The sequence below is a fragment of the Globicephala melas genome, chromosome X (genome assembly GCF_963455315.2).
Source record: "Globicephala melas chromosome X, mGloMel1.2, whole genome shotgun sequence".
Classification (NCBI taxonomy): Eukaryota; Metazoa; Chordata; class Mammalia; order Artiodactyla; family Delphinidae; genus Globicephala; species Globicephala melas.
This window is the reverse complement of record NC_083335.1, coordinates 110,534,882-110,769,222: the sequence shown is the minus strand read 5'-3', so window position 1 is coordinate 110,769,222 and position 234,341 is coordinate 110,534,882. Positions and strand designations below refer to the sequence as shown.

General features: G+C 44.0%; 2 protein-coding genes across 12 annotated transcripts; both read right to left on the bottom strand.

Annotated features, from left to right (window-relative positions):
- Positions 1-16,410: 16,410 nt before the first annotated feature.
- PHKA2 (phosphorylase kinase regulatory subunit alpha 2) lies at positions 16,411-103,392 on the bottom strand. 6 transcript variants are annotated; one of them, XM_030843783.2, is made up of 33 exons: positions 102,583-103,390; positions 73,774-73,932; positions 70,426-70,473; positions 69,326-69,494; positions 66,821-66,903; positions 64,452-64,532; positions 63,234-63,332; positions 61,301-61,447; positions 59,761-59,814; positions 59,035-59,157; positions 55,083-55,178; positions 51,282-51,389; positions 49,157-49,235; positions 46,112-46,246; positions 45,324-45,433; positions 44,023-44,167; positions 43,692-43,770; positions 40,522-40,691; positions 39,579-39,752; positions 35,607-35,695; positions 34,471-34,604; positions 33,906-34,062; positions 32,666-32,745; positions 32,394-32,472; positions 32,164-32,293; positions 31,477-31,578; positions 28,819-28,937; positions 28,037-28,066; positions 26,773-26,826; positions 24,821-24,991; positions 23,245-23,298; positions 22,377-22,577; positions 16,411-21,921 (listed from the first exon to the last, which is right to left on the bottom strand). In XM_030843783.2, exons 1-33 carry the CDS (start codon positions 102,658-102,660, stop codon positions 21,751-21,753), a joined length of 3,708 nt encoding a protein of 1,235 aa, XP_030699643.1. In that variant the 5' UTR covers positions 102,661-103,390; the 3' UTR covers positions 16,411-21,750. The 6 variants fall into 6 exon arrangements, with proteins under 6 accessions (XP_030699643.1, XP_060148622.1, XP_060148624.1 ...); XM_060292639.1 differs by having other exon boundaries at positions 39,594-39,752; XM_060292641.1 differs by lacking the exon at positions 23,245-23,298 and having other exon boundaries at positions 102,583-103,391.
- A 4,417-nt stretch (positions 103,393-107,809) lies between these two features.
- Positions 107,810-215,157, bottom strand: ADGRG2 (adhesion G protein-coupled receptor G2). 6 transcript variants are annotated; one of them, XM_060291918.1, is made up of 28 exons: positions 215,063-215,157; positions 179,468-179,586; positions 155,289-155,324; positions 152,001-152,039; positions 151,870-151,893; positions 150,166-150,204; positions 148,023-148,064; positions 145,712-145,765; positions 142,240-142,295; positions 141,355-141,413; positions 138,606-138,645; positions 138,095-138,132; positions 136,406-136,500; positions 135,784-135,850; positions 131,511-131,902; positions 127,814-127,985; positions 127,460-127,616; positions 125,827-125,970; positions 124,839-124,961; positions 124,146-124,191; positions 123,920-124,023; positions 123,008-123,129; positions 121,393-121,661; positions 118,125-118,224; positions 117,273-117,556; positions 113,974-114,075; positions 112,825-112,977; positions 107,810-109,533 (listed from the first exon to the last, which is right to left on the bottom strand). In XM_060291918.1, exons 2-28 carry the CDS (start codon positions 179,583-179,585, stop codon positions 109,349-109,351), a joined length of 3,060 nt encoding a protein of 1,019 aa, XP_060147901.1. In that variant the 5' UTR covers position 179,586; positions 215,063-215,157; the 3' UTR covers positions 107,810-109,348. The 6 variants fall into 6 exon arrangements, with proteins under 6 accessions (XP_060147901.1, XP_060147903.1, XP_060147902.1 ...); XM_060291920.1 differs by having other exon boundaries at positions 141,355-141,410; XM_060291919.1 differs by lacking the exon at positions 215,063-215,157 and adding an exon at positions 214,421-214,540.
- Positions 215,158-234,341: the final 19,184 nt, after the last annotated feature.

The following is a 234,341-nucleotide window of genomic DNA, read 5'->3' as shown; positions in this document are numbered from 1 at the left end:
TGTTTTTGTAGGTCCGTTTCTTCTCTTGTGTTTCCCACTTAGTGAAGTTCCTTTAGCATTTGTTGTAGAGCTGGTTTGGTGGTGCTGAATTCTCCTTGCTTTTGCTTGTCTGTAAAGCTTTTGATTTCTCCATCAAATCTGAATGAGATCCTTGCTGGGTAGAGTAATCTTGGTTGTAGGTTCTTCCCTTTCATCACTTTATGTATATCATGCCACTCCCTTCTGGCTTGTAGAGCTTCTGCTGAGAAATCAGCTGTTAACCTTATGGGAGTTCCCTTGTATGTTATTTGTTGTTTTTCCCTTGCTGCTTTCAGTCATTTTTCTTTGTCTTTAATTTTTGCCAGTTTGATTACTATGTGTCTCGGCGTGTTTCTCCTTGGGTTTATCCTGTATGGGACTCTCTGCGCTTCCTGGACTTGGGTGGCTATTTCCTTTCCCATGTTAGGGAAGTTTTTGACTATAATCTCTTCAAATATTTTTTCTGGTCCTTTCTCTCTCTCTCTTCGCCTTCTGGGACCCCTATAATGCAAATGTTGTTGCATTTAATGTTGTCCCAGTTGTCTCTTAGGCTGTCCTCATTTCTTTTCATTCTGTTTTCTTTATTCTGTTCCTCAGCAGTGAATTCCACCATTCTGTCTTCCAAGTCACTTATCCGTTCTTCTGCCTCAGTTATTCTGCTATTGATTCCTTCTAGTGTAGTTTTCATTTCAGTTATTGTATTGTTCATCTCTGTTTGTTTGTTCTGTAATACTTCTAGGTCTTTGTTAAACATTTCTTGCATCTTCTCACTCTTTGCCTCCATTTTTTTCCCGAGGTCCTGGATCATCTTCACTATCATTATTCTGAATTCTTTTTCTGGAAGGTTGCCTATCTCCACTTCATTTAGTTGTTTTTCTGGGGTTTTGTCTTGTTCCTTCATGTGGTACATAGCCCTCTGCCTTTTCATCTTGTCTATCTTTCTGTGAACATGGTTTTTGTTCCACAGGCTGCAGGATTGTAGTTCTCCTTGCTTCTGCTGTCTGCCCTCTGGTGGGTGAGGCTATCTAAGAGGCTTGTGCAGGTTTCCTGGTGGGAGGGACTGGTGATGGGTAGAGCTGGCTGTTGCTTTGGTGGGCAGAGCTCAGTAAAACTTTAATCCGCCTGTCTGCTGATGAATGGTGCTGGTTTCCCTCCCTGTTGGTTGTTTGGCCTGAGGCGACCCAACACTGGAGCCTACCCCGGCTCTTTGGTGGGGCTAAGGGCGGACTCTTGGAGAGCTCACTCCAAGGAGTACTTCCCAGGACTTCTGCTGCCAGTGTCCTTGTTCTCAGGGTGAGACACAGCCACCCCACACCTCTGCAGGAGACCCTCCAACACTAGCAGGTAGGTCTGGTTCAGTCTCCTATGGGATCACTGCTCCTTCCCCTGGGTCCTGATGCACACACTACTTTGTGTGTGCCTTCCAAGAATGGGGTCTCTGTTTCCCCCAGTCCTGTCGAAGTCCTGCAATCAAATCCCGCTAGCCTTCCAAGTCTGATTCTCTAGGAATTCCTCCTCCCATTGCCAGAGCTGCTGATTGTGAAGTCTGACGTGGGGCTCAGAACCTTCACTCCAGTGGGTGGACTTCTGTGGTATAAATGTTCTCCAGTTTGTGAGTCACCCACCCAGCAGTTATGGGATTTGATCTTATTGTGATAGCACCCCTCATACTGTCTCATTGTGGCTTCTCCTTTGTCTTTGGATGTGGAGTATCTTTTTCAGTGAGTTCCAGTGTCTTCCTGTCGATGATTGTTCAGCAGTTAGTTGTGATTCTGGTGTTCTCTCAAGAGGGAGTGAGAGCATGTCCGTCTACTCTGCCATCTTGAACCAATCTCGTGATTTATTACTCTCTTACTCATGGAAATTGTTACTAAAATTTAAGAGCTTTCAAGACAAGAAATTAAGTGGGAGTTCCCTGGTGGCCTAGTGGTTAGGATTCCGGGCTTTCAGTCCTGTGACCCAGATTGAGTCCTTGGTTGGGGAACTGAGATCCCTCAAGTGCACGGCGCAGCCTTGGGTCCTTGGGTTGTAGATAGGCACTTTTCCACTGTGTGCTCCAATGACCTTCTTTTTAAGTGCATGGGGCTGGCGAGCAGGGAGGTAAAAGGACGGTGGAAAGCCTGCTTTCTTCTTGTTGGCATTTTTTCTGATATCTTTTTGGCATCTTATTTTCGGTCTTTGTCAGTTTGTTTTTCCTCTAAGCAGCATACACCTGGATTTTTTTTTAATTTTTATTATTATTATTATTTTTTGCGGTACGTGGGCCTCTCACTCTTGTGGCCTCTCCCGTTGCGGAGCACAGGCTCTGGACGCGCAGGCTCAGTGGCCATGGCTCACGGGCCCAGCCGCTCCACGGCATGTGGGATCCTCCCGGACCGGGGCACGAACCCGTGTCCCCTGCATCGGCAGGCGGACCCCCAACCACTGTGCCACCAGGGAAGCCCCTGGATTTTTATTTTTAACTTTGACAGTCTTTGTATTTTATTGGGTGAATTCAGTTTAATCAACTTTGCTGAATTGACCGATAGACTCAATTTAACTTTACTCATCTTGCTCTGTGTTTATTTATTAAATTGTTGTTTTATTCATTTTTTCTAGTTTAAGTTGCCATTCATTACATTTTCCCCCTTATTGGGCTTCCCTGGTGGCGCAGTGGTTGAGAGTCTGCCTGCCGGTGCAGGGGACACGGGTTCGTGCCCCGGTGCGGGAGGATTCCACGTGCCGCGGAGCGGCTGGGCCTGTGAGCCATGGCCGCTGAGCCTGCGCGTCCGGAGCCTGTGCTCCACAACGGGAGAGGCCACAACAGTGAGAGGCCCGTGTACCGCAAAAACAAGCAAACAAACAAACATTTTCCTTCTTATTGATACCTACTATGAGTAAATCGACTTCTAATGGAACCTAAAGTTGTATAGGTTTTGTTTTATTTTTAAGCCTTTCACAGAGTTTGAAGTGACAAAGGAGCAGAGATAAATTCATGGAATTGAAAATCAAAATGATGTCCCTTTGACTCTAGTCCAAGTGGTCTTTCCACAATACCAGAGATTTAGAGCAAAGCCAAGAATTTGTAAGTAAATAAACATGGCTCATGCTCAAGTCAGCTGAGGGTCAGGGTCTGTCCCTCTCTCTTGGGGTACATCTGTGAGGTATGTTCATGTCTAATGAGCGAGAACTGAGCATCTCAGGTGGGAAGCGTGGCTCCACAGGCTTGGTATGGCTAGAACTGCAGGCCTGTTGGCTGTGTACTCCAGGAGGACCCTTAGGAAGGCCCTGGATTTCCTGCCCTTCTAGAATGAGTCTTTACCACTAGAGAGGCACTCCCTTAGACTCTGAGCATCTTAGGACAGGGGCAGAGCTTTGGGCTCTGTGTCTAGAGGTCTAGAAAGGTGCCATTCTGGGGGCCCCTATGGCTTTTGGGGCTGTCACCAAGGGAAGAGGGCCCCAAGTTATCAGAGTGGGTAGTCTCTGCCTTGGGCATAGGCTCGAGGCCCTGTTCCCAGCATCAGCAATTAGGTCCCTTCCTCTTCCACACTGCTGCCTCCTTGGGTCCTTACCCAGCCATTATCCTGGGTGGCTTAGACTGCCATGGGATCAGAGCACACGGCTCTCCTCCTGGGGTCTCTGGACCTCTTGGGAGGGCAGTCATCTTAACAGGAGTCCATGAGATGTTGTCATTTTATAAAGCCTTCCAGAGACTGTTCATGGAGCTCTGATAAGTCATCTTGGGCCAATAAAAATGTCACGTTTCTTTGCTTTTGGCAGGAATCCCAGCTCCTCATCTTGGGCACAGCATTTATCCCCTGCACAGAAACTTCATTTGGCCATTATGTTGGTCTCCAATTAATAAATTACAGAAGAAAAAATTAACTTATTACTTGCAGCATGGTAGATAAAATCTTTCAAAGCAGAGGGAACATGGGGTGATAGTAAAAAGACCCCCATTGGAAAAAGTTGGGGATCCCTGAGGCCACTTACATGTTGGGTCTGAGTAGATGAAATAGCTCTTCATTCAAAAGCTCCCAGGGAATCCACAGTCAGAGCGGGGCCCCTGCTCCCCCTGCCACTAGCCCCCTGCGTTTGGTGTGAGGGTCCAAATGAGGTGACAGTGTTGGAACTTGCTGTAGCCTGAACGTGTGCTGAGTGATGAGGGTGGTTGCCTCGTGGTTGTGGGGACTCTGCCTACACAGCCTGGTGTGGCTCAAAGTGGCAGGTGGTCCCTCTTCACCTGCCTGCACTGCAAGTCTCCCAAGGTGTGAAACCTGCTTCCCTCTCCAGTTGTGTCAGTGCAGCAGGGCCCCTCAGGGAACACATGGAAGAGCACTGGATGGGGAGTCAGAAGATGACTGCCGCACTGGGTTGCTAACGTGCGTGACATGCATTTCCCCACCTGCAACCAACTTGACCGGACAGGTTGCAGGGGAAGGCCCTGTGGCTCCCACAGCCTGTGAATCCTACCTCTGCCAGGTCTCTGGCCTGTGGCTGTCTGTAAAGCACGTGTGGCCCTGCTCCCCCAGTGCCCGGCAGTGCCACCGAGGGTCCGCTGCTGGGGGGCGTGGTGGCGGTGATGGTGATGAAAGCTCACACGTTAGCATTTCCTCTGAGCCAAGTGCTAAGTACTTCACGCATATTAACTCAGTAATCGTCGCAGCCACCCTAGAGGTAAATATTATTATCATCACTCCTATTTCATGGACACAGAGGGATGAAGCCAGTTGCCCCGGGTCATGCAGCTGGTAAGTGGTCTGTGGAGACGGCTGTGAGGCAGTGAGCGTGTGTGTGCTCACTGGGCCGCGCTGTCTGGAGGCTGAGTTAACCAAAAACTGCACAAGAACCTGGCAAGTTCATTTTAACCTGGAGTTTCAACCTCTTGCCTCTCACGGAATTTCACTTAAAAAAAAAAAAAATTGAGATGCTAGCATTCGTCGAAATGGCCAGATTTCCCCACCTTTTCTTTCCTGGTGGCCCCGGGGCATCCACCTCTGGCGCTGGTGAGCTGATTCCCTTGGTACCCGCCAGGCGCCCACCCTGCTCTGCTTCCTGGCTGCCCAGCTGGACCCTTAGCCACCATAGGCTTGAGGCTTTCCCCCAAAGAGGGAGAATCAGTGCGGGGCGGGGGAGGGGAGAGGAGCAAGGGATCCTGAGCCAAAGCATAAAGACCCCAAATAAACCTAATATAAATGGGAATTCTGAGGCTGTGTGATGCACTTCACCACCATGACTCATGCTCTGCTAAGGTTTCCGCGAACAATATGTTCAGTCTGATTTAATTTTAGCCTTGCTTCGCGGCTGCCTCGGTGAGCCTCCGGAGCACACCCCATCCCTCCCTACCGTGGTGCTCCACAAGCTGAAATGCCTCTGGGGGGGAGTGGCAGAGGGCACTGGAAATGGTTTGCCGCGGGTGCCATTGGTTACATCAGGCGCGGCGGGCGGCTCTCTAGGGGACGTGGGCAAGGAGGGCGCCTCCTCCACCAAGCCCGCAAAGCTTTGTGCGGTGTCTGCGTCTCGGGCTTCCCCTTTGTGCAGAGGCTGGAGTTGAGATGCACGAGCATCGGAGCGGGAGTGTCTGGAGTGATGGATGGAGGGGGAGAAACAGCATTTAGTCAGGGCTCCCTCGCGCCGAGGTGGAGGGAAACCGAGGCTGCCTCCCGGCTGGCTCGTGCGGGCGCCGGAGCTTCTGCGTTGGAAGGGGATCGCTTCACACATGTGGGGATGAGCCCACAGTTACATCCTTGATCGCAGACAAAACCAGTAGCTCCCCTCCCCTGCAAAGCGGGAAAGCATTAGTGTGCATTTCAGCTGCACATGGTGCATTTGCCTCCACTGCCTGGCATTCTGCGTAATTCACACCACCTGGCCTCTGTTTCTTGAGTCACCAATGGTGGCAGAGGGCGGCCTGATACCGCGGGCTTCAGGGTTGCCAGACAAAATACAGGGCACCCAGTTAAATTTGAATTCCAGATGACAAACAGTTTTTTAGTATAAGCATGTCCCAGATATTAGCCGGGACATGCGTGAACTAAAAATTGACTCTGTTTACATGGAGTTCAAATTTAACTGGCCATTCTGTGCTTTTATTTGCTGACTTTAGCAACCCTACCTGGCCTTTGAAGTCACACAACTTCTGCCCGTCTGTCCTTCTGCCAGGAGCAGAAGGGGCTCTGAAACGCTGGGGGAAAAAATGACTTGAGTATTTGGAGCTTCTGTTTCTCCTGCAGAATGAGAGTAAGTGCGGCCACGATGGCACAGGTGAAAGAGAATGCAGCCGAGCGCCTGGCACACGAGGCAGAGGCAAGCTGCAGTGGCCGCCCACATCCCGCTCAGCGGTGCAGCCCTCCCCCTCTCCATCACTAAGTACTCACAGCTACACTACTTTCCCCTGAATTGCCCTAGGTTGATGGAGACCCTCTCTAGGAGGTCATAACCCGCCACCCTCAGGCACCTGCAGCAGCCAGTGGCCCTTGAGTTTGAGAGACACCTGAATGATGTTTCCAAGGTCTCTGTGGCCTGTCACCTGGTCCTTTTGCCTTCAGGCTAACCGTGCCATCTCAGCAGTCCTCTCCTCTTTGGTTAGTTTTGTATCAGGGAGGGTCAAGACATAATCCTCAACGTTTGCTGGTTCCTGTCAGAATGAAGAGCTGACCTCAGCTGTTCTAAGTTCCACCCTACAGCGGCTCACTTTCCCTGGCTCCCTGTCTCCTCCACATGGCACGAGAGGTGTCAGCTGCCGGGGCTGAGCTGGGGGAAGCTAAGAAGCAGACCCACAGCAGTGGCCCAGGCGAAGACCCCCGCTCAGCTGTGTTAGCTCTGTCTGTCCCCTAGATTGTGGGGAAGAATAATGATGACGATTGCCAACTGAATAGCTTTTCTGCCTCTTTCTCTTCTCCACTCAACCTACTCTTCATCACTGGTCCAGCATGGCCTGCTCCTATTTATTTAGTTATTTAGCTCGCTATTTTAATTTTTTTAATTTTTTAAATAAATTTATTTATTTTTGGCTGCCTTGGGTCTTCGTTGCTGTGCACAGGCTTTCTCTAGTTGCGGCGAGCGGGGGCTACTCTTTGTTGCGGTGTGCGGGCCTCTCATTGTGGTGGCTTCTCTTGTTGTGGAGCACGGGCTCTAGGCACGCAGGATTCAGTAGTTATGGCACGCAGGCTCAGTAGTTCTGGCGCACGGGCTTAGTGCTCCACGGCGTGTGGGATCTTCCCGGACGAGGGCTCGAACCCGTGTCCCCTGCATTGGCAGGCGCATTCTTAACCACTGCGCCACCAGGGAAATCCTTAGCTTGCTACTTTTAACAATAAGCACATGCAAACCCACTACCCCAAACAAAAGTCAGAACCCTGACACTAACTTCAGCCTGGTCACATGGTCCTTACCCCATCTCATGCCTGTCTCACCAGCCAACAGAATCTTGTTAAAGAAGGCTGTGTGCCTTGTTCTTCTCTCCCTTGCTTTTCTGTGGTTTCATATGCATCTGTATATGTTCCTAAAATGTGTGTGTGTGTTTAATTTTATAAGAAGGGTGTCATGCTGTTTGTAATCTTTTTGATCATCCTGCTGTATTGCTAAGATTCATCCATGTTGTTGCATCTCACAGTGCTCCATTCTTTCTGAATCCCTCAGAAAATCTGGCCAGGTGAAGATATTCCCGCCCGCAGACAGGTGACGCCCTTGCAGGCATTTGCTGTCGTGAATAGTGTGCCACAAGCATCACCGACACTTCTTGTCTCACTTTGAAAATTGCTGCCATATTGTTGAATTTGCTAGTATTCTTTTATTATCTTTTTATTAACATCTAGTTCTTCTGTAGTCATGTCCCCCTTTTCATTCATAATACTTTTTGTTTCTTCTGTTTTCTTGAGCAAACTTGATGAAGGTTTACCTATTTTGTTACTTTTCCTAAAAAGGTCACCTTAGGCTTTGTTGATCTCTTTTGTATCTTTGTTTTCTATTTCAATGATCTGTGCTTATTTTATTATCTTTGTTGTTCCTTCTCTAATTTCTTAAAGTGGAAACCTAGCTCATCAATCTTGAGGTTGTCAACTTTTCTAATACAAGTATTTAAGGTTATAAATTTCGCTCAAAGCGTCGTTTTTTCTGTATGTCACAAGATTTGATATGCACCAGTTTCATTTTCATTCACCTCTGGAGATTTTAAAAAGTTTCATGTGAATTCCTCTTTAGCCTGTGAGTTACTTAGCAATTTTTAAAACATTTGTAAATGTCTCGGGGTTATTTACATTTTTGAAGGTCAAGGATTGTGGTCTGCGTATTTCTTTCTTTATTGAAGTATACTTGATTTACAATATTATATTAGTTTCAGGTGTGCAACATAGTGATTCAATACTTTTATAGAATATAGTCCATTTATAGTTATTATAAAATATTGGCTATATTTCCTGTGCTGTACAATATATCCCTGTAGCTTATTTATTTTTATATGTAGTAGTTGGTGCCTCTTAATTCCTTACCCCATCTGTCCTTCCCCCTTCCCTCTCCCCACTAGTAACCACTAATTTCTTCTCTATAGTTGTGAGTCTGTTTGGTTTTTTTTAATATACATTTTATTTTTTAGATTCCATATATAAGTGATAACAGAGTATTTGTCTCTGACTTATTTCACTGAGCATAATGCTCTCTATGTCCATCCATGTTGTTGCAAACAGCAGAATTTCATTCTTTTTGTGGCTGAGAAGTATTCCATTGTGTATACATATACCACACCTTCTTATCCATTCATCTTTTGATGGACAGGTTGCTTCCGTATCTTGGCAATTGTAAATAATGCTTCTGTGAACGTTGGGGTACATGTATCTTTTTGAATTAATTTTTCATTTTCTTTGGATATATACCCAGGAGTGGGATGGGGCATGGGATGGGGTGGGGACCACATGACCAGGATCGTAGGGTGGTTCTATTTTTAGTTATTTTGAGGAACATCCATACTGTTTTCCACAGTGGCTGCACCAACTTAACCTGCCCATCAACAGTGTACCAGGGGTCCCTTTTCTCCATATCCTCACCAACATTTGTTATTTGTGTGCTTTTTTTAAATTTTTAATTTTATATTGGAGTATAGTTGATTTACGATGTTGTGTTAGTTTCAGGTATATGGCAAAGTGATTCAGTTATACATATACATATATCTATTCTTTTTCAGATTCTTTTCCCATATAGGTTATTACAGAGTATTGAGTAGAGTTCCCTGTATTTGTGTTCTTTTTGATGATAGCCATTCTCACAGGTGTGAAGTGATATCTCATTGTGGTTTTGATTTCTATTTCTCTGATGATTAGGGATGCTGAGCATCTTTTCATGTGCCTTTTGGCCATCTGTGTGTCTTCCTTGGAAAAATGTCTATTCAGACCTTCTGCCCATTTTTTGATTGGGTTGTTTTTCTGATATTCAGTTGTATGAGCTGTTTATATATTTTGGATATTAACCTCTTACTGGTCATATCATTTGCAAATGTTTTCTCTCATTCAGTAGGTTGTCTTATTTTGTTGATGGTTTCACTTGCTGTGCAAAAGCTTTTAAGTTTAATTAGGTCCCATTTATTTGTTTTTGCTTTTGTTTCTTTTGCCTTAGGAGACAGATCCAAAAAGATACTGAAACAATTTATGTCAGAGTGTTCTCTGTTTTCTTCTAGGAGTTTTATGGTTTCTGGTCTTACATTTAGGTCTTTAATACACTTTGAGTGCATTTTTGTACATGGTGTGAGAAAATGTTCGAATTTCTTTCTTTTACATGATGCTGTCCGGTTTTCCCAACACCACTTTTTGAAGAGACTGTCTTTTCTGCACTGTATATTCTTGCCTCCTTTGTCCTAGATTAATCGACTATAGGTGTGTAGGTTTATTTCTGGGCTTTCTATTCTGTTCCATTGACCTATGTGTCCGTTTTTGTGCCAGTATCATACTGTTTTGATGACTGTAGTTTTGAGTATAGTCTTAAGTCAGGGAGTGTGATTCCTCCAGCTTTGCTCTTTGTAAAAAAATTTTTTTCTTTATGGCTTAGTATATAATCAAAATTTTACTGTTACACGTGTGCATGGAGAACCCAGAGTGTATTCTCAAAATGTTGCGTTGACTTGTCTATCTGTCCATTCGATCAAGGTTAATTGTGTCATTCAGGTCTTCTACGTCCTTGATGATATTTTGTTCTGCCTAACTTGTTAGTAGTCAAGATATATGTTGAAATCTCTCACTAGGAAGATGGATTCATTGGTTTCTTCTTGTAGTTCTATCAATGGTTCCTTCATATATTTTGGAGTTATTTTGTTGGGTACATATATGTTTAAAATGGAAATCTCTTCTTGGTGAATTTGCTTTTTTATCATCACATAGTCACCTTTTTCATCCTTAATACTGCTTTCTGTCCTGAAGTCTATTTTACCTGACATGAACACAGTGATACCAGCTCTCTTTTGGTTAACATTTGCCTGACATGTCCTCTTTCATCCTTTTCCTTTCAACCTTTCATGTCTGTATGCTTATAAGCAGTACATATCTCTCCATATCAACCTAATTTGCTGACATTTGTCTTTTAACTGGTGAGTCTGGAACATTTAATCATGATTCTCTTGTAGCTTTTTTCTAACACCTTCACCTACATTGTGGCTTGTCTCATCTTGTCTATGTTTCTCTGCTTTAATCCACCATGTAGGAAGGTCGGAAGGCAGGGGGAGGTGGTTACAGTTATGGCAACAAGTAGAAGCGCCTGAAGTATTTAGTGAGCAACACCTTTCCTACAGCTGCAAAGGGCCCTGGACAAGGCACAGGAAATTTCAAGAAACATGAAAGAGGCCAAGACAATGACCCAGGGGGTTAAGTGTTCAGGATAAGCTCCAGGTTGCCCGTCCAGCAGCCATCCCTCCCCTTCCTTGTTAATAGGACCCCAACTTTGTGTCAGGTATTTGACAGGTGATGTCTCAGAAGGTGGCTCCTTCCCCCAGGGCCACAAATAGTTGTATATTCAAAACAATGGTAGCTCTAAAGCTCTCCTGTTAATCCTTATTGTCTTTGCCAATGATTAGTCTAAAACAGGCATGTGACTCAGTTCTGGCCAATCAGAATTATGGGAAAATCTATTAGAGTGTTTCTGGGGAAGATTTCCCTGCCTGGAATGGGTTGAGGGAGAAAGAGGGAGAGAGAGAGACTCAAGAAGAAAGCCCTGCCCCTCCCTTTCTGGTTGTCTTTTTTTTTTTTTTTTTAATTATTTTTTATTTTATTTTATTTTATTTTTGGCTGTGTTGGGTCTTCGTTTCTGTGCGAGGGCTTTCTCTAGTTGTGGCGAGCGGGGGCCACTCTTCATCGCGGTGCGCGGGCCTCTCACTATTGCGGGCTCTCTTGTCGGAGCACAGGCTCCAGACACGCAGGCTCAGTAGTTGTGGCTCACGGGCTTAGTTGCTCCGCGGCATGTGGGATCTTCCCATACCAGGGCTCGAACCCATGTCCCCTGCATTGGCAGGCAGATTCTCAACCACTGCGCCACCAGGGAAGCCCTCTGGTTGTCTTTTAAGTGTGTGATGCTTGGTGCTGTGGCAGCTGTCTTGCAACCATGAGAGCAGGAAACAACACATTCTGAGGATGATAGAGAAGGAAGATGGGAAGTGTATGGATCATTCATGACATTACTGAGCCACTGAACCAACCCTGCAACCTCCTGGCTCCAGACTCCTTGTTAAATGAGATGATGATTATCTTTATTGTTTAAGCCACTGATAGCTGGGTAGCCTATGATGTACAGCTGAAAGTATCCTGAGAGATTACTGAAGAATCTATCCACTAGTATCATCCTGCCTTTTAGAGTTCTGGCAAGAGACAGGTCTTCAGAGCACGTGTGCCCCCCCCGCCCCCACCCCCGCCATGGCCTCGGGCAGTGCCATCCCATACTTAAGCAAAAAACATGACGGGAGGGGGTTGAGGGCCTTTTACTGTCCCATCTCCTTTCCCCTTTAGCTCCCCATCATACTCTCTAGCTCAGAGGCTGAGATTCCACAAGTTATTGCTTTCACTGAGGCTAAAACATGACTTATGAAAGGCAAACACCTCTGAAAAGGCTGGGAATGGCCAATGACCATCAAGGTTTCTTTCCTCTAATACTTCAGCAACATGAGTCTCTCAGAGGAAACAGAAGACTGGCTAGAGTGAGGACAGTCGGGGAGAGAAGGCATTTGGGGGCTGTTTTTAAACAGGAATTCATTGAATGTTTGCTAGGTTTCAGGAGTTTTATTCTATCTAATTTTTTCAAAAAAATTCAAACAAACATTTACTTAGCACTTACTGTGGTACCAAGTGATATCCAGGCACCTTAAGAATGAATACATTTAATCCTTGTAACAATCATATGAGATGGAGGTGCTATCACAGGCCCCACTTCACAGCGGGGTTGGACCCCAGGCAGGCAGGCACCAGCTCAGGGGCGGTGCTCTGAACCATTCCCAAGCAAGGCAGCTCTTGTGGTCTCAGCAAAGCAACGCCATGTCCTGCTGGCTCCCTGGCTCTGCCCCTCAGCTGCTGCCTGGCCTGCGCCCATCCCAGATGCTCTCTTCTCCGAGAGCAGCAATACTTCTCCCAAGGAAGGGAGGAGGCTCCAGCCCTCTCTTGTCACGCCAGGCCCTTGGTGACAAGTTCCAAGAGGAAGAAGGAATTCAGAGGTTGAAGATGAAGATAGGGCTTTGAAACTCTTTGCTCCTTCTCCCCAAAGTGCCATCCCCTGCCTCTGTCTGCCCTGCTTTGTCCTTGGTCCACAGCAGAGAGCCCTGCTCAGGGCGGAGAAGAGGGCAGTGACCTTGGCCTCTCTAGAGTGTAACTAGCACCTGAATTGGGCTTAACCCAAGCTTTGCCAGGTTGCAGTACTGATGGACCTTCTTTTAAACAATTTTTTACTCCCATTATCTAATTTTTAATCGTCCTCCAAATCCTTAAATGGAGAGTTCTGATTATCCCCTCTTGACAAACGAGGAAACGCGGCTCAGAGGAAGGACTTGCTGTCCACGGGTATTCAGCTAAAAAGCAGCCTGTCTGGATCCACAGCCCACATTCAAAAGCACCTGGGCTGCCTCCCATGGGGATTGGAGTCTACAGACCTAGGTGGGCGGCGCCGTGGGGGAAGGTGACTACAGCCGCTGTCTACTTAGCCTTTGCCGCGTGCCAGTGGCTTACACGCGTTATCGTGACATTAGTATATATACATTATTATGATTATTATTACACACAGTATCCTGTTAATCTCTGGAACCTCCAGTGAGGACGGTTTATATAATCCCCATCCCATCTCACAGAGGAGAAAACTGAGGCACCTAGAGACTATGTACAATCCAAGGGTGCCCAGCTCCCAGCAGCAATGTGGGGATCTGACTGCTTGCCCGGCTGACCCCAGAGTGCCTGGGGGAGAAAGGGCTGGGGGCCCCGGAAGCGGTCAAAGCCAGGTTCGATGCCTTAAGGCAGCCGCTGCCTCTGCCTCGCTTCCAATTTGTCAGAGGCTCACCATCTGGTCAAGGTCTCTAGGGTGGCAGGGCCCACATTAAAACAGACACTCTGGTTAAGAGCTTTGCAGTTTCCAAAGCACTAACCACATTTCTTCTAAATTGAAATGGACCCTTAGAGCAAGTGGAGCAGGACATGGCCTCCCGGCTTTAGCTGGGGAGCTAAGGGCCACCTAGGGGCCGGCTGAGGGCCACGCTCGGAGCACTGTTAGTCTAGCCCCGAGCTCTGTGCCCACCCGAGGCCTGGCGCCTGCCTGTACGGCGCGTCTGGTTCTTAAGTAGGCTGGAATGCATCCCCTGCAATAGCTGTCTCCGTATCTGCCGTCCAAGTCTTGTGTAATCCAAGAAAATGAGAGGCTGTCTTCTGAGGTAAATTTGTAAATGAAATGCAATATTCTTTGCCCAGATCTAGGTAAACATGGAGACTTGAAACACAGGCTTTAGTCCTGATCTAACGCAGGAGAATTTATGAAATTCACAAGCCTTTTGAGCCTCCGTTTCCCCATCTGTAAAATCCTGGTGCTAAGAATGGTCATCTAACTAAGCAAATGTACGGGGGTGAAAGTGTGTTCTTTTCCAATGTCTGAGGGATGTGCTACTCGACCAGATGTTCAGTTTAAATGTCTGCCGCCTTCCTCTATCTTTCCAACATACCTGGGGCTTACCAGCTGTTAAGACCCGCCAGAGTCTTGCCTATTCCCGAGAGGACTCAGAGCCAATCCTGTTGGCCTCACCTATTCCCACCACCATTCCCCTGACCACGGCCTCCAAGCGGGAGCAGCTCTCTTCCTCCCGATGACTCACTACATTTCTTGCTTGCTTGCTTTCTCCATTGTGCCTTTTTTAGCTTCAGAAAAAGAAATGTGTCAAATTTAAAACTCAGCACAGCGCAGCTATTTAAAGTGCAGAGGAAGCAGCCTTTGAATGGCTTGCAGAATGTGAAGCCTTTAGAGCCTAGAAGGCCTCAGCCACCCCATTCTTCCTCGTGCTTTCTGAGGCCCGACTTGAAAGGCAGCTGGGCTCTTGTGGATGGCAGAGAAGAGGTCTGATGTCCCCTGGGTTGGGGACGGGGAGAAACTTCTTCAGGGGTGGGGACAGCAGGAGACTGCAAGCCTGGGCGGAGCCCTGGGGACCAAGTGCAGCCACTGTTCCCTTTGCGGCCCCTTGCTCTGCACAGGACTTGCAGCCCCGGCACAGGAAGTGTGGCAGGCGGTGGCCGGCCGATGGCTGGGCGCACGCGTGTGTATGTTTGCTTGAAAATGATCTAAGGACGACACGGGGTTTTAGGCCTGAGAGGGAGAGGAGGGTTGAGGGAGGGAACAGGAATAGTTTTCCTCTGTCATTCAGTCATTCGATCACCTCCATTTTCCAGCTCCAGGAGGAGCTTGTCTGCTTCTCAAGTGGGGTGGAAGGAAGTTAAATCACCTTGGGCACTTGCCCCTTTCGTCTCACCCTCCCAGAGACACAGTCTCTCCAAACCTGCTGCAAAATGAACCCTTCTCTCCTCTGCCCCTGCGTCCCTGTGGAGCCGATCTCTGGAAGGGTTGGCATTCCTCTGTCCCAAACCCCCCAGTGATTTGGGACAAAAGCCAAGGTCTACACTCCTCCCCTTGATGGTAGCAGTCTGCACCCTCTGGCCTCCTTCCTGTTCCAAAGACATGTTAGGTGCATTCCTGCCTCGGGGCCTTTGCACTGGTTGTTCCCTCGATCTGGCGCATTTTCCCCTAGTTTCCCCTAAGTTCAGGCCCTCACTTCCTCCAGGTCTCTGATCAAATCCTGCCTTATCAGGGGTCTTGTCTACTCATCCCATATGACAGTCCCCGCTGCCCCCAGGCCTCCCTGCCCTCTTTGTCTGCTTTAATCTTGTCCAGCCTCTTGTCATCCCAACACATTATGTATCTAATTGCTCATTCGTTTACGATCTGGGCCAGGAGAGGAAGGAGGACTTGGGGGTTGGCTTCTCAGCCCTCTTGGCCGAGTTACATGGAGACAGGGAGATGGGCTTGGCCCCGTGCCCTCCCCTGCACCCCACCCCCCACCCCCTCCCCCGCGCTGGGTTCGGACAGCTATAGGCCGAGGTCCAGTACATTCTTGAGAAGCTCCTGCCCCGTCACCCAGAACGTTTTGCAGGTGGGTATCTTACTCATCCGTGACCTGCTCGGGGAGGGAGGCCCATCGCACCCAGGGGAGGGTTTGGGGCTGCCCTTTCTTCTTCCTGTGTCGTCATTGTCGAGAAAACAGAGTGGTCCTGGTGGAGGGCTGGTGAGTTTACTCTGCAGATTCCCCACTGGCCCCGTGCTCAGAGTGGACGCTTTGCTCTGGGCTCTTGATTTGACCCCCCTCCCACGGCTGACCTGCTTATTTTGTCTCTTGCCTTTAGCAGGCGCGCGCTGCTGTGTCCCAGCCTGCTGAGCACAGCGCCAGCCGCAGAAATGTGCTGGCGGCACAAAAGCCGTCTCTGGTCTCAGGGGACCTGGGGACAGAAGCGTGTGTGTGTGTGATCACCGTAGCACATGCCAGCTCGCTGCTTTAGGGGATGAAAAGCCCAGAGACCTTTCTGGAGACTCGGGCTGCAAGGTCAACTCAGGCTCCAGTGCTCTGCACCGCCGGGGCCGCCAAGCCTGGCTTCATCTCCGGCACAGAGACCGCCTCGGCGCCTGCTGGGCCGTTTTTCACTCCAGATGGAGCTCTGTGGTTAATGAGGGGGAGAGCACTTCGGGGGAGCTGCCACGGAGGGAGGGAGGGAGGGAGGGAGGGGAGCGCCAGAGGCTGACTCGCCTCCGCGGCTGGGCTCTCTGGAGCTCAGGAGACAGTGGCTCGGACGCTTGTGAGAATTCAGGGATGGAACCTCGGTGACAGCTGGGGGAATTTATTCACACTGTCAGGACACAGGCTTACACTTCAAATCAGTTCCAACTCTTTATTTTTAAATCCCCCAGCTGGCTAAAGACTTAGAAGGAAAGATGAGACAATCATTTGCGTCTTGTCCCAGATGGGCTGTCACTCAGAGGGTCCAGGAAAAGGCTACCAGGGCTGGGCTGGTATGCCGGTAGCTTTGCAACAGCTCCTTGGAAGCTGAGTGGCAGGAGGTGGTCTGCTGTGCAGTCCGGGTAGCAGCAGCGACCCAGCCCCTATGACTTAGAAACATTTCTACAGGCAGAGAGAAGCTGTGATTGGTCCAGCTTGAGCCCAGAGGGGGCACTGGCCGCCTGCTGTGCACACCCTCTTCACTCCCACTGACCAAGCCTCGCCAAAGGGCAGACCCCAGGAGAGCACATGTCCTGCGTCTCTGGACAGAGGAATACAAGCCAAGGGTCCTGGCTGTGGTGGACGCTTAGTTTTAGATGCTCAGCATCGGAACACCCTTCCTGGGTCTGGGGGGGTGGTCCCCCATGTTATGAAGCCGGCCCCGCTGCCACTCGAGGAGGAGGAAGTCTCAGATGCTGGCTTTTCCAACTTCCCTCTCAGCTGACAGCCCCGCCCCAGCTGATGGAACACACCTGCCGGAGTCTGACTTGACGGCTAGTGACTGTATGAAACCTACTCTGTTGACAGGTGGCAGCCTCTACATTTAAAATAGTTTCTGAAAGAGAGGAGGCGGTGGTCCTCGTGACATTGGTCAGCGTTGGGGGCATCTGTGGTGTAAGCTCCAGGGCGTGAGCCCGGTGACCTGGGGCCTTGTTCTTGGCTGGGGAGTCGCCAAGTCTAGTGATCATGTGACTTATCCAATATCCTTTAAGAAACGTGTTTCCTACCCAGCTAGAGTTGCTGTCTGTAATTTGCAACTAACACAGCGGTGAAAGGTGACACAGAGGCCGTGAGAGAATAGAGCCAGTGACTATGAATTCTCCTTGGCAAGTCTATCCTGGGCTTGTATCTGGAAAGGTCTTTCAAAAAGGAAAACTGGAAGGCGTAACCATTGCCCCGTGCCCATTTCAGAAGTAGCTCGGGGCCACACCCTTAGCCCACCAGCTGGAGGCATCTGGCGGCCACCCCGCTGAGACATGTCAGAAACACTCAGGATTGAGGGCCGACGCATGGCTGTCCTGGTGGAGCGGTGCTAGGAATGCTTCCATGGGACGCTGGACAACGTGCCTCCTTAGAGGTGTTCTCAAACGACAGGCGTTTCTTCATCCCGCCACGCTGGTCCGTATTCTGTGGGCAGAGTGACGCCTGGGTAATACTGTAATAGGCCCCCAGTAAGTGCCTTCTTGAGCAATTCATTTTTCAGAATAGCTGACATACTGCAACAAGACAGAGGGAGGAATCACGTGACTTCAGAGTTCAATGGTTACGATGATGCCAGTCCTTCTAAGAAGGCATTTTTGCCAAAATTGCACATATGTTCCTTAAAAACATACACAGTTGTTTTCTGATGGAATTTTTCCCTCTCCCAAACTATCAAACACTGTGTGCATTGGGTTTGAGAATTAGTCTCTCTTGCGGTTTCAGGGGTCTTGTTCCTCAGAGAGTTCTCTTGGTAACTTAAGGATACGGCTTCTCCTAAATGGCTTTGAGGGAACAAGGGCACACTGGGCTCTAAGAAGGTGGCAGTGTGTCTTTACCTTCCCCTCACAAGCAGAGTTATCAGTGGCCAAGTCCGGGAGAACAGAAGGCATTCTGGGAACATGCGAAGTGCAGAGCTGTACAGAACAGATGGCAGGGACTTCAAAAGCATAAGAGTCACCTTGAAAGATGATGGCGCCAAGGGAGGGGGTGGGAGGCTTTTGTACCTTTTGACAAGGAAGCAGGGAAGACAAAAGCGATTTGCCAGACTCCAGCGCAAGTCAACAGAACTGAGAGATGCTCTGCTGTAATTTACATCAAGGGAGGCCGAGCCACCTGTCTTCTTGTCCAGAAATAAATGGCATCCATCAACTGACGAACTTGTTTCTCTTGCCTCCTGATCTTCTGGTCTTTTTTCTTTCTTTTTTTACATAAGGAGCATTTATATCCTCTCTATCCAGGCAGCTATTGCGTAACGATCTCTCCTTTTATTCGCCGCACCTCAGGGGAGTTGCAGAGGCTCTGACCTCCGGACTGATGTCCACTGGGGAGATGCTGGCTTGACCGGACAGCCTCCTGGCTCCCCCAGCCCAGCCTGGGTTGCTACTGGGCATATCTGGCTTCCTGTGACTGGAATTCAAGTTGATTAGTTTTGTTACTCCTTAGCTGCAGAAAAGGGTTTACCAAGAAATGAAATGAAAATGCTCTGTGGCCCGGCACCCTCTTAAACAGAGCTCTCTTATTTCTGCACATCTGCCATACAATCATCATCAGTATTTTAACCCCAAGGCCCTGCAAAATCCAGAACTGCTTTCTATAACATTCAGGTTCTTCTTTTTTCCTATAAAATGTATGCATGTATTTATTTATTATTTTTGGCTCTGTGGGGTCTTCGTTGCTGCCCAGCCCCAAGGTGCCAGGGGCTCCTGGTATGGAAACCTGGGCCCATCCGCAGAGGCCAGGATGGTGGCAGGACACGCCTCTCCCATCCCCCTCGAACATCTGTTCCTCTTCTTGGTGGTGTGGGCCTCAGCTGCTCGTGAAAGGGATCAAGCCTCAGAAGCCTGTTCTTCTTTGAAGCTGACAGCTTGGTGCCTGTGGAAATGTGGTACTATTTCAGGATTTCATTTCAAAGAGGTTTCAAAAGAGTGAATCGAAGGCTCAGTTGAATTGCTTATTATGGCTCTTCTCCTGGCCACCCGCGTCTCGGTTGGTGAGCCCAAACACAGCATCTGCGACTTTGCGCGTCATCCACAGGCAGGTGATCGTTCTAAATTAGCACCTGGCTCATTCTGGAGGGCTGTAACTCTTCTCGAGCCTTTGCCCAAGAAGCAACCGGGCCTTTAGCGGCTTGTACCTTTCTTACATTATCTGTGTTTGAAATGATCCACCAGGGAGTCTATCTGGTGAATGACATGAGTCTTGTTTACGTCAAGCATGTCTTAAAGACACCAGAAATAAAGGCCATGAAAACGCGACTATGAAACGTGGGTGGCTGTGACCCCCCTGGACCCGCCGAGGCAAATGAGAGCAAACTGGCTTCCAAGGGAAGACGGGGCACAAACAGGAAGGCTCCGGGCACTGCGGGGGGCTCGGGGCACGGCGCCAGGCCACCCACACTGTCTCCGGGATCTGCCATGCTGATGGCAGGGCTCTGGGCCGTCCCTACCTTCCCAGCCCAGCCCTCGTCCAGCTCCCTCACACCCCCCCCCCCACCACGCTAAAGCCTGGTCATCTGTTCACACTGGCTTTCCTGCGCAGGCTGAGGGCCTTGAGCACCGAGTCACAGACAGAGCATCTCACACGTGCCGATGAATGACAGAAGGAACCATCTAGTAATCTGAGGAGAAAGGTTTGACATACCGACAGTAATAGGAAGGGGAGGGGATGTGGGAGTCCACTGGAGCAGAAATTGAGAGAGATTTTGGGCACTGTTCTTTTTTTTTTCTTTAGCGGTACACAGGCCTCTCACTGCTGTGGCCTCTCCCGTTGCGGAGCACCGGCTCCGGACCCGCAGGCTCAGCGGCCATGGCTCACGGGCCCAGCCGCTCCGCGGCACGTGGGATCTTCCCGGACCGGGGCACAAACCCGTGTCCCCTGCATCGGCAGGCGGACTCTCAACCACTGCGCCACCAGGGAAGCCCCTGGGCACTTTTCTTTATGTAACTACTCTGTACCTCAGCAAGGAAAATATTATGGTTTCAAACAAATATGAAGCCAAGGCACTGATGTCCCGTGTAGACAGCGCCTGTGCACCACCGAGCGGGTAAGTGAGCCAAGACTCGTGTTCCAGACTCTCTCCCCCAGGGGCAACTACAAAGTGTTTGGCTTGGACTGAAGTGAGGCTCTTTAGCAGGAACCCTCCCTGCCTTTCCTCTGCTTCAAGAATGCTGGTCAGTGCCGCATCCTGACTCTGGGGGGCACTGGGCACCTTGCTGTCCTCTCAAAGCAGCCTGAGCATCGGCTTTCTCCACCTTCACGCAAACTTCCACGCAAAGATCCAATGGCCAAGTTTCCATTTCAGAGGCAGAGTCATCACCAATCTAAGCCGTCACCCTCAACCAGCCAGAGCGCACCACGAGGCCACCAGGTGACTGTCCTTCAGAGTCCATTATCCACAGAAACGGTTTTCCCTGTTGTGTGTCATGCCCACCCCCCATCCCCGTAAGACACCTGGAGAGAAACTCCATCCCTCAGGACCTTGGCAAGGAAAGACTGGCGAGGCCCTGCCCCATCAGGATTTGTCCTCACGCCTCTGCAAGCAAGGCCTCCAGCTACACCCCACCTGAGAGCCTTAAGGCAAAAGTGCTGCTGTGAGAAGGGCTTGAGGCCCCAGCCTGGCCCTGCCGCAGAGGGAAGCATTGAAGAGGGAGCACGGCACGCACTTCTGTGGCGTCTGGTGCTGCAGACTCAGCACGTGGCTCCCCCAGAACACGGTGGGGGTGCCGCTCCCTGCCGGCCGCCACCCCACGACGGGGGCGGGGGCACAGGCCTTCCAGAGGGACTCCCTGCCCATGCCAGCCCCAAAACAACAGTTGGCCCAGCTAGAAGAAGGGTTGGCTTCTCCTCTGCCTTGCTTCTTTTTGGTAAGATTCTGGAAGATGATGTGGGATATTTTCATAAGGCAGGAGAAATCCCTAACTCACGGGTGGCCAAGATAAAATCCTTGAAGACCATGAGCCAAAGTCAAGTGGGAGCAATTTTCTAAATGTTGGTGAAGGAGAACCGTCACGCAAAGGTAGCTGCCAGTAAGACAGCAACAAGCCGAGGAGGAAAGCAAGGCACGAGACAGCCACACCTCTGCACGATGAGTTGTTCTATTTGCTACACATTTTGACCCACAGACAGACTGTACCGTTAAGATGTGCCCCTGGCCAAGGTCCGCAGCTGCTGGAAGGATCTTTTCATCTGGAAGATGTATCACCAGCTCATTGAGCCTGTTCGGCAACTCTGCGAAAGCCAGTTTAAGCTGCCTTCTCACTTCACTCTGCACTCACAAGAGGAGACCAACTTCCGATACCTCCTCAGACTCCAGGAGACCAGATGCTATGACAAACTTCCCAGCAAAATGAATGTAAGAAGATGATCCCAGGGCGCTCCTCGGGGGCGGGCACAGGATTCTGCGGCTTGGACGTATACTGCTTTCAGGTGTGTTACTGCCACCTCCTCCCTGCCAGGGCTGCTGATGGGAAATGCTTTTGTGACAGCACAGGGGATCTTGGGCTCAGAGCGCCGAGGCCCTACTGCATGTGGCAGCCTGAATTGGGCAGCAATTCCTGCAGGTGAGAAGCCACCGCCTTCGTTAGGTAGGTCATTGTCCCGTAAGCCCCGCTGGGAGCACTGTCGTAAAAGAAGTGGCAAATGCCCGTGGCTTGGTCCTTCTCCAGCGTGTCCGTGGCACCGATCGACATCTGCAGCAGGAAAGGGCAGAGGCAACACGTGAGCAGAGCTGGCGCTACCGGCCTAACGGGGGGACAGATGGCCTCTGCTCTGGGCACCGTGTCCCCACCCGCCCGAGCTGGCAGCACATCACTGATTCTAGGATGGGAGGACGGCTTCTTCTAGCTCGACTTTGGTGCAGGCTAAGTGGCTGGTTTACTTGGGGCCAGACATGTCGCGAGGCTGGTGCTGGCACTAGAACCTATGCTGAAATGGGCCTGTCCATCTCCAAAGGTCTTTAGATCTCCCAGTGGCCACTGTGCCATTTTCAAACCAAATGGTTGACATTTTCCCACCATCTGTGATGACATTATCTTTGTTCAAGAATATTTCCTGTTGGTCACAGGATCTCCAGCCTCGACAGAGATAAATGCCAGCCAAGCCGGCTGCACTGCCGCGTCCCCACCTTGGCTCTGGGCACACCCACCTGGTCCTGCAGGAACAGCTGGTTGGCCGTGTGCACGATCTGGTCCACATGGATGATGCCCCCAATGCTGTTCATCTCCGTGTCCGAGAGCAGCGTCAGCACCATGATGGCCTCCACCAGCAGCTGCCGGTACTCAGGCTGCGGCACTCGGTTCAGCACCGACTCAACGTGGACAGCAAACTTGATCTCCTGTGGGGTCATCTGCCAAAGGGACCAGCAGGGGGTCACGAGTGAAGCGAGCACAGACACAGTCCTGTCACCCACGCTGCCCACAGCACCCAGTGGCTCAGCGTAAACGCTGCCTCCTCTCCGGCCACTTTGCTAATTCTGCCCACAGGAATCCTCTGGGGCAGGAAGCTGAGAGCTCTGCCCTGGGCATCAGTCAGCCTGGTCCTAGCATTAGTCACCTATCCCGCTGGACTGCGACTTCCAGGGGCAGGGCCGTTTCTTATTTCTCGTTCTTCATTATTCCTTGTGGTGCACAGCATGGTGCCTTGGGTGGTGTAAAAACTAAAAGATCAATTTTTTAAAAGAATGAACGGGGGAAAGAAACCAGGGAAGATGACTGTTCTCTGCCGTGGGTCCCATAAGCATGGCGAGCAACTTTGCTCTTCTCTTAAGAGAGTTTTCAGAAACAAATCTAAAGATGTCGACAGTCCAGACATACTCTTTCTGAGGGGAAAGAGAAAAGATGATGCAACAAATGTGGGAAAAAAAAACTTTGCAAAACTTGAGGGTTAAGTGTCTAGAAAGATCGGATCTACAAATGCCCTGTATGTAACAAGCTTGAAAGAAGGGCGAGTGGTCAGAGTCCAAGAAATAAAGCACTTAGTGAAAACTCACGGCGTTTGGGTTTTTCCCATCCTACCTCTCGCGTCGTCGAGGATGGGAGCACATAACCGTCGATGGACAGACCGTGACACTGGAGGCAGAACACGCATTTCACATTTCAGTCAGATTCCAGAACGTGATTAAAAACGGCGCGCACACGCTCAAGTCGCTCTGCCCTGGAAGCCAGCACGAGGACTGGCACACGCCAGACTGTCGGAGTTATTTTTAGAGGGCTTGTTCTCACTGCCCACAGGCTGTGTTTTTCGATGGAACCAGCAGGCATCGTTCAGATCTCACCCGAACAACGCCCCAGGGAGCTGCCGGGTCCTCCTCTGTGGGAGCTCCGAGTTTCACTTGGCAACCCGGCCCTGGCGGCTGAGAGGCCCCCTTTGGTGCCAGATAAAGGGAGATGTGCATGTTTCCTGCTGGCGAAGTGATACTTCTATGCCTTTGCAGGCATCTATTTTTGAGATTTCTATAATAAGCACCAATCACAAAAGACTAGAGCACATGCACGCACACGCACACCCGTGTATATAAATAACCAGCGCTGGCTCAATACAAAATGCTGCTTTTTCATAATAAAAGCATCTTGGTATGAAGCCGGTGGAAGCCCGGCCCCAGGAACAGTTCTGGGCTCACAGGCTGCCTCCTGACTCCCTGTGCCCTGGGGACAGCAGCTGCACCGCCTCCGTCCCAGGTGGGCTGAGGATGCAGCGGCAGCAAACGCTCCTTCCTCCTGACAAGAGGCCTCTTCGGGCCCTGCCCCCACGTGGGGACCGGAGTTCAGCTGTGAGGACAAGGACCCCTCTGACCTCTCCATGCCCAGCTCCACGAGGAGGACCTCACAGGGGACATAACGCAGCCGAAAGGGGCTGCAGTACGGGGTCTTAGGGATGCCTCTTCTCTCCTCGCCTCTTCTACTGTGAAATGAGCTAACAAAAATAGTTTAGGGAAAAACTCGGTCCTGCCTGTGGTTCTTGGTTTGCACAGAAGCTTCTAATGGAGGCAGACAGTCCCTCTGGTGGGGCCCAGGGAGACACCGGGACGCTCTGAGGCTGATGAGGGAGCGAGACAGGAGGCGGGGGCAGGGACCAAGGGGCGTGGCTCCTGCGGCTGTTCTGGGTCAGCCGGGTTACGGCGTTTCATCCAGAGCTCTCCCTGCCTTCTCTGGTTCTTGCCTACCTTCCGACTTCTCTGCGTTCCTAAATTACGTCAAAGGTGGCCCCCCACAACCTGGGCTGCCACCTTATCTATCTTGTTGGGTTTCCAGCCAGTGTTTCTCAACCAGTGGCAATTTGCCTCCCGGAGGACACTCGGCAATGTCTGGGGACATTTTGGTTGTCACACCGGGGGGGGGGGGTGCTACCAGCATCTAGCGGGTAGAGACCAGGGATGTCGCTTAACATCCCACAATGCACAGGGCAGCCCCGGAAGTGAGAATTACCCAGCCCCAAATGTCAATGGTGCCGAGGGGGGAGAAACCCTGCTCTAGGCCGTGAGCTACCTAAGGTTGGGGCTTATGTGCCTGTTCTGCAGCCGCCTGCTACCTGTAGGTGCCAGCACGCCTCAGCACCAGTGCCTATGGAATGCAGCACAGTGGCCAAGCTCACCTTCTGAAGGATCTGCCACACCTTCTGGTAAAATCCCACGGGGACTCTGTTGATGGCCCCGTCCAGCCTTCTCCTGCGCAGCCACTGGCCCTGCTGCTCCCCCCAGCCGATGTGATGCCCACCTGAGTCTGACGATGACGTGCCCGTGGGTGAGGATGGGGTGCTGGACCTCTGCAAGACAGAAAAGGTGCGGCCTTCAGAAGCCTCACAGCCGGCACCCCCTGGCAGTGCTGGTCACCGAGAGGGCGGCTCCGTAAACCAGTCAACACCACCAGCTGGATTCACTCCTTCCTGCCCCGGTTCGTTTACTAAGCTCCTTCCGTGCACTCTTCCCAGCCCCCAAGAGGAAGTACAGCATAAGAAGCCCCTGACCCAACGGAGAGGCCGAGCAGGTCAGGGGGTGGGCTCTGGGGGGGCTGCAAATCCCGACTCCACATCGGCTGCTCCAGTCTCTAACTTGCCGCGAGCACGCTCAGCCTCATCTGAGCAGTGGGGCACAGGTGCGCACCCCGAGTGCAGATGCGGGAAACCCTGGGAGCACGCCCGGCCGTGGGGTCGGCAGGCACTGCTGCTGGAGGGCTTGGGGAGGTCTCGGACCTGGAGGAGGTGACTCCTCGGGTGCCGCAGCCCACGGAGACCAACGCCACAGTGACCACTTTCCTCCTGTGGCGCCGCGGAGAGTGGTGGTCACTCCCCTGCAGTGCAGCTGCCACGAGAACACAACACAGCGCAGGGCAAGGCTCTGGAGCCCTGGAAGGAGGGAAGGCTGGAACCCACGTTTGTGGCGGGGCCTCAGGGGCTATGGTATTTCCACCTTCCTTTTCAATCGCTTTCTACTTTGCCTGTTCTCAGCACGGCACTTTATCCTAATTTGGGGCGATGACCACCTCCGAGCCAGGAGCCTTTGCTGAGGCAGGAGGGGTATCACCTCCTTCCCACCTCCTCCCCGAGGCTGGATTTATTCCGGCCTCCACGAGGGAAGCGCTGGGGCAGGGCCAGCAGTTTTGCTTCTGCCTCGGGAGCCACAGGCCCGCCCACGACTGCGGAGGCAGCTCTGAGAGGCTCCCAGTGGGGCCTGAGACCAGGCCTGAAAGCGGTTCCCTCAGCGGTGGCCTCCCTGCGGCAAAGCTCACACCTGCTTTCTTCCCGTGGATGGATTCTCACCCCTTGGCCTCTGGGTCGGGGAAGGGATAACCTTCATCCTTACACATTATCTCTGTTCTGGACTACCTGGCACTTTCGTTTCTCAGTGTGCAACGTCAAATTTAAAGGTTTAAAATGCAATCCCAATGTCAAGCAGGCCAGCAGGGCAGGAGTCTTCTTGGAGCGCACTGAGACTTCATCGGATGTTATTTTGAAAAGGCTGTTAGGCTGGGTTATTCCATTGGGCTCATTACTGCCATTTAAATACGGCAACAATTAGATACAAATAAAAGTAATTACAGCCACGCTCATCAATGACTCAGCTGGTTTTCTGCCTCTAGTTTCGCAAGGAGGATTCAGACTCGCCTCTGCAATGAGAACACTTCCTAGCCTTCCATCTCAGCTGCGGCCTCAAGCCAAGCGGGGGGGGGGGCATTCTGCGTACAAAGTGCCAATCAGCACGTGCTGGCAGTGGTTCACTCCCGTGACTCAACGGAAAGGCACATAACCACTGCCTCGAAAGTTCCAGAAGCTCCTGGGAATTGGTGAGAAAAGTGCTCCTCAGTCATACCCCACCGAGGAGCATAAGCAGAGAGCTCAAGATGGAAAAACAGAGCTCAGTTCCACAGGTTCTCGGCTTTCTTTCTAGCCTCTACTCATAATCATAGTCAAGTGGAAACACTTAAACCTGTTCACATCTTCGGAAGTGAGGGAGGTGGCGGGAGCACGAGAAGGGCAACGAGAGGATTCAGACACCATAAACGAGAATGAGGTGGCGAAGGGGACAATGGCTGGGAGACACTGTTTACCACAGACTTGGAGGAGTGTGCGCTGCCGGATGGGGCCTGGCTCACAGAAAAGAGCTACAAAACAAAGAGAGTCCACTCAGTCATGTGCAATGACACCAAAGGATGCACGCAGAGAGAAGGAACATAGAACAGCCTCAGAAACAGCCAAGGAAGGAAGAGGCAGAGGATGCGGGTGGCCACAAGTTCTCACTCACCCCCCCAGGCAGATGGCCTGCAGAGCAGCGGGCAGAGCTCTGGGCTCGCGCAATAGAGGTCCCGGGAAATGCTTTCTCTGAGTGTGGAGTGTTCCCATATCTAGTCAGATGTGGAGGGTGCCTCATCAAGTTAGCACACGACTTATTTTCCAAACTCCCAGCCATGAAATGCTAATCTTTTATGTTAATTTTGGAAAGAGGATAATATACTTCTTTGATATAAGTGGCCAAATACAAAACTTGTACTGGCTAACTGAATCTAAACCCATCAAAGAAAAAAGGTGATCATTTTGTCCCCGTAATATGTAAGGACGGCACTAAATGGAGACGGAAGGAACCACCCATATTCAGCCACAGTCAGCGGCCATCGGGATGTAGGTAACAAGAGGGACAGTGCCACCTAGTGGTGGGCAAAGGAAGATGTTTGGAAAATCTGTTCCTTACTTGGAAAGAGCATAAATTCGAATGAGACAGCATGGACGTTTTTCCCTGGGACAACACAGAGAATCCGCGTGTCAGTATGTGACTCCTCTGAGCTCTCTCACAGAGACATTAAATCATTAGGAAAGGGGCTCTGATCTTCTGGATGGAGGAGGCGAAGGAAGTATGTCACAAGGGTGACATAAAAGAACAGTATCCTTACATTTTCTTTTCCTTCCAGGGTTAAATTCCCCCAGGCAATCTAGGGACAGGAAGTAGCAGTATTCTTTCTACTGCTATAATCAATGACCACAATCTATTTGTCCCTATTTCTTCCCTTTTTTTGAACAGAAACTCCTGCCGAGGCAGAACCCGGGACCATCCCTTTCACATAGCCTCCTGTAAAATCCAAGTTTGATACATGGATTTGTTTAAAGGCGCAGGGCTCTCCTGCTTTCAAGTCCAGTGCTCTGCCTGTCCCCAGGGCTGCCTCCCACAGCCTGCAGAGTCCCCTCCACCCAAGCATGTTGGACGGGCAGAACCGTTCTCCACCCACTCAGACTCTCTGTACTCACAGCCTTGCTTTCCCCATTCAAGCCAGAAAGAACATGAAGCACAGTAAAGGAGGAAACAAGACAAAGATGTTTCACCTGTTCATCAGCACTAAATCGCCTAGTCATCTGAAAGTAAAAATACATCAGAAGATAAACAAAAACCAGTTTCAAATCAAGGATGCCTTACTACTTCTATCACCCTCTAGATTGTCCAAGGAAGTGTTGCTCCAGCTGCAGGGTGTGACCCTCAGTGCCTCACAGACTCAATCTACTGAGTCATCATTTGAAATGGAGAAGAAAATCCGAGTGTGTCTCTCACTGCAGGTCACAGTCAGAAGGAAAGAAACTATTTCCTACTGTAGATCACTGTCAAGTCCTACCACAGTAACCGGCACATTAGGACTGAAAGGCTGTTGACTTGCAGTCCTGTGGGATCAGTTGAGAAGGAACTTACTGTGAATTAAATAAAGGTGAGCACAAAAGAGACACCTATGGATGGTGGAAAATAAAGGTGTCTCTGTTTCACCTGAAGGACACATTTGATGGAGAGATGATTCAGTTACCTTTTGCGCGACTCTACTTTTTAAATGGCTGTGATCCATTTGAATGACTAGTTCTCGGGCAACAGGCAAACACGGGGAAGGGTATTTTCCAGAATGCTCGCATAACACCTTAACGTTAAGGATGAGCATGTGGTGGGTGCACGTGAGTGGCTCTGGGATGTCTGGGCACAGGGTGTGTTCAGATTCCAGGACAGAAGGGATGGCACGTCCTTTACAAAGCAGGCTGTACCCTGCATGCCTTGGGTTTCTATCACTTTCTGACTTGAGCCCAGATAGGAAAACCACTTCTTTCCTGGCGCCGAGAGCTCTTCTTACCTGTTTCATCTCACTCCTCAGCCTGTTGATGCCACTCCTCTCGGTTTTGGTGACTCCAGTATGTCCCACCTCATGGATGGAGATGGCAGGGCTGGATGTGGAGGAATGGATAGGCCGCACTGGAGAGGAAACACACACATCGTTCTTAGAAACGATATTTTGTCCACCCTGAGAGGAATGCATGCATGTGCTTATTTTTTTAATTAATTATTTTATTTTATTTATTTTGTTTTTGGCTGCGTTGGGTCTTTGTTGTTGCGCGTGGGCTTTTCTCTGGTTGTGGTGAGCGGGGGCTACTCTACTCTTCGTTGCGGTGCACAGGCTTCTCATTGCAGTGGCTTCTCTTGTTGCAGAGCACGGGCTCTAGGCGCGCAGCCTTCAGAAGCTGTGGCTCACGGGGTCTAGAGCGCAGGCTCAGTAGTTGTGGCGCACGGGCTTAGTTGCTGCGCGGCATGTGGGATCTTCCCGGGCCAGGGCTCGAACCCGTGTCCCCTGCATTGGCAGGTGGATTCTTAACCACTGCGCCACCAGGGAAGCCCGCATGTGCTTATTTTTATCCGCGTCTCTCTCTCCCACTCGACCATGCACTCCATTAGAGGTGGCCGTGTCTGCCCTGGCCAGCGCTCTGTTTCCAGCACCTGGGGCAGCGCCTGCTACACAGCACAGGCTCAATATGTGTTTGAGTGGATGAGTGACAGAGTGAACATCACTTAAGCAGCATGCAGAAAACACTGAGTGGCCAGGAAACCCTTCAATGATTTGGATATGTCTTTTAAAATAATTTTTTACTTCTCCAAATGCACCCCCTTCCTTGCAGAAAACTGAGACCACCTAATTAAGGTCCAGCCTTGGGGCCGGAGAGGGAAGTCCTGGGAGAACAAGCCGACCAAAGGCTGGAGGTGGCGAAGACACACAGAAGGGGCAGGGAGGATCCGTCACCTGGCTCCACTCTGCTGCCCGCCCTGCCCCCACTAACCGGTTCTCCACGGTGTGCTCACAACGATCATTCTTAAAGGCACGTGTGACCATGTCACTGTCCACCTCGAATCCTTCTTCAGGTTAAAGCCTCACAGGGGCACACAAAGCCCTACCGACTTGAGCCCACCCGCCGCTCTTAGCTGTCCCCTCCAGGCCAGCCACTCAGCACTGGGCATTGCACAGGCGGCTCCCTCCTGGCCTGCCTGCTCCCCTCTGCCAGGTGCGTCCTCTCCTTCTGAAGGCCCGACTCTAAGGTCATTTCCTCGGGCAGCATCCTCTGCGTGCCCTGCCTTCCCACCCACCCCACCCCCGAAGCCATGGGAGTAGGGCACTGCCCAGAGGAGTAGAGACAAATAAGGAGCCAAAGGACAGCACAGAGGGAGGACCCACAAAGGAGACACGACGATTAGCCAGAGAGGGAGGAGGGACACTGGGAGAGTGGAAAACGGAACCCAAAGGGGTCTGGGAAGCTACAGTGGGGCCTGTATAGAGTGGGCATTAGCTGAAAATACTCATCTCCGACATCTCAGGATGTAATAAAAATTCTAAGACTATTTGAGTTTCCTGATTTATAAAAATTGAACAATTACAAAGGACAATTAACAAATGATGCTGTACGCAAAAAGACAGGACCTCTTCTGGCCTTGCTTGCAATTAGACATATTTATGGTTTCAAGTGACATTACTCTGTTTAATAACAATTTTTAGTAATTATCTGTGTCAAACCACATATATTATTTTGATGAGCAGAACACATTAAATATTAATCTTACATATTTACATTTCAAGGACTGTGCATTTGAAAGAACTGAAAATTACTTTTGGAAAAGGATCTTGACCATTCCTCAGGAAAGGAGAAAACCCACCAAAACACACCTGATCGCACGATGCCGGTTTGGTTGCCTGCTGGTGCCCACTCGAAAGAAAAGATCCGAAGTACCCAATGTCCTTATTAAATAAAAAGAATGACAGCCCACACTGCATTTCTTTGGCTTGATGAAACAAATTCACCAATGTGTCTGCAAATCATTTCACCTTATTATGAGGAGGGTAAATGATAATTGCTTCAATTATAATTAGGGAGCATTTGAGAACAGAATTCCACCAGGACTTGGGCGATTATATTTCCTAGCACTGCAAACAGGGTTCCGGTACAGATAAAAAGTGAGAGAGAGCAAGAAGGGGACGAGGCAAACTCACTCAGCAAGAAGGTGCTGTGAGGCTGCAGAGGGCTTTTATCTGGGCCCATGAAGGGTGATGGGGGTCTAACTGAAAACCAACCCACACTAAAGGTGGGGCCCTCAGGTGCTGGGAAAAGACAGCCCTTGCATGCTGACACCTTGGTCACCTCACCTGCTCCTAACCCCTGTGCACAAGTGACAGTGCCTGGACCAACTGCAGAAGGAGGGAGGCCGCAGGCCAGGGTGTGCACCACGCCCACATGGGACCGCAGCTCTCCCAGCCAGCCGACGAGGGGTCACAAAGCCCTACAAGTCACAACCTTAAACCTAGAACTCTGTCCATCTCAGTGAAGTAGGAACCTGCTACCCAAACATTATGTCCCGAATCGCGATTACTGGTGTTGATCTGTATAGAAATGAAGCAGTTCCAGGCCACGCTGGACACGTCAGTCCAGCCCTCTCTGACCCCCTCCCCTCAGTAAGATGGGCATTTACTTACCGCTTCTTTCAACACCAAACTCCTTTCCACTTAAAATATGGTGTAGGAGATTTTTCATATCGAAAGGGCTGAGGTTCATCAAACTTTCAGAAGCTTCTTCTCCTAAAAACAAACATCGTGTAAGTGTCCCGACACAGGCCTGGTGGCAGTGGAAGGTAGAGTGGCGTGGGCGTGGGGTGGTGGTGGAGACAAAGGGTACTGTGGGAGGTCTCCCTGCTCAGGATCACCTCTCTACTGCTTCAGGACTGAAAGGTACCGATCCTTGGTGATTCTAAATGCTGCTATTTAAGTTGTATATTTTCTTAACTCAGACGCATAATTTTTCTCACTGTAATAACCCCCAATGTTGGAATGCCCCTTGCAGTTGATTTACATATTTAAATTGGTAGGATTTCTCCCAGCAGAGGTTTTATGAAATGGGGGGTGACATCTCACCACAAGGAGAAACAGTGAGGAACTCAGATGTCAGGAGCAGAGCAGAAGATTCTAGTACCTCATTTTCCCTAACCTATGAAATTCAACACCCTGTGCTGGTTGGTTTGGCGGAAGTTACATCTAAACGAGAGAATCTGGTGAAGCCGTGAGCCCACCCAAAGGCTCAGAAGCCCTGGTTCCAGAATACTTGAGCAGGGCTCCCCAGGGGCGGGTGGGTGCAGGAGCTGTGGGAGCCGCGCGTGAGAATCGCACCTGAACAGTTCAGGCTCCGCGCCAGCTCCGTGGCCATCACCTGAATGATGAGTCCAATCCGGAGTCTGAGCATCTCCACGAAGAGGCTGGGCTGTGCCCTGACATACATCGCCAGGTAAACCACAATCTCCTGACACAGACAGACGTGGAGACAGGGCTTCAGAGACTGGCTGGTGGCGGAGAAGCCCCTGCTGCCCCGAGACAGCCCTGCCCCTCCGTGGCCAGCTGACCTGTGTGAGCACGGCGATGCTGATGTCCTGCCCGCTGGCTTCGTAGATGAGTTCTGTGAGCTCCTCGGGGGGAAGAGGCCTAGGAAGGAGCGTCAGGACACAAACACCACGAAAGATGCCTCCTAGTCCTCTATGGAATATCCTCCTTTTCCTGCTGGAAGTGCTCGAGTGACAGTGTCTATAAAAAGCCTCTCTTCCTGAATGGTGGACAGCACTGATGTTTTCCCCCCAGGTACCGCCCCCAAACCTGAGGCCCCAGGTTGAAACCTTACGCGGAGATGGTCTTCTCCCGGGGTTCTGGCGGCAGGCCCACCGTGAGCTGCTTCTGGTGCGACAGCAGGTCCGTGCAGGCCTGCACGTTTAGGAAAAGGGGGAGGGGGAGGGAGATTAGCAAAGCCGGTGGGGAAGGACCACTGCCAATAAGATCATAAATTTACCTTTACAAACTTCATGACCCATGCTGCTATTTATTTGAAAATTCATACACAGACCCCAGACTGAGCAACCCAGCCAGAGTTGGGTCCCCGTGATCTTTGTCCCCAAAATGTGGTCCCAGGCCTGGCTCTGCAGGGCCTATTAGTGGGTATTTTATGCTCACCCCCTGTAGCAAACACACTGGATTCCCTGATATTCCATAAGGAGGATGAGTTGCTATGAGTCCTAAAATACTGATGTTAAGAGTTAATGACCATATTATAGTCCTAAGTTGCCAGTTTCCCCATTATTCACATATAATAAATACCATCACCTTACTAAAACAGTGAACTTGGGGACTTCCCTAGTGGCACAGTGGTTAAGAATCCGCCTGCCAATGCAGGGGACACGGGTTCGAGCCCTGGGCCGGGAAGATCCCACATGCCACGGAGCAACTAAGCCCATGCGCCACAACTACTGAGCCTGCGCTCTAGAGCTCGTGAGCCACACCTACTGAGCCCACGCGCCATAACTACTGAAGCCTGCGTGCCTAGAGCCCATGCTCTGCAACAAGAGAAGCCACCGCAATGAGAAGCCCGCGCACCACAATGAAGAGTAGCCCCCGCTCGCCGCAACTGGAGAGAGCCCATGTGCAGCAATGAAGACCCAATGCAGCCATAAAATAAATAAATGAATGAATGAATGGGGAAAAAAAAGAACCTGAATGTCATAGAAAGCAATTCTGGATTTTGCAGGGCCTTGGGGTTAAAATACTGATGATGATTGTATGGCAGATGTGCAGAAATAAGAGAGCTCTGTTTAAGAGGGTGCCGGGCCACAGAGCATTTTCATTTCATTTCTTGGTAAACCCTTTTCTGCAGCTAAGGAGTAACAAAACTAATCAACTTGAATTTCATTTCCTCTGCCTGTCTTCCAAGAACAGTGGGAGGTCAGGACAGAAGGCCCAGCTCCGTCTGTATATTAAACAACGTGTTTCCTTTACAAATGAAGGTGCTTGCCTCCAGCTTTCCTAATAGGAAGACGGCACCGGGCTAGAGAAGACAAACAGACACCCTTCACGTGCATGGTGGTTCTGACCTCAGCCAGGACTTCCACTTTCTTCTTGAGTAGGCCAGAGATGTAGCGGATCAGACCCCACTCCTGGTTCAAGCCGGCTTTTCCATAGAGCTCACTGAGGAGGTTGTGAACAGTGACCCCGTGCTGTCCAGAGAGATTTGTGTCCCAGCTGGGACCCCTGTCAAGACATGGAAAACCCCAGAAGTATGGCCCAGAACGTTTCAAGGCCAGATTCTCTTACAATAGAGCTCACTTGGCAGGGAGGGGAATGAATCACCACGCATTCTGCCAAGTGCCTGGGGGCTTCCCAGTGCCTTTGAGTCTCACCGAGAGGGCTGCGTCGTCTTCTGTCTATTTGAAACAGAAGCCTAACATCAGGAAATGATGAGGTCCTGGCCTCACCCAGCCTTCTCATCTTGGCAGGGCAACACTAGTAGGTAGAGAAGGGGATGGGAGTCTGTTCACGGTGAGTCTGGGTAGCTTGGGTGACTATGACCATGATGTGGCTTGTTGGAAGGCCAAGAAGCCTAGGACAAAGAGCAAGGAGAAGAGAGAAAGCTCAACCTAGTGAAGACCACCCACTTACTTTATTACATACAGAATGTACAGAATGTCCGCTTGGTCCTGTAGGTTCGAACAGTCTTTCAGCTGCTCAGCCAGCTTCTCACAGTCTATGTTGCCGTGGTCATCTCTGGGAAACTGGAAGTCATCTTCGGGGGCCTGTCCATACAAAAGCCAGAAAGCAGGGGAGGGGGGCTGAGCATGCCAACTTCCAGAAGACCAGGAAGTGACACACCAACCCGGTCTTGGAACTCTGCTGCTGTGCTATGCTACAGGTTTTCATTGTATCTTTTGGGGCTTTTTGTTTATATTCCTGATCGGTGAATCATTGTGTTAGTGGATGTTTGCAGGAGACTGAACTGAACAGGTTAAAATATGTGTAAATTTTATTTATGTAAAGGTCAAAAACAGGCAAAACCAACCCCTGGTGTTAGAATTCATGCTAGCAGTTACCTTTCGAGTGGAGGGGGAGGAAGCGACCGGGAGGGACACAAAGGGCGCTTGTTACGCACACGGGTCTGTTGGCTCAGTGATAATTCATTGAGCTCTATACTTATATTTTATATACTTTTCTCTATATATGTTAAACTTCAATAAAATGTTTTTTGAAGGCAAAACACACATAAAAAATATGTGAGTTTTAAACAACCTAAAATTGTGGTTAGGTTAAAATAGTCTCCAACAGACGCTGAATCTTTCTGATAAAATCAAAGGGAACTTTGGATAAAATAACAAATTATGGGAACTAGTGGGGAACACCCTGGGATTTTATTCTCCAGAGGAATCTTTTTCTGGTTTTGTGCCCTGCTCCACAAGTAGCCCGGCTTTGGCTGGCTGGCACAGCTAGGACGGGGCTGGTAGCGAGCTAGCTCATTTCCTCTAATGTGACACAGATTCTGATGAGTAGGCAGAATGTCAGTAGCCATCTCCTACACGCAAAATATAAAGGTTTGCATCAAATTCAGTGTGCATACCGACACAAACCAGAAGCCAGACAACTAAGTGAGTGGGTGCACATCAAAACCCAGAACTTCTAATCCTGAAAGTTCTGGATACCAAGAAATGTGCTCTTTTGAGTTCAACCATTTAAAAGAGTTCTTGGGGCTACACCAGCACCAAAGAACATCACACTTTTTGAAAAAGTGATTCTAAATACTTTACCTTTTTTAGGAGTGGCTGAGGACAATCAACAAGATTCAGCGATTTACGGTGGGCACTTAGGACTTTAGTTGGCAAAGCCATGGGAACAACTAGAAAACAAACGAATAAAGAGAAAGCTCTTCGGAGCAGGAGGAAGGATAAAATACTTCTTTTAAGAGGTACGGTGGCTACTCCCTATTCAGTACAAACCAAGTAAGAAATGATTACTTACTTAGTTTCACTGATTTCAAAAAGAATTTTTCATGTGGCCACATCATGTGCTAACTCTGGAAATAAGAAATGAGCAGGACACACACAGATCTTGCTTTAAGGAGCTGAATTCCACTTTTCTCTCTTAGAATTCAGGGAAAACTACATAGCATCTAGGACTGGAAGGAGACTTAGAAATGATTGAGTCCAGCTTCTTTTTCTTTCAGATGTGGAAACTGAGAACCAGAGAGGGTTTGTCCAAGGTTTGTCCAATGACCTTGTCATTTGCCCAAGGTCACTGGCCTTCTCATAATCGAGGTGTACCAGCTTCCTGTCCACTGTGTGTTTCACTTTGCCACTGCTGGGTGTTAGCGCTTCTGTTTTTTTAACCACCTAATTAATTAATTAATTTTGGGGGCTGCGCTGTGCAGCTTGCAGGATCTTATTAGTTCCCTGACCAGGGACTGAACCTGGGCCCCAGCAGTGAAAGCACTGAGTCCTAACCACTGGACCATCAGGGAATTCCCCTTTTAACCACCTTTAGATGTTATCAGTATTTATTCATTAAGCCATCTCTGTCTGCCAGGGTATGTCATATCACCTTGGGAAAATAGGAAGCTTTCCAGGTAAAGATGAGGTATATTTAAAAGGCATTTATAGGGCTTCCCTGGTGGCACAGTGGTTAAGAATCCACCTGCCAATGCAGGGGACATGGGTTCAAGCCCTGGTCCGGGAAGATCCCACATGCCGCGGAGCAGCTAAGCCCGTGCGCCACAACTACTGAGCCTGCGCTCTACGGCCCACGAGCCACAACTACTGAGCCTGCGTGCTGCAACTACTGAAGCCCACGTGCCTAGAGCCCATGCTCTGCAACAAGAGAAGCCACCACAATGAGAAGCCCACGCACCGCAATGAAGAGTAGCCCCTGCTTGCCGCAACTAGAGAAAGCACGTACACAGCAACAAAGACCCAACACAGCCAAAAATTAAAAATAAATAAATTTTAAAATAAATAAATAGAAGGCATTTATAGACCTTCAGGTAACACTAGTGGATTAAACATAAGTTTTAGTTTCTCTTAAACCCCCACTAACACTACAAAAAATAATAATTTTTAAAAAGGCAAATCCTAAAGAATAGGGAAGCAGGAGAGAAGACAATAGTAACATTTTGGAAGTGGGAAAGCTGAAGGATGAAAACATTTAGTGGACACAAGGCAACCAAACCCAAGACTGCAGTGGGGAAAAGCAAGAACCAGTCAGATTTCTAACAGAGAATCCTCAGAAGTCTAAGGAGCTTGCTGCTCCATGGACCTCTAGAACTTGGGGGTCCAGAGAGGGTAACCATAAGAAGGAAGATGGAGAAGAAGGTGTGTGAGAGGCAGTGAGCTCCCTAGATGCCTTGTGCAACTCCACACAGCTTGGCAACTGCCTTGCTCACCCTGATAGAAGGCTAGAAGGTCTCTCTGAAGAGGGTAAAAAAGGGGTGGTATGTGTGTCTCTGGAGGGGATGCTGACCCACATGTCTGAAGGTGTGGGTACATTCCTTGGGGGAATAAATGACTGTATAGCTCGAGGCAATCAGACCCTTACAGGTTAGAAAGGAGATTGCAAAGGAGATCGCAGAACATCTCTGGGAAATCTGCCCTGCCTTCACCCATAAACCCAACAGGCCCCATTTACAGGTACAGGCTTGGAGATTCTTATATGCATGAGCAGTTAACCAAGGAACACCCAGCACTGGAGGAAAGACTCTACTCTGGAAGATAGAAACCAATACAAACAGGAACAATTGACTTGGGGGAAATGGAAACCATTTAGGGAGAAGAAAATGTAAAAACAAAAACAAAAAGCCCTGCCATTAATTCTTAGAGTAATAAGAATTATATTGCATTCATGAAACAAGAACAGATACAATTCAGAGAACAAAGATTTAAAACATGACAGCAAAAGTGGAAAAACTCAACTGAGCAGGTGGAACAAAAAGTTGAAGCAATTGCCCTCAGACCAGATCAAAAGACAGAGAAATGGAACACAGGAGAGAAACGATAAAGACTTCTTCAGGAGGTCAACATTGGAATCATCAAGTACCAGAAAGAGAGGACAGAGAAAATGTAGGGAAGGAAATGAGTCAAGGAATTTTTCAGAAAAACTTTACAGGACTAAAAAACATAAATTTCAAGATAGAGAAGGCCCACTGAGTAGCCAACACAGTGGATGAAAATACACCCAGAACAAAGCACATCATTGAAATTTCAGAACCTGAGAGAAAATCCTACAAACTTGGAAAGAGAATAACAGTTTATATTTCAAGGATCAAAAATCAGAATGGGGCTTCCCTGGTGGCACAGTGGTTGAGAGTCCGCCTGCCGATGCAGGGGACACGGGTTCGTGCCCCGGTCCGGGAAGATCCCACATGCCGCGGAGCGGCTGGGCCCGTGAGCCATGGCCGCTGAGCCTGCGCGTCCGGAGCCTGTGCTCCGCAACGGGAGAGGCCACAACAGTGAGAGGCCCGTGTACCGCAAAAAAAAAAAAAAAAAAAAGAAATCAGGATGGGTTCCGATTTCTCAGAAGCAACACTGATAGCTAGAAGACAATGAAGAGATGCTTTCAAAATTCTTAAGGAAAATTTATTTTCAATCTAGAATGCTATACCCAGCCTAACTCTCAAATGGAGAATTTGTAGATATTTTCAGACTTGAAAGGTCTCAACAATTTTACCCACCATGAACTGTTTCCTAGGAAACTACTGGATGTCCTCCACCAAAATAAGATAGTAAGCTAAGAAAGAGGAAAAGTTGAGATACAGAAAACAGGAGAGCTAACAAAGGAGACAAGGAAGTCTCCCAGATGATGATGAAGGAACATCCCAGGATAAGATCTACATCCCGGACGTGGAGGGTGGCCAGGCCAAAAGGGGCAGTGAACTCCAGAAACAAGCAAGTTAAGGGCTGTCATTACTGTGCCCTCTTCCATTGCACCATTTCTTAAAACCTACTGAAACTGTTCTAGAATGTATTCCACCAAAGGAATAAATTGAGAAAGGGGAACATGCCAGAATCAAGAAACAGGGAACCCAACTGCAGAGACAAGCAAAGGAGATTCCAAGGATTATCGTAAAGAAAAGACCCAGGATGCCAGGTATGCAAGAGGCTTAGAGTGCAATCAGCCAGATGGGAGGAAACTTTCGGACTCTAAGAAAAGCAGTGGAACCGTGAGATTCATACATGATTCACCTTGTGGAAATTTGTATTGCGAGGCCATTGGAAGGTGTAGAAAGGAAGCGAAGCAAACTAAAAGATAGGGCAACTGTTAACTTTAGAGAAAACGAAGAGGAAAAATGATAATGTAGTATATTATTATACTGAGTTGGGAATAATATTTGCATACATACAATGACAGAAATAGTGAATACTGATTTAACTAAACCTTAATACAACTGCATGGATAGGTTAGGGGAAGTGAAGCAGAGGAGTGGTGATTTAACACAGCTGAATTCCTCACCTGCACAAGAAAAAGTCAACAGATACTGAATAAAATCGATGCATCAAAGACAGCACTACAGACACATTATTTAGAAATATGTAAATACCAGGAGAAACAACTAAGAGTTGAAAGTGGTTGCCTCTAAGTAGAAGGACTGGGGGCAGTGAGGAGGGGAGAGGTGAGGCAGGAAACAGCTGCATTTTGTTGTCGTTTAGGATTCTTTGACTTTTACATTATGCTCATGCATTACTTTGATAAAAGAAGTTATTTTAACAGGCAGAAAAGAGTTAATAATGTACATGGAATTTCCAAACCCTTTGCTTTTGCCATCACGGAAAGTATATCCTGAGTGGAGTAGATGGCACTGAAAACATGGCTGTCCTCTGTCTTCTTACAAAGAGGTGGCAGATAGCACTTCGAGGATGTGCTTTGCAGGAGGTGGTTGATATACTGGTCAAGTTCATCCTGGCTTTCTATAATTACACAGGTAAGAAAAAGAGCCAGTGAAAACAAGCTGCAGAAATAACCTAAATGCATAATAGTGATTACGTGTAGCATGAAGTGCTGAGTAGATTTAGTGAAAGACAACATTTTGATATAGATATTTGACCTCCACTCTACCCCTGGAAAGTAAAGAGATTTACATAGATAATGCATGTATTCATAAAGTTATTGTTTGGAAAAACTTCATCCTAGAAAAAGAAAATACAGGTCCAAATAGTGTTTACATCACATCATCCCAAGATGAGCTGAATATGTAGACAATGAGAGGGCCAGCAGCCAACATCTGATCTTTTGGTTTTAATTTGTCATGAGTGAGCTAAGCATTATGGAATCCCCAGCCGCAATCCCAAGTACTATCTAAAAGTGAAAAACAGGTCACTCCAACCCAAAACCTTCCTCAGTTTGAGAAATGTTATACACAAAGGACTTCATCACTTATATCCAGTCAAACCAAGATCATTCTACCATTTCTTTGAAAATTCAAGCAGTGTGTTTCTTTCTTTATATTTCGTGAAAAGTCCACATTCCTGAAACTCTTTGTCCCTCTAGGTTTAAAAAAGCCCCACTTTCACAGTTTAGGTTTATTAAAGTGGCATTTTAATACGTGAAAGTTTCCAAAGACTCTTTTGTCATGTTAATTACAAATCATTTTCTGTGCTTGAGTTTTAGGGCAATTTTATCACAATGCCAAGGTTTAAATAAATTCAGGGACACCTGCAAAGGCATTCCAAGCCGTACCTTGATTATAGTTGTCTTCGAAATATCCTCCCAAATCTGAATCACTATCAGGACTGAAGCTCCCTTCACTGGTATCGTCAAACAACTTCTCATCACAGTCTGGATCCAGGAAGGTCAGATACGTGTAGAAAGAGGTGGTGAGAAATTCCGAAAGGCTCCCTAATTTTACTCTGCCAAGGAAACACTATGTTAGAGATATAGGTGGATGTGGACAAACTTCCACTATGAATCATCGAGACACTTTTCAATAACCAGGTGGCACTTCTGCCAGAATCAGTAAGCACGTCACTCTGCAGACTGCCCCATACAAGCAGTCAGCCAAGAAATGAAAATGAAAATTCAATAGCAAGTATGAAGTAGAAGCACACAGCATATTGAAAGCCAAAATGCATCATGCTGATTTCCTATCCCCAAACCCAACACAAATAGAAATCTATTTTATTGAACCAACCAAAGTTTTACAAAACATATTGAGCGAACCACTTTTAAACAGAACCAACCCTCGGGTATTTTTCGCCCTAAAACAACTGGACCAGGACAAAACCACAAGCAACGATTCTTTGGGTGCCCTCGTGCTACCTTTTATGAGTCCCTATCACTCAGCCACACAAGGCCCGGGGGAGGGTGAGGGGAAATGTTGGGAGAGGCACGTCTCAGAGCCAAAGTTCTCTCTAGAAAGAATGTGATGGCCGGGCCATCCCCGGATAGAGACAGTGGCCCAGAGGGGCCCTATTATCAGGCTGGGAAAAGTTCCACCGAAAACTGGGAGCGGGGTTTGGCAGTATGGGATTCTGCTACAAAGGCAGCAGCCTCCGAGTTCTTGCTCCCTGAACCTGATTCACCCCCAGGTTCGGGGGGCAAGTGGGATGTCCACTGTACAGAAAGAAAGCGGGCACTATGTGCTTCTTAAAGTGTTAGATCTGGAGGCAGAAAAGTGTAGGATGCCTCAGAGCTACCAGCATCAGATTATGACGTGTTTAAATGGCTTAGTTTGAGGAGAGTAAACAGAAGCACGCAGCTCAGATGAACTCACAGGTGCCTGAGCTTCCGCGGGCAAGTACACTGTCAAGAGACATTGCCTGAGGGAGAGAAAAGCCTTCCCTTAAATCAAGTAAAACTTTCCCCCTAGAGCCCTGGGGTCAGTTCTAAGGATTGTTTTGCCCTGCGGTTGGAAACAGTAGGAGATGAGGTGGAGCCAGGGACCAGTTCCTCTCTGATGAAGTTGAAAGGAATCAGGTCAAAGGCGGAAAGGCTAAACCCTCTGATGGCAAGCGACCCCAGGTGGGTGCAGAGGGTGGAGTCTGGCATGTAGAGCGAGTTCAGTTTTTTAAATACCCTCAGACCTAAAAAAGAGACAAAATGACATTCAGCGTTAATTATGAAGAACTAAGTAGGAAGGGCAGCTGATGGAGCCTAGGCATTCCTGTTTCTTTCCATGGTTCTCTGGATTGTTTGCCATACTCTGTAACCAGGAGGCCCTCCTGATTCCTGTAAGCCCTCATCCAGCTCAGGATGGTGGTTACAGCCCCGTTTCTGGATTCACACAGAGCTTCTGCACCTACTCATCTTGTGCCCCTGGCTCTCTGAGCCTACAGATCCTTGCCCATAGAATAGGAATACAGCCTGCACGACAAAGTGAAGACAACATGAGACAACAGGTGCAAAGCCACAAAGAACACACTGCAAGTGCTCAACTAACTGCACACGGTATCCTTTTGACAATGATTAGATTTCAGTTAAAGAATTCATTTTGGAAAACAGTTAATTATGGGCGTATAGTATTGTCTCTCGGTTATGACGCCATATGCCAGGTGGTAACTTATCCAAGCTGGATATGAAATGTACGAAAGCAGATGCCAACTGCAGTTATGGCGCCAGCCCTGGGAGCTAGATAGCAGAATGCTGGGGATGGCCTCGCTGACACTCATGAGAGAGGCCAGGAGAAGCTTGGAGCGAGGGCCACTTCGAGTCTACAGCAAAACCCGCAGCGAGCTTGGTGAGCAGAGGTGCCAAACCCAGTGCTTAGAAATCCAGTGACTCAACCCTGAGGACATCAGCCTAAGTGAAATAAGCCAGTCACACAAAAAAACAAATACTGGATAAGTCCACTGAGACGAGACACCTGGAGACAGAAAGCAGACTGTAGTTGCCAGGGGCAGGGGTGGGGGGAGTTTCAGTTTTACAAGATGAAAAGAGTTCTAGAGATTGGTTGCAAACTACGTGAATATACTTAACGCAACCGAACTGTACACTTGAAAATGGTTAAGATGGCAATTTTTATGTGTATTTTATAATTTAAAAAAATTACTGTGGCAGCAGGGTCCCTGGTGTGGGAGGATGTGACAAGAAGGGCTGACTTCAACTCCCAAACACTTTTAGCAACTGGCACTCCATCAGGACCCAAACGGCAGCCTCCCCAAGCTCGGCAAAGGCCACACATTACTCGGACCAGCTGCGTGGTGAGGTTATCCTGGGGCCCTTCTGGCATATTCCAGGAGATTCACAGAGATCAGGGCATAGATGCTACTGAGAAATCTTCTGCCTTGTGACAGTCATGGGGTACAAAAAAAAAAGGGGTTTCCATGGGAGGTGAGCCCCCTATCCCTCAAGGTGCTTCACTGTAATAGCTGGGAGCACCGGTTGGACTGTGGGCCTGCAAATCGGAATGGGCGTCGTTCCACGGAGGATGAGGGGACAGTGGTCTAGGGAGGCCCATTCAGGTGCTCTGCTCTGAGGGCCACGAAGGAATTTGTAAAGTTCTGTGAATTATTCTTACGGCGTTAGCACACTCAAGTCAATTCCAGGAGTGATTTGATTATTGAGCACCGGTCAGATCCTAGGCCCTGGGTGTTTTCTAGCCTTTGAGTAGAAACAGACACAGCATCCCATACATGCATTCCGAGAGTGCCACTTCGGAGAGACTTGATATGTTCATCTCTCTATGCCCCAGGCCTCCTGGCGTCCATAAAAGCTTCACAAACACCCACGAACTGATGCTTAGAGATGATTCCAGTTTCACATGGGTGACTGGATTAGATGTTTTAACTCCCTTTTTACTCTAAAGCTCCACGCTTCTATGTTCGGCAAGATACGAAAAATGGGAGAAGGGCAGCAAAAGACTTTAAGAAAGGTCAACGCTACTTTTGCTTTTTAAAAAAATCACAAATTACCTAGCTCCTCCAAAATATCCATCCTCTAGTTTTCGAATTGTAGAAAGAACAGCAGAATGAATATCTGAGCCATCGTTTGCTTAAAAAAAAAAAAAGATCAATTAGTTTACTTAATCTGGGAATACTTTGTTTCGTTATGCACTGAAACGTTTTCATCAACAAAATCTAATTAAAATATGTATGGTGCAGAAGATTCCCGACCTAAGAAATCTAACTGCTAAGAACCCCCTTCAGTACTTAGCTCTGTCCATGGGACGCATTTTAAACATTTTGAAAAGGGTCCAAACCACCAGTGGGACATGAGTCAAGCAGATCAAGTTCATGGAGTTACTGAGCATGGTATGGGTGATGGGGAAGGTGAGCGTGGGTCTGCCCGTCATCCGCCAGCAGGTGCACAGGTAGGCTAGCTCGATCCTCAGCATCTCCACAATCATCTCATTGTCCAGGGCCAGGTAGAAGTGATGCTGGTCAGTGAACTGCAAGTCAGAAGAGGCCAGGTTCAAGGCTGTCCTTCATCTCCCTCGACATAACCCCAGCTGTCATTCACGGCAGCACTAATCCTTGCATTTTGTTTCCAGAGAAGAGGCTCAACCCTGGCTGTAATCCGCCCCCATAATGGGGCTCTCCTCGCGATCAGACAAATCGATCTGTCGCCTGCCCAGGAGCCAGAGCTACGTTAGTGCTAGCGCAGAAGGGAAACTTGCACAACGAGATCTATTTACAGCTCCTTGGATGGGGATTTAAGGACCTGCCCCAATACCGCTGTCCCTGAAAGTAAAGCAATAACTCCTTAATTCCTACACTGTCCAGGGCTGCTGGGCTCGGTGATGTTTCCCTAGTGGGGCCACTGAGAGCAGGTGAGACGTGGAGACTGTGTTTACCTGATTCATGGCCTGGTTAATGTGAACTAAAGGCACTGTTGCCTGATGTTGATGAAAATCACTGTCGTCCTGGCCTCTGGACCAGTGCACGCTCAGTTCTGGTCTAAAATTTGTTACGAAGGGAAATAACTCACAAGATTTAAGCAAGCAGCACAGGCTGGGTGAAAAAGAGCAACTTGAGGCTACTGACCCATGACCCTACAGTCCAACTACGTCCCCAGACAGCTGGGCGGCTATGCCCCATGTTGACAAAGTGATCCCTCAGTTGGCCTTTCTAGCTGCCCAAATGGATGAAAAACGCTTCGTTTGCATTCCACAGGACTAGTTTCCTTTGGAAACAAAAACTCTGAAGAAAGGTTCCATAATCTGTATATTCAGGATCCTGTCAAGGGGGTTGGGACCTAAGAAATCAGACTTCCCATGTGGGATTCTGCTGACAGAGGACCTGCTAACAGCCCAAGCAAGGGTTAAGGACTATTGCAATTAGGGCACAAGGGCTGCGAGTCAAGTGGCATGTCACTAGCGAATTTGTAAAGTGGTATGAATTTCATACTGGAAGTGAGGGCACGCTCAATTCGATTCAAGCCGCATTTATTGAGCACCTACCACGAGTAAAGAACTGTATTAGGTACTGGGCGTCATCTTATGTCTCTGTTTGAATACATGCACGCACATTCAAAGCACCTCCCCAGACAGAAAAGACAGCTTAATAAACATGCTTGTTGGCTTGTTACTGGCCTGCTCTTCTCACCTGGGGTGTGAAAGTAAAGATTTGGTTCCTAATCACATATAGTTTAGATGTTCCAAGGACTCCGATGTGCCGATATGGTCGCCCACTCAATTTCATATTCTTATTCCGTCCTATTTAGAAAATAAAAGAGCAATTCGAGCTAGAGCAAATACAGTGACATCTAATCCAAGTGATTCTGGCTAAGACTGGGCTTATTTATATGTTAAACAACTCACTTTGAGGTTTGGTTTTTCTAATACTGTTATCCTTCTTTGGGACAAGGATGAATTAAAAACAAATCCCACCCCCTTCTTTTCATGCATATAGAAGAACAGCACCCGGTGCCACATCTATATGGAATAAAATTATTAAAAGGACTTTATTAATGTTCACTTTTTATTTATTTAGTATTGAACCATGATCCTAAACAAAGTCAGATTTTAGAAAAAGTAAAGAGAACCCATCTCCCATTTTAATGGGTAAATGGGCATTTTCTTAGACCACAGATAAAATTTAGAAACATCACCAAGACACAAATGACTGTTCCAATTGTGAAATTTCAAAGGTGGCTCCTTCTTTTACAACAGAGCTGATGAATCACACTGCTACGTGTGGTGACATCTCCTGAACAGGCATGAGAGGAATGTGCTTGGTGGCCGTTCCTCTTCACGTGGAAGCTGTCAAACCACCTACTTTAGTGCTTTGCCCAATTCCTTTGAATTTACACATATCACAGTCTCCCCCAGACCCCAAACCTAGAACCGAGATGCCCCCTCGCCAAAAATGCCCCGCTATTTCCCCAAACCTACCAAGCTTGGCATATATGTGACTAAGAATCCGGCCTGGCTGGACTCGGATTGGATGAATGTCGGCAATACTCTGCAAGCTCACCCCATGTTTCCTCAGCAACTCCTTAATGTGCTTGTTTTCTGCCAGAACAGTCACTGTGAACAAGAACATAGCACCTGCATGAGACGGCGGCCCTCGTCCCCTCACACGGATGTGTGCTGCTGTCTCCTCTCCTCTCTGGCCTGTGACAGCATGCTCTCCACGTGCTGGGTGCTTTTGAAAGGGAGAGCGCTTGTCCTGTCGCTCTTCCTGGTTCGCTCTGGCCTTGCCTCCCCTCAACACCCACAGTGCATATTTATCGAGTGCCCTCAATGTGCAAGACAGTCTGGGACTTCTAGAAGTGGTCTTCAACAGGTCCCAAGCTGAATTACCCATCTCAAATGACGTCTTGCTTCCCTGTGGGTCTGCATTTATTCGAAACCTGTCTTGTGTTCTTTTCACATGGGGTCAGGAGTGGAAACAGCTTTGCAAAGGGGATACCAGAAGAAGTCCGTGCCTCTGCTCTCAAAGACAGAAGAGCAATATAGTGGTGTGTGCAGCAGGGGATGCTCTGACCAAGCGGGAGGGAGGAGGAGATTTTATGCTCTGGAGAGAAGGAAAAGTGGGCCTACCAGTGGGCTGGTGGTAGTGGGGCAGCCTGGCCCACTGGGAAACACAGCACAGGGCCCCCCGCTAGTAGGGAAGAGCCACCCCAGAGCTGGGCCACGCACCCAGTGGGCCGGCCTGAGCCCCATCTCCAGTGAATGAGGCTGGGCATCTGGCTCTCTAGCAGGCAAGGCTCTGGGATGCCTGGGATGTGGGGGCCGGAGGTGGGCTCAGACCCCCCCATACCTGCTGTACCAGTACTGCTGGCTTTTAAGAGAAGGGACAGGGCTTCCCTGGTGGCGCAGTGGTTGAGAGTCTGCCTGCCAATGCAGGGGACGCGGGTTCGTGCCCCGGTCCGGGAAGATCCCACATGCCGCGGAGCGGCTGGGCCCGTGAGCCATGGCCGCTGAGCCTGCGTGTCCGGAGTCTGTGCTCCGCAACGGGAGAAGCCACAACAGTGAGAGGCCCGCGTACCGCAAAAAAAAAAAAAAAAAAAGAGAAGGGACAGTGCTTTGGCAAAAGGAAGGAGTCCTGGGGAGGGAACTGGAGAAAGGGAGTTCTGGCCACAGAGAGAGCGGCTGGTGCTGTGTCCACCTGCAGCTGAGCCTGCCAGGAGCTGCAGGGGCTCGGGGCGGTGCTCAGGCCAGAGGAAAGACTCGGTTACTGTTAAGGTAGCTCCCTGAGCCCAACCACTGTACCCTCAGGCTGGTGGCAGCTGAACGTATGATACATATAAATGCCACTGAGACCTGAATGTCACCTCCTTATATTTACATAGCACATGATGCTGTTTCAAAGTATTTTAATATTCATGATCTCATCTGAGCTTCACAGCAAGGCCCTGAGGGGAAGCCTTGCTGCTCGACTGGCCAGCTGTAGCTGAGCAGGGACTGGAAGCTAACCCCCCAGGCCCCAGCATGGGAACATCAGCCATGCAGGACTGGGCGAGCAGCTTCCCTTAACACCTGTCTCCTTGGAAGATTACAACACCGTGCAGAGATCTCCACGTATCAGAGCCACAAGGCGGTCACTCTGTAGAAGTGACTCTTTCAGACGAGTGGCTTGACCAAGACCTGTGAGCCTGGTGATCTGAGAGAGATGCACGCAGAGAAGTTTCTGAAACTGCACTTCTCCTTCCTCCAGACCACAGCCTCTGATATTTTCTACTCTGTTTTCTTCTATTGCATTTAAAAAAAAAAAAAAAAAGTGGTGCTCAGGATCCATCGATGCACCCCAGCCCGCAACTGGAAGAGCGGCCTTGTGGACTTAAGGGGTCACTTAGCAGCATGTGCTCTGGTGACGGGCAGAGACTGTGGGGTCAGGCTGGATCACGCCACCTGGAGGTCAGAGCTGGGTTTGCACCTCCAGCTGTCAGCCGTGGGTCCCTGAGTAAGTTAACCCCTTAGCCTCATGTGTAAGAGGGGGATGATAATCATGATCGTCACACTTTCTACCTGATCGGAATGTTGTGATGGTTGGGTGCGTCTCTCGGTGGGCCTGGGGCACAGTATCGACTGGGTGATGACCTGCACGACCTCTGCTGTATCACGGACAGGCATAGCCAAATGCATCCGTGGCCACAGAGAGGGTTGCCCTTCATTTGCTCAATAATTGTTTTTAATGTATTGAATGCATGTGTATCAATCAACATAGAAGCTACAAAAATGATAAGGCCCTTGTCCTTAAGAAATGTACAGTGTCCTCTAGAGGACACAAGGCGTAGTCACGACACGCTATGATACTTAGCTGGTATATAAGTCACTCTATGAGGTTTGTGAGCTCCTGGGGAGTCCTTCCTAGGAGGGGAAGTAGGGAGAGGAATCAGCCAGCAGGGAGCATTCTAGGCCTGGCCCTGCACTGAGGGCTTTCCCTGTGGATCTCAATTCCTCTCAAGACCACCCTGTGAGAGAGCACCGGTCAGGAGAGCCCGAGGCACACAGAGGTGAAGTCACATGGCTAGTCAGAGCCAGTGCCGCAGCAGTAGCCCAGGCTGGCCTTGCACTTCTGCGGAAGAGTTGCCGGCTGGAGAGGAGGGGAGATGGGTGGAGGGAGGTGAAAACATGGGCCTGCAGCTCTGGAAAGAAGTCAGACCTCCAAGGGAGGAACGCGTGAACCCTCATTTGGGTTTTGAGTTTTCAACAAGGTCACGTTCTACTTTTTAAAGAAGAGCAGTTATGAAAAATGATGCTCAATGAATCACTTGTGCCCCGGTTGCAATCAAGGTTTAGATTCAAGAAACAACTGCTTTGTAGAAAGTAACTGTGATTGGAAGCAGCTGAGTTACAGAACACATTTCACAGAACTAATACATGCTAAAATATATACACATGCAGATTTTTAAAAATTACATAGAACACTTCGCTTTAAAAATAACATTGGTTTTACAAAGTTAAATATGAATAGTAAACATGCTCACAAACCTTGTACTACGACATCAGGTTTGACGGAAGTGGAAAATCTTCTATTTAAGGGATCAATTTCACCAGTGGCAAGGAATCCCTAGGAAAAGAGGAGCATTAACACTATGAAATACTGATTAACTGAAATTTCACCTTAAACCTAAGTTTGAAAATAAAATATTTGGGGGCTCAAAATCTTCAGTGTTTTATTCCTATATCATTTTTCAAGGCAAATGCTTATTTTCTCTGAACTACAGTATACCATTTAGATGGCACTGATCAATGTATTGCGTTTTTGGCACCCAGCTCTCCAGGGCTAGTCAGAGACGCCAAACTTGTGTGAGTGAAAAGAACGAGGGTAACTCATGCTTCCTGAGCCCTTACCCCGCGCCAGGTACCGTGCTGAGCCCTGTACATGCACTGTCACACAGGCCTCCTAACAGGGAGGCACTACCATTCGCACATCTTACAGGTGGGGAAACCGAGGCAATGTCCTTAGGGTAAGGACTTGGCCCAGAGTTGACTGTCCTGAAACACAAAACTCCCCTGCCTGCTGGCAGAGTGCTTTTTGAATGTGGATCTCCTCATATTTTCTATAAATGATGGGAACCTTAAGAGAAGGGATCAAGGTGTTCTGGGAGTTCTGAGGAGAAGTTGGACCTAATGCTGGGCCTAGATGAGGGCCTTTACATTGGGAGGAGGAAACAAAAGCAAGTTTGTTTCCCATGTCACTGATACAGAAATCAGAGCTGCACCATATTGCAGAGATGATAAAGCCCAAACTCTTTACTTTAAAGATGAGGAAACGTGAAAAAAAAACCCTATATTTAAATAAAGCTGTACAACATTAAAAAAAAATAATAATAAAGATAAGGAAACCGAGGCCCAGGGAGATTAAGAGACCTGCCCGAGGTTAAAGAGCTAGTCAGAGGCAGGGCTGGCTTTCCAAAGGAGATATATGTGCTTCCCTACTCATAAAGACAAAAGTATAAGACACAGTCTCCACCCGCAAGAACATGTCCATGAAACTGCGGAGATGATCATATCCATGAAGCAACTGCTCCATCTCAGCACCTAAGGGCCACTTGCACTGTGATAGCTTCACCTGGGTCTTCCTTTCACCCACCAGGAACTCCAGTGACATCCAACCCATTGCTCCCCTGGCTCCCCCGCCCCCCACCGCCCCCACCCCTCCCCAGGGGTCCAAAGCACTCAGCTGGGCAGGATCCTCCCAGGAAAGATGAGCCATCCGATAAAAATCACTCACACTTAGGACTGGGGAGGGGGATTCATTTTTAGCTGGCACAAAAGCATTTGTATTTTAAAAACTTAAACCTGGAGGCAAGAAAATGCTTAACAAGGAGGAATGAGTCAGAGGCAGCAGACCTTCTGTGTGGCGGTGCTACTGGCTGAGGGAGCGGCCGACACAAAATCCACTACAGAAGAACCAGCCCGCTGCCCCTTCCTGGAGAGAGCACTGGAGCGTCAGAGTCCTCCTGCTTCCTGCACCTAAGACCGTGTGGAGTAGTCCCCCAAACCCTGCATCTTTCATACATGTGCTGATCCTGGCTGAGAAGTTTCCGGCCCTCCTACCGACCATCAACTCAACCAGGTTCTAGCCACAGACCAGGAATGCTGGTGGGAAGGGGCGCTGGGGGAGGGACAGAGAGTGCTTGGCTTGCAGCTAAGCCCAAAACGGTTTATTATAAATACGGACACAAGCCTAGGTCTCAAGCCTCAGAGTCAACCCCAACCAGTTGACCTGAAAGCCATGAAGATGCCAAAGACGGGTGACTTCCCTGGCGGTCCAGTGGTTGGGACTTCACCTTCCAGTGCAGGGGGTGTGGGTTCCATCCCTGGTCGGGGAGCTAAGATCCCACATGCCTCGCGGCCAAAAAACCAAAACATAAAAACAAAAAACAAAAAAACAGAAGCAATATTGTAACAAATTCAATAAAGACTTTAAAAATGGTCCACGTTAAAAAAAAATCTTAAAAAAAAAATTAAAAAAGAATGTAATCTTAAAAAAAAAAAGATGCCAAAGATATTCATAGCCACATGGAGCAGAGAGCCCCTGTGTTCTTCCAGGGTCCCCTGAACTTCCAATCAGATGGTTTCCAGTCTGTGAAGCCCCCAAGTCCCTTACCTCTGCCAACAGGGAGCTGAGGATGTACAAGGACTGACCCCACAGATGGGGCAGCTTCCCCAGAGGAACTCTGTCCACCGTGTGAGGATTCTTATACTCTTCATCTACCTGGCAGAGAGGAAAACCCGAAGTCAGAATGTCAGAGGAGAAAATGGCCAACGTCACTACATGGGGAGCGCACGGAGGATTTACAAAATGCCACTCATTTGATCCTCCAAACCAATTCTATGCGAGAGCTGGGATAAGGAGGCCATGGAGGCTGAGGCCCTTGCGCGGGGGGCCACGTGGCTAAAAGCAGCAGAGGTGGAACTCAAACCCAGGCCTGGTTCCAGCCAGTGCTCTTCCCGCAAGCACACTGATGGCAAAAGGCTGAGAGACAGGCACTGGAAACTGGGCCTGCTGTCTTTGAGCACAGCTCTGGGCAACAAGAAATGTCACAGCTCATACTTATATTTGGTTGCATTATGGGTACAATGATCTAAAACATCAGCCAACAGCCATGGCAGTGTAGTTCTGGATGCTGAGTCAGGTTTCTATCTTGCTCTCCTCAGGGGTTCATAAACTCAGTGTGCAGATGCAAGAAAATTACCAGAAGGTGGCGCTATTTATTGAGGAAAAACAACTGTATTATTAGATCACTAATTTTCCATCAGGGACTCAAAAAGCTGAATCCATTGGGGGCTTTTGACTCATCAAAATAAGCTACAGTTCTCTTTCTGATGGACAGTGCTGGCTACGTGTTGTAAAAGGCTGCAATTTTCTGTTGTAAACTCCATGCTGACCTTTGGGTTTTGGGTCATTACAACGTTCGTTGGTTGGGGGAATGTTAGTGACCACTTTCTTCTCCAGAAAACATAAGCCAATTGAAGGAAATAGGAAACACATCTTTCTCCAAAGGGGAAAATCACATCATGAGACGAGCCATTCTCTGCTTGTGAATTAATCAGTGATGTTGTTAATACATGCAATAAATTTAAAAAATTTTTCTGTAGTAAACTGAGAAAAACTTAAGCTCATAAACGGAACTGAATTAAATGTTACCAGTAATCAAATAATCAAATAGGATAATACGTGGAGGGAGATTCTCCAAAACATCATTGTGGTTATATTTGGGAAGTAAGATTCGGGAGAAATATTTTCTTTCTATAGAATCTTGTATGTTTTGCAGTATGCAGAATTACTTTTACAGTCAGATTGTACATTAAAACTTTTTGAAATGTAAGTACTGTTAAGAAAGATTACATAGATCTGGAATGGGAAATAGTCGATGCAAAGAACAGAAGGTAGACAAGATATCTGGGTCAAAAGACAGCTTGGCTCTGCCCTCCTCCCACCCATTGCTGGCTCCTGCCTCCCCGTGGAGGTATGTGTCTCCCCCTCTCCACCTCAGTCCTTCCAATCTGCTTGCAGGTCCTCCAATGCACCAAGCCTTTGCCGCCGGCGGTCCTCTGTCTGCCCTCCATCCCATGGATTCGCTCCTCCGACCCCCCTAGCCTGCAAGTTCGCAGAGGCAGAGCCAGCGTCATGACCCCTCTGTACCCCAGTACCTAGCCTGCTGCCCAGCCCGGAGCAGCTGCTCCAAGCAAGTCTGCTGGGTACGCTTGCGTTAGTCTCGAGCTGTCCAATGGAGGCCCCGTGGGTGGTGGCGCCCTGCAAAAGCCTGTCCACCTGAGGAAGTGAGTGACGCTGAAAGTCAGGCTGGATGGCGCCTTGGCCCAGAGCTGTGGCCACTCCAAGGGTGAGGCTCTTTTTCTAATTTGCACAAAGGTGCCATATGGGTCGGGGCAGCCCTGTCTGTGGTGGTCTCTGCATGTTACTAAGATGTGACGGGTGAACCTTCCCAGCTGTCATCCAGAACCGGCACAGATACAAACTGTGCTCAAAATAAAAGAATGTTCAAAATCGGTGCCTAGCTGATGTGTAAACACACTAGATAAAGGAGGATACTGAAATGACAAGTACAAGCCCAAAGGTCAGTGTAGAGATCAGAAGAGAAAAGTTGCAGAGTAACCCTTTACAACACGTAGCCAGAACTGTTCACCAGGAAGAAAAGGAGAGCTTATAACACCTAGCAGTTACTACAGTCAGGAAATATGCCTTTTAGTAGAACATGGATAGATGGTTATTCTCTATCATAAAATAGGCAAAATACCCCTGAAGCTATTTATTTTCCCTTGCTGTGCTTTCAGGTTCCAAATTACGGCCCATTACCAACTTTGTTTTGTCAAGTGCCTCAATACTGGAAAAGGGGCAACCTGAACACGCAGTTGCTAGGAAGTAAGTACCCAGCCCCCACTGTCAGCCCCCCCCCCCACCACCACCACATACACATCACACATAGTAAAATGAATACGTTTGCAGGAAACCTAGGTTTCTAACAGTTAGAAAGAAAACAGCCCCTGCAGGCTCCATGGCCTGATCTCTACAGTGAGGGACTGTCCATCCCCTGGAAATGCACCACCCATTAGGAGGCAGCGTGGGGTTGTGAGGAGGCCCTGAACCTGGGGTCTGGTTCCAGGCAGAGCCCAGTGCTGTCTGAGCTCTGCCTCTCTGAACTGAGGCAGATAATTTCAAAGGCCTTTGCCAGTCCCCTGACCATGTGCTCGTGGGCCTGATTCAACCACAAACTCGTAGACCCAAGCTGCTGTGTGACAGCAGGGTTACGCTCTAGTGCAGGCCCTGTCAACCGGGGGAAGGACACTGCTCTCTGAAATCTCTTCCTCCCCAAAGTGCAATAATGAAGCTTTGAAGCAACAGGAACATTCAAAAGAGAAATAGCCTTGAATCGAGAATTCTTTTCTGCTAAACATGAGATATGTATGGGGAAATCTTCCCATTAAGATATATAGGTCCATCATGACCCAAGCTAGGAAAGTGGATAGAAAAAACAATCTTTGGGCATCTTCTTGGAACTGGCCAGTTTCCCTCTTCATGATATAGAATGGTTTCTAAGTGATTACTCAAGCTCTAGCTCAGGAACTGCTTGACTCAAAGGAAGAGATTCTCAGCTACCCTACACAGGCACACCTTGGGTCCAGACCACTGCAATAAAATGAATATAAAGGGAGTCACGCAAATTTTTTGGTTTCCCATTGCATATAAAAGTTATGTTCACACTATACTGTAATCTACTAAGTGTGAAATAGCATTTTGTCTAAAAGAACTGTATGTATCTTAATTTAAACATATTTTGTTGCTAAAAAATACTAACCATCATCTGAACCTTCATCAAGTTCAGCAGTAGTAACATTAAAGATTACTGATCACACGTCAGCATAACAAATATAGTAATAATGAAAAAGTCTGAAACGTTGTAAGAATTACCAAAACGTGACAGAGACACGAAGTGAGCAAATGCTATTGGAAGAACTCAATTAAAGGTTGCCACAAACTTCAATTTGTTTAAAAAAAAAACGCAGTTATCTGCGAAGTTGCAGTAAAGCGAGGTATGCCTATACACCTCTCCCCCTCTCCCAGGGAGATTCTGTCTGGTTTCTTCTTCCGTGGAAATATGTGAGAACATGGTGCCTAATAGTGTTTTGTGCTTTTTAGGGCCTGTGTGGCCTTGGGCTCGGAGAAGGACAAGTATCCTCTGAAGGTCCTCAACTAACGCCTCCCTTGGGCACCAGCCAGGTCAAGCATGGCTCCAAAGCCGTAACTCCTGTGATAAACAGGAACACTACTGAAGGCTTTAGAAACCACTTCTCCTGGAGAAAAAGTGTTAGGTCTGAAGGGGGAATGAAAAATACCCAAATGCCAAGCACCATCTCACTTTGTATTAGATAAGCAGCACCTGCTTACCTTGTTAGGCGGCACGGCGTAGAGTTCAGGCATCAGGTGGATCCCGTTCTTGCCTCTGATTAATATTCCCTCCAGGGCCTCTCGGTATTCTTGGACCTGGAAAATAGCCCCATCCCCCACGGTAGGAAACAGCAGTGCAACACAGAAAAACAGCTCTCTTGGCAACAAACAGATCAGAAGTAGGACACAAGGCTAAGAAATGCACAAATACCTTCAGCTCAAGGACTGCAGGAGGAACCTGGACTCTTGCTGACAGCAAATGTTAGGAGGAACTAAATGCGACTAGCCTTTTATGTGTTGTCTTTAATTCGTGATTTAAATACTTCACTCTTAACTTCTCACATATTTAAACTTTGTCTCACCAGCTAGACTATAAGCTTTATGGAGTGGAGGCCAGATCTTAAGCAGTGCATTCATTTCCACCTGTTGGTAGTTTTCCACTGAAGAAGCCCTCCGTTCAAACATTTATTGCTCACGAAATATTTGCTGAACGAATAAGATGTGAAGAAAAGGAAGTGTAGGTACTATGATCCATGTATCCCAATTTTTAGGATGTGCTACTCAGTAAAAGCTGTTGATGTAAACATTTCTATTAAATTAAAAAGGCACCAATAAAACCCTACACATGAAAAGGGAAATAGAGAGAAAAAAACCCTTAACAGCCACCCAGCTATTTGACACATTTCATCTTTGGAGAGCCCAGTCAAATGCCTTCCAGATCTCATTTTCTCTTCGTTTGAAATTTATGGACAGCAAAGCACGACAGGGTGCATCACTTTAAAATGTGACTGGGCAGCAACTGGAAGAGACAGCACAGGGGGCTAAGAGAAGTAAATTCTGTGAGACCTACAAAATAAGGTACTAAACAGGCTTTTCTGTCTCCTTAGCTTTTTTGTTGTTGTTGTTGTTTATGATAATTTTCAAGCTTGTTCATAATTGAAATTCCAACTCAATCTTTTTGAGATCTTTCAGTCTTGGGATAAAAAGACAGAAAACGTTAAGAACCGAGATAATCACTGAAGCATAAGAGTGAGAATCAACAAAGAGGGAACATTAATATTTGAAATTTACTGCCGCTTCTGAAACACCTCTGCATTCCTCAATAGAAGCAGCTTTCAAAAACTAAAACGAATCTTAGATTGCATATCCTACCCCAGAACATGAGATCTGAACAGATTAAAAAAACAGCACTGTTTGAGTTTGTCAGCCCCGTAAACTTCATGAGGACAGGTCTGTTCTGCTCACCAAAGTATGCATGGCAGCAAATGCTAAAGAAATCTGTCTGAACAAATGAATGCTGCATTAACAAATATTCACTGAGTACTTACTAGGTACTAGGCGTGGGGCATACACCAGTGAACTGGAGAGAGACCACCTCTACCAGGGTCCTTTGACAACTAAGTGGGAAATACTGTTACAGGTGCCAAGCTGTTATAAGAACCGTGGGGCATATAAAAGGGGCACCTGACCCAGCTTTTAGGCTTTCTGAAAGAAGAGACACTTAAAACGAATCACGTGAAGGAGGGAGGGGAAGTTGGGGGTTGAAAGGGCATTTGAGAGAAGGGGAGAGACAGCATGGCCTGCTCAAAGGACTGAAAAAGTTTCCATGTGCTTGGATTACAGAACTCAAGAAAGGAAATAAGTAACAAGAAATTGGGGGTACACTGGTGAAAACGAGGGCCCGATCTTATGGGATCCTACAAAACGTGTGAAGAGCTTGTACCTCATCCCAAAAGCAGTCAGGAAGCCATTCAAAGCTTCTAAGCAAAGCAGTAGCATAGTCTCTTTCTTAATAAGATCACTGGCAATGGTGTGGAGAAACAGCAGGAAGCGAGGCTGGGAGACCAGTTAGGAGGCTGACACCTTAATTAAGACATTAGCTAAGAGTACCCTTAAGGATGGCAAAAGCACTGCTGGTCTGAAAAGAACAGCAGCAACAACAAAACCTGTGTGTGGAAGACTGTTTGGTGGGCCCCGACGACCCCCGCCTCCTAGTCCTCCAGCCTTTATGGAGGGCCCTCCCCTTGAATGACTTACGATAAAAGGCCCTCAGATGTAACATATTGGGTTAGGCTAATCAACAGAGAATTTCCTGTCACCTGTTTTATCCTAAGTCGAAATTTGGTCCTCTCCTTGTGTCCTCAGATTAAAAAAAAAAAAATGACCCTGGCATCTACCCTTGTCAAGGTTCTACATGGCCAGGATATTATAGAAACCATACTTACTTTTCCCAGCCTGTGTCCCTTCCATATTTAATATCTAATTGTTTCAGCCAAACTGATAATGATCAAGACACTCCAATATGGAAAAAGGTAAGACACTTTATCCCTGCCTTATCCTATATAAAATCCCTAAAAATAAGAGCCTAAGTTTTAATAATGTGTGGCATTCTATGTGCCCCCTCAGGCTACATCTCTGTCTATGGTTTACCCATCTTGGGCCTATGGATGCCTTGACAGCTGGCACATAGGTGGTATTTGTTTATTGGGATCAAAATGTTAACTTGAAACTGGGAACAAGTGAATATTTTCAAATGAGGGCTAAACAGTTTCATTTCACAAGCCCTAGGTGGGTCTATGCCCCTTATCGGCAGGAAGTATCCAGAGTGGTAATCTCTCTTCTTCCCTTAAGATGGAGGAATGATCAAAAGATGGGGGGGCTTCCCTGGTGGCGCAGTGGTTGAGAGTCAGCCTGCCGATGCAGGGGACGCGGGTTCGTGCCCCGGTCCGGAAAGATCCCACACGCCGCGGAGCGGCTGGGCCCGTGAGCCACGGCCGCTGAGCTTGCGCGTCCGGAGCCTGTGCTCCGCAACGGGAGAGGCCACGACAGTGAAAGGCCCGCGTACCGCAAAAAAAAAAAAAAAAAAAAAAAAGATAGGGGGGACTGAAACCAAGCGTAATCATTAGTCAAATCCATTTTACCTGTAACCTGCCTTCACTAATCAAAGTCCTTTTAAGACTTGCAAGTCCTCCAAGCAGCACTTTGTCTGAATAATAAGATGTTTGCCCGAGTTGTTGTCTAGGAACTTGGAGTCAGCTGTGTCTGGTTCCAACTGAGCTGGTTAAGACTGGTTAGGACCACTGACCCTCCAATTGGGCATGCCCAAGTGTCCGCTGACCTTTCGGCATCAGAGGGCTGAAAACTCCACCCTCAGAGCATGCTAAGCACCTCCATTTTGGAACATGCAGAACCCTGTAGCCTAGTTACACTTGGGCAGAATGACAATTACTGCACCTTTTCCCAATCACCTTTCCCCAGCCTCAGACCGCCCTGCTGCTTTATTCTTTATCCCATAAATACACCGAGCCCCTTGCCTTCGCTCAGGTAGACCTGAGACTTTCTCCTTGCATGGCTGCCTTGCGAATAAACCCTCTGTTTGCTGCAAACCTCGGCATCTCAGCGTTTTGGCTTGCTTGCTGCTCTCTGGCAAAACAAACCTGCTTTGGCAACAACAGCCCTTAAACAACAGAATGCAACAGATGTGACACTTTGCCAGTTCCAGGCCTAAACCTTAAGAAAGCTTGGCGGCTTCTGCTTTCGCATTCTGGGAGAAGATGACCACCATGTAAAAAGCTTAACTGTCCAGAGACTGCAATACTGTAAGAAGCTCAAGCTAGCTACGTGGAGAACCAAGGTCTGGGCCAACAAGCTGCCAACCATGTGAGGGAGGCCATCTCGGATGTAGATCCTCCAGCCCCACTGACCCATCCCAGGTGACACTAGGTGAAGCAGAGAAAACCTGTCCCTGCTGAGCCTTGCCCAAATTGCAGAATAATAAGCAAACAAAATAGCTGTTGTTTTAATTCACTAAGTTTTAGGAAAGTTTGTTAAGCAGTGACAGATAACTGACACAGTGCCCTGAATTCCTGCCTAACCCTATGTTCTAATAATAATCAGCACACCAGTGGAATGAAAATGCTGATTACCAACACAACACCCAGCATTTTCTCACCTGAACAGCATCACCGTTGAAGACCCCATCTATTATGAAATAAGTCCAGAACACAGGCCATTCACATTCAATGTTTTCAAAGAGCTTGAGTTCAGCAGGGTCATAATGCAATCGGTTTGGGTCCTGGAACCAAACAGGTAAACCCTCTAAAAGGTAATGTCAGATTACATACATAATACCATTGTACCTCAATGGGTGTCCCCTGCTTTCTGATTCAATGCAGCTTTGAGGCTGGCATAATTAGGATTCTGCTATAATGGGGAGATGCTATTTTTGGCAGTTTTCCATGGTAACATTTCAGAAAAGTAAATCAAATGTACACAACACTCCTGGGTAGTTTATTATTTAAAGCTTACTATATCTCTATAACAAATAAATAGCAATTTGCCTCTCACAGTGCCGGGCAGACTATCTGTTTTATTGATATCATTATATCAGTCACTATGGCAAAGGAACCCAAGGAGGCCACAGGTAGCCTTTTAAAAACACGTGTGAGCCACAGAACTGTTTGTCCTTGTCTAAAACCTGGTTTTAAACCACCAGCTTGCTGTCCTCCAGATGATCTTACTATTCTATTGCCTCACTCCAGCTTGCTGACTCCAAAATTAAGACTTGCTTCCAATATTCCAACATGTAAGTTTTATAATCAACAGAGGGAGAACACCACAGTGGCAACTTAGATATGAAGCAGTTAAGGAATCAGAAGAAACAATCTTTAAATACAACCTCTCTTGGGGTTTTATAACCATCTCGAAGGAAGCGACAGCATCCATAACGCCCCTAAGAAGATAAAGAAAAAAGATGCATTTGATGAAACAATTTCTTTGCCTCTTTGATTCAAGTCAGCCCTTCACCCCCTTTCCCATGAATCTTTTAGTAACAAAATGGGTACCAAATGCTCTTTGCTATCAGTACAAAAACTTATTTTTAAGTAATAAGCAAAGTAAATTCAGGTTTGATCAGTGCTTGGAAGGGAATGCCAAAACCTTCCATTAGAGTGGCAGTCAGGGCTGAGAGATTAATTACCGATAGTTCACTGAATGACCATCCTTTCATTCTGATTTGCTGTATCGTGCGAAGATGCAAAGGGGCCCTTACTGCTTGGAGAAGCCACCAAGGCAGATACGTGGATTGACTGGACTGCTTCTACTGGAAAGACTGGAAAGCCACAGGACATTCCAGACTCCTCGCAGTTAGGCTCCGGATGCAAAGAAGCCTGCACCTGGCAAGAAGTAGGTGAGGGAGGTGGCAGGGCTCCCTGTGGCTTAGGGCCATCGCTGCTGGTTTTCCTGCTGCAGGCTCCAGTGTTCCTCTCCAGCTTCTTGGGGGTCAGGAAAGAAGGACAGTGGCAGTGCTCTCTGAATCTGCCTCCCTAATCCCTGGATCACAGTTTTGGGTGTCCACTGCCCAATTTCTTAAGTAAGTGGCACTGCTCTAGCACTGGCCATGGAGGCAGGCACGCTCCTAGTGGCCAGCCCTGTAGTGTTTGGGGCATCCTGGGAGGCTCGGTCTTGAACTGCTCCCCTTGAAACGCTTCATTCCCTACATTAATTCCCTGCCTACTTCCACAAATTAAAGAGGTTCTGTTTTCTCCACTGGCCCCTAACTGAGACAGTGCCTTCTTTGGGGGATATGGTTGGAGACCCTTTACCCCTTTGTTTCCAAAGGCTAAAAGCATTTTTCACCGAATCTAAGTAGGATCATCAAATGCAGATTTCAGTTTAGGAAACTTACATTCTTCAATCATTTTACTGGTAACTTCAGTTGGCTGGAGTACTGCGTAACCTTCTCAGTTTGGTGTCAAGTGTCATAGTTGCTGCATTTCACCCTGGAGCGGGGATTTTTTTTAACCTCAATTTAACTTTGGGATCTCCAAGTCCCCAGAAATTGTGTGTAAAGTTTCAGGATATTGGGACATGTACATTTTTTTCTGGCGGGGACTTTACCTTTCAAGAGATTCTTAAAAGAGTCTGTCTGGGATCTCTAAAGGGTTAAGAAGCTCTGCCTTAGAAGTACGGGAGTGATACGAATTGGGGTTTAAAGGTGCCAGCTTGAATTGAAGCTCTGCTACTTAGAAAGAGAACCAAGGCACTGATCACTCCAAGACTTATCCAGACTCAGCTTTGGAAACCTCAATCATGAGTCGACTTAGATACTGAGCAACTGATCTCATGGAGAACCGAGGCCTGGGTGAGCTGCTCCACGTCACTGTCTGAAAGGGGCACTTAACACAGGGCAGAAGGGCACCAGTGTGACCAATGCTTACCTGGAGCTTGGAAATAATTTCATTTTTGGTCACATTCACAAGGTTCACATCTTCCACTGCAAAGGCCGGGAAAGAAATAATGGAAAGAAGTCCAGCATCAATCTCTTTAGATGTCGATGCTCTTGGCAGCATGGAGAACAGAATAGACTGAACGAAAAACAAACAGGTGGCTTTAACCTCGGAAGCACTAATAGTTACATACAGTATCTAGAAACGACGACTTTACCCCAAGGGAACATTTGAATGAGTTTGCCAATTTTGAGCAGAGCTTTTTCCTACCAACATGGCCCCTGCTGGGCGACCTCGCCTACCCAGCCAGTGCTTCCTGCTCCTTGCAGGAGAAAAGGGGTCTGGGGAGAGCAGTAGTACGCCTGGAGCCTATGCTGAGAACTGTTTGTCCCCCTTCCTTTCGTGCCTTCTGTTGACTTCGCTGGGCCTTTAGGACATGCAGGGAAGGGACTAAGGACTACCTTGTCAGTAGGCTAGCGTGTCCTGGCTGTGAAGATAAGAGACAGAGAAGAACACACATATGGGACCAGGCCAAAGAAATGTCTGGCTTCTGTGGAATGTGACCAGTTGGACTGGGTGACCCAGGAACTACTTAAAGGAGTCAAATTCAAAAGACCACATGAACAGGCAAAATGGTTTAGTCAAAACAGAATTCGTTTAGTCCTAGAAAGAATGGGTTACTTAGTGGCACTATAATATGGCCTCAATTATAAGGTGGTTGGATTAGGTACTGTAAACTAAAGGAAGGTGAAATTATAAAGAAAATTTGGGAAGGGAAGAGAGCTAACACTGAGATCTAACATGTATAGACATGGGACTAGACCCCTGCAAACATAAGCTTATTAAATCTTCTATATGAAGGAATTCGAGAACTATGTCCAATTCACACGTGAGGACTCTGAGACACAGAGACTCATGCCTAAATGCATGCAGCCAGTCTGCGACAGAGCTAGGATTCTAACCCAGGTCCAGCTGGCTACAGAGCTCATGCAATCTCTACTAGGGACTACACATCTATTAAGATGCATACCAGCTTGACTTTATTAAACCACACCCAAAGAAATAGCAGACTCCCCATTAAGGACTATATAATGGAGGGAAATGGAAAGAGCTAGAAGGAGTTAAATATGGGGGGGAGCCCTTCAGCTTCAGAACAAAGCTTCATTTTCTATAGCCAAATGACCCCCAAGCCCAGTTCTTTAACTAGTCACTCTCCCTCGGCTCTCTGCCTGAAACACACACTCCCACCGGAAGCGCTCTGCTTACAGGTTTTTATATATCTCACTCCCACAGCCCTAGCACAGTACCTGGCATGCGGTAAGCCCTCACTAAATAAGAGTTTGCTGATGTGTCAGCAACTGGTGACCTACTGTCTGCTAAATGGAGTCCCCTAATCTGCATCAAATCACACCTTTCTCTGACGGGTATTTCAGGGAGATTTTACTAATTTGCCATTTCTCCCATATCATCTCTCCTCCACCATCCATTCTGCCCATTCCCACTCCCTCCCCAAGTGAACTCCTGCCTGCTAGTCATCCAATTTGGGGACCTCATGAAATAAACCTGAGAGAAAACCACCTACATGCTCAAAAAACATAAAACCGATTTTGCCTCCAACAAAACAAGGCTGCCTTGATTATTGACTCCATATACAACATCATCACTGTGTCTTATGTTTGCACAGTACTTTCTGGTTTACAAAGTACTCTGACAAACTAAGTTGATTTACTCTGATCCTTGTGACCACCTTGTGCAGCAGGAGGAGAAGGTCCCAGTATGCCCATTTTATGGATGAGGGAACTGAAACTCAAAGAAGCCAAGTCCCATCAAGCTAGGAAGGTGAGGATCTGAACTGGAGCCCAAGTCTTCCACTTCATGAGTCTCCTTCCCTACTCTCTGGAACGTGAGAGCCTTGAGCCATTACCTGGCAGTGTTCGACCTCATCGGGCAGAACGTGGATCACGGACTTGCGACCTCCATGGGCTCCAAAAAGGTCCAGTTCGTCAATTGCCTCTAGGGCTGCCTACAAGCACAGGTATGAATTACTTTTTCTTGCTAGTACACATACACTCCCACATCTGGCACCCCTTTTTCATTAAGCAATCTAGCATATATGTTTTCCCAAACGTGGTAAAACAAATCTTTAAAATCCACTAAAGTGTCTTATACTCGTGTTCTATCCTTATTTTCAGTGGATAAGAGCTTTCCTGTGTTTTGCTGCTCACTGCAGGAACAAGAAAGAGAAAACAGAAAACCATTTCCCAAAATGAAATTACTATTCTACCCAATAATGAAACATTAACAACACAGCTTTGTGTGTGTAAGGGGTGGAGGGCTAAATTCATGGGCGGCTTTTCTTTCACCTATTTTAGCGGTTGACTTCTAACATTAGCATATTTGGCACTCAAAAATATTAACTTTTTTTAGTATTAAGTATGTTTTCTGTCAGTTGACCTTAACAGAGCAAATTTATTGTTGCTTTAAGAATTCTAGTTCTGGAGTCTTTATTCTGTCTAAAATTATGCTTCAGTCTTGAGGAAGAGGGGAGGGAGGAGGCGTGCTAAATGTCTAGGGCAAGACATGTCAACTGGTGGCCAGCGGGCTGAATTTGCCCTACAGGCATGTTTTGTTTGGCCTGAGGAAGTTTTTTAAATGATTTTGAATTAGAATACCTACAGAGAAAGTTTGCAGCGTCCTCAGTACCCCCTGATATTTTTCTATCTGGCCGGCTTCACTTGTTTATATTACTCGCCTGACCTGACCCTGTAGACTTTTAAACTTGTGAGCCCTGTCCTACAAAGTGGTCATATTCTTCAGCCCCTTTATGACCCAGAAAAGAAGACTGGACATCACACATCCAGCTTCTTCGACAACAGCAAGAGCTTAGATGTGTGGGTGATAACAATGGATAGTAAGGAGGGAATGCACTTATTTTCAGGTACACGCAGATTTCGGTGTAAGAAACCTACATTTTTTTACCTATAATTTCAGTTGGCTGGGGTACATGTGCCACTTGAATTCCATACTTGCTGACTTTTGAAAAATATGCTTATCAGATCAAATCCAAACCCCTAACGATGAGAACCAAACCAAAGCAGTTACAGACGCACAGAAGGAAGAACAAACAGGACGAGACTGTCACCTTGGCCATTCCTACAGAGCTTGCATTCAGTTCTGGAATGCCCTGATTGGTCTTATCTCCACGTTCCCACATTCCATAATCCTGCGGGAGAAAAAGGGAAAAAGAGGTATATGAAAAGTGCTATGGAAAAATGATTCGTTCACGTCACTGCAGGCATGAAGAAACATGAATACCTCTTCTCGAAGGCTACTAAATTCATGGCTTTACATATTCGAGCTGTGTTCTTTCTCGATTTCAGTTCATTTGACCTCTGGGTAGACTTTTGGAAGTAAATACTCAAGTGGAACAAAAATGCATACAAAGACACTCTCAATTTTCTTATTTCTAAAGTTAGTAATTTGTAAGAAACTCTTGATTTGTAGAGACCAGAACATTTTATCTTAAAATAAAAGGCTGCCCTTTACTTATCTAATACGTTTGAACTTGTATTAAATTGTAAGATGGAATAAAGAAACTTTAACAAATGGGTTATAACTAGGTGAAGCCAACCAAACCACTTAAAATAATTTAATACCTGCTTTTAACATTACCTCTTGGGAAAAAAATGCTCAGCAACTAACAGAAGCCAAAGTCAAAACTGAGGCTCAGAATACTGGACTTTCCTGGTATTTTGAAACAAATTAATAGGAACTGGCTTAGAACAGCCCGTCCACATAGAGGACTTGATACATGCATACCTAACTTTTATAGTTGATATTTTCACTGAAGAAACCCAAGCACTGGATACCGTTTTGAAATAATGCTATATGCACTACTGAAAGGCTGCAACCCAAGAAGAACAGGACCAATGCCAAAATTCTGGCATTTATTATTACAGAGAAAGATGAACATTTTCAAAATGAGAAATTTTAGACTTAGACACACGAGAGTGACTTCAGACTCTTCCCTGCCAAGCAGGCCTTGTTGCTGAGCCCCAGGACCCCTTCCCTTCAGGACTCCTCACAGCTGGGCCTTTCCGCTCCAACCCGTCCTCACTCCAACCTTGGAGCCAAGGGACTGACTCATCCTTCAAAACTGCTTTGATCAGCTCACTCTCCAGCAGAAGAGTCTAAAATGACGACCTGTTTATTCCCTAGTGGATCACGTTCAAATCTCTCTCTCTGCATGGCCATACCTCTATTATCCAGCCCCACCTCCTGCACGTCCACAAGCTGACTTTACTTTCTACTATTCTTAAGTACTCAGCTTTCACCCTAAGAATACTCCTTCACTCTGCACCCCTTTCCCCAAGCTGTTCCCATGCTCACAGCCTGTTCCTGCCTGTTATTGTTCCTGCTACTCCCACACCCTTTTCCCTCCCTTCTGCCAATCCAAACCCTACTCATCCACCAAGGTCCAGCTAAAGTCCCGCCCTTGCCACAAAGACTTCCCAAGTTTCTTTAGACCAGGGTTTGTCAACCTCAGCACCACTGACATTTGGAACTTGATCATTCTCTGCCGTGTGGAGCTGTCCTGTGCACTTAGTATGTTCAGCAGAATCGCTGGCCTCTACCCACTGGATGTCAGTAGCACTCTCCCCAGAGTGACAGCCAAAAACGTCTCCAGACATTGCCAAATGTCCCCTGGGAGGGGAAGACTGCCCGTGGTTGAGAATCGCCACTTTAGACCTGGGGTCAGCAAACTACGGCCCTTGGACCAAAACAGTTTGCCACCTGTTTTTTGTAAATAAAGTCTATTTGGGACACAGCCACGTTCATGAGTTCACGAGTTGCCTATGGCTGCTTTTGTGGTACAATGGCAGAGTTGAGTAGCAGCAACAGAGACTGCAGAGCTGAAAAAATTTACTCTCTGGCCCTTTACAGAAAAAGTTTGCTGATCCTTGCTTTAATGGCTTTTTAGAAAAAAAACAAACTCTACCCTTTCCTTACTGCTCTTATGCTCAGCTTTGCAGTTTAGCTGTTCTCTACAAGTGTCAGGCTCCACTCTCTGTAGCAGACAAAAGCCTGGAGGAACTGAGTTTCTACATATTTACACCCGCACACACCTGGCCCAGGGCACACATCTGGCTCCAGCCTCCTACCTGTGGGCTGCCTGGGGTGATCCCCGCGGCACCGCAGCTCCTGCGGTGTTGCCCTTCATCCTGATTCAGGCTGGCCTGTGGACGTGCCACAGGACATTTTAGAGTCTTATTTAAAATAAGCGTGATGGATTCAAAGAGAGCATATGGCACATTCCAAAAACAGAAGCTCCCCAACTGAGCTCCTGGACAGAAACGTGCACTTTGTGTGCAGAGGTGACGTAATCTTATAGCTCTAATCTTGCTAACTTCTGGTCAGCCCCAAACAGCCTGGCCCTCAAAGAGCTGTATGATTTTTATTATTTTTGACACTGGGACACCTGAAAAAAAAAACACTGGGTTTGACACTTACAGCGACTTTATATGCAGCTTCTATATAAAAAACAAGATTCTGTATGAAGGCCACCTCGTCAAGAGTGAAAATAATACGTAAGCCTAGTAAAGAAAAACAAACAATGGAGTTAACGGAATTACGTTGTGAAGAGAGAGCTGCCAATTACAAATTACAAATATTACACTAGGAAATAAATCCTTTTACCCTCATTTTCATTTTTCTTACTAGGGCATCAAAAATTAAGTATGAAGTAAAATGTAACAGTTAATGTCTAATCTCGGAAGGAAGGAAGGAAGGATGGGGGGAGGGAAGGGAGGAAGGAAAGAATGGCTCCACTTTTGTGTGTGTGCCTAGGAGTAGAAAGGATCGAAAGAGAAGATGTGGGGCTTTCGGGTATGTGTTGCATTTGTGCAGAGAAGATTCCACAAAGCAAGCATTTTAGCCCAGAGCAACCACTGTCTTATCTTTGAGTGAGCCAAAGGGCGGGTACTTTTCCCCAATGGCAGATGGGGAAAGTGGAGCCCTCAACTACAGGAGATGGCTTTTCACCTCATGGATCTGCCCAGGCGGCTACATCAACGTGTTAAAGCAGGCGGTGACCAGGAGAGCTGGTTTTTTGCTTGGGTCTTTGAATGTATAACTGGTTATGACAAATACATGTTTTATTTTTTTTTGGTTCTCCTGTTGGATTTTTTAAATTTTTATTTTATATTGGAGTATAGTTGATTAACAATGTTGTGTTAGTTTCAGGTATACAGCAAAGTGATTCAGTTATACATATACACCTATCTATTCTTTTTCAAATTCTTTTCCCATTTAGGTTATTACAGAATACTGAGCAGAGTTCCAACATGTATTTTTATTTTTTTAAATTAATTAATTCATTTATTTATGGCTGAGCTGGATCTTTGTTGCTGCATGTGGGCTTTCTCTAGTTGCAGTGAGCGGGGGCTACCCTTTGTTGCGATGCACGGGCTTCTCGTTGCGGTGGCTTCTCTTGCTGCGGAGCATGGGCTCTAGGTACATGGGCTCAGCTGCTGTGGCTCGCAGGCCCTAGAGAGCAGGCTCAGTAGTTGTGGCGCACGGGCTTAGTTGCTCTGCGGCATGTGGGATCTTCCCGGACCAGGGCTCGAACCCGTGTCCCCTGCATCAGCAGGCGGATCCTTAACCACTGCGCCACCAGGGAAGCCCCCAACATGTATTTTTAAAGTATGAATTCTTGAAGCTGGTATGGGTATGGTAAGATATGCACCCTTAACATCACTGGGGGAAGTTTAACTAGTAAACTGCTCTGAAAACAATTTAGCAATAAGTATGAGTAGCCTTTGAATGATATCTAACTAAGGGAAGGAAGCAAATAGAGATGGGGGTCAAAGTTGGTACTGCAACATAGTTATAATAGCAAAAAAAAAAAGAATAAAGGAATAGTCAAACTAATTATGGAATATCCACTGATAAAGTCATTAAAATTATGTTTATAAACAGCTTATAATATCAAGGGGCAAATGGTTAAGTTATAATGCTATGTAATAAAAAGACTATATTTATGCATATAGTATGACCTTAAATATATTTTTAAAATGCATAGGAAAAAAAACTTGGAGGAGACACATTCGAATGAAAGTTGGCAGTGAGATTTTTTTTCTATGTATTTCATTATATTTTCCAAAATATCTACAGTGAGCTCACGTTAACTTTCATAACCAGAACATATTTTTTAAAGTGCCTGGTTTATTCACGAAGCCATAACAGTATTATTTACTGACTTCTCCTATTTTTAGAGTTTCACATTTGCAGCCTGAAATAAATGGGAAGCCTCTAACTCAGGAGCGTGAATTTAGGGGACTGGAGATAAGAACTCTGAGACACAGCAGCTAAGTGACCTAACTTGAGGCTATTTGGTGCACAGAGCGGGGCAGCAGCTTGGAGCTCGGGAGGCCTGGTGTCCAGGCCTCCATGAAAGCCAACAGCTTGGGCTTCAACGAGAACGATGCTCACCACCCAGGAGTTTTTGGCCCACTCACAGCATGGGTGCTATGGACTGAAAGACAACTCTGGGCAAACTGCTGACTTCTAGAAATTATTTTGTTTGTTTATAATTTGGATAAACGAGGGTGTGTCTAAAGAGGGTGACAGGGTAGTGAGAGGAAGAGCTGAAGGGCCTGCTACTCCGGGAGAAGAAAACTCTAAAATGGAGCATGACACCGTCTGCAGATATTTGAACTGCTGAACGTAGATCTGATCTAGGTTGGTCCAATAATTAGGCGACAGAGACAGCAAGGAAGCTTTGGGATCAACCAGTGAGATGCTGACAGAGCTGGTGCAACAGCCCTCGTTCTGCAAGGGTTCAGGAGGCTGACTGTCAACAGAGCCACAGAGTAGCGCACATAATGCAACGCAAAAAGAAGCATGTTTTTTCTTTACAGAAATAGCTTATTTTGAATACTGATCAATGCCTGCCCCTCCCCGCCCCCTTCTGGATGGTCACTCCCAGTACAATGAGGTCAATCAGCCCTGGCTCACCGGAGGCAGTCATCTGGGCCAGAAACAGGAGAAAGAGGGAGGTGGCATCCACCTGGAGGTGGCCCCACTGGTCGTCGCCCACGACGGTGCTGCAGGTGGCGGTGTCGTACTTGGCATGCAGGCTGTCCTTGGTACTCTGAGTGTGCTTGAACCTCTCCACTTTATTCACCTGAGAAAGCAAGTCGGCTGCTCGCAGCTAAGGGGTTCATGGCTGGCAAAGGTCAATCTCTTGGATCTAGACCTTTTATCTGTTACCTCTGGGAGCCAGTGGGATGGAAGGCAGGGGATGGATGTTCACTAGTGAGCACCACACAGAGAGGCTGTGCGGGGGACTCTTCCTGCCCATCACCAGAAATGTCTGAGCCCAGCGCCATTTTAACAAGTTCTGCAGGGCTGAGGGGTCAAGCCGCAGGGTTTCCTTGTCTGATATCTCCAGCATGAGCTGTGACACACAGTAGGAACTCAATGAGAGGGAGGGAGGAGGGGAGGGAGAGGAACCTCCTCTTCCTCTTTAAATTTCCAATCTTGTTTCCTTATGTTGAAAGGGAAAGAGCAATGTCGTCTTTGAAGACTAATGAGGCACGTGCCGATTAAGGGTCGGGACTGTATCATATTTATCTTGGGATCTGTGTAGATCCTAGTATGATGTTCTGTATACAGTACATGCTCAACAAATTGTTTTATTTACCCCTCACTGAAAATATCAATAATATCAATGTCAAGTTTTAAAAACTCAAGCATTTCAACTCAAAAGAAACCCTTTTATAAACTCAACAGAATAAACAACAGTACATGGCTTTCTAGGAGTGGCTTTTAAAAACAACGTTTTCTTCCCTGTTAAAAAAAAAAAAGGGCACATTCTCCTTTTACACAAGTTAACTCTTGAAAAGAGATTCTGAGAAAGTATTCTTTGACTCTGGTTCTATAGCATAATAAAATTATTGAAGATAATTTTAAAAGGAGAACGTAAGCAAAATATTTTCAATTTCTCTTCATCTTGAGAAGAAAAGTTCAGAACACTTTAAGAGTGTTAGTTGTCACCATGAATATGAAGTGCCCACTCAGATGACCCAAAAATACATCTGTCGTTTTCCACTTACCTGTCTCATCATGCACTGGAGAAGACCCCGCATCAGTTTCACCACGTTCTACGGACATAAAATGGAATCAGTAATAAGGCCAGCTTCCCTGCTCCATGAAAACAACCTCCTGACCACATGGCTGGTAAGCCAGTGCTGCCTGGAGCCTTCCCCGAGAAGGCATATACACGCATTCTGATTGTTTGGGTTATTTCTATCCACTGCATCACAAAGAAATTCTTGACAAAGTGACTTATCTCAGATAAAGGAGCTGGACCAGATGGTACCTCCTGGCACTGAAATCCAGTGACTCCTGCTTTTAGCAAGACAATTTTTATAAGCCTAGTACCCTGGAGCTTTATATCACAATTCTTAGTAATTTATTTTTGTTATACTAAGGATGAATTAAGTCCACCACCATGCCTGCCCCAAAATAATGATGCTTTGCCAAAATAGCCATTTGTGACACCATTACTGGACCACTGAGTAAAGTTCTTACAAAATGCAAGTAGCCACGAACGTTTCTTAATAATATGTATTATTATTATAAATAATATCAATATCACTATGATAATCAGACGTTCTGTCCTGGTATTGTACAAAACACTTTACCTGGATTCCCACTAATTCTTGCAACACCCTTATGAGGTGGGTGTTATTATTTCCCCACTTTATAGATGAGGAACCTGAGGCTGATGAAGCAACATTGCTCAAGTCTTTCCGCTGGCAGGATGGGGAGCAAGGACAGGGCCCAGGTCCTCTGACTCCAGAGTTTGAGCTCCTAGTCAATACATTGTGTTGCCTCCCACTTGCTCCACAATTCAGGCCCACTGAAAGACTGGTCTTAATATGTCCTATTAAAAACTCTATATAACTACTTCACAAGTGGCTGGAGAATGGGATATTTTTAGGTCAAAGTAGCCTGGCTGAAAGAAGTTCCCACCCAGGGCCTTCAGCGTCTCCTCTCTTACAGAATGCACATGGTTTGCAGGGGAAGGCATAGTGAAGGGCCACGAAAGTTAATTGCCAAAGTCTGAAATGGATCACCCTTCAGATTCTTCCATCTCTAAAATCCTAGGAGTCTAGAGTATAATCTCACTTTATGTCATAAACTCTTTTGATGCAGAAAATATTACCTCATAATTAAAAGATATAATTAACAGTTATAATTAACATTTCCTATGGTGTGCAGCGTAAACATTTGCCAATCGACTTCCCCTCAAATAAAGAAAAGTTATTTTCCATTGTGAAGAAGCACAGTGGTTCCCAACTGGTGGTGACATTACCATCCCTGGGGATGGGGGAGCATCTGGAAATGTGGGGTGGAGGCATTTTTATTGTCACCATGATGGGGGTGGGAGCTACAGCCATTTAGTGAGTAAGGACTAAGGACACTATATGTCCTGCAACTCATGGGACAGTCTCACACAATAACAACTGTACTGCCTAAGCCCCAAATGCAATAGTGTCCCTGTTGAGGATCATTGGAAGATCCTGTGTTATTTTCCATAATCAAGGGAGATGTCTTCTTTAGTTATTAACCACACTCAACAAATCAAACAATGTGGCCTATTTGTGCCTCTCTATTGTCAGTCACAGATAGGCAAATCTAGTCTACTCTAACCCAGATCAGAAATTGCTTAGAGGAGAGGTAGTGTGTGTGTGTGTGTGTGTGTGTGTGTGTGTGTGTGTGTGTGTGTGTGTGTGTGTGTGTGTGTGTGTGTGTGTGTGTGTGTGTGTGTGTGTGTGTGTGTGTGTGTGTGTGTGTGTGTGTGTGTGTGTATGCGCACGCATGCATGTGAGTGTGAATAGACAGGCATGGGTTTACTTGGATTTTGTGTCAGAGGAGGATAGGAAGTTTGGAGGACATGAATGTCAAATTATTACACTGTTAAATGAATGATTCACTTATGTAATAGCCAAGTTCTTAGAGGAGCATTCAGTGCTTGCTGTATGCATTTTCTTTTTTAAAATTAATTAATTAATAAATTAATTATTTTATTTGTTGGCTGCATTGGGTCTTCGTTGCTGTGTGTGGGCTTTCTCTAGTTGTGGCAAGCGGGGGCTACTCATTGTCGTGATGTGCAGGCTTCTCAATGCAGTGGCTTCTCTTGTTGCGGAGCACAGGCTCTAGGCACGTGGGCTGCAGTAGTTGTGGCACGCAGGCTCAGTAGTTGTGGCTCACGGGCCCTAGCGCACAGGCTCAGTAGTTGTGGCACACGGGCTTAGTTGCTCTGCGGCATGTGGGTTCTTCCCAGACTAGGGCTCAAATCCGTGTCCCCTGCATTGGCAGGAGGATTCCTAACCACTGCGCCACCAGGGAAGTCCCTATGTGCATTTTCAATACTACCCATTCTTGCCTTACCTCCAAGACTGGGTGATTTCATTACCTCATACTCAGCATGCCTAGTCAAATCCAGACTGTCCTTTCCTTGCTCACACAGACAGGCTTCCTCTCTTAGCTTCCCTACTGCTGTCAAGGCTGCCGCCACTCATGCCCACTTTGGTTGCTATAAACAATCACCAATTGGGCCGTAAGAACTCTCCCTGGACCTGACAATCCACTGGCTGTGCCAGCCAATGAGAAATGATGAATCAAAGAGAAATCCCAAACGCTCTCATGCCAAGAGATCTATACTTCTATACATCAATGCTCCTTACTTCAATGCTATTACTCAAAACACTCTGAAAATACTTCCTGTGCTCAGGGGCAGATTATTTTCTTACATACTTAGTGATGGGCAAGTCTTCGCTTTGGTGGGTATGCTGGTTTCTAATTTTGGAAAACAATAAAAGGTCCTCATTGTGCTGTATGGTAACACAGGCACAAAAATTGGACACCACCAATGTGGTTCAAAATTAAAGGGTGACTATAAATTAAAAAGACTGCTTTAGAATGACTCAAACTGAAAGGCATTTTTAAAGGAAATTCCAAACATGTTTTAAGCAGTGGCAATAATGTTTGGATAAATATCCTTTCAACATGATTACTCCAAAGAGTATACACTTTGGAATGTGTAGTTCTGGTGTGCTGACTCTTTAAAAACTATCATATTAGTTTACAATGACATCTTGTATATAAGTATGTATAAAATTGACAGAGCACGTGTGAGAGAAATGTAGCTAGTTAGAAATTTGGATGTCTATTCAGTGCGATTTTTTGTTGTTTTTTTATGGAGGGAAAAATCTCAAAAGGAGAGACACATGAGAGGCTGAGACCACCAAAGTGCCTCCCCAAAATATACTATAGCAGAAATGGAGGAGAAGCCTGTACCAGACTGTTTTGCACACACAGCTACCTCCTTGTAGGCTTTTCAGTTCAAGGAAAAGGTGCTGAGCGGCCAAGCCACGGCTGCCAGTCAGCCTTACCTGCTCCAACTCGTAGGCCTTGGCTTTGTCCTCATCGCGGTCAGCATTCTTGCGGTAGGCCATGCCCAGGCCCCACACAGCCAGGATGCTGTAGATGTTATCCCGCACCCAGGCGTCCTTCTGCTCGTGACTGGCTGACAGCAGCCCCGTGACGGGATTCTATCAGAGAAGACAAAACGATTCAGCACGGCCTTTCACCTAGCTCCTGGGCAATGAACGCTCACCCTAATCGGGGCACGAGGGCCGGGATGAGAAGTGAAGAGACCCTGCCACCAACAGTGTGATCTTGGGTGAGAAATGACATCACTTTTTCTAGGCTTTGGTTTTCTCATCTGTATAATGAGGATATTAGACTAAAAAAATCTCTGAGGGATCTTCTAACTTGTGAGTACTTGTTCTTTGGCTTTCAGACCAGACCATACTGTTGTAAGTAACGAACAGAAGAAACAGCAAACAGAAAAAGCCTTCAAGGCTTTTACAAATGTGCATTACACAATTAGATCTTCCTCTCCCTTTGTGTTTCCACACCATTTAGTAAAGCACTGAACATGGGAGCAAGAGGCCCCACTCTACCACTCTAGCTCTGTGTGACCGGGGAAGCCACCTACCTTAAAAAGGAGGTGCCGAGCAAGGGGCCATCAGGGGCTTCCCTGGTGGCACAGTGGTTGGGAATCCGCCTGCCAGTGCAGGGGGCATGGGTTCGATCCCTGGTCCGGGAGGATCCCACGTGCTGCGGAGCAACTAAGCCCGTGCGCCACAAATACTGAGCATGCGCTCTAGAGCCCGCGAGCCACAACTACTGAGGCTGTGCGCCTAGAGCCCGTGCTCCACAACAAGAGAAGCCACCGCAATGAGAAGCCTGCACACCGCAACGAAGAGTAGCCCCCGCTCGCCGCAACTAGAGAAAAGCCCAAGCAAAGCAACAAAGACCCAACGCAGCCAAAAATTAATTAATTAATTAATTATTTTTAAAAGGGGGTGGCCATCAGGGTTCCTATGTAGCTATGGTATCACCAGTATTTAAAAGGGCAGCTGAGTCACTAAAAAGCCAGACCTTCACAAAAAGTGTACACAAATGTTCATCACAGCATTATTCATAGTAGCCCAAAAGAGGAAACAACCCAAGTGTCCATCAACTGATAAATGGATAAACAAAATGTGATCCATACGAACAATGAAATATTATTCAGCAATAAAAAGGAATGAAGTACTAATACATGCTACAGCATGGATGAACCTTGAAAACATTACACTAAGAAGTCAGTCACAAAAGTCTACATACTGTATGATTCCAATTGTACAGAATGTCCAGAATAGGAAATCTATAGAGATAGAAAGTAGATTAGTAGTTGTCTAGGGCTGTGGGTAGGAGTGGGATGGGAGGAAATGGGGAGTGAGTGAGTGAGTGAGTGAGTGAGTGACTGCTAACAGGTTTTTTCCTTTCTGGGGGTGATGAAAACGTTCTAAACTTGACTGTGGTTATGATGTACAACTCTGTGAATATGCTAAAACCCATTAAATTGTACATGCTAGATGAATTGTATGGTGAGTAAATTATATCTCAATAAAGCTATTACTTTTTTAAGAATCTAGTCTTAATAAACTCTGTGCCTAGAAATAAAATGGATAAGATAGGAAAAGAGTCACATAAAGATAAAGCCTCTGTTGACTTTCCTGAAATTATGCAAAGAAATATGTATCTAATAAAATACATCATAGCAATCAGAACCCTGCCAGCTTAAATTATTATTCAAAAGGGTACCAAATTATTTACAAGAGGGCTCATTAAAAAACGCTGCTGGGTACTTTCAAAGTGATACTGCCAAGGTTACTGGGTAAAAAAAATATTGGCATAGTTTCAGATGATCCCACCTAAGGAATTAAATATTTGACTTCCTCTTTAATCTATGCCCTCTTCAAAAACATCTAAAACGCAACTGATGGGCCTTCAGGGGCAGCAGCATTCAGTGTATTGACACTGTTCTACAGCCAACAACTACAGATCAATGATATTAAAGTCAACCAGAAGTGAAGTCTAGGAATGGCTGAGGGACGGTATGAGTCATTCCAATAGTGGACTATTGGAGTTCTTTTTTAAAAAATCACTATGCACCAACAAGGTATAGCATAAGCATCTTTATCTGTTCTGGGTCCTGTTGGATAAACTCAGGGCAGGAAACCATCAGGAGGTGCACAGAAAGAACTCAGCCCCTTCCTGGCGTACCCATCAACCGTGAGTCCACTGAGACAAACAGCCTTCCAATGACACAGCAGTGACTGCTTACACAGCGCCAAGTGTGGTTTGGATTATGAAATGTCACTGTTAACTGAAAGTCACCTCTTTGGTTCTTTAGTTTGGGTTTAACTATAAGTGGATTAGTTCATCCCCACCCAGAGCTAAACTGTCTCAGCCTCATTCCACTACAGAGAAGCAGTCTGGGTGTTTCAGGGGATTCCCATATTCAAAACTGCATACACAAGCCATGTTAAATTAGAGTGCTGCTGCACTCAGCAAAAGGAATACCTACTATTATGAACTGAAAGCCTGTGTCTCCCCAAAATTCATACGTTGAAATCTAATTCCCAATGTGACAGTATTTGAAAGTGGGGCCTTTGGGAGATAATCAGGTCATGTGGGCAGAGCTCTCATGAAGGGGATTAGCGCCCTTATAGGAAGAGGAGGGGGCAGCTACGAGGAGAGCTACAAAGAGTCAACGGTAGTGTCCCAATGCAGTATTAGAGGAGGTAGCACAGACCTGCACTGGGACTCAGCACTCCTGCTGTAGGGAAACTGACAATGACATCCTTAAACTGTAGAAGAAGAGGTCCAAAACAGATGAGCCTAACATAAACCGTGCTTCATCAAGGGCAAGGGGCCAACAGCTGGGCAGTTTCTCTTTTAAATCCAGTCATTTGTCGGCCCCTCTCCAACATTTGTTCATTTCTAATTTAGGGGAAGTGCCTTTCCTGGCTCCTGTTTATGGGAAAAAAGGGTAGGACCCTAAGGCTTAGAATGGACTGGGCCCAGGGCTTGGCCCCTATACTGTCATAACAACACTAAAATCTTGGTGGCTTATATTTCTCGCCCATGTCTTGTGTCCATCCCTTTTCAGCTGTGGTTCTGCTCTGTGTTACCTTCCATCTAGGAACCAGGCTACTGGGACAGCCTTATGCCCACAACACTGCCCATCTCATGGCAGAGGAGAAGACAGACAGTGAACGATGAGCTGCCTCTTACAGCTGCTGGTTAGAACTGACACATATCACTTCCTCTCACGTCTCATTGTTGAAAGCAAGTCACATGGCCATTCCTAAGTTCCACAGGGTAAGGATGTGGAAGCCTCTCCCAGGAGTGAGAAGCAAATAACTGTGAACAACCATTATGTGAATAAATATTATCACTATTACTTTTTAGGTATGAAAATTATATTTATTTAAACCAAGGAAAGAAATCACAAGTTATGAATATTAAAAGCTGACCAACATCACAAAATCTGTACCTGCCTTAGACACTTCAGTAATACTTTTTATTTTTGAATTGCTGAATTTTATTTTATTTACTTTTTTATACAGTTTATTTTATACATATTAGTGTATCCGTGTCAATGCCAATCTCCCAATTCATCCCACCACCACCACCACCCCTGCCATTTTCCCCCCTTGGTGTCCATACATTTTTTCTCTACATCTGTGTCTCTATTTCTGCCCTGCAAACGGGTTCATCTGTACCATTTTTCTAGGTTCCACATATATGCGTTAATATACAATATTTGTTTTTCTCTTTCTGACTTACTTCACTCTGTATGCCAGTCTCTAGATCCATCCATTTCTCTACAAATGACCTAATTTCATTCCATTTTATGGCTGAGTAATATTCCATTGTATATATGTACTTTTTTAAACATCTTTATTGGAGTATAATTGCTTTACAATGGTGTGTTAGTTTCTGCTGTATAACAAAATGAATCAGCTACACATATACATACATCCCCATATCTCCTCCCCTTTGCGTCTCCCTCCCTCCGACCTTCCCTATCCCACCCCTCTAGGTGGTCACCAAGCACCGAGCTGATCTCCCTGTGCTATGCAGCTGCTTCCCACTAGCTATCTATTCTACATTTGGTAGTGTATATATGTCCATGCCACTCTCTCACTTCATCCCAGCTTACCCTTCCCCCTCCCCGTGTCCTCAAGTCCGTTTGCTACGTCTGCATCTTTATTCTTGTCCTGCCCCTAGGTTCTTCATAACCATTTTTTTGATTTCATATATATGTGATAGCATACGGTATTTGTTTTTCTTTCTGACTGACTTCACTCTGTATGACAGACTCTAGGTCCATCCACCTCACTACAAATAACTCAATTTTGTTTCTTTTTATGGCTGAGTAATATTCCACTGTACATATGTGCCACATCTTCTTTACCCATTCACCTGTACATGGACACTTAGGTTGCTTCCATGACCTGGCTACTGTAAACAGTGCTGCAACGAACAGTGCGGTGCATGTATCTTTTTGAATTATGGTTTTCTCTGGGTACATGCCCAGTAGTGGGACTGTTGGATCATATGGTAATTCTATTTTTAGTTCTTTAAGGAACCTCCATACTGTTCTCCAGAGTGGCTGTATCAATTTACATTCCCACCAACAGTGCAAGAGGGTTCCCTTTCTCCACACCCTCTCCAGCATTTGTCGTTTGTAGATTTTCTGATGATGGCCATTCTGACTGGTGTGAGGTGATACCTCATTGTAGTTTTGATTGGCATTTCTCTAATAATTAGTGATGTTGAGCAGCTTTTCACGTGCTTCTTGGCCATCTGTATGTCTTCTTTGGAGAAATGTCTATTTAGGCCTTCTGCCCATTTCTTGATTGGGTTGTTTGTTTTTTTAATATTGAGCTGCATGAGCTGTTTATATATTTTGGAGATTAATCCTTTGTCTGTTGACTTGTTTGCAAATATTTTCTCCCATTCTGAGGGTTGTCTTTTTGTCTTGTTTGTAGGTTTCTTTTCAAAAGCTTTTAAGTTTCATTAGGTCCCATTTGTTAATTTTTGTTTTTATTTCCATTACTCTAGGAGGTGGATCAAAAAAGATCTTGCTATGATTTATGTCACAGAGTGTTCTTACTATGTTTTCAACTAAGACTTTTAAAGTGTCTGGTCTTACATTTAGGTCTCTAATCTACTTTGAGTCTATTTTTTGTGTATGGTGTTAGAGAGTGTTCTAATTTCATTCTTTTACATGTAGCTGTCCAGTTTTCCCAGCACCACTTGTTGAAGAGACAGTCTTTTCTCCATTGTGTATCCTTGCCTCCTTTGTCATAGATTAGTTGACCATAGGTGCGTGGGTTTACCTCTGGGCTTTCTATCCTGTTGTATTGATCTATATTTCTGTTTTTGTGCCAGTCCCATCCTGTCTTGATTACTGTAGCTTTGTAGTACAGTGTGAAGTCGTGGAGTCTGATTCCTCCAGCTCCGTTTTTTTCCCTCAAGACTGCTTTGGCTATTTAGGATCTTTTGTGTCTCCATACAAATTTTAAAACTTTTTTGTTCTAGTTCTGTAAAAAATGCCACTGGTAACTTGATAGGGATTGCATTGAATCTGTAGATTGCTTTGGATAGTATAGTCATTTTCACAATATTGATTCTTCCAATCCGAGAACATGGTATAGTTCTCCATCTGTTTGTGTCATCTTTGATTTCTTTCATCAGTGTCTTACAATTTTCTGTGTACAGGTCTTTTACCTCCTTAAGTAGGTGTATTCCTAGGTATTTTATTCTTTTTGTTGCAATGGTGAATGGGACTGTTTCCTTAATTTCTCTTTCTGATCTTTCGTTGTTAGTGTATAGGAATGCAAGAGATTTCTGTGCATTAACTTTGTATCCTGCAGGGCTTCCCTGGTGGCGCAGTGGTTAAGAATCCGCCTGCCAATGCAGGGGACACAGATTCGAACCCTGGTCTGGTAAGATCCCACATGCCACGGAGCAGCTAAGCCCGTGCACTACAACTACTGAGCCTGTGCTCTAGAGCCCACAAGCCACAACTACTGAAGCCCGCGTGCCTAGAGCCCATGCTCCACAACAAGAGAAGCCACCACAATGAGAAGCCCACACACCGCAATGAAGAGTAGCCCCCTCTTGCCACAGCTAGAGAAAGCCCACGTGCAGCAATGAAGACCCAATGCGGCCAAAAATAAATTTTTAAAAATAATAATAAATAAATAAATAAATTTTGTATTCTGCAACTTTACCAAATTCATTGATTAGCTCTAGTAGTTTTCTGGTGGTAGTTTTAGGAGTCTCTATGTATAGTGTCATGTCATCTGCAAACAGTGACAGTTTTACTTCTTCTTTTCCAATTTGTATTCCTTTTATTTCTTTTTCTTCTCTGATTGCCATGGCTAGGACTTCCAAAACTATGTTAAATAAGAGTGGCGAGAGTGGACATCCTTGTCTTCTTCCTGATCTTAGAGGAAATGCTTTCAGTTTTTCACCATTGAGAATGATGTTTGCTGTGGGTTTGTTGTATATGCCCTTTTTATGTTGAGGTAGTTTCTCTCTATGTCCACTTTCTGGAGAGTTTCTATCATACATGGGTGTTGAATTTTTTCAAAAGCTTTTTCTGCATCTATTAAGATGATCATATGGTTTTTATTCATAAATTTGTTAATATGGTGTATCACATGTATTGATTTGCATATACTGAAGAATCTGTGTATCCCTGGGATAAATCCCACTTGACCATGGTGTATGATCCTTTTAATGTGTTGTTGGATTCTGTTTGCTAGTATTTTGTTGAGGATTTTTGCATCTACAATCATCAGTGATATTGGTGTGTAATTTCCTTTTTTTGTTGTATCTTTGTCTGGTTTTGGTATCAGGGTGACGGTGGCCTCATAGAAGGAGTCTGGGAGTGTTCCTTCCTTCGCAATTTTTTGGAAGAGTTTGAGAAGGACAGGTGTTAGCTCTTCTCTAAATGTTTGATAGAATTCACCTGTGAAGCCATCTGGGCCTGGACTTTTGTTTGTTGGAAGATTTTTAATCACAGTTTCAATTTCATTACTTGTGATTGGTCTGTTCATATTTTCTATTTCTTCCTGGTTCAGCCTTGGAAGGTTATACCTTTCTAAGAATTTGTCCATTTCTTCCAGGTTGTCCGTTTTATTGGCATAGAGTTGCTTGTAGTAGTCTCTTATGATGCTTTGTGTTTCTGTGGTGTCCGCTGCAACTTCTCCTTTTTCTTTTCTAATTTTATTGAGTTGAGTCCTCTCCTTCTTTGTCTTGATGAGTCTGGCTAAAGGTTTATCAATTTTGTTTATCTTCTCAAAGAACCAGGTTTTAGTTTTATTGATCCTTGCTATCGTTTCCTTTGTTTCTATTTCATTTATTTCTGCTCTGATCTTTATGATATCTTTCCTTCTACTAATTTTGGGTTTTGTTTCTTCTTCTTTCTCTAGTTCCTTTAGGTGGAAGGTTAGATTGAAAACCTAACAAGACTTTTCTTGTTTCTTGAGGTAGGCTGGTATTGCTATAAACTTCCCTCTTAGAACTGCTTTTGCTGCATGCCATAGGTTTTGGATCGTCGTGTTTTCGTTGTAATCTGTCTGTAGGTATTTTTTGATTTCCTCTGATTTCTTCAGTGATCTCTTGCTTATTTAGTAATGTATTGTTTAGCCTCCATGTGTTTGTGTTATTTATGCTTTTTTCCTTGTAATTGATTTCTAATCTCATAGCATTGTGGTCAGAAAAGGTACTTGATATGATTTCAATTTTCTTAAATTTACTGAGGCTTGATTTGTGACCCAAGATGTGATCTATCCTGGAGAATGTTCTGTGCACACTTGAGAAGAAAGTGTAACGTGCTGTTTTGGGATGGAATGTCCTATAAATATCAATTAAATCTATCTGGTCTCTTGTGTCATTAAAAGCTTCTGTTTCCTTATTAATTTTCTGTCTGGATGATCTGTCCATTGGTGTAAGTGAGGTGTTAAAGTCCCCCACCATTATTGTGTTACTGTCGATTTCCTGTTTTACAGGTGTTAGCAGTTGCCTTATGTATTGAGGTGCTCCTATGTTGGGTGCATATATAATTGTTATATCTTCTTCTTGGATTGATCCCTTGATCATGATGTAGTGTCCTTCCTTGTCTCTTGTAGCATTCTTTATTTTAAAGTCTATTTTGTCTGATATGAGTATAGCTACTCCAGCTTTCTTTTGATTTCCATTTGCATGGAATATCTGTTTCCATCCCCTCACTTTCAGTGTGTGTGTCTCCCTAGGTCTGAAGTGGGTCTCTTGTAGACAACATATATATGGTATATATATATATACATATATATGTATATATGTATATATATATATATATACCATATATATATGGTATATACATATATACATGTATATGTATAGTATATATATATTATAATATATATATACACTATATATATACATATATATATTGTTTTTGTATCCATTCAGCGAGCATGTGTCTTTTGGTTGGAGCATTTAATCCATTCACGTTTAAGGTAATTATCGATATGTATGTTCCTATAACCATGTTCTTAATTGTTATGGGTTTCTTTTTGTAGGCCCTATTATTCTCTTGTGTTTCCCACTTAGTGAAGTTCCTTTAGCATTTGTTGTAGAGCTTGTTTGGTGGTGCTGAATTCTCTTCGCTTTTGCTTGTCCGTAAAGCTTTTGATTTCTCTGTCGAATCTGAATGAGATCCTTGCCGGGTAGAGTAATCTTGGTTGTAGGTTCTTCCCTTTCATCACTTTAAATATATAATGCTACTTCCTTCTGGCTTGTAGAGTTTCTTCTGAGAAATCAGCTGTTAACCTTATAGGAGTTCCCTTATATGTTATGTCGTGTTCCCCTTATGATTTCAATGATTTTTCTTTGTCTTTAATTTTTGTCTATTTGATTACTATATGTCTTGGTGTGTTTCCCTTGGGTTTATCCTGCCTGGGACTCTCTGTGCTTCCTGGACTTGGGTGGCTATTTCCTTTCCCATATTAGGGAAGTTTTTGACTACAATCTCTTCAAATATTTTCTCGGGTCCTTCCTCTGTCTCTTCTCCTTCTGGGACCCCTTTAATGCGAATGTTGTTGCATTTAATGTTGTCCCAGATGTCTCTTAGGCTGTCTTCATTTCTTTTCATTCTTTTTTCTTTATTCTGTTCCGCAGCAGTGAACTCCACCATTTTGTCTTCCAGGTCACTTATCCGTTCTTCTGCCTCAGTTATTCTGGTATTGATTCCTTCTAGTGTATTTTTCATTTCAGTTACTGTACTGTTCATCTCTGTTTGTTTGTTCTTTAATTCTTCCAGGTGTTTGTTCTTTAATTCTTCTAGGTCTCTGTTAAACATTTCTTGCATCTTCTCCATCTTTGCCTCCATTCTTTTTCCAAGGTCCTGGGTCATCTTCACTATCATTATTCTGAATTCTTTTTCTGGAAGGTTGCCTATCACCACTTCATTTAGTTGTTTTTCTGGGGTTTATCTTGTTCCCTCATCTGGTACAAAGTCCTCTGCCTTTTCATTTTGTCTATCTTTCCGTGAATGTGGTTTTCCTTCCACAGGCTGCAGAATTGTAGTTCTTCTTGCTTCTGCTGTCTGCCCTCTATGTGAACAATTATTATATGAATAATTGTGAACAACTATGCTGTCATGGTGACGTCACCTGCTAGCTGTGATGGGCTGGGAAACACCCCCACCTGCCGCCTCCACAGCCGAATCATTACTGAATCTAAAGTGCTCAGAGATTAAAATGGTGATGAATTACTTGCCTTTTGCTTTGGGGCTTATAAAAAAATTGTTAAAGTAATAAACTGAAATCCTACTCTTCAGCATAGGGAGAAGAGGGGAAACGAATTGAGATATTAACATCAGACAAAGTAGACTTCACAGCAAAGAAAACGACCAGGGATACAGAGAGATGTTACATAATAATGAAAGGGTCAGTTCCTATGAAGATATAATAATCCTAAATGTGTGTGCACCTAACAAGAGGAAAAGGGATACAGACATAGGGCCTAGAAAAGAATAGAGACCAGAAGTAGATCCACACACATATGACAAATTGACCTTTGACAAAGGTCTAAACACAAAGGGAGAAAGAACAGTCTTTTTAATAAATGGTATTGGAACAAATGAACATCCATATGCAAGAAAATGAATCTGAATCTAAATCCCACATCTTACACAACGTTAACTCAAAATGGATCAGAGATCTAAATGTAAAATGTAAACCTATAAAACTTCTGTAAGAAAACATAGAAGATGGGACTTCCCTGGTGGCGCAGTTGTTAAGAATCTGCCTGCCAACGCAGGGGATACAGGTTTGAGCCCTGGTCTGGGAAGATCCCACATGCCACAGAGCAACTAAGCCCATGCGGCACAACTACTGAGCCCGTGCTCTAGGGCCCGCGAGCCACAACTACTGAGCCCACGTGCCACAACTACTGCAGGCCACGTGCCTAGAGCCTGTGCTCTGCAACAAAGAGAAGCCACCGCAATGAGAAGCCCGCACATCACAACAATGAGCAGCCCCCGCTCGCCACAACTAGAGAAAGCCTGCACACAGCAACGACGACCCAAGGCAGCCAAATATAGATAAATAAAATAATTTTAAAAAGAAAGAAAACATAGAAGAAAAATCTTCATGACTTAAAATTAGGCAAAATTAGCCATGACACCAAAAGCACCATCCATAGAAGAAAAATCGATAAACTGGACTTTATCAAAATTAAAACCTTTTTCTCTGTGAAAGACACTTAAGAGATAAAAAGACAAGCTATAGACTGGGAGAAACTATTTGCAAGTCACATGTTCAAAAAGGGAATTGTATCCAGCATATGGAAAGAACTCTCAAAACTCAACAGTAAGAAAACAACTTATTTAAAAATTGGTTGAAAAAAAAATTGAAAAGGGCTTCCCTGTTGGCACATTGGTTAAGAATCTGTCTGCCAATGCAGGGGACACGAGTTCGAGCCCTAGTCCAGGAAGATCCCACATGCCATGGAGCAACTAAGCCAGTGCGCCACAACTACTGAGCCCGCACTCTAGGGCCTGTGAACCACAACTACTGAAGCCCGCGTGCCTAGAGCCCGTGCTCCACAACAAGAGAAGCCACTGCAACAAGAAGCACGTGCACTGCAATGAAGAGCAGCCCCTGCTCGCCACAGAGGAAGCCCGTGTGCAGCAATGAAGACCCAACGCAGCCAAAAATAGATAAATAAAAATTTTTTAAAAAGGCCAACATCATTAGCTATTAAGGAAATGCAAATTAAAACCACTGTGAGATAGCACTACCTACCTATTGAAATGGCTAAAATAAAAAAATACTGCCAAACCACATGATCATTTCAACAGATGCAAAAAAAGCATTTGATAAAATTCAACATCTATTCATGTTAAAAACTCTTACCGAAGTGGGTATAGAGGGAACATATCTCAACATAATAAAAGCTATTTATGACAAACCCACAGCCAACATAAGACTCAATGGTGAAAACCTGAAAGCCTTCCCACTAAAATCTGGAACAAGAGAAGGATGCCCACTCTCACTTCTCTTCAACATAGTATTGGAAGTCCTAGCCACAGCAGTCAGACAAGAAAAAGAAATAAAAGGTATCCAAATTGGAAGGGAAGAGGTAAAACTGTCATTATATGCAGATAACATGATACTATATACAGAAAACCCTTAAGACTCCACACAAAAACTAGTAGAACTAATAAATGAATTCAGCAAGGTAGCAGGATACAAGATTAACAAACAGAAACCTTTTGCATTTCTTTACACAAACAATGAAATATCAGAAAGGCAAAGTAAAAAACAACCCCTTTTAAAATCACATAAAAAAAATATATAGGGGGCTTCCCTGGTGTCGCAGTGGTTTAGAGTCCGCCTGCTGATGCAGAAGACGCAGGTTCGTGCCCTGGTCCAGGAGGATCCCACATGCCGTGGAGCGGCTGGGCCCGTGGGCCATGGCCGCTGAGCCTGCGCATCCAGAGCCTGTGCTCCACAGCGGGAGAGGCCACAGCAGTGAGAGGCCCGCGTACCGCAAAATAATAATAAAAATAAAAAATATCTAGGAATAAACCTGACCAAGGAGGTGAAAGACTTATGTGCTGAGAACTATAAAACATTGATTAAGGAAATTACAGATGATTCAAAGAAATGGAAAGATATCCCATGCTCCTGGATTGGAAGAATATTGTTAAAATGGCCATACTCCCCAAAGCAATCTACAGATTAAATGCGATCACTATCAAATTATCCATGACCTTTTTCACAGAACTAGAACAAATAATCCTAAAATTTATGTGGAACTATAAAAGACCTAGAATTGCCAAAATAAGCCTGAGGAAAAAGAACAAAGCAGGAGGTATAACCCACCCTGATTTCAGACTATACTACAAAGCTACAGTAATCAAAACAACATGGTACTGGCACAAAAACAGACATATGGATCAATGAAACAGAATAGAGAGCCCAGAAATAAATCCACACACCTATGATCAATTAATCTTCGGCAAAGGAGGCAAGAATATACAATGGAGAAAAGACAATCTCGTCAGCGAGTGGTGCTGGGCAAGCTGGACAGTCACATATAAATCAATGAAGTTAGAACACTCCCTCACACCATACACAAAAATAAACTCAAAATGGCTTAAAGACTTAAATATAAAACATGACACCATAAAAATCCTAGAAGAGAACACAGGCAAAACATTCTCTGACATAAATGTAAGAATGTTTTCTTAGATCAGTCTCCCAAGACAAGAGAAATAAAAGCAAATATAACAAATGGAACCAAATCAAACTTACAAGCTTTTGCACAGCAAAGGAAACCATAAACAAAATGAAAAGACAACCTACGGAATGGGAGAAAATATTTGCAAATGATGCAACTGACAAGGGCTTAATTTCTAAAATATACAAACAGCTCATACAACTCAATAACAAAAAAACAAACAACCCAATCAAAAAATGGGCAGAAGACCTAAAGAGGCATTTCTCCAAAGAAGACATACAGATAGCCAACAGACACATGAAAAGATACTCAACATTGCTAATTATTAAAATCAAAACTAGGGACTTCCCTGGTGGCACAGTGGTTAAGAATCCGCCTGCCAATGCAGGGGACACAGGTTTGAGCCCTGGTCTGGGAAGACCCCACATGACGCAGAGCAACTAAGCCCGTGTGCCACAACAACTGAGCCTGCGCTCTACAGCCCACGAGCCACAACTACTGAAGCCTGCGTTCCTAGAGCCTGTGCTCGCAACAAGAGAACCCACTGCAACAAGAAGCTCACACACTGTCACGAAGAGCAGCTCCTACTCAGTGCAGCTAGAGAACGCCTGAGCACAGCAATGAAGACCCAACACAGCCAAAAATAAATTAATTAAAAAAAAATCAAAACTACAATGAGGTATCACCTCATACCAGTCGGAATGGCCATCATCAAAGTCTACAAATAACAAATGCCAGAGAGGGTACGGAGAAAAGGGAACCGTCCTACACTGTTGGTGGGAATGTAAACTGGTACAGCCACTATGGAAAACAGTATGGAGGTTCCTTAAAAAACTAGAAAGACAGCTACCGTGTGATCCAGCAATCCCACTCCTGGGCAGATATCTGGAGAAAACTGTAATTTGAAAAGATACATTCACCCCAACGTTCACAGCAGCACTACTTACAATAGCCAAGACATGGAAGCAACCTAAATGTCCATCAACAGATGAATGGATAAAGAAGATGGGTGATATATATATATGTGTGTGTGTTTGTGTGTGTGTGTGTGTGTGTGTGTATACACAGACAATGGAATACTACTCTCCCATAAAAAAGAATGAAATAATGCCATATGCAGCAACATGGATGGACTTAGAGATTATCATACTAAGTAAGTCAGAAGAGAAAGACAAATACCATATATCACTTGCATGTGGAATCTAAAATATGATACAAATGAACTTATTTACAAAAGAGAAACAGACTCACAGACATAGAAAATAAACTTATGGTTACCAGAGGGAAAAGGAGGTGGGGAGGGATAAATTAGGAGTTTGGAATGAGCAGATACAAACTACTATATATATAATAGATAAACAACAAGGTCCTATTGTATAGCACAGGGAACTATATTCAATATCCTGTAATAAACCATAATGGAAAAGAATATGAAAAAGAATATGTATATATATAACTGAGTCACTTTGCTGTACACCAGAAACACAACATTGTAAATCAAGTATACTTCAATAAATAAGTAAATAAATGAAAATTTAAAGTATAGAAAAACTAATGCCAATACTAAGCGTTAACAGGGGCATAGAGCCACTTGAATCCTCATACACTGTTGGTGGGAATGCAAAATAGTGCTGCCATTCTAGAAAAGAGTTTGGCGATTTCTAATGAAGTTAAACAGACACTTACCCTATGACCCAGCAAACCTGCTCCTAAGTATTTACCCTAGAGAAATGCAAACCTCTACATGCATGTTTAAAGCAGCTCGATCCATAACTGCCAGAAACTGTAAATAACTCAAATTTCCTTCAACGGGTGAATGGATAAACACACTGTGATATGTCCATATAATGAATACTACTCGGCAATGAAAAAGAACAAACTACTGATACACACGACAGCTTGGATGAATCTCGGGGGCATTATACTAAGTGAAAGAAGCCACTCTCAAAGGTTACATACCATATGATTCCACTTACATGACAATCTTGAAAAGACAAAACTATAGTGACACAGAACAAATCAGCGGTTTCTAGAGATTAGGGTTGGGTGGGATGTGTGACTATAAAGAGGTAGCAGGAGGGAGATTTTTTAGTCGAAGGAACTGCTTTGTATTTTGATTATGGTGGTGGTTACGTGACTCTATACATGTTTTAAAATTCATAGAACTGTAGTCTTTCTTTAGGAAACTCTGAAGAAGCATGAATCTTGGGAATGATTCAAACAGGTGGTAAATCCTCATTTTTGCTTTATAAGTAGAAAAGTGGGTAAAACAGGGGAGCTGCTTCAAGCATAGGAAATGGCTTATCCCTAGATTCAGAGATGAGATGGGTGAAACGGAGAATAGTAAACTCAAAGGACAGAGGTGAAGTTTAAGGAGGCAGAAGTTAGGGCAGTGAATTTCACTGAGGGTAACGGTACAGTGGTACAAGATGACCGAAGAAGACAGTGTACATGGCTCCCTAGGGTGGTGGGTATGTAGTTTAAAAACATATATTCAATGTTAAAATTATCAACCTGAAAAATAAAGATAATAAAAGCTCAAGTCTTCGTCATATACGCTCAAGAAACAACACTTATACAATCTTCTTGGTTGGTGGCAATACCAAGATGATACTGAGAGCAATCGGGGATGGGGAGGATTAACAACAGAAGAGAGCAGCGATGTTGAAAAGGTGGCATCCACTGCTCCTAAGAAGGCGTGTGCATGTGAGAGGAGGGGCAGGTAAGGGCTGCAAAGTGGATGCTGACCCAGAACAGCAGAACACTTAAGGACTTAGAAAACAGGTGGAAACAAAACTAGATACAATTCAACAAGAATTTATTTATTGGGCTTGCGTGTTCAATAAATGTCTGCTTAACTAATTTTAGTAGCAATCACTCCCACACATTTGAGATGACTCAGCTCCCTTTACACATACACTCCCACTCCCAGGGCCCCAACAACTCTTTAAACAGAACCTCTTCTCTTTTTTCCAAATCACCCCCCCCCACTCCCCCATCCCAGCAGCTACCCTTTGACCCAGCCACATCTTGCCCCAGTATTTAGGTACAAGAAATTTCAACTATACAACACTGCCTGCAAGTTTTAACAACGAACGACCTACGAACAGCATGTGAGTGGATACCAAAAAATCAAGGCTATGTTAATGGAAGTAGAGTTTTCAGAACAAGGGAAATGAGCGTCTCACTGAACTGCCAGCCTGGCAGAGCACACCTGGCATACTGTCACTGCCAAACACCATGTTTGAAAAGGGATATTCCCTACCTGGAACATACCCAGAGGTTGGTCAGGGCTATGAAGAGGCTGAGAGCCACAGCTCATGAAGGGAGAATAGGGTGTTTAGAGAAGGTTTAAGGGAGAGCAAGTTAGCATCTTCAAATTGCTGAAAGGTTGTCCTCTGAAAGAGGGATTTGATTTTTTTGGCTATTCAACTCAACGTAAGAGCTTCCTAATATTTAGAATTTTCCAAATAGAATGGACAGGGTTGTAGGTAATGTGAGCTCAGTCTCTGGTATTATTTGTGCAGAAGGTCCCTGAAGGCCGTTCCTCAAGGGAGGCACGGAACATAATGCAGTGTTTAAGGCCACAGCCCCCACACTGTGTAAGATACACCTGGGTTCAAATCTGCTCTGCCACTTATTAGCTATGTGATCTTGAGCGAATTACTTAACTTCTCTGGCCCTTGGTTTCCTTTTGTATAAAAAGGAGGGTTCGAAGCAGACTGGAGACCATGGGTCGGGACCCCTCGGGCCCTTTACTTCATCCCCATTCTAATGGAAACCACTGTTGCCTCTGCCTATCCAGTAACTGTTCCCCCCTTTTCTGGTAATGGCCTATAATTTCCCCTGCTCTGATTCAGTAGTGGTTCTGGGGAGGGGAGGCAGGGTTGATCCCATAACTGCCTGACCCCTGGCCACAACCCCAGCTGCAGGGAAGGACGTGTGACCCAGCCTGGCCAATCTAGGCACAGTTCAGGGATGTGCACACGACCCAAGCTGGACCAACTGAGAGCCATTCACAGTCAGGACTTTCTCTAGGGGCACTATAGGAAAAGCTTGCTTTCTACAGAGGGCACCAATCTGAAAGACTATAACCTGGAGCTGCCAAGGGACCACTTCTGCCACCACCTGAGATGAGCCTGCCAGAGAATAAAGCCCACTCTGAGTCAAACAGGGCCAAGTAATACAAAGAGATATACTTGGTCATTTGAGCTCCTAAATCCAGCCATGCCTGAACCTAGCCCAGTCGCTTGGGATTTTCAGTTATTTGAGCAATAAATTCTCTTTTGTGCTTAAAGGCCATTTGAGGTGGGTTTGTGTCAGTTACATCTGAAAGAATCCTGACAGATACAACTACAAATGCCTATTAACTGGCCACAGTGAACTAGATACCGTAAAAACATTTGATGCTATTAAAGAAATCTAAGATTGAGGCAATATTAAGGTAAAATACATAAGCTAGATGGTAGCACCAAACTACTTAATTTAACATTTTGCAGTTCAATTTCTACCTGGAGGGCACACAGATGGATGCTGTCATCTACCCACCAAAAACGGCACAGAGAGGATAGATTCCTTCTTCCCCTCCCTCCGTCCCAAAAGAAAATCGGAATAGCTCCCTACAGATCTCTCTACCTCTAGTACTGCTTTCCTTCCAATCCATCCTCCACAAAGGGAGGTCACTGAAAGACCTAGAATCTCAAGCCTTCACTGCCCTGCTCAGAATTCTCCGACCCTACAAAGTAGAACCGAAGTCCCTTGGGTAGCCATACAAGGCTCATCATGTGCTGGCTCTTCCTCTCACATCCCGCCTCATCACCCGTCGCTCCCTCCTTAGCTCCCCAGAAAACCCCAATTAGTATTTCCTGCACATGCTCTGCTCTCGCACTTCTGGGCCTGTGCACACACTCTTCTCCCCGCCTGTAATGCTCTCCAGCAAACGCCTCTCCTTCACATGCTCCCTCCTCCATGAAGCCTTCCTGAAGCTCCCTTTCCTATGCTCCAAGGGACAGAGGTCAGAGGCCTCCAGCTAACTCCTACCCTTAGACCTCTTTCCTTTGGATTAAGAATCGCTAAGTGCATCCCACCAACTTGCTCAGTTCCAAGGGAGGAATATACTGTTCAATTATTCAAATGCAATGCCCAAAGGAAACTAAGATAAATATTGAAAATACATGATTACTCCCCCCAGCCCCCTGTTCCCTACCACCCCTGTGCTGGTAAAGCAAAAAATAGAATGTGAGAATTTCTATTACAAAAACTCCGAAAACTGGTTAAATTCATTTGTTGTATGGGAATTTTGTTCTAGCAACTGTTTGAAATGTTAAAGGAGATGGGGAAGGGCAATGCCTTGGACTTGGGAGAGGTTTTTTAAAGTGGGAATGACATCAGCATTGGTTTTAAAATGACTGCATCTGTAATTGAGACTACTGGCTGTGTGAATAACCTTTCTTTTTTCCATTATTTATTTATTATTTACTTTTTAATAGATTTATTTTATTTACTTATTTTTAGCTGCGTTGGGTCTTCATTGCTGCACGCGGGCTTTCTCTAGTTGCGGCGAGCGGGGGCTACTCTTTGTTGCGGTGTGCGGGCTTCTCACTGCGGTGGCTTCTCTTGTTGCAGAGCACAGGCTGTAGGCACACGGGCTTCAGTAGTTGTGGCTTGCGGGCTCTAGAGCGCAGGCTCAGTGGCCATGGCTCACGGGCCCAGCCGCTCCGCGGCACGTGGGATCTTCCCGGACCGGGGCACGAACCCGTGTCCCCTGCATCGGCAGGCGGACTGTCAGCCAGTGCGCCACCAGGGAAGCCCAAAATCTATCTTTTAAACTAATGGAAAAGGGGCTTCCCTGGTGGCGCACTGGCTGACAGTCCGCCTGCCGATGCAGGGGACACGGGTTCGTGCCCCGGTCCGGGAAGATCCCACGTGCCGCGGAGCGGCTGGGCCCGTGAGCCATGGCCACTGAGCCTGCGCGTCCGGAGCCTGTGCTCCGCAATGGGAGAGGCCACAACAGTGAGAGGCCCGCGCACCGCAAAAAAAAAAAGATAGGTTTTGCATAATTTGATATGTAAACCTCAAGCTTTCAGAGAATAATGTTGAAAATTTAAGCTCTAACATGCAGCAGCCTCATGCTTTACCTAAGGAGATCACAGGTGTGCAATTTTCACTTGCAAATGATGTCTTTTTCTAAATTGCCGCCGATTAGACTTCCCCCTCTGGGTTCACAAATAAAGCACAGGCTGCAAGCTGCCCTGGGCCGACGCATCTGTATCATCTCATACGACTGAGTGATGGCTTACAGGGAAACAAACTGGGTCGCAGGCCAAGCGCTGCAGGCATCCACTTCATTTTAGCTTTGTTCTAGCTTCGTTCCAGATCCCAGTGCTCATCTTAAAACTTTCAAACTTCACAGAAACCATTCTGGGCCCCTCAGCTACAATCAAATGTGCAAATGACTTTACCACTCTTTTAGGAGATTTTAATTCTTTGACTCTCTTGCCAATTCCTTAGCTTGAGGTATCAGTCCTTAGCCTGGTGTTGTGGAAACTTATAGAACACATTCAAACTCAGTAGGGCTGTCAGAATCCTCCTGGCCACGCCTTAAGTCCGAGGTATCAAGGGATTACTGGGTGCCACACTAGTAACCTTTCACCTGAACAGGAAAATCGCAAATGTCACCATTCGATATTTTCAATGACTTTTATTCCATCAGGTTCGGGTTCAGAGCATGGTGTCATCACACCTGTCACTCTGCCTCTGGGCTCTCCGGGAGTCCATAGATGGGCTTTGTGGGGGCAGGGAGCTGGAGGTCCTTGGACTCCTGGAACTTTTATGTGAGCATTTTTCCCAGGAGAAGATAAGATATTCACCCATCATCAAATTCTCAAATGGGTCTGTAACCCATTTGATTAAGGAACATTTCTCTAAATGTATTTTATGAACATTATGTTCTCCCTATTATGAGGCAGATGTGATATTTACTTCACTCTATTAGTGAATAACTTTATTTCACAGCAATCTGGCATGTCTAAAGTATTTATCTCTACTCTTTGGCCTGTTTCCAACAAGACGGAGCACTTATCACAGGGCTGTCAGCTCACCAAAAGGATGACCTTGAAAAAGGTCCCCTCAACTCCCTTGGCTGGAATTCTTCAACTGTAAAAGGAGATTAGGTGATCTACATGACCTTTTGGATCCCTCCGAAACTTGGGAGAGATTTCCCTCCTACGGGTCTATTATGGTCCTTTATTTGTAAATGGAAGATTCAAGGACTTTTTTCATTGAATTACTCTAATGTTTTTATCTGGCACTAAAATATTTAAAGGCTGTCCTGAAAAGAGCACAGCAAAAGCCCCCCTCCTGGCTGCACCTAAAAAGAACTGAAGTGGGAGATGGCAGAAGGCAGGGCTGGGGTTGATACTAGGTTATCTATCAAGTGCTCTCTTTCTCGAATCTTCGACACACAGACCAGACAATCATCTGTCAGACAGTCCTTTTCTGACTATGGACGAAAAATGTCATTTCTGCCCTTTTTGAACTCAGGGCTGCTGGGAATGCTTGTGTATGCCCTGGTCCACAACTGTTCTCATTCCCATCTTGACTATTAAATAAATTCCTGCTAGATTAAACTGAACTAAGGACAACGGATAGGTTGCAGCAACTTTGGCCCAGTCTCTTTTTATGGACATACAATTAGGTTCTAAGAACCCCCAAATGATGGTTGTATGGTAGAGGTCTGATGAATAATAATAACAAGAGCAGTGGTCATTTGTTAACTGCACATACTACAGCACATAGACTATGTGGTTTAAGCATTTTATTTCATTCATTTATTCATTCAATCAACAAATGTTTTTAAAATCTCTACAACTGCCAGACACTAAGTGCTAAGGACAAAATGGTAATTAAAAAGAAATCCTTGGTCCTGTGCAGCGGACTTTATAGCCTAGTGGGAATTCATTCATTTTAAGTCACACAAATAGATGTAAAATTCCAACTCGGTTACGTGCAGCAAAGGGAATGTGTGTCATGCTGTGAGGGCATCAAGGAGGGAGGGGAGGGAGGGCTCCCCCGGTGGAGCCGGGGTGGAAGAGAGGTTAAGATGTTACCCAGAGTGAGGGTGCAGCAGGAGGGCATACCTGCTTTGGAAAAGACCACTTTGGCTGCAGTCAGGAGAAATACCGGGAGGGGACTGAGAGTAGCTGCAGAGAGAAAACAGGCTGGGAAGCTAGTACCGGGGTAGAGACTGGCAAGGCTGGCAGCTTAGACAAGGAGGGCGGTGACGATAGAGCAGAGCAGAAGCAGCAGATGGATTCGAGAGACGTTCAGGAGATAGAATCAGCAGAGCTTGGTGATGGAATAGATACAGGTGGGAAAGGAAGAAAGAAGGGGCCAAAAAGACTCCTGGGTTGCTGACTTGGGGCTCCAAATGGGTGGTGGTACCCAGATTTGTTGGGAAAGATCAAGAGTTTGCTGTTGGGCATGAGAGATTGGGGGTGGTTTTCTCTCATTTTCTCCCTCCTGGTATGGCTCTTGACAAAGTCACGTTTTCAAGTCAGCTGAGCCAGCTGTTAAGCATTTACCAGCACACCACTGATGGTGCGTGAGAAGCTGGTGAGCTGCAGCTGGACTGCAAAGTTTGATAGAACTCTGCATTTTATTCTAGGAGTGACGAAAGCCATGGCAAGTTGTAGGCAGGAGAGCAGTGTAAGGTTGCTTACTGCTGGGGAGGAGGGGCCAAGAGTGGAAGCAAGGAACTAATCAGGAGGCTAAAGGGGCAGTCCAGGCATGAGATGATGGTGGCCTGGACTCGGGTGGGGGCAGTGGACAGGGACAGAAGTGGGTGGAGCGCAGAGAGATTTTGGTGATCTAATTCATTAGGACATTCTCTCACTTTTTGGTGGGGCATGAGGGAAAAGAAGAAATCCAAGCTGACTCCTGGGTTACTCCTAGACTATGTTTATTAATATGGCCTTAATTTTTACAACTTAATAAAATCTCGAACATACAGGAAAGCAGAGAGAACAATATAACCAATACCCATCACTCAGATCCAACAAATGAAAGTATTCCACCAGGAAGGAACGGTACAAATTCCTTCCTTTTTTAAAAAAGAAAGAAAATGTTACAGATAAAGTTGCAGGCTTTTTTTCCTTTATTAATATGGTAAGTTATATTAATAGATTTTCTTAAAGAAAATTTCCTGGTGTTACTGAGATAAACTTTACTTGATTATGCTGTATTTTTAATACATTGCTGGCTTCATTTTATTAATAATTTACTTTATATTTTTGCATCAATATTTATAAGTGAATTTCCTCCATAAATAATATTTCTCATTGCGTCTTGTTTGGCCATGGTATCTTGGGATATTGGCCACATAAAAGGAGTTGGTAGTTATCCCTCTTTATCTTTTATCTGAAACAGTTTATTTAAGATAGGGGTTATCTGTTAATCTCTTGCCCCTCTCTCACTCCATTGTAGTCACCACGCAAAAACCCGAGCTCTGGTTAAATCTGACTCTTTGCCTACCGCTGGGGGTGCACCTGCGCAGCTGGAAAAAAAAAAACCACAGCCATACTGGTTGAACTTGCTTGAAATTAATGACCCTTAATGCTGTCCAACAATCATACTAGAAATCCCTGGACCATCCATTCCCTTCTTCTCCTAAAGGACAATTTCAAACCTTCTCCCCTCTCCTCAAACCTCTGATAACTCCTCTCCAACTTCACTCTCTGCTAATGACGGTGCCTTGTGTTTCACTGAGAAAGCAGAAGCAATCAAAAGAGAACACTGAGTCCGCGTACCCTGCCTTCCCTCTTGTTTTGATGGATAAACTATCTCTGCTCCAGTAATTCCCACTCTCACTCTTGCATTATCAGTTTTTCCCTATCTACTGGATCATTTCTACCAGATATATAATTTCTCAAATAAACCCCTCTCAAGCTCACATCTCCACCCAACCACTGCTCTCCTTTACAGCGACTCTTCAAAAGAATCGTTTCAACGCAATCTTTAGCTCTTGTTCTTCCCTTCTCGAGCTCCCCTCAACCAATTTCTGCCTCTAATACTCACATAAACTGCATGACAAGATCACCAACAACTTCCACACCGCTAAATCTAATGGTCACTTCTCAGTCTTGTTGCTACTTGTCTTTGACCCATTATTAGTCTTTCCCCCATCTGATACTCCTCCTTGAATCACTTTCCTCACTTGGCTTCTAGGATGACAACCACCCTTGGCTGGTTTTCCCCCTTCCTTATCTGCTGCTTCTCAGTCTCCCTTGGTGTTCCCTCCTCATCTTCCGGAGCTCTCCATTTTTGGAAAGCTCCTCTTTAAATATCATCTCTTCTCTGTTTAACTCACTCCTGTGATCTCATCCAGTCTCATTATCTTTCATTACATATATGTGTACCAACAGCTCCAAGATTTTCATCTCCAGCCCTAACCTCTCCCCTGACTTCTAGACTCATACATTCAACTGCCTATTTACCATTTCCACTTGGATGTCTAATGGTCACCTCGAAATTAATAAAACTCCTTATCTTCCCCCAGAAACTTGCTCCTCCACAATCTTCCCCATCTCAGTAAAAGGCAATTCCATCCTACCAGTTACTCAAGCCAAAAATCTTGGAGTCATTCTTGACTTTTTTCCATACATCGTACACTCAGTCCACCAGTAAAGCTTGTCTCTACCTATGAAATTTTCCCCAAACTCAACCATTCCTATCTGTCTCCACTACAACCACCCTTGTCTGAGCCATCATGCTCCAGAAGCTTCCTAACTGGTCGCCCTGTTGTGCATCTTGACACCTTATATTCCATGCAGCCGGTGGAGTGATTCTTTTCAAACATCATTCAGATGATGCCACTCATCTGCTCAAAGCCCTCTCATGGCTTCCCTTCCCACTCAGAATAAAAGCCAAATTCCTTAGCCTTCAAAGATGAATGAATAAATAAACCTCTAAATGTTCCTTGGTCCTAGTCTATAAACTCATCTTGGACTAGGAATTTTTTCACTTATTCAATTTTCTTTAATGGTTATAGTCTAATTAGGATGTAATTTTTTCTTGCTTTAACACTGGTAACATTTATCTAGAAAACTGTCATTTACGTTTTCAAATTTACTGCCCAAAATTGTTCGTAGTATTTTTCCATTTTCTCCTAATATTGTCTATTTGTCCCTTTTCCCATCCCCCCATCAACCCTGACAGAAGTTTGCCTTTTTATTAGTCTTTTTAAAAAACTAGCTTCTGATTTTGTCAATCTTTATTATTTGTTTTATGTTACATTAATTGTTGGTCTTGTCTTTATTATTTCCTTTCATCTATTTCCTTGGGTATACTCTGTTGTCCTTTTCTCAACTTGAGTTCATTAATTTGTAAATCCTTCTTCTTTTCTTATACATTTCAGGATATAAACTTCTCTTCACATCCCACTTTAGCTATATTCCATAAATTGGTATTTGGAATGCCTTTGTTTTTATTCAGTTCTAAATATTTTATAATTTCCATTATAATTTCTTCTTAGATCCATGACATCATATATGTACATATATATATGTGTGTGTATATATTCATGACGTACATATCCATTACCTGTTTAAATATATTTAGAAGTGGGCTTAGTAGGATTCCAAACATATTTGGCGGGGGGGGGGGGGCGTTAGCAGTCATTGTTTATTGCTAATTTTCTTGCATTTTGGTCAAAAAATGTGGTATGCATAAAGTTGACTCTTCAGTATTTTTTGAGGTTTCCTTTATACCCTAATTTGTCATCAATTTTTGAAAAATATACTTTGCAAGGTTGAAACAAATAAGTATTTTCTACTGGTTGGGCACAGAATTCTACGTATGTATACTTGATCAAGTTTGTTTCTTATGACAGTGTTCAAATTTTCTATGTCCTAATTATTTCTCTGCTTTATTAGTATCTGAGAGAAGGGTATTTAAAAACTCCCACTATGGTTATGGATTTGTTAACAATTAAGTCAAGTTTTTCTTTATACATTTTGAAGCTATGTTGTTAGTATTCTGTGGGTTTAAAACTGCTCTATTTTTTTTGGTGAATTATCCTTTTATCATCTAGTAATAACGTTTCTTAATCCCTAATAGAATTCTTTTAAATTTCAAAAGCTTATCTGTCTGATGTTAGTATCAATATAATTACTCCAACTTATTTTTGCCTAGCATTTGCCTAGTATATATTTGCCTAGTATATCTTGCCTAGTATATCACTAATTACTTTCAAACTTTCAGTATCCTCTGTTTTGTCTCTTATAAATCACATATATCTTTAAAATTTTTTAAAAATTAATTTCCATTATCTGGTTAATTTAAAATTTTACATCTATTGTGATTGCCTTTTTATTACTCTTTTTAAAAAACTGGCTTTTGGTTTTGTCAATCTTTATTATTTAGCAGTAAGTACATCTGGCAAATGACTAATGGAAAAAATTCTCTTTCACAGACACGGGAAAAGGAATTAGTTGATATGCTAGCTGATCTGAACAAAGTATTGCCTCTAACAAAAGAATAATTACGAGTTTGGTATATTTAACACTGATTTCTAACAAGTGAAATCAATGTAAGTTGATGTCAACTTAAAAAGCTCAACATCACTAATCATCAGAGAAATGCAAATCAAAACCACAATGAGATACCACCTCACACCTGTCAGAACGGCCATCACCAAAAAGACCACAAATAACATGTTGGTGAGGATGTGGAGAAAAGGGAACCCTAGCACACTGCTGGTTGGAATGTAAATTGGTGCAGCCACTACAGAAAAGAGTATGGACCTCAAAAAACTAAAATCAGAACTACCATATGATCCAGCAATTCCACTCCTGGGTATATATCCAAAGAAAACAAAAACACTAATTTGAAAAGATACATGCACCCCAATGTTCATAGCAGCATTACTTACAATAGCCAAGATATGGAAGCAACCTAAATGTCCATCAACAGATGAATGGATAAAGAAGATGTGGTGTATATATACAACGGAATACTACTCGACCATAAAAAAGAATGAAATTCTGCCATTTGCAACAACATGGATGGACCTAGAGGGTATTAGGCTAGTGAAATAAGTCAGACAGAGAAAGACAAATACTGTGTTTTATCACTTATATGTGGAATCTAAAAAATAAAGCAAACAAACAAATATAACAAAACAGAAACAGACTCACAGATATGGAGAACAAATTAGTGATTACCAGTGGGGAGAGGGAAGGGGGGAGGGACAAGATAGGGGTAGGAGACTAAGAGGTACAAACTACTATGTATAAAATCAAGAGGCTACAAGGATATTTTGTACAGCACGGGGAAATATAGCCCTTATTTTATAATAACTTTCAATGGAATATAACCTATAAAACTAATGAATCACCAAGTTATACACCTGAAACTAATATGGTAAATCAACTATACTTTAAAAAAAAACGAACAAATCAGAAAGAGGTCAGCCTGGTACCAGTTGACAATGGAAACTGCCTCATAAACATCTGCACCTATCTACAGGGGATGGGAAATATAGTATAAACTTTAGAAACCACTCATTCAGAGTCCAGCTCATTCATTTTTTATTGTGGTAAAATATGCATAACATAAAATTGCTCATTCATTCTTACACAGTGGATAGGTGACCTGCCTAAGATCACTCAGAAAAGATGACCAGGCCCTAAATGGGTTAGGGCTCTACAACTGTGAAAACTAGCTGTTGGGGCGGGATGGGTGCGAGGTGGGGGAAAGTGGGAAGGAGTGATTCTGCATGTGCAGACTCACGGGATTTTCCAACAGAACCGTACTTGGAGTGTTCTGGTTAACCAGAAAAGCTTGACTATGCAGTCAGGAAGGGAAAAACAGGGCAAACATGAGGGCTTCTCACGAACTACCCCCAAAATAAATACAACTAAAGGCTCAGACAACTTTTTTTTAATCATTAAAATGTTGGAGAGGAAAGTCCAATGCTGCAGATTTGCTTTAATGGGAAGACAGTTCTTTTGCTCCTGAGGGAAGGTAAGCTTGGATCAATAGCTGGGTCATTAGGATGGCTCAGAGTCTGCAGAACATATTTTATCAACAAGGACTTAAGGGTACTTTTCATGTGCCTGGACCACTGCTTGATGCAAAAGGAATGAAACTGATGAGGTCTCTGTGCTTAAGGATCTCACAGAATCCATGAGGAGACGTAATTATGTTCAAAGACCAGAAAGCAATTAGTAGCTGTATCAAGGCCGTCAGGAAAAAGAGCATCCTGGGCCAGGGTGGTGAGGCGAGGACTTGTGGCCTGGATATGTGTGGCCTATATCAAAATCATAACACCATCAACAGCACTCAACTATTTGCTAACTGCCTACTGGGGCGGGGGGCAGGCAACATACTGGGCAGTAATCACAGGTGTTTATATCCTCATTTTACAGATAAGGGCATAGTCTCAGAGAGGCTGGGAAACGGTTACACCTGTAGTTGAAGGACGAGCTAGAGATTCAAACCCAGGTGTGACACAAGAACCAGGCTTGATCAGTTCTCCTTAAAGCCCCTTCCATCACAGTAATGAAGGGCCAGGATTTTCAACTTGGATTTTTAAAACACTTTGTAGAAGTAATTATAATATATTCCAAAGAGGAAGGCAAAAAAAAAAAATCACCCCCACTTGCCTGCCTACTTCTTCTTCAGTTCTTAGCTTGAACATCGTCTCTTCCAGGACTCCTCCCTGCTCCCCAAACTGGGCTAAGCTCCCAAAATAAGAACCACAGTCCTTCATGTGCAATTTCAAAAGCCAATATGCTCTGAAAATTTAAAGTGTTTTCATAATTTTGCAGCAAGCTCGTTTGGTAGCAAAAGGTGACCTGATGTGAAACTACTTTCAGTCTTTACTTTTCCTACTCAGTGTGAATCTTCATATTCCAATGTGGAAAATAATAATGTGTTTGATTAAGGGTGCTGCCTAGACTTCACTGCAGTTACTAGAGAATATATATGTATATTACCTTCCTAAAGTCCAAACACTGCGGACTTGCAAACCACATCTGACCCCAGGAGTTTCAGACAAGGGACTCTGGACCTATTCCCTACGCATAAATCTGACTGCACTACAAGTATTTATTCTTCTTTGTAGGCCCAGCACCTGACAGAGTGCCTTGCACATAATAGGGACACAATAAATATCTCCTGAATGAAGAAACAAGGCTGTGAAATTGGCTATAGGGAAAAGGGGCAGTGGCTTGGGAGTGACCACGGCTCCCAACTTGAAGGCCAGGCCTCTACCCTGGAAGGCCACTTCCTTCTCTGACGTGGAGCTCCTATAAATAATTGCCGTTGATGGAGGGCAAGCAACATAGCTGTTGTCTTCACTAGGAATAAAAATAGTCCAGTGGTCTTACATGATGGGCCCAGATATAACTTTAGCCGGGTAATACAAAACAGGAGACATTCCATACCTCAGACTACATGGGCAGCTTCGAAGATGCCCTCCAACTTGGGAGAAGACCTGCACTGGGTCTGACCCTGCTACCTGCAGTAACCTTTCTGGCCTGCAGTTTTCTCATCTGTAAAATGGCAACCAGAGTAAGCCCTAAGACCCTCGCAGGTGGGTCTCTAACAAGATAATTCAAGGGCAGAATAGCAGCAGTCGCCACACACCCCGGAGTGGGATGCACACCTCAGGAGTTTCTTCACTCCCGTCTACTGTCCTCGCAGTCCAGAGCTCACCATCCTCATTCAGTGTGCTCTGTCCAACCTACACACACCTCCTTCCATCCAAAAGCAGCAGAGTCAATGCAGAAAGACGCATTTTGTACCCAGGGCACCCAGGGGTCTCCTTCTATCTTCGATCCCAAACAGCGGTCAAAGAATCCTGTGCAGTGTAGCCGCACAGCCCTTAGGTCCCCTGGCTCGTAAAGTGGACGGGGTGGGGAGTAACCACCGGCCAGCAAGGACCGGATTTAAAGAGGAAATTTCCTCTTAACTACAAAGTCTCAGCACACGAGAGGGGGCTGGGTAGGAGAATAAGTGCCTCGAGATGGCAGTTCGGGGTGGTTCCTCCTTACCTGGTAACACAGGATTGTCTGCTGCACCAGCCGCGCGTATCCGTCTAAGCGGACCCCGGAATTGCTCCTGCTCCTCATCTCCGCGTTGCTCCGGGGCCTCGGCGTCCGACCTGCTACAAGGAGGTGGAACGCCCGGGCTGCGGCCGCCGAGCGGGCCCGGTTCCCAAGCACTCACAGCCTCGGTCAGTTCTCGAGATGGAGCCCGGCGTTACGAGGTAGGGACTTTTTTAAACGACAGAACCAAACTATGATTGGAAAGCAAGCCAACTAGAGTTTCTTACTGCTGAAAGGCGCGGAGGAGGAGAAAGGGGCTGGCGCTACGGCTGCCCCGCCTTGACCAGGTCCGTAGCGCTCCCGACGCTCGCGGGTCTCTCGCGGCCCCGCGAGAGAAGTGGGGAACTGGGTTCCGGGCGTGGGGCGACGATGCCCCCGCCGAGCCTTTTTTGTCTTCAGGCTGTCGTGAGACGGCCTCGGGGCCGGCCGCGAACTCTATACGACCCGCCTGCCGCAGCAGACACACAGCCCAGTCCCCGGCCGCGCCCCCGCCGCGGAACGGAACCCTCCGAGTCGCGGCCAGTGGGGGAAGGAAAACGAGGTGGCCCCCGAGAGCAGCGGGGAACTTGGCTCCGGGCGGGAACGTTTGCCTCTCTCAGCCCCTTATCTCCCTGCCGGCCGTCGACCTCAGCGGGGGCTGTTGACATAGGTCCTTCCGTCGCGGGCATCTGGACGCCCCGGGCCCGCCCCCGGACCCGCCCCCGGCGCGGAGCCGAATCCGTGGAGCCGGGCCTGAGGCCCAGAACACGCCTAACACGCCTAACACGCTCTGTCGCTGGCGGCCCCGCCCAGCCCTGAGATGAGCTTACAACCCCATCCCTGGCCCCGCCCTCTAGCACCGCCCCTAGATCCGCCGTCGCGGAGCAGAAAGCTCGCAGCTGCGGAGATAAAGGACTGACTCCGGGCGGGGGATAAGGCTGCCTTCCTAAGAGGGCCCCGGAATGGGTTGCCAACCTCGCCAGAGGTGGGAGAAATAGGTCCGCCCACTGCGGCTGCCTGGGCGCCCCTCCGCGGACCATAATAGTAGCTCTGCCCCTGGCGCGTCTGCGCCCACGAGCGGAAGTAGAGTAGTGGGGCCCGGGGGGAAGAGGAGAGGGGGCGACTGGGGCAGAGCAGGGTCCCCCAGCTGCCCCCCGCGCCTGCGGCCTCGCCACTAGTCACCTGGCAGAAGCTCACCGAGCCTGGCCTGCAGTCCATCTCCAGACCTGCAACTTGAAACTCGACATTACAGTTTCTCGTGGCCTATCATTACCCACAGTGTTTACAATCTTCTGCCCACTATTCATTTTCCACCAAAATCTGGTCCCATATTAATTCCAGAGGACAGCTCAGCTAATATCCTTAACTCAAGCCCTTTGCTAGTCTCCATGCATCTACTGTATGCTTGACCCAGTAGGCCTCCTCCTCCTTGCCTATCTGAAGCTTGTCTTTGCTTTAAGGGCCTGCTCGGCTTTTCCCTATTAGCTCTCCCCATTCTCTGAATTCCCATAACAATTTCTTTAGTAAGAACTTAGGTCTTGGAGTCAGTTCAAATTGAGTTCAAATTCCAGTTCTGCCATTTACAAGTGGTGCGAGCTTTGGGATGTTTTAGCTGTTTGATATTCAATGTTCTCACCTGTAAAATGGGGATAATAATAGCACCTACCTCCTAGGGTGGCTTTGAACAAGAGGGTGAATATAAAGCACTCAGCACCATGCTTGGCTCATAGGAAAGTACTTCATGAATCACAGCTGGTTCCATCATCATTTGACAACAATGTACTGCTCATATTGTTTTCACGTGAGGCATGTTTTTCTAACTGGATTGTAAGTTACTCATTGCAACAGTTTTGGTATCTCCTACCGTACCTGGTACAGTGTTGAGCATGTAGTTGTAGCTCAATTGGTACTGAATGAATGAATGAATGAAAGAAAATAAGTCATGTTCAGCTGGGTCCCCTATGTATCATCCTTAACCAAGTTCATTTTCAAAATTCCATAACATGAATCTGTGTCACTCGACTAAAGCACCAAACCCATTATCTCACTTTTTCTTACTATTGGCTCTTAAATAATGCAGCAATCCACGTGATGCGCCTCCATGCAAAATTTGCTATGGTCTAGGGGTAAATAAAACTAGACATTAAGTTATCACCATTAAATCTCTTGGAATGTGAATATGTACTCTTACAGAACTCTCACATATACTGTAACTAAAAGCTGGGATTATTGCTTCCTTTCATTACTGCCTTTGTTCACAGTGAGTTCTTCTTCAAGGGTCCATTTTGTAGCCATAGGGGAAAATAACTGATGACCTTTACATATTACCTGACATTTCCATCCAGGATAGAAACATTTTCAGTCTCTTGGTCTCTTTGTAAATTCTGCTACACACATATACCTCTTTTGGTGCATAGCCAGCCTACATTCTTAGGCTTTGGTCTATGCTTTAATGTATATTATCATATAAGCTGTATTTTTCAATAAGCTTGAAATTCAGGAATAAAACCAAAAAGAAGGAAGGCTATTACTTTTTTAGCTTTTAAATCTCCAAGCAAATTTCAGTGATTCTTTTTGGACTACAAGCTCTGCTATATAAAAATCAGACTCATATCTTAGATTTCTATGTCCCTGAGATATAAAACCTCCATATCTTCGTCCCTATATCCATGAAAACGTTCTCTGGTTGTGTCCCAATAGAAACCCATCTCCGAGTCATTTCTCAAATGTTTGTTAAGAATCAGATATGGAATGTGATGGGGTATGCTGTTGTTTCTGAAGCTGATTCATGATCTTTATAAAGATGAAAGTCTGAAACTAGACCCTTAGGTAGCACCATGTATAACTTCTCTGACCCCAACCAGAGGGTCTGCCCCTTGTCCTGCCATGGGGGGCTTCTGCCAAGGAAGTTCCCAGGGAGCCACATGTCACCATCCAAGGTGGAAACCAACAAATGTTTCTCTTGGAGGGTTCAGGTCTTTGACTCTAAAGAAAAGCACGCCATCTTTGACACAGAAGAGAGGGTCCGTTCTGAATTAATTTGCTGAAAATAGCCAATTTGCCAAATAATTTCTATGACAATTTAATTTTAGTTGACTGGAGATCATTTTGTTTTTTATCACAATATTTTAAAGAATGCTGAATATATCTCTGCTCCAGCTTCCTGCAGCTAGTTTGAGACTGAGAGGTAAAGAGAGAAACGCCAGGGAGCATAAGATTTCTTCACAGCGAGGTATATATCTATAAATATTTTATTTTTATTTATTTATTTATTTTGGACTGCATTGGGTCTTCGTCGCCGCGCTCAGGCTTTCTCTAGTTGTGGTAAGCGGGGGCTACTCTTCATTGCAGTGCACGGGCTTCTCATTGTGGTGGCTTCTCTTGTTGCAGAGCACGGGCTCTAGGCACTTGGGCTTCAGTAATTGTGGCTCGCGGGCTCTGGAGCGTAGGCTCGGGAGTTGTGGCGCACAGGCTTAGTTGCTCCGCGGCATGTGGGATCTTCCCGGACCAGGGCTCGAACCCGTGTCCCCTGCATTGACAGGCGGATTCTCAACCACTGCGCCACCAGGGAAGTCCTATAAATATATTTAAAAGAACACATTCTGGAAGAATGTATTCAATTTTTGTCCACCCCAACTTTTTTTTTTTTTTTTTTTTTTTGCAGTACGTGGGCCTCTCACTGTTGTGGCCTCTCCCGTTGCGGAGCACAGGCTCCAGACGCGCAGCCTCAGCGGCCATGGCTCACGGGCCCAGCCGCTCAGCGGCATGTGGGATCTTCCCAGACCGGGGCACGAACCTGTGTCCCCTGCATCGGCAGGCGGACTCTCAACCACTGCGCCACCAGGGAAGCCCCACCCCAACTTTTTGATGCTGTACCTAGAGACTAAGGTGAAAAGAAAAAAGAATATACTGCTAAGAATTCTTCCCGTTCAAGATGATGTTCTTATGTCCACTCAGTCTTATCTTTCTCCTGTCCGTCCTTCAGACTCCAACCGCAGTAGCGAGGAGCTGAAGCAGAGAAAAACTCAATAGTCCTTAAAATGCTCTTATGGAGACAAAGTGACAACGCACTAGTCCATTTGATAAATTGCTTGTTCAGTAAATTAGCTCTTTGTGGAAATGACCTTCAACAAACTAACCTGCCTCCTAGGTGACCTCGTTAGACACAACCCAGTATCTCCAATGAAGACATTTCACCCTTTTTACTGAGAACAATCATGATGCTGTTCATTGAAGTTAACAGAGTTACTTTGTGGGATTAATGAATGCAGTGTTTTGGGGGAAAAACAAAACGAAACAAAAAAAATTCTCGAATGTTCTGAGAAAATACTCCTTCAAATACTGGCCACTGTTGTGATACTCCTTGCCTCCTCATATTGCCACCACCTTTGTCTCCTTCAGTAGAGTCTCAGATTGTGGGACCAATTTGAAAGCCAAAGGAGGGTGCTTCTCAGGAACATTCTCTCTGTCCTGCCCCTTATCTGTCTGAAGTAAAAATACAGACGAGAATTTGGCTTAAGGAGTGTAGCCAGACACAAAATACAATAGGAAAAATAAGGGGTGGGGGGCAGGACCTAAAGGTTGTCAGACATTGTGTATCCTTTTGTGTACACTTTGTTTACATAATCTGCTTTGGGAGATTTGGTTTCTGATATCTCACCCCCAAATCTAGAGTATCTCGCCACCTCTCTCATCAAATTAGTACTCAACATCTTTGAGGCAACTGAGCATCGTGGAAGGAGAGATTGCTCAGACACCTCTTGTGGAGTTGAGGCCAGCTTTCCCCATTTGTGGCTCCTATATGCTAATCAGCTCCCCAGAAACCCCAGTTCCGATCCTCACCTTCTTGAAATCCTACTGTTTGATGCTGAGGAAGCAGACACTTGGAGGGGATCCAAATCTGGGGCTTGTGTGAGCCAATGTCAACGTGTGTTAAAGAGATAATCTTGAAAGAGCAAGAGGAAAATGAAAAAGAGACCTCAGAAAGCAATCGCGGGAGGCAGGACAATCCTTGCTCCGACTTCATGGTCACAGCGTGCCTGCCGCCTGCCAAAGGATGCTACTGTCGAGTTGCCTTCCTCAGGGTGGTCCTACCGCTTCCAAGCTCCACCACCAGGGAAAGAGATCACAAATGTTTTCCTTTTGTGAAAGTTCTCGAACTTAAAGGGCTTAACTGCAAATTTATTTTGGCAATTTTAACATTTTTGTCAATTTTAACGTATAAATACAAGACAATTAAATAAATCGGAGAAGAAATATTGCAAAGACAAATCAGCACTCACAGAAGTGTATTACGTTATTACTGTGGTTAGTCTGGGATACAACATTCACTTGAAATATATGCAAGGGAACCTTGGCGAAAGACCTAACTAAAGGTTTTTGAAATGTTCCTAGTAAGGACATACTTGAGGCACTGCTCAAGCAGTTGTAGGTAGGAAGCAAGACAGACTCGCTATGACTAGGACCAATCAGGGTTTGATACATATGGAAACAATAGCATTGCAGGATAGTTCACTGTTCCCAATAGCTGCTCCCCCTTGTCACTATACACTCATCAAGACAATTCTTTAAAAAAAAATAATTAAAGCTCTGGCTGGGCCAGAGTGTACCAGTCATAGCAATCAACAAAGTACCATGCAGTTGCTTTTTAAAGAACAGCAATATGATTTTTTTTTAATGTACATCTCTTTTAAAAAGTAATCCTACTCTACTCCCCTCTTCTGAAAGGCTCTGGGGATTTGAGAAGTGGCAGTGTATGTATCGCTTCCACATCATGATTTTTCTACCATATGGTCTAGATTACAGTTCCTTCCCTCTCGGTGCCCAAGGTATTCAGCTAAACACCTTGGTGCAGCTTCCATAATCTGATGATTAGGGAAGAGGTCAGGAGATGGGTGTCAGTATCGGATGCTATGTACGGTTGTACAGGTGCCACCCTGAACAACGGTGCATCCAAGAGGGTGAGTGGGGCAAAAATATGGCCCTCATTCTGTTTGCCAAATCACGAGCCCATGGGGCTGTGTCTGCCCAGTGGGGGCACCTTTTTCTAAGTCACTCCAAGGCACTATATGAGCTAATTGTGGCACTATCCGTTTACATTTTTCCAGTCTGGCTGGCGTCATTATTTCTTGATTTCAGTGAAGTTCCTGTATTTCACATCCCATATAATCTCCAAAAGGAGATTTAGAGGTCACTGAATCAGCAAGGATTTTCTGAATTATCACATTAGACACAACAGCACAACCGTGATTCTACAAAGAAAGAAATTTACACAGTAGAAAATAAATACCAAAAATGGAGAAGTAAGATTTTTGACATGTGGGTCACTAGAATTTATCTTATTTACAACAAAGGGATGCACGACGAAACTCACCAACAGGCTGAAGCCAACAGTGGCTTCATATGTTATCAAAGATAACTTAGCATCTTTAACTGGGGCTGGAAATGAACTACTTTGATTTTTTAAAAATGAGTCTTATTCTTAGTGTGTTGTTTAAAACCAGTCTTCTTTTAAAATGAAGGATGAGAAACCAAATCACAAATGTCTAAGAACCATGGTATAACGTCTTGGTTTCCTCTTCCAATAGCAACCATTGCGCTCAATTAGCTTATGCTCCTCCAGAAGTTGCTGAGTATAAAATTAGTTGATTTTCATACAACTCACATTGTGTAAAAAATAAGATTGGACATTTTCACACTGTCAAGCAACATGCTTTGATTTTAGGAAAAGGAATCACATTTGCTCAATAAAGTGTAAGCTTCCCCGCTTTGAAGTCCTTCTTAGAGCGATACGGTTTTTACCATTGCAGGCATCTTCTTTCTCATTAAACATGTGCTGTTTTCCAGTGAAATCATGGAGGCACACGTCTCCATTCTGAAGACTGAAAGAAAAACCATTCTTCTCGGTAGAAGCATTCGCTGTATGAGGAAAAACAAAATCAGCGTCATAAAGTATCCACAGAAAGCATTTTCAGGGGACAGGAGAAGATGGCGGAAGAGTAGGACGCGGAGATCACCTTCCTCCCCACAGATACATCAGAAATACATCTACACGTGGAACTGCTCCTATAGCAAGCATTTTCAAAATAAACAAACGTCACTTTATTCTTAAGTATGCACATGTAGAGCATGTCTTTTTTAAAAAAAAATGTCTGATATATTGTCATATTTTATTTACTTTTCATTCCTTTCCTAAGACCACTCAAAGCAAGCAAAACAAATTGGAGAATGATTCAGAAACCAGCTCTCTATGGCAGCTTTTTTTAAATGAAACGGTCAAAATATGAAGCAAAGCAATGTTTTTGATTTTAAAAGGCCCATTTCCTAACTCTGGTTGAACATATATTGCCTTCAAGTAGTAGCGTATGTATAATTTAACTTAAGGTAATATTCTGGTCTCTCCCAAAGGTTAACAGAGATCCCTCACAAGGTTCTCAGTTCCCTAAGATTCCTATAAAGTAAAACTTTGTACCAGAGAAACCCAGAGTGACAACAGTCCTGGCAAGAAAAAAAATCATCTCTCATACACTAAACCAGCCCCTCTGACTAAATCAGGATAAGACTGATTCCCAGGAGGAAACAACAGAGTCCAACCTCAGAGTCCAGGCCAGGGAGCAGGTGGGCCTCCCCAATCCCAGGCAGGCCCTGAATTGTGTGTGTGTGGGGGGGGGGGTGGGCACAGCTGCTGAGATCCTCTAGCTCCTTGGCACCATCTTTTTGACCGTTACACCATTTGAAGACAATGTAGAAAGCTGAATAATAAGCCCAACTGTTAGTTCCTGCCATAATTATACTAATAATGGCAGTGCTGAGAACTTTATAAGAATTATCTCATTTACTACCCTACGGGATGAGTGCTATTATTATCCCCATTTCACAGATGATGGAACTAAGGTGTCAGAAAGTAAGTGCTTTGCTTAAGGTTACATGGCTCAGAAGCGAAAGAGTCAACGTGTGATGTCTCTTCCAAACTGTGAGCTTGTGGCCCTGTGTACTGAGTGACACGGCTGCTAGTAGCCAAGCCTCCAAGGCATAACTGAAATAGGTAGTATTCACACACACTAGGTGACGGATGTGGCTAACACAGCTCCACCTCTGGGCATAGCGATGGGCAAGTGACTGTCTGAGGCTGCTGTTCTGATTTAGGCATTTTGGTTCGAGGACATTCTTGTGCAGGAACAATTTGACCTGGTATAATAAACAAACTGTTAAACTTCCAGCTTCTTTTTCTGTCATCCATCCCAGATCCTGATGTGCAGGTTATGTGGTATTAAACACGTGGCCATTTTGTTGACCTAAAATGTACCCCACCCTCACTGTCAGCCATGGAAAATAGCTGTGCGAAGTCAGCCACGTCAAACAGTTGTGCAAAATGTGCTGCCTCCATTCAATCTGATTCCCCGAAGGATGGCAACATATTGGTAGGCTAGGCAAGTGAGGCTTCGTCTCTGAGTTCTTTCTAGAATATGGAAAAGTATGGCTTTAAGAGCCCCAAACACTTCTATCCAAACCAGTAGGTTTGACTGATACGTTGTGATTCTGAGGGATCTTGATGACTCAGCTCACACCTCTGATTTCTCTACTTTGAACTCGGTTTCTCCCACTAATTTATGAATCAGCCTTGACTGCCACTGCCTCTACTCTGTTTACCTGCACTGAGTCACTCCCGCTATAGCAACTTGGCATAGAGCCCAGCTCTCCCTCTGGTATCTACAATAAAGAGCTAAGGCCCCATGGCAACTGTTTCTCATCTGATACGGCAATGGTTCTCAGCAACTGGGGGGCGGGGCGATCTTATTCCCCAGGGAACATTCCACAATACTGGAAGACATTTTTAGTTGTCACAGCTGGGGGGGGGCGGTGAACGGCTGGGTGCTACTGGTACCTGGTGGGTGGAGACCAGGGGTGCTGCTAGACACTCTCAAATGCACAGAACAGGCCCCACAACAGAGAGTTATCTAGCCCCAAATGTTAACTGTGCCGAGGTTGAGAAACCTTGATTTAGAGACCTCCTCTTGTATTTTATTTATTTAAAAACAATTTTTTAAATTAATTAATTAATCTTTGGCTGCGTTGGGTCTCCATTGCTGCACATGGGCTTTCTCTAGTTGTGGCGAGCAGGGGCTGCTCTTCATTGCGATGCTCGTGGGCTCTAGAGCGCAGGCTCAGTAGTTGTGGCACACGGGCTTAGTTGCTCCGCGGCATGTGGGATCTTCCCGGACCAGGGCTCGAACCCGTGTCCCCGGCATTGGCAGGTGAATTCTTAACCACTGCGCCACCAGGGAAGTCCCTCCTCTTGTATCTTAAAAGTCTATACAAACCAGTAGGACCTCCCACCTTTGGGAGGCTAGAAAATTATCTGGTAAGTATATGAACCTTCTCACAAATTTATCTGAATTTGTCATGCAAATAACTAATATTCTAAAATGATAAGTAAAGGCAAATTCTCCAGGAAAGGAGAAAGTATACCAGCAGAATTTAAGTTTTTATAAAAATGCAAAAGACATATTAAGAAGCCAAAGAAGAGAGAAACAGATAAGTTTTTATGAGAAATGAACTGCCCAGTCTTATGAAAGAAAGAAAACGTAATGGAAGTTCTAGCTAGAAATGTCAGAATTAATGAGTAAAGGAGGCACAGCAGCAATGATCTGTATGTATATTGGAGACATATATAGTCACCAATACAGGTCACAATTCATCTTCCAGTATTTGATATATTCATGGGGATTTGGGCACTGTCACAAGGCAGCCACGCTGTGGAAAAGAATGAACAAACATGACAAGCAAAAAATAGGCAGGTTTAAAAGTGTTGAAGATGTGTATAATTATAGATATACTAAAAAACTGATGTAGTCTTACTGAGTATTTTAGGTACTGCTTGCACAGAAACAGCATAGGACTGAAGTCTTTGGGCAATACTTAAGTCAGGATTTGCCACATTAAAACTTTTAGGTCGTCATCAATTCCCATCGTGAAAACTTAAATCTTTAAAAAAAAAAACAACCCCTAAATCTTAAAAAAAAAAAAAACTGCTCTAAAATGAATGAACTTGGATTAATAAACTTTCTCTTTTATAAGGGAACCACATTTTGATCCACTAGTCATACATGTAATTATACACTTTGCTTAGCAAAAATGCCATTAAAGGATAAAAGTGCTTTAATACAACAAGCACTAGCTTGAGAAATACTATATTGAGACATAACGTACCGTTTCCGCTCGTGAGTCCTGAGCAATCATTATTCACTAGCAGCGTGGTGGACTGGGTGGAGTTACTGTTTGACTGTAAGGAATTTGAAGAGCTCGAGACTCCTTGGTTTACAGTCTGCTTCTTTAAACCATTAGTAGCAGTTTTACTCCAGTCTACAGTAGGGTAAGCATTACAGAAAAACAGGGCAGAATGTTGAAACTCAGATGCAGGAGACAGGTCACAGCATAACTCATTCTAAGCAACTGATCTCTCGCTTCCAGATCTTACAGAGAATCCACATTTCACAGGTTGGTGTGATAAAATGTATTTTCATTTAAGACTGTATACATTCGTCCTTTAAATGACTGCCTGGTTAAAAGTAACCTATGTTCTCTGGGAACTAAAGGCCAAGCTAATTTGATTGTGTCTATAAATATCCTCTGAATTAGGTAATATTTCAGAGCCAAGGACTGTCTTCACAAGAACACAAATCGACCTGCTGTGATGACTAATGGCTCTTCAATCCAGGCAAATGATGGAACTCTAGGTACTGCCATTTTCCAATCTTGTGCAACCAGATCTTTGCAATACTGCAAAGTCTGTATTCATGGGTAATATTTATGCAAAAGGAACTTAGATTTTCAAAGAGTACCTCGTTTTTCTTATTTTCTTAAAAATGAGCTATTTGCTCTATAACCCAGGAGGGCATAGCTGAAAATAACTTCAAAATAACCAAATGTATGCTAAGGCTTATATATAAAGTCTGGCCCAATAACAAATAAATGAAGTCACTGACAACCAGGACCTGTGGAAAAAAGGTTGAGTCAAGACTTAAAAAGTTAGGGAGGTAAATATTAAAAATTTCTTTGGACAAATGGAAAGCATGCACTCGAAAGGAAATGAATTCTAAAAATTTCACTGTTGCTTCATTCAGGAAGCAGCCAGGCCACTAATTCTATTGCTCACTAAGTTCCCAGATGTGAGTAATTGGTTTTTAATTCACTAGGTTTTTTCCCCTAATGTTCACAATGGATATTTTGTGTCGAGCAGGCTCCATTCATTGATTTCCAGACCCGATATTCCTTTGGCATTAATTGCTTTGGATCTTAGCTTATACAATCTTTTCCTCAAGCTTTAAGGGAAGGAGAAAAAGTAAGGTAAATATGTACCAGAATTTTCAGCCAGTCGTAACTTTCCACAACACAGATACCGTCTCCACTGCTTTCTGACGTTCTCTTTTGCTACACAGTAAAAGATGAATATGAAAAATCCTATGGGGAGGGGGGGAAAAACATAACACAATGAATTCCAAACTAAGACTTGAATGTCATGAGCTTACTCTGCACAAAAGATAAAACCTTTGGCAGCCATAGGCAAAATGAAATTTTGCAGATTGAAAATAAAGCCCGAAGTCCTGGGAAAGTTTGCTCTCGAAAGGCACCCTGGGAGGACTCTCTTTGAAAGATTAAAAAAATACTTGTAAAAAGAATATCACTCCATATGTCCAAAATTAAACTCACTGTCTCACCTCTCACATCCTGTCATTGGCCTTCCCTATCTTTGGAATTACGAGCCATCTACCCAGGATGCCAGCTCAGACCTAGGCTCTGCCAACTAAAGAATGTTGCTGGCCATCCAGCTCTACAAGGATCGAGTCATAAGCCACTGCAGTCACTGACATTCAACACACCCTAAAAGGGTTTCAGGATGGAGATCAGGCATGAGGCGCTCTGTGCTCGGGGAAAACTGGTAGAAAAGGCCTTCGGATGGTTAGGTATTTTCAGGAGAAAATTTTATGAACCCAGTTTCTTGCATCTTCCCACACTTAGAAAAGCACTAAAAGCATTAACTAAGATATCTGTGCCTTGTGACAAGCAGTAACCTTCTGCCGAGATGTGTGCTTGACTGTACATACCCCTTCTCCAAACTCACACATATGCTGATCTCCCCCCTTACCTCTTCGAAGCAGTTCTTCAGAGCTTTCTGAGCGGCTCTCTCCCGGACTCTATTCCCCCAAAGAAAATTGAAACTCACAGCTCTCACATTGTGCTTTTTTTTTTTTTTTTTAAATATTTATTTATTTGGCTGTACCAGGGCTTAGTTGCGGCAGGTGGGATCTAGTTTCCTGACCAGGGATTGAACCCGGGGCCCCTGCATCGGGAGTGCAGAGTCTTAACCACCGGGCCACCAGGGAAGTCCCTGTGCGTTTTTAATTTCAGTCCACAGCTCCTACCTCCCCGTCCCTCCATATGCGTAATTGATTTCCAAGTTCTGTCAAATGCCATCTCCTCCTTTGTCTCACATCCCTCCCTCCTTCTCTCCAGTCCACAGCCATATCCCTTCCCAGGGCCTTCCTGCGAAGCCTGGGGCACTGCAGCCATAGCCTTGTTTACCTTCCAGCCTCCCTGTGACAGCCTCAAGGAAATTCTCCAGTGGTGTCCTGGCCACAACACTACAGACGGGAAGAGGCCCTCAGGCTCTGCCTCCACCCCCCACTGCATGCAGGCGCAGGGCTCCCCACACAGCCCCCTCGCTACCACTCCCCAAGGCTTTGAACGGGAACAAATATTAGCAGAATGAATGGGCGAATTGAGTTCTCCCTCTCCCCAGCCCCCAATCTATCTACTTTAAAACCTTCATGTTAAAATATCAGGTTTGCCTCTAGTAGGGTACACGTGCCCAGCCTGAAGACTGATATCTCGAGTACTGCACACCTTTGTCCACCTGCCACCCTGGGCAGCTACACTTGGTTGCATTAGGGGAGACATCAAAATGGGGGTACCCAAGGCCCAAATCAGAACCTGTATACATCTCTCCTTTTATCAACCCCAAAGCCCTGTGAATTAGGCTTTAGTTCCCTTTTGTAAATGAAACAATACATTCTTTCTGTCCACTCATATTCTAATGAGAAGTCATTCTAGGGAAATGAAAAAGAGGCAGGTTCAGTTTCCACGGTAAATATGCGAGGGGAGGTACCTTGCTTTCATGTTTACGATTAGTGTGATTTGGGCATATATTTTTTCTCTTTAAAATAAGTGTCTCTTACTTTTAGCATGCCATTGTTGGCAAATAAAACTTTTATAAGTTGTCCAACACCTGGATATACCAGTTCAGGAACTGTACATTGTAGGTAAAAATGAACAACTGTATGTACCCAGCAAGCACGTTAACTGGCTTCCTCCGAATAAAATAAGAACCGGTAGCCAAATTAGGCATTTGAATTCAATCTCAGATTAATGAACTATATTGCCTGAAAGAACTACAGGAGAATGCTCTGGGAGCTAAAAGCCACCAGCAAAAGATGAAAACGAGGGGATGAGAATGCAATTAAAGGCATCAACACAGAGGATTTGGAGTAAAAGGAAACCCAGGGACACGAATGATTGTTATTGTAACGTAAACTTATTAGCCTGCTCCGCTTTTAATGCCAAAGTGCGTCCATGAAAAATTAATCAGAGCCGGGACTTCCCTGGTGGCACAGTGGTTAAGAATCTGCCTGCCAATGCAGGGGACATGGGTTCGATCCCTGGTCTGGGAAGATCCCACATGCTGCAGAGCAACTAAGCCCGTGCGCCACAACTACTGAGCCTGCACTCTAGAGCCCGTGCTCGGCAACAAGACAAGCCACCGCAATGAGAAGCCCGGGCACCACAGCGAAGAGTAGCCCCCGCTCGCCGCAACTAGAGAAAGCCCGTGTGCAGCAAAGAAGACACAACGCAACCAAAAAAAAAAAAAAAAAAGAAGAAAAAAAGAAAAAAAATTAATCACAGCTGACAACTCTTTTATAATGCTGATCTAGAAGAATGAGTAATTTGCTTTCCTAAAGAATACAATAAGACCAAAGGAAAAAAAAAAGAATACAATGGAAGAGGGCTCCCAAATGACTGCGGCTGGGCTTCATTAACTAAGGGGAAGCTCCGAGGTCAAGGGTCACACACAGAGCCTGCCCTTCCCGCTGCATGTCAGGGCAGAGCAACTGCGTGGGATTAAGCACTGGGCCAGGCTGCTGCCATTGACTTCACATTTATCATTGTCTTCAAATCAAACACAGACCTAGGAGGTCAGAGTGGTGAGACCTCACGGGGACACTTATGGGTATGTGCACTTTTCTGTATGCATGTTCTACTTCAATAAAAAAGTTAAAGGGAAAAAAAGGTAAGGAACCAGGTGAAGGAAGAGTGAGTGACTCTCCCAGAAACAGTTCCCTGGTAGGTTCCCCTTGATATGTTTGTTCCCTCCCAGGAGGTAGTGATGGATAAGGAGGAAAAAAGGACCACTTCTTGAATTTAACGAATTTAGCCTTTCTTCCAAGGCTCTCAGAGCACCCTTTCTCAAAGTTAAATCTGTTTTTCCATGATTATATCTTAAGCTACTAAGTAAGCCACTTTGCAGATACTCTAACTTTTAGTAGCAATATTTTTCAGTTCGACTGGGTCATTCAGTGTGTATTTAGTGCTGTAGAGCTTACCTTGTAACGTGTTAAAGATGGCAAAGAGATACATGAAGGTGACATTAACTGGTCCCCAGGCAAAGAAGGCAAAGCCCCAAGTAATTCCTAGTAAAAACGTAAGGCCAGCAACACTCCTGAGATCTTGAATACTGGTTTTTCGCTGGGCTCCCAGTTGCTTCTTCTTTTTAATTCGAAAAAGTTGAACCAGGACCACAATGAACATGCTGACGTTCAGCAAAAATATCACACAGAAATATCCCACAACCGTAATATAGAATACAGCATTGCTGTTGATCCAGCAACTGGAATTGGGGGGAAAAAACAGGGAAAACATATTATGGTTTTTTTTGCTGAAATATGGTTCAAAATGATAACAATGAATCTATATTGTTTTACTGAAACATTTTCCTACAATTACAAGAGAAAAAAAAGATAAAACCTCTGATCTCCACAGCCATTTATAGCTCTAGGGGAAAAACTCCAAGAGGGTTTATTTTAGGACACTTGGTGATTGAAAGTATTTAAAAAATATTCTTTGAAGACATTAAAAGATTTTATCCCCTTTAGATCCTAGTAACTCTATTCCATGAGTCTTTACTAACATAGTGTAGCTGGTATTTTATTTTTATCAGAGGCTTATAAAAGTATTTTTGAAATACTTCCTCCTAATTCATTTTTTTAATACTTACATAGTAGCATGGCTTTTCTAACTAGCTGATCTCATTACATATATAACTGCAAAGCCTGCTGTAAATGTTACTGGATTTTATTAGGATGAGAGCCAGTTGATATGCTGATTAGAGCCTCCACTTTCTTGGAGAATTCTGCTTTCCAGTTCACTTAACATTCCGAGGGGGGCTTTGTACTCACAAGTCATCAGGTGACCCGTTGGGGAATTTCCCATAGGATCCAAGTCCATAGTTATCTGGAGATATAATCAGGACAATGGTCACAACCACAGCTGGTACCCCTGGAAGATGGGAAACATTGGTCACACACAGTTCTAATAACCAAAGGTGGTGAGAAGAAAGAATAGAGATCACGTTCTATTTTCTTCTGAAATAGCAGAGACTGGTGAGCTGTTCACCAAACCCAGTTTCTCTTCCTCCCGGCATGTGGCTGGCCATCTCCCAGCCTCTCTTACAGCTAGGTGTATGTGGCTACTTGACTAAGTCTTGGCCAATGGAACATGGACAGAAGTGATTTGCTCCACCTCTTGGCCTAGCCCATAAAAACCTCCAGTGAGATTCTCTACTCTTTTCTCCCAAATTCAGAGCGACCTTGGAAGCCCTGTCTTGAGGCAGAGTCTCCAGCAGCTTGGCTCCTGAAAAATCACAAGACCAGAGACCCCTCCACTTCTGCTAACTGGACTGCACATGAGTAAGAAATGACCTGCTCCTGACATTTCAGGGTTTGTCTGCTATGGTAGCTAGTGTTAGCCTTAACTTACACCCATCTGGAATGTAATTTTAAGGGTCAGGTGGCAGGCAAAGTGAAGGACTCCAAAATATACACCAAAGAATCAACCTGTTAGGGTTACCAGCAACTTCTGGAAAATCTTTCATTATGAACCCCAAAGTCCTCAACTGATTATCTGAAACCTGTTGATGGACTGAGATGCCTGACCTGATTGATTTGGGGGTGTTGATTGCCACGACACTGGCTCTCTCACTGGCTCTCCCAGGGCGCTTGGGCTAAGAGGAAGCATAATGAAAAGGCTCCTCCCCGCTTAAAGTGACCTTGGGCTGGGAAGGAGTCCGTCTCACCCCTCTACCCCATCACTCCCCACCCCACGCTGACACTTCACACTCTGTGCACACAGATCAGCCTGGCATACAATCTCAAGGCTCTGGTAAATAAAAAACAATTCCTTCTGACAGCCAGGTTGGGCTACCTGGTACCATCTAACATAATATTTCATTTAATTCTTTTGTATTTGTACCTTACGGAGACCCTGACATATGGTGACTTCCTAAGCGAGACACCTTCCTAAAAAGAAAATACTGGGGGTGTGGAGCTTTTCCTTGACAAGGGAATCTGACCATTCAGGATTGTACAAAGAAGACGGAATCCGTGCCCAAGATCAGAGGCAGGGATTTCTTTTTCTGGGAATAAGTGACTTTCTAGAAAGGTGTTGTTCTTCACAAAGATATAATAACAAGCAGGATGACAAGGGAGAAAAAGGGTCTGCAATCCTATTGCATAGGGAATATCTGAAGGAATATTTATTTAATATACATATATTTTAAAATATCTTTTGATGTAGACCATTTTTAAAGTCTATTGAATTTGTCACAATATCACTTCTGTTTTTTGGTTTTTTTGGCCCGAGGCATGTGGGATCTTAGCTCCCCAACCAGGGATTGAACCTGCACCCCCTGCATTGGAAGGCGAAGTCTTAGCCACTGGACCGCCAGGGGAAGTCCCTGAAGGAATATTTAGCCTGAAGAAGAGGAGGGAGTCTGGGAGGGATGGCGGCTATAATACAGTGGAAGGGATATGCATAAGAAATTAGAGGGCTTCCCTGGTGGCGCAGTGGTTGGGAGTCCACCTGCCGATGCGGGGGACACGGGTTCGTGCCCCGGTCCGGGAGGATCCCATATGCCGCGGAGCGGCTGGGCCCGTGAGCCATAGCCGCTGAGCCTGCGCGTCCGGAGCCTGTGCTCCGCAACGGAAGAGGCCACAGCAGTGAGAGGCCCGCGTACCGCAAAAAAAAAAAAAGGAAATTAGAAAGCCAGCCTCGGCTGTTCTCGAGCTGTGGAAATTAAGGTAAATTACGTCATCACTTTGAGCCAGGTTCTTCACCTGGTATTAGCAGTAACTGCCTTGCTAACTTCACTGACTTGTCTCTTATGGGGTCACTTGTGTGAAAATACATTGAGAAATAGAGCATTATACATATACATTACATGTAGATTATCTAAAGGACTCTTTGGCAGAAGAGGTATCAGCTTCTTATTTTTTCTCCTGAGAGAGCAAAACCAAGACCGCTGGAGTGCCACCGGAGAGCCAAGTGAACTTAATGGAAAAACAGACCTGCGGAGCTTTAGAAGATGGGCATTGGCTGCCTTGTAAGGTATTAAAAATGAGACAACAGGCCCAAAATGGATTCGCTTATGCTAGCCACAGGTCACCAAACTGAGACTTAACTCCATTACAGAGTTAAGTCTTCGGCTCTCCCAGAAATGGAATCTTAAACCAGTCAATCCGAAATCACCTTATCAGCACTAGGTAGGTAACCTGCCTGATAGACCCCTGCCACCCCTGAAGGAAAGTAACCTTGCAATAACCAACCCGTTTTATTGCCCAGAATGACTTCCTTATTCCTGCTTCCTTCTGCCTATAAAAAGTCTTTCACTTGGTACAGCTCCTCAGAGCCCCTTTCTATCTGCTAGACGGGATGCTGCCTGATTCATGAATTGTGAATAAAGCCAGTAAGATCTTTCAAATGTACTCAGCCGAATTTTGTTTTTTAATGAAGGTAATGAGCTCCCCTACAATAGAAAAATTCAAGCAGAGGTTAAATTATCTTTAGTCAAGGGTAAGTCAAGTCCAGGAGGCTCCTACATTTGGTGGGGAGTTGAATGAATAAACCTTCAAGATCTTGGGGGCGTCTAAGACTTTGTGATCCACCACTGACAGGTGGCATGATCTGAAATACCGGGCCGGTGTGGTGATGAAGTTACATTAGGTTTTATCTGTACGTTCTCTCGCTCTACCCTGCTGAGCACACTGTCGTGCACATGTGTGAATCTGGGAGGTACAGAGCAGAGTGAGGCTGGCTGGGAGCTTGGGGACTGACAGTCTGGCCTCATTATCGCCAAGCTAATATTTTCAATTGATTGAGCACCTTCTGTGCCAGCCCCAGTTCTAGTTACTGGAGATACAAAGAGGATTCATAGCCCTAACCTCAGAGTGTTGTGGTCATAACCAATCCAGGGTAAATATACAGGTGTTCTAGAAAGAGACTTGACGAGGTTGTTCTCTGGGCAGTGAAACATGAAAAGGAGAATAAAGCTGTTTTAGAAACCTGCCAAGTATGACCTGCTTCATCAATGTCTCTATCTGATTAAAAATCAAAACACTGGAGAAAAAGCAGAGAAAACCCAGGCACTGTGTGAGCAAAAATTATACATACCCCAACCAACAATGCAGAATTTAAGGATGTATTTTCGGATGTAAGTATTAAACACTTTGACAAGGGCCAGGTACATATGGAATGCTTCCAGGCCCATCCAAGTGAACGAGACCAAGAGAAAATAATGCAGAAATATAGCCACTGAGATGCAGAGGCCTCTTATGTCATACAAAGCAATCCACGAGTCCAAGAGGAACACCAGGTTCAGCAGCAGCAGAGCTGCACACAGCTGGATGAGGATTTTGGAAGGGTAATCCCTCCGGATCTTTCTAAAAGGAAAGGACAAAAAAAGAATTAGCATCACAATCTGCCAACGTTTATGTGAACATATCTGTGTTCTAAGCAATTTATTTGTATTTTTTGGTAAATGTCTATATGTATAAATTTCCTCTCTTTGAGCGTGGGTGTGTATGTGTGGGGGGGGAGGCATTAAAGCCAACAATAACAACAAAGGGAAAATCGAAACCGAATCATCTGTGATAACCATATGGAAAATTCATGTTTATATTTCAGTGGAACCTTTTAATACATGCCGACTATTGACCCATCCTTTCAAATAGTTTGTAGTGGAATCTTCTGAGCACCCACCTCCACTTCTCCCAAACTACTTCTAGAAGCATTGTGCTGCTTCTCATACAATAGGCTCCTCTATTCAGATCTTCAAAAAGCCAGATTCTCCTCTTATCTTATGTTAGTAGTTAAAATGAGATCATGGAAAGAAGAGTTCAAACTATAGCTAAGTGAAACAGCCGTAGGAAAATACAGCTAACTGATGACATGTACATGTTTATGCGTGTGAAATTAGATCTGGTGAGATCATTCTGAGTAATGGTTGGCCTTATAGTAATTTAGTCTCATTAATCGTATTTCCAAAGGTCCACTAGAAGATCTGTAGTCACAGCTGGACCCTAAGTTTGGCACTAAAAGTAAATTTGTGCATTTCCTGATCAGTGTCCAAAATCTAAATCCCAGAACTTACATATTATTTCACTTAGTTAACGCAATAAAAGTGCCTATATTTCTTTTCCGACAGAATTTATTGGAATCCCCCCCAGAAGTGACCAAAGGGACCCTTCTGATAAGCCAAGAAGGAGATGCTGTCATTTGGAATGTCATTCTTGCTTTGACCTACAAAGCCACACTCACTGAGTATCTGTATTTTTCAGTGACACTTGATACACTTTATTCTTCTTCATCCCCACACCCGTTAATGCATTGAATCTTTTGTGTTTGCTCACTATTATTTAGAAACTTAACATATTAAACACAGCTCTTGTGCTGTACATGGAGCTATGGTCTACTTCACATTGTAAGCTCTCGGGTTTCGGGGTCTGCATCCATCTTTCATTTCTCACTTAATGCCAGCTAGGTACCAGGCATCATTTTAGGGTACAAGGATGATTAAGACACAACCCCTGCCTTCAGTGAGTGCACAAGCTAGTGGAAGGAAGGAAGTATATAAACCAAAAAGTCCCATGAAGTTTTACATATAGGTGGCCCCACTAGATGGGTGGACAGGATAAGCTAGGCCAAGGAGCATGCTTAATTAATTAATAGACTTTGGCAATTGAGGTGCTACGTCATATAATCCAAGTTTCCAGTTGTGGATACTCACTCAAAGGCTATGTAGGTTACAAGAGTAACTGACAAAAAAATTGATGAAAGCCCACAACCAATATAGGTGATAAATGTCAGGGCCATTATCTGAGCCGGTGGCAAGGATGTTCGAGACAAGTCCTGGAAAATAAAATATTGCTTTCAAGACCAAATATTTTTAAATAAATAAGAGTCATAATTTACATTTATTGGGTATTCAGGTACCCGTCCATAGTTCGTTCAACAAACCTACAAGATAGGCGCAATTATTATCATCATGTAAAGATAATAAAACTGAGGCCCAGAGAGGATAAGTAATTTGCCAAGGGTCACACAGCTACAAAGTAGAGGAGCCAGGATCCAAATTCAGGTCTGGCCGACTCCAAAGCCCATGTACTTGATCACTGCATTATGGTGCACTGGAAAAGCACCGGGCTAGAAGTCAAAAGACTTGAATTTGGCTTCCGGCTCTTATATTTCTTAGTTCTATGACTGTAGACAATTACCTAACAAGTGAGTCTTAATTCTGACTTCATTAATATGAAAATAACAACTCCCTATTCTACCTATCTTGCTGGATTGTTGGGAAGATTAAATAAAATAATTTATGTCAAATGTTTTATAAAATTTTAAAGTGCATTAAAACTATTTTATTACCCATTTTAATCTGAATTCCCTAGTCCTCTTATAGCTATCTTAAAAAGAAAAACTTAAATGTAAAAATAGAATGCGAAAAAATACTTCTATGTTCAAGTATTTTCCTTCAAGTACATTTGCTTATTAGAAGAGTCATTTCATTGGTCTATAACTTTGCCACAATATTATGAAACCTGCTGATCTATCAAAGTTATCCATCAGATTAGACATCATGGTATGATCCCCAGCTAACCCTCAGACCCAAATCTAAGGCCAGGTAGAGTGGGGATATTACCAGTAGGACGCCGAAGCTTGTAAGGTGGCTGCAGGTACAGGTGGTTTCATTTAGCCTCCTGTCTTTGACAGAGCAGCCATCAGATGACCAGCCTCCTCTGCCACCTGTTGGCATTGGAAAGAGTGTCTGCCCCGTCAGCAAAGCCACTGCGCCAATCACTGCTCCTCCCTCCTTGCTCCCCCTCCCCTTCCCACTCAAGACTGAAAAAGTTATGTCTGGAACCTACCGTTTCTGCCCAAGTCCCAAAATACACATCTCACTGTTAAGTCATCCTGTAACAGAAAGATAAACTACAAATAATTAATTTACAGAACTGAAAAAACTGGAAAGCGATCAGAAAAAAAACGGTATTTTAAAATTTCAGAATCTCGTTCCTGATTTTAGGAGAGTTCTTATTTTACACTGGTCTCTAGAAGCAAGTGAGTCTCATATACGTCAGCACTTAAACTCAGCAATTGTGCATAGGAATCACCTTGAGGCCTTGCTAAAAGGCACATTCTGATTCAGTGGGTCTGGGGTGGGGCCTGAGAGTCTGCATTTCTAGCAAGTTCCCAGGTGATACTGATGCTGCAGGTCTGCAAACCACACTTTGAGCAGCGAAGTCATAGATGATGCTCAATGTGAACTGAACCAAGATGCTTTCTCTTTGGAGGTGAGAATCAGACCTGTAGCCGCAGATAGAAAGCACTGAAAACTGGCAAGAAGAGCTTGCTTTTTACACTGCTCCTTCTTGGAAATTAGGAAGGCAGTTATTAGGCATGTTAAAACCCAACGGAGTGACTATGTGATTCTAGTCTTACACACTGCCCTAACTGGGTCTAAGGATCTGCTGAATCTACTTTTTTCAGGCAAAGTCTTACAGCCATAGTTTGCATGAGGTTTTTCTGGTCAACAAACAGACCAGACAGGCCCCGCCCACCTGGCTCCGGTGGATGTGCTTTAATGTAACCGTCACGTTTCTTGTCAAATTCTTGACTGTCAGGTTCGCCACACTCGAGGAAATGACATAGCTGATCAGAGAGAGGTTCTCCAAGGCAGGGTCCTAGCACACCAAAGAATCAACAAGATGGCAAGGGAAAATGAAATGTTATCAGAGAATTTTAGAGCTAGACGGGATCCTAAGGACTATTTAGTCCACACTGGTTTATTTTACTACCTAGGTCAGGAATTCAGGGGCAGGGAGTAAAGTGACTTTCCCAAGGACCATAATGAGAGGCAGAGCTTATTCCACTATACAATGCTCTAAATGCTGAGTTAAATTTCACAGATTGACACAACAAGACCCTCATGAATCTTAAAGGGAACATAACATTAAGCCATTTAAGCTGTGTGTTCCTGAGCAAGTTACTTAACCTCTCTGTGCCTCCATAGCCTCATCTGTAAAACTGGGATATAATTCAATAGTTCCTCCCTCATGCTGTTGTTGAGAGGATTACAGTTAACATTTCTAAGTGCTTATGATACTGCACGGCAGGTGATAAATGCTATGTGAGTGTCAGTTATTGTTATTTATCCTCAGCAGCATCATTAGGTCCTGTTTAAAAATAAACTACAGGGTTTCCCTGGTGGCGCAGTAGTTGAGAGTCCGCCTGCCGATGCAGGGGACACGGATTCGTGCCCCGGTCTGGGTAGATCCCACATGCCGCGGAGCGGCTGGGCCCGTGAGCCATGGCCACTGAGCCTGCGCGTCCGGAGCCTGTGCTCCACAACGGGAGAGGCCACAACAGTGAGGGGCCCGCATACCGCAAAAAAAAAAAAAAAAAAGAGAGAGAGAAAAAAATAAACTACAGCTTTTCAGCAATTCATGTGACTTATAGCAGGCTTAAGAATATGTGAGGATTAAAAGAAATAAAACTCCCTCAGTCCCCTCCAAAACCGAAACCAAAAGCAATTAGAGGCAACTTTACCTGAAACAGGGCAGGTGTTTCAAAAAAGTTGAACTGCACCCTGGAAGCCAGCTCCACATCATTAGCTGGTAAATTACTCATCAGCGAAGAAGGCAGAGTAATAACACCAATACTATTCTCAGGAGCCTGAGTTTCCAGAGAAACCTGAAAATCAAGTAAAAGATCATAAAGACACCTGGGGCTAGTATAATGAAGAGATGGAAAACACAACACCTAATTAAGATGGAGGATCCTGTAAGGGCATTTATTTGTGGTGTCTCTATGTACAATTGGTTCTTCTTTTTTCTCTGACTGCTATGAAATTAGAGGATGTGTAATAGGGAGATGAGGCCTCGGAGCAGGAAAGGAAACATTTTAAGGATAAAGGATATACAGAAACAGAAAGTGCAGGATACTATATGTCAATTATATCTCAATAAAGCTAGGGTGGGAGGGGAGAAAGTTCAGGATAACTGCAGACCCCAAGGAAACCACAGCAGCAGACACACCAACTTGGTGACCTGTTAGGGCAAAGTCATCATAGAACCACATGCACTAAACTTGTAAAGGGAAGACTAGACAAATTAAGTTTAAAGGCGAGACTTGGTTTTACTTGCATGTTTCCAGTCCCCAATCCCTCTAAAAGAAAACACTAGAAGCAGGATTGATATACAGCACCACTATTCACACCAGTGTAGTCGTAACACTTGTTAAAATATTGAAATGGGGACTTCCCTGGTGGCACAGTGGTTAAGAATCCGCCTGCCAATGCAGGGGACATGGGTTCGAGCCCTGGTCCAGGAAGATCCCACATGTGACGGAGCAACTAAGCCCATGCGCCACAACTACTGAGCCTGCGCTCTAGAGCCTGCAAGCCACAACTACTGAGCCCACGTGCCACAACTACTGAAGCCCGTGCTCCGCAACAAAAGAAGCCACCGCAATGAGAAGCCCGCGCACTGCAACGAAGAGTAGCCCCCACTTGCCGCAACTAGAGAAAGCCCGCGCGCAGCAACGAAGACCCAATGCAGCCAAAAATAAATAAATAAATTTATATATTAAAAAAATTACTGAAATGGGTCGAAAAGTAGCTTGTACCAAACGTAAAATAGCTAGCTAGTGGGGAAGCAGCCGCATAGCACAGGGAGATCAGTTCGGTGCTTTGTGACCATCTAGAGGGGTGGGATAGGGAGGATGGGAGGGAGACGCAAGAGGGAGGGGATATGGGGATATATGTATACACACAGCTGATTCACTTTGTTATACAGCAGAAACTAACACACCACTGTAAAGCAATTATACTCCAATAAAGATGTTAAAAGAAAAAAAAAAGAAAAAGCGAAGTAGCCAGTGTCCCTGCTCTCTCCCAACTGCCTAGAACCCGCTGGACACCTCCCCGACTTGACTGCCCCCCCGCAAACTTCCACAAGCCAGCTGCTGAAGGGTTAACACTGGGCACAACGAGGGCCTCTGAGATCCTGCTCCAGGCAAGACCAATGTCCTTTTTCTTGATTCTGTGGCGCCCCATTGTTCTAGATGTTAAATATTTTGAATATCACCCCTGAGTATAGCAGTAATTGCCTCAATCATGAAGTACACAAGGACTATAATCATATACAAAAAAAGGTCTTTTCCACAATAAATTAGGATGTACCTGAAGATTTGCAGGGTCTTGAGCAGCAAAAGTAGTTGTGTCAAAATTACTGGCATTCACTCTGATCACAGTCAGAGCCAAAGAAGGGGAGGTCAGACTTATGGTCTTGGTTGAAAAATTCAGCTGTAAGCCAATGTCATCCACTACTTTTAGCAATCTGTAAAGAGAAGTAGCCGTTCAAATTCACTCCCACTTTGTTTTCCCCAGTCTAAGCAGAATATTGAGTAGAAACTTAACAAGTCATCATGAACCTCGTACGTGAGAGAAAAATACTTGGCTTTAATTAATCATATAGAAGCATCATTATCATTAGAGGGTCCCCTCTCATGACCACATCAGTTTGCTAAGTCATACCTTTGGGCCAAAGGGGCCAGCAAGGTGGGCGGGGAATGAAGGAGTCTGCTGACTTGGTTTATCATTTGTCCTGCGAGGTTAGGCTCCAAGCTGCCTAAGGAAAGAACTTTCTCCATCCGGGACACTTGGTTCTCAAGCTCAGAAACACTGACGCTGCTGGTGTGAACAATTTCTATAACAGAGAGCCAAATCACTTTCTGAACACATAATGGAAAAAGCACTAATGAAGAAACACACATAGACTCTGTGACCTAGCAAACCCACTCCTAGGTATTTGCCCCAAGGAGATGAAAACCTGTCTTAAGAAGACATGTTCATAAATGTTGATAGTAGCCTCTTTCATAATAGTCCCAAACTAGAAACAACCCAAATGTCCATCAACTGGAGAATGAGGAAACAAACTGTGGTCCATCCATACCGTGGACTATTACTCAGTAATAAAAAGGAATGAACTGCTGATAAATGCAACAACATGGACAGGTCTCCAACAGTCCAATGTATTATGTTACATGAAAGAAGCCAGACTCAAAAGGCTACATACTGTATGATTCTCTTCATGTGACATTCCAGAAAAACTGAAAGCATAGGGAAACAAAACATATCAGTGGTGCCCAGAGGTTTGGGGTAGTAGGTAGGAGTTGACTACAAAGGGACACGAGGGAACGTTGGGGATAGTGGAAACGTTATATATCATGATGGTGGTTACGTGACTGTGGGCATTTATCCAACCTCATAGAACATCTATAGAACTGGATGAATTTTATTGTAGGTAAATTATACTTCAAGAAACCTAACTAAAAAAAAATGTAAAAGCACATTAGTGTATTTAGTGTATATCTGTATAAGCATAAATATACATGTATTTAATTTACAGCATGAATACAGAACTTTGTGTGGGTAACTAAAAGCTTAGTTATGTGCTTAGTTATGTGGGTAACTTAGTTATGTGGGTAACTAAAAGCTTAGGAAAGGAGAATATTATGAAATCAACAGCTGGACTACCAGCTGTAAGCCTGATTTTTAGTAATGTTTTTAATTGGGAGACAATGATATAAACCTGTCTAACAACAAAGAAGTCTCTCTTTTAATTTTATTGAAGTATAGTGGATTTACAATGTTGTGTTTATTTCTGCTGTACCGTAAAGGGACTCACTTATACATATATATATTCCTTTTCATATTCTTTTCCATTATGGTTTATCACAGGATATTGAATATAGTTCCCTGTACTATATACAGTATGACGTTGTTTATCCATTCTATATATACTAGTTTGCATCTGCTAATCCCAAACTCCCAATCCTTCCCTCCCCTATCCCTCTCCCCCTTGGCAACCACAAGTCTGTTCTCTATGTCTTGTGAGTCTGTTTCTGTTTTGTAGATAAGTTCATCTGTGTCATATTTTAGATTCCACATATAAATGATATCATATGGCATTTGTCTTTCTGACTTACTTCGCTTAGTATGATAATCTCTAGGTCCATCCACGTCGCTGCAAATGGCATTACTTCATTCTTTTTTTTTTTAATTTTTATTTATTTTTTGGCTGCGTTGGGTCTTTGTTGCTGTGTGTGGGCTTTCTCTAGTTGCGGTGTGTGGGCTCAGTAGTTGTGGCACACGGGCCTTAGAGTGCATGGGCTTCAGTAGTTGCGGCGTGTGGGCTCTAGGGCACGTGGGCTTCAGTAGTTGTGGCACACAGGCTCAGTAGTTGCAGCAGGCAGGCTCTAGAGCGCCGGCTCAGTAGTTGTGGCACATGGGCTTAGTTGCTTGGTGGCATGTGGGATCTTCCCAGTCCAGGGATTGAACCTGTGTCCCCTGCATTGGCAGGAGGATTCTTAACCACTGCACCACCATGGAAGTCCTATTTCATTCTTTTTAATAGCTGAGTAATATTTCATTGTATATATATGTATAAAACACATATATATAAAAAACATATCTTCGGGCTTCCCTGGTGGCGCAGTGGTTGAGAGTCCGCCTGCCGATGCAGGGGACACGGGTTCGTGCCCCGGTCTGGGAGGATCCCACATGCCGTGGAGCGGCTGGGCCTGTGGACCATGGCCACTGAGCCTGCGCGTCCGGGGCCTGTGCTCCGCGGCAGGAGAGGCCACAACAGTGAGAGGCCCGCGTACCGCCAAAAAATATATATATATATCTTCTTTATCCATTCATCTGTCGATGGACATTTAGGTTGTTAACATGTCTTGGCTATTGTAAATAGTGCTATGAACACAGGGGGTGCATGTATCTTTTCAAATTTTAGTTTTGTCTTTGTATATGCCCAGGAGTGGGATTGCTGGATCATATGGCAACTCTATTTTTAGTTTTCTGAGGAACCTCCGTACTGTTCTCAATAGCGGCTGCACCAATTACATCCCCACCAACAGTGTAGGAGGGTTCCCTTTTCTCCACGCCCTCTCCAGCATTTATTATTTGTAGACTTTTTAATGATGGCCATTCTGACCGGTGTGAGGGGATACCTCACTACAGTTTTGATTTGCATTTCCCTAATAATTAGCAATGATGAGCATCTTTTCATGTGCCTATTGGCCACCTGTATGTCTTCTAACAAAGAAGTCACTTAATTTCACCACCTAACATCCTATTTCTTATTTTGCACATTCCCTTCTAATCTTTATCCACCTGTTATAACTTACTATTACAAACATGGTGTGCAAACTATTTACTGTCGCGTTATTTTCACTTCACTCAAGACTTGAAAAATGCCCCAAGTTTCTGTCTAGCTGTTCTTATGCACAGCTGCGTAATAGACATTTTGTTGAGGTGGCATATCATATTTCATCATTCCTCTCTTGTGGAATTCAAAAATATCTCCAGTCATTTGGCTCCAGATCTCCTGGGGATGCTTGCCCGGGGTAGAGGAGGCAGGACCACAACTCGAGCTCCAATCTCATGTCGCCAAGAAGTTGGCTTTGCCTCCCACCCTCCAAATTCTAGAGGAAGGCCTGCTTCTTACTCACTGGCTTGAAACTCCAGAGAGTAACCAGAGTTCTCTCTGCTTCCTTCCCTCTTCCCTTTATCTTTTTAACCCTAAGCCTACTTTGTGTCCGGGGAGCCCCGTGCAGTTTCCATGGCATTCTCATGTCCGCCACGGTTCCAAACCTATGAGGATAGTGGGATTATTTCCATCTTGAGGCAGAGCAGGCTAAGTCAGGGGGAGCTAAATGGCTTATTCTGGATCCCACCGCCTGTGAGGGCCTGGGCAGACCCACCCCTAGGTCTTCTGAATTCTCTTCTCCTCCTCACGGCTACTGTGGCTCAGCCCCAGCTCTGGCACTCTGTGACTGACTGGTTTTCAGGAACATCAATGTTTTCTTTTGTCTTCTGTCTAAATGGAGTTACTGTGTTTAATAGTTCAAAATCTTTCTCTTCAGAATGTCGAAAACAGTGACCCAACAACCTTTTGTAGGAGAAAGAAACCTATAAAAGAACTCATCTTGACAAAATGAGATCTGTGTTTGCCTCAGAGCTATTTCTCTTGGCCAAACAATCAAACACAGCCATATCTATGTTCTAAGAATGCCCAAAGGAAAGCTCTCAAAATCAAGTAGGCATCACAAAAGCAAAGGCTTAACGTGGTTTCATTACAGGTATTTTGATTTGGCAGGCTGGCAGCTGGGTTTCACGTGACCAGAATTACAACAAACGTGGGAGCAGCGTTGCTCCCTGTACTTACCTGTCTTGTCAGGAGGTGTGCTGGTCGTGTTGACATTCACAGGGGCAGACGTGGTGGGAGAGGGAGGTAAGGATTTCACAGGTGGCAGGGTGTGGGAAAGATGAGTTGGAGGCACAGGGGAAGAGATAGTTCCAGACTGGGGGAGCATATCAATGGCAGGGCTGGAAGCTATGGGAGCTGAAGGCTGGGGAGAAGAAAGGGGAATCACCCCTGTTGGAGAGTGAGGGCTCTGGATTACAGATGGATGAGCTAGAGGCTCAGTAAAAGAGAAGGCACTGGAGGTCTGGGACACAATGGTGGCCTGAGGAGCAACTGCGATGGAATTGCTGGAAGAAGAAAATGGTGTACCATGTGGATGACCAGCAAGACACACAACGGGATCCTGCACGTCACTAAAGGAAAGAGTCAGAGAGATGCACGTGAGACACGAATGAGCTACAGAGGCTAACCTCTTCTTCTGGCAACCATCTGACACCACCACTGTGACATGGCTCCACCAGGGACCTGCCACTGCACATCCTCTGTGGACCTGCTACTGGCCTCCTGCCCCTGCCCATTGCCACCACCTTCTCCCTGGGAGGGGAATTAGCCAGGAGGGATGCTCTTTCATGAATTCCCAGTTCTGCTTCACTTGTTCACTGCCGCTCCCTGACTCTATCAGTCAGTTGAGGAGATCTTGTAACATTTCCAGGTGCTTCTTGCAGAGGGGAGCTATTAAACGCCCTGCGACCCAACTGGTAGTTTCCATATACTAGGAATCTGTCTTTTTTGGTGTTTTTTTTGATTTTACAAAATTTACTCTCAAAGAAAATGGAATCACATGCCCAAACTGTGCCCAACATACTTAAAATTTTTCTAAAAACTGAATCAAATGCCAAAATACCATTTTCCTTTAATATTCAAATCCACACTGACAAAACTGGCTCATCATTTTTGGAACAACTGATTTGACTTAGAAGCTAAAGCGCACCCATTTCAAAACTATGTCTGTCCATAATAGATCCACTAACTCTTGTGTCAACTCAGTATTAACAACGGCTTCAAAGTGGTATGGCGTAAACTGAAAAGCAGTTCTAAATTTACCAGTAACAACAAAATGTTCTTCAAATTTTTCTTACAGTTCTTGCAACCAAAGTACATAATTCTGTCAATTACAATTACAATCTTCTGCATATTGATTGATAGAAGAAAAAAATATGTAGAAATCACTATTATTAATTTGTAGAATGGAATTTTTAATTCTAGCAAATTCTTGTACTGGTCTTGGTGGGTCACAAATAAGCTTCTCCTTTCCAAGAAACTTCAAATTTAGTTCGTTCACATGCACACTGGTGATACTGGCTAGGAAAGGTAAATCACACTGCCATTTTTTTTTCTTCAACGTATTGAATTTTGTTTCAAGAAAATCTCGAATTGGAGTTAACAATACATAAATTTTTGTGAAACTGATGAGCATAGGAATCTGTCTGGATCAATTTTATACTGCTATAGCCTGCCATGGTCCTAACTAGCACGTAGTATGTGAACAAGAAATGCTTGCTGAATGAAAACATGGGTCAAGCTGGGGCCAAAGGGGTGGTCCCCAGCTTGTACATCAGCTACACCCTCAATGTTACTGTAGCCCAGTGGTTCTCAACCTTGGCTGTGCCTGAGAATTACGTAGAGGACTTTTTTTTAAAAACAGAGAGATTTCTGTGGCCTTCTCCTAAGTATCTGATTCAGTTGGTCCTGGAGTGGTGGTGAGATTCCCAGGCCCATGTATTTTCATGACATGGAAGACTGAGAAGAACTCATCTACCATCTGGCATAAAATCCACCAGTCTTCAGGGGACAAGGCAACAAATTATCACTCAGGGAAGACTCTGGTGGATCCAGTTTTAGATGGTGACTTAGAACACCAGTGAGAATGTATTCCTGGAGCTTCTCTTGGGTTAGAGGAGGGAGGAATATCAGGTTGAGAGACCTAAGGAAAGTCATACCCATAAAAAGAAATGCTGGCTCAACCCAGTCTGGGCCAGGCACCCAGCGAGAAGCCTCTCCCCACGGCCTGATGTTCGGGAAGCAGTATGGACAAAGGGGTGCCAGATAGAAAGATGATGAGTCGCGAAGCCTTGGCTGGGGCTCCAGCTCTCACTACTCCTCTGGGCAATCCACCCAACTTCTCTGAGCCTCCATTCCCTAAATTGTATAATGCGGCAACCCATCTGGCCAAGCTGTGGCAAAGGTGCTTTGAGAAGTGTAAATTAAATTTCCTTCATATTATCTGGGGGCTGCAGCAGAGCCCCTTAGCATGGGGCTCCCATTCGCTGGGCTCAACCATGAAGAGGCTGCCCTGTATTGCTCTCATCACTTCTGCTAATCAGAGCCCTTAACCCACTGGGTGACGTACGTGGTGAGCAGCAGAGCAGTGGCGGGCAATGCCACCTATACGTTAGAAACCTTGGAGCACTTCAGCACCAGTGCCGGGGCTCCCAACCCAAACCAAATGAGCGAGAATCTCCGCAGTGGGTGCAGGCATCCATATTCATTTTAATGTGCTTCTTTGCCGAGGCCTAGCCTAATACAGTCAACTGTACTAATCTTACATTTAGAGCTTGAAGGATTATAAAAATTGTAATTGTAATATGTATACACCTCTATCACCACCACCCGGATCAAAATATAGAGTATTTCCAGCACCCAGAAGGAGACCTTGACACATCAGTTCTAAAAGAGCCCCATGTGTTTCTAATTGGTTCTTAAGAACCAATGCATTGGAAAGACACTGGGCCATCATCTAATTCTAGCCTAATTTTTAAAAAGTCCAGAAACCTAGGCTGCACCCCAGACCAATGACATCCCTAGCTCTGCGGGTGGGAGGCAGGCATCAGCGCATGTACGTACGTATGCATGTATGTATGTATGCATGTATGTACATGCTGTGCCGCGTGGCTTGTGGGATCTTAGTTCCCTGACCAGGGATTGAACCCGGGCCCCAGCAATGAAAGTGCCAAGTCCTAACCACTGGACCACCAGGGAATTCCCAGCATTGCTGTTTTTAAAACTCCCCAGATGATTCCAACATACAGCCAGGGTTGAGAACCACTGTTCTACAGTCTAGAACTCCACTACTCAAAGTGGGGTCCATGAACCAGCTTCACCTGGTTCCCCCAATGTTAATATCTAACATTTGGAGTTTAACCCAAATAGCTACCAAAATTTAGCATATGACAAAGGTGGCATCTCAGGTAACTGAGGAAAATGTGGACTTTTTTTTTTTTTTTTTTTGCTGTACGCGGGCCTCTCACTGTCGCGGCCTCTCCCGCTGCAGAGCACAGGCTCCGGACGCGCAGGCTCAGCCGCTCCGCGGCATGTGGGTTCCTCCCGGACCGGGGCACGAACCCTTGTCCCCTGCATCAGCAGGCAGACTCCCAACCACTGCGCCACCAGGGAAGCCCCAAAAGGTGGACTTTTTAATAAATGGTGCTGGGACCACTAGATAGACATTGGAAGAAGATTAAATTAGACCCATACCTCCCACCACATAAGAATAAATTCCAAGTGGATCTAATGTAAAAGCAAACAAACAAAAAAAGAAACCATACAAGTACTGTAAAAACACAAGGGTAAATTCCTCTATAGCCAGGCGTAGGGAAAGGCTTTCTAATAATGCCTCCAAATTCACAAGCAATAAAATAAAAGATTGGTAAATTTAACTACATAAAAAAATTTTCATTTGCATGACAAAAACATCATAAACAAAGTCAAAAGATAACTGACAAATTGGAGAGAAAATATTTGCAACATATACCACAGACAAAGGGCTAATATCCACAATATAGAAATATATAAATTACTCTTAAAAACTGATTAAATATCTAGTGGGAAAAAGATATGAACACACAATTCACAAAAATACAAAAAATGGCCCCACGTATATGAAAAGAAAATGTTCAAACAGTTTTAATAAGAGAAGTACAAATAACACTAAGACACCATTCCTCATCTACCACACTGGAAAAATTTTTCAGTATGAGGACACGGTCAGTTGGTGAGGCTGTGGGAAGTCAGAATAGTGTCAATGCTCCCCAGGTGATTCTAATGTGCAACCAAGATTGCAAACCATTGGTTTAAAGTGAAGGAAACTTCATACAAAAGAAAACTGTGCTTTTTCCCTAAACTTGAAAGCCCTTCTTCACCGTCAAAATTTCAAATTCCTTAGCCAGCATGGCGATTAAGTATTATTATTATTATTATTATTATTAGGAAAGGGGTCAGCATATTTGCTACATACCACTGCAGTTTTTCTAACTCTTCCGGGGAGGAAGGGCAGGGGATCCTGACAGAACAGCAGCACTGTTCTGCAGGAAACAAAAAGAAAAGAAAGAAGAAAATGCATTGGTCAAGAATAAGGCAAGGTAGAAGCTCAGCTCCGTCAAGTATAACAGTTCTTACACTAATGGGATTTTGAAGAGCATTAGTCTAAAACAGGTGATAAAATAAATTGGATTCCATTATACTGACAATTATATATAAATAGTAGGTGCTCAAAAATATCTATTGAGTGAATAATTTGGGGTTATATGCACACAGTATCAATCGCTCTTCAGCAACTCCTAAGAGAAATTCAGGAGTAAATATATCCCAGCAGCAATCGATCGAGCACTCCAAATAGAATTCTCCCTCTCAGTAGGGTTTGTTTTATCATGATTTGCAATACGGCAACTTTACTGAAACTTTACTGAGAAAGCAGGAAAAATCACCTTTTAGAGCTCCTTAAAAACTGCCCAAGGACAAAAGAGTCAAAACAGAAAGCTGTAACATATGTAAATTTATTCATTGTATTTTCAATTTTGAAAAGAACACATCAAAGTCATGTGAAAATGAACACAGCAATAAAGACAGAGACAACTTACCCATCGGTCGAATCTTTACTGTTTGCCAAGCAACCATCACAGTACATATGTTCATTGTCTTATGCAGTTTTATTGTGAATGTACAATTTAATGTGCTATAAAGAGAAATATATATAAACAGAGTATTACTAAACTGGAAACCTACCTACATATTTGTAATTGCTTTTTCAAGCTTAGAGTGAGGAAAGGGGGCACTGATACTGTTAACCTGCAATGTCACCCCAATAAGCTTGTAAACACCCACCTATCAAGGGCTGAACTTTACCCCAAAGACTTTCTAGGATGAAGAATTTATAGAGGTTTACATTCACAGGGACTGCAAACCAGAGACCCTCTGACCACACACAGCTGCTGAGTCGTTTTGCCTGCCCGCATCATGAACATACAGGGGTGAAACCTGGTTGCAAAGACAAGCGTCCTGACATCTACAGTCTTACCACCCACCCACACCACCCGGTGTCTGGAGGCATTTGCGTTTCCATCAGGAGAGCCCTTTCACATACCAGCCTAGATGAATAGCAAGGTCTCTTAAATCCAAAATCTTTCTGGCAGTTCAATTCAGGTCATCAGATAACCAGGAATTTAAGACATTCTATTTCTTTTTTACTTTCGTCTTGGTTTAATGTTGCAAATAATGAAAAGTGAAATAACTAAATACATACAGTGAATAGGAATCCTATCTACAATTTCACGGAAGGCTTGCCTTTCTTTGTACCAATGAACCGTCTGATGAGTAGAAACTGTTATTTTCTAGGACTTTTACTCTCACAGAATGCTCAAGATTCGGGTAGTGAGATTATCGACCTAAAAGCCATTGGCTTATGCAGCCAGGACAGCCAATGGACATAATTTCAAATGATAATCTGTGTAACCTCAAATAGCTGTCAGGCAATCTCTGATTCATCCTTGCACACACTTTTTTTTTTTTAAATAAATTTCTTTCTTTCTTTTTGGCTGCACTGGGTCTTTGTTGCTGCACGCGGGCTTTCTCTAGCTGCGGAGAGCGGGGGCTACTCTTCGTTGCGGTGTGCCGGGTTCTCACTGTGATGGCTTCTCTTTTTGCAGAGCATGGGCTCTAGGCGTGTGGGCTTCAGTAGTTGTGGCTCACAGGCTCCAGAGCACAGGCTCAGTAGTTGTGGCGCACAGGCTTAGTTGCTCCGCGGCATGTGGGATCTTCCCAGACCAGGGCTCGAACCCGTGTCCCCTGCACTGGAAGGTGGATCCTTAAACACTGCGCCACCAGGGAAGTCCCGACCCTTGCACACACTTTTTATTTTCTTCTTTTCTCTTTCTTTCCTATCTTTTCCTTCCCCCTCTCTCCTTTTCTCTCCTAGCTCCATAGTTCCTTCTTCTCTGTGTGGCCTTCACCCTGACTGGACCACTGGGAGCCATTTATTGTTCCTATTGGTGGCCTTATGGGGCTAAGGGAACTGATTACCCTTAGCTTCATAGAACCAGAGGCAAATGGCCCAACACCACCCACCCCTCTGTGCTTCATAAAGAAATGAGAATATGGATATGACAGTGATATGTGTTTGGAAGAATAAAAAATTATATACCCAAAATGTCACTAATGTGTATTTATTTTAGAGGAATGCTTTTGAATTTGCACCCTAAGACTCCTTGTACTTTATTTCTCATGAGTAGCGAAATAAGGTTATTTATATAAAAGTATTAAAAATGACTGACCTTTGGGCCTCTGCTGTAGCACACACTATAAAATAAGTCTGAAACAAAAGAAAAAAAAATCCATGTTAGTTTGACAGTTGAAAATGTCAGGCAAGATGACCCAGGACTAATCACAGCATCACAGAATCTTAAAACCACAAGAACCCCTAGGAATCATCCAATTCACATTCCTACCAGATTAACGACATATGATCAAAGCTATTCAGGCCAATACAGGCTCTACTTGGATACCTCTAGTGTCAGGAAACTCATTACCACACAAGGGAGCTCATTCTCCTGGAGCCCTTGTTTTAAGAAACTTGGTTTTACTTACAGGAAAATCTACCCCCTTGTAATGTCCATCCATTGAGCCTAGTTCTGATTTTTGGAGTAATGGAACTAGCCCGTTCATTCTTATACATGACAGATTTGGGGTAATTTGAACACATATCTCCTCAGGAGTACAGAACTCCATGCTCTCCCCCAAATAATAACAATAATTATAAACAAATACAGGATGTACTATGATTACCTCACTTAAAGTTTGCAGGGTTTTGTTGAGTTCTGATCGTCTGTTAAAAAAATGAGAAATTGATATGAAGGAGATCATTGGTGATGTTAAGTTCAAAACAAGTTAGACTTTTAGCAATTAAATTAAGCATATGGTATTTATTGCTTGCAGTGCTCACTCTGAAGAAATACTGGGTATAACAAGAGATTCCTAGGTGGGAAAAATTCATTATTTATATGACAAGGGAAACTAACCAGACAGAAGCTGTATCGGTTCTAGCCAACAGCAAGATATAAATTATGGTTGAACAATCTTATTTCATTAGGCTACTGCAACCCCCAGGCAGCTGCTTCTGGCAAAGGGCCAGAGGAAGAGCCGGCCGGAAGCAAAATTTCTGAGAGGGGCCAGCCACTCACCCTGGGGTCTGTCTCTGATTTCTTACTCATTCTCTCTCCAACTGACCCCACCTGCCCTCTAGCACTCCCCAGCCCTGCCTTCCTCTCCTCACAACTCCTCTTTAGGAATTTCCCTCATTCCTCTCCTCCAATCCCACTCCAACAACAGTTTTATTTCTTCAATGTGGCAGAGCTTCACATGAACTTAGGATGAAAGAAATCTAGTTAAAGAACTCACGTGAAGGCAGCGATTCTCAACTGGGGTGACTCTGCCCCCCCAGGGACATCTGGCAATATCTGGAGACATTTTTGATTGTCACAATTGGGGGCAGGGTGCTCCCTGCATCTAGTGGGTAGAGGCCAGGGATCTGTTACACATCGTACAATGCTCAGCACAGCCCCACATAACAAAGAATGATCAGGCCCCAAATGTCAACAGTGCTGAGGCTGAGAAATCCTGCTCTAAGGACTGGGCAATAGTTCTTGGCTCCAGGGAAGGTCTGGAGAGAAGAGAAGTATCGTGGCAACAGTAGTCAGCTAGCTTTTCAAGCTGGCAGGAGCTGCTCCTGCAGAACTGTGCTCAGAGGCCACCTTCTTTCTGGGGTTTCCCTGGCCACTCCAGTCATGTCCAACTACTCTGCCTACTCGATATTCAGACACTCAGAACATCCTTTGGTAGCCTGTACGTGTCACCTTCATTGCAGGGATTATACTGTATCGTTATCATTTGTTTGCTTCCTGCTTCTTTCCCATCAGACTCTAGATTCCTGCTTCTCAAAATTGGCCTCGTGCTGGAACCACCTAGGGAGTTTTCAAAAACACCAATGCCTGCAACTCAGGCCCCAAATACCCATTTAATTGTTATGGAGTGTGCCTGGATAGCAGGCATTTTAAAAGCTCCCCAGGTGATTTTAATATACAGTCAGAGTTGAGAACCACTGCTCTAGACCCAGTTTTCCATCTCAGAGAGTTGGGTTTATCCCCATTTGTATCCCCAATGCCTAGCACACAGTAGGTGTTCAACAAATGCTTGGTGGCTTTAAATGAACTCATCTATATTTCAAGTCTAGCAATTAAAACGAATTACTTACAAGTATGCTAGGTTGTGTTCTATTTACGAACTTGTGAGTTTAAAAACATGTTTCCTATCACGTGTGTTTTTTTTTATTGATAACTTGGAAAAGTTTTTCTCTTCAGTGTCATCACAGATACTCCTCAGAGCTTCTGGATTTGGTTCAAAAGTTTACGAAAATCTCTTTTGAAAGATAATAGCAAGGTTGAGAGTGGATGAATTTCACCTGTGACAGTCAAGGTGAGCCTGTCTGCTGGCCGACATTTTGACCTATTGTCTAACTAGGAGCATTTATTTGTAATGCATTTCTTACTATCTGTGCTTACCCTTGTAAACTGAGGTCTACTTAACAAAGACCTCTCTCTGACTTTTGAATGACCGATGCCTCATGAAAGCATGAGTAAATGGTATACATGGAGTCCTACCTTGAACTCTTATTTCAACCTGGCTGGCTACCAAATCATATTAAAACCCAAATACCATTTCAAATGGAGCTCTTGAAACCGTGGGTAATTATTAGTCAAATCCATTTCGCCTATAACCTGCCTTCACTAATCAAAGTCCTTTTAAGACCTGCATGTCCTCCAAGCAGCATGTAGCCTAAACAATAAGATGTTTTCCCGAGTTGTTTTCCAGGAACTTGGAGTCAGCTGTATCTAGTTCTAGCTGAACTGGTTAAGACGGGATAGGACCCGTGGCCCTCCAACTGGGCATGCGCGAGTGTCCGATGTCCTTGGCATCAGAGGGCTGAAAACTCCACCCTCAGATGGTGCTAAGCGCCTCCATTTTTGAACATGCAGAGGTCTGTAGCTTAGTAACACCTGCACAGAACAAAGCTTACCCACCTTTTTCCAATCACCTTTCCCCATGCTCCCCACGCTCCCCAGCCTCAGACTGCCCTGCCACTTTATTCTTTACCTCATAAATACCCCAAGTCCCTGGCCTTTGGGGAGGCAGATCTGAGACTTGTCCTCCTCATGTGGCTGCCTTGGGAATAAACCCTTCTCTTTGCTGCAAACCTTGGCCTCTCAGTGTTTTGGCTTGCTGTGCATTGGGCAAAACGAATCTGGTTTGGTGACACTCTTACATATTCGATAGCATCAAAGAGAACAGCCTCACAGGGATATTAGTTGAAGACAGGCGACTATGGTTAGTTTGCAAAGATCTCAAGAACCAATTCCTTATGACCTCTGGGGTCTGTCTCTTTCCTATTCTCAGTTTCCAAAAGTATAGATAGCGCAACAAGTATCTTTCCGTAGTTGACGTCTTAAGTTTTAAATCAAACAGCAGATTGATTACTCACTTCAATTCCCTTAGAGACAGGATTCCAGTTGAGGTACCATTAGCCATAACTTGATTCTGCTAGAAGCACAAAATCATTAAGAATACAACAAATATTGTTTTGTTTTATAACACTTTCTAAGAAGAAGCTGTTCTTCAGTTTTGTTGGGCGCCCAAAGAACTACACCCCAAAGACTGTGATTCCTAACGGCATGGAATATTGTCTAGCAAACGATCAAATATATATTGGCTGAGTCAGTTTTTGTTTTTATGTTTTCTTTAAAAAAATATTCTGAATCAGCAAGTCTGATGTGCTAATTTCTATCTTTTGTTGTTCCAAGGGGTCCCCCAAAAGAACACTATTAAAGTTCTCTATGTGAATGTAAACAGGGACACTTGGTAGCAACCATCACTGCATTTCTAGCACCTAGCTCATTGCCTGGCACATAGTAGGTGCTCAGGAAATATTTACTGAATTAACAAACCATATTTAGCTGGGATCTTCTGAACCAATCTAGGTTATGGGAAGGCTGATACTACTGTGTCTGAATCCCCCATGGGGTGAACAGGATCAGATTGAGAAGACAATCTTTAGGTTCAATATATTACATTTCTTACTGCTAGGAGTTTCTAATATAATTTCAAATTTTGACTGGCAATAGAACTGTACCATATAAACACTCTATTCAGCATCAAGCCTAGTGAAAACTAAAATATAATTTTTAACAAAATACCATGATTATCATGAAGTCAAGCCCTCCCAACAAAGCTAATGTTTCAACAACACGTACTTTATTTAAATTTAGTGATTAAATATGCTAAATATCAGAAATAATTTGAACCTTAAATCTTTAAATACATGAAAATTCACTTTTTAAATTGCAATTAAAAAGTCTTTAAAACCTACCTGGGTAACATTGCTTTCTTCATCATATTGAAACACGATCTCACCTCTAAAAAAGGCTAAAAATAAATTTTCAAAAAGCGATTTGAAACTTGCATCCTTAGAGTTTGAGGATTAATACAATACAGAAAAATATTATCAGATTACTTTATAAACAATTTCATCAAATTCTTTGTTATTCACATTTACTTTCTTTTCTATCACAAAGTTACCCAACGATTATCAATCAGTATAATTTTCAGAAAATATCAACTATACATTTTATGTGGGAATGCAGAAAAACAAAAAACTTGTCCCCTTGTCAAGAAATTTTACCCCTATCTATGTGCTTCACATCAGGACTTTGTTTCCCTTAATGATGTTAACTGGGGAACTGTGGCTCTAACACTGCAAATCTTTTTAAGCTGTTATAGTTGCAGTTATGGGAGACATGGGAGGGAGGGAAAAAGGATTTCTCAGCAGTTACACAGCCTTATGAAAGTCTATTTATTCCTTGCCATTTTGGGTTTTTCTTTTTTGTTTTAAAATACAGCTACCAGATGAAAATAAAAATATATATATAATAATAAAATAAAATACAGCTACCAAATGCACTATCTTTCCTAGGAGCAAAGTTGAGATTTTGCTTTGAAACCTGAACAGAATGCAGAGCAACTCCTTTCTTCAGCTGAAAAACTCACTGTGGCTTTCGTCCCAGAAACACCAGAAAACCCTGTTCTGAAAATGCTCTCCTTGGGAAACACAACTCAATTTCAGTCAATGCCATTTCCTGCAGGGTATACTGGGAAGGGCTTTGGCTCTATCTGGAGACAAAACAGAGACTCCTTAACAGAAGTACACTGTGTGCACTTCATAATCTACAGAGACAAAAAACTGGCCTCCTGATCAGAAGGGCAAGGATATCATATAAACAAGAGCAGGATGCAGCCAACTCTTTTGGTAAGAGATCAGAAAGTAAATATTTGAGGTTTCGTGGGCTATAGGTTCTCTGTCGAAACTACTCAACTTTGCGGTTGTAGCGTAAGAGCAGCCATAGACAGTATATAAATGAATGGCATGGCTGTGTTCCCATGAAACTTTATTTACGAAAACATGTGGCAGGCTATTATCTGGACTATGCGTAGTAGTTTGCCAACTCCTGAGCTAGAGGGTGGAAGGCCACCCCGTCTCATCTTTTATTGCACTACAAAGTACAACTGATTCCCACAGCCAAGGACCCAGTGGTCCACTTCCCCTTAAAATGGCTGACAACGCCACTAGGCCAGTGATTAACATGATTTATCTATTCCAGCAACCTTTCTACTGAGAACCTCAAACTCTGCATATTGATACTGAAATTTCAATTAATGCACTACATAATTATTAAAAGTAAAGATAATTGATGGGGCTTCCCTGGTGGCGCAGTGGTTAAGAATCCACCTGCCGATGCAGGGGACACAGGTTCGAGCCCTGGTCTGGGAAGATCCCACATGCCGCGGAGCAACTAAGCCTGTGTACCACAACTACTGAGCCTGCGCTCTAGAGCCCACGAGCCACAACTACTGAGCCCGTGTGCCACAACTACTGAGCCCACGTGCCTAGAGCCCGTGCTCCTCAACAAGAGAAGCCACCGTAATGAGAAACCCGCGCACCGCAACGAAGAGCAGCCCCCGCTCGCCACAACTAGAGAAAGCCCGCGCATAGCAACGAAGAACGAACGCGGCCAAAAATCAATTTAAAAAGAAAAGATAATTGATACATGCATAGAATTACTCGTACATTTTTGCAAAAATCTTAGCTTTTAAAAACTTATTTAGTGCCTGTGTGTGTGTGCTGACACCCACAATTTTTCTCCCTCACCTCTCCATTCTCCAAGTTCATCCCTCAGTCTTATTCAGCACATGCTGAGTTTCAAGAATGTGCTGGGCGCACAGGGGTAGCAGAGCAACCAGGAAGCAACCACCTTCTGACCCTCAGCCTAACTCTACCTGGTCAGCTCTCAGTTTTTTCACCAGCCTCCATTTCCCTTAATGAATCCAGATTGGAAACTGCAAGAAGTGAAGGTTTCTAGTTTCTGGGAGGATATCGTGGAATTTCTGGTGACAAAACAGTAGGTCCCCTGAAGAGGCTGTTTTCACCAGACATTAAAACAGATGGTCAATTCAGTAGCTTAACTGGGGAAAACATTACTCTAACCAGCTTCCTGGCATCTGTTACTCAAGATGACCAGGTTTTTTTTTGACTTAATGTTCAATTTTCAGTTATCAAACATCATGTAGACATAACACTAAGCTAGACATTAGTCACCAGTCCAAAACATAGATGAAGGATGAAAATAACGAAATTATGGAGAATTCAGTGAAGAGAAGCGTAAGAGAGGAGGGAGAGGAGAAGGAGGAGAGAAGAGAGTTCCACAATATATAAAAGTGAAATGTATCCAACAAGTTTCTGCTCCCTTTAATCAAAGCCAGCTAACACTTTCCTGCTATATTCGACCTGGAGCATACTATCAGCAGAAAGCTGATGTAAGTAAACCTCACAATCACATAAACAGAAAGTGTCTGTGGAACATTCTTTCAATGGAAGTTTTCTAAACTATCCAACCTTAACTTACTTCACTTGAAATTGTTTCCTATGTTTTTCAAAGAAATTATTAAACTGTTAAAAGGAACAGAATAAAAGGAAAACATTCCTATAATGATTGGCTTTTTTGTATCACTGGAGCTACACTAAGACTTCAATATTATAAAATACTTTGTTACTTTCCTCTTCTTTCTTCCCATGGTCCAGTTCTGACCTGCCATACCATGTTTTTCTGTTTTTCACATCTCTTTCATTGGTTTTAATAAGGAAGGGACCCCAGAGAGCCAAACCAACGTCAGAAAAGTGGTTGTTTCATTCCTTCTGGCCCATGGCAGAAGGGAAAATATTCCCATTTCAAAAATAGCATGTTCTCAAGCGACTGCCATCTTAATTTTTAAAAATAGTGGACAGTCTAGTTAGAGATGGCAAAATACACTATGGGCACTACTGCAATTAGCGTCCAATTAAACTAGGTGTACGTAAGATCTGCAACATTCTAGTAGAGTGGTTTGTTTTATTTTTAGCAAAAGACAACATCCTGTTTCTAAGTTATAATACTTAAGGTCCTATGGAGAACCTTGAGGATATTATATATAAGAACTGGCTTTCAATAATTAAGTTCATTATTATGTTCATAAATCAACTCTAAGGGCATTAGCTATGGATTTAAAGCTATGGTGAAAAATATTTGGTGCAGAGCTTCACGTTCTCATATTAAGGAAGTTAACCCATTATCTCACTTTCAGCCTGATCTAAAATTTGCTTTTGTTTTCATTCGAGACTCTTAGTAGCCAGGTGTGATGAAAGGAGATAAATCAGAGGGGCACACATCACATACTCAACGGCAGGAAAACAAACCATTTCTCTGTGGAGCTAATTTACCCGGTAATGTGTAGTGTACACAAGAACTAACCTGAGTCATTGCAAATAGATGACAAATTGCAGATATTTCTCTGGGGTTTGACACCTGCAAAGAAAACACAACACAGCGGGTTAAGCATGTAAACACCTGCACTTACATACTACATTAAGAGAATTCACAAATTCAAGCATTAAGCGTGTACCCAAAATATTACATGTTGGATATAATTGGCTGGATGAATTCCACAAAGACTAAAGGAATGAGAATTTTCATTTCTTAGTAGTTCAATTATGGAACTGGACTCTACTATTCTTTAGTATGTCAGTGTCTGATCCCCTACTCCCTAAAATTTCTTTGTCCCATTCCCAATTAATCCCTCTTCTGTCCAATATAAAAGGAACAGCATGAATACAATCGAGTATAGAGACTTTAAATGAAATAGCCCTTCCCTACTCATAGGTCCTCCTTCCTTTCCTAGGCAGGGGATTCCATGAACACTCTAACGCTGGTCTTAGCTCCTTATGCAAATGTATGTATGAAACAACATCAATGTCATGATGTCATTTCACATGGGCAAAAACTACAAAATTCAAAAAATGTTTCCTGAGCACCTACCTTATTCTATAGGCTTTGGGAGGTTCCAGATACAGACCCTGCCCTCAACAAGCTTACAATCTAGTGAGTGATACTGGCCAGTAAATAAAAAGTTACAGTGAGGGCAAAATGGAGTGATGGACAGTACAACAGATGACGTAGGCATACAAAGGAGGCAGAGACGAATGGGAGGTGAAATAAGCCATGTTAGAAAAAATACTTCATACGTATTAACCTGAGAAATACTTTCTCCTTTGGTGAAAGGAGAGGTACATCTCTTCTTTGATTTGATTTACTCTGCTGAGAATCTTCCCTTCATTAATTTCATCCTTTTGGCAAAGTATAAGATATCTATAATAAGTGTGAGAGGCAAATGCTGATAATGTATTAGCAGACTGCCAAGGGGAGAAGGTTGTCATATTTTGATGTCCCTGTTAGGTCTGGTTTGGTCAGAATTAACGTATGCAATGCCTGATTGCTATTTTATTTCTATAGTACTTTATGAGTGCTTAATTCTTCCCTAAGAGAACTAGTTTGGACACAAACTAAAATTATAATTTGAGTTAGTGCATGCGATGTGGTTCCTGCCAGAATGATTTAGTTGACATTTGGTGTGTAGGCATCACGTTTCAGCTAAGAGTTTTGATTCTGTGAGCGAACTGAATTTAGGTGCCAAAAGTTACCTGACATGTAGATTTCTATATTGTTCTGCAGCAATGTTACCCACACCAAAAGAGAAAGATTTCATTTTAAATATACTTGCTTATGGACATAACTCACTGGAAACATACACTATGCAAATACTATAGATTACTATGGATAGTAATGCTTTAATGTTCTTGGTCAAACATTGTTCTATTGCTTACTAAGCTTTTCATTCTCTCATCTCCATCTCTCATCTTTCTTGAAATTTTAGTAGCACCTTTGTTTCCAGTGATGCGTATCTTTTGCTACTCATTCATACTGAGAATTCTCTTTCCTATTGTTAGGGCTGTTATCCATAATTCCCTCCAAGTACATGGCCACAAGTCAGCCTTTAAATCATGAGCGAGAAAACTCTGGCTGTAATGGGCCAACCCTATTGTAAATATTTTAGGCTTTGTGTGTCATATAGTCTCTGTTGCAGCTACTCTACTATTCCTTGTGGCGGGAAAGTAGCCATAGACAATGTGTAAACAAATGGGCATGGCAGTGTTCCAATAAAACTTTATTTACAAGAACAGGTGGTGGGCCATATTTGGCCCACAGGCCATAGTTTGCCAACCCCTGCTTTAAATCAACTGGAAGCCTTTGTTAAGCAAATCATGTATCCTTAATCTTATAATAGGCACTTAATAGTACATCCCTTATTTGATTTAAAAAGAGTTTGAGGTTCACTCCTCTAAGAATCTTTCCTTCATAAATTGCATCTCACTGATAATCATTAGCACCAGCCCTTCTATCTCTCATGATTCTTATCCATGTCAGAATCACTTGTGAAATCATTGCCTTTATCTGCACACATGTTCATGCTGGTTACCTGTTTGCCTTGTCTCTCCTCATAGACTAGAAGATTCTAGAGGGCGGGCATTGTGTCTGATCATTATTATATAACCCCAAACACTTAGTACAATTTAAGGTACCCAGTGCATAAACACCTACACGTGAAGAACAGATTTGATTTTTAAAAGACAGGAAAAAAGAGAAAGAAAACATAAACACCAGCCATTTGTTTAATTTTACTTTAGTTACAAAAAAAGAAAGTCTTGATATTGATAATAAGTCATACCTGATGCATTGAAGGTTTTTACTATAGTGATTTTAGTTTTTTCTGCAAAGAAGCAATTTAAATATTAGAGCAGAATTGTTATTTTTTAAAAACAATTTGCCATGAGTATCATTTTAGTGAACTGCTAAGAAAATCAAACTGTTGACACATTTAAGACACTATTGGTCATCTCAGCAGCAGAATGAATGAGAATTACATACTCAGATCATATAGCATTGGCAGAGGGTGGGTCTGGATTCAGATTCCTACATTTACCCAGTTAGATCATTCCTGTTACCCCACTGCCTGCATAATTCTACTGCAGTTTCCATGCGCTGCTGCTAGACAAATTAATGTGAACTTACACTTCAGATATGCAGAATTAAGTCACTATCAGGACCTTCGGGTGATAGGTTGTAAGGAGCAGGTGATTCAGAATAAAAATGAATGGAAATAGTAAACACAGGATCTACTATCAAAATATTGCTACTATACCCGAATATCAACAGTGTCCTCCTACCTTCTTTAGGAGTTAATAATAATAATATAATATTATTGATAGATAAAATTATTCTCAGAGAGGCTGAGACTATCCAACTACAGTCATCCAACAAGCTCACAGCAGAACCAGGACAGAATTATTCCAAGTCAATGACTCACAGGCAAATATTAACACACTCTGAAGAAACGAACCTTAGAAATATCTTCCCGACACGCTTTGGGAACAGAGCCCATGGCTTATTTCCCAGATAATAGAGAACCAGGCTCAGAAATCCTTACTGTAAGGATGGCCAGTTAGAAGAGACTGTGTTCCGGGCACAGACTTACAAAGAAGGTCTGTCTCCTAGGGTGAGTAGCAAGTTCTGAAGAAAACACAAAGCTCAGATCTTGGAGAAACACTTAAGAATGATGACGTTATCCTGACAGTTTCAGAAATCTCATGTCTGTATGTGTTATTGACAAGCTTCTGTTTCAGTGTGTGAAAGACCCATGGGCAATGATCGGTGGTAATTATAAAAGCTGACAGCATTTTGCATTACTATTAAGAATCCTTTTAATATATTATTTTGTTTTGCCCTGACACTTTCCTTTCCAGAGCAAACAAAACACAGCTGTGAAATGAACTTCTGATTCCAGTAAAAAAATCCTTGGGGGAAAAGTGTTCAACCTCACAAATATGAAAAGATGCAAAATAGAACCTAAGGAATTGAGAGGAAAATCTAATAGTATATGACATAGTCTCAGCTCTAGGCAAAGGTACGGTTACAAAGACATTCTCATCCACTGCAGACAGGAATGTTGTTGGGTGCAACTTTTCTAAAAGGTAATTGGGCAATTGGTATCAAGGGCCTTAAAATATTCATAATGCTGACCCAAATAAGTCCAATCCTTGAAGAGCATTCTACAAAAATCAGGGAGAAATGCAAAGATGTTGGCACAAGGATGTTCACTGCAGCAATTTCTATTTAAAAAGCAGAAACAGGGACTTCCCAGTCCAGTGGTTAAGACTCTGCACTCCCACTGCAGGGGGCACGGGTTCCATCCCTGGTTGAGGAACTAAGATCCCGCATGCTGCGCAGTGCAACAACAACAACAAAAAAACAAGTAGAAACAAATTTAATGTTCACACATGGTACACGACGGAATATTATCAAGTCATTAATAGTAAGGGATGCTGGAAAATACTTATAATTTAATATGAAGTCAAAAGGGTAAGATACAAAAATGTATGTAAACTATGACTATTTTGTTATATATATATACATAGTGTGTATATATATATATGATACTGAATGGAAATATACCAAATTATTAACAGTAATAGTCGTAGGAAAGTAACATTAAAGATGATTGCTATTTTCTTCTTTGCATTTTTCTATATTCCCCATTTTTTATGAGCTAAGATGTATTACTACTGTAATCAAAAAAATTGTAAATGTTATTTTAAATGGAGTGCTATAGCCATAAGAGTTTGGAAGTTCAGGAGTGTGGTGACACCAGAATTATAGTTCAATGTCAAAGTAAAACGAGTAATAAATCAACAGTTGGAGTCATAGGAAATGGGCAAGGAGATAACTTTTACTAACCCAGAAGACCACACAAGTGAGAAACTCAAGAAGCCACAGAAGACAAGTTATTATATTTAGAAATAACTTGACATTACCTGTTTTGTTCAAAGTAGATAATACGCTCGAAGTAGCATCTGAAATAAAATAATAAAAATTAGCACGGCTATTGACATGGTTAACAAATACATGCATCTTCCTAAGTTCCTTATACATTTCACTTTTCCCCAAATCCTGGAGAAGTTAGAGACTTTTGCAAAAGCCAACTGGTCCACCCCCTCACGACACTAGCCATTCCCCAACCCGCGTAGACCATTCCTCAGCAAGTATTCATTCATTTAAAAATGTGTTTCCTGAACACGTTTTACGTGTCTAAAACATAGCAGCACTCCTATAATCATTAGATTTAAATAAACCTATTTATGTTGTTTAATATTCTGTCCCCTTTTTTTCTCTATTATAATGAAAGTCTCTAAGGGATATGACATTTCCGTAGTTAGTAGTAACTTTAATATTATACATAGCCCTATAGATGCTTAATGCATTTGTACCTAAAGGTATACTCTTATAAAACAATCGTTAACAAATTCTAGTTTAAATTTGGAGTTCTTGAATATGATATTCAACGAACTTTTAAGGAAATCTCATTTTGATCGTTTCACTTAAAATCCAATTTAAAATCTACCCTATTGGTATTTCTTTAAATGAAAATCCTTCTAGAATTTATTATTCTGGATGAAACTTTAAGGGGGAAAAAAAGGCCTGTAATATATTATTGCACTTAAAAAAAAAAACCCCCACACAAATGGGATCCAAAAACTACTGCCAAGGCTATTTTAAAGATGTTTTTTCACTGTAAAAAGTAATTGCACATAAAAATGATAATGTCTTGGGCTTCCCTGGTGGTGCAGTGGTTGAGAGTCCACCTGCCGATGCAGGGGACACGGGTCCGTGCCCCGGTCCGGGAAGATCCCACATGCCGCGGAGCGGCTAGGCCCATGAGCCATGGCCGTTGAGCCTGTGTGTCTGGAGCCTGTGCTCCCCAACGGGACAGGTCACAACAGTGAGAGGCCTGCGTACCACAAAAAAAAAAAAAAAGATAATGTCTTTCCTTCCCACTGGACCAAATGTGAATTTAAACCAGTTTTGATTGGCATGAGTTGCATCTATGATTGTTTAGCTCCTTAACCACCAACCACATGGTGAGATTTCATCTTAACTAAGGGATTGTGAAAAGTGTTGGGTTTTTGACTGCAATAAGATGGAAGGCTGTCTACCCACAGAGAAAGGGAACAGAATGTGCTGCCCTGCCCACCTCCCTCGATTATAGCCCAATTCTTTGCCCTTTTCCCTAGCATGAAGCCAGATTTTTTTTTCATTTCATACTATTTAAAAATTGATAAAATCATCTGTAAAAAAAAAGGCTGTCTCTGAACACTTTGTGCCTCTAAATCTAGGGTGAATCACATTAAAGTCACTGGATGTGCTTTTCCCATTTAAACGATCTGTCCTGTAAAGTGTGTTCGCATCGTGTTGGAGAGCAAGTAGAGCTCTCAAAATGTGATCGATATTTCTTTCCTTTCACAGCACAGTTAGAATGGTGTACGGCTGTCCTCCTTCCACAATAAGAATGTTATCATTTAACCAGAAAGTTTAGGTTGCTCTCCAGGGTCGATGGTCTGGGGGATTTTTTGTGTTTGTTTGTGTTTGTTATTTGAATAAGGAAACCTTCAACACCATTCATTATACTTATATTCATATTAAGGGTTATCAATTTTCACTTGCTACAGAAAAATTCTTACCATTTAAGCTTGTAGTTTCAACCTCTTTTGACCCAAGGAAAAATGACAAGACAAAGGTATGATTAAATCAAAAACTTAACAAATTGGGGTAAATATAGGTTTAAATTTTTTCAAAATCTTGCCTGGAGTACCATTGGAGTAGGGGACAAAACCAACAAGAGATGATTCAGCTGCAGGAGAAAAAAAAATTCCAATTAATACTTTGAAACAATTATTTATTGAGTTTTAAGGAGTTAAACTTTTGAGATATAATTATGAAAAGTAGAAAACAGGCTATCAGACCAACATGTAGTTAAATCTGCAAGTCCCATAATCACTCAGTGAGTATACATTTAATCAGAAAATCATAAAGAAAGAACCCAAGAGATGAAATGAGTACAACTGTTTCATTTTACAGGTAAAGAATATGAGACTCATGACCACGAAGCTTGCTCTGACCTATGGAATATTATGGAAATAACTTTAGGAACCACAACAAAATAGAGACATACTACTTTCAAAATTTTTCAGCCACAGAGTCCTAGAAAACATTTTATAGTTTAATAATTTGTCACACTACAATTATGAAACATATTGGCACATAGGTTCTTCTCTGTTTATAATGACACCTGGTAACTTTTCTCATAATGAATTTAAGATTTAAAAAAATGACACTGCTATCACTCAATACTGTACTACCTAACACAACTTCCTGGTAAGTTATTTTAAAATATGGCTGCTGGGACTTCCCTGGTGGTGCAGTGGTTAAGAATCCGCCTGCCAATGCAGGGGACACGGGTTCGAGCCCTGGTCCAGGAAGATCCCACATGCTACGGAGCAACTAAGCCCGTGCGCCACAACTACTGAGCCCGCATGCCACAACTACTAAAGCCCGCATGCGTAGAGCCCGCGCTCCGCAACAAGAGAAGCCACTGCAACGAGAAGCCCGTGCATCTCAATGAAGAGCAGCCCCCGCTCGCCGCAACTAGAGAAAGCCCATGCACAGCAACGAAGACCCAACATAGCTAAAATATTTTTTAATTAAAAAAAATAATAAAATAAAATATGGCTGCTATTAAGACAATCAGGTTGTAAATTTCCTGTGGAATAACTCTATTTATGCTAAGAGGTCAGTCTACTGCACACACTTTGCATGTTTAAATATTAAAAAGATCCAATGGCTTGACCTCTCCGTATACACAGGACAAGTAAACATTTTACAACTAAACTGAGCTTTGCAATAGGGAGCCTGATATTCAGCTGGTAAGGACAACATTTGGGTGTGTTGAGGCGCTTGGCTGGCCTGTCTGTTTTAGACCAATCATGCGTTGGCTGAAACACACACACCCTGTCTGTCCTACATTATTCCTTCCAAATTTTGTCATTTTTTTAAATTACCAAGTATATTTCTTGAGAAGTAAGACAGTTCCTGAGCAATAAGATTCAAAGCCTGGGTATGGAATCCTTTGCTCTTGGGGCAGAACAATACAATTGCCCAAAGGTGGTTTTTAATCAATGGCTATTCATTTTTCTGATTGGAGAGGAATGGGTGACACCATCCAAAGAGGCCTGCAGGCACAGCCGCCTGTCCATCCCTGGATGTGTGCTGGCTTTCCCCTGGGGCCCTGGGGCTGTGCCTGGCATCATTGTGTGCCTCCAAACCCTCGACCTCATTCCATGCAAACAGGGTTTTGCAAAGATATCACCATGATTAAGTCTGAGAAGGCTACTGCAGCAGAAGAAAAATACAGTGGTTCATTTTATCCTAGAAGTTTAATAACAAGGGGGCAAACTGGCTTAGTTAAAAGAGCTTGGGCTTTGGAGATTTGCAGTCCTGGGTTTGAATCTCTGTCCTGTTACTTAATAACTTAATAATAATGATCAGAGACTTCCCTGGTGGCACAGTGGTTAAGAATCTGTCTGCCAATGCAGGGGACACGGGTTTGAGCCCTGGTCTGGGAAGATCCCACATGCCATGCAGCAACCAAGCCCGTGCGCCACAACTACTGAGCCTGCGCTCTAGAGCCCGCAAGCCACAACTACTGAGCCTGCACGCCACAACTACTGAAGCCCACACACCTAGAGCCCGTGCTCCACAACGAGAGAAGCCACCGCAATGAGAAGCCAGTGCATTGCAATGAAGAGTAGCCCCTGCTCACCGCAACTAGAGAAAGTCCACGCACGCAGCAACGAAGACCCAACGCAGCCGAAAATAAATAAATAAATAAAATTTTAAATAAGTAAATTTGTAAAACATAATAATAATGATCGTTATTACTTACTGAGGGTTTACTCTGTGCTAGGCACATGTGTTATCTCATTTCATCTTCACAACTTCCCTATGAAGCGAGTACTGTTATTCTCTTCAATTTACAGATGAAAAAACTGAGGCACAGAAAGGTGAAGGAACTTGTCCAAAGCCACACAGATAGCAATGGAGGTGGGGGGGCGGGGGGGTGGCCAAATTCAAACCCAAGTAGTGTGGCTCCAGAGAATGTGTGAACATGAGCAAGTTTCATCCTCTCTGACCCTCGGTTTCCTCATCTATAACATGAATATAACGATCCCTATACTGCAAGATTGGAAGCAAAAAGAGACGTCGGAAGACTCCCAGACATTTAGTATGTGCATGAGCAGTAATAGCGATCATTACTAATTTTAGTTAAATGAATTAATAACAGTAGAAGCTCATTTTCACACAACTAAGGACAATGTGAGTTGACTCACTCCTTACCGTAAAAGATTGTTCTGTACTATATCGTATATATATTACAGAATGAAACACAGAAGTAGGAGTTAGAGAAGCCATGTGCTGCCTCTGTGATGTAGGGCAAGAAGCCGTGTGAACTTAGATAAGTTACTCAGCCTCTCCAGGCTGCACCGTGTTATTAACTAAGGGATGGGGTGGGACCACTTTATCCCTGAGGTCCCGTTGTAGCCAGCAGTCTGGAATGCAGGTTCAGCTCCTGGTTCCTGCCAAGACGGGTCCTAGTTATAAATTTCTCTTTATTGATTTGCCTTCCCATTCACATGAGTGCTAAGCCTTTAGAAGCCTTTTGAAAAATATTAATTCAGTGGGGTGCTGAGGAAGTATATTTAAGAGAACATCTCAGCCCTCAAATATAGAAACATTTAGCATGTTTATGTCCTTGATACTCTTCAGGAGACATAAACTAGAATACTAAAAATAACACTGAAGAACTGAAGCAGTTGCCGTGATGAAAACCCACAACTTAGTCCCTAGCTTTCTTTAGCAACTGGGGGGGATTGATAGACTATCCTGTTGTCTGTGTCTGCTTTGATTTTTCAGGAGTAGGTTTAATGACAGAATTTAATTAAGCTTCATAGAAGAAAACAACTTTTCTGTATCTGACACTGCATGGAGAACTTTTAGAATATTTTGCTGAAATGCCCCCAAAGTCATGAAATAACGATCTTACCAGAAGGTGACAACAAACTGGAATTATCAGCATGCTCTGTTGACGAAAAAGGTGATTTAAAGTTAGTTTAGTTTGTAGATTAAACAACAGGGAACTACTGTATAATACAGGGAATTATTACAGTATCTTGTAATAACCTATAATGGAAAAGAATCTGAAACAGAATATATATATATATCTGAATCACTGTGCTGTACACCTGAAACTAACACAACATTATTGTAAATCAACTATACTTCAATTAAAAAATGTAAAAGTAAATAAAATTAGTTTGTACGTGAATTTGTAGGAGATTAACATCTTTAACGGCAGTGAATGTAAAATGAGTTGCAAATAGCTACCAAAAGAGGGCAGTATGTTAATTTACTATTATTTTCAACAGCCTAATCAGTTCTTTCAATTCTCCACAAAGACATATCTCTGGTGAAGCAATTCTTCCAGTTTAACTGTTGATGGTACTCTATATATTTTGTTATATAATGGTTTAGTACATTTTAAAATAAAAATGATGACTAAGAACTTCGGTTGTTGGCAAATGTTCATTAGAATGTGTAAATGTATACATCTGCATAAATTAAACTTCCCGTAACTGTACTTCTTTTTATACCTATTAGCGCAGACTTTATACCTTTAATTAAGCCAATCAGACACCTCTGGGTATATAAACTACAAGAACTGCTGTGTTATTTATTTTGGGAGGATGCTAATTCCTTAAAAGAAAAGTAATTCTATTTTTTTCTCTATGAAAAATAATACACTTATTGGAGAAACTTCAGAAATTACAGATAAACAAAAAGAAGAAAATTAAAACCACCTAGAATTTTACCACCCAGACATAAATGACATTAACATTGTGACATATATTCTTTTCTCTTTCTATGTGTTAATGTATATCTACATATGAATATAAATATATGAATGTATGTGTATACATATGTACTTATATGTACGATAAGAAAGATCATGTCACTTAAAACTACTTGTAACCTGGCTTTTCTCATGACACTATATCCTGAACATTGTTCTATATCATTAAATAATTTTCCCCAATACCATTTTGTAATGACTGCATAGCATTTCATTGATTGGATGTACCATTAATTTATATAACAAATTTCCTTTTGATGGACATTTTAGTGTGCACAGTTTTTCATGATTACAAACAACGCTGCAAGAAATCCTCTTGGTAAATTTTTGCATACATACTTGCTATTTCTTTCAGAAATTCCATGAATTTTGATTGCCAAGATGCCTTACAGAAAACAAACCAATTCATACCACTCTTTGCAGTACATCAGAGTGTTACTTTCGCAAACTCTCACCCAATGGGGTATTACCTTATAAATTCTTAAACTGTTTTTAATTACAAAGGAATGGTTATTTCCATAGTGGTATCTTGAGATACAATTAAAAAGAAAGAATAAGTATACTTAGAAACTAAAATTGCACAGTGAAACATACCTGGTAGCTTCCAGGAGCCTATTTTCCTTAAATGGTGGTAGGGTACTGATTATTTTCTGGTATAATTAAAACACAGTTCTTCTTGAAAGCAGGACTGAATGAGTGCTCCAGTGGTTGGCGCAGAGTAGTTAGTGTCTTGATGCCCTAATTTAATTGGCATTGCCTCTTCTTAGTCTCTGTCCTTCAATATATCCCTCATGCTACCTTAAATATCCCACCAATCAAAGAGTCTGTTGAATTAACAGGAGTTTAATTTTGAGAATGCTCCTGGGAGCACTAAGGGGAAATCAGTCATTCACAGCTTAGTATGAATTAATTCCAATTGGCTGAAGTCTTCTGATTATGTAGCAAAGACCTACCATACTGGGCCATGTTGAAAATTTCCGGGAAGAATCAACATTCAATATGGGCTACTTGAAAATGACACATCAGTTTAGGCAGGTGAGGTAGAGTGGTGTGGGAGCGTGGCACAGGCAGGGAACAGCATGAAGGCACTGAGGAAGAGTTGAGTACCAGGGAAGAGGGATGGAGAGTGATGCTGAAGGGCAACAGGGGCTAATACTGCTTCCTTTTCAATTTTGCCCGGTGGCTGACCAGAATCACCAATTGTTCAACCTTCTCCATTGCTAAATCCTTTGACAAGAGCTGTATACCCACAGGGAAAGGGGCTCATCTGAGTTTTACCTCTTTCTTAGATGCTAGAGGAAATGGACAACTCAAGGGTAATAGGAGAGCCAGAGTAGAGAAGGAACTTTCCTGGTTGGCCATCTCTGGGTAGACAGGTTTGATACGCATGGATTCACAATCAAGAGGTAAAACCTTATCAAAATATAGATCAGGGCTCCCCTGGTGGCGCAGTGGTTGAGAGTCCGCCTGCAGATGCAGGGGGCGTGGGTTCGTGCCCCGGTCCGGGAGGATCCCACGTGCCGCGGAGCGGCTGGGCCCGTGAGCCATGGCCCGCGGAGCCTGCGCGTCGGGAGCCTGTGCTCCGCAACGGGAGAGGCCCCAAAGGTGAGAGGCCCGCGTACAGCAAAAAAAAAAAAAAAAAAAAAAAAAAAACATAGATCAAGGGCCAGCCCAGCCCAGCCTACAGGGCTCCCAGCAGAGACCTACACTGATGAAGGGAGGGAACCCAGTAAATAAAAGTTAAAGGTTTTTAAACTGTTATTGTCCGCTTTTTGTCTTTTGGCATTTTTTTTCTTCTAGGGGCCCGATTACTCAGTGACTAACATTTTATTCACTTTTTCTGTCTCTCATTATAACGCTCCACATCACTCCTCTTGGTGCCACATAGAGACGTCCCATAGGCCTTACATTTTCCTGAGTATCAGCCTCTGTTTTTCTTGGGCTCTCTCCTAACTCACTTCTCATTTGTTAAAACCAAGGAGGTGGTCGGCATTTCCAGTGAGTCATATATTTGAGTTCCATGTCACTCTTAGGAGACAAAACATTTCCATTGTTAAAAAGATTCGCAAAAAAAAAAAAAAAAAAAAAGATTCGCAAGCAAAGAAAGGAAAAACATTTAAATTTTTCAGATTTTCCTTTGGAAACTTACAAAGAGCAAAATTTAAAGCATTATTCATTTATTGAAGTCTCGATATAAATCCATAAATAAAATTGTGAGCTGTCTATAAAATTTACTCAATATGACCCCCTAGTGATTTTTTAAAACAAAGTCCGTATATTGCAATTATGATGACCAGGAGTTTGGCATGCCTAAGCTTCGAATGGACGCCAAACAGAGGAACTGGCAACTCAAGAAAGTGGCCCCCCTCAACGGGGTCTCTTTCCCTACATCGCCTCCCTGGCACATTCTTTCAAATTTACTGCTACCACCTCCCCAAATCCAATCCCACATGATCAAGTGTGGTCTGAGCACTGCCATGTGAATGCCTTACTGTCATTGCCTCTCCAACCCCATATATCCAAGACCTTGTCCCCCATCGCCCCACAGCATTTCCATATCATTCTTGAATTTGATGGACCTCTGGTAACACCAGCCAAACAACTGAAACTGGAAAATTCAGTATATTAGTTTCCTGTTGCTGCTGTAACAAATTACCATGAACTTAGTGGTTTAAGACAATGCAAACTTGTTACGTTAGAGTTCTGTAGGTCATTAGTCCAACATGGGTGTCACCAGACTAAAATCAGGGTGTCAACAGGCTGCACACCTTTCTGGAGGCTCTGGGGGAGAACCTGTGTCCTCCTTATTTGGATAACTGGCAGAATTCAGTTCCTTGCAGTTGGAGGACCTAGGTCCTCATTTTCTTGCTGGCTATAAATTGAGGGCCATTCCTCGATTCTAGAAGCCACCCACATTTCTTGGCCCCATTCCTCCATCTTCAAAGCTAGCAACAGTGGGATGGGGTAGGGGGAGTCCTTCTCATGCAGCATCCGTCTGACTCACTCTTCTGCCTTCCTCTTCCACTTTTAAGAACTCGAGTGATTAGACCGGGAGCACCCAGGCAATCCACGATCACCTCCCCATCTCCCAGTCCTGAGCTTTAATCACATTTGCAAAATCCCTTTTGTCATGTAAGGCAACATAGTTACAGGTTTGAGGCATTAGAAGGGGACATCTTTGGGGAGCCATTATTCTTCCTACATACTCAAAAATCCAGTTTTTTTTAAATTATGGAGAATATGACTTGCAAGGAACCACACTTTAGGAAGAAAAATCCCACAGGGGTTAAGTGAAGGGCCCAGAAAACTAGAGTCAGTTTCAGCAATACAGCTGAGTCTACAAACCGAAGGCCAACGCTCTGGCCATCGCTCCTGACTCCTCCTGTTCCCCACCTCCCATCCCACCCCCAGATTCCGTCATCCATCCTGTGCATTCTTCTCACCCTAACAGGGAGCTGTTGCAAGGATTAAAGAGAAATGATGTGTGTGATGACAGTAAGAGTGAACACTGATTGATGCTTCCCGTGAGCCAGGCTTAACGCACGAAGAGCTTCCTGCACATTTTATTATTTAAAATCAGCCAACGACTCTGTGAAATATGTGGATTCCTTAGCATCAGTCCTTTTTAGCGCTTGAGAAACTGAGGCTGCGCGAGGTTCCGTGAATTGTTCCAGGCCTCCGTGGGAATTCACTGCAGAGCTGGGATATGAACCCAGGCAGTCTGACTTCAAAGCTTACCCTCTGGGCCTCTATTCTATCCTACCTCCAATGACAAACTGTGTAGACCATAAACTAGTACATAAATGGAGGGTATTAATATTCCCTAATCTCTCTCTTACCTCTCCTTTCTTCCCATGCCCACTGCCCCCTTCTAAGCCCAGATCTTGATCGCCTCACATATAAGTGAAATATTAGAACCCAGAACCTTCTCATTGGCAAGGATCTTAACGTTCTTTGCGTCTGACTTCTCACCCAACTCAGTAAACCATCCCCCGCACGCACACCATTGGCTCCCAATCCCAGCTCAGCTCCCCGACGAGTTCTATCTTGCCCACACGATGGAACTCACACTGAAGTTTTTGAAAGTTTGAATTTCTTACCAACATTTAAGAATTAGGAGATTTCAAATAAAATTCCAAATTCTTACCCTTCCAAAATTGGAAGTTTTAGATGACCCCTTTCTGTCAGCTCTCCAGCCCCCTAAAGCATGCCCTGGCATGAAACTGATGGAGACGGCTCTTTCCTCTTAGTATCTTAAAGTTTATTCATTGGCTACACCATTCACTTGGCATTTGGACATATACTGTTCGGCACTGTTATTTAACTTTTTCCACTGTATGTCTTGTTTTCCCAACTAAATGCTAAGCTGCCTGATTCTTTACTATCCTCCAGGAATCCAGTGCAGGGCTTTGCATTTTTGCATTGACTGATGACATCATTAAGGAGTCTCCAGCAGTCATGAATATATGACAGGCAGTTCAAGAGCATCAATTTAATGCAAATATTGCAAGGGGTCAGGTCCCTGTGATACAAAGCACAGCAGGGGAAAGATGGGCAAAAGATCTGAGAGCAATGAGGCAGAGTCCATGAAGGAAAGACTTGAGAATACTTCTTAGATGGCTATGGTTCAGAATCTGTACTTTGGAATCATAGCTATAACTGCCAATCACAGCAGGTAGCTTGCTTAACAGATCTTCTAAACGTGTACTAAAATGGCCATTCAACTGCCGTATCACAAACGTTGCCTACAGCAATGATCTCAATACCGTACCCTTTATCAGCCTTTCCTCTTCCTAATGCCCTCTCCCTGCTCGCTCACTCCTGATTCCTGGGATCACCTCCCGAATAACCTGCACCCAAGACATACAAGGTCATGTCTGAGGGTTCTGAGGTTTTCATTTTTCTTCTGCTATTTGATATGTGGGAGACGTAAGACTTAAAACGTCAGACAGTTGGTTCTCTTTACACCCAGCACATTCTCCCCGAAGTTGGATGGGAAAGATAAAGGCTTAATCTTCTATGAGTGGATCTAAAGAGAATACAACTAGCCCCCCTTGCATGAATGTTTTAGAACCAACTAAAATTTGTAATCCGGTGACAGTCCTTCTCTGGATTGAATTACTGTTCCATAGAGAGATGATTCAAAACAAGGTGCCACGCCTAGGCACTCTTATACAGGAACCCCAAACAAAACAAAATTATTATGACAGTGGCTCTCCAGGGCTTGGGACAACAGACACTCTTACAAGAACTGTATTTTTCAGATTTTACTACAGAACCAACAAAATGACTGAAAACATTTCTACTTCGGCACAGCCAAAATGTGTTTACTTGAGCTGTGACCATCTCACGTCACAGTGCTCAATAAATACTCTGACACAACGTTTTTATTAAACAATTGATAATGACATCCCTAAAGAAAACTTCACCTCCTAGCTGGTGGATTTTCCCAAAGTGCAAACGATTGGCAATTCTAGGTGGGCCGTGGCCAAAACGGGAAGTGGGTGAAACGTGGCCTTGATTCCCCAGCCCCTGGGTCTTGCTCCTCTCCCATCCTCACACGGTACCACTCACCCGCCCTCTCGCCCCTTAACCCCTCCAGAAATGATCTGGCCTCTCTCAGAGGTTAACACAGTCCCTCCCTTGAGGATCTAGGAGATGCATTTTGGAGTGTCCATAAATGCCCTAGAATAGAATGCAAATTTGTGTGTATTCATATGTATTTTTTTCTGGGAACAGTAGAGTCCCAAAAGGGACTCTATTTTAAATTAACAAGCATGTATATAGCATTACTGTGACCAGGCACTTCATAAATATTAACTCATTTAGTCCTCATAACAACAATACGAGGCAAGTTACCCCATTTTACAGATGGGGAAACCGAGGCACAGGGAGGTCAAATAACATGTGTAGTAAAGGGACAGAGCTAGGATCTGAGCCTAGGCTTTCCAGCCCCACTATACTGGGCTGCTTCTCATCTTGGGCTGTGGTCTAAAACAGTGAAGAGCCACTGACCTGCTGGCCACCCACCCCATTCCACTGGGAGGGATGTATACTTTAGGAAGGAGGAGAGCCTTGAAATAAACTGTTTCTGACAGGTGGGGGTTTTAGGGCATCATCCCCCCTTCCCAGCCCCCCTGAAGTTAGACACATAGACAGTAATCTAGGCTGCCCGTCAAGGCCAGTGCAGATAATGGAGTATTTGGGTTGTGCTTTCCATTATAAAATGCTAGCCACAACTTGGGTTCACTCTACTTCTGAAGGCTGGTAGCTTCTGGAGCTTTTTCAGTCTGAAAGGTAAATACTGCTTAGTGTTTCAGGGGGCAGGGAGGGAGAGAGGCAAACTGGCCTCTATTGAACACTTATTACAGTGGCATTATACCCATGCTTCTTCATGGAATCTCCCCACATGCCCGTGAAACATGGCCCTCTATCCAGACCTCATCTCCCCCTCCTCTCCCCTCACCCAACCACTCTGGTGTCCCTGCTGTTCCTCCAACACACTGGGCATAGTCCCACCTCAGGGCCTTTGCACTTGCTGCTCCCTCTGCCGGAAATACTTTTCCCACAGAGAACCCCTTGGTTTGCCCTGCTGCCTCTTTCAAATGTTGCTCAAATATCACCTTCTCTGAGAGACTGATCCAGACCACTCTATTTAAAATCACAACACTTTCCCCCTTTGCCCGACCCTTTCCATTCCCTTACCCACAACACTCCTTGCCATCCAAACAGTATGTATATATTTATGTATGCGTGTATTTATGTATGTGTGTACACACACACACACAGCCCTAAGAGGGGGTGTCTCCTAACATTCTGTGCCCTAGACCCCTCACTTGCCTCATCCAAGTCCCAGCCCTGTGTAATATGTAAGATTTTGGGACTTCCCTGGTGATGCAGTGGTTAAGAATCCACCTGCCAATGCAGGGGACACGGGTTTGAGCCCTGGTCCGGGAAGATCCCACATGCCGCGGAGCAACTAAGCCCATGCGTCACAACTACTGAGCCCGTGCACCACAACTACTGAAGCCCACGCGCCTAGAGTCCGTGCTATGCAGCAAGAGAAGCCACCGCAATGAGAATCCCGTGCACCACAACGAAGAGTAGCCCCGGTTCGCCGCAACTAGAGAAAGCCTGCGCGCAGCAATGAAGACCCAATGCAGCCAAAAAAACAAATAAATTTTTTTGGCCCCCAAGAACCAATTTTCATTCCCATGGGGGCGAAGTGGCCCCCATAGAGAATGCACACTCCAGGGCTATCTCCGTTTCCTCCCGAAGAGATCCAGCTTAAGGAAAGCAACATTTGCCTGGGTGCCCCTCTCCTCCCGGATGCCCACTAGTGTCTCGGCTGATTCTGCTGTTAGTCAGCTGACATGTTCTTTCACTCCAAAGCACCTGTCATTTATGGGTAGTGAGAGTTCCCTGTGGTAGATGTTTAAGTGCAGAAGCACCTGGAAGTGGGGGGGTGGGGCACCAGTGGGTAGGGTACAGAAACTCTTCCAGTCTCCCTCAGATCACGCCACTCTTTGCCAGCTCACAGGTGAGCAGTGACCCCCTTGGCATCTTAGCTTAGGTCCTCCGGGGGTGCGGAGCCTAAGGTAAGGACTTGGCTGCACAACGGACTCCCCATCCTCCCCAGCCCCTGGCACAGAACAATATTTTTTTTACATAGCTATGAAATAAACGAGGAGGGTGATCTATAGTGGGACGGCCAGACAGCAGGCTACTGCAGTAGATTAGCCAAGACATGATGACGACTTGAACCGGTGCTTGGGAAGCTGGCATGAAAAGAGAGGTTCAACAGACACTTCTAAGGTAAGATGAGAGGATGTAGGGGATGTTGCGGTGAGGGAGAAGCAGAATAGTTAACCTATCAAACCCCAACAGTGCAGATGACATTGCTCTGAATCCCTCAAGTGCGGCAGGTAGGTTAACAAATAACAAATGTTGGCGAGGATGTAGAGAAAAAGGAACCCTCGTACGGTTGGTGGGAATGTATATTGGTGCAGCCACTGTGGAAAACAGCAGGGAGGTTTCTCAAAAAGCTAAAAATAGAACTACCATATGACCCAGCAATTCCACTCCTGGGTATATATCCAAAAAAAACCCAAAACCACTAATTCAAAAAATTCTGAAGCAATTAGAACAAATGGCCTATAGCTGTACTGTTCAATATGGTAGCCACTACCCACGTGTGGCTATTTAAATTTAAAGTTAAATAAAATTTAAAATTCAGTTTCTCAGTCACATTTCAAGTGGTCAGTGGCCACATGTGGTTGGTGGCTACCATACTGGACACATATAGAACACTTCCATTATCACAAAAATTTCTATTAGATCATGCTGGTCTCTAGTGATGACGGCTATAGTTTTTACGGAGTTCTTACAACGTGTCAAATGCATTTCAGCCATCTGTTTTACATGCATTAACTCATTTAATCTGCATATAACTCTATGAGAGAGATACTGCTACTTTACAGATAAGGAAACTGAAGCACAATGATTAAATACCTTGGTACAGTCAGAGTTAATAAATGGCAGAGGTAAGACTTGACCCCAGGAAGTCCAGAGCCTGTAGTCTTAACCTTATACCACATTGTGGAGGTCCCAGTGGCCTGGGTTGGCACAAAGGGAGTGGGCAGCTCTGGTGGAGTCCCCTGACTACAAATGACTCTCTCCTGATTGGACAGTGATAATCTGGTAATGCCCAGAATAGCCTCCTCCAGCTTTCTTAGATTGTATGAACCTGGGTTCATACATGATCTCAAGAAAGAAGGGATGCCTAGCCCATCCCACCCCACCTTCCAATGGCAGAATGAATGAGATGTAACAACTACCCTGCCTCATTAGTTAAGGTAAGGCAAGTTGCTACAATAAATAAACGCTGAAATCTCAGACACTTAAAAAAAAAAAAGTTAATTTTCCAGGTGTGAAGTCCAATCAGCAGCCTAGAGTGGAGGGTAGGGTGGGACAGAGAGAGCAGCATCTGCTCCATGCAATCATTCAGGAACCCAGGCTGACAGAGGCACTGCCATTTTCAACATGAAGATTCCAAGTTTGCTCTGGAGAGCAACATCCAGCCAGGCAAACAGGTGGGAGATTTTTTTTTTTTTTTTTTGCGGTACGCGGGCCTCTCACTGTTGTGGCCTCTCCCGTTGCGGAGCACAAGATCCGGACGCGCAGGCTCCGCGGCATGTGGGATCTTCCCGGACCGGGGCACGAACCTGTGTCCCCTGCATTGGCAGGCGGACTCTCAACCACTGCGCCACCAGGGAAGCCCCAGGTGAGAGATTTTTAATGGCTAAGCCCGGAAGTGGCAAACATCATTTCTCCCCACACCCACTGGCCAGAACTCAGCCACATGGCCACTTCTAACTGCAAGGGAGGCTGGGAAATGTAGTCTAGCTGTGTGCTAAGGAAGAAAGCTTTGGTGAGCTGCCAGCCAGTCTCTGCCACATCAGACTTAATTTGAGTGTTGTAGAGTAATGATACCCATTAAACTAATGATAGGTCAAAATTAATGCTAAAATCACTCTCCCCAGTCATTTTTTCTCCAGTTCTTTGCCCTCATATTGACTAGGTCAAAAGTCAGGGAATCAATATGAATCAGAGGAGGGGGAGTCCTTGCCACTCTGAGGCTGAATATGAATCCCCCCTTCTTTGTGACTCACTTCCCCAGCTTTGCTCCTAGCTAACATCCATATCATGTTTTTTCATGACCCCCAACTGTAGAACTCCTGTGTGACAAACCAGTTCCGTAAACAGTGACATACTAGTAAAAGCCACAGAGAACGGCTGAATTATGGATATTCTTGCTGCATCCTTAGGTGAAAAAGTTGTATTTTTGAGTTCCCTCTGTTTTGAAGCCGTGTAAACCTTAACCTCTGCTGTAGCACTTCTGGGTAGAAGATGCTTAGGAGGCCCTTAGGCCTCTGTATGTTGGCGGCTCCTGTTCTACTGTTTTCCCCTTCTATTGTCTTTGGCTTGTCATGAGCTTTGAAGTCTGATCTGGAACTCCTCACTTTTAATAATGTGTAACTCTTGAGTTAGTAATCTCCATGTGGATAAAAGGCCCATGTCCATATATTTCCAATGGATGAATGAGCATGCCTCCTTAACCAACTTTAAATGTGATTAAGAGACTAGGCTCTTGAGAGAGAGGTCCAAATCCTTGCTCTGCCTTGAGTAAGTTTCTGACATTTCTCTGCTTATATTTCTTCAACTGTAAAAATGGGGGTGCTTGCTTTGAAGGAAATTATATTACATTTACAAAGTATTTTTATCACAGTTCCAACAGTAAGTTGTAATTATTATTTTTTTTAATTTTTTAAATTCATTTATTTATTTCTTTTTTGGCTGCACTGGGTCTTTGTTGCTGCACATGGGCTTTCTCTAGTTGCATCGAGCGGGGACTACTCTTTATTGCGATGCGCAGGCTTCTCATCACGGTGGCTTCTCTTGTTGCAGAGCATGGGCTCTAGGTGCGTGGGCTTCAGTAGTTGTGGCATGCAGGCTCAGTACTTGTGGCTCGTGGACCCTAGAGCTCAGGCTCAGTAGTTGTGGCGCACGGGCTTAGTTGCTCCACGGCATGTGGGGTCTTCCCAGACCAGGGTTCGAACCTGTGTCCCCTGCATTGGCAGGCGGATTCTTAATGACTGCGCCACCAGGGAAGTCCCTGTAATTATTATTAATTCACTCTGCATGATTCTGTGTCTTTGGATAAAGTTTACCTTTATGTAATAAACTGTTTTTTTTTCCTTAAAACAAACAACGTGATAGCAGTAATTTGCAGAGGGGCGTTTTTAAAAAATCATAAAGATAGTTTCTTTCCAAGATTTGCATGTATGTGATTTCCATTCTAACTTTAAAACATTCCTATCTATTCACTAATGCTTGATTAGTGAGAATATCTATTACAAAACTGTGTTCGTCTAATTCAAGTTTCCATGGGTTAGCATCATAGGAAGACATCTCCTAGAAAGACCGTGGGGTTCCATCACTTTGTATTACACATCAGGAAATGGAAGTTCATAGAAATCCATTTCAGAGGCGAAGGAGACTTGAAGATGACCTAGTATAATATTGTAAATCCAGAAAAGTGGCAAAGGTAGTGACTTATACTATATTTCTTTACTTCAAAAATGGTTTATTTACCCACAATAGACTGCATGAGAAAACAGAGTGTGATGTTTGCTTTGTTTGAAATTACATCTCTCCTGGTTTTCTACTACTGATCACAAACACTGGATGCAGTTATCTTTGTTGCCTTTGCTCAGCACAAAAATGGGAGGAAAATTTTACTTAAATAAACCATTTGAAAGATAGTATCTTTTAGGACTTGGAGTTCACTGGAAGAAAAGAATTACAACATAAGCCATAGGTCTGGAAAAGACTAAATACCAAACTAGTCCAAGCCCTTCAGTCTACAAGGGAGGAAAGAAGCTCAGAACATGAAGGGATTTGCCCAAAGCTTATTCACTTATTCCAATTTTTGAAGGCCAATTGTATGCTAGGCACTGGGGTTATAGCAGGAATAAAACCAAACCCCTGGCCTCAAACAGAGTTTACATTTTAGTGATATTATGCAACTCACTTGAAAGTTTTAAAATTCTACTTTGAAAAAAAATCCTATGACTGAAAGTTCTTCACTAATTCAAACTCATCCCTCCTGCCTGTACACCAAAACCCAGAATTGGTTAGCCTTTACTGTGAATCCAAACCAGTAACCAGTGTAATGACAAGGCCTATTTTACATTAGGAGCAAGGCAAAAAAGGCTACAGAGTTGAGACACAAGACAGCTATGTGTTCAGTCCTTGTTTATTCAATTAATCAGATAATTATAAGCAATTCTCATTTATTCACCAAAGCAACACCACCACCCATTTGATAGTTTTCATTTCTCTCGTCCTTAAATTAACAAAATTCTATACTATACTAAATACTAGAGCAACAAGAGAGTAACTTTTACTTTATGCTGTGTGCATTCCTAAAGGGAAAGAAGAGGGAAGGGTATAGGTCAAATAGGACACTGATGTTAAAAACAAACACAATTGGGCTTCCCTGGTGGCGCAGTGGTTGGGAGTCCGCCTGCCGATGCAGGGCACACCGGTTTGTGCCCTGGTCCGGGAGGATCCCACATGCCGCGCAGCGGCTGGGCCCGTGAGCCGTGGCCGCTGAGCCTGCACGTCCGGAGCCTGTGCTCCGCAGCGGGAGAGGCCACAACAGTGAGAGGCCCGTGTACCGCAAAAAAAAAAAAAAAAAAACACACAAAAAAACAAACACAATTGCCACAGACATTGTTGCAAAAGCACTCTCAATCTACCTTGATGGGTTTCTTTTACAGCGCTGTCATCTTGTGAACATGAGGCTTCTTGCCAAGATCAATCTGTTTCTTGTTATTTCCTTGAAGGAAAGCTGTACCCACATCAAGGTACATTTCAACAGCATGTTCTCTTGGAACAACTTACTTCTTAACAGATTAAATCAGCGGAACTATTGCTTTTATTCCTCAGATCTCTCTTAATCTTTATCTAATCCTTTGGAGGTACAAACCCATCCCAGGATAAATGAATATGGCAAAGTTTCAGTCAAAGTCGTGTAAAAAAACATTTTCAACTGCTTCAGGGACTAAACACTGAGGAAGTGGTTAAGGACACAAGTTCTAAAATGCCACCACTTCTACTTTCCAGCTGTGTGAACTTGGAAGTGACTCAAACCGTCCAAGCCTCAGTTCCCTCATCTAGAAAATGAAGGATTAACACCTGACCGTAACTATTATCAGGATTCACGGAGGTAACGCACGAAGCATTTAAAACGATGTGACACACAGTAAACCTTTGTAAAGTTAACTTAGATGTGTTAGAATGCTTTCAGAGGCAAGTCGCAGAACATTCAGTTAAAAGTATCACAAACATTAAGGACATTCAATTAAGCCACCTAACAAGAACTCCAAAAGCGGACAGTTCTAAGGCTGGTCCTACAGCTCAGTGATGGCAACAAAGAGCCAGGCCTTTTCCAGCCGTCGGTTCATTCAGCCTCAGGATACAGTTAGTTCAGGGACTCAACCTTTCAAAAACTCAGGTTATCTCCACTTTCTACTTGCACTCCCTAGCTCCTCTCAGTGTTTTTAAGATGGCTACCACTGTTTCAGGCATCAAATCCAAACATGAAAATGTCTAGGCACAGCACTAGCCAAGAGAACTTTCTACAACGATGGAAATATTCTATATCTGCACTGTCCAGTACGGCAACCACTAGCCCCACGTGAATACTGAACGCTTGAGATGTGACTTAGTGTGACTGAGGAACTGAATTTTTAATTTCACTTAATTTTAATTAATTTAAATTTAAATAGCCACATGTGCCTAGTGGCTATCATATTGGACAGTGCGTGTCCAGAGTAAGAAGAGAAACTCTTTTTCATTGAGTCTCAGGAGTGGGGATGTTTTCCTAGAAGTCCCCCAGCAGATTTTCCCAGGTGGCTTTTTGGTCAAAAGTCAGTCACAGGGCTTTCCTGGTGGCGCAGTGGTTGAGAGTCCGCCTGCCGATGCAGGGGATACCAGTTCGTGCCCCGGTCCGGGAAGATCCCACACGCCGTGGAGCGGCTGGGCCCGTGAGCCATGGCCCCTGAGCCTGCGCGTCCGGAGCCTGTGCTCCGCAACAGGAGAGGCCACAACAGTGAGAGGCCCACATACCGCAAAAAAAAAAAAAAAAAAAAAAAATTCAGTCACATACCCACTCCTAAATCAAATATTGGCAAGGAACAGCATTTCCACGGGTGGCTTAGAATAATCAGGATTTACTCCTGAGTGCTGAAAGAGGGGAGCACCCTACGAAGCCAGGCTCAGCCAGCAAGAAGAAAAGCAAGGAATGGGTGTAATATAAATGATCAGTAGTAAGTGCCGCACCACTTCTGCACTGTCTAGACCAGGAAGGAGTCTGTAAACTACAGTCCATGGGCCGAATCCAGCCCACCAACTGTATTTGCAAATAAAGTTCCACTGGCTCAAAGCCACATCTATTCATTTACATATTGTCTAGGGCCACTTTTGAGCTGCATGGGCAGCGTTGAGTAGTTGTCACAGAGGCCATAAGGATCACAAAGCCAAAATATTTATTATCTGGTTCTTTAAAGAAAAGTTTGCCAACTCCTCATTTAGAGGGACATTCCTCATGGTTAAAGTCACCCTTGTTAAAGATCTTGGATAAAACATACTCCTATAACTAAAAGCAAGCACTTCGTGCAGGCTGGTGTACAAGAAAGAGTTCTGGAGAGCTGCTTTCAGCACCTTGATACTGTCTCTTGCTGGGTAACCTAGAAAAGTATCCTTTGCTTTGCGCTTCAGTCCTCTCATCAGCAAAGTGGGGATAATACAAACTTCTCCACCCACCTCAGGGGGACATGAGGAGATGATGTATATGCCAAGGTGCTCTGTAGACCATGAAGACCTACAGAAATGTCCAGATGGGTTGCTACCGCTGTTCTTAATGTTCAGTGCTATGTGCTGTTGCCACTGGATCCTACAAAGAGACACTGGGACTTTTCCATGTACAACAAGGCAAGGATAGCACTGGCAACTGGGAGATTTACCAGTCAGCAAAAGCCATGTCTGGAGCTTTTATCAATATGGAAATCAAGAGATTCACTGGCTTCACAGTAACTTTAAGAGCTTTCGAAATCACGTCAAGTTAAAAAAAGTAGTCTGGAGAAAATAGGACTTTTAAATTGTTTCCAGTTTCATATTAGGAACTTTGAATAGGAGAGCAGCCTTAAAATGGGATTGCAGAGATGAGTGGTTCTTAGTTCGAGGCAGACCTCAAGGATCCCCGGTATCCCAGGACAACAAATCAGGAATCCAAAGACTGATCCTACTGGGTAATCGAACTCACAATGTCAAAGTGTGAAGGACTCTTAACAGGCAATCAGCCGAGCCCCTTCATCACATGGAGGAAAGGAAATACATTCCTTAAGGGTAATTGGAGCCAATGTACAGCCACCTCACTGAGGTCTACACAAAAGTTTAGTGGAATATATGTTGTATCAGAACTCATTGGGTTCAGATAAGGATAATGCTGGTGGTGTAAGCTGAGGAGAGCAGTCCATGTTTTAGTGTATCTCTAGGCTTTAGACTAGAGCCGCAAATCAAAACCAACCAACCAGCCAGTTTATTGAGCACTTACTATGTGCTAACACTATGGAGGATATAGACAGGACCTGACCAGATATTCCTTCATACCTGCAAAGATAAAACCAGGAGGAGGAGCAGAATTCAGGATATCATGATGGCCTTCACCACTGCTAGCAGTGTCCTGACACATCCTAACTGTTCAGTATGGATGTTTTAGAGTTAGTATAAAATGTATAGACATACGGGGCTTCCCTGGTGGCGCAGTGGTTAAGAATCTGCCTGCCAATGCAGGGGACACGGGTTCGAGCCCTGGTCTGGGAAGATCCCACATGCCGCGGAGCAACTGGGCCCGTGAGCCACAACTACTGAGCCTGCGCGTCTGGAGCCTGTGCTCCGCAACAAGAGAGGCCGTGACAGTGAAAGCCCCGCGCACCGCGATGAAGAGTGGCCCCCGCTCGCTGCAACTAGAGAAAGCCCTCGCGCAGAAACGAAGACCCAACACAGCCAAAACTAAAAATAAATAAATAAAAAATTTTTAAAAAATCTTATAAAATGTATAGACATAATTTAGATGTACAAACAATAGTGACAATAAACAAATTAAAAAGAAATCCTTGAGCTTTCCTTTGATGTCTAGGATGACTCCATCTTGTTTTGGAGCCTCCATTCCAGAGGTACAGGAAAGGGATCCTTAAACCTGATGATTTAAGGTAGCTCTCTCTTCCGCTCTAAAATGGTCTCTAGGTAACTCAATGTCTTCCAGATAAATGCGCAATCTTCGTTTTCCCTCCTCTTCCTTCTGGTAGTCAAGATGGCTTCCAGGTTAGGAATGGGGTGCCAGTGTTCTGCACAGCAGGGAGAAAGGACCTACATCACCTCGTGCTGAGCACTGGGTTCTCAAGGGTCTCTCCAGGGATCTCCCTCACCCTGCAGGGTTCCTGGGGGTCCAGCTGGCATCCACTGCTGAAGGCTGTGTCCAGTGCGCCCCATGTTCTAGTCTCTCAGAATCCCACCCTGGCCTGGGGGGTCCCTCTCTTGCTGACCTAGGTCCTCTCAGCTCTCACCACTGGGTGTCTGTCACATCCTCCATCTGGCCCCTGGTCTCAGCTGTCCACACCGTCATCTCTGCAGCCCTGTCCCTGCCCCTGGCTCTCAACAGAGCTACCCACTAGGAACACGAGGGCAATTTTGAATCCCTTCCCTGTCACACAAGAGATGAGAAAGACCTGGAGAGGACACCACCTCCAGCCTTCACTCTGCCTAAACACACTGTGCCACCATTTCTCATCTCTGCCACTGCCCCATGTTGATTTACAGTCCACTGTGAGGGGTTCTCATCCAGAGTTCTAAGTGGAAAGTGGGACACAATGTCCTCTGCTTTCAGTTTCCCCCTCAACCCATCTAGATTCTCTATCATTCCTTGTCACCACTTCTACCTGCCAGGGAAAGAGTCAGGGCCCAGCAGAAGTGACCTCATGCCTGTGTGGAATTTTGGGGGCTTGGGAAATTGGCTGAGTATCAGATCAGCACTATGGTATTTATAATCGCAATTTTACAGATAGAAAAGTGAGAGACAAGGAGACCAGCACTGGGTTTGGAAAGAAGAACAAAGACTTGGATGGACAAAGTATGAGACGGTAAGAGAAGACAAGCCAGTGAGGCCTTGGACAAGGGGAATTAGAGAGAAATCTATCACTAGAAATGCCTTCAGCACAGAAAGATCTAGATCCAGCCCAGAAAGACAGTAAGTTGGGATTATAGCTCATGAGGTCACCAAACTGGCTCAAATGTGTACTTGTTTCCAAATGGGGACGACAACTCTGCAAGAATGAAATTATAACCATCTTCCACTAATATGTCATCTCACGCTCTGGAAAACAGTTGTACCTAAAAGAAGACCTTCTTGGAAGACAAAAAAAAAGCGGTGGAAGAAAGGAAGGAAGGGAGGGAGGGAGGAAGAAAAGAAAAGAGGTATTGGCACAGCCCAAGAGAGCTAGAGGCTAGAGGTAAGTTACCCGCCAAAACTTATTTGGGCTTCTGGTAGACCACGAATGACTCCCTCGAACATCACCAAATTACACAACTGGAAGTGTCAAGGTCTAAGGGTTTTCTCTATTGGTCAGTGGCCTAACAAGAGAGTGTCAGTCCGGGGAGAAGATATGGGGATATATGTATATGTATAGCTGATTCACTTTGTTATACAGCAGAAACTAACACAACATTGTAAAGCAATTATACTCCAATAAAGATGTTTAAAAAAAAAAAAAGGGAGTGCCAGTCCGATCCCTCCTCACTGTCAAGAGCCACTGAGTCATCTCTCAGGCTTCCAGGGCGAAGCTACTGTGTTTGCAGTCCAGATACCCCAGAGCCAGGGGCAACGGCTGCTCCCTGGCAGTCCTTCAGGCTCCCTCTCCCTCTTCTCTCCGTGCCTCAGTGCCACGTTCATTCAGTCTTCACTTACTGGGCAACCTGGTATAGTATGAACAGTACGGGCTACTGATTCCAATGGGGGATCCTCCAAGCTGTGTGACTCTGGGCAAACGACTTACTCTCTTTGACACTCAGTTTCTTCATCTGCAAACTGAGACTTAAAATATCTACCATAAAGAGTTTTTGTGAGGATTAAATGAGATGATCTACATCATGGCCTGCCCCAGAGCAGGCCCTCTGCCTGCTTTCACCCCATTAGTTTCCCACCCACCTTGCCAAACCTTCATTCTCCCTTCTCACCTGGCACAGACCATGTGCTGAAACGACTCATGATGCAAAGGAAGTACATCATGACATGATACAAAGTGACAAGCATAAAAAGACATGGATAAACAGAAAAGGGAGCACTGGCAGAAGAGATTTAATTCTTATGAAGACGTGAGGGGAGGTTTCATAGAGGCAGTAATACTGGGCTAGACTTGGAAAATGAGTGTGTTTCCAAATGGGGATGATCCCAGGAAGCAGAGGGAGGGAGTAGGGGAGTGAGGTAGGGAAGAGAGTAAAGCCAATAATGGGTACATTAATTAGCACACTGCTACTATGGGCAACTGTGGCCCAATCCAACAATCTCCTAGGTGTATAGAACACACCTTAGCATTGTCCCACCAAGGGACAAGGAAGCTGGCATAGGTAAACACGAACTCCCATTCTTCACTGCTTTGGGGTATTAACTCCCCGGCACTACTAGCTTGTTCCATGTACAGGCCAAGCATGGGTGCATGGGTACAGATCATTCTCAGTCAGGGAGACATGGGAGCCACCAACATGTGCAGGATCCGTCTCTAGGTGACCTCTGGGTGGGCCAAGGGAGATGGGCAGCGCACCAATAGCATCTGCTACAGGTGGCTTAACATTTAACTAGACTCACCCACGGATTTGGCCGAAGGCCATATGTTAAAGCCCTATAGCACTGACTCACGCTTCAGGATTTAGTTACAGTTTGTACTGTTCTCATGTGTCATAGTCATGTCCCTCCAACTGGAGTGTAAATTTCCTGGAGTCAGAGATGATGTCCTCTCAGCAGCCAGTAATGCTAGGCACACAGCAGGCACTCATTACCACACAACTGATTATCCAATGTAGAAGTAGCAGGTCCCCTTGGCCTTCATCAAAGACCAGACCTAAGCCATCCTGAACCGAAAAGAACCTGCCTCAGTCCAAAGCTGTTCAGAGAGATGATGCCTATAAGCCGTCTGGATGATCCAGTCCAATATCCAGTCCAGAAGTGGATTCCACCTTGACGTTTAACCTACAGCTACACAACCACCAAGCACAGTACACAACCTAGTGTAGCAGAGAGGTTAAGAATGCTGAAGACAGGACAGCGTAGTGGCTAAACACACAAACTTTGGGTCAGATGGCCTGAGTTCGAATTGCAACTCTGCAACCAAAATGTTTAACCTAGGGCAAGTTGCTTACCTTCTTTGCGCCTCGGTTTCCTGTAAGTCTGTAAAACGGAGCCTAATGCTAGTGCCTACTTCAAAGAACAGCGGCTGGCACAGGTAAATATTATCAAAGTGATTATTAAATAACATGAATACTCTTAGTTGGAGTTCTGAAAGACAATAACGAACTCCTATTTAGCCCTTTCCAGATCCCAAAACACTTCATTCAGAAAAACCTTTGCATATGCAATGTTAAATGTTATATGTCAATAAAGCTGGAAAAAGAAACAGAGAAAAGAAAAAGAAAAACCTTTGCCATCATGGAGGTTCTTTTTTTAAAACATATATTGAGCCTTAACAAGAGCCCAGGGCTTCCCTGGTGGCGCGGTGGTTAAGAATCCACCTGCCAATGCAGGGGACACAGGTTCGAGCCCTGCTCTGGGAAGATCCCACATGCCGTGGAGCAACTAAGCCCATGCGCCACAACTACTGAGCCTGTGCTCTAGAGCCCGTGAGCCGCAACTACTGAGCCCACGTGCCACAACTACTGAAGCCCACACACCTAGAGCCCGTGCTCCGCAACAAGAGAAGCCACCACAGTGAGAAGCCTGTGCACCACAAGGAAGAGGAGCCCCCGCTCGCCGCAACTAGAGGAAGCCCGTGCACAGCAAAGAAGACCCAACACAGCCAAATATAAATAAATAAAATATTTAAAAAAATAAAAGATAAATAATGTTTAAACAAAACAAAAAACAAGAGCCCACTGGGGGAGCTCAGGATTACACCCATTTTGAAGATGAGGAAATAGAGTCCCATGTCAGTCTACTGGCAAATAGAGATCATACAAATAGCAGGTGGCAGGCACGGGGAGGGCTCTAACTCTAGATCTCACCACCTTTCTACTATATCATGGGGCACAGTAATGTTTCAGCCAATTCTTTAAGACTGTGGCTCTCTGAGAATGCATCAGCATCACCTGGAGGGATGGTTAAAGCACAGACTGCTGGACCCCACCCTCAGAGTTTCCAATTCAGCAGGTCTAGGCTGGGCCTGAGAATCTGCACTTCTAAAGAGCTCCCAGGTGATGCTGATGTTGCTTGTCTGGGGGCCACACTCTGAGAACCACTGCCTTAAGAAATCAATTCATCAGAGAGCCAGAGCAAGAAATACATTCAGCGACCTTAGCATCCACACAGGTTTTCCCTACTCAGGCTGGTTTCAGAGCCATGAAACTCTCATGTTTACCTGCCCCATTTTCATAATTTTTTTTTTTTTTTTGCGGTATGCTAGCCTCTCACTGTTGTGGCCTCTCCCGTTGCGGAGCGCAGGCTCAGCGGCCATGGCTCACAGGCCCAGCCGCTCCACGGCATGTGGGATCTTCCCAGACCGGGGCACGAACCCGTGTCCCCTGCATCGGCAGGCGGACTCTCAACCACTGCGCCACCAGGGAAGCCCCCACAGTGGTGTCTTAATGCCCCAAGGAGATGATGTGTCTGAGCACAGCTTACATGAACATCACATGGCCATAAAAGAATTTGTATCCCATGATATATATCTGGAGGAGTTTTCTCTCCCTACTTATGTCTTCTGCCAGTTGTGTAGGTAGTGGTATCATCTCTGAACCAGTCACATCAACATCACCTGAGAACTTGTTAGAAATGTCAATTCTCAGGGCCCGCCCCAGAGCTACTAAATCAAAAACTCTCAGGGAAGGACCCAGGAATCTGGCTTAACAAGCCTTCCAGGTGATTCTGATGCATACTCAAGTTTGAGAACTCTGGTTTTGTGGTTAGGAGCACAAAATTCCAAGTTGGGTACAATTCCCAGCTCGGCCACTCCCTTGAGCAAGTTACTTATCTCTCTGAGCCTCAGTTTCTTGATCTGAGAAATGGTGCTAAGACTAGGATCTCCCCTTAATAGATTTGGTTGAGCAGCTTAAGAGAGTGGATGTATATACAGCACATAGGAACCCAGCACATTGTAAGCAGTCAATACACATTTAGCTCTTATTTCTTTGTGTAAAGTATCATGGCTTCTTGACAATATGCCCCAGTGCCTACTTTTGAAGGACTGTCAACTGTGTTTTTTTGTTTGTTTGTTTGCTTTTTGCGGTACGCGGGCCTCTCACTGCCATGGCCTCTCCCGTTGCGGAGCACAGGCTCCAGACGCCCAGGCTCAGCGGCCATGGCTCACGGGCCCAGCTGCTCCGCGGCATGTGGGATCCTCCCGGACCCGGGCACGAACCCGTGTCCCCTGCATCGGCAGGCAGACTCCCAACCACTGCACCACCAGGGAAGCCCTCAACTGTGTTTTAATCTGTTGCAAGTTTTCCATTTAGTTTGTGTGCATCTGTGTGTCTGTTGTATTTATGCTGTTGTTTGCTGCTAGTAGATATTTGCTTTATCCAACAAAGATTCCTTGGTCTTGCAACTCTCTTCTAAATAAGTAAGGTATTTCTCTGTATGTCCTTAATAATGTCTTCTTAAATACTGATTTTTTATATTTGCATAGCACTGTATTCTTTTGGCAGTTGTACTCAAAGATATTGCAGCCCTGGGGTTTCTGGACTTTTTATCGCCTTCCTCAGGTACGTTTTCCCATTCTCACATAAGCGTCTAAGGATCCTCTTTTCTGAAATGGATGCTGCTTCATTAGGGTGATTCTCTATCTCCCTTAAATTTCCATGCAGAAGTGCCTTCGAGTAGGTACTTTTAAAAACAAATAGGGGCTTCCCTGGTGGTGCAGTGGTTGGGAGTCTGCCTGCCGATGCAGGGGACACGGGTTCGTGCCCCGGTCTAAAACTATAAAGCTCTTAGAAGAAAAATAGGGAAAAATCTTCATGACATTTCTTGGATATGACAGCAAAAACACAGGCAATAAAGTAAAAATAGACAAATTGGACTTCATCAAAATTAAAAACTTTTGTGCATCAAAGAACACTATTAAAAGAGTGAAAAGGGACTCCCTGGTGGCGCAGTGGTTAAGAATCTGCCTGCCAATGCAGGGCACACAGGTTTGATCCCTGGTCCAGGAAGATCCCACATCCTGTGGAGCAACTAAGCCTGTGTGCCACAACTACTAAGCCTATGTGCTGCAACTACTGAAGCCCACGTGCTCTAGGGCCCGTGCTCCACAACAAGAGGAGCCACCACAATGAGAAGCCCGCACACCGCAATGAAGAGTAGCCCCCGCTTGCCACAACTAAAGAAAGCCCATGCACAGCAACGAAGACCCAATGCAGCCAAAAAAAAAAAGAGTGAAAAGACAACTCACAGAAGGGGGAAAATATTTGCAAATCATATATATAATAAAGGATTAGTATCCTGAATATATAATGAACTCCTAAAACTCAATGAAAACAGAAAACCCCAAACAACCCAATTCAAAAATGGACCAAAGATTCGAATAGTCATTTCTCTAAAGAAGATACACAAATGACTAATAAGCACATGAAAACATGTTCAAAATCACTAATCATTAAGGAAATGCAAATAAAAACCACAATGATACCATTTCACATCCATTATCAAAACAACAGAAAATAACAAGTGTTGGTGAGGATATAGAAAAATTGGAATCCTGTGCCTTGCTGGTAAGAATGTTAAATGGTGCAGCCTCTGTGGGAAACAGTTTGGCAGATCCTCAAAAAGTTAAACACAGAATTACCATATGACCCAGCAATTCTACTCCTAGGTATATATACCCCAAAGAATTGAAAGAAGGGACTCAAACGGATACTTAAACACCAATGTTCACACTAGCATTATTTATAATAGCCAAAAGGTGGAAATAACCCAAATGTCCATCAACATTGAAGAGATAAACAAAATATGTACATACAATGGAGCATTATTCAGCCTTAAAAAGGAATGAAATTCTGGATCATGTTACAACATGGATGAACCTTGGAAACATGCTAAGGGAAATGAGCCAGACACAAGAGGATGAATATTGTATGATTCCTTATACTTACATGAGGTACCTAGAATAGGCAAAATCATAGAGACAGAAATAACAGAGGTTACCAGGGCCTGGGGGGAGGGGGGAAGGGAAGTTATTGCTTAATGGGTGCAGAGTTCCTATTTGAGATGATGAAAGTGTTCTGGAACTGGATAGTGGTGATCGTTGCACAAAACTGTGAATACATTTAATGGCAGTGAATTATATACTTAAAGATGGTGAAAATGGTAAGTTTTATGTTATGTTTTTTTTACCACAGTAAAACAATCCCAAATAAACACACACACACACACACACACACACACACAGATAAAATAGGAAAAAGATGAAGGAAAATGGGCACCTTACCTTCCAGGGATGTAACCACAGTGACATGAAGACAAATGATGACAAGGAATATCTTGAACGTCAGTAAAAGTTCCTCAGGTCTCCCAACATGGCCACACTGCCTGCCAGAGAAAAGCATCCTGGAATAAAATAGGGGGACACATCATCACAGCTTTGCCGTAATCACGACACAACAATGCCCAAAAGGCCAGTTCCTCAAGCAAGACAACCTGCAACCTGCTTCCTTTAAATTACTCTAGTCCAGAGAATTGGCAATGCCAGGTGGGCACTGGCTACAAAAAGCAAAACCCATGTTTATTACGGGAGGCCCATCCAGTGGGATATTATAATAAAAATGGTAAGCAAGGTAGTCCATGTAGATTTATGGAAAACATCAACACATGCAAAATATCAAGAAAAGAATTTAAAAACACAAAATGCTGCGTATATATAATGATTACCACTATATAAAAGCTGGTTAAAAACTATGCTAAGAATCAGAAGAGGTCACAGAATCTTACAAATGATCTATCCCCATTTATGTCATACCGTAAAAGGATGGGTGTGTTGCATTTCCTCTTTATTGTATGTTAATTCATTATCATCGCTTACACTTTTAGTAGTGGGGAGGGCAGAGTCAACATTTTTTAAAAAGCGAAGTTTATATCAATACTGAATTTTTAAGTCTCATTTACCATTCGTTTATTCATTTCGTTCCAACGAATAATCATCAAGGGCCAATATATACCAGATGAGATGTGTGGGTTAACTAGGCAGCAACTAGATGAAATACACATGGGGGAGGTGGGGCAGAGGCTGAGAGGAGCTCGGCACGTGGAGAAAACTGCAGATGCTAAGGCTGCGTCCGTTCCTCTCCCGATGGAGGAGCTGGCCAACGGAAGCCCGTGACGGGCAGTCAGCACCAGCAGCAGGCGCTGGCGGGGGATACTGAGGGAGGAGGAAGCCAGCGAGGAAATCACACGCCACCCACGGGGCTCGGGCAGTGAGAGCCCACGGAGCAAGCTCCTTCTACATGGCCACAGGGGAAGGGGCTGGGACAGACCAGGCCGCGTGTTCTCAGCTGGCAGAGCTCCTGGCCACAGGGCATCCAAGCACCTAGCCACCACCGCAGCTTCTGTTGGCCTGAGATAGAGTGTGCAGGCACCGCGGTGAAGGCTAAAGAGCATGGGATCAAAGGTCCTGGCTCTGCCACACAATGTCTGAGTGACTCTGGATAAGTTATTTCCGATGGCCAAGATTCCCCATCTAGCGAACTGTGATAATAGCACCAGCCTGATAGTGTCGCTGTGGTGAGTAAACAGGAGATCTGGGCACAGGGGCTGGCACTGTGAAGGCACTATAAATGCTAGCTAGACCCTTCAGTCAGTCAACAAATAGCTTTTTTTTTTTTTTTGGCGGTACGCGGGCCTCTCACTGTTGTGGCCTCTCCCGTTGTGGAGCACAGGCTCCGGACGCGCAGGCTCAGCGGCCATGGCTCACGGGCATAACCGCTCCGCGGCATGTGGGATCCTCCCGGACCGGGGCACGAACCCGTGTCCCCTGCATCGGCAAGCGGACTCTGAACCACTGTGCCACCAGGGAAGCCCAAAAAATAGCTATTTTGTACCTCATATGTGCAGGGTAAGATAGTGCAGGGATTGCAGGGATAAGGACACAGAAAGGTGGGAATAAATCACGATTTCTCAGTCTCCAGGAAAAGCTGGCAATCTTTAAGAATCCTATAATTTAACAGCCATTGCCGGTACCAGAGGAATGATTCTTTCCTTGGACAAGGCATGATAACGTCTTAGAGCAGGAAGTGAATCCTTCTCCTTCCAAAGAGGACTTCTATTTTTAAAATCAATACTGTAAATTGTATTATATATTAATAACACACTATGTTAATAAATTATAAAGTGCCTCTGGTTTCTCTCCAGCACTTTCATCCTCTCTCTGTTCATAATGGCATATTACTGACCCTCCCGAATGAGTCACTTGAATGATAACGTCGTTGCGCAAAGATAAAGCAATGTCTCTCTGGAGGAAAATTTAAGTGTGTACTACAGCTACACACAATAATAATGATGAATCTCTGAAATACAATGTTAGATAAAAGAGCCAGACATACAGGAATGCATGTTGTCCATGATCCCATTCAGATGAGGAACAAAAGCAGGCAAAACTAATCAATGGAATGAGGGTGGGAGCATGGTTATCCTTGGAAGCGGGCAGAGGATACAACAATTAGAAGTGGGCTCAGTGCGGCTTCTGAGGTTCAGGTAATATTCTGTGTTCTGGTTACATGGTGTGTTCAGTTTCTGAAATTCATTGAATTATACACTAATATATATGTCATAAAAAGTTTCATATATAGGGCTTCCCTGGTGGCGCAGTGGTTGAGAGTCCGCCTGCCGATGCAGGGCATGCGGGTTCGTGCCCCGGTCCGGGAAGATCCCACATGCCGCAGAGCGGCTGGGCCCGTGAGCCATGGCCGCTGAGCCTGCGCGTCCGGAGGCTGTGCTCCGCAACAGGAGTGGCCACAACGGTGAGAGGTCCATGTACCACAAAAAAACAAAAAAAAAGAAATTTTCATATAAAGTTTAAAAATTAATCTATTTTTAGTTTTTAACTCAGCTCCCCTCCAAAAGCATTCCCCCTTTTTTTTTAAGCTATATTTAATGAACCTCTACAAAAAAACTCTCCTATACAAATGCCTCAGGTTTGACTCTACCTGGAATTCACAGAGCTGACTTAGAAGATTTACTACACAAGTATCTAATTTTAGTTCTGGAAAGAGTATCAGAGCAGTCTGTTTCTGGAAAGGAATTCAGAATTCACCTAGCTGAGACCCTTATTGTACAAATGTAGAAAGAGGCCCAACGTGTTCTAGGGGATGGGTCAAGGTCATCTGGCTGTTTGGTGGGACTCCTACTCTTTCTACCAGGCCACAATGCTGGCCTCCTGGGAATTGATCTCCTTGGAAGTAAACTGTTTTGAGTTCGTCAGGTGAAATAAATCAACAAACTCAAAATGCTATTATAGAATTTTCAAAATTTCTGCAAACCCATTCTTGAGCTTTGCCAACTTCTAGGGTAGGGCCTAAATGGTGTATAAGATATGGTCAAAGTTAAGTTAGTCATGGCACTGGGTGACTGGTTAATATGTGCTGTGACTTGGGCCTCTGATCAAAATACACCATGCTTTTCCACTGAAGAGAGCTTGTACTCAGCTCCCAGATGACGGCAGGAAAGGGCACAACGAAGGGTGATTCCAGTAACCATCCTGAAAAGAGAATATGGCTCAGGAAGAACTTACTACAGACCTGGCGCCACTGAAAAGACTGCTTTCCATTGTCCATATTCCAAGCCTGGAATACGTTTCCTCAAGGCTGAATATATATTTCCTAATAGGAGAAGAAGTGTTATGGTATTTAAAATAGTAACCACTCCTACTGCCTTCTGCATAAACTAGAGGACATCCTGCTGGGTCATGACGTCTCTGGGATCACTGATTAAAGAGGGAAATCTATAGATTTTGAAACCCTTACTCATTATATATAAAAGTCATTTTTATCTTTTTCAGCTGGAACTTCTCTTCATCTTCTGGTGCAAGTTGGGTTGCTTCAATGCTCTCTACGTCAACAGCAAAGATGAATAGCCACTGGTTCTTAGCAAAATTTCAAGGTGCTAAGGATGGCTTGTGAGATAGCATCCATTACAAAGAAAACTATTTGCTAGCATTTAAACAGTAAAATCTAGACCTTGACACTAGATAACCACTCATTAACGATTACCCCACGTTCATGTTTTGTGGTTGTAGACTCTGATGTAAATGGCAACCCCTAGGGTTGAACAGTACATAAGCTACATGACTGAATGCCATGGCCCCGCTTGTACCACTCCAAGAAATTATTCTGGAGCTCTTCAATTTCATTAAATAGTACAAGTATCATATTTTTTAAAATGTAGACCATCGGTGCAATCTTGAATGGTAATAAATGATAAATCTAACTTCATCTAGGTATAGAATAAAGTTTAAAAGGAGGGAAATAGCTTGATACCACTGCAGAGCAGGTCTGGGTGAGGGTCATTCTGTGCTACCACAGGTTAACTGATGTAATCTGATTATACCATGGCTGCAATGATGTATGCAATTATCAATATTTTAGACCTGAGTAACAAGAGGTGTGATAATTGCTCCCTAAGTGTTTTAGAAAATGTTATGCCTTTGAGATATTCACACTGATTTATAAGTGTTGGCTAACAAGACTAGCATAAGGAGGACTTCCCTGGTGGTGCAGCAGTTAAGAATCTGCCTGCCAGTGCAGGGCACACGGGTTCGAGCGCTGGTCCTGGAAGATCCCACATGCCGCGGAGCAACAAAGCCCGTGCGCCACAACTACCGAGCCTGCGCTCTAGAGCCCACGAGACACAACTACTGAGCCCGCACGCCACAACTACTTAAGCCCGTGCACCTAGAGCCCGTGCTCCGCAACAAGAGAAGCCACTACAATGAGAAGCCCGCGCACCGCAACAACTCCTAAGGAACTTATTACAAATTGGAAGACAAGCTCAAAGCCCGCTTGGGGGCTGACTTTGTTAATGTTTTAGTAGCATGTATTACTGCTCAGTCTCAGGTTTCATTAACTGCATCACAGGGGCACTGGACAATGAAGTGATCGGATCTGAGGAGGGATGGTCTCTTCTAGAGACCATGCTTCATTAGCTATTTCTTCAGTTTTTGTGACTTAACTTCCCTAGAAACTAAACTCCTTGATATCAAGGATTGGGTCATTTATGTCTCTTGTATCCCCAAAGCCAGAGGCAGAATTCTTTCTCCATGGAGGGGCTAAAAAAATAACTCTCTACTGATATGTTTGGCTCAGAGTTGGAAGGGGGAGGCAGAGGCATTGGCAATGACCTGAGTGAGGGACAAGGCAGATGCACGCTGGGGAAAGGAAATTGTGTGCCCACCCAGGACAGAAAGCACTGCTGACAACCTGACTTGTATCTTCAAGAATATTCCATCATGCTTCACTTCAAAACCAAAACATCAGTACAGCTCTTAGCTCAAAGATGACAGTCACTTCACACTATGATATCCCCTCATGTGAAATACAGACATAAAGATAAAGAGGTGCAAGAGGTTAACAATCTATAGGGTGATCTTGGAACCAACTGACCTACTCCTGGCTTCAGTCAATGAGCCGTGAAGACAGAAGTTCAATGCTCAAGGAGGATCCAGAATATGAATTCAAAGAGGAAATAAGGAGTCATGGTGAGTTTCTATTGATTACATGCTCTTTAAGAGGAAAAAAGAAGTAGTTTTTAATAAAGCCTAATATGTCAGGAAAACCTCATTAAGCAATGTTTAAAGAAGGCAAAAATGAAAGCCGAGCATGTTGTCCTGTCCTAGGATGAGCAAATTACAAACACATGTACCAATATTCAACGTGGAATGACTGTAGGATCAACAACTGAAAAACATTAAAATAATCAAACAAGGAAACAGATCAACTGTGACTTCAAGTATGGAAATAATTTCACTTCGTATTTGTGCAAATGAGAATTTTCTACATAGGGGTTTTTGATGAAATTTCACAATTCAAGTACATTGCCTCTTCCAAAACCTTATGGATAACCACGATAAAGCATGCTGAGTGGCTCCTGGTAACCAAGTTTATTAATAAACAACATGAGGCTCTCTTTGCTCCCTTGGAACACTTTCAGGTAGAAAAATAGGGCAAGCAACAGTGAAATCTGTTTTGCCCACTGAATGAAACAATTAAAAAGCCTAATAATACCCAAAGCTGGAGAGCATGTGGGGAAATGAACTCTTGTTTACACTGCTGGTGGCAATGTAAACTTTGAGAGAACAGTTTAGCTATGTTTTGAATTTTTAAATGTGCATACCTTTTGATCCAGAAATTCTAATTCCGGAGATTGTCCCTACAGAAATAGTGACATACATACACAAAAATATACAAACAAATACTGTCATTGCAGCTTTGTGCAAGGGGGAAAAGCCTAAGTCTCCATCAGTAGATGAACAGTTAAAAAATGATGGTCCATCCATATTCTGGAATATTATACAAGGCTTAAAAAAAATGAAGTTGATCTATATGTGTTGACACATAGAGACTGTCAATACATATAAGTCAAGTGAATAAAATCAAATTTCTTAATAATATAGATACTAGGATATGTTAAGAAACAAACAAAGCTATACATATATATGCTTATTTATATAGTGACAAGTATGGCTGCATACAAAAAAGCCTGGAAGGAAACCCACCAAACCTCCACAGAGAGGCGTGTGATGGGGGAAAGGACGAAGCCCAAAAGAACACCGGCACATGTTCATGTATTACTTATACAATTAGATGTATTTCTTCTAGGAAAATGCATAACAGAGGGAGGCTGGGCCAAGCCATCCAGGTTCTCCAAACAGAACTTGTAAATCAAGCTCGGAGGGGGGCTCACTAGGAGGTAATGCCATCACTTGTTCAGCTGGACACCGCCTCCCCTGGCCCTGCTCTAACACAATTAGAAAGGCCCCACTGAGAGCACAGACTTCTGGTCTCAGAGCCAAGAAACCAGCTTCCCAGCCAGGGAGCAAGAACTCACTTGAGTAAGTTGTGGAAGAGAATGTCAAAAGCTATGATGTGAAAATGGCTGATGGACACAGAGGCCTAAACTTAATTAAAGAACTGTGCATCCGTCGGCCTCTGGATCCCTCTTTGCCACTATCGCCACAGCACGTCCACCGTCCTTTATCTCCGCGAGGAACTGAGCAGGACAGAGTGCCTGCCAATGTCTGGGCTTCTTACATCATTGAAAGGAAAAGGCAAGTCACAAAAGGAGCCATATTGACTTATGTAAGACATGGCACAGGACAGAGAAGTTTCTCAGAGAAGAACAGCAAACTCACCAATTGCTAGGATTAACTGAAACCTCCCACAACTGCAGACTCCACCAAACCATGACATCAGGAAGTCTGGAAAGGCATCCAACTTCCTCTATTTATCAAGCTGGCTAAAACCCAGGGTAATACCAGCATAACCCGAAAAAAAGAAAAAAGCAAGCAGACTGTACAAGTGGTTTGGGTGGGAAGGAAATGATCTCTGTATGAACTTAGAGCCCTGCTCCAGCACAGAGGAAGCTCTCAGAGAGGCTGCATCCAGGAATTAGAACTCCTGTGCTCACAGCCTGCTCAGGGGCCCTGGGTGCTGACCACAGGGCCCACACATCCTGGAACAATCAGCAAAACAACGGGCAAAGGGCACAGGTAACAGCAGCCCCAGACAGTTTCCCACTGTCCTCTTGGGTAATGTGATGCTGGTCCAAGGAGGAACCAAAACAAAACAAAACAAAACCCAGTGACATGCAGCATCCTGAGGGCTCGGCGCTTCATTTACAACCTAATGATTAATCACTGGCCCAGACTGAGGGGCAGAGAGTGGCTCACACTTCCAGGCAGTGACACCAACACCACGGAAGAAAGAACCAGAGGACAAAGGCCTTGATAAATTGAAAATGAGAGTAGAAATAAGCAAGGAGAAGCTTCTCCACACTAGTAGGAAAAGCAAATTGCACAGACGGAGAGAATGGTGAAGGTCAGGCTTGTGGGCATATACAGGAGAAGGTCAGGGATATGCAGGTCTTGGCTGTAGAGTGGTAGGTATGGCCATCGAGGAACAAACAAGAATGGTTCTCAAGCCTTGTGGTGGCCCCATTACTGATGGGAGCCCGTCTAAAAGGACCTTTACCTGCACAGACTGGTTTGTTCAGTTCTGGATGCCACCATTCAAGAGGAGTTAAATTGTGAGATGGCTCTGAAAGACTTCAAAGATAATTAATTCAACAAAACTTTACCAAATGCCTACTGTGTGCCAAAGAACAGGGCCGCTCTGTTTGGGTGTGCCAAGGGCACTTGGCCAAGAGGACCATTAGAGGCTGAATGCAGATGGCCAGGCTTTCTGGAAGCGCAGATGAACTGGCAGCGGGCTCTGTCACAGGCACAGCGGGAGCTCCAAGGAAGGGAACCTAACCTGTTGTAGGGAAACGGATCTGGGAGAGTTTCCTCAAGGAGATAACAGTCATGCTGCATCTTAAAGGATGTGCAACGCCCTTTACGTGAAGCGATGGGAATGGGCATTCCAAAGAGAGGAAAGTACCTGAACCAAGACACAGAGTCAAAGACTGGCATGGAGTAGGCAGGGCTTAGAATCTGCTTGACGTTGCTGAAGCATAACAAGCAAATCAGAGAATGGCCAGAAGGGACCTGGAGGAAAGGAGCAGACAACCGATGGAACGTATTAAAATTTTAATCTGTGAATAGACTGGGAACAATCCACATTGCATGTCCAGGTGGAGGTTACGATGGATTATGAATAATATCCACGATGTATACAAGGCCCTCTGAGAAAGAACCATTGCAGCGAGGTGGTTTTCGTCTCTGCCATGGGCACAAGGTGATGTCTAAAAGGTAGCTTGAACCACATTCCAAGGGATTTAAATTAACAAGAGGAAGAACGTCCTGATACGGAGCATTGTTCAACTGTAGAAGTGACGAAGAGAGCTTTTGGAACTGCTTTCCGAAACATCTAAGAAGATGACCTCTTGGTCACCCTGATGAGGCTGCGTCAGAGGTGGAATGAACCAGACCAGGGAAAGGAGCTGGTGGACCTCTTGCAACTGTTGGTCCGATGCTATTTTTCTGCAGCACTGAACACTTTCTTTCCTCTCCTCCCCTCTCTCCAGTCTTCTCGTCCTCTCTTCCCTTCTGCTCTCCTTGATCCCAGTTTCCCTCTTTTCCTTCCCTCCCCTTACCTAGCTTAAGGCTTCCCAAATGTATCCCAGGGGATAGAATACTGCTGGTTACCTCTGCCCAGAGCTGGAGAAGAGGGTATTAAAGAGCACACAGTGAGAGACCCAGTTTCGAAGGACCCTGATCAGCAGACCCAACCCTCTGGGTGAGGCTACCACAGGCCTCAACCCAACATGGTGGAACTAAAGGTGTTTCAAAACTTAGGCCATGCTGGGACGTCCTTGGTGGCACAGTGGTTAAGAATCTGCCTGCCAATGCAGGGGACACGGGTTCAATCCCTGGTCCGGGAAGATCCCATATGCTGCAGAGCAACTAAGCCCGTGTGCCACAACTACTGTGCCTGCGCTCAAGAGCCCACGAGCCACAACTACTCAGCCCGCACGACACAGCTACTGAAGCCAACATGCCTAGAGCCTGCACTCCGCAACAAGAGAAGCCACCACAATGAGAAGCCCGTGCACTGCCCCAACTAGAGGAAGCCCGCATGCAGCAACGAAGACCCAACGCAGCCAAATAAATAAATAAATATACCAATGAATTCTTTCTCAGAACATTAATTTTCTATTTCACAAAAAGAACACCTATTGGGCTTCCCTTGTGGCGCAGTTGTTAAGAATCTGCCTGCCAACACAGAGGACGTGAGTTTGAGCCCTGGTCTGGGAAGATCCCACATGCCGCGGAACAACTAAGCCCGTGTGCCACAACTACTGAGCCTGTGCTCTAGAGCCCATGCGCCACAACTAATGAGCCCACGTGCCACAACTACTGAGCCCACGTGCCTAGAGCCTGTGCTCCGCAACAAGAGAAGCCACCTCAATGAGAAGCCCGCGCGCTGCAACGGAGACCCAACACAGCCATAAGTAAATAAATAAACAATTTTTTAAAAAACAGAACACTTATCTACTGGATTTTCTTAATGACAGTCTTATATTAAGCTGTATTCATACGAAGTTAACTAGAGGTGAACTTTTTTCCTTTGGTATGAAAACATTTCACCAGGAAAACTGCATTTAGATAACTACCACCTCATTAAATCAATCCCGACTGCCAAATCAAAACTACAATGAGGTATCGAGATCACTGAAGAAGTCAAAGAGGAAATCAAAAAATACCTAGAGACAAATGACAATGAAAACACGACAATCCAAAACCTATGGGATGCAGCAAAAGCAGTTCTAAGAGGGAAGTTTACAGCTATACAAGCTTACCTCAAGAAACAAGAAAAATCTCAAATAAACAATCTAACCTTACACCTAAAGGAACTAGCGAGAGAAGAACAAACAAAACACAAAGTTAGCAGAAGGAAAGAAATCATAAAGATCAGAGCAGAAATAAATGAAATAGAACAAAGAAAACAATAGCAAAGATCAATAAAACTAAAAGTTGGTTCTTTGAGAAGATACACAAAATTCATAAACCATTAGCCAGACTCATCAAGAAAAAGAGGGAGAGGACTCAAATCAATAAAGTTAGAAATAAAAACAGAGAAGTTATAACAGACACTGCAGAAATACAAAGCATCCTAAAAGACTACTAGAAGCAACTCTATGCCAATAAAATGGACAACCTGGAAGAAATGGACAAATTCTTAGAAAGGTATAACCTTCCAAGACTGAACCAGGAAGAAATAGAAAATATGAACAGACCAATCACAAGTAATGAAATTGAAACTGTGATTAAAGACCTTCCAACAAACAAAAGTCCAGGCCCAGATGGCTTCACAGGTGAATTCTCCCAAATATTTAGAGAAGAGCTAACACCCATCCTTCTCAAACTCTTCCAAAAAATTGCAGAGGAAGGAACACTCCCAAATTCATTCTATGAGGCCACCATCACCCTGATACCAAAACCAGACAAAGATACTACAAAAAAGAAAATTACAGACCAATATCACTGATGATTGTAGATGCAAACATCCTCAATAAAATACTAGCAAACAGAATCCAACAACACATTAAAAGGATCATACACCACGATCAAGTGGGATTTACCCCAGGGATGCCAGGATTCTTCAATATATGCAAATCAATCAACGTGATACACCATATTAACAAAGTGAAGAATAAAAACCATAAGATCATCTCAATAGATGCAGAAAAAGCTTTTGACAATATTCAAAAGTGGGAGCCTACCTCAACATAATAAAGGCCATATATGACAAACCCACAGCAAACATCATTCTCAATAGTGAAAAACTGAAAGCATTTCCTCCAAGATCAGGAACAGGACAAGGATGTCCACTCTCACCACTATTATTCAACAGAGTTTTGGAAGTCGTAGCCACAGCAATCAGAGAAAAAAAAAATAAAAGGAATACAAATTGGAAAAGAAGAAGTAAAACTGTCACTCTTTAAAGACGACATGATACTATACATAGAGAATCCTAAAGAGGCCACCAGAAAACTACTAGAGCTAATCAATGAATTTGGTAAAGTTGCAGGATACAAAATTAATGCACAGAAATCTCTTGCATTCCTATACACTAATGATGAAAAATCTGAAAGAGAAATTAAGGAAACACTCCCATTTACCACTGCAACAAAAAGAATAAAATACCTAGGAATAAACCTAGGGAGACAAAAGACCTGTATCCAGAAAACTATAAGACAGTGATGAAAGAAATTAAAGATGACACCAACAGATGGAGAGATATACCATGTTCTTGGATTGGAAGAATCAATATTGTGAAAATCACTATACTACCCAAAGCAATCTACAGATTCAATGCAATCCCTATCAAATTACCAATGGCATTTTTTACAGAACTAGAACAAAAAATCTTAAAATTTGTATGGAGACACAAAAGACCTCGAATAGCCAAAGCAGACTTGAGGGAGAAAAACGGAGCTGGAGGAATCAGACTCCCTGACTTCAGACTATACTACAAAGCTACAGTAATCAAGACAATATGGTACTGGCACAAAAACAGAAACAGAGATCAATGGAACAGGATACAAAGTCCAGAGATAAATCCACGCACCTATGATCAACTAATCTATGACAAAGGAGGCAAGGATATACAATGGAGAAAAGACAGTCTCTTCAATAAGTGGTGCTGGGAAAACTGTACAGCTACATGTAAAAGAATGAAATCAGAACATTCCCTAACACCATACACAAAAATAAACTCAAAATGGATTAGAGACCTAAATGTAAAACCGAACACTATAAAACTCTTAGAGGAAAACATAGGAAGAACACTCTTTGACATAAATCACAGCAAGATGTTTTTTGATCCACCTCCTAGAGTAATGGAAATTAAAAAAAATAAAATAAGCAAATGGGACCTAATGAAATTTAAAAGCTTTTGCACAACAAAGGAAACCATAAACAATATGAAAATACAACCCTCAGAATGGAAGAAAACATTTGCAAATGAATCATCGGACAAAGGATTAATCTCCAAAATATATAAACGGCTCAATATTAAAAAAAAAAACAACCCAATACAAAAATGGGCAGAAGACCTAAATAGACATTTCTCCAAAGAAGACATACAGATGGCCAAGCAGCACATGAAAAGCTGCTCAACATCACTAATTATTAGAGAAATGGAAATCAAAACTACAATGAGGTATCACCTCACACCAGTTAGAATGGGCATCATCAGAAAATCTACAAACAACAAATGCTGGAGAGGGTGTGGAGAAAAGGGAACCCTCTTGCACTGTTGGTGGGAATGTATATTGATACAGCCACTATGGAGAACAGTATGGAGGTTCCTTAAAGAACTAAAAATAGAATTACCATATGATCCAGCAGCCCCACTACTGGGCATATACCCAGAGAAAACCATAATTCAAAAAGACACATGCACCCCAATGTTCATTGCAGCACTATTTACAGTACCCAGGTCATGAAAGCAACCTAAATGCCCAACGACAGATGAATGGATAAAGAAGGTGTGGTATATATATGTGATGGAATATTACTCAGCCATAAAAAGGAACGAAATTGGGTCACTTGTAGAGACATCGTGGATCTAGAGACTATCATACAGAGTGAAGTGAGTCAGAAAGAGAAAAACAAATATCGTATATTAACACATATATGTGGAACCTAGAAAATGGTACAGATGAACCAGTTTGCAGAGCAGAAATTGAGACACAGAGGTAGAGAACAAACGTATGGACACCAAGGGGGGAAAGCAGTGGGGGGCGGGGTGGTGGTGGGATGAATTGGGAGATTGGGATTGACATGTATACACTGATGTGTATAAAATGGATGACTAATAAGAAAATTAATAAATAAACATACACAGGTCATTTGTGAGTAAAAAAATAAAAATAAAAAATTATTGGGTCTCTTTGAACTCCAGAATTCAATGGACACCTCTTATAGCAATGGATGGTGATTGTTTACTAATAAAGGTCAGTTGATATGGAATGCAGAAATTTAAAAAAAAACAAAACTACAATGAGGTATGGAAGCAACCTAAATGTCCATCAACAGATGAATGGATAAAGAAGATGCGGCACATATATACAATGGAATATTACTCAGCCATAAAAAGAAACGAAATTGAGTTATTTGTAGTGAGGTGGATGGACCCAGAGTCTGTCATACAGAGTGAAGTAAGTCAGAAAGAGAAAAACAAATACCGTATGCTAACATATATATATGGAGTCTAAAAAAAAAAATGGTTCTGAAAAACTTAGGGGCAGGACAGGAATAAAGATGCAGACGTAGAGAATGGACTTGAGGACACGGGGAGGGGGAAGGGTGAGCTGGGATGAAGTGAGAGAGTGGCATGGACATATATACACTACTAAACGTAAAATAGATAGCTAGTGGGAAGCAGCCGCATAGCACAGGGAGATCAGCTGGGTGCTCTGTGACCACCTAGAGGGGTGGGATAGGGAGGGTGGGAGGGAGATGCAAGAGGGAGGAGATATGGGGATATATGTATACGTATAGCTGATTCACTTTGTTATAAAGCAGAAACTAACACACCATTGTGAAGCAATTATACTCCAATAAAGATGTTAAAAATAAATAAATAAAATAAAATAAAATTCAAGGTGAGGGCCTCAAACTCAGCCTCTATACTGTTGTGTCTCTGCCAACCTTGCCAGCAAAAGAAAGTTCTAGCCCTTCCCTTTGTGGGAGATTGCAAAACTGGCCAAAAATTCTCCCTATGCTAATATGCCTGTCCATTTGCAATGTGACCTCAGCTCCTCCTAGCAAAAGGCGGAGTCTACTTCTCAACCCCTTGAATGTGGGCCGGACTTGCACTTGCTCTGCCCAATGGGACATTGGCAAATGTGATACAAGCAGAAGCTCGAAAAGAGCTTGACCGCGGAAGTCTGTACTTTCTTGCTGCTCTTGGAACCTCGAGCCACTCTGTGAACAGGGAAACGAGCCTGAGCTAGCCTGCTGGATGGTGAAAGGCACGTGCCCAGTCACCACCATTGTTCCAACCCCCAGAACAGAGTCATCTAGCTGACTGGCAGGGGACTGAAGGGGTGTGAGTGAGCAAACTGACACCAGCAGGACCATCCAGCTGAGCCCAGCCCACACTGCACACTCCAGAACTGGGAACAAATGAAATGGCTGTGGCTTTATTTAAACCACCAAATGTTGGGGTGTTTTGTTACACAGAGAAAACTAACTTATGTACCTTCCTGCTTCCTTTCCATCCTCTTCATTCTTTCTCTTCCTCTCTGCCTACCTTTCCTCCCTTTCATTATTCCCCCCACGCTTCTTGCTTTCCTCTTTTCCTTCTGCAAGTACTACAAGTACCCGTTTAAGGACCCACTGGGTACAAAAGACACTGGCCCGGGCTAGTTCAAATTCAAGGCCTCATTTCCTTCTAGCCCACTCCCTCTGAAGCCCGCATAAGCAGAGTCTATAGACACGGTCTCTGGGACTCACTCATAAAGTGATTCAGCAAGATGTTTCTGGGGACTGCCAGGCAAGAGGGTGGACTCCTGGCAGAGTTTGCAGTCCGTCTCCGGGCATTTGTTGGTGATAATCTCCCTGGGAGAGTCATTTATCACAGTGACCTGCTGAGTAGACTACTGAAGCATTCTAGCCCTCCGCTCTTGACCGGTCAACTCCTTGCAACCAGACGGGAAGTACAATAAGAAAACAGGCCTTTCATGCCAGACACCCAAGGTTTAAGGGGCACAGCCCAAACCCCCTTCCCTCACCTGGCTGCCCAGCCTAAGCGACTGGAAGATACATTTATAACTACAGGAAACAACGCACTGTGAGTGGTAAAATGGTTAGATTTCCATTTCTTTACTATATGAATAAAAGAAAATCAATAGGATCATCTTGCTAATGACATCAAACCACTCAGTACAACTCAGAAGCCAGAAGGTTATTTCTTAAAACGCTTTCTTTCCTCTTCCACATTTATAGTCCGTACTTTATTCCCACTCTTAACTTATTTTTTCCCCTGAATGATGTTTTTTCAGACTTTTTAAAAGCTTACTTTTCCCTGGTGTCCTGGAACCTGTCATTTGTTTGTGGTTACAACATTAATGTTTAGGAAGGGCAAATGAGATGTCAGGGTTGGATAAAGGTTCACTTTTTTTTTTTTAATGGTGTTTTAAATGGAACTCTTTTCTCCCTAGGACTCCCTGCACAAGTTCACTTCTTCTCTAGGTGCATGTGTGAACGTATTTTGAAACTGACCACCAACTGTCTGTCAGGTACAGAGATTTTAATGGCTTCCATCAACAAGAATAAATTGAAAGTATACCCTCTGGAACACATTTCTAGGATTTTTCTCGATTTCTCAATGCCATCTTCTGGAAGAGCAGAGGAAGACTTTATTGCCTCAACTGTCTTCCAATATCTCCCTTCCCATGTTCCAAAACTGTCTATAGAACCTCCCTGTTTTTCTTTTGTTTTTTAGGTTTCTTTGTGGTACGCGGGCCTCTCACTGTTGCGGGCCTCTCCCCTTGCGGAGCACAGGGTCCAGACGCGCAGGCTCAGCGGCCATGGCTCAGGGGCCCAGCCGCTCCACGGCATGTGGGATCTTCCCGGACCGGTGCACGAACCCATGTCCCCTGCATCGGCAGGCGGACTCTCAACCACTGCGCCACCAGGGAAGCCTGAACCTCCCTATTTCAAGAGAACTATTTGCCCTCCTTCTCATCTGTTCTTGATAGTAACAATCCCTTCCATTTGTATGGTGATTTATGGTAGACAAAAGGCCAAGAGGTAATCAACCACCAAGACCACAGATGACAAAATGGCATTCTGTAGTCCCCTCCCCACACAAAGGAAAGCAGGTTCAAGGAGAATATAAATTAGAAAAGGAGATCAAAACCAAGGAGGGGAATTAGAAAACAAATAACACGGTCATAAGGCCTTCACATTTGTATTATCAAATATCAAACCACAAACATGGCTCTCTGGTGCCCAGAGAGAAAAGGAATCACATTCCATGCTGAACTCATCCATGAAGAGGAGAAAACACAATCCTTGAAGGAAGCAAAGTTTTTCCTTGTAACTAGTCTTTAACTGAATCTGCTCAGGGCTTGGCCGTACTCACGATCACCACTTCCTCTCTTCCCAGCCTCTCTCGAACTGATTTCAAATAGGCTTTTGTGCTACTCTTATCAAGGTCGCCCGGAACTCCCACCTCACCTAACCCAGCAGTCACTTCTCAGTCCTAGGCTAAATCCTCCTGTCAGCAGCCTTGGATGTTTGATCACATCATCTACAGGAAGTTGTGGCTCCTAATTAAGACTCTCTTCTAAATGGAGGCCGGTCCACATTTGCACAGGGAAAGGATAAAGGAGTATGTTCTGGGAAGGCAAGAAACATCTTCACTCAACCCCTATGCGCAGATGAACAGTGTTATAAAATGCGCTCTAGTCCTAAGAGCAGTGCTTTGAGGACACAAAGATGGGAGTGACTGACTCTTTTTGTGTTTGGGAAGTGGAAGACAGAGAAATGTGTTCCATATCAAAGGGACTGAAGGAGAGGATGTCCTGTTAAAGCTTGCCTAGAGTAGGACTCCTCTCCTACCCTCAAAGTTCTTAATTTCTGATTAATAACCAAAAGATCACCTCTCAAGGCTTGTTTTTTTTGTAAGGCATTGCAACCCATTAAAGATGCAAATTTCAATGACTGTGGTCATTAACAGACGAGTGTGGCTCCATTGATCAGATCAGCTTTGCTGGTGAGTAGGGATCCCACAGGCAGGGATGACTGGGGAGAGCCCATTGAGGTCAGGCACAGACAACACAGGGGCACTGAGCTGGGAACCTGCTGTTAGCTCAGTGAGGGCAAAGGGAGAGGGATGGGGAAGAGACCCCCAAGGAGGCTTTGCCTACATTATAGGTTTAGGTTTGCTGGGCTGGTCCTTAGAAACCAGAAGTCAGTGCCATTCCAAGCAGCTCTCCTACATCCAGGAAAACCTCCCACTTGCTAGCTGGTCTTCTCATTTTTTTCCCTCCCTCATCAGGATGTTCTCTTAAAGCATCAACACTACCTGTTCCTTTTGTTTACATTGCCTTCAAGTGACTCTACTTGGCTCCACCAGAAGTGGAATTATTTTTTCAGACTGTAAAAACTAATGGTGTAAAGTAGGGTGGGGAAAGCCTCCGATGGTGGAAACTCCTCTCTCACCGGGGAATTTTGCTATGACACCGAGCCCTGGCCTCAAACCAGAGCAGGGCCATGCTCTTTCTTCTTCTCTTTTTAGTGTTCCCCTCTTTGACCTGCCCAGGGCTGCAATTTGTCAGGGTGTTTTTCCAGGTGACCTGGCTAACAACAATGTGACAGATTCAATGGTTTTCATTCACAGCCCCAGTGGAGTCCTCCTCCAAAAACTGCAAAACTGGACACACGAACAGCCTATAAAAAAATCCTACCTCCCACAAGTGTCTGGACACTGCCTCTTCCCTAATGACCCTCCAGCAATCATGCAGCCTCGGGGGCTTTGCCGTATTTTTTTTTTAATGATTTTTCCAAAACCAAGGTGTTCCAAGTGGTGAGAGAGTATTATTTTTTTCCCTTGCAGCAAGAGTCTAACTCCCCGGATATTTTCTGAAAACTGGAGCAGACCACATGAGTGGTCCCAAAGCTACTCACTTGCCACCAGACCTCAAAGTCTCTTTGAACCATGAGGCACACTGGGCCTGCCTGTTATAAGGTCTGTAACTCTCTAATACACTGCAAGGAAAGCCATGTGATATCATGTGTGGGCCAGTTGGTTTGACCTTGAACTCTATGAGGGGTCAGCAAACTTGATAGTAGAAAGGCCACTCTGCAGAAGCAGCTCCTGTAAGTCCTTCTGCCACCCAGACCTCAAGCAACAGTTGGGGGGGGGGAGGGCGGGGACAGCAAGACATTTTTACTGAGTCCTGATGAGAATGAATATGAAATTTTAGCCTACCACAAGCTGCAGGATGAAGTCATCTCAGATATTTAATGCCTCACCACCTCAGATTCCTTATCCATAAAATGGGAATAATCATCATATTTGTGTCCTAAAATTCTTGCAAAGGAGTAGTAAGTACAGGAAGAGTGCTCAGCATAGAGTATGGCTCACAGTACATGCTCAAAAAATGTAGCTATTGCCTTATTGCCATCATCCACTGCTCAGGTGTGTCAGGCACTCGGTTGATTGCTTCATCGGCCTGGGCGGCACGTGAAACTGAACGAGCTTCTCTAGCAGAGACTAGAGAAGCCTGGGCGGCGGGCACGCTGCCCTTCCTGCGCTCTTTCCTCCCTGGCCATCCCACCTTGCAGGCCCTCTTCCCCCTCCCTGCCCTGTGCTCTTCTCCTCATCCCCACCCTATCACCACTACCCCCTACCCCCAAGACCGCAGCTAACATCCCTCTTGATCTCCGAGTGTGAAGATCTTAATGAGCTTCCTGTCTCAAAAGGCACTGGTACTTGAAACCAACTCAGATGGTTGAATTGATGACTCTGCCATTTGTTAAAGGAATTGGCGGCCTGAGGGAGAAAGTGAGGATGATATTTGTGGGGCCAAGGCCATCTTTTAGGGCTTCATTCTCTCACAGCTGAGAACCCGGCACACGGGTCGTCCCCATCCTGGACCCCTGCGCGGTGGGCGAGTGTGTGCCGCCAGGCTCAGTGGACTCCCCATTCAACAAATGTATAGTGAGTAAATACCATGTGCAAGGCACTACGTGAGGCACTAGGAACACAGTGGTGAGCAAGACAGATACAACTGTGCCCTTCTGGTACTTACATGCTGGTGGGGCACTCAAATAAAAATGTAAACGAACAAATATATGAAACAATTACACGTTTTAAAGAGGGCTGTGGAGCAAACACGGAGTTGATTTATATGCTTGGAGGAGAGAGTGACACACAAAGAATGTGCAACTTGCTCTATATTATAAAGGAAGTCAGCAAATAAAAAGTATGCCACCACATGACCCTTTCTATTAAGGCGTTTACATTGGCAAGAGTCGGACTAACACACTGCCAACATGCCAGGAAACCTTAATTCCAAGTGGGGAAACTTGCCGTCTCACTCAGCTGCTCTGCCATGTTTTTTTCTTTACTTCTGGGGCTGAGACCAGGCTGGACCAGTATTGCTTTGATATTTTCTCTCAGACCAGTTTCAGATGAAAATATGAAGAAAAGTTTATCTTAAAGGAATCAAAATTATAATACTTACAGAACATAGGAAATCTTCATTTGCTTATAAGTTGTTTAGCTAAAGTTCTATGATTAGACTAGAAAATGCATTCCCTCTAGAGCTGGTGTAAAATTGCTTTCTTCTTAATACACCCCAAAATGACAACCCTGGGGGAGGGGTGGGGCTATGGGTGGATTATATTTGTTTCACTGTGGTTTTCTGTAATTTCTCAAATTTTAACAATAAAGCTACACTATTTTTAAAAACAGAAAAATAAATCTCACAGGCATAGTGTATTTGTTTTTTTTTTTCTTTCTATCCAACAGCAAAACAAAACTACACTAAAAATATTATTAGCCGCTCAATAAAATCTACATGTTATCAGTAGTAAGTATTAGGTAGAAAACTAGGTAGGTAGAAGCAGGGAAGTAGACACGAAGTGTATGGGAGGGCATGGCAAATTAGAGAAGTGGCCTGTGAAAGCATCATGAGAAGATGACATCTGAGCAAAGACCCGCCAAAGGAGACCAGGGAGTGAGCCAGGAGGCTCGCGGGGGGATGAACACTGCAGATGGAGGGCTCTGTGCCCTAGAAGGAGGATCCTCCATCACCTGTTAACCCAGACAGACAAAGTCGCTTCAGACAGCAACCAGTCTGGACTTAATGGAATCAAAAAATGAGTCAGAAGAAAACTAAGTGATGAGTAGGCACAACACTGAGATAAGAAACCACTGCCACAGACTATGGTCAGGCAGGATTCTAAGTCCTTTATTTGTACTAACTCAATCCCAGTGACAACCCTGGCTAGGGTACGTATATAATTTAATGTCCAGACTGGAGCACCTGAGAGTAAAATGAGACACTATTAATAAACGCAGAGAAAATAGGCATAAACCAGGGTTGCCTCAGGCAAACTGGGATGTATCACCCCCGTACCCAGAGGCATATTATTATAACTGCTTTATAGAAAAGGAAACTGTCACAAGGCACAGAGGTCACAGAGGTAAGTGGCAGAGTGAGGATTTGAACTTGGGCAGCCAAGCTTTACAGCCCACACTCTTGATGCCTACGTAGTATTGCCTTTCTGTGTTGTGTACGCTAGGAAGCTCCCGGTGCTAAAAAGCTGGGTTTTATTTATCATCAGGAGCAGGTGATTAGGCTGGAAAAAGCACCAGCTTTTAGAATTAAACATCACCACTTTACAAGCGCAGCAGCCCTGGACAACCTCAGTAACCTCTCCAGTCCAGTCACCTATAAAACAAAGCTACTTAGACCTCTCCCAACACCTCTACCACACTCCAATGAGGCAGCGTTTGTAAAGATGATTTGGAAGCTGAAAAGTGTGACATGCATATTAATTCTAAAAAGTTATCATATATAAAAATCTGCACTTTCTCTGCAAAGGGCCAAATAGTAAATATTTGCAGCCCATATGGTCTCTGTTCCAACTAATGAACTCCACAGACAACATCTAAATGTATGGGTGTGGCTGTGTGCCAATAAAACTTTATTCACAGGAAAAGGTGGAAGGTTACAGGCCAAAGTTAGCCAACTCCTGACCTAGAGAAATGCTATTTAAAACTGAAGCCCCTCAATGCTCCCTGTGCCTCTTTTCTGATTCATTTTCCTCTATAGATAGCACTAATCACCATCTAACATAATGTGTATTTTATTTACTTATTATCTGCTTTGCCCACTAGAAAATAAGCTTTGTTGAAGGCTGAGGTTTTGTCCTTTGGGTTCACTGTTGAGTCCCCAGTGACTAGAAGGTTGCCTGGCACATAGTAGGAACTTTAGAAATACTTGTTGAAAGAGTACATGGATGAATGAATGGAGAGATTTTGAAGGAGTTGGACATACTATTGGGGAAGAAGGGAAAATCCATGGCAAGTTAAAAAAGGAAACAGAGAAAAAGGATGATATCTGGAAACCTACGGAAAGAAAAACTACTGCAAATGAACTCAAACTCAACTTTGCAGTTCCTTGTAGGCAAAGGGAAAAAGGATTATTTCCAAAACCAATTTTGTGGGTTGTGAACATTTGGAAGAACTAAAGCCTTATAAAACAATTTTCAAAAGAGCTGGTTAAAATCTAAATGAATTATTGGCTTGATTTAAGTTTAGTTAAGAGAATAGCTTGAGGTTTGCTGCAGATCAACTAATTATGAGTGTGTGTGAGTGTGTGTGTGCATGTGTGTGCATGTTTAATCTCTCCTCTTCCACTACCCTGCCAAATGTGGGTTCAGTTTGTTCACTGGGAGTGGTCTGGGGAGTGGTAAGGAATTAATTCAGCAGACTTGGCAGGGAAACATACATATTTGTCCCTAGTTTAGTTCAGGGCTTGGCAAATTGTAGTGTCATTCTTTCTGATTTTTCTTCATAGTTCAACTCAAGCTCAAGGTTAACGTCAAAATATTGATTAACTGAATAAGTACATTTTTAAAGAGAGAAGGGTTCTTTATATACAGTGCTTTATGCTGTCTTTCAAATCAAGATCTATGTAACACAATCAACTGAACAACCTGATGTTTGCTAGAAGAAAATACGACTTCTCTTCTACAAAAGCAAGTTTGCATATCTAATGCACAGCTCACAACCTAAACAATATTCCACTTCCCAGGCACAGTGCTTAGCGAAAGTTTGGCTTAGCATAAACAACACTGGCAAGACTCTTCTAAAGAACTCTGATGCTGAACCCTCTATTCCGGTGCAGTCAGCTCAATGTTTGAGTGCCTAACGCATGCCAGCAAGGAGTGAGGCTGAAGAACTTCGTTGTTAGGCTCACGCGTAATCATTTCATTTCATCCTTAACTTCTTAAAGAAATGAATTTCCACTTACTGATTGATTTAACATGGTAACTGTAAAAAGAGCACTGGATTTGGAGTCAAAAGACTTGGCTAAAGGACTGAAGAAATGAAGGAAAAGGAATAGAATGAAAAAAGAAAGAACATGAAAATGAAGAAAGGAAATGAACCCAAGAAAAAATGAAGAAGGGGAAGAAAAAGGTATGAAGTTCTGATTCATGACATGGAAGACTCTTGAAAACATGAGGCTAAGTGAAAGAAGCCAGACACAGAAGGCCAAATACTGCACGATTCCATTTACATGAAATCTCCACAACAGGCAAATCCACAGAGACAGAAAGTAGATGGGTGGCTGCCAGCGTCTGTGGGGAGGAGGGGAAAACGGGCAGTGACCGCTAATGAGTGCAGGGCTTCTCTTTCAGGTGATGAAAATGTTCTGGAATTAGATGGTGGTGATGGCTATACAACTTTGTGAATATACTAAAAACCACTGAATTGTACACTTTAAAAGGGTGAATTTTATGGTATGTGAATTATTTCTTAACAAAAAAAAGAAGAGAGGGATATTAAAAACAAAAAATGACCAGGCTCTGCAATCGACTAGCTTTGTGAGCTGTGGACAAGGCATTTAATTTCTTTAATATGTTTCCTCATCTGAGAAATGGGGGTAATATTAACCTACCTCTCAAGTTGTTGCAAGACACAAATGAGATCATCTATATCAAAGTAATTTGGAAAAAAATATATAATGCTACAAATTCAAGGTAATTTCACTCAAAATCTTTTTGTCTGTTGTTTTTGGTTTTTTTTTTTTGCCGTACGCGGGCCTCTCACTGCTGTGGCCTCTCCCATTGCAGAGCACAGGCTCCGACGCGCAGGCTCAGTGGCCATGGCTCACGGGCCCAGCCGCTCCGCGGCATGTGGGCTCTTCCCGGACCGGGGCACGAACCCATGTCCCCTGCATCGGCAGGCAGACTCTCACCCACTGCGCCACCAGGGAAGCCCTCACTCAAAATCTTAATGAGGTTCTTTATGGAACTTGATGGTAACTCTAAGGTGTATAGTCGTCCCTTGGCACCCATGGGGGATTGGTTCCAGGAACCCCCACAGGTTCCAAAATCCAAGGATGCTCAACTCCCTTATATAAAGTGGCATAGTATTTGCCTATAACCTACAAAGGATGTATACTTCAAATCATCTTTAGATTACATATACTACCTAATACAATGTAAATGCTATGTAAATAGTTGCCGACTTGCAGAAAATTCAAGTTTTGGTTTTGGGAACATTTTGGAATTTCTCTTTCCAAATATTTTCAATCTGTAGTTGGTTGAATCCTCGGATATGGAACCAATGGATATGGAGGGCAAGATGTGTATGTAAAACAAAGTGGCCAAGACAATTTGACAAAGAATAACAAAGGAGGGCTTGACTTACCAGATACCAAGACTCTTGAGAAAGTTACAGCAATCAAGGCTGTGTAGTATTCACTCAGGGTTTGAAAAATATACCAGGAAACCAAATTTGAGAGAGCCTGGAAGCAGATTCACACATATATGGGCACTTGATACAGCAAAGGAGGTGCCAGGGTAGATGCAGCTCAGGGAGGGCAATGATCAACTCTTCAATAAATGATCCTGGGACAACTGGTTTTCCACATGGACAAACAATCCACACACAGATTTCCTCCCTCAATTCCAATTAGACTAAAATTATTTCAAAAGCCAACATTTAAAACTTTCAGGAGACAATAGAGAAGAATATCTTTATGTCTTTGGGATAGGAACACAAAGAGTGCAAACCATAGGGCTTCCCTGGTGGTGCAGTGGTTGAGAGTCCGCCTGCCGATGCAGGGTACACGGGTTCGTGACCCGGTCCAGGAAGACCCCACATGCCGCGGAGCGGCTGGGCCAGTGAGCCGTGGCCGCTGAGCCTGAGTGTCCGGAGCCTGTGCTCCGCAATGGGAGAGGCCACAACGGTGAGAGGCCCACGTACCGCAAAAAAAAAAAAAAAAAAGTGCAAACCATAAAAGAAAAAAAGAAGAAATTTGACTACATTGAAAGACCTTTATCAGAAAACACCATAAAAAGTGAAAAATAAGCCACAGACTGGGAGACATTATCTATAACATATATCACTAAAAATCAGTATCCAGAACATATAAAGAACATCTACAAATCAATTTTTAAAAATACAGATAAACTGATAGAGAAAAATAGGTAAGAAACTTGAACTAGAATTTCACGAAGATGAAACTTAGTCAGTGAACACTAGTACTGAGAGAAATGCAAATCACAACAAAAAGAGATAAATATCATACCTATCATCTTAGCGATATTCAAAAGTCTGACTATGCTAAGTGTTGGCAAGGATGCTGAGCAACAGGAAGTCTCTTACATGGTTGCTTAGGAAAGTAATCTGGCAACAACCAGTACAGTTGAAGAGGCACATACCCTACCACCCAGTACTCCCATTCCTGAATATAATCCCTACAGAAATATTTATATATTAGCACAAGGAAACATGTTCAAGGCTGTTCATAGCAGCTTCATGTTTAACAACAAAATCTGAAGCAATTTAAATGATCATCAATAGAAGAATGTACAAATAGATTATATATTTACACAACGGACTACTACAGAGCAAAGAAAAAGAAATGAGCTAGAGCTACATGTAGCAACGAGGACACATCTCACAAAAAAAAGACACTGAAAATTAAAGTTGCAGAATAATATGAGGGTAAAAAAGATACCAATCATATAAAGTTCAAAAGCATGCAAGTAGCATTTTCTCTTGCTTAGGGACATATTCATATATAAGTATAAAGAAATATATGAGAAAATGAACACCAGTTTCAGGACAGTGCTTACCTCTGTGCACTTTTTTAAAGCTAATGTACGGCCAGGGTTAAAGACTTCTAGATGACACCATTGATGGAGCAGGTCCAAAGGAGATGGAATTCCATGCACTTTCCTTAGCAGAACTGAAACAGCACTGACCCACCCTCTATGGGTCCCCCTAGGAGCAAAGGCCACATGGGGTCAAAACCATATGCCCGACTCATACACAATGTTCTGATTAGCTGAGCTAATTATCCACAAGCAGCCAATCCCAGCAATAAGAAGCCACGAAAAGGGCTCACTTTACCTCAGGTACCATTTTGATGTTAGCGTGGGAGAAGGATGAAGTACTAAAATGGAAATATCCTGGTTGGTAAAGGATTACCATTCAGTAACAAGCAGTAACCAAGACTTTATCAATATCGGGGCTTCCCTGGTGGTGCAGTGGTTAAGAATCCACCTGCCAATGCAGGGGACACGGGTTCGAGCCCTGGTCCCGGAAGATCCCACATGCCGCGGAGCAACTAAGTCCATGCACCACAACTACTGAGCCTGTGCTCTAGAGCCCGCAAGCCACAACTAGAGAAAGCCCGCACGCAGCGACAAAGACCCAACACAGCCAAAACTAAATTAAATAAATTTATAAGAAAAAAGTTCACAATGAATAAAAATTTTTAAAAATTTTAATATATATGTAATTAGAGCTACTAGAAATAATAAGGGAAATTTTTCAGTATGCAAGGAAAGTAGGATGTGTGTTTTCAGTAAAAGAAGGTATGAGGAATAGAAATACATTTTGCTAAGGGAAAAAAGTGGTAATTTTGTCCTAGAGCTAATTGTTTCTGGATGGGAAAGAAAATAAGGGACAAATTAATACGGATACAAAAAGTTGTGGAAGGTTTGTAAAAAAGGAACCCTGAGAAAAGTGTTTTGTGCATGGTCAGGGTTGGCTAAGATTAGATTGAATTTAATTAAGTAAATTGATTTTGTTATTAAAAGTAAGCTGGTACAAGACTGGAATTTGGTTTTCCCTCTGTTAAGAAAACAAAGTTTTTTGGACTATTGAGCTGCTTTTGATATCAGATTGTAAATTTTCTTTACCTTTTAAGTAATTTGTTGTTACATTCTGTATTTGCTTTTGAAATCTTTTATTGTCACTTTGGTTAAGTGAACAAGTATTGTTTCCCAGTGACCTATGTGTTTGACCAAGTGTTTTGAAACTTTTCGATATTTTTGACAAACTTCCCAAAGATCAAATTCTAATTAAAGTCCGTTGACCTCTAGCTAACTTTGAGTTTTCCAAAGAGCCCCTAAGGCATATCAAAGAGAAATATTAAACTAATTAGGCTTGCTTGGTATGTTAAATTACATAGGAAGCATTGTCAAATGAGGGATAAACCTTAAGTTATATTGTATGGGTAAATGTTATTAATATAGATATACTAGAAATTATATGGAATTCTTAAAATTTGAATACATCCTAGTAAAATGGTATCAGTCGTAATTCTAGTTATCATCTTAAAATGTTGTATGTCACAGCAGTAATCAAGTTTCTTTGTCAATGGCATTGTAATCATGTGTTTAACCATGCCTTTTTAAGTTTTTTTTGTCATTCATAGACAGTTATTGTTTTACTCTGATCCTTTTGCAAAAATGTTTCATCTTCAAGATTCATAGAAAGGACTTTTTGGCAAGTACAGGTTTCTAATAACTTTCAGACCATACTGCTGAACAAGGTAAGAAATTTAAAGAATCCTAACAGAAAACCTGATGGCTTCCCAAACTGTTAACAAAAAGGATTCGTTACATTGGACTGAGTGAACTGGTGAATATGATTATAATTTGCATGGTTTTTGTCTGAAATATTACTGGCTTTTAATCTGTGTTTTCCAGATATAAGGAAACCTTTCCCCTCAGGGTAATTATGGCATACAGCAACTTGGTAAATTATACCTTTGTAAGTGGAATCGAAACATTTATATTTTCTCTCTACCAAATCCCTCCAGAAATTGGAAACTCTTAGGTTCCCAGATGCCTTATCAGGTGAATACGGAAGGTCACCTCCTGACATGTACAAGAATCTCAAGATGTTTGGTGGACCTCAAGAAGAGAGGAATTCACCCAAATCTATACATATCACAGGCGGAATCTGACTAGCCCTTGCCATGGATTTCCCAGCCTGGAGAGGCCTTTTAAAAGTTCGACCCGAGATTCCTTAGGAAAAGTTCCAGCACAGCCAATTTAAAAGAGCCTATTTGGTCAATTAGCCAGACTTATTCTGCAAACAAATCAGTCTTAATTTGGCTATATTTGGTAGAAATGAGGGTAATTTTAGAGAGAAAAAGATTGTTTCAGTGAGTATTAAATTCTAGGTTTGTTAATTGAGGTCTGTATTTACTGCTTAAGACTCACTTCCCAGATAGCTCCTTATTAAGTTATATTATTGGAAAGTTTAATTGAATTATTAAAAGAACACTCAAAGTTTGTTTCTGAAGCTTATCACAGCAATCTATCTTTGGATGAAGATCAGATGCCCCGTGACCTGCAACCAGGAGATTATGCATACTGGAAAAGGCATCATTTAAAGGACTGTCTCCAACCTAGATAAAAGGACCCTTATCAGGTGCTATTAACTAGCTCATACGCAGAGAAACTGAAGGGAATTGACTCTTGAATTCATATTTCCCACTTAAGAAGGGCCTTTGCATTGGACTGATATATAGAAAGGTCTGCTGACCCCCAAATGATACCCATATCAGGACAAGAAGAAGACAACAGCAGTGATAGGCAGATGACCCAAGAATCTGGATCAGGCTTGTAAGATCCATCCTACTAATTCAACTGAACTGTTTACCAAATGTTGGTCTCCTTATCAACATTGAAAGTTATTGTTTTACTTCTAACCATAACATTACATGTTTATGAAGATCAGGAATTGTGTATGCTCCTTGTTCCTATGAGCACTGTGGTTGAGAACACAGGCTCTAGGTCCATCCACGTTGCTGCAAATGGCAGAGTTTTATTCTTTTTCATGGCTGAGTAATATTCCTGTGTGTGTGTGTGTGTGTGTGTGTGTGTGTGTGTGTACACACACACCACTTCTTTATCTATTCATCTGTTGATGGACAGTGAAATAAGTCAGACAGAGAAAGACAAATACGGTATGATATCACTTATATGTGGAATCTAAAAAATAATACAAATGAATGTATATGGCAAAACAGAAAAGACTCACAGATATAGAAAACAAACTAGTGGTTACAACTGGGGAGAGGGAAGAGGGAGGGGCAAGTTAGGGGTATGGGATTAAAAGATACAAGCTACTACGTATAAAATAGATAAGCAACAAGGATGTAGTGTATAGCACAGGGAATTATAGCCATTACCTTGTAATAACTTTTAATGGAGCATAATCTATAAAAATACTGAATCGCTATGTTATATACCTGAAACTGATACTGTAAATCAGCTATACTTCAATAAAAAAACAAAAACAAAACACAGGCTCTGAAATCAGATGGTCTGTCTTCAAACCCTGGATCTACTGCTTACCATTTGTATGACCTTGGACAAAGTATTTAACCTCTCTGTGCTTCAGTTTCCTCCTCTGTAAAATGATAATAATAGTACCTGCCCCAAGAGGATGGGAGGGTTAAATGAGTTAATATACGTAAATTGAGCACTGCCTGCCCAATAAATATTAGCTGTTAGTTATCATTATTATTATCAGAGTCAGAAATGTAGTTGATACCAGATGTCTGTTGATTAATGACTTACATTAAAATATATTCTAAAAATAAGTTAATTAAAAATACAAATAAAATATACTCTATGCTTAACCTAAAGAAATTTCCACACCAAAACTGAATTTGAATTTCTCTTAGGATTAGTGTCTGATTTCTTCTAGATTCTAGGTGCACTCATTCATCCATTCAACAAATATTTATTGAGCACCTACTATGTCCCACTGTTCTAGGTCCTGAAAATACAACGGTGAGCAAGATACACAAAGTCCCTGCCCTCCTATATTCTAGCAGGGAAAAAAAGGACACGGAATCAGTGAACGAATAACTAAATAATATAATTGCAGATAACAGTGTTACAAGAAAACAAAAGTGGAATGAGGGGTGGACATTTGTAGTGGTAGGTGAGGAATGCTGATTTAGAATGAGGGTTAGAGAAGACCCAAATGAAACAGAGGGACAAGTTATGTGATTATCTGGTGAAATGGTGCTCCAGGCAGGTAGCACCACAAATACTAAAGCTGGGAAGCAGGAAAATGCTTGGCTTGGGTGATGAATAGCAAGAAGGCTGGTATATCTGGAGAAGTGTGGGAAGAATGAGATAAAAGTCATATAGGGCCTCAGAGGCTACAGGGAGCAGCTGGGGGTTTAGCGTAAATGTGGTAGAGGCTGTTAGAGGTTTTGAGCAGTGGATTTACAAGACTGCCTTTACTGGCAATTCTCTGGGGTCAAGACTGGGTGCTGGGAGACTGGGTTAGAGGCTATATCCTAATTCAAGAGAAAAATCTGGGTAGCTACCACTATCTCAGGGTATTAAGAATGAACTCACTTTGTATCATAACAGGATCTGATATAAAATGAATCTGTCCTGGACACAGTTCAGCAGTTTGGGGGCTTAGAACCTAAATGAACAGTTTTATAAAACAGGGTTATATGAAAGAGTGTCAGATCAATGCAGAGGGTCATGATCATCATTCTTAAATGAAGTAGAACAGATGGAAGAGAACTGAAATTTTCAGAATACACTGCACAGAGGAAAAATGCATAATACTTCATGAGATTCTGTTTCAATTATATACAGGTATGTTCATACTGGGTTGAGATCTATACTTTTCACTGTGAATGGTGGGCAGGAAAGTTTGAAAAACACTACAAAAAGCTATCTTATCTTATTTATACTTAAGATATTTATTTATATATAAACTGTTCCTTTATTCTCTCCCTTCCTCGCTGTACCTGGCATCCCCCGCAAATGAGAACATTATAAAAAAAAGCTCCAAAGGTAGTTTCTTCCTAGTCTAAATAAAATGAATTGACTTCTGCTACACTATCTTCTTCTCCAGGGAAGAAGGTCAAAATATGACCTCCCAAAGCTGGGAAGACTGACTCACCTCTAAACTGTTAGGCTTTCAATGAAAAAACAAAAAACCAAGCAGAACAAGAAATTTTAAAATTAAATTTTAGAACATTTCAAAGCTGAAAATGGAAAGAAAACCCCCTGAAGGTACTAATAAGGGTAACTGTCAGAACGCCACAGCAAGAAGAATACCTAGTGGTAAGCTATGAGAAGCGTTCCCACCTGAGTCAGATACTACTCCTCAACACTGCTCTAACAGGGCAGCCTAGCCACTAAGGAGACCAGACAAACTGAGGAAAAACTATTGGGGGCGGGAAGGGACCCCTATACCATTGCCATTTGCAGCCCGTTTGATTGTCGACCTTGAAAATTCAAGAAAACTGACTGAAAAACTATGAGAACTAATGAAAGTTCAGTAACATGGCTTGAATATGCTAGACCTACAAAAAAATTAAAAAGCCTGTCTATACAATAGTATAGTCACAACAAAATAAAATGGGGGGGCGCTTCCCTGATGGCGCAGTGGTTAAGAATCCGCCTGCCAATGCAGGGGACACGGATTCGAGTCCTGGGCCGGGAAGATTCCACATGCCACAGAGCCACTCAGCCCGTGCACCGCAACTACTGAGCCTGCGCTCTAGAGCCCACGAGACCCAACTACTGAGCCCACATGCCACAACTACTGAAGCCTGTGCACCTGGAGCCTGTGCTCCACAAGAGAGGCCACCGCAATGAAGAGTAGCCCCCGCTCACCACAACTAGAGAAAGCCCGCGTGCAGCAATGAAGACCCAATGCAGCCAAAAATAAATAAATTAATTAATTTTAGAAAATGAAGTCATAAACCTACATACAAAAGATAAAACTATAAAATGTCTAGATGGTGGCACAAGAGAAAATCTTGGTAAATGTGAGGTAGACACAGATTTATCAGACAGGTTACCAAAAGTGCTATTCATAGAAGAAAAAGAACCTGATAAATTAGACCTTCTCAAAATTTAAAACTTGTGCTCTTCAAAAAAAAAATCATTAATTCCACTTATATGAGGTATGAGTCAACTAAAAGAGTCAAACTCACAGAAACAGAGAGTAGAATGGTGGTTGCCAGGGGCTGGAGGGAGGGGGAAATGGGGAATTGCTGTTCAAAGGGTACAAAGTTTCAGTCATGCAAAATGAAAAAGTTCTAGCTATCTGCTGTTCTACACCATGCCTATAGTTCACAATACTGTATTGGACACTTCAAAATTCGTTAAGAGGGTAAACCTCATGTTAGGTATTCCTACCACAATTTTTTTAAAAAATAAAGAAAATGAAAAGGCAAGCCACAGACTAAAAGCAAATGTTTGCAATACATATATCTGACAGAGGACTTGTGTGCAGATGTATGCAGAACTTTTACGATTCAATAATGACACACAATACAATAAAAAAAAAAACCCAGACATTTCATAGAAGATATACAAATGACCAAAAAGCATACAAAAAGATGCTCAACATCATTAGTTATCAGGGAAGCACAAACTAAAACGACAGAGATGCCACCACAAATCTACTGGAATGGCTGGAATAAAATAAGCTGACAATACCAAGGGCTGGCAAGGATGCCAAGCAACAGGACCTCTCATACATCACTGGTGGGAGTGCACGCTGGTGGAGCCACTTCGGAGAAGTTCAGCAGTTTCTTATCGAGTTAAATTTACCACACAATACAGCAATCCTCCTTCTAGGTATTTACTGGAGTGAAATGAAAACTTATGTTCACACAGAAAGCTGTTTGTGAACGTTTACACTGGCCCTATTCATAATCACCAAAAGTTGGTAAATGGACAAACTGTGGAATATTACTCAGCAATAAAAAGGAACAAATTACTGATTCACACAACACGGGTGAATCTCAAGTGCATTATGCCAGGTGAAAGAAGCCAGACTCAGAAGGCTACATCGTGTATGAATCCATTCACAGGACATTCTGGAAAAGACAAATTTATAGGGACAGAAAACAAATCAGTGGTTGCCAGGGGCTGAGAGTGGTGGGAGGGGTTGACTACAAAGCGTCAACAAGGAACTTTTTGGAGTGATGGACTTCTTCTATATCTTGACCATGGGGGTGGTTACATGATTACATGTATTTGTCAAAGCTTACAGAACTGTACACTAAAAAAGGTGAATGTTATTGTAAATAAACTGTAGTTCATTTTTTTTTAACATCTTTAATGGAGTATAATTGCTTTACAATTGTACTTCAATTTTTAAAACATGGAATCGGCTCAAGAGTTAAGCAGATTTATAAAATTAAACACAGGGGCTTCCCTGGTGGCGCGGTGGTTGAGAGTCCGCCTGCCGATGCAGGGGACACGGGTTCGTGACCCGATCCGGGAGGATCCCACAGGCCGCGGAGCGGCTGGGCCCATGAGCCATGGCCACTGAGCCTGCGCGGCTGGACCCTGTGCTCCGCAACGGGAGAGGCCACAACAGTGAGAGGCCCGCGTACCGCAAAAGAAAAAAATAAATAAAATAAATAAATAAAATGGAACACAGTGTTCACAGACTTTGATTGAGGGGATTTATTTTATGACAATTTTTCCCAAATGTTTACCCCATTTCTTAACGTCCAACATCTCCCACCTCACACCACAACCCCCAGATAATTTCCATGTGGATTAAAGACCCATGTATTTTTAACACCATGAACATTTTAGCAGAAAAATTGTTCTCCTCTATCTTGAGGTAGCGAAGGCCTTTCTCAGTGAGGCATAAAAGGCAGCTCCCAGGTTTTTACTAAAGGCAGAATCTCTCCTTTCTATCTTCAGAATTATTACCACCACAGAAATGCATTCTTCCCCTCCCCCCGACCCCCAGCTCTTTCTTTTCAATGTAATGGTGCTCTTGCCAGTTTGTACTGTGTATTTGAACTATCTTGGCACTCTCAGGCAACAAAATGGAAAAATATGTTTGTTTCATGTACGCTGTGAAAGCACTAGGAACCTCACGGTGATGTCCCCCTCGCTGAGTCCCCAACCAGCCCCAGGCACACCACAGCCACACTGGAGCACCCAGAATGACCACATTAGCCGTGGAAGTGCAGCTTCCTTACTGGCTCTCCCTAACACCTGAGCAAACTCACTTTGCCATTTCTGGAAGGCTGTTCATGGTACCAGAAACACAGCAGCTCTCCTTTGCCTGCCAAACCCGCCAATGAAATGCCATTTCCCAGGCTTTTTCCTCCCTCTGCTGAACAAAATCATACCCATAATTAAAGTTCCATTTTTTTTCTTTTCTCTGTCTCCAACATTTTTTTTTTTTTCTAGAAAAGTACACACACCTGCAGTCTGTGGGTTTGGGGCAAGAATTATTCACAGAAAACACTAATGCTGGCCCTGCATTTCTTCAGTGTTTTTCAATAGCAAAGTCTGCTCTATCCCCCTTTTAATGAAAGTCACCTTGCAGGGATGTGGGAATGATAAAAGCAGAGGGAATCCGATAGGGGCTGGCGTCGCACTGAGGCCCTGTAAAGCAATACCCCTGAACAGCTTCAAAATTTGGCCACTTTTTATTTTCCAGCTTTGCATTTGAGCTGAAAAAAGCAGCCAATTTAGCAATGTCCAGCTCATTTTAGATCTTAAGTAAGCAAAACTTTGGGACACTAAATAAAAACTCTCCAAATCCTTTGAAAATAGCACACGCCTTTGTCACTCAATTCACAAACTATTACAACATCGAACTTAATTGTATTAATAATTAAGCTCTTAATAGGTTATTAATATTATTTTTAAAATAAATATTGTCATACCATGTAGAACTGAAATTATACTCATAGGCTTATCTCTTAAAATAACTGAAAAGAAGTTGAGAAAGATGGAAGGAACTGTAACATCTAGCTTGTCTTTGCTTAATGAACCTTCACTCTCCATCACCCACCAGCTCTGAACACGGATCAAAGAAATGGGTCCTTGGGCTTCCCTGGTAGCGCAGTGGTTAAGAATCTGCCTACCAATGCAGGGGACACGGGTTTGAGCCCTGGTCCGGGAAGATCCCACATGCCGCGGGGCAACTGGGCCCGTGAGCCACAACTACTGAGCCTGTGCGTCTGGAGCCTGTGCTCCGCAACAAGAGAGGCTGCGACAATGAGAGGCCGGCGCACCGCGATGAAGAGTGGCCCCCGCTCTCCACAACTAGAGAAAGCCCTTGCACAGAAACGAAGACCCAACACAGCCAAAAAAAAAAGAAAGAAAGAAAGAAATGGGTCCTTTTTCTGCCTACGGATCAGCTACATAATTTGTGGGGCTTAGTGCAAAATAAAAATGCGAAGTCCCTTGTTCAAAAATTATTCAGAATTTCGACAGCAACAGCAGAACATTAAACCAAATACAGGTTGCATGCCCATGAAGCCAGCTCTACTATCAGATAATGTAGTTGGCTGGTAACCCAGTAAGAAGAGTAAAGCATTTTGCTACTAAATGAGTAGCAATCGTTTAAATGTGTGTATTTGGGGTGGAGGTGGGATTGTAAAGTCTTAGGACCTCCTCTCCCAATGTCCCAGTTTTCCTAAGGTTTTCAGCCTGTTGGACAAAAAGTACTTCTGCAGGGCCTGCGGTGTAAAGTGTGATCCATGGAGCAGCAGCATCTGAGAGCCTGTCAGAAATGCAGACTGTCGGGCCCCACCCCAGCCGGACCTACTGAATCAGAATCTGTACTTTTACAAGATCCCCAGGGAATTCGTGTGGACGGTACATACAAATAAGTGTCACTGTCGAAGCAGCCACGGAAAACCTCTGCTGCCTGCCTCATCTGGCTCTCAGGAGACCGTCAGCGCTCCCTCTCCTCACCTGAAACGTATCTAGCTCCGGAGCCTCGAAATGGCAAGTCCCTGTCGAAAAGCGCTCACCCGAGACCTCCATTCTCCTGTCCCCAGCCTCAGGCTCCTGGCTGCCGCTCCATCCCGCCGCGCCCTTAGCCACCTGCTCTGCGTCCAGCCAGACGCTGCCGCGCCAAGTCGTCTGGGGCCCGGGTCGCGTCCGCGCTCCGCAGGCTCCGCCGCACCCACCGCGCGGCGCGGCAAACTGAGTCCCCACCAGTCGGGTCTCGAAGACCGCCCGCGCGAACAAAGCTCGTGGCTCTTTTTCGCGGAGGGTTGGGGAGAGCTGGAGCCCGTTTTAAGCTTTTGGATACACACGCCCCTCTCCCTCGGAGAACGCGTCGCCAGAGCCCCCTTTCCCACGGCGCGCCCTCTCCCACTGTCGGGGTGCCAGCTCCCGGAGCTCGGCCCTCAGCCTCCGCCTTTTAGGGCGGCCCAGGGCCCCGGCTCAGAGCCGCAGTCGGGCGGAGGGAGCGTTCGCCCCGCCGTCCCGTCGCACTCCAGGTCCAGGCGCTGCGCCCGAGCCGCCCACGCTGGTCGCCAGCTCCGCGGCTCCCCGGCCGGGTCTCAGGAACCCGAGAAAGACAGACCCATCCCGGCGCCGCGCGCTTACCTGCCGGTCCCCGCCGACGGGCTGGCTGTTGGCGCCCTCCAGCCCTTCTTTTTCCCTTTCGCTCGGGCCGCGGCCCTCCTCCTCCCGCCCGCGGGCTGGGCACCGCCCCCGCCGCTCCCGGACGGTTTGCCGGCCTGCTCTTCAGCGGCCCAGCGCGGCATGGCGCGTCCGGCGCGTCCGTCGCTCGGCAGCTGCGAGGCTGGACGCGGAGGTGGGGAGCTAGCGGGGAGCGGGCGGGGCGCGGAGGGGGGAGGGTGTGAGCGAGTAGCTCGGCCGCCCGAAGCCGGGGGGAGTTCCAGGCTGCGGGGCGGGGAGAGAAGTAGGGGCCGCGGGCCGAGCGGCCCACACCACCCAGCAGAGGCCCGCGTGGCGCTTCTGGACTCCCTGGACCGCGAGCACCTCCGCTGCCCCGCGTCCGGTTCGGCGTGCTCCTAGGAGCCTCCAGTCTCCAGACCCAGCCGCTCACCTTTAGGGGTCGCCCTGTTACCCAAATGTGTGTCCCACCACTTTCAGCACCGTGTACTGTGATGGGTGGGAACCCCGAGGTCGCCCCTCTGCCACAATATTCCTGATGCAGAGGTCAGACCGCTTGGAGGGGGATTTACAGAGGTCGGTAAAAGGAAAGGGTCCTGAGAACGAATTCGGTTCCATGGTTACCTGGCACACCGGATACCTAGAAACTGGGATCCCCAGCGCTCTGACTGCTGGGGGGTGGGGGGTAGTATATGAAGTGAGTTGTCCCTGGTCCCCTCTACCTTTTCTGTCAGCATCTCCTGCCTCTGCACATTCTAGAATAAAAACTAGATCCGGATAAGATTTACAGATCACCTAACCAGCTTGTCAAAGTACCCAATGTTACAGATGGGAAAACCGAGGCCCAGGGGAACTTAGCTCGGTTCTACAATAAGAATTGATTGTACAGGCCAGGGGGAAAAGGGCTCTGAATTCCCTCTCTGGCCCCTTTTACACCATCCCCACACTACCCTCTCCAGCCCTCCTCTTTGTAGTCAACTAACTCCAATATTTGCAAGATGCTTTATCACTTTCAAAGCACCATTCTCTTTCTTTCGTTAAAATCTACAGGAGAATATTCCATTTTTCTTTACCAGTAAAACAAAATTCTAGATTCTGAATTGCATTCAGAGCTTTGGAGAGGATGTTTATAAAGTGCAGATCTACAGAGCACACCCCTGTCTGGCTCTGCCATATTAAACACAACACCCGTGAGATGTATACTCCGCTTTGCAGGAGGGGGTTGATTTTGTTTTGCAAACACCAGTTTATTAACACTCACAACATTCTAGCTAGATAAATGAATGGAAAGGGTTGGATTAAGGGGGAGTGGATGGCAGGAAGCTCACCCAGGTTACATAACAAGTTGGAGGCAGAATTGTGATGAAGAGTAAAATAGTATATTTTAATAAATAGATTGAATGCTATTCCAAAGGGTTAAATTGTTTCCATTGGCATTAACTTAACACTTGCATATGTTAGAAAAGACTTCATGTTGTGTAGAGCCACCAGAAATCTCATACACTGCCATTCGGCAGAATCGATTAAAACTGAGCACACAACTACCTGATGTCCCAATTCCCCTCCTAGGTATATACTCAACAGAAATGAGTGCCTATGTCTACCAGAGGAAAGGAACAAGAATGTTCATAGCCATATATTTGTAATAGCCCCAGATTGGAAGCTCCCCAAATGTGCATCAGCAGTAGAATGGATTGAAAACATTGCAGTGGTATAGTCTCAAAATGGAATACCAGACAGTGAATGCACAAGCCACTGCCATGCTGAGTGTAGATGGACCTCATAAGCAACATTGAGCGAAGGAAGTCGGGCACAAAAGCATACATACTATGTGGTTCCATTTATACAGAGTATAAAACAGGCACAACCAATCTGTGAAGTTAGAAGTCAGAATGGCGGTCATTGGGGAGTTGATGACTGGAAGCAGTTATAAGGATGATAAGGATTTATGGGGTACAGGTAATGTTTCTTGATCTGGGTGCTACTTCCATGGATCTGTTAAGTTTGTGAAAATTCATTGAGCTGCTCACCTATGATATGTGTACTTTTCTCTATGTATGTTCTACTTCAATAAAAAGTTAATATATGTAGAGCTCATATTAAAAGTTGCTTGACCTAGAGGGGTGGGATAGGGAGGATGGGAGGGAGACGCAAGAGGGAGGAGATATGGGGATATATGTATATGTATAGCTGACTCACTTTGTTATACAGCAGAAACTAACACGCCATTGTAAAGCAATTATACTCCAATAAAGATGTTAAAAAAAAAAAAGTTGCTTGAAATTCTAAAGAGCAATACCAGAATAAGTATGCTTTTCCTTTAAACAACCTGGCCGTTAAAAAAAACAAAAAAAAAGGCACTTTGGGGAACTATATCTAAAATACACAAATGAGATACTGCCTAAAACTTAAATTCCTATTTTGATGGACTTCCAGGCAAACTTTCATTCTCCTTGACAAACGCTCAGATCAACAAAACTCTGCCATCAGGATCAACAGAAGAGGCAAGAGGCTGGGGCTGAAGAGGGGCCCCTCCAGCCATGGGGCTCTCTGCCTTTTCCGAGAGAGGGGGCCCTGGTCACACGCTTCCTACACAGGCACTGTCTGGTGACATGAAGGAAGGCCGTGGCCGCTTAGGATTTGCGGTTAAATCATCCACAGCCCGTGGGCTGACATCCCAGCAATTGGAGAGCGGGCAATTTTGGCTCTTGCCCCACAGGGTCTTTGAACCAGTGATAGAGTTTGATCCCCAGACTTCAGTTGGTCAGGAAACATGGCAGAGACTGAGTGGGGAGGGCATAAGTCCTTGTCTCATTGCCCTCTTCCACTGGTTGGACCCCTTCATGTGGGCAGCAAAGGGAGGTGGCAGAGGAGGACAGCTCGCCAGTGCTCAGGGCCCAGCTCTCTCCTTAGAACTGGAAATGCAACTTTACCTGTGGCTAGTCTAAAAATATACTACACAATGGCCTCAAACAGATTCATTATTTCCCAAGGGAAATGAGCACAAAGAGAACATGGGACTTGGGTGCAAGGCAAAAGAGTGGGATGAGGAACTAGAATGATGATGATGATGATGAACATACTCGGTTTTTACATCTTTTTTTTTTTTTTTTTTTTTTGCAGTACGCGGGCCTCTCACTGTCGTGGCCTCTCCCATTGTGGAGCACAGGCTCCGGATGCTCAGGCTCAGCGGCCATGGCTCATGGGCCCAGCCGCTCCGCGGCATGTGGGATCCTCCCAGCAGCCATGGCCGCTGAGCCTGCACGTCCGGAGCCTGTGCTCTGCAACAGGAGAGGCCACAACAGTGAGAGGCCCACGTACCGCCAGAAAAAAAAAAAAAAAAATACATAGCTGGTAACAATGTCAATCTAAACTCCAGTGGTGGTGCCAAGAGTTGGCATGGGGTCTTTTAGGCCCCCATAATCTCCATCAACACTCCAACAGCCCAAATAAAAGGCATCTAACAAAAACAGTGTACTACATACACAAAACAAGAAAACTCCCCTAAGCAACATGGCCCCCACTTCCCACAAAACTGTAATCAGCTTACCAAGTTTGAATTTCCCTTTTATAGAAACTCTGGAGCTACCACTGCTCAGAAATCCTTTCTGGTTTAAGTCATTCATTCATTCAACAAACATTTGTTTTTAATGCCTACAGTATCAGTGAGGATATCCTAGGTTATGCTGCAGTAACAAACAACTCTCAAAATCTCTATGGCTAATGCAACAAAGGTTTATGTCTTACATTGTGTTGTCATTATAGGTTGGAACAGGGAGCTCTACTTCCTCCAGTCACTCAGGGACCCAGGCTGACTGAGGAGCCACCTTCTCAAACACGGCTGGTTGCTTAGCTAGAAGGAAAAGAGAGTTCTGGACCACAAGCATTTCAGTGCTGCAGCCCAGAAGTGATGTGCAACACTTCTGCTCCCAACTCATCAGCTGGAACTGTTCACATAGTTGCACCCAGGCACAGAGGGCCGAGAAATGCAGCCCTACAAGGACCTAGGAAGTGGAGAGGTAGTTCATCATACTTGATGAACTGCACTGATGACTATCCCATCTACTATGTGCCGGACTCTGGGCAGGATGAAGATGGGCAAGAGGTGATCCCAGCCCTCCAAGGCACTCACACTCAGACCAGGGAAGTGTCTGCTGATCTGATCTTATCCTCTGTGGTGTAGGCTCTGGTGGATTTAGGTGAGAAACCAGTCACTGCCGATGTGAGTGAAGTCACCGTGTGATACAACAAAATTTTGCTCCAGAACATTGCGCTAGTTGTGATGGTGGTGAACCTACTGCACAATGGAAGAGATAAGTAAATCACACACTCTCGTGGGAGGCAAAAAGACTCTCTCTCGTTGAAATACTGAATGAAGACGGTTGGACAGATTGTCATTCTGTTCGATGAAAATTACAAATGGTAGTTTAATGAACAATGAAACTTTGGCCTCGACCAAGATGAGAATGGTGGGACCAGCCCTTCCAGAGAATGTGTTCCAGTTTGGGAGGAACTGAGCATGGCCCCCTGCCAACACAAATAACCAACCAGAAAATCCAGAGGAAACTAGATGCATTCCAGTAGATCTGCACACTGGCATTGGCTTGTGCAACTGACCACCACCCTGCCTCCAGAGAGCAGCCTTGGCATTGGGGTAGAGATGGGGGGGGGAGGTGAGGAAGATGAACCCATTGGGTTCTTCAGTAGAACACAGAGGACAACACTTTGGGCCAGGCCTCATCCAGCTCAGTCCTAACTGAAGGTCTCTGATCCCCTTCTTGTTTCTTGGAGGAACCCATGAAGTCCTGGCCATGCGATTTTAAACCAAATCTCTGTTTACCTGTGTCTGAAACCACAGGGCGTATTTCAGGGGAAAACCCTGGACATACACAGCCCTGTGACACCCTAGTTTGTCTTCTATGTTCATTTTCTCCCTTGAGGAAGATACTTTGAGACTACACAAATATCCTGTTTCTCTTCAAACCTTCTTCCATTAATTTTAGCATCCATCAGTGGATCACACTTGCAACAATGATTACCGTGGTGTTCTAACTGCTTTTCCATTTCTTTCATTCATTCCTTCTACATTAATTCATTGGAACTCTTCTATAGGGAAGAGCTATATCTTCTCTCCCATTTCTTTACTTATTCAATTATTTATTTATATCATTACGGACTCATGGGTAATTACTTTAGTCTGGTTTATTATCCAATGCTATCATTATTTATTTTGTTGTCAAATTGTCTTGGCTTCAGTCATTGGGTGTTCTTTCAGGCTGGTTCCTGCATTCCATTCTTTTTTGAGCACTTTCTTACTTTCTGGAACTACAATATATTCTGGGCTCATCTTGTGTATTACTCCATTTTTTTCATTTCACTTAAGAAGATTACTTAAGTCCCCCTCTTTTTAAAAAAATATTAGTTGTGTATTTTTAGTCAGTTCACCACCTGGGGACCCAGTGCATGAAGTAATGCTCCATTTTATTTGTCCTAAATTGCTTTTCCCAAGTTATAACAGTTATAACAGTCATTCTAGCTGGGTCTAGTGTTTGAGAACTTGGTGAAAAAAAAAATCCCTGTTAACTAAATACGTCCTTCATCATCCTAGAATATTTTTGGTATGCCCATTGGCCCCATACTTCCTTGGTCTCATAACTTCTTTGTAGTTATGACATTTTTGGCTATAAGTACAAGAAACCACAAGTCCAACTGGCTTAAATCATAAGGAAATGTGTTATTTCAGGGAACAGGCACAGTGCAAGCATTCTGGCTCCTTTTCACTGTGATCCTTTCAGCTCTGCCCTCAGCCTAGTTTCCCTCATGGTCGGCAAAGAAGGCAACCTCACTCGTGTCCATCAAAAGGGGTAAGGGAAGAAGCAGGGTCCTGGAAAGCTTAGGAAGGGAAAAAAACCCTCCTTCAACTGTGGCTTCAATAGCCTTCTCTTCAGTCTGACTTGGGCCAACTTAAGTCACATGACTCCCTTTGGACCAGTTCAGCTGCCAGGGGAATGCCAGACACTGACTGGCTTAAACCTGGATTCAGGAACCAATCACTATCAAGGGGAATGTGATTAACATGACTGGTGAGGACAAGTGGTTCTCAAATATAAGCCTGCATCAGAATCAGCAGGAGGGCTTATTAAAATACAAATTGCAGGGCCCCAGCCCCCGAGTTTCTGATTCAGTAGTCTTGAGGGGTTGGGGGCTGAGAATTTACTTTTCTGATTGTACATTTCTAACAAGATCCCAAATAATGCTGATGTCGTTAGCCTAAGAACCACACTTAAAGAGAACCACTGGGTTAGACCCAGCAGACTGGCTTTGCAGCTAAGGATGGGCTCAGTGTACCTTGAGTCACATGGGCTGCATGAGGGAAAGATGAATGCCTGAAAAAAAATGAGGAGACGAGAGGAGCGGGTTGAGGGTAGACAATCAGCCAGGAGCATGTGCCTCCAAGATGGCCAAGGTAGGCAAGGGAAGGGGAAGGAAGCACTTGGGCTTTTAAATGCCTCAGCCCAGAAATGATACTTATCACTTCTTTTTTTTTTTAACAGGATTTTTTTTTTTAATTTTTATTTCTTTTTGGCTGCGTTGAGTCTTCGTTGCTGTGTGCAGGCTTTCTCTAGTTGTGGTGAGCGGGGGCTACTCTTCGTTGTGGTGTGCGGGCTTCTCATTGCGGTGCCTTCTCTTGTTGCCGAGCACGGGCTCCAGGCACATGGGCTTCAGTAGTTGTGCCTCGCGGGCTCTAGAGTGCAGGCTCACTAGTTGTGGCGCAAGGGCTTAGTTGCTCTGCGGCATGTGGGATCTTCTCGGGCCAGGGCTCAAACCCATGTCCCCGGCATTGGCGGGCAGATTCTTAACCACTGCACCACCAGCGAAGCCCCATATCACTTCTGCTCACAAACGATTGGCGACTACTAGTCCTATGGCTCCTACCTAATGCAGGGAAGGCTGGGAAATGTAGGAAAGTACATGGAATATTTGATGAGCACTCATCTATACCATAGTAGATATCAGTAGTTACCTGATGAAATTATTTCTTGATCGATTGTTTGAGTCTCTTTCTCAGGGTCTTTTCCAGCTTCAAGAGATCTTTCTTGAGGGTTTATGACCAAGGCCACACTGAATTCCAGTGAGGCCTTCCCTGGTCGCCCTATTTATTTATTCTTTCAAACTCCCTTCTTCACCACCCCCAGCTCTGTCTCTACTCTTTCCCTGTTTTATTTTTCCTCCATAGCACTAACTGCCTATGTACTTGCTTGTTTTGTTTATTGTCTTTCTCCCCAAAAAGACAGAAAGTTCCATACGTTCCATAAGGGCAAGGTTGTTTTTGTTGTTGTAGTTTTTACTTTTTTTTTTTTTTTTTTGCGGTACGCGGGCCTCTCACTGTTGCGGCCTCTCCCGTTGCGGAGCACAGGCTCTGGACGCGCAGGCCCAGCGGCCATGGTTCACGGGCCCAGCCGCTCCACGGCCTGTGGGATCTTCCCGGACCGGGGCACGAACCCGTGTCCCCTGCATCGGCAGGCAGACTCTCAACCACTGCGCCACCAGGGAAGCCCTAGTATTTACTATTTTTGTTGCTGCTGTTTCCCTAGTGCCTAGACCTGTGCCTGACACGTAGTTGATATTTAATAAGTAACTGATGAATGAATGAATGTGTGAATCATGGATTTTTATGAGAGGAGGTGATGCTTTCGTTTTCCTATCAGGTAACTTCCTGGAGGACATTGGCCTTGCCTGAGTAGATATACCAAAGCAAAAGTGTATATTGGCTATTAAAAGCTTGTACTCTCTGAAACCGGTAGTGCCAGAAACTTCCCTTGATTCTTTGCTCTGCTCCCTCCTATGCTTATCTGTATACTCAAGAGGAGGAGAAGGACAGAAGAAGAAGTCTTCATACATATGGTGCCAGGGCTTCTCTTTTCTTAGGTTTGCCTCTGGATACACCACGTCCCCAGGGCAGGGTGGGCAAATCTTCGGAAAGCAGGCTACTAAATAGAGTTTCCAGGGACACTCAGGAACACTGCTGCTCTCTTCCTCCACCTGAAAAAAAAAGTTCAAAAAAAGCAAGTTTTTCTCCAAGTCACCAGGTGAGGTGCCCAGTTTCCCTCCGGGGAACTTCTGCCCTGGCAAGAACAACAATAAAATCCCTTTCTCCCAGCTGCAGAGGTGGGACTCTTGGGAATAACTGAAGTTCCCTGCTTTTTGTTTCATCCTCTTTATTCTTTCACTCCACAAAGTGAAATGTGATAGTAGCGTAATTTCTGTAGCTTTTCTAAGAAATTCCTCTTTGCTGGCACACAGAAAGGACTCTCCTGGATTCCTGCCATTGGCCATGGAGCTTTAACACATTGTTGTTGGCTCAGCTGGGGAGCCAAGATGAGTAAGACATTCTCCAAACTCCTGTGGAAACACACAGCAAGTGTTTCCAACCGTACTGTATTATTTGACCCAAAATATTTTTCCCCCTTCTAGTTGCCTATCCATGTGTTTACTTCCCTCAAAACTCCAAGTGGCCCTCCTTTCTTAAACCCTACAGTCCTTGGATTACGAAGAGGGTCTAAAGCAAACTCTGACTAGTCTTGTGAACTTTAGCAAATTACCTCCCTTTTCTGGGCTTCTAGTTTCACATCTATGGAAAGGGCTGTATTAGAACAGTTTCTCAAACTTTAGTGTGGATTGAAATCATCTGGAGGGCTTGTTAAAAATGATGTCTGGGCCCTTCCTCCACACTTACTGATTCAGTAAGTTTGGGATACGATTCCAGGATTTGCATCTCCCAAGTTCCCAGGTGAGGCCAAGGTTCTGGTTCAGGGGCCACAGTCTGAGAGCCACTGTATTAGAAAAACTCAGAGGTTCATGTTGCTTGTTCATTCAGTGAGTCAGTAAGTCTGAGTCAGAGCTCTTTTGGGTGCAAATGACAGAAATTTGACTCAAACCAGCTTAAGTAAGAAAAGGAATTTATCAGCTCACATATCTGGGAAGGACAGAGGTGGAATAGATTCTGGATACAGGAATTCAAATTATGTCATCGGATTTCTGTCTCTCTCTCAGCAGCTGGTCCCTATCCCCCCCTTCTCACAGGGCTTCTTCCATGCTAAGTTGCATGAGACATGGCTGAAGACACCCTTAGCTTCTATTAGCCCAGATGGCAATCCCAGAGAAGAAACAGAACTCCTGCTTCAGGGTTCGGTGTATTGAATATAATAATCTCAGGGACACACTCTCACTGGCCCAGCTTTAACCATCACATGGTGAGGAGGATGAAGTATAATGATTGGCTAAGCCTAAGTCACATGCCTCCTCCCCTTTAAGTCAAGGGCAAGAGCATTAGGACGGGCAGCATCCTTCTCGAACTGTAACCTCTGTATCTGTCTTGTCTACTGCCATATTTTCAGGATCTAGTGTCTAGCATATAGCAGGTGCTTCACAAATATTTGTTGAATGAGTGGATGAATCATTTCATAAATAGTGTAAACTTTTCTTAGTGAATCTAGAAATCTTCAAAATTGGTGATCTTATGCACACTGGGGATAGGTGTGAAATTTCTTGAGATAGTCACACAATCTTACTGCGCCCAATCAAAGTACAGTTTGTTGTTCTTTTTTTTTTTTTTTAATTTTCTCCCAGTATAGACTAGAAGAATTGTGGTGGGTTTCCCTGGTGGTGCAGTGGTTAAGAATCCACCTGCCAATGCAGGGGACATGGGTTTGATCCCTGGTCCGGGAAGATCCCACGTGCCGCGGAGCAACTAAGCCCGTGCGCCACAACTACTGAGCCTGTGCTCTAGAGCCCGTGAGCCACAACTACTGAGCCCACGTGCCACAACTACTGAAGCCCGGGCGCCTAGAGCCTATGCTCCACAACAAGAGAAGCCACCGCAGTGAGAAGCCCACGCACTGCGACGAAGAGTAGCCCCTTCTCGCTGCTACTAGAGAAGGCCTGCATGCAGCAACAAAGACCCAACGCAGCCAAAAATAAAAAATTAAATAAATTAATTAATTTAAAAAAAAAGAATTGTTCTAAGACCCAGCATATCCACCACTCCTTACATTCTTTTGGGTTTCTGAGGCTCATTCTGATCCTGCTTTTTTAACAATCAAGTACACTTTTTCCTCAAAATAATGTAAATTACTTTAGATCCTCTTTAGTGTCTTTTATTAAAAAATATTTACTTATTTATTTGGCTGTGCCGGGTCTTTAGTTGCAGCATGTGGGATCTAGTTCCCTGAGCACGGATTGAACCTGTGTCCCCTGCAATGGGAGCACAGAGTCTTAACCACTGGACTGCCAGGGAAGTCCCTTTAGTGTCTTATGGTAAGTGCCCTGTAGGCTTTTCTTAGCTAATAGTTTAATAAGGTTTAAATTAAAGGTTTTTTTCAACAGAGATAAACATCTCCCCCTCTCCAACCCCAGCCTGTATTACAGTGGCTTCTTATTCAGATACTGACTAAATCAGGGGACCTGGGTTCCTGGTCACAAACACTGACTCTTTGTGGTGGGGGCCTCAATTGCCTTATTTGTAAAAGAATGGGGTTGACGCAGACCAGTGGTACTCAGACTTGACTGCCCATTACAATCACCAGGGGAGCTTGAAATAAATAGTGATGCTTAGGCCCCATCCTTAGAGAAGCTGATTTAAATGGTGGGGCCATCAGTATTTTTAAAAGCTCTTTAGGTGGGTCTAGTGTGCAGCCAGAATTGAGAACCACTGGCTAGATGATTCTAATTTTAAAATGTAGATTTAGAGTCAGAATGCCAGCCCCACTACTTGGGCAAATCACTTAATCTCCCTAGGACTCAGTTTCTCTATCTGCAAAATGGAGACATTAATAGTACATCGAGTTACTGTGAGAATTCAATGAGATGATCCAACTAAAACTTTGCTCTCCAAAGTTTGGTTCACAAACCCAGACAGTGGTATCTGCATCGCTTGGGTGCTTCTTAGAAATGCAAAATCTCAGGTTTCTCCCCAGACCTACTAAAACAGAATCTGCAAATCTGCATTTTAAAGATCCCCAAAGGACTGGGTTTTTTTGGCTGGGCCTCCAGCTTGTGGGATCTTAGTTCCCCGACCAAGGATTGAACCTGAGCCCCTGGCAGTGAAAGCACTGAGTCCTAATCATTGGACCACCAGGGAATTCCCCCAAATGATTCTTATACGTTACAATTTGAGATGCACTGGTGTTGAGGATTTAGTAGACTATCCAGCACACAGTAAACGTTCAATCAATATCAGTGGTTACTAATATTGGTACTGATAATTCTCAAGATAAATCATTCTATTTCCATCCCTGCCTCTCAAATTTTTTCTAGACCCCCTCATTAATATTTTAGTCTTTGTACCGTTTTCAACTAAAATAAACATTTATTCCCAAAGTTACTCATTATTAAAGATGTAAAATACAAATATGTTTTAATTATAAGGGGAAAAAAAACCCATAACCAAGTTTGGGATTTTTTTTCTTTTTTTTTGGTAAATTAAATCAAACCTGTTTCTCCATTGCCTATCTTCAGTGCACTTGACAGACATACAGTTCTTTTCCAGTTTAGAAAAATAAAAATGTATTTCACAAAATTAGGATTGGTCTTTAAAACTACCATGCTTGGTACATTCTATTTAAAAACAGAGTTTATTCAGAGACCAAGAACATCATTATCAGTTTAATTTTTTTTTCATTTTGTTTCAAATGCTGTACCTACACTTTGAGGCAATTATATGCAAGTGAAATTTGACAACCAAAGAACCCAATGACATCGTGATTTTTAAAAAAAGGTTTAGTGTTTTCTGGACGTATGGTTCACCATATTACCAAACAAATTCAGAAATCAACACAACCCTAAACCCCAAGCTCATTGAATGTAGCATTTGCTACCTGAGACTTCACCAAATCAGTCTCATTTTATGATAAGATTATTTTCTGATTCTTCTGACACTTTATTTTTAACTCACTGTTTTTTGCCTAGAAGATTGACAGCTTATCCTCCCTAGCTGAGTGGCCACCCCTCCGAGCCTCAGTTTCTCCATCTGTCACTGGGGGTAAGACAGCAGCCAGCTCTGGGGGGACTCACTGATAATAAAGGCAAAGTGTTGAGTGTGCAGCCCAGCACCGGCGGCCCCTGGCGGGAGAGAGCTGCAACATGGCGGCATCCCCAGAGCCAGCAGAGCACCTGTGCCCCTGAGGCCCGCCTTCCAGCAGCTGGTTCCAGGACAGAGACTGGAGGCGAGAGCCACCAGCAGAGCATGTGCAGGGCCTAGTTTATTCAGACAGCTCTCAGCTCACATGTCTGCCTGCTCTGTGTTTTCAGAGAGCTGTCCCCAAACTGTCCTTGAGGCGTGTGCCAGGGGGAGCATGTAGCTGACCAGGGCCACCTTCTACGCCCCTGTCCTTCCAACACCAGGCTCTTCCCGGGAGCTGGGCTGGGAAATCGGGGCCTGTAAGTTAGATGCGCTGGTTCTTACTCCACGTTTAAGAGAGTATTGACAACTTATCCTGAATATTTTCCCCCTCAAATTCAATTTAAAAAACCCCAAGGAGCTTGCCTGGTGGTGCAGTGGTTAAGAATCCACCTGCCAATGCAGGGGACACCGGTTCAATCCCTGGTCTGGGAAGATCCCACATGCTGCGGAGCAACTAGGCCCGTGCGTCACAACTACTGAGCCTGCGCTCTAGAGCCCGCTAGACACAACTACTGAGCCCGTGAGCCACAACTACTGAAGCCCACGTGCCTAGAGCCTGTGCTCCGCAACAAGAGAAGCCACCGCAGTGAGAAGCCCACACACCACAACAAAGAACAGCCCCTGTTCTCCACAACTAGAGAAAGTCCGCGTGTAGCAACGAAGACCCAACGCAGCCAAAAACTTTAAAATTAATTAATTAAAAAATAAAATAAAATAAAATGGTCGTTTAAATAAATAAATACCCCATAACATTTTCCCTCATTTTGAGGGAATACTTTTCCCCATATTATCCCCTCGATTTTCTCATTTTTACTCATACATTTTATTCATCATTCCAGAAAGTGATTCTGTGAAATAAGAGGATGAAAGACTGTTCCTCACAGCCCCCCAGGGACTATGTGTAAAACCATCAGTCACACCCCTTATGAGGCAACTAACTTCTTACTGTCAACGTGAAGTTCTTTTTTGTCCTCAGGGATGGCTTTCGCACACAGAAAATATTATTCAGAGGTTAATTTGGTTCTTGGAGATAATATTTGATTTAAATTAGCAAATTTTAAAACTTAAAAACCTAGATCTTTCTTAAGCTTTTAAGATCAACTTACAAATCTCGTTGTTTTCCTTATAAACATAATTGCATTTTATCAATAACTTTACAGAGACTTTGACAGTTAAGTTCTTTTAAATAATTTTAAGCCAAATTTTTTTTTAAATAAATTTATTTATTTTGGGCTGCGTTGGGTCTTCGTTGCTGCGCCCAGGCTTTCTCTAGCTGTGGCGAGAGGGGGCTACTCTTTGTTGCGGTGCACAGGCTTCTTACTGGGGTAGCTTGTCTTGCTGTGGAGCACGGGCTCTAGGCATGCAGGCTTCAGTAGTTGTGGCTCAAGGGCTCAGTAGTTGTGGCTCGCGGGCTCTAGAGCACAGGCTCAGTAGTTGTGGCACACCGGCTTAGTTGCTCTGCGGCACGTGGGATCTTCCCGGACCAGGGCTCGAACCTGTGTCCCCAGCATTGGCAGGCAGGTTCTTAACCACCGCACCACCAGGGAAGTCCTTAAGCCAAATTTACACATTTAATATATTTTATTTTCTGTTTAAATATATCAGTTGTTTCCTAACAAAGAACTTCCTCAAGAATGTCACTGATTCTAATATATTTAATAAATTAAACTTCTAAATAAGTTCTCTCAAATGTTCTAATATTGTTTACAAACTTGGTGAACTAGTTGTCACAAGCCTAAATCAATTAGTCATGTACACATTTTAAATTAGAAACATAAGGCCAATTTGTTACAGTCAAATACTCAAAATTATGTTAAACATTGCAAATAGATATACACAGAGAATTTCCACATCTAAGACAAAAATATTAATACTGTGGGTTTGATTTATTTATCTAGCTCTACACTGAACTGTAAATCTTCATAGGGTTAAAGCAGTGGTTCTCAATAGAGGGTGATTTTGCCTCTCAGGGCATATTTGCCTATGTCCAGAGACGTTTTTGCCGTCACAATCTGAGTGGGGAAGAAATTCCGCTGGCATCTAGCGGGTAGAGATCAGGGACGCTGCTACATATGGTACAATGCAAAAGGACAGTCCCCTACAACAGAGTTATCCAGTGCAAAATAAGAATGGTGCCAAGGTGGAGAAACCTTGGGTTAAAGGTCCACTTAAGGAGACAATGATGTCATTGCAAGCAATTTGGGGTCACACCCCATGTGAATTTTGGGGTTATCTTCTCAGTTGGCTGAGATTTGGTCAGAATGTGCGATCTGGAACTACAGACATTCATAGTGATCTTTCTTACGACCAAACGGCCTTATGGTCCCACCCTCTGCCCCAACATTTTGTCATAGTGGCCATCCCAACAGAAAACTCCAAGTTCAGATCCCATAAATGAGGTTAGTTTTGCTCTCAGAATCCCGGGAGTAAGTTCGAGTCAAGGCTTATTTACTTTTGTAACTTCTTTCCCCTTTTTCATCTGATAAGAGTCAATAAAAAACTCTTCAATCCAGAGTGCTTCACTGTCTGATTGGATTTACCTAATCTATCTACGGCTTCACTCTATTGTGAAATTTTATCCTATCTCAGAGGGCTGAAATACTTGAATGCCTCTTATTGGATTCTGCCTATTCATCAAGTTTACTCTGGCTAGATGGTCAAGTTCTCAAGTCATTCTAATGCTAATTATATATATTTAAATAAATTAATTAGTAAAATTATGCTTTATTAAAGTATATAATAATAGTATATATGATATCTAATACATGATGTATATACTATATATACATTATAGGTATATAAATAATATATATTATTGCATGCCTACTATGTGTCAGGCACTGATACTGCACATTAATATTGCTCTAGACATAAGAACCACAGTTTAAACTGCTTCTAGGTTCTTGTAAGTCTCTCTTTCCATGCCCTCAAACTAATCAAGCTGTCCTATCCGTTCATTTAGCAAGTATTTATTGAGTACCTATTATGTGCCAGATACTTCGGGAGGTGCTGGGAATGAGGAAGGGGCCAAGATATGCATATTCTCCACTCTCATTGACATTACATTCATTTAGGATTAAATGAGATAATATATGACAGTCCTTTATACCTCCTAAATCACCATGCAAATTCTAAAGATTCAGGCACACAGAGGCTACAGCAGATTCAAGTGGGAAAACTTTGTATCTACAGGGTTTAGAGTCATCTCAGGGTTGAATTCTGGAAAGTCTCAATTCTTTCTTCTTTATAACAAAAATCACAATGGAACTTGGTTACACTACTCTTGAGTGTGGATGAACAGGGTAGACACAGCCAGTAAGAGAGGCTCTACCATCTGCAGTCTATGGCTTTCAAGATTGCCCTGAGGGCCAACATCCAGCCAGCAGGTTGGGGGGAAGGGAGGGAGGACTATGAATGGGTAGTGTTATGAGCCAGGTCTGGATGGTGCACTTCACTTTTGCTTGCATTTTATTGGTCAGGCTAGAGCTCAGCCATATGGCTATACCTAACTGCAGGGAGGCTGGGAAATGCGGTTCACCTAGGTGCCCAGGAGGAAGAGGATCTAGTTTTAGTGATCAGCTAGCCACTCTCTAACACATTCATTCACGCAAGATTGATTAATTATGGTGGACAAGGTTATATGAAAACCCTGTACTGTGCATCTTGAATCTTGATACTTGATTCATCTTATAGTTCCAAAGCTTAAGACTTACATTTGAAAGAAAGGATAAAAGGTATGTGTGTTAATTTCTTAGGACAACTCTCTCTGCCTCTTAAAGCCATAGTTCTTTTCATTTATAAAAGAAAACATTGGGACTTCCCTGGTGGTCCAGTGGTAAAGAAGCTGCCTTCCTATGCAGGGGACACAGGTTTGATCCCTGGTCGGGGAACTAAGATCCCACGTGCCGCGGGGAAACTAAGCCCATGCACCACAATTGCTGAGCTTGTGTGGCACAACTACTGAGCTTGCGCACCACAACTAGAGAGCTTGCGTGCTGCAACTACAGAGCCCATGCGCTCTGGAGCCCATGCGCCACAACTAGGGAAGAGAAAACCCGCAGGCCACAACAAAAGATCCCACATGCTGCAGCTAAGACCCAATGCAGCCATAAAGATAAATTAAATTAAATATTAAAAAAAATTGAAATAATAAAGATTAGAGCATAAATTAATAAGATAGAAGAACAATAGAATCAATGAAATAAAAGTTGGTTCTTTGATAAGATCAACAAAATTAACAAATCTTTAGCTACACTGACCAGGAAAAAAAGAGAGAAGACTCAAATTACTAAAATCAGAAATGAAAGAGGGGCCATTACTACCAACCTTACAGAAATAAAGAAGATTATAAGGAATACTATCAACAACTGTATGACAACAAATTAGATACCCTGGATGACAAACGTCTAGAAAGACACAAACTACTTAAACTGACTCAAGAAGAAACAGAAAAGGTGAGTAGACCTATAACAAGTAAAGAGACTGGATAAGTAACCATACAAACTCCCACAAAGAGAGGCCCTGGCCCAGATGGCTTCACAGGTGAATTCTACCAAATATTTATAGAACTAATACCGGGTTTCACAAACTGTTGCAAAAAATAAAAGAGGAAGATATGCTTCCCAACTCATTCTATGAGGCCAGTATTACCCTGATAACAAAACCAGACTATGACATCATAAGGAAAGAAAACTACAGACCAATATCTGTCATAAATACAGATGTAAAAATCCATAGCAAAGGATTATATACTGTGACCAAGTGTAATTTATCCCAGGAATGCAGGTTGGTTTAACATGCAAAAATCAATTATTGTTATATACTATATTAATAAAATAAAGGAAAAAAACCACATGATCCTCTCTATAGATGCAGAAAAAGCATTTGAAGATATTTAATACCTCTTCATGATAAAAACATTCAACAAACTAGAAATATAAGGGAATATTCTCAACCTGATAGAGCATCTGCCAAAAAACAAACAACAACAACAACAAAAACCACAGCTAGCATCACACTTAATGGCTTTCCCCAAAATCAGGAAGAAGAGAAGGATGTCTGCTCTCAATATTTCAACTTAACATTGTACTACAGGTTCTAGGCAGGGAAATTAAGCAAGAGAAAGAAATAAAAGGCAGTCACAGCAGGAAGGAAGAAGTAAAACTATCTTCTTTCACAGATAACATGACCCAAATAATTAGTAGAAAATCCCAAATAATTCTCTAAAATCTACTAGAACTAATAAACAAGTTCAGAAAGGTTGCAGGATATAAAATCAATATACAAAAATCAATTGTATTTCTATATACTTACAATGAACAATCAGAAAATGAAATTTTAAAAAATTTCATTTACGGTAGCATCAAAAAGAATAAAACACTCAGGAATAAAATTAAAGAAAGAAATTCAAAATCTATATTCTGAAAACTATAAAACATTGTTAAAAGAAATTAAAGACCTAAGAAAATGGACAGATATCCATGTTCATGGATCAGGAGAATTAAATTGTTAAGATAGCAGTAGTCTTCAAGTTGACCTACAGATTAAATGCAAAATCTAGGCTAGGTGTTTTACAGAAATTGACAAGCTGTTCCTAAAATCCGTATGGACATGGAAAAGACCCAGAATAGCCAAAACAATTTTTGAAAAGAATAACAAATTTGGACTTAAACTTACTGATTTCGGGCTTCCCTCGTGGCGCAGTGGTTGAGAGTCCACCTGCCGATGCAGGGGGCACGGGTTCGTGCCCCGGTCCGGGAAGATCCCACATGCTGCAGAGTGGCTGGGCCCGTGAGCCATGGCTGCTGACCCTGCACGTCCAGAGCCTGTGCTCCGCAACGGGAGAGGCCACAGCAGTGAGAGCCCCGCGTACCACAAAAAAAAAAAAAAAAAAAAAAACTTACTGATTTTAAAACCTAATACAAAACCACATTAATTATGGATGTTTTTCTATTTATTTAGATCTTTAATTTCTTTCAGCAACAACTTATAGGTTTCAGTGTATGTCTGTGTCTCCTTGGTAAAAAAAAAAAAAAAAAAGAAATTAATAGGGTCTACACAAGACTTACTGAATTATTCAATTACTTCCATGATCAACATCTTGGACTATCATACATTAGAGGGATATGGGTTGATAATTATGTTTTAACACTCAAGCCGTTTTTCTCTTAACATTTGTTTCTAAACTTCTGTCATTATTTTTGAGATAGAAAGTTTTCCCAATTTCTGCTCATCTTTGGCATCTTATAGCAGTTTTGTAGAAAGTAAAACAAAAAGGGCAAAAACATTTTGAACTAAAAGCTTAGAAATGTTTGATAAAGCCAACCTGAGAATGCCTGAAAAAAATAAATAAATAAAAAATTAAAAATTCAAATACATATTAAAAAAAACCCACATTAGTTAAGACACTATGGTACTGGCATAAGGACAGACATATATATAGATCAGTGGAATAGAATTAAGAGTCCAGATATAAACTTCCACATTTACAGTCAATTGATTTTCAACAAGGGTGCCAAAACAATTCAATAAGGCAAGAATAGTCTTTTCAACAAATGGTTCTGGGCTAACTGGATACCCACACACAAAAGAATTAAGTTGAAGACCTACACTGTAAAGCATAAAAACCTACTTTTTACACAATGTACAAAAGTTAACTCAAAAAATGGATCAAAGACCGAAATGAGAGTAAAAACTGTAAGACTCTTAGAAAAAAACATAGACCTATATCTTCCTGGCCTTGGATTAAGCAACGATTTCTTAGAATGATACCAAAAGCACAAACAACAAAAAGTAAATTGTACTTTATCAAAATTAAGAACTGTTGTGCTTCAAAGAACAGCATCAAGAAAATAAAAAGAAAACTCACAGATTGGAAGAAAATATTTGTGTAGGGGAGGAAAAATAATTTTCCTTCTACCCTTCTAGGTTCTTGGCTGAGACCCCTGCCCATAATAAAAAGACAGATTAACAGGAGAAAAACAAATAGAAGTTTAAGAACATGCACACCTGTGGTATACAAGGGAGAGACCCAGGGGAACTGAGTAACTCCCTGAAATGGCCCAA

Excerpts from the sequence above, each read along its gene's own strand:
- PHKA2 (XM_030843783.2), bottom strand. The coding sequence starts at position 102,660 with ATGAGGAGCAGGAGCAATTCCGGGGTCCGCTTAGACGGATACGCGCGG. Across the intron at positions 55,179-59,034 it reads TCAACGGTGATGCTGTTCAG|GTCCAAGAATACCGAGAGGC; the intron begins GTGAGAAAATGC and ends GCTATTTTCCAG. Across the intron at positions 39,753-40,521 it reads CGAAGACAACTATAATCAAG|AAAGCCAGGATGAACTTGAC; the intron begins GTACGGCTTGGA and ends GTGTAATTATAG.
- ADGRG2 (XM_060291918.1), bottom strand. The coding sequence starts at position 179,585 with ATGCTTTTCTCTGGCAGGCAGTGTGGCCATGTTGGGAGACCTGAGGAA. Across the intron at positions 138,646-141,354 it reads CTGTCTCTAAGGGAATTGAA|ACGATCAGAACTCAACAAAA; the intron begins GTGAGTAATCAA and ends TTTTTTTAACAG. Across the intron at positions 127,986-131,510 it reads CACACCTCCTGACAAGACAG|AAATTGTTCACACCAGCAGC; the intron begins GTAAGTACAGGG and ends TCTCTGTTATAG.